Source organism: Episyrphus balteatus, chromosome 1 (genome assembly GCF_945859705.1).
Source record: "Episyrphus balteatus chromosome 1, idEpiBalt1.1, whole genome shotgun sequence".
In the NCBI taxonomy this organism is placed as follows: Eukaryota; Metazoa; Arthropoda; class Insecta; order Diptera; family Syrphidae; genus Episyrphus; species Episyrphus balteatus.
The window spans coordinates 169,762,479-169,982,770 of record NC_079134.1 but is presented as its reverse complement, the minus strand read 5'-3'; the positions used below and the strand labels follow the sequence as shown (position 1 = coordinate 169,982,770).

At 29.4% G+C, this 220,292-nt stretch overlaps 13 protein-coding genes across 14 annotated transcripts; all 13 read left to right on the top strand.

Annotated features, from left to right (window-relative positions):
• Positions 1 to 15,386: 15,386 nt before the first annotated feature.
• Positions 15,387 to 29,250, top strand: LOC129906312 (putative inorganic phosphate cotransporter). The gene is made up of 4 exons (XM_055982014.1): positions 15,387 to 15,911; positions 27,566 to 27,699; positions 27,764 to 28,843; positions 28,908 to 29,250. Exons 1-4 carry the CDS (start codon positions 15,842 to 15,844, stop codon positions 29,094 to 29,096), a joined length of 1,473 nt encoding a protein of 490 aa, XP_055837989.1. The 5' UTR covers positions 15,387 to 15,841; the 3' UTR covers positions 29,097 to 29,250.
• Positions 29,251 to 39,515: 10,265 nt separating this feature from the next.
• On the top strand, positions 39,516 to 70,006 carry LOC129921378 (putative inorganic phosphate cotransporter). 2 transcript variants are annotated; one of them, XM_056003183.1, is made up of 4 exons: positions 39,516 to 39,647; positions 68,047 to 68,180; positions 68,250 to 69,338; positions 69,407 to 70,006. In XM_056003183.1, exons 1-4 carry the CDS (start codon positions 39,569 to 39,571, stop codon positions 69,593 to 69,595), a joined length of 1,491 nt encoding a protein of 496 aa, XP_055859158.1. In that variant the 5' UTR covers positions 39,516 to 39,568; the 3' UTR covers positions 69,596 to 70,006. The 2 variants fall into 2 exon arrangements, with proteins under 2 accessions (XP_055859158.1, XP_055859159.1); XM_056003184.1 differs by lacking the exon at positions 39,516 to 39,647 and adding an exon at positions 61,719 to 61,876.
• An 8,170-nt stretch (positions 70,007 to 78,176) lies between these two features.
• On the top strand, positions 78,177 to 82,948 carry LOC129906110 (putative inorganic phosphate cotransporter). Its single transcript, XM_055981747.1, has 4 exons — positions 78,177 to 78,302; positions 78,393 to 78,526; positions 81,474 to 82,583; positions 82,647 to 82,948. Exons 1-4 carry the CDS (start codon positions 78,263 to 78,265, stop codon positions 82,836 to 82,838), a joined length of 1,476 nt encoding a protein of 491 aa, XP_055837722.1. The 5' UTR covers positions 78,177 to 78,262; the 3' UTR covers positions 82,839 to 82,948.
• An 8,992-nt stretch (positions 82,949 to 91,940) lies between these two features.
• LOC129906354 (putative inorganic phosphate cotransporter) lies at positions 91,941 to 99,747 on the top strand. Its single transcript, XM_055982087.1, has 4 exons — positions 91,941 to 92,104; positions 92,667 to 92,800; positions 98,290 to 99,387; positions 99,447 to 99,747. Exons 1-4 carry the CDS (start codon positions 92,074 to 92,076, stop codon positions 99,627 to 99,629), a joined length of 1,446 nt encoding a protein of 481 aa, XP_055838062.1. The 5' UTR covers positions 91,941 to 92,073; the 3' UTR covers positions 99,630 to 99,747.
• A 3,309-nt stretch (positions 99,748 to 103,056) lies between these two features.
• Positions 103,057 to 108,599, top strand: LOC129905527 (putative inorganic phosphate cotransporter). The gene is made up of 4 exons (XM_055980999.1): positions 103,057 to 103,219; positions 106,726 to 106,859; positions 107,204 to 108,301; positions 108,355 to 108,599. The coding sequence occupies exons 1-4, from the start codon at positions 103,189 to 103,191 to the stop codon at positions 108,535 to 108,537; spliced, it is 1,446 nt and encodes a 481-aa protein (XP_055836974.1). The 5' UTR covers positions 103,057 to 103,188; the 3' UTR covers positions 108,538 to 108,599.
• A 4,188-nt stretch (positions 108,600 to 112,787) lies between these two features.
• LOC129912299 (putative inorganic phosphate cotransporter) lies at positions 112,788 to 113,945 on the top strand (the record flags this gene model as incomplete). Its single annotated transcript, XM_055990510.1, has 3 exons — positions 112,788 to 112,928; positions 113,085 to 113,218; positions 113,451 to 113,945. Coding segments are annotated over exons 1-3 (660 nt in total), but the record flags the coding sequence as incomplete, so codon positions are not given.
• Positions 113,946 to 113,947: 2 nt separating this feature from the next.
• LOC129905764 (putative inorganic phosphate cotransporter) lies at positions 113,948 to 114,869 on the top strand. The gene is made up of 2 exons (XM_055981323.1): positions 113,948 to 114,545; positions 114,606 to 114,869. Exons 1-2 carry the CDS (start codon positions 113,949 to 113,951, stop codon positions 114,789 to 114,791), a joined length of 783 nt encoding a protein of 260 aa, XP_055837298.1. The 5' UTR covers position 113,948; the 3' UTR covers positions 114,792 to 114,869.
• A 5,931-nt stretch (positions 114,870 to 120,800) lies between these two features.
• LOC129905165 (putative inorganic phosphate cotransporter) lies at positions 120,801 to 124,966 on the top strand. The gene is made up of 4 exons (XM_055980572.1): positions 120,801 to 120,933; positions 121,044 to 121,189; positions 123,585 to 124,679; positions 124,745 to 124,966. Exons 1-4 carry the CDS (start codon positions 120,903 to 120,905, stop codon positions 124,928 to 124,930), a joined length of 1,458 nt encoding a protein of 485 aa, XP_055836547.1. The 5' UTR covers positions 120,801 to 120,902; the 3' UTR covers positions 124,931 to 124,966.
• A 4,231-nt stretch (positions 124,967 to 129,197) lies between these two features.
• Positions 129,198 to 131,845, top strand: LOC129912291 (putative inorganic phosphate cotransporter). Its single transcript, XM_055990499.1, has 4 exons — positions 129,198 to 129,334; positions 129,824 to 129,957; positions 130,497 to 131,597; positions 131,660 to 131,845. Exons 1-4 carry the CDS (start codon positions 129,304 to 129,306, stop codon positions 131,843 to 131,845), a joined length of 1,452 nt encoding a protein of 483 aa, XP_055846474.1. The 5' UTR covers positions 129,198 to 129,303.
• A 2,884-nt stretch (positions 131,846 to 134,729) lies between these two features.
• Positions 134,730 to 136,198, top strand: LOC129912283 (putative inorganic phosphate cotransporter). The gene is made up of 3 exons (XM_055990485.1): positions 134,730 to 134,783; positions 134,850 to 135,947; positions 136,010 to 136,198. Exons 1-3 carry the CDS (start codon positions 134,730 to 134,732, stop codon positions 136,196 to 136,198), a joined length of 1,341 nt encoding a protein of 446 aa, XP_055846460.1.
• Positions 136,199 to 156,687: 20,489 nt separating this feature from the next.
• LOC129906033 (putative inorganic phosphate cotransporter) lies at positions 156,688 to 173,175 on the top strand. Its single transcript, XM_055981656.1, has 7 exons — positions 156,688 to 157,032; positions 163,227 to 163,336; positions 163,461 to 163,523; positions 163,613 to 163,807; positions 170,916 to 171,049; positions 171,535 to 172,623; positions 172,689 to 173,175. The coding sequence occupies exons 4-7, from the start codon at positions 163,777 to 163,779 to the stop codon at positions 172,866 to 172,868; spliced, it is 1,434 nt and encodes a 477-aa protein (XP_055837631.1). The 5' UTR covers positions 156,688 to 157,032; positions 163,227 to 163,336; positions 163,461 to 163,523; positions 163,613 to 163,776; the 3' UTR covers positions 172,869 to 173,175.
• Positions 173,176 to 193,016: 19,841 nt separating this feature from the next.
• Positions 193,017 to 210,300, top strand: LOC129919928 (putative inorganic phosphate cotransporter). Its single transcript, XM_056001040.1, has 4 exons — positions 193,017 to 193,728; positions 208,538 to 208,674; positions 208,737 to 209,810; positions 209,870 to 210,300. The coding sequence occupies exons 1-4, from the start codon at positions 193,701 to 193,703 to the stop codon at positions 210,074 to 210,076; spliced, it is 1,446 nt and encodes a 481-aa protein (XP_055857015.1). The 5' UTR covers positions 193,017 to 193,700; the 3' UTR covers positions 210,077 to 210,300.
• Positions 210,301 to 213,629: 3,329 nt separating this feature from the next.
• On the top strand, positions 213,630 to 215,846 carry LOC129906045 (putative inorganic phosphate cotransporter). The gene is made up of 4 exons (XM_055981665.1): positions 213,630 to 213,984; positions 214,071 to 214,213; positions 214,288 to 215,367; positions 215,428 to 215,846. The coding sequence occupies exons 1-4, from the start codon at positions 213,918 to 213,920 to the stop codon at positions 215,608 to 215,610; spliced, it is 1,473 nt and encodes a 490-aa protein (XP_055837640.1). The 5' UTR covers positions 213,630 to 213,917; the 3' UTR covers positions 215,611 to 215,846.
• The last annotated feature ends 4,446 nt before the right edge of the window (positions 215,847 to 220,292 follow it).

Genomic DNA, 220,292 nt, shown 5'->3' with positions numbered 1-220,292 from the left:
GACTTGTTTCACTATCTTTTGGAGTAGTCTAATAATAAATTCGAATTGCAAAAAAAAACTATTCAAAATTCTCATAACGAATTTTGTGTTTGATTGATTGACAGCTCATTGATGATTCTAAAGCAATCTTTATCAATATAAAATATTTACATGCTTAATATATTTAATTTTTAATTGGGTTTTTATTTTACATCATTATGTCATTTGTTTTCAGGCATTAACATATCAACTCCTGTTTTATTTAAAATTAAGTCGGAATTTACTTAATTTTAGTTTAATCCGCTTCGAATCAGAGTGGTGCAGAAAAAAAAATATCACAAAAACTTTGGGAATTTTGCCAATTCTAAGTAAAAAAATCACTTGAATTTCGAACTTGAAATCGACCATTTACTCGTAGTACCACAAACGTTATTTGAATTCGAAATTAAGATTGTGTTTGCGTTACCGGAAAGTTTGTTGAGGAAGCACAACACAACAAAAAAAAAAATTAAATATTTCGAACGCGAATTATCCATCATGAACTTGATCGTCATGCCCATTTTGTTTTTGTTGTATAGCCAACAAAATTCTACAAACGGAGAGTATAGGGTCAACGTGGCGTATGCGTAACATAAAAAAACGTATATAAAACAAATTTGCATGCAATTTGCGGTTTTCATTCTTTTTTTTTCATTTATTTTTTTTTTTTTCAACTTAACTTCCTAGAATTACCTTGACAGTTTTGGAAGTGGATGCACATTAAATTCTTAATCTTTCATTGTCACAGTATAGAATATTCTTTGAATTAACTCATATTTTTATATTCAATGCCACATTTCAAATCAATGTGCGTTTCGCATGGAATTTGCACTTTCCGTTTTTTTTCTTGAATTATGTGGATAATCACAATTTATCTTGCTATTGCCGGTCTTGATTAATACTAACATCTTGTTGAACACGTTGATCTGGAAAAAGAAAGGTGCTTTATTGTGACATTTCGTAATATTAAAGTGACGTCGTGGTAATGACTTTCTCTGAGAAAAATGTAATTAATCTAAGGTATTTCATAAATCCTGTCCAGATTCACTGCAATTCTTGTCACAGATGTCATCATGGCATGAATTCAACATAAAATAATTAATAAAATTTTAAATGTCTCGTTTATCATATCGAATTAGGTTTTTTTAATGAGAGTTTGATAATCACGTTTTTTTTTTTAATGAGAGTAACACGTTTTATGAATTGAACAATTAATTATGTTTTTTAAATGGTTGAATGGGTATTAAAAGTGTGTGCTTTTTTGAAGATAAAGCCGACGACGTATGTCATTTTTATCATTTTTTTTTTTTACAACTATGAGTTTGACTTTTTTTTTTGGCAAGCAGGAAGAATTTAATGGATTTATCAGTAACTCGCTAAACAAACATTCAATTAAGGATAATTTGACTTATCTGATCTTACATTCATTTGTTTTAAATCACTAACAATAAGTTTTTAAACTAACTAGATTTTACAAGTACTAATTTTTTTATCATACCAAAGTTTAAGTGTATTTTTATCTTTCCAATGAAAAAAAGTTAATCCATCACAATTATATCTACAAAAGACTTATGACTGTCAAAAATATCAATTTACTTTTTTTTAAAATTGTAATCTTCACGTCAAAAAACCTCACATCCAAATAGTTTTACTTTTTTAAATCAAAAAAGTTAATCTGTCATTAAATTTTATTTAATTTTTTTTTACCACACAAAAAAAATCAAGTATCTCAAGTTCATATTTATTTATTTATGGTCCCACAAGATAGGTTTATCTTAAATAAAAAATAAAAATCATACATAAAAACCTTCTTACCTTCATGCTTCACGTGATAATTTGATTTCAATTAAAAAAAATCTATATTTCTATAGTTAAAAGTAATAAAAAATTTCTTATACAATAATAAATTGAATGCTCGTCATAGAAAATTGATCTTGATAAAGTTTAATAAAATAATTATGATAAAATCAAAAAACAAGAACATTAAAACGATTAATTTTATTAATTTACTAGGAAATTTATATTATTGATGAATTTGACAAGATTTGTAATTTGTTTTTAAATATTTTAGTATCTGAATTGTAAAATTAATTGTTGATTATTTTATCAAAACTACGTGGGACGATGAGTTTTGTTTATGCTGGGCTATCATGTTTTTTTTTTATTTTTTTAGTGACCAACATAAATTGAAATGATAACTTAAGGTATGTTGAAGCTTGTTCGAGGCCATGTTATAAGATCGATGGCTTCAATCAATTGCTATATTTTCGGGCCTTCTGTTCTTCGGTTCAATAAGACTGTGCTCGGTACTGAAGAAATAGGGTAAGACAGAGAACCAGGTTTGATAAGTGCGAGTCTCTATAGATGATTGAAAGAGTTCTTGTGTTTTAAAAAAAATTCTTGTAGCGGCTGTTTTAGGTATGTAGTAGTTTGTTAGTTTTAAAATAAGAACAAAATGATAATATACCAAGATTTGTTTCAAAATTTTTTTTTTGGTAAAAATAAATCCGTTAAATACTAGAATAAATAAATAGAATGAAGTTTAACTTAGAACGCCTGTATTGAGAATGGAAGTTTGTTGAAAATTATTGAGGCGAGTAAGCTACTTATGACTTTTTCCCCAGCTTTAAAATGATAAAAAATAAAATTGAATTTAAAATTGACAAATTAAAATTTTTTTAGGAACAAAACTACCGGGACCTGCCATATATAACCAAAATAGAAAGGTTTCGTTTGTTGTTGTTTTCGAAAACGACTCTAACGATTTTGATTAAAATATTTGTGTGTAGTGCTAGAAATAAGGCCCAATTTTTTTTTAACAAGAAACCAAATTTTTTTAATTCTTACTAACAGTTCCTGCCATAGAAACGTTCTTTGGATTTCTAAATTTGTATACAAAAGCGTCAGATAAGCCATGTTTTTTAATTCTTCATATGCCCATTCATATGCCCAAAATCTTTAAAAACAGGGATAATTATAAATTATGCGATTCCTTAAAAAATCAAATTATAATTATTTCTTGAATTTTGTATGCCTAACATTAGAGCTTCTTTTACCACAAATAAATGATAAAATAGTTCCAAGGATCTTCATTATTTTATTTAAAAAAAATTCTTTTCTTTAAAATAAATCAAATTTTGAAATTTATTTGTTTTTAATACTTTTCTTACATAATTCTTTTAACATTTTTGTATTAAATCTTTATAATTCCAAGCAAATTGCCATTCTTCATTGCTTAGAAAAAACACGCATTTGCTTAATTATATGGATGATTCATTTTGATACATTTGAAATAAAATGCAAATTTTAAACCAAATTTCTTAAATGTAAATTTTTTCCATGCTGTTGCACATCTTTTTTTTATTCTTTTTTTTACTTTCTTGTGCCTAAACTTTTCAAAATTAGAAATTTTGGAATTTTTTAAATAAATTGATATTATTCTTTCAAATTATTATTTTGGTAACGTTGTTAAAATTTTAATTTTTTTTATTTCCTTTGCTTTATCTTTTTTTTCTTGTTTGTAACTCAAACCCATTGAAAAAGTTATTTGATTCACTTTTACAACAAACTTCGTGTTGTTTTTTCATTAGTCATTTTTTCACCTTTTTTTCAAAAGATTTTTCTAGATGCATTGCTCCATTTTATGTGAGCTACCCTACCCTATATATGCAAAAAGTTTAATTAATTTACCACGTGTTTGAAAATAAAATTTTGAACAAATACGAAAATTATTTTTTGCCATTATTTAGAACCAAAATATACATATTACAGTCTCCCTACTGTGTCTACCGATTGATATTTATAATAAAAATATATTAAAAAGATATACCTATTTTAAGACACAAAGATACTATTTTTTGCATTTGTTTGCTAAAGTCTGACAATATGAATTAATAAATAAAATTCTTTTGATGAATGTGGAAATGTCAATTCAATTGAAAGCGCACCTAATAAAACAACATTTTTAGGTACACAATCAAGGTGTTCTTTTATTTTTGACTTTATGCAATACTTTCTTGGGAGTAAATATTTTTATTTTTGTTATTTTATTTGTTATATGGCCTAAATATAACTCAAATATATTGTTACTAATAGCAAAAAAAGCAAAAAATTTCAAAAATTTGTTTTGAATAAATCGATTATCGAAACCGTCACCTGTTCAAAATATTTAACCTATTGGAGTATTAGGCAGCAAGCAAACAGAAATTTTTTAAGCTGTTTGCACGCAAACAAAAAAAAAAGCCGGTTTTCTAGCGATTTTGCTTTATTAAATTTGAACCCAACATTTAAAACTCCAAAGATCATTAATTTAATAATAATTAATTTAAAATAGTACATAAAAACACTGAAAGAGTACAAGTATCAATTGTGGGGATTTACCATATTCAAAAGAATTCCAAATGTAAATTTTCCGTAGAATTCAGAAACATTACCGCAGAATTTATTACTTCGATGGGTTTCTCAAGCGAACCCTTCGATTGTATTTAATAAATTATTATCTTTTCAGAAAATTTATAGCAAATCGAAGAAAAATGAGATTTATATGAAATATAAATTCTACATAAAAATATTCCATCCAGTTTTTAACAATTAGACCTACTTTTTCGTAAAAATATGGACATATTATTTTTATTTAGTATGAGTTTAAAATTTTTTTAAATATTTTGTTACAATTTCATATAAATATCTCATCGTTTTGCAGCAGAAAACTGGGTTATTTCATTTTTAGTGCCATCTTTTTTACCTATTTAAAATTAAGAATTTCCTTCTTCCCACGCTTTCGGAATGGTTTATCATTCTCTTGACAATTTCCGATAAATATTCTATGTCGTCGGCAAAGATGAGTCCATTGAAGTTTTCTTCCGTCGACTGGTTAATTAAATAATAATCAGTAATTATAAAATTGAAAATTAGCAGACAAATAATAACCATCCCACACGGACAGTTTCACAAGCCCTTGAACTAAAACAATCTGGAAATCCGTAACTTATCTAAAAAAAAAAAAACATTTGGTCTTAGTTTTGGTATTGAACCTATGCAGCTTGATGTGTGATAAAGATTTTTGTACAATTTCAAGAACATTGAACCTTAAACAAAGATCGCATACTAAATATTTAAGAATGTCAATATTATTTTCCATAAATCATTCAAGCGCTCTCAGCTTAGCGAACCACTTCAATTTTTCACGGATTTTGGTATTTTTTTCCAAGGAAATTTGCAATAAGAACGACATTCAAAATGCCACTGAAAGTCTTAGAATTGCAATGAATTCAAATTAAAAACACTTTACCTGTTTCCTATTAAAAAGTAGCAAGGTCAAGTGCCAACAATTTCATTGGCACATTGGCTACATCTCTTTATTGAAGCCCCCTTTTTTGCTACGTGCCTTCTCCAAATGATAAGTGGCTAAAGAAGTATTTAATTCGTGCGAAAACGTAAAACGGCCAATGTCTAACATGATAAACTTGATGTCCATGCTGATAAATAGATACCACCACACAGTAGAGTGAGAGTTTATCAACATCAAGTGCCATTATAAGTAAATAAAAAAGTACACACGTTAAGTTATTTACTTATTTATGCTTCATGCATGAATGAAGTCGCAAATTTTCTTATTTGATATGAAACTATTGGTATTGATGGAAGAACACAATGAGGGCATTAAATTGATACTCATCACAATGTTTAACTAACGACTTTTTTTTATTGATTTATAAAAAAAGATTTTATGTAATATTATCAGTTATAAGATATAATTTTATGGAATTTGACATACTTACATTATCTGTTTTACTCATACATATATTTAGTAAACACAATATTGAAAATCACTTCATTCTTTACAATAACAATGAAAATGAAAGTGAAGAAAAATCAGGTTAATTAGTGAGGTAGGTATTTTCTTTATAATAAGTATAAGTTAAGGGGAATCCTGATCAATCAGGTTCATAGGGTACATACCACTTAACGATAACTATACAATTTTATTTTAAACTGATCTTTAACTTACTTATAATTTTCTGATTCGGTTCCAAATGAAATATCACAATTAACATGATATATGAGTGAAATATTCATAAAATCGTTACCTTCTTAGCCTTATTTGGGAAAAGTTAAATTTTCTGAAAAAAAGCGCTGCAACGATTTTGATAGATGAAAGAGTTTTTGTTCAAAAATGGCTATGAACGGTACAAATCCATGTCATTTTTTTGCTATTTAAAACTTTATCTTTCTAAATAAATATTTTGAGAAAAGAATATATTTTTTAAAAATTCAGTTTGAGGTAGGTATTCATTAATAAGCACTACAAAATTTTATTCCGGAATTCGGGTCTGTGCGTCTGTGCGTCGCACAGTGCGGCGACTAGTGGAAAAAAATCAAAAAAAAGAATTTGCCAAAAATGTGAAGCAAGTATGCCAAATTCAAGGTAATAAGTCTGAATGAATAAATCGACAGTTAATTTATGATAAAGTTCAATTTTCTGTTGTCAGAGATCCTTAGAAGATCAATAAAAAAAAAAAAACAATTAGAGTAAGATTTGTAGTTACCGGTTAAAAGACCATTTACTGAAGAAAAAAGGAACATATGATATTTTTTTTGCTAGGTTATCATTCAGGAGAGAAAATATAATTATTCTAACTGCATATTTTTTTTCTACATGTAAATTTAAATTTTTTTTTAGAGTCCAAATCAAAGCTTCTTTGTTCGTGGTAAGTACTAACTTTGATAAGCCATATATTTTGAGAGGGGACAGATGGGAAAAAAGTGTTTTTATTTAAAGAAATAAAACAATTATATCTTTTAAAAAAAGTAACACTTGCAACAAGTGTTTGTTTACGAGTATTTTTTACATAATGTGTTCACCTAGGGAGCTTTTTGATGTTTGTTTTTCCAACCCAACAGCCCGATTGCGTGGTGTTTTGCAGTTAATGAAGTCAAAACTAAATATGCAATCAAATTTAGAGCCTGAAAATCAAGAAATCTTAGCAAAACACTTGTTTTTTTAATTTTTTTTCCGAATTCCCATACATACAAGTTCCTGGATCGAATCATGTATACAAAAGTAGGCGTGGCAGGGGGCAAATAGGGTCGACACTATTTTGTACTTTTGAACTCGCCTAGACAATCAAATATCTTCAATTTTATTCAAATTGTGCAAGCCGTTTTCTAGATATAAATATGCACACTCAGAAGTGGGCGTGGCAGGGGGCGTGGAAATTTCGCTAAAGTTTGTAAAACGTGTTGTTATTACATTTAAAAACAATTTTTTTTCCAAACTCAACTTTTTTTTAGAAATTTGATTTTTTTCCAACATCTCCATACAATCAACGCACTGTGCGTCGCACAGTGTGGGATTTCGCGAATTTAGCGGAATTTAATTCGAAAAATGACTTCTCTTGTTTGATGCCAAAACCGGTTTTTATTAAAGCTAATAGATTGTAGAAAGTGATAACAAAAGCATTGATAGGTGGGGATCATGTAAACAAAAAAAAATAGCTACGAAGTTGCAGTTGGCGATTTTTTTTCTGTTTATTTGGTGAAAGAGATTACTTTGCTCTTAATTTTTTCTCGTGCGTTTGGTGTGCGTTTTAATAAAAGTTTTATTTTTTTTATATTTTCTTAATATCAAGATATAATTATGTAAGTAATTTTTTATTTCACAGGGTGTTTTACATTTTTGTTTTGGTGATTGAAGTTAAAAAAATGTGTTTTTTTTCGATTTTTGTACCTTTGTTAGAGCAAAACTTTAGTTATTCCGCATTATTCCGCTTAGAGACAATATTCAATGCAAAGCTTGATTTATTATCTATCAAGAATCACTAAAATTTGACACCCCAATTTTGTTATGATATATATTTTTTTTTTTTTCTAAATGAGCATCAAAAAAAAAAATGATGGCATACCGTAAAAATCGAATAACTTTTTGGTATTTTGTTAGAAGAAGAATGTTATAGAATTAGAAACTATTTTTATTTCACAGGGTGTTCAAAAAATTTGTGAATTTGATTTTAAAATAGTTCCAATAAAAATACAGGGTGTTTAAATTCAAAGTTAACAGTAAGAAAAAAAAGAATTAAGTTATATTAAAAATTAAAAACGAAAACTATCAATTAATAAAAAAAAAGTATTACATCTGATAAAGGGTGTTCCAATTATAATAATAAAAATAAATTAATTAAAAAAAGACAATTGTTTATTTTTCGAGCAATAGTGCCTTTAACGCGTATTTTTCACAAAATTTGATATTTGATACTTTGAAAATCGGTATTAAAATTAATTTTACTTGTTATAAGTGCTGTGTTTTGTTATTGTGTGTATATGACTGTGGAGTATTAATTTTCGTCTTTTTATAATGTGGTATGTTATTTGAATAATTAGCAAACTATCCTTTTAAATTACAAAATATTTCGGTATTATATAATTTAAAGAATGTCTTTCCAAATAACAAAGAAGGAAATATTTGATGTTTGGGTCTCAAAAATAAAAATTAAGCGCTTTGAGGCAGTTATTTCATTTGTTTTAAGTGTTTTTGGTAACATAACGTTTTCTGAAGAAGCAGTTAAATCATTAAAGGCGTCTGTGAGGACAACTTGTTTTAAGTTAGATCAGTTATGGTCAAAAAACAGGAACCGTGAAAGCTTTGAATGCAAAAATGCTTCCTGGCTCAGTGGCTATTTAGTAATACCACAGCAAATATTTTACGACCTAGAAAATCATTTAATGAGTGCTGTGAAAAAATGAAGGAGAAGAAAGTACAAGGCCTCTTAGACTCATTTAGCTTTGAAGAAATTTCAACTGCATATGAAATTAGTTTGCGAAAAAGTGGAAAAAGGAATTAGTAAGGGTGAAATTGTTTACATTAAAAACAAAACATATAGTAAAAACAATTAAATAAATTCAAATTGGCTGTTTAATTTACAAAAATAACACGATTGGTAAAAACAAATTGTCTATTCCAGTTAAACTGATTTTTTTTCGACAGGAACTTTAAGGTTCTTTTAATTTTTGGTATCCTTGATAATGTATGGCAGAAAAATTTCGTGACAGAACACTTAGGTACCAATTTAAAAAAAACATTGATTGTGCATAAATAAAGCTACATAATTTAAAACATCCTTTGAAATAGTATCTTGTACGTTTTAGTAGCCTTTTAGAGAATAGTTTCTTTAGTTCATAAACAACGTCATTGACATATGGGTTTGCAAAAAACCTAGTCAATTCTGACAATAATTAACTTTTTTCTTTATTTTATTCATATTTGTCATAAAATTAAACAATAAATCATTCCTCAAAAGATTTTTTTTGTAAATTATGATTTTCAAAAAAAAGTACTTTTTGGTGAAAATAACCTGTCACTTCAAAGCTCATTTTACAAAAACTTAAATAAAATATCACCAAAATGTGAATTACATTTGATTGTATACACATATTCAATGAACTAATCACAAAAAAAACCACAACAAAATTTAAAATGCAAGCGTTATTAATTTTATTCCGCTAAATTCGCGAATTCCCACACTGTGCGTCGGTGCGTCCGTGCGTCCATCTGTACAAGTAGCTGCAGCCTAAACGGTTCGGTAGATTTTCATGAAATTTGGTACAGATAGTTTTTTCGTAATTTCCAAGATTGGTTTTTTTTTTGTTTTTTAATATCTCGCCTAGAACGTATACCTCCCATACAAACTTTTCGAGGTATTGCAATTTTCTCGAAAACGGCTCTAACGATTTTGATTAAATTTGGCACAAGTAATGCTGTACGTATATCTAATATAACTGCGTTTTTAGTTTTTCTCAAAAAACACGGATAGTGGAAATATGATTTCTTTTTTTTAAATGGCTAATGTCGGCTCTTCCCGTGTATCGTTAATGACTTATTGCAATTTTCTCGAAAACGGCTCTAACGATTTCGATTAAATTTGGGGTTCGTTACAGTCTTAGTGATTCTAACAAAACTGCGTTTTTAGTTTTGCACAAAAATTTCGAAATTTCGAAATTTCAAAATATAAAAACTTTTTTATCATTTTTTGATAAGAAATTCAAAAAAATTTTTTTTTTTTTTCAAATTTAACTTTAAGAAATTGAGTTGATTATAAAGTTCTTAAAGTTAAATTTGATAAGAAATTTTTTGAATTTCTTATCAAATGATAAAAAAGTTTTTATATTTTGAAATTTCGATGATTGAAAACGTCTTTTTCAAGACATTTTCCTTTTTTGAGTTTTGAAATATTTGAACATAACCAAGAAATCAAACAAGAATAAAAAGAAATCCATTAATATAAAAACTTTAACATAAGTATAAATTTTATTTATAATAGCAATTTTTAGAAATATTTTTCTTAGATCCTGAAGAAGATTGTAACCACAATCGAAACGTCGATCGAGAACTAGGTAAAAAATATATATTCAAATCAGACCTGTAGCCGACGAAAAAGAACACAATATTTTAAAGATACTTTGAACTACAGGAGAAAGTACGTGCGACCCAGTCGTGCATTTTATTTTAATTTGGCAGACACTTGAACCCTATATGACGCCTATTTTGTTACACAACTTCTTTAATATTTCCATTGTTTATTAAATCAAAGATCTCAGTTGTTAACACCTGTTAAAAAATTTGTATTTATATATTTTGAACTAGTATTATTTGTTAAATAAAAATTCTTTGGTTTCTATTAAAAGAGTAATTCTTTTAATTGATATTAGTTGATTAGGTACTTTAGAAGCAACTGCTTCGCTTCTTATCCCGACGACTATAGAAATAAATCTTTTCTCCTAAGCTTAACATTTCTGATATATGTAAGTGGTTTACACTCGATCCAGTATAAATTTTCATTTAAAGTAGGTACTTATTAACTTTGAAACCATTTTATAGCTAGTGATTTTTTGTACTGTGCATGTGACTATACGGATTGATAAATAAGACTCAGATATGACGTAACGATGATAGAGAATGCCAAAAAAAAGTGCTTCTATCTATCCGTCTGTATAAACCTGGAGCTAGGCTAAGCTACTGGAAAGATATTCATCAAAATTGGTTATTAACAGTTTTTAATGGTTCTCTAGAAGGAAAATTGAATTTTTTCACAACCAAAACTTACCTTACCTATCATATAATCAAAAGAGAAAAGTTAATTTTTTTTCAAAAATGGCTCAAACGATTTTGGTAAAAAAAATTTTGTATGTAACACTGCTAAGGCCATCCATCATAAAATTAAACGGCGAGCATGGTTTTTGTGGTACAAATTACCGGGCCCCCAAAAACCGAAGGGGCATAAATTATACACGGAACGAAAGAGAATGACGCGTAAATGTGCAGAATCACATTTTTTTTTACTTTTTATTAACCGAAATAACGAAATTAAACAAATTAAAATTCGATACAAAATAAAAAAAAAAAAAACAAAAACAAAACAAAACAAAAACAACTGGAATTCTATTGGAAAATTTCCAATCGACTGGAATGAAATGTCATTCATGACTGAATGAATGAATGAAAGCATTCAGCGAAAATCAAAAAACATTAAGGTGGGTTCACATTGGTGCGTTGTTTTAAGATCGCACGTAAACTATGGTTAACTTTCATTGTTTTAGTTATCTAAGTTTAGAAAGTAAGATGTTTGTTTTATTACCATGAATTTTTTTGTTAAAATCGAATTCTATTAAAATCAAGTCTATTACTAAGGTCCAATCTTTTGTAAACACTTTTGATACCTTTTCTCCTTTTCTCTCTTGAAAGAACATAAGAATTTGTCAGCAATTACATGAAGCCTCAAGAGGCGCGACTCTTTTTAAACATAATGAGTGCAAAAGAGAAAAAAGATGAATGAAAAAATTATCCGACCGGAGAGTCGTGGGTCGTGAGTACGAGACTCTTTTTTGACGTTTCTTTTTCCACTTTTTCTTTTTCAACATTCCCTCACATTTCTTTTTGCTTCTTGGTGCGATACAACAACAACAAATTTTAATTCAAAAGATAAATGTCAAATTTGAGTCCTTGACTAGAGGCATCGTGTAATAGTACGCGCCTCACAGAATGATTACACACCCGACAAACAATTTTGGTTCTATAAAGCTTTACAGATGCAATTGTTGCTTCTTTAAAGCATTATAGAAGCAAAATTGTTAGTAGGGCAGCCACACAATAAAAGTTCTGACCTGGGATTGCGACTAAATTTTTCATATAGTTTTTGGGTCGCTGAAACCGAATCCGAATTCCGTTTTGCTCCATCACATCAGGTTTTCGAGATAACCTCATAAAATGTCACGAAAACAAAAAATTTGTTTCTCTGATCTGGATGTGCGAATATGTTAATCATATAGTTTTTGGATCACTGAATCTAGATTCGAAGTCAATTTCGCCCTATCACGTCAGATTTCTGGGATATCCTCAAAAAAATGTCAAAACCAAAAAAACTAAATTTTTACCTGGGGTTGCGACTAAATTTTTCATATAGTTTTTGGGTCGCTGAAACCGAATCCGAAGTCTATTTTGGCGTATCACGTCAGGTTTTTGAAATATCCTCAAAAAATGTCTAAACTAAAAAAAGAAGTTCTTATCTAACATTTTTGGAAGATATCTCAAAAACCTGACGTGATACGGAAAAATAGAGTTCGAATTCGGTTTTAGCAACCCAAAAACTATATGAAAAACCTAAACGCAACCCCAGATAAGAAATTTAGTTTTTTTGTTTTTGACATTTTTTTGAGGATATCTCAGAAACCTGACGTGATAGGGCAAAATTGACTTTGAATCTGGATTCAGCGATCCAAAAACTATATGATTAACATATTCGCACATCCAGATCAGAGAAAATTTTTTTTGTTTTCGTGACATTTTTTGAGGTTATTTCGAAAACATGACCTGACCTGATTCGGTTTCAGCGACCCAAAAACTGAAAAATTATATGAAAAACTTAATCGCAACCCCAGGCCAGAACTTTTATTTTTTTTTTGTGTGGCTGTGTATCAAAAGAAGAAAATTCGAAAAAAGAATCAAGCCTCTTGAGGCTTCATGTAATAGCTGACTTTGACAGTTCCTTTACCATTTTACCAAGTTTTCACTTTTAGACGTTTACATTTTTGAATAAAAGTCACTAATATTTTATCGCCGCATGGCAAAGCGTTTTTCTTATGAGGTTCAGGGAAAACTAACAAAAACGTCTTTTTTCTTCCTTATACCTTCCAGCAGAAAGCTTATTTTTTGGTTTAAAAAACAATTTTTGTAGTTTTTCCAAAAAAAAAAATAGCGCTAGAAAGAAATAAAAATTTTTTTACTTTTGTAAATTTCCCACTTTTTCACTTATTTTTTGGTTTGAAAACAATTTTTGTAGTTTTTTTCAAAAACAAATGGAGCTTGAAAGAAATAAATTTTTTTAACTTTTGTAAATTTCCCACTTTTTCACTGTTTAGGTCATTGTAGTTAAGCCTTAAGGCTTTAAAAGTATAACTACAACGGCAACTTTTTGCAAAAAGTTAAAAAGTGATAGATTTCAAACTCATTTTATGACGGTTTTTACGACGACAAAATAAAAAATAATGATGCAAAAAGCTTATTTTTTGGTTTCCAAAAAAAAACAAATATTGCTAGAAAGAAATAAAAAAAATTTAATTTTGTAAATTTCCCACTTTTTAGGTCATTGTAGTTATGGCTTTAACATGAAAAAAACGTTGTTGTGCGACGTTGTTGTGAACGCATCTTTAATAAATGTGAACCTATCTTTAATCATTAATAAGTATCTGAACGCATTCATTAAAATTTTAATGGAAACCTTACCACAAATATCATTCCAAACTGGAAGTGCGATAAATAACGCCCTCTCCCTTCCGGAAATTTAAACTTCTACAAGCTAAGCTAAGACGAGAACCTACAATGTGAATGACAAATTTGAGTGAAGTTGGTGGAAGTTGAATGATTGAATGATGGAATTTGAATGAATGGAATATGAAACAGGTTGAATTGAATCGCAAAATGCAAGGTGCAAACACGATGCATTAAGGCGATTACACTTTGCATTTTCTTTTTCGATACTTTTTTTACGTAGTTGAGTGCAGTGAAAACGTAGTTCAACAATATCTAAAGCAGGTTTAAAAAATATCAAAAAGTAGGTATATTATATATACCTGTGTATTTTGTCTTCAAAAAGTGTAGTTAATCGCAATAACAAATACTATACAAAATAATGAAACTATTTTGGTATAATTGTGTTTAAAGTTGTTGCAAACAAAAAAAAATAAAGAAATTGGCTCTCGAATTTCGAGGGCGGGGTCGGCTAGTTTTTATAAATTTTTAAACCCGTATTAGAGGTACCTGCCATAGAACTGCATTAAAGTAACGTTCACAAGATTTTTAAAAACGACCTTTTTGGATTTTTAAAAACAGTTTCAATCCTTTTTTTCTCAATCAATACCTATATTAAAAACGGATTGATGAGTTTTGTTGACACTTCGTTATAAAGTGTTGATTAATATTCTTTTAAAAATCGTAGTCCAATTTTGTATCAATTTGTATGTACAAAAAGTTATAAAAATTAAATTTTTTTTTTATAATTCCTTTTTATCAAAAAATGGCACATCTCGTTTTGTCAAAATCATTTAAAACAGTAAAAAAACAAATCGTCGCTTCAGAAGCAAAGTGTCATATCTCAAAATTTAGAATTTTCAGAAAAGTGATTTGAAATATTATTATTCTTAAAAAAACAGTTTTCGTCTAGAGTTTAGCGAAAGTCTGTGATTTTTTCTGTATACCTAACTCATAATCGCTAAATTTTGACATATTACACTTTGCTTCTGAAGCGACGAAATGTCCAATTTACACTATGAACTGAATAGTTTCATTAAAATTTCCCTTACAAGAAAGTAAAAAGTCTGCTAGATTCATGTCTCTTCAAAAGTTTCAACTGTTTTTCTTAATTTAAGATATGACTTTATCATACTAATATCAAAGAAATAGTATCCTTGAATAAGTTCACACCACTCAGACCAATTGTTATCAAAAACTAGCCAAAAATTTAGGCTCGTACTTCTTTTGAAGGCACGTTTCATGAATTCAATCCCGATCATTATCAGCTTATCAAAAAAGTATCTACAATAACTACCCAAAGAAAAAAAAATTACAACTCATCTAGTTGATAATAAAGTTTTATCTCTTCTCTTACGACCAAAAATGAAAAAACCCTCATTTCTCAAAAACCAATTCAATTGATTTCCATCCGCATGTGGCTATAATTTCTAATCAGTTTTGTCTTAACTCGAAAACAATCAATTCCATTATCCGCTTCACGAATCTCTCAACTCAATATACACAAAATATACCAACATAGCCAATATAAACAAAAAGTTAATATTTTATGAACAATATCATTAGTAACCTGCAACTGTTCGGACGTGCCGCCTGCTATTCTGGCAAACAAAACAACAAAAACTGATCGCTCTCGCATGTTTGCGCGAAGCTAAAACCCAAACAAAATTATTGAAGCCTAGCCCGACGGTAACGCTAGAAGCGGCTGATCATTCGCCTTTTAACTCTGTTCAACTTAAGTCGAACGTAATACAAATGTGCAATTTAATTTAAGACAGACATTTAGTCGTCATATTGTAGGTATTCTTTACCTACTTTGCTGTTGTCGTCGTCGTCGTCGTCTTGGTTTTGTGATTCGGTGGAATTAAAGCTAGAAAATAACAGTGTCTTCTCCATAACAGCAACAAATAGTAATTATTTTTAGTGCTAGTTTAAAAAAAGAGGAGAGTCGGTTTTTTCATTTTTATTGTTAACAAAAATCGGTTGCAATTCATTCGAACTTTCAAACGGTTTTAACGAGGAACCATGAAGACCCCATTCGACATGAGCACGATGGATAAAGCCAAGGAAGCTGCAAATGAACCTACAAAACCAAGTAAGCTTTACCAAAATTTTGAATGACTGAACAACTTTGTTAGAAGCTTTAACAATGCTTAAACCAAACCTTGATATCAAGCTTGGCTAAGTACGGTCAAGACAGGTTCCAGAAGAAATAGTCCTTGTTGAAGCATTTAATCAAAAACTACAAGACACCTTCCATTGTGCCATTGTGTGAAAAATTCTATTTTTTTTTTTCTATTTTTTATCATTTTTAATGAATTGTTTAATTCATTAAAAAAAATAAACAATTTTTTTACAATTTATTCCATCAGTATTCAGAAATAATGAGACAGTAGCAGAATTTTGTCGCTAAACACATTCATTAAGCGAGCTCGCGTACAAACATGCAAGCTTGTTGCACTTTTGAGCGCTTCTGGGGGGAAGCTATAGAATAGTTGGCAAGGAGTTCTACATCTAAATAGAGTTTCCGCAAGTGATCATGTAAAGTGTCTTTTTGTTTTAAATTTAATAACTATAATTATGTAGTCGCACATTTTTTTATATGTTGGAGAGTCTTATAATATTATCTATCTATATAGATTTTTATTTTATTTAATTCAAGTAATATATTTATTGCTATAACCTTCTATATGAATAGTTGGCGCATGAAACACATATAAGCTATATGGATAGTTAATGAACAATGTTACTTATACTTTGTGTGGCGCCTAGTGTCGCCGGTAGGTATTTTAAACGCATATTATTTATTGCATTTTTTTTCATGTATTTTCATAAATCATAGGCTATAAATTTTTTGTGTTTGCCACGCTCAAAAAGCAAATAGAGGTAACGTGCGTGGTTGAACAGCTCGTTTAATTTGACATCAAAACATTAAAAAAAAGCATTGATAAAGATCTATGAGAAATGTTTTTTATTATTTTTTTTTTTTTTTTCGATATATGCAACTAAGCCAGGAATTATGTTCGAATCAACGACGAGTATTCATCATGTGATGAACAAATATGTATGAAAAAAAACTGTACAATTATTCATTGTTAAATAAGGATGAGACCACGCAAGATGTTAAACTTCGTTGGTCATTTTATTTATTTTTTATGATCTAAGGTGTGAGGCAAATTAACGATTTAAATTATCAATGGCATCTTTTTAAAATTCTTATTTAATGAAACTCTAATTAATCTTTTCTTTCCGTAAAAGTTTGAAATTCTTTAAATTTGAAGCACAACAAAAAAGTGACCTTAAACTATATTTGCCAGTTTTTCAATATAAAAGGTTTTAATTGTTTTACTGAATGGGTGAAAAGATTAAAATCAAGTTTTTTTTTCCTTTTTTTGGGAGGCTTTTCAGAGAAGCTTTAGGAATTGTTTTAATGGCCAAGAAAAACTTTACATCTACAACATGCCATACAAAATTTGGGAAAACTTATTGTGCTCAAAAATTGCTTCTGTAATTTTTCATTTAAAAAGGTAACAATTAGACTCCTAGAAAAGCAATTACTGAAGATCCCAGTAAAAATTTTGTACCTTCCTTTAAACAAAAACAGAATTGATTTCAACGAAGTCTTGAAACAAAAACTTTGAAAAGCTTATTCTAATGAAACTTTCAGGAGGTATGTGCCAAAAAACTTGTGCGTGTAGGTTGAGTCGAGACTAGGGTTCTATTGATATAAATAAATTACTCAACTTAGAAAAAAATTATTAAACATCAACTGTTGCCCCAACATTAATGTGCCAAAACTTCTTGTAAGACCAAAAACCTTGTCTTTTATTTTCAAAGACAAGATTTGGAAAAAAAAATGAAAGACAAAAACTAGTTATTTTCCAAATTTAATTTTATATTCAAAATGTATTGCTCTTATTTATTTTTAATAAAAAAAAAGAAAACTGGATGCAAAATAGAAACAAAGCTACTTTTTTCTAAGAAACCCCTTTATTTTTGTTTTTACGTGACGCGTTGGTAAATTTATTTATGAAACATAAACCTTTCTTCAATTACTTTTTAAACATTCAAAGATGTATGAGCATGCAATAAAGTGATACAATATTGGGTTAAATCTGAATTAATACTTTTTCTAATTAATAAAGCTTGAAAACTAGCTCGTGAATTTTTCTAACTATTCCTTAAAACACTAATTTTTAATTTGTTTAATTGTATTTGAATAATCGTTTACATATTATTTCTTCGATTTGGTTAAATTTTGAAATTTTTTATTTTTGATTCTCTGTTATTTTTTGTTTAGTTTTCGTTAGCATTTTTCTTGTTAATTTTGAAGATTAAGAATTTCAAGTAATTTAAAAAAATGTTAAACAAGTTATGTTAATTAAAACTTGTTCTTAAAAAAAAATGTTGTTTAATAATCTTTTTTTATGAGGATATATTAAAAAAAAAAAAATGGCCTAGTTTTCAGTTTTTATTTAAAAATATGTTTTTGAAATTTAAATGAAGAAATATTTTGTATCCACATATAGAACTTAAATTGCAAGAGAATTTTGTTTTATCAATTCGAATAAGGTTAACGGGATATTTAAGTCTTATCACATGATTAATAAAAAATGTTGAATTTCTCAAACATCTGCTATTTTTCAGGAATGCAGACACCCAAACATGTATTTATTTTTTCTCCATACTATTTAAATAAGTTTCACTTTTAAGAACTCCAATTTAGTAAAAATTTCGCTTTTATGTTATGAAACAGTCATAAATATTGAATTTTCTACCATAAAGAAAAAAAGTACGTATACGCCGCAGTGAACAAAAAATATTTTATTTTTGGACTTGCTTTTTTTTTCTTCAATTTCTTCATAAACCTGGGATGGGGTGAAGAGTCACGTACACATAAGTTATTTGGTAACTGAAATCATGAATTCTAAAATACATTTAAGACTTAAAAATGGATAATTTATATGAGTCATATACGTATGTACAAAATTTATCTATTAATCGATATCCATATAAATTTCTACCTCTCTGTTAATCATGTGAAATTTTTATTTTCCAAGTGATTAGAATCTTAAATTGAAATTTTGAATGACTAAGAACAAATTTTTCTATCCACATGTTTACAAATTTTTGTTGGTGCGATAAAATATCAAAATATTTTTATTTATTTCCTCAATTTGATTTTTCTGTTTCGTCCACATGACCCTCAATCGTTCTTTAATTGTTATGTTTTTCTTTATATAGATTTGATAAAATTCCTTTAAGCTTGTTGTAAATCAAGATTCATAACTGACCAAATTATATCTTCTCATACGTCACAAAAAAATAAAATAAAACAAAAATTGCAAAGTAATTTAGATATATATCAGTATTATAAATATGTCTGATATGCGTGGTAGTAAGCTAAGATAAGATTTCTAACAAAACGTATATCTGCCAATTAATTTGTGAGAAAATTAAGGTATACGCGCAGACAGTCGTATCAAAATAGTTAATTAGTTCTACTAATTCCAATTAATTCTTTAATAAAGACAAAAAATAAACATTATAATTATTTTTAAAGATATTTATGAACATAAATTTCGCAGACAATTGTCAATGGTTCGCAAATAACAATAAAGTACCGCAAAAGAAGCATAATATAACAATTACAATACCATTCAGTCAATAAGAATAAATCTGTTAAATGACATAGTCATTATTAAAACTGCCACAACAGCTCTTGATCATTAATCAATATAATAATTTTTAATGGCACGTTATAATATTTTATTATCACATCATTAAAGAATGAAAGCAAAAACAAACTTATTTGAGATTCTGAGAGATGAGTTTTGTTAATTTTTGTACTTAACACATTTTCTTTAACTAATGCAATAAAATTTGTATATTGACCTCAATTAGACAAAGAACTTATATTTTTTGAGATATTTTAAGAATTATGAATTTGAATAACTAACAACGATTTGTAAGACATTGGGAAATGAAAAATATTTGACTATTGTTTTAAGCAAACAAACAAAAGGTAAAAATAATACTTAAATTTTTGTTTCAAAACAAATAACTTTTTTTTAACAAATGGGGATTATGGTAAAAAAAAAAATTATACTCAAGTCAAAACAAAATTTTTATAAATAACTATAGAACTATTTTTTTTATTTAATACAACAACAATTATGAAGCATTTCATCGTTACGTGTTGGACACTCGTTTAATGATTCTATTGTTTTTCTTTCAAATTCTGTTCATAATTTATACAGAATTTAATATTTTGTTTTTCATTAACATTCTGTAGGCACACCTCTTTTTTGCGAATTTGGTTTATACTTTTTCATGGCGCTAGAACTTTTTTCGGTCTTACTATTTTATAGAGAATCATATATGAAATTTATGTAGAATTTTCCGAGGAATTCGAATACTGTATTCACAATTCAAAAAAATGTATTTTCACCCTTATAAAGACACTTTTCTGTGGCCACTTTTCATTTTTGTAATGCCAAATTCGCACCCGTGTGCCGACAGAGGGTTAAGTACCTATGTGCAAAAAAATTTCCAATAAAAATAGAAATTGAATTTTTAAAGAAAAAAATTAAAAAAATCTTGACCGATGCACTACATCTGCACCACCACCGTTTGGCGGAAAATTCCACGTCCGCACCATTTCATTTTATATGAAAAAATCACTGCACCATGATACATAATTTTGGATTATTGAAAAATAAAAAAAAAACGACTTAAACAATTCTTTAAGTACGAGAATAGAATATTTGATCATGGTGCAGACGTATTGCGGCGGTGGTGCACTACATTTTTCAATCAAAATGAAATGGTGCGGACGTGGTGCAGCAGTGCTGCGGCAGTGCAGCCAATTTGTTCATATTTTTTTTTTTTTGGTGCGAACGTGGTGCGGATTGTCACGTGTGGGTCAAACAAAAAGCTAGTGATTCTAAGAGAATCTTTGCGAATATATTTCATATTCATATTTGAATTTTTATTTTTCTTCGCAAAAAAATCGTAGTGATAAAATAAAAATAAAAGTAAAATAATTTTTTTTGTCACTGCATACAAAATTTTATTTTCTTTAAATGGTTCCTAGAAAATGTTTCCATAATATGCTGAAAATTGAAAAAAGTTCGTCAATTTCGGTTTTCGTTCAAAATAGGTTTTAAACAAGGTTCATATCCTAAAAATATACGAAAAATTTAAACCGGTAAAATTTTTTGCGACTAAAAGCTATTATTTCGTCTACGGCGACTGGTCTAAATGTACCTATACCTACATAAAATAACTGAAACAAAATTAAATGGTTTTTATCATTCAATAAGTTTTAAAATCGTATATAGTTATCTGCTTTGGGTAATACCAGCCCCTTTTAAAAGTTTATATTAATTTAATTTTCGCAATCAGATTGAAAATATCGCATAATCTACTAAAATCTTTCTGTACACAGGTGCTGTCTTAAAACTCTTTAATTTTCTTAGAATAATAGCAAATCTTAGTTTTAATTAATTTGAAGATTATTTGATAGAAAAAAAACTGCACAAGTTTAAAACGGGTAATTATCTTAAAATTAAATATCTTCAAGGTTTATCATCCTTGAGCCCATTTCATTTCTCGATTATCATAAAAAAAAACCTTGTTTATTTGCTAGACCTATCAATTCGCACTTGTTCTTATCTCAATAAGCTTAACAAAGTGGTTAAAGTACCTTTGTTTATATATTTGTATTTTTATCAAATCTTTAGACGCAAACAAAACAAATTGGTTTTCCCCTTGAATTGGAGATCCATTGATTACAAAAAAATAATGTATTAATAGCTGAAATAATCGTTTTTGAATCAAAAACTAAAAGAAACTAAGTAATGTCATGCGAGCGGTTTTTTTCCGCTTTTCCATTTATCCGCCCACAGAACTTTTCTTCATAATTTCTAGTATTTTCAATTTTAATTTATTTCCTTATCCAAACGACAACCCTATTTAGAAAATTGCATCATAAAACCTTTCGTAAATAATCTTGCACCGAAAATTTTCTGATTTTTTCTGTTTATTCATCTTAATTATCAGAATACATTTTATAATAATTCTTCCCACTTTTTAATTCATAATCCAAATATGTAGATTTTTTAATAACGATAAAATAATTAAAAACTGTGAAGCTAAATTAATAAACAACTATAACTAATGTAACTTTGGGTCACTGATCTGATATTAATTAGACTTGTTAATTTTTTTTTAATTTCCGCAACTTTTTAAAATAATAAATCACATTGTCACTTTATTAACTGATTGCATATGCAATTATCTCACTTTTCCAGATACGAACGATACCAACACCATTTTCGTCATCAATAAATTGCCGATGTAGTTTATTTTTAATATTTTCTACTTTTTTAGATTGCAATTCAAGATAGATATAATTTTACTCAATAGAGATTCCATACTGCAAATGTGATAATTCCACCAACTCAATTCTCATGGATTACCATGTTTGATGATTGATAATGACATGCTTGGAAAATAATTGCCTATTGCAATTGATCTTTGATTGCGATTTTTGTATTTCATATTTTTTTTTTTATGTAAGCATGCAAGATGTTACTTATTAAATATGATCTTTTTTATAGTTTTGATACACAAATTATAATTTTATTATTAAAACAATAGATGTTTTTTTTTACTCCAACCCACCATAAATATTTGCATTTATTGTTATTTTAATAAATAAAAATATTACAAAAATGGTAGGCAGTGTCTGACACGTGTCAGTTTTCCCACATTCAAACATTCTTTTTTATTTATCTGCATGCATTTTATTGATTTTATGAAATTAAAGAATTTTTTGTTGCAAAAATGAAAATATGATTGTAGTATTGCCAGAGACTTTTAATTTGTTCTAAGAATTATAAGTTGACTGATTAGAGACTGAAATGTCGTTTCTAAGACAATTATTTTCCAATATAAAGGTATTACTAATCTTACCTAATTCTAATATTATTTTTAAATCAGAACTATGTAGTTGGGAAGGTTGTTAAAACTCTTTCTTTAAAAATCTAGAAATGTAAAACTAAAGATTTTAAAAATGCGAATAAAATTGTTTTCTAAGCTCTAATTATTCAATTTGTCAGTTAGACAATCAAAAAAATAATGTCAATAAAAAAAAAAAAACTATTTTTCGTAGGAATAAGCCTTAACTGGGGTTTATATGGTTGATGAAAAATTGGCTCTAAATAAACTTGAAAATAAAATTGGAATGCTATTTCTTAGTAATAAAATTAGTTTATTAGCCGTGTTTTATTGGTAACTCAGTACTTAGCTCAACAAATGTTTGCTAAGGATAAAAACAAAAACTTTTTTATTTGTTAGTTTACAGAAAAATTTTTTACACTTCCGTTCAACAAAAAATGATTATTAATAATAAATAAAAGTAATTGTTGTAGCTTACAGCATTAAATATTTACTCAGTAAAATATTGAGTACCAATAAAACACGGCTATTATAAATCTTTAACTGGCTAGCAGTCAATTTATTTTATGTTTTAAGAAACCAAGAATGTTAAAAGGAAAAGTTCCTTCTTTTCTGTTCGCAGCATAGTGCACGCTTCAAAGATACAAAATCCTACTCAATACACAAAAACACACACTCAAAAAGCATCTCGTATAGATGCTTTGAAATTTTTGTTTCTCTAAACTTCTTCAAAAACAGCAAGGAACTGGACTCTGCTTTATGCGATATTTTTTTTATACTCCGGTAATTAAAAACACATTAACCCCTATGAGTCAAAGTTTGCCATTGTTGTTAAGTTAAAATTAAGATTTTTGTACACAAAAACAGTTTTACTCAAAAATATTGTTTAAATGTCATAAATTAAATGATGTCATAAGATTGCCTTGGTTATAGACAAAAAACATTATATTATTTGCGAGTGAAAGACAATTTTCCATCGTTTTAACGAATTCACTTCAAACATAAAAATTAATATCTTAACAGAACTGTAACATCTACAATTTTAATACATGTATACAATTTTAAAAACCCAGAAGCTCATTTTTGACTCATAATTCAAAATCAAGTAAAATTAATGAAGTCTTTTTGAAAAACTATGCACTTCAAAGTCTAACAAATTTGTCATGTCAATTTTTCAAAATTTTTTTTAGTAAAATGCATTGTATTAATTCAACTCTTAAATTTATTTTGGACATAATTAACTGCTATTAACTTTTAGTTGAAATCAGTATTCACACTCCAATAAATTCAATGTCGCCGTTTAAAAAGAGAAATTATAAAATTGTTATTTGATTTTACAGTTTTTTAATTCTTAATGGAGACTTCAAATATAATTTAGAGTGAAACAATTTCGGCTTAATTTATTTTCGAACAGTTATTTAAAAAAAATGCTATTAAAATGAAATACTTTTTAAAATTATGATCCTAAGTGGGCTGTAGGTCTGTCTTGGTATTTTAATATTTTGTCGACGTTTCGGGCGTGATTACACCCTTCTTCAGGACTCTTAAGTAAAAAATTTTTATTCTAAAAATACTAAAAAAAATCTAAATTAAAATCTATACTTACAATATTATAAAATAATAAATTTTAAGATATTTCTTAAAATTTGTTTTGGTTAATGTTCTGTTATCTCTTTTTTATTTTTTATATTTTTGCAATATTTCAAAATTCAAAAATTGAAGCCTTGAAAAAGACGTTTCAATTAATCGAATTTCAAAATAATGAAATCTAAATTTCACATTTGATAAAAAAATCAAAATTTGACTTTCAAAATCAAACACGATCTTCAGAAATCAGGTCAAATATAAAATTTAGCCTAAAATATTTCTATGGACAAACTGACTATAGATATTGCTCAGTCCTTCGCAATCTGATCGCCTATTAACAGTATTATTAGTATTTAAAATGTGCAACATTTCCAATAACATACGTTTACTATAGTGTTTTTCTGTCTGTATTGTCAACATTGTTAAAGACTGGCCTATGTCCTTAATCTATGCAATGTAAAGCCAATGCTGTTTTTTGTGAGTGTCCGCTATTTATGTCTGATCTGTGACCAGCTAAACGATTTTTTAGCTTTTGCATAGAAGTTCCTACATAAACGGAAGGACAATGGTTTATTCCGTCACCTAGACATTTTATCTTATAGACAATATTTGATCTTTCACTTTTCGAAAATTCACCTTTTAAATTTGAAAACAATGAACTTCTTAAGATATTTGACGATTTAAAAGCTAAACGAACATTGTCTTTATTTCTTATGGGGGCATTTAAAATTCTATTTGAAAGACCTGGAATGTATAGAATACTTTTGTATGAAAACTGTGTAACATTTGTTACTAAATTTGTTTGAACCAAGGGATTGAAATATTGATTCAATATTGTTCTTATTATGTTTAATGGAAAGGAGTTAGAAAGTAAAGTATTGGTAATTATTTTTATGTTTTTTTGACGAAAGACAATGTCACTGATATCCAATACTCTGTTGACAAAATTTTTAGCTGTGTTGATAATAACATGTTTCGGCTGTTTTGAATTAAAATTAATAAGACGACCTGAAGATGTTGGTTTTTTATACCAATCAAATACTTTACATTGCATAGATGAAGGACATAGGCCAGACTTTAACAATGTTGACATTTTACAGACAGAAAAACACTATAGTAAACGTATGTTATTGGAAATGTTGCACATTTTAAATACTAATAATACTGTTAATAGGCGATCAGATTGCGAAGGACTGAGCAATATCTATAGTCAGTTTGTCCATAGAAATATTTTAGGCTAAATTTTATATTTGACCTGATTTCTGAAGATCGTGTTTGATTTTGAAAGTCAAATTTTGATTTTTTTATCAAATGTGAAATTTAGATTTCATTATTTTGAAATTCGATTAATTGAAACGTCTTTTTCAAGGCTTCAATTTTTGAATTTTGAAATATTGCAAAAATATAAAAAATAAAAAAGAGATAACAGAACATTAACCAAAACAAATTTTAAGAAATATCTTAAAATTTATTATTTTATAATATTGTAAGTATAGATTTTAATTTAGATTTTTTTTTAGTATTTTTAGAATAAAAATTTTTTACTTAAGAGTCCTGAAGAAGGGTGTAATCACGCCCGAAACGTCGACAAAATATTAAAATACCAAGACAGACCTACAGCCCACTTAGGATCATAATTTTGATTGAAAAAAGGTCACGAAGATAGGATAAATTGAAATACTTTTTAATTTTTTTATAAACAAATTTACATAATTTAAAATAAATGAAATATATCTTTTTTGAAGCGAACTTAACTTTTATTTTAAGTTCAAAAAAGATGTAAAAGTGTACCAAGTTTCAATTTAATTTTGATTGTTTACTTATCAACCTAGCTAAGAACTTGGTACACTTTTATATCTTAGTCCTTTTAGTGCTATTATAATTTAAAAATAGGAGAACTTGGCTCTTTTTTAACAATTGTTATGTTTTTGTATTGCTATTAAAATTTTAAAAATGAATTTCTTTTTCTACACAATAATATTGAGATTTCGAAAAAATTACACTGGTCAACAAAATTACACTTTTTTTTGTTACTAAAACACTTTTCTAAGGGATTTCGGTGTCCTGAGCTTAAATCCAAAATCAAAAAAAATCTATCACATCAAGTTTTTCAGATATTCCCGTTAGAAAATCGAAAATGCCACTTTTTACCAGTTTTCGAGGTTATTTTTTAACGTTTGGTTATTTGTTTCAATTAAATTTGTGACGGTTTCTAAAAGAACTACATTTTGTCTTTCAAAAGATAAAATGTCAAAATTCGAAAGTGATTGGTAAAAAACTTTTCGAGCTTTGCTATTAAAATAAAATGAACATCAGATATACCAAACACGTTGACTTCAACTTAAAATTTCTCAAAGATAAAAAGAGATATTTAAAAGATCTAAACGGATAAAGAAAGACAAAATGTAGCTCTCAAAAAACCTATAGAAAAGTATATCCTGGTTTCTGTAACAAAAACCTTGTTGATCAGTGTTATCAGAATGAAAGAAATCCACTTTTATTGAACAACAAATTCGTATGCCTATAAGAAAGTGAGTAACATAAAATGACCACAAAATGCAGTGTTTTTTATTTATTTCTAACAAGAGCTTAAAGTATTTTATTCTGAAAAATTGGAGGAAAATTGGGAAATTTATTCGAAATTAACTATTTCCTTTTTTAACACTTATACACCTTATAAAATTAATTACCGACCAACTTTCAAGCTCATTCCCGTATATTTGAACAAGATGTCTTAAAATAAAACTGTTATTCTAAATCCAAGTTTTAGAAGGTTTTAAGGTGTAGATTCTTAGCCTTTTTTCACAATTTATAAAATGAACTGTAATGGAATCTAAGCCCAAAAACCAAAAACCTTAAAACTTTACTCAACAACTGAAAAAAAAAAGATGTTTTCACACACAAAATTTCAACCGTTACAAATAAAGTTATGCAAATGTACACTCCTAAAAGTATGCCAAACATTAACATTTAACATACATTGGATAGTGTTGCATACATTAAGGCTCACAAACTGCAAGAAATTATAGCAGTTATTAAACTGAACAAAAAAATGCATGCAAAAGCTGTTACTTTCTCTTCTCATTAAAGTGGTTCATAATTAAAATGTCTTTAATGGCAGTTAACAAAGTTTTATTTTTTATTTTATTAAGTTTATTTAATATTAAACAGAACCTAATTTTCTATTTTTTATTTCAGACTCTATTTTCGGAGTTCGTCACGTGCAATGTGCTCTAATTTTCTTTGCCCTAGCTGTGACTTATGGCCTTCGAGTGAATATGTCAGTTGCTATTGTCGTTATGACAGATAATACCACCAATCCAAATTATCCAGTAAGACTACTCAATAGAATCCGCCATCTTATTTACTAACTTTTGTTTTCTTTATATTTTCTAGGAATACCACTGGGAAGAAAAAGCCAGATCAGTAATTTTGAGCAGTTTTTTCTGGGGTTATGTTATCACTCAAGTTCCTGCCGGACAATTGGCTCAAAAATTCGGAGCTAAATTAGTTGTCTTCTGGGGTCTCACAATCTGCTCAATTCTGGCAATTCTTACACCAATCTGTGCTGAAATTGGTGGATCAGCTTTAGTTATAGCTTTGCGTGTCATTCAAGGACTTTGTCAAGGAACCGTTTTCCCTTCAACTCACACATTGGTCGCCAAATGGGCGCCACTTAAAGAACGTGGAAGATTAGGAACCATATCATATTCTGGTGCACAATTCGGTACAGCTGTAATGTTGGCTGTCAGTGGAGAATTAGCATCTTCGTCAATGGGTTGGCCAAGTATTTTCTACGCTTCCGGTGGAATGGGTTTAGTTTGGGCAGTTTTATGGTTCTTTTTCGCCTCAAGTTCTCCATCAGAAAACCGATTTGTTTCTGAAGAAGAAAAGGCCTACATCGAATGGGTACCAACAATTGAAAATAGTGAACCCAAATCAGCACAAAAATTATCGACTCCATGGAAAAGTATCTTCACTTCAATGCCATTCTTGGTTCTTCTGCTGTCGCATTGTTCTAATAACTGGGGCTTCTGGACTTTATTAACCGAAATGCCAACTTACATGAAGAATATTTTGGACTTAAATATTAAGGACAGTGCTATCCTTTCATCACTTCCTTACTGGGGAATGTTTGGAATGTGTTTTGTATTCGTATTCATCTCAGAGCTATTGAACAGGAATCCATGCATGAGTCTCTCATTCAGCAGGAAGTTCTTCAATTCCCTTGGTTTGTGGGTGCCAATGATCGGTTTGATTGGAATGGGTTACATGAATAAGGATCATGTTGAATGGGCTGTAGTTTTGTTAACTCTGACAGTGAGTATGAATGCTGCATGCTATTTGGGCTTCCAAATGAATCATATTGATTTGTCACCAAATTACGCTGGAACCTTGATGGGAATTACGAATGGTGCAGCGAATATTATGAGTATCATTGCTCCACTTCTTGTTGGATTTATTGTTACAGATGAGGTACATTTAAAAGAACTTAATAATTTTACATATTTCGAAACATTTTTTTTATATCTTTTTTTAGAAAAATCCTTCTCAATGGAGGATAATCTTTTTCATTGCTGCTGCAGTCTATCTAGTCGGAAATTCATTGTTTATTGCTTTTGGAAAAGTTGAAACACAACCATGGAATGAACCTAAAAAGAGTGTTACAAATGGACAAACTTCTGCACAAAATCCTACACGCATAATTGTAGTAGAGTCACGTTATTAAAGTGTGAATTTAAAAAAGAAATTGTATACGAGTATTTAAAAAAAAAATATAAAAGTCGTGATCTAGTCATAAGTGCTAAAAAACCAATACTTACTTAAAAAAGTAGTCAAGTCTTTGAAAAGAAGATAAAGCAACGAACGAATGAATTTATAGAATTTTAAATTATAAATTGTAAAATTGTTAACTGTTAATTTTATATAATTGGTAAATTCTTTTACCGAAATAAAAATAAACGGCAATGTTTTATGTTTTTGTGTTAAGTTTAGTAAATAAGGTATAAATAAGTTATTATGTAAATTATTTTGTTTTAAATAAATTGTTAATAAAATGTTAAAATATATTTGCGTATAATTTTTTGACTATATAAGGGGTGGCCTCTAGGTGCTAGAAAAAAGTTCGTTTTTTACAATTTTTTTTTTTCAAACTCAAAAAAAAAAAATAAAAAAAAAAACAAGGAATATTGGCACCAAATCATTAAAGCACTATTTTTCTCAGAAATACGTACGATTTTTAATTAATAACGAGAACAAAATTTATAAGCTACCAAAGATTTATATTTCTAAGTAAATGATGCGTTCCAACACCCAAATTTTATTATTTTTTCAAATCAATTTCAAGTGAAAATATTCGAAACAACATCGTTATGCTGTATGCCGTTGAGTTGCTTTTTGAAAAGCGATTTTGTAACATTTTTTTATAAAAATTTTTGTTATTACACTTAAAAATACTTGCCTGAAAAAGATTTTTGCTGTCACCTTTCTTCAATTTTCCAAAAGGAGCAACGGTCGACCGACTTGGAATAACATTAATATATAACAGCATTTTAGTTAAAAATGCTAAGAAATTTTTTTTGTTCCTTCTTTTTCTTAGTAGTACATGGTAAGGTGAAACTGCTAAACATGCCTCTTGTACAAGTGGGTCACTGTGGTGTATGTGTAACATTTTTTTTATTTGAACAAAATGTACAGTTGATACTCAACATTTCAATAGTTGATAGTTTAATTTCGAATAACGAAATCTGGTACAAAATGTTTGGCTTTTATGACTAAGGCAATCACTGACTTTATATTTTGTCGAGTGCTGAACACAAATCTTGTCCAACAAAATCTAAAAAAGTCAACATCTCTGAAAAAAGTTTTATTTTGTTTTGAGTGGAAGCCCTCTCGAAATTTTCGGTAATTTCTCATGGTGAGAAATATTGTTATATACAATTTCAGTGTCTTGTTCAGCAACCATGGCAGTTAAAAACAATTTCGATAGAACTATCTATTTATATATGACTCTGAATACAATTTGACTAGGTTGATATTTATCTTCCTTTAGTATCGTGGTAAGGGACATTTTTTTCATAAGTGTACTAATATATTCTATCGTGTTATTCTATTATCAAAAATAAGGTTGTCAGACTAATAGTAAACTCCAATTAGACGAATATGTTTGAATACATTCTGCATTTTTAGTGCAAAAAGCATAAGCATATGAACAAATTTTGACATTTGCGTTCCCCATTATCCAAAAGTGTTAGACATTATTTTTTTGAACATTTAATGTGAAACTTTCCTTGGTAAACAATTTTGTACAAAGGTAGAAACTCACTGTAAGCCGAAAATCTTTTTAAAAAGCCTGAAACTTAACATTTTTTTCTCTTAAAATAACTGCAGTTAAGTGAACTGGTTCTCGAGTATGCATTTAAAAACAAAGAAAAAAAATAAATATTTTCATAAAATTTATACAAAAATACACTCCTGCTCAAATTTAACGCACATCCTATTTATTTTAAAGTAAAGTCCTGCTATTACTTTATGCCACAGCATCATGGTTATTTTCTCAAATGAGACAATAGTGATCTTAAATTAAAGGTATGGAATAATATGTTTGTCGGGAAGATTTGGGGAGAGATTTGCTGAAGTCTGTCTGTTAACCCGCGAGCCTTTTAAAGAAGAGTCATAAAATGTCATGGAGTTAAATCTGCTTTACAACACCTACGGAGTTAGCGAGCCTTTCTAGACCTAAGTTAAGTACCCAAAAATACTTGACTGATGCCCTCGAACAGCATCTGGTTCCAATCACCCCTAGATTTGGTCCACAGTTTAGTCTGATGCACGATAATGCATGCTAGAGTAGTTTGAGAATATCTTCAAGATTTTAATATTCCAGCTTCGGATTAACCACACAGAAATCTGGATTTGAATTCAATAGAACATGTGTAGGAAATATTGAAAAGATGCATTCGCCACCAAAATCCACCTCCAAGCAGTCTTGATCAACTGAAAACTTCAGTGAAAGAAGTGTTAAAACAAAACCTTCAAAAGTTAATTAGTGGAATGGACAAACGACTCCAGGTTGTCATATGCGCTAGAGGAGACTATACCAAGTATTGCATACAATTATAGGAAAGAACCGTCACCCGCTTCCATTTTTTTTAAATTTTTCTTCTTAAAAATAAAAATTATTTTATAATCAGTTTTCAGATCTTGAATTGTTAAATTTGGTTTATCTTTTTTTTGGTTGATAATACTGTTGCAGTTTAGCATTTTTTCGACTTGCTAAACAATAACAAAACACAAAAAAATGCACCAAAGAATTTTAAAGCCTTTTAAAATAAGATGCAGGGGTATAACTTCAGACGAAAAACGTGTGCGTTAATTTTGAGCAGGAGTTTATTTGGAGAACAACATTGTAACATTAAGGGCCAATTTTTCAATAGTCAGTTAAACAGTCAGTTAGTACTTATTCCTAAGGATAGAGAAAAAATCAATTTTTCAACAGGCAGATATAGCTTATTCCTAAGAATAAATCTATCTGCTTCTTTCAGAGACGAATAAAATTATTCTAAGGAATAATCTCAATAAAAATATTGTGTCAGTTGTCAAAGCTGTTTTGAAAGAATTTTGAAAAAAATACAGTGGAAAACAAGAAAACAAAAACAATCATAATTAAAAATGACGTTTAATTTTAAATATTTTTGAATTTGACAATTTTTGTTTGTTATTCTGTAGAATAAATTATTCTTGATTGAAAAATTCAATGTTTTTATCTGATTGTTTATGAGCCTAATAACTTTATTCGTCGAACAGTAAACTGACTGTTTATTAGAAGATTGAAAAATTGGCTCTAAAAAAGAAAACCTTTCATATAAGCTAATAACGAAATGGGGTGCCGGACGTGTCTCGGACTTGTCCCGGACATGTCCCGGACTTGTCCCGGACATGTCCCGTACTTGTCCCGGACATGTCCCGGACTTGTTCCAAACATGTCCCAGACTTGTCCCGGACATGTCCCGGACTTGTCCCGGACATGTCCCGGACTTGTCCCGGACATGTCCTGGACTTGTCGCGGACATGTCCCGGACTTGTCCCGGACTTGTCCCGGACATGTCCCGGAGTTGTCCTGGACATGTCCCGGACTTGTCCCGGACTTGTCCCGGACATGTCCCGGACATGTCCCGGACTTGTCCCGGGCATGTCCCTGACTTGTCCCGGACATGTCCCGGACTTGTCCCGGACATGTCTAAGACTTGTCCCGGATATGTCCCGGACTTGTCCCGGACTTGTCCCGGGCATGTCCCTGACTTGTCCCGGACATGTCCCGGACTTGTCCCGGACATGTCTAAGACTTGTCCCGGATATGTCCCGGACTTGTCCCGGACATGACCCGGACTTGTCCCAGGCATGTCCCGGACTTGTCCCGGGCATGTCCCGGACTCGCACCGGACATGTCCCAGACTTGTCCCGGACATTTCCCGGACTTGTCCCGGACATGTCCCAGACTTGTCCCGAACATGTCCCGGACATGTCCCGGACTTGTCCCTGACATGTCCCGGACTTGTCCTGGACATGTCCCGGACTTGTCCCGGACTTGTCCCGGACATGTCCCGGACTTGTCCCGGACATGTCCCGCACTTGTCCCGGACATGTCCCGGACTTGTCCCGGACATGTCCCGGACATGTCCCGGACTTGTCCCGGACTTGTCCCGGACTTGTCCCGGACTTGTCCCGGACTTGTCCCGGACTTGTCCCGGACATGTCCCGGACTTGTCCCGGACATGTCCCAGACTTGTCCCGGACATGTCCCGGACATGTCCCGGACTTGTCCCGGGCATGTCCCGGACATGTCCCGGACATGTCCCGGACTTGTCCCGGATATGTCCCGGACATGTCCCGGATATGTCCCGGACATGTCCCTTACTTGTCCCGGACATGTCCCGGACTTGTCCCTACATGTCCCAGACTTGTCCCGGACATGTCCCGGACATGTCCCGGACATGTCCCGGACATGTCCCGGACTTGTCCCGGACATGTCCCGGACCTGTCCCGGACATGTCCCGGACTTGTCCCGGACATGTCCTGTGCCTACGTTCTGTAACTTAGTCGAGAACTTCTCGCATCGAAAAATTTTAAAACAAAAATTCCATACGTTTCTCTATTTGGAAAAATAACCTGTGTCTGTATCTCGATGTGAGAAGCAACCCTGTAAATTTTTTATTCCATTGGAATTATTGGAAACTGTCAAAAAAAGGGAAAATATTTGTACCTTTGGCCATCAAAGGTCATATAGACATAGTTTTACAATAAATATCTCAAGGCTCGGTAGTCCGAAGGTAGAGCAGTCGGTCAGCGAGTAGAGGGTACCGAGTTCAAGTCGGAGTTAGGGCATGTAATTTTTTTTTTTTTTTTTCTTTAATATTCTTTTTTTTATTTTAAAAATTTAAGTGATACAAAAATAAATTACCGTGAACACTTTTACTTTAAACACATCTCACATTTAATGCAAGATTATCAAATTTTTTTAAAATATCTTACTTTCTCGCATCCTTTTTGCTTGTGAGTAATTTTGGCAGTTCAATCGAGAAATTATCTCGATAATTTTCTTACAGACACAGTTTTATTCACATTTTTCCAGTCTGTCAAGCATTTTGATTCAGAAATGTTTCATGGCGAGAAAAATTTGTTTATAGAAACAAACGAATGTGAGAAAATGATTTTTGTGTCGATGTCGGACATGTCCCGGACTTGTCCCGGACATGTCCCAAACTTGTCCCGGACATGTCCCTTACTTGTCCCGGACATGTCCCGGACTTGTCCCATACATGTCCCGGACTTGTCCCGGACATGTCCCAGACTTTTCCCGGACATGTCCCAGACTTGTCCCGGACATGTCTCGGACTTGTCCCGGATTTGTTCCGGACATGTCCCGGACTTGTCCCGGACATGTCCCGGACTTGTCCAGGAAATTTCCCGGACTTGTCGCGGACATGTCCCGTACTTGTCCCGGACTTGTCCCGGACATGTCCCGGACATGTCCCGGACTTGTCCCGGACATGTCCCGGACTTGTCCTGGACATGTCCCGGACATGTCCCGGACTTGTCCCGGACTTGTCCCGGATATGTCCCGGACATGTCCTGGACATGTCCCGGGCATGTCCCGGACTTGTCCCGGACACGTCCCGGACTTGTCCCAGACATGTCCCGGACATTTCCCGGACTTGTCCCGGACATGTCCCGGACATGTCCCGGACATGTCTCGGACATGGACAGGACATGGCCCATGGGGGTCATGTCTCATGTCATGCCCCATGTGAGTCATGCCCCACGTGGGTCATGCCCCAAATGGGTCATGCCCCACGTGAGTCATGCCCCACGTGGGTCACGCCCCATGTGGGTAATGTCCCACGTGGGTCATGTCCCATGTGCGTCATGCCTTATGTGGGTCATGCCCCATGTGGGTCATGCATGTCCCGGACGTGTCTCGATCTTGTCCCGGACATGTCTCGGACTTGTCCCGGACATCCCGTGCTCACCATATTAAGGGTAGCCGATTTTGACAAATGTTGGAGTCAGAAATAACCTCTATGGCATACTATGGCGTATGAGTAATTTTATTTATTGCAATTAGAAAATGTAAAGAAATTCGAATTCTGAGTTATACTGAACCAATTTTTGTTTTGTATTGAAAACCAAAAATTTAACGTTGGAGATCCTTTTTATTCCTCTCTGAGCTTGGTAATCGCGGGATATTTTTATCAAAAGTTCTATAAAAAAAAGGAATTTAAAAATGAAAATTGTGTTTCGTTGTTCTTAAACTAAGAATTCAATAGCGCTCGAGTCAGTACCTATATTAGTTTGATTCAGGATTTACAGTTATTGTCTTAACATTATTCTTTCATTAATTATTTTATAATCATCTACTCAATACTCACTTATAAAATTCTGTCATCATTTCTAATTTCATTATAACTATCTAATTTAGGTGATATCAAAAGAGTAATATTGTCATTAATATAACTGTCTCCTAAAAAGAAAAAAAAAGATAAACAGAACATTTAAATAAATAGTGATGATAAAAACCTTTAAACGAAATTACTAGTTTTTGCAAGCATATATCATACTAAATAACTACAATAAAGAAGGTTAAATAAATTTGATTTTTTTGTAATAAATAGATACCGGAACCAATTTGCATAAACTATATAATTTCTATCTAATTTTAAAAAAAAAAACTTAATCGCTTAAAGTATTACAATGTACAGTGTCAAAAAAAAAAGCAATGATACAGGTAATTTTTATTGGAGTTTTGAATATTAAAATACAAAAATGAATAAGATTATTTTGAGTAGAAAATTATGCACTTTAAAGTATACCAAAGTGATTTATATCACTTTAACTGATTCGTAATACTCCCCAAATAAAAAAAAAATAAATAACATAAAAAGGAAACTGGGAACATGTTGAAGACATCTTACTAAATTATAAAGTTTCATTTGTCTCACTTAACATTGATTAAATCATGTGAATTCTTCACATTATTGGAGTAATAAAATCATAAATCACAAACAATAAGTGTTACTGTTATGAAAACTAAGTGCATATTATTTTGTATTAAAATTCAACCACAACTTGGAGATTAAGCTTGCCAATGTTGTGAGTTATATTGTTGACCTTGCCCCATAGCAAGGTTATGAAGTATGTAAACAAATATTTCACAAGGCTGAGTATCTTGAATACTTTTTTTTCATCTTAAATGAAAGACATGACACCGACGCCGAAAAAAGGTGTCAAAGAAATATGAGTTAAGGTCTATTGTGAGACCGAAGACGTGAAAGTTTTTAGCAAAATATAGCCATTGTTAGCAAACCAATTTGGAAATTTGGAATGACACGCTTACACACTACAATGAGGTGAATCTTTTCTATCCTTTTGAAGTGATTCCCTGGAGGATCATGTTTATTGTTACACATTAGATGCTTTTTTTTCAAATTAAAAAAAAAATATTTTTTGTACCGTTATTAACGGTACCTGCAATAGAACGGTGTTTTTGATTTATGAATTTTTCGTAAACGGCAAATAACGATTTTTCAACAAAAATTTTTGTTCAGGAACGTTAAAATAAACGTTTTATAAAATTTGTATTAAATTTTCAAAACATAAATTTTTGGATTTTTTAAAAATATGTATTAAAAATTTTTTTTGAAAAATAAATTTTTTGAAAACAGGTTGATGAATTTTATCGAAAGCTCATTTTTATATGTTAAATAATATTTTTCTTAAATGGCATACAAACTTATTTTTTGAAAAATGTTTGAAAATTTTATATAAATACAGTAGTCCCTCGAAAATGTGAACTAATTAAAACAAGGCGTTTTCGGATTTTAGAGCGATTCACATTACTGGTCATTTAACTGATTAAAACATTCTTTATAACCAATGAATATCACAGAAAATATTTATTTTAAGCTCAGTTTAAGCATTTATTAAATTCATAAAAAAATCAATAAAATACAAGTAATAAGGAGTACACTCCATTTCAAAAACTGAAAAAAAAAAATCATAAAATAACGTAAAAAAAACTTCATAAAAAGATGTAAAATGCTAGAACAAAAATCTCCAGCCTGCAGCTGCATTCAATAAATCTTAAGATATGTCTAGACAAATAACAGTTATGCATTTTTCAGACCTATACAAAAATGGCGTGCACGAACGTGAAAAAAATGCAAGCTTTTGCAAAGGAAATTCACATTATAGAGATGACAATGAAAATTTTTGGCGATTCACATTTTAGAGAAATTCGCATTATCGGTAATTCACATTATCGAGGGACTAGTATAAAAAATTAATTAAAAAAAAAAACCTTTCTAACAATTTTGTATGCAAGGAATCAAATGGCATACTTGGTTTTGTATAAAAGATCAATTAAAACGATGTTAAGGTAATTAATTACAAAAAGATTTTATATTTTTACACTATTTATGAAATTCCTTCAAAAAATCAAATTTTAAATTTTTTCCTTATTTTTCTCAGTAAAAAGCTTTAACATTAGAGTTATTTTTACCTTGAGCAAGTACGTGCGACCATATCCGTAGATATAATTTCATTTCGGGGAGGGTTAGTCATTTCGGGAGGGTTGTTTGGACGCAAGACCTAACATATTATTTAGTATAGAGCTATTAAGCATGACATTCCCAAGTAAAAACAAAAAATGCATATTTTTTGTGTTTATGACGTATTATTTCAAAAGTGAACTCTTATAGCAAAAACAAATTGTTTAAAAAGAAGAGAGACTCAATTTATGTTTATCCACTTTTGTGTATACGACTTATAGTTACAAATTATAAAAGGGTTGAAAATTCCATACAAATTGGTATTTAAAATAAAAAAATACTTTTTTCAGCTTTTTGAAACTTAACCGCGATAAAATTGGAAAAGTATTAAATGGTATTTAGGTATAGGTTCCTAACCAAAATATTTAATCAATCCATCAAGATCTGAATACATTATGTTGTACCTTGTACAAGTATGTGGTTCGTATTTGTTCAAATTCGTATCATATGATTTTCTAAAAAAAAAATTTCGGGGGGGGGGGGTTAAACCCTGTAACCCCTCCTCTAAATACGGCTATGCGTGCGACCCCAGTTGTGAATTTTTTTTTTAATATCGTTCCTTGTTACACTTTATATTTATCCCAACAAAAAAATAAATACATATCTTCGAAAAGTTCTATTTTTGCAATTAAATTTTAACAAAATAAGTTAAATTTTTCAAATAATTCTTTTTGCTATGCACAAGAAAATTTATTCTGTCCAGTGCGACAGAGTGTAATAGCCTGCTCAACTTTACAAGGTTATCGATGTCAATGCATTCACTCCCTTTTTACTCCAAATACCAGTTAAAATTTTTTCAACATTTTTATTAGAATGCAAAAAATGTAGAAATCAAAAATAGAATTGTTTCTGCACAAAAACAATTGTGTGGACACAGCTTTGAATGATTAAAACAAAATAACAAATTTGAACTCTAGAGTATTGCTATTAATATCTGTCCAACTCACATATCATATCTCTTTACCTTTTGATATGTTCGGCAAAAAAAGTACCCATTCGCTGTAATAAAAACAAATTAAAAAATTACAATATCTGATATCTTTGATAAGCCAATCCAAAAGAGATACCAAATTTGGAGTACACCTTTTAATAGCTAAACCATGTTATCAATTATATAGACTCACTCTCCATTAAAAACTTTTTGTTATCTAGAATCCACACATGTCTTAACATTTTTTGCATTGTTAAAATTGCTATATTAAAGTGAAGAGCTAGCTTTTCACAATGAACAGCCACAGAGCACTTATAACTTCTCGGTTTATAAAATAAATGCCCGGGTGTAAGTACCTAAATTGGTCAGAAAGCCTTTTACAGCCCAATCGATTCGAAAACAAGTTATAACCAAACAACTGCGTCAAACGACGAATATTCAATTTATTTATAAAAAAAAAAATTTTTAAATATATAAAAATACAAAACCACAATCAATCTTATAATTTTTTTTACATCACACAAAATTATTATTATTATTTTTTTTTTTTTTAAATTACTTTGGTGTTTATAAATAAAAACAAAAGAAAAACAAAAAAGTTAATAATAATATTATGTTTTATTTTTGTATTCGGACTTGACGCGATCGCATTACCAACCTTATAATTCAGAGTGGTGGTCGCGTGTTTGCTGAAGCATAGCCTGAATGACGGTAACGTTAGTAGCCAGTTGATCATTCGCCTTTTAACTGTGTTCAACTTAAGTTGAACAAATGTTTAATTAACTAGCCATTTAGACGTTTCGCGTTGTCGGTTATGGTTGGGTGAAATTTTTTGCATTGTAATAAAGTTAAAACAAAAACAAAAAGTTCAAAATTCTTGTGCCTTTTTTCAAACAAGAAAGTTGTAAAACAAATTAATAATAATAATAATTTGAAAATTATTTGCATTCGCCAAAATAAATAAAGAAATTTGAATAATTTAAAATTTTGCAACAAAAGAGAGTGGTATTATTTTTTTTAATAAAAAGTGGCGAAGTTAATTAGTGTCAATTTCACAGAATTTCTGAAGTTGTGTTTTTGAAATCGAAAGTTAACGTTCGAAAAGTGTTTTTGTTTTTTTTTTTTTTTTTATTTTTTGCATACATTTTGTAACTTATTGGAATCATGAAGCAGCCAAATGTGTTGAATATAATGGATAAAGCTAAGGAAGCAGGAAATCCCACAACTAATGTAGCCAAACCAAGTAAGTTTAAACCAGAATTATTATATTTATGGTGACCGTTGGTCTTTTTTTATTGAAATTTACCATTTTAGGGCAGTGTAGACATAATTTTTCTGTACAAATTTATCACACGTTCTCTTTTGTCTATAGAGCTCATCAGATGATTTCGGTATCAAATTTTAAACATGTATTCGCTTACCTATTTCTATAAATATGAATTTTATGAATCTGGGTACGAAAAAATGCAGAGTACCTATTTATTTATTTTTCAATTTTATAAATTTCATGCATCAATGTTTGAGTTTTGAAAATTAGAAAATAAAATAAAATTAAAACAAAATAAAGCACACTAGTACACTCAGAAAAATGATCGGTTAAAAACAAAGTAAAACTCGTGTAAAATTAACAGAGAAGATTGTTACTATATAGCACCTGCAAACTTACCCCGGTTAAAATTACACAAGTCGACTCGGTTATTCCAAATTGTTTAATCTAACCCACTTTCTCAATTAAATTTTACTAAAATCTCAAATTTTAACCGAGTTTTTTGATCAATATAAAAAAGTTGATCGCTTAAAATAACCTTGTAAAATGGTAGTTTTAAACAATTTTACTTAACCGAGACGACTACGTTGATTTTAGCAACAAGAACTTAGTAGTTTTTAACCAAGACTACGTTATTTTAAACACATTTATTTTAACCCACTTCTCGGTAGGTCCAATATTTTTCTACGTGTATGAACAAATCTAGGATTTTTGTTTGATGTTTCAAGTATTTCATAGAATCATCCATAAGTAATAATGTGAAACTAAAAATTATAGGTGCAAAAAAATTTAAAACAGTTTTCGACGTAATGTTACCTTATTACATTAGGCTGTGCATCGAATGGCCTAGTTCTGACTTTTGGTAGATTTGTTTAAAGTTTTGGCCCAAGAATGCAATAGTTTTTCGAATGCAACATTGCCAACAATGCAAAAAAAATTCAAAAATTTATCCGATGTTTTCAGTAATTGAGAGCACCAAAGGGCAATTCATTGTGTTAAAGTCTTCGAATAGGTAGATCCATTCCGGTGGGCTTTTTGATTTCAAAACATTTTTTTTAATAGATACAGTCATTTTTTATCAGAATCAATTCGTCACATTAATTTCAGAGTTTTGGGAGTTTTGTCTTGGAAATCGTGAATTTTTTGTTGTTTTAACATTGAATGCTACAAAAATAACAATTTTTCGACAACGAATTTTGAATCAGAGATACAAAAAACTTCAAATAAATAAGTAACTTTTTGCAATTGAATCGTTTATTTCAGAAACAGCATAAGTCCATTAGCACTAACTTTTCAGGAGCAACAAAAAACTGTTTTTTATGTTAAAACTCCACAACACTTCAAATTTAGAGTATGCCGAGTCATAATCTAGCCAAAGACGCATTAAAAAATCTTAAAAATATAAACCTTTTTTCAAGTCTTAGTGGGTTTTTAAGTCTTCAAAGTTGCTAGACTTATGTCGTTTCTGCTCCAAACGAATTTTGTTTGGTAAAACTTTTGTTTTTATTTAGCTATAGCTTTCGAACCCAGCTTTCGATTTTGTAGCAGTACATAGAGTAAATCTTAACCTTTTTATAAAAGTATAACTTAAAGGCTTGCGTGTCATGATTTTTGCCAAAAATAATTTAAAACTGGTAAAATGTCGTATAATTCAAGAGTTAAAAATGCTGCCACCGCGAGAAATCTGGCTATAACTTTTGAACACTGAGTTCAATTTTAATGAATTCAATAGATGTAGATAGAGTAATTCCTTACCTTTTGATATATGTATAACAAAAGGGGATGCGTGTCAAGATTGCTGCCAAAATAATTTAAAACTGGTAAAAAGTCATGTATTTAACAGTAAAAAATGTTGTCACCGGGTGAAATCTTTCCATACATTTTGAACCCTTTCCTTTCAGTGACATACTTAATTTTTTTCCAGAAGATGAATAACTATATATACCTAAATGAGAAATTTCAAAAAAAAAAAAAAAATATTTCAGAAACTTATGCTGTTTCTGAAATAAACGATTCAATTGGGAAGCATTTTTATCGGACAGGCGTTTCGTGTGTCACCTTCCCCCTGGTAGATTGGAAGAAGGTTACTTTTCCTGCAATGATGCAAACATATTCATTCAAACTTCAGATGGCATTTCACATGGACCAAACCGTTTTACTTTCTTGGAGTGCTTCGAAATTACTTCCACAGTTTTCCTTTATTTTATTCTTTCAACTTTTATAGGCCATGCTTTTTCATCTACAATTAGGTACAATGTTTTCACTACCTACTTTAACTACTTTTTTTTTGTTGTTTTCTTTGGGATTTGTATTCTTAGTTTTTAAATTTAACCACTTCTCTATTAGCAGAAGATTTCTTTTTTGAGCGATTGGTTCTCCCATTGGTTCTTTCATTTTTGGAGCATAAGAACAGCAAATATTCAGCGTTTTTTTCTTCTACTACAATTTGTATAGAAACATTAAATTGGCACTTGATATCGAAATAGCCAAAACGTTACCAAATTCCGTTTTTACCTTGCTCTATTTCGTAGTATAGTGCCTTTACGTCTAAAAAATACACTCTTTTGTAATATGTTTTTTCCCTTTTGTTTCATAAACGTTTCAACTTACTTGTTTTTCTTCATCTTTTTCAGTTCACAGCTTAGACAGTTCATTGTTCATACTTTCAGCATCCCAACAACTAAAAATTTTTGCAATAGTCTTCTCATTTTTAATCTGTCCAGCTACCTTGCAAAATTCCTTGCAAAGCAGTAGTATTTTCTGGCGGAGTTAGTTTTCGAATACCAAGTGGACTAAATAATTTTTTTCTCACAACAGCTTTGATGGTTTTTACATTATAACATCTTCTTCCTGGTATACTTGTACAGCTCTCAAACCCAAATTTCTTGCATGAAGATTGAATGGGTGCTTTATAATAATCCATTCAAGATCCCAAAGCTTTTCTTTTTGCCAAATTTTCTTAATGGATATGCGATATCTGACAGTTTTGGCACAAACCACACGAATCTGAGCGTTTTTTTTTTTAATCTACTTTAAATCAGTCCGCTGATCCATTGGAAAAAGTTTCCTGGTTTCATTTCAATTCCTATTTATTTATTGCTTTCTTTAATTAAATAGATTTTCCAAAATTTCCATGCATATTAAATAGAGTAAAAGACATACGTTAATCAAGTAATCATTTATGAAAATTTTTTTTACGGATTGGGGTCAAAATCCCGTAAACTCAGAATCTCGAAAACCCGGAATCTTGAAAATTCAGAATCCCTAAAATCCAAAATCTCGAATAGGATTCCGAAAAATTATATAAAATTGAAAATGTTGTTAAAAACAACTTTTTTGGTCTTCTAGTACAACTATACTATTACTCTTATTTATTTATTATTCATCAAACAGAGATATAGTACTCTTTTTAGGGCCAATTTTTCAATAGTCAGTTAAACAGTCAGTTAGTACTTATTCCTAAGGATAGAGAAAAAATCAATTTTTCAACAAGCAGATATAGCTTATTCCTTAGTATAAAACTATCTGCTTCTTTCAGAGACGAATAAAAATTATTCTAAGGAATAATCTCAACAAAAATATTGTGTCAGTTGTCAAAGCTGTTTTGAAAGAATTTTGAAAAAAATACAGTGGAACACAAGAAAACAAAAACAATCATGAATTAAAATGACGTTTAATTTTAAATATTTTTGAATTTGACAATTTTTTTTTTGTTATTCTGTAGAATAAATTATTCTTGATTGAAAAATTCAATGTTTTTATCTGATTGTTTATGAGCCTAATAACTTTATTAGTCGAACAGTTAACTGACTGTTTATTAGAAGATTGAAAAATTGGCTCTTAGACTAAAAACTAAAACAACAATAGTAAAATTTAATTATAAAAATAAATAACAATTATTTATGTAAGAAAAAAAAAAATTTCATAAAAATAATTAACAAATTATTAAATTACGAATTGATTATGCTTAAAACATATAGTTTGAAAGTATCTCTTGAACAACTTCTAAAAATATCGATCCTTAAACATACAGCATTAGTTTCCCTGATGCAACGAGAAATTGGCTCATTTAGGCCATAATTTGTTCTATGAAAATATTCATAAAACAGATTTGATTCCCGAACATTTCTTTGAGGAACACAAAGGTGAATAAAATTTAATAAGTGGGGACATTTAATGTGATAGGTTAAAATATCTCTGACAAACATACAGTGTCGGTTTAAGCACTACCGGCGCCCCTGGGCAAGATTGCAAGTGGCGCCTCTAAAAAAAAAATTCATCTAAAAACAATTTTTTAAAATCACGAAAAAAAGCAATAGCAGATTATGTCTTACCTCTCATATACTTGTTAATAAAAATGTGCAGTGTATTACCTTAAAAAGGTTAACTTAAAAAAAAAATGAATTATTCATGTCATTTAGGCTCAATTGACAAGACTACCTTTATCTCTGACTTTTTTGTTGGTTTTATTTGAACAATATTTTTTCAAAAACTTTTTCAACTAGGTACATTAATGTCGTTTTCGATTGGAATCACTCAATGATTCACTCATTCTGAAATTCAATAAAAAACTTTGAATCGCTTCCACCCAATTCTAAAATTTAATATCTGTATTGGTGAAAAATCAAATATTTTGTTTTTGTTTTTTTCACTAGGAGAATAAAAAACTTGCAGCACGCTTCTTAATGATTCCAGGCGCTTCCGGACGGCCAATCGAAAACAACATACCTTAATAAGTATAAGGTTTGTTCGTTGTGAGCTCTAGGGCACTCTGGGTCGCTCCGAATTCGTTGTCAAGCGTTTTTTGTTGCTCCTTTTTCAACCAGAGTTATTTCCTCTGTGTTCGATGTTCGCTGATGAAACTAAAGCTCTGAGGTGTTCGATGTAAAATGAAAACCCGAGAAACTCTGATTTTTTTCACAGTTAATTGAAATGACTTAGAGTGCCCTGGAGGGGGGAACAACGAACAGACCTATTTTTTTTATTCTCACACACAAACGTAGTTTTTATGAGAAATGGAGAAGCTGTCAATTTTTGGCATTTCTGGATTTTGGGATTTTGGGATTGTGGGTTTTCGGGATTTTGTGTTTTTGGGTTTTCTGGATTTTGGGCTTTCTGGATTTTTAATTTCGGGATTCTGTCCGTCTCCCTTCTCTTTCCTTATTCATTATTATAGGGGCACCTTTGCAAAAATTAAATTGGTAGGAGGAATATTAGGATTGCTTTAGTCTTTCAAAAGAAATTGGGGCGCCTTGTTCTTCAAAGATGAACGAAGATTTTGGACACCATTGTCCTTCCGGAAGAAAAAAAAATTAACCCAAAATTGGGGTTTAAGACAAACAATACGAGCGCCGTTGAAAATGTAAAATAGAAAAAAATTGGGGCGCCTTTGTGAATGTAAAAAAAATAAAACATCGATTGGAAAGACTTCATTATTTATATAACTTTTGTAAAAGTTCGGGGCGCCTGCGGCGCCCCTCAATTCTTGCGCCCCTGGGCGACGGCCCAGGCTGCCCCCCCCCCTAAAACCGGCTCTGCAAACATAACAGAGAAGCAAGTACGACGACTTTCTAGAGTTCTTATGTCAAATAATAAGTATCTAGTATTGTAATTCGGCATTTCTATTTGCCAATTTAATTTGTAAATTAAATATCTTATAAAATTTCGCTGAACTTTTTCAATTCTATTACAAGAGTTTCTATAAAATGGATTCCAAACTATACTAGAGAATTCCAAAACAGATCTAACTAGAGAGTTGAAAAGTGACTTGAGTGCATAAGGATCTTTGAATTCTCTTGTATTTCTCTTCAAGAATCCAAGCATTTGGTTACCCTTATTAACCATATAATCTATATGTGGTAAAAAGGAAAGTTTCACATCTAAAATGGCACCTAGATCTTTTTTACGCTCAACTCGCTCAAGAATTACATGATTAAGTTCATAATTAAACAAAATGGGGGTTGTGTGTCTGAAACACGACATAACCTGGCATTTAGAAACATTGAGATGAAGAAAATTACGCTGACACCATTCTGTGAGTTTAGGTACATCTTCAAGAAGTAACTGACAATCGGAAATACACTTTATTCTACGATATAACTTGAGGTCATCCGCAAATAATAGGCACGGTGAGGATTTAAACATTAAAGTAATGTCATTTATAAATAAAAGAAACAGTAGTGGACCCAAATGACTACCTTGTGGGACGCCAGAAGGGACACATATATTTTCAGATTGGCAGCTTTCAATTTTTACGATTTGCAACCTGTTAGAGAGGTAAGATTTCAACCAACTCAGAAGATTAGAGTGAAATCCAAGCAAAGGAGTTAAAAAAGATATTTTCCAACAATCCAAAAATTTATTTTCAGATAGTGAGGCATTGAAAATGTCAGTTAGTGGTTTAGCGAGTGAAGCGCCACATTTGACTAAAACTATAGGAGAAATACCATTTTTACTCCCATCAAGTTCAGAAAGTGCTTCTTCCACTTCGGAAACATCCAAGACCATAGACCTTATGTTAAAAACTTTTGAAACACTTTGTAATTATTCTTGATTAGATGATATATCTGAAGAATTTGCATTTAGACATGTTATTATGTATATCTAATTTTTAAAAGGGAAAATTCCAGTTGAATTCTCAATTGAATCCTACATTTTTTGTATCAATTTCTGCGTTGACAAGATCTGCTAAAAAGTAATTTTATTCAAACATTTATAGAAATGAATGGTCACCATAATTATTCTATTCCCAGTTGTAGCCATATCTAAATCAGACTTGTGTTTCAATATTATAGATTCGATCCATATTGATACACATATTTGCCAATATATTGAATTAATTGCAAATATCTATACCTCTTTCTAACCTCTATAATTCACTTTATTCGGATTCCTTGTTTGAAAGTTTAGTTGCCAATTAAAAAGTCGATAAATTTACCACCAAATACGGTGGCAGTTTGTGTGCTAGTTTCGGTGCTACTACTTGAGATTGATGTTTTAGATATTTATGTCAACATATTTATTTAATATACATAGAATTAAAACCAAGAGACAGAGAAATAGTGGTCCTCTGTTTATATAGGATTAATATAAAATGTCAGTTTGTATAGATACTTTGTTAATTGCATATGGGCGAGTATCTAGCTAGTTGTCAGTGTGGGTAGTAAGATATCAAATTGAGTATTTTATTACTTTTAATATGAACAATTTTTTTTATAACAGTAATTCATGTCACAGATTAACCAGTTTCGTAGTAATGAGGGTGACATTGTGCTAGAAATGGTAATTAGGTTGCAATATAAATTAATACAAAATAAATAGACACAAAAATTTACATTTCACAAAGTAATCTGGATTTAAATTTTTTTTATCAAGCCTGTCAAAATCTAAGCTCGTTTTTATAGTTTAAGACTCTAAATTTTATTATTTTTAATTGTTTTTTTTATTCACAAATCGATAAGCAACTATGACTCTTATAAGCTTTTTTCCCACAAAATAAATTTATTTAAAGAATGCACTCATAAATTTATTCCGAGTAGTTTTATAATAATTTTTTATAAAATATGCAATCCTCTAGACAATTGTATTTAAAGTTACCACAAGATTGATATGCATAGTTATGTAAGCTATTCAGCGATTTGCATAAGAAACTCCTATTAACAGTTGCAATTTTTCTTGCATCATACATAAATGTAATATTAAACAATGAACATTTTATACAAAAGATACAAAGAAACAAACTATTTTATAGATTCATATTTTTTCTATTTTATAAAATCTAATAAGTTTATTTTGTTGATTTAATTAAATAAGTTGAAGTAGGTGCCCATTGAACAAACAAATACTACACGTGCATTAAGAACAAAAAAGTACGCCAGTCGCCAGTCGATAAATTCAATTGAATTTAATAATTAAATATGTCAATTTTATTGTTTCGCAGACATTGTTGAAAATTGCTAGCACTAACTGGTGTCTGTCAACTTGCCGTTGCACTTGTTAATAATTGTGTTATACACTTTTGGAAAAGTACCAAGTACTCAACAATTTTAAGTATTTACTTTTATTAGAACAACAAAAAAAAACTTAAGGACACTTATTTCCGTTTAATAAAGATGACTAATTGCCAACGTCAGTTTTTTTCAATTTTTCAATGAATTTGAATATGCAAAAATAATTGAAGCAGCTTAAGGTGCATAATATTTTTGATAAGATTATCTATTACATGTTATTTAGGGGTACCACCTCTTACAAGGAATTGAAAGAGTCTTCAAGAGTTTAACTGTCATGAATATCACACCTAAGCCATTTGAACGCTGAAAATTGATGGTTCCATCCATTTCCAAACCTAATTAAGAAAAACAGAGAAAGCACTACCTTTTGACAGATTTCAGATTTTTGTCTGAAGACATTTTTTGAGCAGAAACTCACAAAAAACTACACAACTTCAGAGTACCCCAACAAGATTTGGTTAAAAAAGTTTTAAAAAAAAAGTAGAAATATTTAGGTCTGTTTTAGGCAGTACCCAAGTAGACCTTTTTTTGTAGGCAAAGCTTAGTATACAGTTTTTTTTTTTGATAAATTTTTAGTATATATTTTTTCCGCAAAAACAATGGGATGCACATTGTTTTGCCTGAAAAAAAAAAAATCGTGATGAGAATAAATTATTTTTCGATTTTGGTTTACAGGTGTGGTGAGTTAAAAAATATTTTTTTCGGAAAAAATCTCTCCTATAAGAAATGCATTGGTTATTTTGTTGCTGAAAGAACTGTATACTTAGCTTAAGAAAGAAAAATGCCAGATTTGTTGACGAATTTTTTTCACTTTTGCTCAAATGCTTCTTCATCATTTTTCTTGAAGTATGCAACAAAGAACAATACTAGAAGATGTTTTGTTGTGTGTTTTTTCGTTTGCATATCCAAAAGGCGAACCATATAATAGTGCAGGAATTTAACAATTCTCTGTAAGAACGTTAAATATAATGTACCTAGCTTCGAAGTATTTTGACAAGCATGCAGAAAACCTCTGCTTTTTATTGGTATTTCCCTTGCTCTCTTAAACGTTTATTAAAATTTATTTTTGTACAAAATCACCATTAAGACAAATTTTTGAAATGAATTGTAATGCACCTTAAGATTTTTTAATGATATTAAAGCCCGGTCAATTTTGCTGTTGATTTAAAAAAAAAAAAAATCTAAACTCATAGTTGGCAACAGGAATATAAGTTGTCAATTGAAACTTTATAAAGCGTCTAGATAGATGAGTGTGCATTTTATTCTAAAAATTTACAAAATATAAAGCATTGTGGCAACAAGATCTCTAGCAAATTCATCTTCTGTAACCTTCAACTTAGCAGTCTTACCTAGGTAGTCCTGAGTCCCTCTAAGTAGATTTTAGTACAGTCAAATAAGGTTTTGACATCTCAAAAATTTATTAATACGCATTTTATTGTTCCTCAAAGTCTAAGATAAAAAAAGCACAAATTGGTTTAATATCCTTATCAATGCTTCTCCCAAATTATTCCCTTTGACAGATACACGGAGAGAAAAAATAAATTGAAGTTGAAACGTCTTTGTTTCAAAGATGAACAACTTTGAATTATGTGACTTTAAGATACGAAACAATCAAAAATGAACCTTTTTTCCAGGTTGATTTTAAAATGTTCATCTTCAACGCAAAATCATTTCGAATAATAGTTAAATCAATGTGGTTTTCATTGATTTTAGGTTGTTTTATGGTGGTTTTTCTCTCAGTGTAGTGAAATTTTCTAGGCAACAAATATTTAGCATCCAGTTTAAATCATTTCATGTCTTTAGGTGACTACTCCGTTCTAGACGGCCTTCCCTTAACGATTTCTCTGATAAAAGTATTAAAGACCTTAACAGAAATTACGAGTTTCAGCATCGAAATTAAGTCACAAGACCAAATTAGAAACTCTTAAGGCTGCTATTTCCTTATAGCAAAAATATCAAAAACTTCAGAAATTGTGGTTATTTTCTGAACTTTGACAATGTAGCGTTCGACACTCTTTGTCAAAAATTTTTTGTTTAATATTTAGTCACATTTATGAATAGACCAGTACAAAATTAAGACTACAGTAATTTTCCTCGATACAATTCGTTTCTAACTAAGTTTTCATGTCTTTTTAATCTTTCTATCAAAATCAAGAATTAACGATGGGTAAAAAGACATTAATAATGGAAAATAAAAGCAATAACGATTAAAAACCTCAAATTTACAACCATTCTATTTGATAAGCTTACACTGGCAAAGCTAACTAAATGACTAAGTAGAATAAGAAAAGCCTTACACTTGCTATAAGAATGCTTACGACGACGTTAATCAAACTTCTTACACTGCCAATCAAAGAAGCTAAAAGTGACAGTAAAATAGTTTACACCAGGGTTTAATTAGCTTAGACTATCAGTCAAATGAGTAGTCTATATCAAAATCAAAAGGTTAATACCTACAATCAGACTGCTTACGCTGCTGGTAATCAAAATACTTATTCTGCCAATCAAAAAGCTTTTACTGACTATCAAACTATTAATACTAGCTTTTGTAGTGGAAGTATTTATCAATTTTGGTGTCAAATATAATTTTTTTAATTGATTCCTGAGGAAAATCAATGTTTTCATTTTAATTTTTTCAATTTGTATGCTTATTACAGGTGCCATTTTGAAAGTACTAATTAATGTTCTAAATTTAGTACTAATTTATCATTTTATTTTGTCAATAATAGGTTTTGGAAAAAATTGTTAACTCTGAGACTCATAAAACAAATCACTATGCTGCCTGAAGGTGGGTCACTGTGGTGTATACGTAACTTTTTTTTATATGGAAAATGCTCAAGTAGCCAATTTGTCAAATTTCAAAAAAAAAATGAAAGAAATCATTTCTTCCTATACTATTAAATTGTTGTGAAAATGGGGGACCCCTGTATTTTTTAAATATCTTGTACAAACTCAAAATACAATGTACATTAATTAATACTACCCCAGGTCAATTTTCTCTCCTAAGGTCTCAAATTGCTTTCTAATGGTGACACTATAAAAATAAAAGTTGTAATATTTTAAAACAATTAGAACCCCCATAGTTAATTTAATTGGCGCCCAATTAAAAAATATTTTCTCACAATTAACTGTGACTTTATTATCTATTAAAGAAAAACTTTAAGCAAATTATGATTGAACGTGAACCTTACCAACTTGCAAATTTAAATAGCTTTTTTCATTTTTCCTACACCACTTATATGACAAAATCAGAAAAAATTCAATATCAATCAAGATGAGCACGCAAATGAATTCAATTACTATCGGATTCCACCTTCACTCGAAACAATTTTAATAAAATAAAAAAATAAAAATTATAAATAAATAATAATGAATGCGGTTATTGTTCTAATGTGGGAATTTAATTGCTTATGGCTCTGAAATTGTCAGTCATATAACTTAAACATCCTACAAGTACTAATAAAAAAAAAAATAACAACAACAAAAAAAGTAACATTAACAACTTTAATTATTGTGATAGCAATAAATTTCACTGCACCAGAATGTCAGAAGTATAAATTATCAAATAATATCACAAGACGTGTAAATCCAGTTGATTTATAAAACAACTGGTTACCCCAGCTGAATCGGAATTGAGATCAATTGGAATGCACAAACAATTAAATAATAATTACGAGTTGAGTATACTACACCACATTTACGATGAATGTGATGATGAGGAATTGATACAAAAAATAAAATTTAATATGAAATTAAAAAAAGGTGATTTTCTGTCGATAGAAATTATTTTAAGCGAACGGAGTGACGTTGACAGTTGATGCAGAATTTCTAGTTGGATCACTGACCTACCGTTAAAAAATTATAAATATTTTAAATAAACAATGACGATGTTGAAAATATTAATAATTTGAGTCCATTGACTTGAAAGCTTAGGGTAAAGTAATGGGAACAATTGAGTCGTTTATACATGATCTCGAGGCTTTTTACTTTAGAGTTTTTTTTTTTAGTAAACTGCACGATTTGATTTAATAGGTAATTAAAGTTTTAAGTGGCTTTAGTAACGAAATAACGTGTAAAGAAAACTTATATTGGCATTTGCATACAAAAATAATTCATTAATGCCTTAAAATTTTGAATCCATATTACTTTTAGCAAGAAGAAATTATTATTATTATTATTATTGTTGTTTTTTTATTCAACAAACTGAAATTCAAAACATTTCATACAACAACAAAAAAATCGCAAGTATTAAAATATAAAAGAAATTATGACATTAATTTTTTACATTAAATAAAATGCATTTAGATTGAATTTTGTCCAGCAGAAATACCATCTTAAAGATAAAAATACATTTTGTCTTGAGGAACTTGTATAAGATCAAGAAAAACAGTTTTAACTGGGATTAATACTTAAAAGGGAATGCAAATAAGCTGTGTAAAAATATACGAATATAGGTATTTAGGAAAATTGGGTTGTAAACAATGAAAATAAACTTGAAGTGGAATGTGACGTCTTTTGATATTAATTGATAACGTCTTACAAGCGGAAGATACGATGATCAACAATTTTGTTTATTTTTGGCACTGTGCATTTCAAAACTCTGCTTTGTAAAATTCTGCTTTTCAAAATTCTTGCAGCACATTTTTGAACAAACAAATTCTGCTAATTCAGTTTTTTTTTTTTTCATAGCATATGGGCTTATTGAGTAAAAAAATACACCTCATTGATGTAATTCAACTTAATTTTTTAAAATGCATACGCTGATTGCTGACTTTCTTACAACTCACATCTAAGGTTGAAAACTAATAAGAAACGATGTTGTGTGTTACAAAATATACAAAAAATTACAAACAATATACCATTCTTAAATTTTTTGATAATTTGTTTTTTATTTGATAAATTAACAAATTTTTAATTATTTTTTGAAAATGTTAAATCTTTTCTTAATATTTCTTCTAATAAATAAAACCATTTTCAAATTTGTACAATGCGCAAAACGTATTAAAATAATTTATTAAAAACAATCATTTCTTATGAAAAAAGAAAGAAAATTATTTCCATCACCCAAAAATTAATTTTTTTGATATAACAACATATAAAAAATTTTATACCACCTGAAAGCTTATTGCTTCAACTCAAAATATATACATATATCGATCATGTCTATTAGGCATTTTCAAAAAGAGCAAGAATTTTTTGAACTCGATCGATTTTCATAAAAAAAAGGAAAAAAAAAACATATAAATTTATGTTCTCACGCTATTGAATCAATTTTTTTTTGACAACCTATAATTTTATATCATGTAAAAGCTGATAATTTCACCTTTCATATGACGTTTCAATCTTATTTCTGTGATGAGTAGAAAAAAAGTTAGAATTTTTTAAAGCCAACCATGTCGAAATTCCAAACTGAGATTACGGTACTTCTCACACTGGTGGCTGTTCATGATCAACAGATCTCCAAAGGTGTTTTGAGGTATTTCGCAAGGTTCTTAATTTAACATTGTGTAGCTTGTAGTGAATGAAGAGTTATGTGTGATATACCAAATGAAAGGTAACATCATCAGGATGTTCAATAAAGATAAATCAAATTTGTATTTGCTTTAGATCAAAAAATAGAACCTGTTGAATAATAAAACTATATTTTACCGTTATCTCAAAATTGTGACTACAAAATCGATTGAAATTTTGCACAGATATAGTTCTGTCTATTATATATCTACAATATAAATTTCATTTATTTATCTGTTGAAGAAAAAAAGATAAAAATAAAAAACGGTTAAAAGAGGTAAAAAAAGCTTGAAACAAAAAAACTTGTTTTTCCCGTTATTCGGTCAAAAACCATTTTGAAATACCAGTTTTTTGCACATGTCTTCGCACAGTCATAGTTCATAGACTACATGGTCTATAAGCTTGAGATTTTTTGAATGCTACAAAAAATTAAAAAAAATAAAAACTCACCCAAAAATACCCCTAAATAAGTACGTGATTTTCAAAAATTCATATTTCGAAACGCTGAGACTTAAAAAAAAATCCATATTAGGGCCCTAACTTTTTTTTTATTTTCTTTCGAATGACGTTTTTCAAATTGTCAAAAAATATTCCCCTACCTATAATCACTACTCAAAGGTCTACCTCATGTTTTAGTTTTAGAAAACCATTTAAAGCTTGGTTTTGAATTTTTTTAGAATTTTTTCAATACCATTGTCAGTCCTGCAATAAATGTATCTATTGATTTAAAAAAAATTCAACTATTTACATTGTCGCGTTTAGAAAATTTTTTGAAATTTTGTTTTAACCCTATTTACCCTATTAAAAGATAGAATTTTGTTTAAATCCTTCAAATGTATTTAACTTTAGGTTATTATCTTTCAAATAAGATATAGAAGATTTTTGTATCTCTAATAGTTTATTTTTAATTTTTAGTTGAAATTTTTGCCGCACTGCGAAAGTGCGAGAGTGGAACGCTAGAAAATGGCGTCACTTTTTTGTGGTGGCTGCCATGGTTCATCGATTTATAAGACGTTGTCACGTCAAAAAATGATTAACCTGATTTTAATTATTTTTTTTTTTTTATACAAAAACTCTAATATTTAATTTTAAAATCTAATTATCTAAATTAATTTTTCAAACAAAAAACTAGGATCCGTTTTTGAAAAAAAAAGAACCATTTCAAAACTTATTCAAAGCAGGTAAAAATATTTTTGGTCCTTAAAACATATTTCCAAAATATTAAACACACACTCATAAAAAACACAGTTAAATCACTTTTTTTTCTCTTAATTTTTTAATAAATAATACAATAAGTCCACAAATATTTTTTCAACATTACTTCCTCGACTATATTGTTGATTGATTAATTGAATGAAATGAAATTCATGCCTCAACCAAAGTGTTTAAATAAGCAAACAATTATAACCCATTCGAATCAATGCATTGAGTTGTTAAATAAATTGAAGTGAAGTGATTTATTGACAATGACAATACAAAATAGAATATAGGCATTATTTTATTTATGAAAGAAAAGGGCTTACAACTAAATTATAAACAAAAATAAGTCTCAATTAAATTAAGTGCAAAAATATTTAGTTATATTTTTGTAATTGTTATATTTTTAAAAATACCAAAGTTATTATATCACTTATATATTGATCATAAATAGGAATAGATTGCACAAATAAATAAACACTTCTGGTTTTATGGTATCATCATAAAAGTGCGCCAATATTGGGATTTATATTATTTTTTATCAATTATTTAATTTTACCTTAGGTATTATTGTTTATGGTATGTATTTATTATTAATATTATTATTGTTTTATTGCACAGCAAAACACTCATTAAATCTTTGATTGCTTAGGGCTTAAATGCCCCCTTCAAACAGATAAATTGTTTAAGTATTTCACAATCAAGTAAATTCCATACCGGGAAATATAGAAAACTATTTTTGACGTGATAACGTCTTATAAATCGATGAACCATGGCAGCCACCACAAAAAAGTGATGCCATTTTCTCCCGTTCCAGTCTCGCACGTTTGCAGTGCGGCAAAAAATTTCAATTCAAAATTAAAAATAAGCTATTAGAGGTACAAAAATCTTCTATAGCTTACTTAAAAGATAATAACCTAAAGCTTAATCCGAATGAAGGATTTTTAAAAATTTCGTCATTTAATAGGGTAAACAGGGGTAAAACGGAAAGATGAAGTTTGGGCTAGAATCTAAACGCGAAATCGTAGGGAGTTGACTTTTTTTGCTATAGATAGATGATTTAAAAATAACTGCATGTAAGAAAAAATTCTAAAAATTAAGCTATAACGTTTTGTTTGAACGTTAAACACGTGTTGGGGCTATGACAAACTGATGATTTTTGGTAGAGAAATTTTTTTTTGACAAATCTAAAGGTGCCAGGTGAAATATGAGGGAAAAAAATTAGTTGTCCAACACTCTGCGTTTCGCAATATGAATTTTTGAAAAACACCTTGTTTTTTAGGGGTATTTTTGGGTAGTTTTTGATTTTTAGTTTTTTTTGGAGCGTTCAAAAAATCTCAAACTTATAAGACATGTAGGTTTTGGCCTTATGCATACATGTGCAAAAAATTGGAATCGTTTAGTGAGTTTTGACTGAATAACGGAAGAAACAAGTTTTTAAAACACACGTTTTTTGACCGTTTTTAACCGATTTTCATCATTTTTTATTTTTATCTTTTTTTCTTTAATAGATACAGGAATAAAGTGTATGAAGTTATGATAGACCATGACCACGACTAAATGTGTGTGAAGTTTCAATCATTTTCGTAAACACAATTTTGAGATAACGGTAAAATAAAATTTTAGAATTCAACAGGCTATAACTTTTGACCAAGAGCAGATAGAAATTTTATTAAACTTTTATGAACATCCTGATACAATTACCTTTAATTTGGTATATCACACATAACAGTAGACTAACTACAAGCTACACAATGTTAAATCAAGAAACTTGCGAAAAACCTCAAAACACCAGTGGAGATCTGTTGCCCCCCGAACAGCCACCAGTGTGGGAAGTACCGTAATCTCAGTCTGGAAATTCGACATGGTTGACTTTAAAAAATTCTAACTTCTCTTGTAGGCATCTTTGAAATGAGATTGATACTTCATATAAAAGGTAGAATAATAAGCTTTCACATGGTATATATTTTGTTATATGTACGTTGTCAAACAAAAAAGCCTGAGAACATAAAAATAAATGTTTTTTTTTGCTTTTTTTAATGAAATTTGATCGAGTTCAAAAAATTCTAGCTCTTTTTGTAGATGTCTCATAGACCTGATCGATATATATATTTTAAGCTAAGACAATAAGCTTTCAGATGGTATAAAATTTTTTATAGGTTGTTGGGGAAAAAAATGAAATACTTGGCTTTTAAATTGCATAATTTTTTTTGTAAAAAATTAATACAATGAGAAAATAAAAAAGGTATTTTTTTTAGCTTTTTCTTCATTTCATTTTAAACAAAAGCCTGTTTTCTGACGACGTTATCACGTAAAATCATCGTCCGTAAACCGGCTTTACAGACAACCTCTTCTTGTTGATATTTTTTTTTTTAAGGAATTGGTTTTTATTTTTTCTTTATCATCTTGAGGAATATTCAATTTTTGGACAAATATGATTTATCAATATCTGCTTATTTAATTTCAATCTGCTACAATTTCGTTAAAAAGACTGTCAAAGGTTCTATAAAATAAGAAAATTATTAACTATTTTCAAGGTCTTAATTGACATACCCTAATATTAGGTTATAACTAATAAAAAGGTGACCGATATATTAAAATTTATTTGTTTAGGTTTTCAAAAAGGTGTGAATTTTATTGGTAAGCAAAACAAATAATTCCCAATAAAGGTCAATTCTATAGTGACAAGTTAATATGTTTTGATATACAATTGTCCTTCAAGTTTCTAAAAAAAATCATTAAAAAAATATGCCAGTAAAATTCAATATTCAAGAAGAAAATTGTAAAAAATACTTTGTTTCACGCAACTAAAGTGTTCCAAGGTTTCCAAAATTCAGGAAAACCGTTTACAAACTTTTTTTAATATATTTTTTAAACCAAAATTATTTATGCAATTACTTTCCGAATTTATTTATAACAAAAAAATCCGGAAGAAATAAAAATCCCAAGTTTATTCAAATGAATCTTAAAAATTATGACATTTTACGATTGCGACTCTGATTGATCAAAGTCCAAAAAAGCCAATAAACAAGTTTTTCCTGGTCTGGAAGCTGTGATTTGCGTTTAATGAGGGAATTTCGAAAGCGTAATTAATCATATTTTATTTAATTGAAATGAAACAACTCGTATTTCATTTTTTAATTGATATTGAATGTTTTTTTTCATGTGTCTTTAATCGTCACACCATTAAGAAGCTGTCAACAATCTTGAGATTTTAATAAAATTGTTAAAAGGAAGATAAGAGATGTTGTGTGGTTAAGTAAATCAAGGACTTCAATGGGGTTGTGTCGCTAATAGATAATATTAAAAGCAAAAAACCAAAGAACACACCCCTCAAGTATATATTCACTTATCAATGCAATTTTTTTTTTTAGTAGAAGGTAATGGAATTTTTCGAATAGAATTTTTGATAATTTTTTTTACAGTGTAGATACCCAAACTAAAAATATCTAGTTGAGTTTTCTTTTTTTAATGCAATTCATACGTAATTAAATGAAGCACACGCAGTTAACTAAAAGATCTATTTATTCAACAATTTAATTCTATATAATTTATGACAAGTTAAATAATAATGGAGACTACGAAGCTGCAAGATATTTTACTTTAGTTTATGGAAAATTTTGTTTTTTTTTTTTTTGTTTTAATATTTTTTTTTGATAATTTATTTTCACTGTCATGGTTGGTTGCAAAAATTAGGTCTTTAGTACTTGGTTAAGGTTGGCAATTTAGAAATGATTTCGGTTCGAGGGCAGATTTTTTTTTGAGATAAGATAGGAGAATATTTAAAATAATCAGAATTTGCTTAAAAACATTTTACTATGGCCTTGTTTGTGTCAACGAACCGTGTTAGTGAATAAACTAAAAAAAAATTATTAGGTACAACCTGAATAAATAAACAAATAAATCGATAAATTTTTTGTCGAAAGTAAAGAAATTTGGGAATATTTAATATCATATCAGCTTTTTAAGATTTAAAAACTAAGCTCTAAACAAGCATTTATAAAAGCCAACTGTTTGAAAAAAGAGACGCCATATTTCAGCCAACAAAATGCAAACAGCCTATTGTTAACAGAAACTTTCTCATTTTTGTTTAAAAAAAAAGCTAGTTCTACAAAATAAGCGTATAGCAACTACGCAATTATGGGCTTTTTTAGATCTTTTTTAATTTTTTTTTTTTAGTATTTTAAAGTAAATAATCGATGTAAACGGTTCTGAAAAAAAAAAGAATTCAGTATCATCACATTATATCACAACTCATATCATAGAAAAACTCGTCATATGGAAAAAATAAAACATATCATATTGAAAAAAAAATTTTCAAAATCTTTAGAGCCTTTTTTTAAAAAACTAATTTTTTATAAATAATTTTTTGGACAAAGAGTTTTAAAATAAAATTGGTATGCCATTTTATAGAAATAACTATTCAACATCTAAAATCAGAATCAGCCACCACAAAAAAGTGACGCCATTTTCTCCCGGTCCACTCTCGCACTTTTGCAGTGCGGCCAAAAATTTCAATGAAAGATAAACTATTAGAGATACAAAAGTCTCCTATAGCTTATTTGAAAGATAATAACCTAAAGCTTAATCCAAATGAAGGATTTTTTAAAATTCCGTCACTTAATAGGGTAAACAGGGGTAAAACGGAAAGATGAAATTTGCGCTAAAATCTAAACGCGTGGTTGTAGAGAGTTGATTCTTTTTGCTATAGATAAAGGAGACTGATTTATGGATAACTGGATTTAAAAAAAAATTCTTAAAAACTCTGGAACTCCGCTATAACGTTTTGTTTGTGGGTGTTGTGGGTATGACAAAATGTTGATTATGGGTAGGGGAAATTTTTTTTGACAATACTAAAGATGCCAGGAGAGAGATGAAGGAAAAAAAAATTAGGGGTCAAATACGGATTTTTTTCCAACACTCTGCGTTTCGAAATATGAATTTTTGAAAAATACATATTCAAAAAATTGGAATCGTTAAAAGAGTTTTGACTGAATACGGAGAAAAATAAGTTTTTAAAAAACAGGTTTTTTGGCCGTTTTTAACCCATTTTCACCGTTTTTTATTTTTATCTTTTTTTCTTTAATAGATAGAGGAATATTATATACGGAGTAATGATAGACCATGACCACGACTATATGTCAATCATTTTCGTAAACACAATTTTGAGATAACGGTAAAATAATAATATAATATAATAATAATTTTAGAATTCAACAGGTTATAACTTTTGACCAAGAGCAGATAGAAATTTAATTAAACTTTTATTAAACTGATACAATTACCTTTAATTTGGTATATCACACATAACAGTAGACTTACTACAAGCTACACAATGTAAAATCAAGAAACTTGCGAAAAACCAAAACACCAGTGGAGATATGTTGCCCCCGAACAGCCACCAGTGTGGGAAGTACCGTAATCTCAGTCTGAAAATTCCACATGGTTGACTTTAAAAAATTCTAACTTCTCTTGTAGGCATCTTTGAAATGAGATTGATACGTCATTTTAAAGGTGAAACAATAAGCTTTCACATGGAATAAATTTTTTTATAGATTTTTAGGGAAAAAATTCATTTAATAGCATGAGAACATAAAAATAAATGTTTTTTTTTTGCTTTTTTTGATGAAATTTCATCGAGTTTAAAAAATTCTAGCTCTTTTTGTAGATGTCTCATAGACTTGATCTATATAAATATTTTTAGCTAAGACAATAAGCTTTTAGATGGTGTAAAAGTTTGTAAAGATTGTTGAAAAAAAATGGATTTAATAGCGTGAGAAGATAAATTTACATGTTTTTTGTTTGCTTTTTTTAATGAAATTTGATCGAGTTCAAAAAATTCTAGCTCTCTTTGTAGATGTCTAATAGGCATGATCTATACATATATTTTGAGCTGAAGCAATAGGCTTTCAGGTGTTATAAAATTTATTATAGGTTGTTTATTAAAAAAAATGAGTTTTTGTGCGAAGTGATTTTTTCACTTTTTTCATAAGAAATTATTGTTTTCAATCAATTATTTTAATACTTTTTGCTCATTGTAAAAATTTAAAAATGGTTTTATTATTTAGAAGAAATATTTGACTTTTTAATGGTATAATTTTTTTTGTGAGCTTTTAAAATAAAAAAATTAATATAATGAGAAAAGAAAAAAGGTATTTTTTTTAGCTTTTTCTTGTAAATTATGATTGTTTGAAATAAATAAACGCTTCAAATGGCTCATTTTAAAAGCACACAACCTGTTTTTCTACGACGTTATCACGTAAAATCATCATCCGTAAACCAGCTTTACAGACAACTTCTTTTTACAAATTTAGTAGTTTCGGAGAAAATCTAATTAAAAAAAAAAAAACGCTTCTATGACAAGTAAATTTTTTTAACAAAATCGTTGGAGCCGTTTTTCAGAAATTTCAACTAACCAAAAATCTGTATATAACAAGTACCGTTATTTTTGGTAAAAAAATACAAAATTAAAAAAAAACCTCTGGAGAGTCGACAAATAACGCTACATACCAAGTTTGACATCAGTCGGTCCACTGATGAACATCGTAATAAACTTCAAGGCATCATTTTATAATATTTCTTACCAATGCAAATAAATATTAAAGTAATGAAAAGTTCTACTCAATTTTCAAACTGATTTAAAATTTTATTCTAACAACAAAAATAGCTAAATTTTTTTCATTGATCAGGATCATTTCCTCTTAATTAACATTATTAACATATTAGTAACCTAATCAATCAATCCTAATCACTCAAACTGTCAAAATCAGTGTGAAGGTCGCTTAAATTTCTACCAAATGAGTGCATTTAAAATCACTCAATTATGCCAATTCTTTCTTATCAACCAAATGAAAAATTACTCATAACACAATTATTTTTGTTTTCAGTTTTCATTACTTGCATAATGTTACGCTATAGTGTTATTGTTTATTTTATAGAAAAACATTTGAAAACTGTGTATTTCGAAACCAAATACACGTGCTTCACATAAATTTTAAATAAATAAATATTGTTTATTGACTAAAACTGCTCCAACTGACAATATTTCAAGTGTACCTAATCAACTAACCAATACCTACTGGCAGACTGATAAAAAAAAACTTACCTTTTGTTCATTGATTGGTGTCTCTTTTTTTTTTATTTAGCGTAATTAGGTATAACATTAAAAAAAAAAAATTATTTATTAATTTCATTTCCCAGTAGAAATGTAAATATTTGTTCCTTATATTCATTATCAACCGAAACCAACCACCGCCACTCAGAACAGGGCAAGGTTTAACGATGATAACTTATGATAGCATATATTAATTTCTTGATGCTTTTCTACTTTTCATCATCAGTTCGCGATTACATCTTAAGGTGTCTAGACAAGAAGTCAAAAAAGTTGTTAAGAGATTTTGTGTGTGTTTTTTTTTTTTATTTTGAATTAAGACGAAAGCAAGTGAAATTGAATAAAAATGGTTAAGAATCGCAGATTTGAAAATAAAGGTACAGAGGAATACTTTTGAAGTACTTGTAGTTAATATCCTTTTTTATAGAGAAAATAAATAACGTCACCCAAAATCATTCGTAATTTTGAAACTAGTTTCCAGAATAGAAAAAAAACAGAAAAGTGTTTTCATTTAAAAATAAAAAAATATTTCTTAAAAACTTTGCAAAATCTGTGATTTTGGTTTTAAAGTAAAAAGCTTGCGAATAAAATGGTTTTAAGAAAACAAATTTTTTTTCAATATTGAAATCGTTTTATAAAATGGGAACAGTTTTTATCATTTTTGGTATTAAAGTTACACTTATTTTAAAATTTTTTAAATATTTAAACGAAGTTCTAACTCGCGTTGGGCGCCAAAATAATTTAAAATATTTATTAACATTCTCCGAATTTGTATAATACTCTCTGCTAAAGTCTCATTAGCATTGTAGGGAAACTGAGTAATATAAGACAGCCTAAATAAAATATTACTGACTATACTTTTGAAATCGAAAAGGTCCCTTGAAATAGAATACCTACATACATATTTTGAAAAAAAGCGGGTTACCTTGTTATTTTTCGAAGATGAATGGGAATTTTCTACGAACCCTACATTGTTCCTAAATCAGCACGAGTCTTTTTATATCAGTTATCACTGAGTATTGTTTCAAATCATCAACACCTGTTTTGTTGGCGTCTATAAGATCGGTCTTGTCAAATATTATTTATGCAGTAATTTTTTATACAATTCTAGCGTTGATTTAAGTTTGCTCTTATTGGTTGTTATAGAATTTGCATAAACAGCTGTTTTGGTTTTTTTTTTCTTTCTTCAAACATTACCTACCCAAGTTAAAAAAAAAAAAAAAGTTTTTGCGTTTTTACTTGATCTGTGCACTTGGGCACTTCCCATACACAATATTCAAATAAACTGCAATAAAACTGAAATTTTTCGTTTTTCTGAAAATAACTTAAATAACAGAAAATGGAGTTGGCGTTTTTTTTTTTAATTGACTATTTTTGTTATATTTGTTTATTTTGTATTATTTTTCTACCACGTATATTTCATTAACGGTTCAAATTAATTCTTTCAATACTTACTGTCATATTTCAGGATACTTTTTATTCATATTTGGTAAATAAAAAAAACTGGGAAATGGCTGATTTTTGTTTTAAATATTTGTAAAACTGGCTGTTAGGGCCCTTTCCATTGGCGTAGCTAGAGATTTTATCTAGGGTGGGCCAGATGATATCGTCGACCTGAAGCCATAACCATGAGTGTGCAATTTTTTTTACTAGGTCTATATAAGGGAAGTATTGGTTTCGTATCGAACAAAATTTGAGGTGTTAATCAAAATCAACATTACGATGGTGGAGAATTCTGAAAAAGTGGATCTAGGAATTCTTTCCGTGCGTCTGTACGTCCATCTGTACCCATTTCAACAGCCATAAACGCGTGGACGGATTTTCTTCAAATTTGGTACAGATGATTTTTATAGAATTCTGAAAGTTGTTTTTTTTTTTTTTTGTTCTTTTTCTACCTTAATTAGAAAGTGTACCTCCCATTAAAATTTTTGAAGTTATACCAAATAACTGGAAAACGGCTCTAACGATTTTGATTAAACTTTGCAGACGTTAAACTGCATTTTTAGTTTTTCTCAAAAAAGTCAAATAACAAAAACAATAATGATTTAACAAAACTTTGCCCTAAATGTCGACTCTTCACCAACATCAACAAAATTTCCTTGAAATTTAGGCTAGGCGCACACATGCGATTTTGATCGCGCGATTATTCAGTCGCAAATTAGATGACAACAATTTCAATGACTGTAGACACAATTTTCAAATTTTTAATCGCGAGAAGCATGTGTGTTCACAGCCATTGAAATTATTGTGATCCATTTTTGCGACTGAATAATCGCGCGACTAAAATCGCATGTGTGCGACTAGCCTTATATAAATGAAGCCCTTAAAATCTGTAAACTAACATAAAAGTGTTTTGAACTACCAGCAAGTACATGACACAGTCGTGCATTTTATTTACTTTGCTCCTTTAATTGGCAAATAATTCACCAATCTCTCTTGTCTTTAATAACTTAAAATTTGCCAAAAGTTAATTTTTAATAATATATTTGATCGGTAAATGTGGTGTTTAAAATAATAGTGGTTTAACTAATTTTTTTTTTTAATGTGTGTTTTTTGCTCAATGGTATCGTATTTTGTTAATTTCTTTCAATATAAAAAGGAACCAACTCCAAATACGCAATATATTTTTGATAGTTACTGGTTTTTGTTTTTATATTGTGTAGTGTAATATGGTATTCCGTTTTTTAAAAGCTTGCTATATCGATATGCAATTGGATGGAGTTACATCACTTTTATTTTGAGCTACACAAATGTTGAATTCAGTCACAATTTATGACAGCGATTGCCGATTGGCTTTAAAAACTGACCTTATTTAAGGTGCTCTTGAAACTTAAACCAGAAGTGTAGCTGTGTAAATTTGGATACATTTTTAACGTAGATTTTTTTTTCTGCAAATCGAAAGAATTAAAGTTTTTAACCCTTTCGAACCCAAGCTATCAAAATCAATATTAAAAAATGTTTTTTCAGTATCATCGTATCAAAACATCACAACTAAGAAATATGAATAGCAAAAAGTTATTTTCCAAAATAATAAATAGCAAAACTAATGTGTTACTCTCATGTTACATGTAAGTAACATGCACTGCCTATGACCACCAAAAAAAGTCGCACAACTGAGAAAATAACTTTTTATGGAACAATAATGTATGCTAATTCTTCTAAGCCAAAAAAACAAAATACTTTCTGGATTAACATTTCTTATATCTTTTTTTCAAAATTATGACCATATATAAAAAAAAATTGAAAAAAAAAATGTGTCCCTTTTTCGATAAAAAAAAAATAAAAGTATAATATTCGACTTTATCTTTCAATTAAGCCATTGAAACCTAAAAAATTATTTACTGGAATATTTTTTACGAATTTTTAAAAATAAGTTACATGAGAGTAACGCTGGGTCCGAAAGAGTTAAAAAAATTTATAAATATTAACAATTTTCAAACTTCCAACACGCGTTGTCATGTGAATTTAATTTTTGTGTTGCCATTAATGGGTAACTAACAATTTTTTTCATCATCAATAAAATGAAATATATTGAAAAATATAAATTTTTCCTAATACACACTCATAATGTTGTACTGCTTTCTTAATTTTCTTTCTTTATTTTCAGTTTTTGATAAGTAGGTAATTCAAAAAAATACACACAAAATTCTGCAAAGAATGTATTCTCTGAAAATAAAAATTTAACCGGCCCCCAGAGCAAGATAAATTTTTGACAACTGAAATTAAAAAGTGTGAAAAATGTATTCTCGGCTAAGTATTCAACCCGATTCACACTCGGTCTAAATATCGAAATAAAGTCTTGTGCAAAAATTTTAAATTGAAAAAGCTAATTATTGAATCCAACCTTTTAGTCTGCTCATATAAACGGGGTATTTATACATATCGCTGGCTAAGAAAAATATATGTACATAAACACAAGGCTGGTTCAAAAAAATCGAATTTTTTTTTTTGAATTTATACTCCGATAGATTGCGAGACATCTCTAGAATATACTCACCAAATATGAGATCTTTGTACTAAACTAATGGGAAGGTCCTTCGCTTCCCAATTTTCCATTTTTACATTATCCTTCTACTAAAAAAAATCATGTTTTTATAAATCGGCTTTTTAGGTTTCTTAACATATTCTTGTAGGAAATTGAACGCTCTACAAGAAACGCCTTGGCCACCATTTTCGTGTATCTAACCGTTTAAAAGATATTTGACGTCCAAAAATCTTAATTTTGTAAAAAATTAAATTTAATTATTAAACATACTTACATACAGCCCTATAATTCTCAGCAAGCGATATTATAAAAAAAAATGTTAGTGGGAGCTAATACCAGACTAAAAGTTCCGTAGAACTGTCGATTTTTCTAGGGTGGGCCATTGATTTTTTAAGGTGGGCCTGGCCCACCTAGGACCCCCCCTTCCTACGCGCATGGCCCTTTCAGTCTTTGAAAAATCGTGTTTTCATCATGATGATGGCCATATTTGACTATGGGGTTAACAGTCATTGGTCAGAGGGTTGATTCTTGATCTTTGAAGCTGTTAGGATATGTTAAATATTCAATGAAACTCGAAGATGTCTTCATAATGCGAATATGACAGGAAATTTTTTCAAAGAATGGACATTTTGAACGTTTGACTGCCATTAATGAAATTGTTATCAAATGAAAGAACTATCACTTAGAAAATACTTTTACTATTTTGCAATCTTTTAACATTTTTTGTCAATAGCAAACTATAATTTACAAACGATAACTCTTTATGTAAGTTGCAAGAAAAAGACTTCTTATTATTTTTTCCCTTGCGCTTAATAATTTAATTAAGAAAGTATGTTTTAATGGTAGGTATAAACTTGACAACTATAAAAGTATTTAACATGAAAATAAAGGAAAAACAGACCCACAATAAAAAAAATAGATCTTAGAGTAGGTAACTATTACTTTTAAAAATTAAAATGTTTTTTTTTTTCCTAAGCGCTAAATTTTAACTCCCATACAAAATTCTCTCTAAAATTAAGCAACCAGAATTTCAGCTAAAAATAAAAAATTTATTTATTTGTCACAACCACATAATTGCATAAAATAAAACTAAGAGCAAAATATCAGCTAAAATTAAGCTTAATCTGCGTACCAGGCTTTAAAAGCTCAAGAATTAAGGCAAGAATATTCCTTAAATTTCAAAGAGCATTTTTTAATGCGACAACCTTTTTTTTTAAACATTGACCTTTTAAATTAATTTTTACAAGTTGTTACAGTTTTGTCACTCGGGTTATTTTGTTAAATTTAATGTTAATTGAGATGTTTTTTTTTTTCACTTTTTATCAATGTGTAATTCAACCTTGTATTACATTTTTATAAGCACAATGCAAGTGTGAATTACTCCGATACCCTATTTTACAATTTCATTCATAAACTACAAATCCAATCATAACACGAATCGTAAAAAATTATGTTAAACAAATTGAAAAAAAAAAAAATATTATGAATGATTGAAATTTTAAAAACAAACAAAAAGTCTGACAGCTTAATCTATTTTTGGTCGAGTCTTAATTTTGTATACCATCAACATAAATAAGTGTGATTCAGTGTCAATAGAAAATAAGTGTGACATTTTAAAAACTGACCTAAGCCAGCATAAAGTATCTTGTGAATATTTTTTTCTTTTTTTATTTTGATGTTAAGGTACACCTTAAACTCGACTTTTTTAATTTTGCTTTAAATAACATTGCATACTTTGTGGGAAAAAACATTCTGTAATGAGATTGAAAATTCGGAATACCGAATTGTGACGTATAATCTTGGCGGTTATTTTTAAGAGTTCTGTACTTACCAAATATTACACTGGCTTACAAGGGTTTTGTTGCCGAAACAAAAATATACTTTTCTGAAGGTTTTCGGTGTGCTGAACTCGTATCCGAAGTCAGAAACAACTAATCAGCTCCCGTTTTTGAGATATTACCGTTAGAAAATTCAAAAAAACGTTTTTTTGAGTTCTTCGGACTTTATTCTTTTGTATAAAGAAAATTGTTTGAGCATATTCAGTAACTGTTTCTATAAGAACTGTTTTCAATCTTTCGATACCTGTTTAAATCTTTTCAATATCTTTTGTATTGCCCGAGATATCTTAAACTGAAGTAAGTAGGTTTGGCTTCATATATCATAAAGAAGATAACAGAAGTTATAAAATTTATAAAAATACCAAACAACTTAGGATATCTCGGGCAGTAAAAAAGATATCGGAAAGATTTAAACAGATTTAAAAAGGTGGTAAATAGTTCTTATAAAAATCGTTACTAAATATGCTCAAACAATTTTCCTTATATAAAAGAATAAGGTCCGAAGTACAGCGTTTTCTAACGGTAATATTTCAAAAACGGGAGCTGATTTATTTTTTTTGACTTCGGATTCGAGTTCAGCACACCGAAAACCTTCAGAAAAGTATATTTTTGTTTCGGCAACAAAAAAAAGTTTAATTTTGTTAACCAGTGTTATCTAACTTATATTAAAATTATTATTTAATTTCTACACTTAATTAATAAACATATTAACTTTCTTTTTCAGATCAATGGTTCGGCGTTCGTCATATACAATGTGCCCTTATATTCTTTGCCTTAGCAGTTTCCTATGCGTTACGAGTAAATATGTCAGTTGCAATTGTTGCAATGACTGACAAATCATCAAATTCTAAATTTGACGTAAGTTTACACAATCTTCTTCATTCTTAACCCATAAATTCTAACTTTTTGATCGTTTTTTTTTTACAGGAATATCCTTGGACAGAATCAACAAAATCACTAATTCTCAGTAGTTTCTTTTGGGGTTATGTTATTACTCAAGTTCCAGCTGGCCAAGTTGCACAAAGATACGGCGCCAAACCTGTAATATTCTGGGGAGTCTTAATTTGCTCTATCTTGGCCATTCTAACACCAGTTTGTGCTAAAATTGGAGGATCTGCACTTGTTTGTACTTTACGAGTTATTCAAGGACTTTGTCAGGGTACAGTTTTCCCATCGTCACATAATCTTCTCTCCAAATGGGCTCCATTTACGGAACGTGGAAAACTTGGAACAATCAGCTATTCGGGAGTACAATTTGGAACAGCTCTAATGCTTTGTGTTAGTGGTGAATTAGCTTCGTCTGTTTTAGGCTGGCCTAGCATATTTTATATGTCTGGAGCTGCCGGTTGTCTATGGGCCATTTTGTGGTACTTTTTTGCATCAAGTTGTCCAGCTGAGAATTCTTTCATTTCCGAAGAAGAAAAACTTTATATTGAAATGATTCCTTCCGATGGAACAGAGGCTCATGAAAAGAACGAAGTTAAAGCCAAGATACCAACTCCTTGGGGAGCTATTCTGACATCTGTACCGTTTTATATGGTTTTGTGTGCACATTGTGCTAATAATTGGGGTTTCTGGACACTTTTAACTGAAATTCCAACTTATATGAAGAATATATTGGGAATGGATATTAAAGCTAATGCTTTGTTATCGTCATTGCCTTATTGGGCAATGTTTGTCCTTTGTTTTGTATTCCTGTTGATTTCGGAAGTTTTGAACAAAACGAAATGCATGAGTTTGTCATTCAGCAGGAAGTTCTTTAACTCACTTGGACATTGGGTTCCAGCTATTGGATTGATTGGAATGGGATACATGGATGGAGATAATGTTTTGTTGGCTATAATCTTTTTGACACTGACTGTTGGTATGAATGCATCTTGTTATTTGGGCTTCCAAATGAATCATATTGATCTTTCATCGAACTTTGCTGGAACTTTGATGGGATTGACAAATTGTGCAGCGAATATAATGAGTATTATTGCTCCACTGACTGTTGGATTAATTGTTACCGATGAGGTAAGATTTTTTGACCAGGTTTTTGGAAATTTTTTGAAATTTATCAATTTTTAAAATTTTTTTTACAGAAAAATCCAGATCAATGGAGAATTGTGTTCTTTGTTGCCGCAGGTTTCTTCTTTGTAGGAAATTTGTTGTTTATTATTTTTGGTAAATTTACAACACAACCATGGAACGAGCCAAAAACTGTGGTAATTAAAAATGCACAAAATGGTCAAAATGGACAAAATCCTGTTACAATGGAGTCACAAAACTAAAAATGCTGCCAGATGTTCAAAACCATAATTTTTGCTTAAGTTAAAATCCGTGATCTAGTCATTTAAGTATTTAATCTATAAGCAAAAAGCAGCCGTTTCAAAATTTTTTTGGTTCAAATTTTATTTATAATAAGTTGACTTTTTGAGTTGTTGTTAATAAATTGATAAGTTATATCTTTGTATTTTTAATAAATACATTCCAGTCAAAATATTTGGCATAGGTTAAGATGTTACTGTTATGATGCCGTATTTCGCGCTTAGTTCAAATAACAATAAATTAGGATCATAATCACATATCTACCTACATTACATAATGTAGATTGTATATTGTATAAGATTAAATATGTTATTATTTTAAGAAAAATTATATTTGTAAGAAATAAGTAATAAAAAAAATGTATTTTCCCAAAATATTATCAAATCAAACACATACTAAGACAGAGAGCAAACAAGTAATAAGGTAAGTGCGGGTAGATATGCCTTTTGGCTAAAAAGGTATAACTAACAGAAATGCAATTTAAAGTGATCGAGGTCACAAAAGAAGAAAGCTTACACTTAAGAAAGAATATTTTACGCGAACTTAAGGGAGTTGACTACGATTAACATGTTATGCGAGCATGTTGGTTTTTTAAATGATAAAGGTTCTTAAAAAGTAAAATTAATAAATACAAAAATTACTTACCATATTTTACAATTTTTACAATTTGTATTAACCAATATGATTTTTCAATATAAAAAAAGTTACACATACGACATACGCCACAGTTACCCGCAGTTAGGACGCAAACAAAATAATTAAAACAAATTTATAGCTTACTAAACAATTACACCAGTTCACCTTTGTTGACTTTTCAATAAATGTCAAAATTTTACATATGAGATGCTAAGATTTCGGAGCCATTAAGCAAGTATGCGTGAAGTATTTTTTAACCCTTTCGTTACCAGCGTTACTCTCATGTAACATTAGGGTGTCCGTTATTTCCCAAAGTGATGTTTTCGGGGGTGACACCCCCCAGATCGAAAGTTTAGGGCCTAAATAAGGGAAAATTAACAAAACAAAATTTTTTGGAGGTCATTAACCCGTGCCCCTAAGGTCATACTTTCCCCATACAAATTTGTATGGGAAATTTTTAACTCATAAATAAAATTTTTTTTCTCTCGAGTTAAATCATCTATTTTTAAAATGTTTGTTGATTCTGGTTGGAAAATAGTTCCTTTAAAAGATTACATTCAAAATTTCCAGTTAAAAATTTTTTTTATATTTTATTTCGGTTTTTGAAATTATTAGCTGTTTTCGTAGTTTTTGCTTTCACCTATCACATAATTTTAAATGCAGTTTTATTGGTTTTTAATTCTTTTCAAATATTGCATTCAAAAATTTGTGTATAAATCAAAAATTTTAATTTTTTTTTAATTTCTATTTGAAATTTTTGCCGTTTTTATACGTTTAAATTTATTTTTCTCGAACTACAAAAGATATGTTTACAATATTTTTATTGAATTTTGTTTAAAAATTATTCACCTAAAAAATGACATCAAAAAAGTTGCAAACAAGAAAGGGTAAAGTATTTACTAATATTTATTTAATATAAAAACGGCAAAAATTTCAAATAGAAATTTAAAAAAATTAAAATTTTTGATTTATACACAAATTTTTGAATGCAATATTTGAAAAGAATTAAAAACCAATAAAACTGCATTTAAAATTATGTGATAGGTGAAAGCAAAAACTACGAAAACAGCTAATAACACGGTGTTACAAAAATGAGGTTTTAAAATATACGCGGGCGGAGACCTATCAGGTTTTGTAGAGCTAGTCGCACTGAATACGAAACGGTATTTGAAAATCCCCTAACACCCCCAAAATCTGGAGTTACGGGCAAAAAACGGTTTTTTGGACCTTCATCCATTGAAAAAATTCTAGCTTCGACAATTTTTTACCCATTTTCGATTTTTTTACAGTTTCTGATAGAAGATAAATATACTTTTTTAACAATGTATAAAACATGTAACTCGGTTAAACCACTTAGAATTTATAAGCTGTCAAAGTTCAAAAATTCAATTTTTTTTTGTCATTTGCCCAACTTCGGCATCAATTTAAAGTATATGTTTTCAAAACAACATGCTATTTAAAAAATATATTCTAAAACTATATCTATTTCCCAATTGATCGAGGTATTTTTTATGAAAATCACTTCAAAATTGGCTTAGAAAAAAAAAATTTTCGATTTCAACCCAGATACAGAAATTGGAACTTTTAGGTATAGAACAAAAATGTTGTTTCGGCACGTAGTAGGATAAGTTGGGCGCCAGGATTTGATGAAAGGTTTTTGTAGAGGAGCTCAATACAAACATTTTTTTTCTTTGGGAGGGGGGTCTATCTCCCCCCGTTTAGGTGGGAGGGGGCATTTTTCTAAAAAAAAATTATCAAAATAAAAAAAAATTATTAAAAAACAACGGCAACACTTACAGTAATAAATGATACCATTTCCAAAAGGCAAAATTGTGCATTTAATTCTAATTTTTAAATCAATATAATATTCCCAATAGTTTTTGAAATAATCGATTTCAAAGTTAAAAATAGGGGAAAAAAATTTTTTTAAAACTCATTTTATACTATTTTTGTCCAGACTGTGAATTTTAGTAAATAAATTACTTAAACAGAAAACTGCCTCAATTGATTCCTTATCGAACCGTGAAAACTATATGTTTCTACGTCTTCTAGTTTTTGGAAAAATTGAAAAATTATTTTATCAGATTTTTCTTTTTTCAAAATATTTTTTGTTTTTATTTGTTTTTATTTTTCAATTTTCTCAAAAACTAGAAGACGTAGAAACATATAGTTTTCACGGTTCGATAAGGAATCAATTGAGGCAGTTTTCTGTTTAAGTAATTTATTTACTAAAATTCACAGTCTGGACAAAAATAGTATAAAATGAGTTTTAAAAAAATTTTTTTCCCCTATTTTTAACTTTGAAATCGATTATTTCAAAAACTATTGGGAATATTATATTGATTTAAAAATTAGAATTAAATGCACAATTTTGCCTTTTGGAAATGGTATCATTTATTACTGTAAGTGTTGCCGTTGTTTTTTAATAATTTTTTTTTATTTTGATAATTTTTTTTTAGAAAAATGCCCCCTCCCACCTAAACGGGGGGAGATAGACCCCCCTCCCAAAGAAAAAAAAAAAGAGTGTGTGTACACATGTACACGCGACTGAAGTTATACTTCTCATTCAGTATATGTAAATGAATTTCATTTGATATTTTTAATTTCTATTATTAAATTAATTAATCCACACATCGTTTTTTTACATTTTTATCAAGTGAACAATAAATTAATTCTTTCATCCTCCTTGCGTCCATGTAGTTTTCAATTTATTCTGTGAAATTTACACATGTTGTGCGGTTCAGAACGTACGGTATACGCTTAACGAAAATAAATGAATTGAGCATAAAATGTGCGATATGGTTATTTTATGAGAATTGTGTGTGCTTCAGCACTAGTAGTAGCAATATGGAACTTGCAGAGTTGCTACAAAGCTCAAAAGTGAGCTGAGCTCAGCTCACAGCTCAGCTCAAATTTTGAGCTAGCTGACTTTTGAGCTATGTACCATAGCTCAGCTCAATGAGCTGAGCTGAAAGTCAGCTGAGCTGATGGTTGAGCTGAGCTGTTGGGTGAGCTAAAGTAAAGTGAGCTGAGCTGAGCTGTGATGGGTGAGAGGATACATTGATTTTTATTTGGAAAGTATAATGAAATATGAAGATATTTTAAACTTTTATAAAACACCATAGCTCAAGATGTTTGGTTCTAGTTATTAATGGAATTATTTTAACACATGGATATTTTTATAAATAAAACAGATAATTTTTCGTGATCTTTCTCTTGGTTTTTTTAACCCTAGAAAGATAATCATAATATACGTCTCAGAGACGTATGATTCTAAAAAAGATTTTTGGTCTTATGTTAACACTTTTTGTCATATTTATTTAACTCATTACTTAGATTATTTTAAAGAAGTGATATAATAAATCAAATCAATTTAACAAAAACCCAGAAATTTGAATTGAATTAGATAAAACAGTTTTTTACACGCCATACGTCTTACAGACGTAGATTATCTTTCTAGGGTTAATAGTAAATATATTTCTATTTTTTTAGTAAAATATTTCTTTTTTAATCATAAAAAAAATCAGGTACAATCCGGTTTTACGACTTTTTTCAAAATTCCGAGAAAATCGCGTTTGAAAGTTGGGGTAAATTTTTTTTTCGAAAAATCCCCGAATCTTTGAACGCTCCTGGAAGTTAAACCGCTTGAGAGCAATTTTTGGGAGTGGTGCCAAATGATAGCTTGTGTCATGGGCCTACGCTTTGCACATTATCAGATTTTTAAAAAATCGCCTTCCATGTTAAACCGCCACATCATGCCTTTTTTTTTCAGAATCGGGCTTAACTTTTTTTTTACCTTTAAGTTCTCCTGGTTTGAGAACGCGTGTACCTACAGGGATGGAAGTTGTACCCAAATGTAGGTTAGAGTCCCCGCTACCTTTTGGCATCAAAAAAATTTTTTTCATTTTTTTCAAAATTCCGAGATATAGGCGTTGCAAGGCTTTGATCTAGAGACAGAGGAGTGGTGCCATATGAAAGCTTATATTCTCAGCTACCCGAAAGTGGTATAATCCGGTTTTTCGATTTTTTTCAAAATTCCGAGAAAATCGTGTTTGAAAGTTGGGGTAAATTTTTTTTTTCGAAAAATCCCCGAATCTTTGAACGCTCCTTTAAGCTAAACCGCTTGAGAGCAATTTTTGGGAGTGATGCCAAATGATAGCTTGTGTCATGGGCCTACGCTTTGCACATTGTCAGATTTTTAAAAAATCGCTTTGCATGTTAAACCGCCACATCATGCCTATTTTTTCAGAATCGGGCTTAACTTTTTTTTTACCTTTAAGTTCTCCTGGTTTGAGAACGCGTGTACCTACAGGGATGGAAGTTGTACCCAAATGTAGGTTAGAGTCCCCGCTACCTTTTGGCATCAAAAAAATTTTTTTCATTTTTTTCAAAATTCCGAGATATAGCCGTTGGAAGTTGGGGCGCTCACTTTCAGCTCAGCTCACTTTCAGCTCAGCTCAAATGAGCTAAGCTATGGTACCTAGCTCAAATTTGAGCTGAGCTGTGAGCTGAGCTGAAATGTTAGCTTTTTGCAACCCTGGCAACTTGCCACATGTAACTTGCCACATGCAACTTGCCACACGCAATTTGCCACATGCAACTTGCCACACGCAACTTGCCACATACAACTTGCCACATGCAACTTGCCACATGAAACATGTAACTTGCTACGTGTTGTGTGTTTTATGTTTGCCGTACTGTGGCGTACTGCATTTTTAAATACTAAAGTACTGCGTACTCTAAAGGTGAAACGACAGCCCTGCTACCCAGGGTGATCGCGTCATAATCCCTTTGACATTCTTGTCAAAAAGTAAATTTTCATACCCACCCTCCCATAAGAAGTATAACTTCAAAAATGTTTGTATTGAGCTCCTCTACAAAAACCTTTCATCAAATCCTGGCGCCCAACTTATCCTACTACGTGCCGAAACAACATTTTTGTTCTATACCTAAAAGTTCCAATTTCTGTATCTGGGTTGAAATCGAAAATTTTTTTTTTCTAAGCCAATTTTGAAGTGATTTTCATAAAAAATACCTCGATCAATTGGGAAATAGATATAGTTTTAGAATATATTTTTTAAATAGCATGTTGTTTTGAAAACATATACTTTAAATTGATGCCGAAGTTGGGCAAATGACAAAAAAAATTGAATTTTTGAACTTTGACAGCTTATAAATTCTAAGTGGTTTAACCGAGTTACATGTTTTATACATTGTTAAAAAAGTATATTTATCTTCTATCAGAAACTGTAAAAAAATCGAAAATGGGTAAAAAATTGTCGAAGCTAGAATTTTTTCAATGGATGAAGGTCCAAAAAACCGTTTTTTGCCCGTAACTCCAGATTTTGGGGGTGTTAGGGGATTTTCAAATACCGTTTCGTATTCAGTGCGACTAGCTCTACAAAACCTGATAGGTCTCCGCCCGCGTATATTTTGAGTGTTACACCGTGTAATTTCAAAAACCGAAATAAAATATAAAAAAAATTTTTAACTGGAAATTTTGAATGTAATCTTTTAAAGGAACTATTTTCCAACCAGAATCAACAAACATTTTAAAAATAGTTGATTTTACTCGAGAGAAAAAAAATTTTATGTATGAGTTAAAAATTTCCCATACAAATTTGTATGGGGAAAGTATGACCTTAGAGACACGGGTTAATGACCTCAAAAAAATTTGTTTTTGCTAAATTCCCCGTATTTAGGCCCCAAACTTTCGATCTGCGGGGTGTCACCCCCGAAAACATCACTTTGGGAAATAAAGGACACCCTAATGTAACATATATTTAAAAATTCGTTAAAAATATTGCATTAAATTATTTCGATGGCTTTATTGAAAGATAATAATGCCTAGTTAATGGATTAGTACAAAAAGTTAGTCAAATATCATACTTTTTATTTTTTTTTTACCGAAAATGGAACTGAAATTCACTTTTTTTTTTGCAAACATTTTTTTTTATGTGTGGTCATAATTTTGAACAAAAGATATAAAAAATTTTAATCCACAAAGTGTTTTGTTTTTTGGCTTATAAGAAATAACATACATTATTTTTTCTATAAAAAGTTATTTTCTCAGTTGTCCGACTTTTTTTGGTGGTCATATGTGGTAACATGAGAGTAAAACATTATTTTTGCTATTTATTATTTTGGAAAATAACTTTTTGCTATTCATATTTCTTAGTTGTGATATTTTTGACACGATAATACTGAAAAAAAAATTTTTAATATTGATTTTCATAGCTTGAATTCGAAAGGGTTAACCATTAACCCATGCAGAAAACAAATCATAAATCAAAATGGCGGTAGTTGGCGGAACTTTTTATTTTCATACCTGATAGGAAAAAATAATGCGAAAATTATGTAGTACTAATCTTTTAGGTACCAAGGGCCACTTAACTTTGTCAATTCCTCGCAAGATGAAAAACACTGCACAAGGATTATAATTTGTTTCCTTTTAAGATTTAATCACAAGCAGATTAAACCTCGTAAGCTTGTTGAATCGTTAAAAAATATCCAGAAACTATATCAAAAGCTATACGAGGTCTTAAGTTTAACTCTATTTTATGCAAGATTATGCCCACTTCGACACTTGATATGATTATTGACTCAAAGCCTAGTAGTAAATCAAGCTAAATTTTAGCTCCCATAAAAAATTCTCTCCAAAAATTACTCGAACTTAAATTTATTCAAGAATATTTTAGCCCAGTTGTGCCCAACTCAACCTAAAAAATCATTATTTTAGAACTGCACATTTTATATCTTTCACAATTTAGCGTACCTACGATAAAATAAGAAGAAAAACGGAATTAAAAAATGTCCGCAAAAATTTAGCTCGATCTGCGTACTAGGCCTAACCAGAAATTCTCCTTGTAAATGAAACTTTCTTCGACTTCGATTCTTAGTGAAAAAAGAGCGTTCAAATTTTATTATAAGAAAAAAAAAAAAAAAAAACGTGTCACAAACTTACACTGGCATAGAATTCCATTGAACTCTATGTGCTTTCAACAAAGATTAGTCAAATTACTACAAAATCAAGCCTATTCAAAGGTGCAACAGAAATTTGCCAGTAAAAAAGTTTAAAGTGACTAAATTTTTCGTTTGCTCCCAGGTTACCAGAACTAACTGCACCTGATATTTTCTTGTGAGGGTGTTGGAAACAGGAAGCCTACAAAACCGGACCAACGAATTTGGATGATTTAAAAACAATCCATTCAATTAATAAATTAAAGCAATTGCGTCAATCAGCTTGGCGATTATTTTAAAATTCATAAATTAAATTAAATGCTTTTTTACCTTTGCTTTCATTTAGTATGTTTTGAATTTAAACTCCCTTCGAAATGTGACTTTGCTTTGAGGTCATTTCTTTAAGATTTATAGTAAGAAACATCCTAAAAGATACTAAAAAGTATCTAACAATTTAGCCTCCAGACGTACAAGTTCAAATTAACGTTTTACAAGTTCAACAGTTGAATATCAGCACCGCTGAATCAATATATATCATTAAATCAGTCAAATTTTAAAACGGAGTGAAACAAACACATCCAAATTCTTAACCTACATTTGCCTAAATAAGTAATCTAATTATATTTTTCTAAGAAAAAGCTTTAACTTAAGCACAAATATTTGGAAATAATACAAATAATTATTCCAAAGCTTGAGTCTTTTTTCACCTAAAATCTTGGAACTATGAGACATCTATACATTTTTTAGAATAAAACAAACAATTCACAAAAATCAACAACAACAAAAAAAGAAATAAAAAAAAAAAAATCAATTCATTTGTGTATTGAAGAAACTAATTAGATTTTGAATTGTAAACATATGTTTTTTTTAAAACTGTTTTAATTAGTAACTTTTATAATAATTTTAACAATGAATTTATCAATTAAACCAATTTTCTTCAGATCAGTTTGTGCTAATATCTTAACGAGAATAGAAGTTTTAAAAGAAAATTTGGGTGGATACTCGCGAGAGTTAAAATTAATAAAAAAAAAAAAATGGGTGGTGAAAACGAAGTTAAAAATTTCGATTATCAAGGTATTGTCAGAGAAAACGAAATTTTAAACAAAAAAGTTGAATAAAAAGTATTATAAAACTCATAAGAAATAATGATTTTTATTTTTCCAGAAAACAATTTTGGAATACGACATTTGCAATGTTTTTTAATATCTGTTTGTCTGGGTGTTACATACGCCCTGGAAGTGAATATGCCAATTGCAATTGTTGCAATGACAGATACGTCGGTGAATTCAACATTTGGGGTGAGTGAAAATGATTTGGAGAAATTCTAATCGTATAGTAGGATTACTCTTACTGCTATTTGCTCAACTGAAGTGTTATATAAGTTTTCACCAAGAAGAAGACTAATAAAAAAAAAATTATTTTCAAAATATTTAAGTGGTTAGTTAAGGTTTAAAAACAAAGCAAAAATTAAAAAAAAAAATGTTTCATAACTCAGTAAAAAAAACAAAGAACTTTTTTCAGGATGATTCTCACAATGTTTCCAAATGTTTCCCTGTTTTTCGGGTTTTTTTTGTTTTTCTGAACTTTTCAATGAACTGTACCAAGGAAATTAACGCAAAAGAAACAGATTCTCGATATTGTCATCATTCATTTTCAAAACGCGCTAGAAACAGTGACATGTGATTAAATTGTGTTGAAAGCTAAATAAACGTTGAAATCACACAAGATTCTTTTTTCGCGTTCCAGTTTTGTCGTGTGTCATGATTTATAAATACAAAGTACCGAATTAACTGTCACCATAGAGACTTTTCTCCCCAGCTTTTTGATGAGGTATCGGTACTTACCTTGAAATTGTTAGCAACATATTTTGTAGATACTTTTCAATTTTTTTCTTAATTGGTGCGGTATAATAACAAGTGGTAGCAGTAGAAATAAGTAGAAATAATATAGTAAATAAGGCACATATACTATACACATTACACAGCATTTTTTTTTTTTTTACGAATTACAAAAATTGTTTCTAGTCTTAATGCGTCCGTTTGTAGGTTGTGTTTGTTGTATCAAGTTAAACAGTTCAATGTATTAAACAAAAAACAGTTTGGAAATACAGGGGACCCTGTTAAGGATTGACAAGCCAAAATAATTTTAGTTTTTTCGAATAAGTTACAAATTTACGAAGCTAGACTTTTTTCATTTTTTTTCCTAAATTCAGATTTTGAATTGTACATATATTGAAAGTAGAGCTGTAGCTAATCGTATGTATTCGTTACTAAAATGCGGGTATTTGCTTCAGTAACGAGTAACGAAACGTTACTTTCTAAACAGTATCGTTACTCGCATGTTTCGTTAATGGGTACTGAAGTAACGAAGCATACGAGTAACGACCCCATTCCAATTTCAATACTATATCATCCGATATGAAAAATTGTTCGACATGGTTGTATTGAAGTGTTAATATTCCGAGATCTGCGCGGTGTACTTTTGAAATAAAGGTCTCTTAAGAATTGTGATAAGATTACTGAACGGATATAAGCAAAAAATTACCCAAAGTTTTGTGGAAAAAATAGAAAAAAATAAAAAAAAGTTTCCTCGTTTGATTAAAAAAAATCGAAAAAAAATCAGTACAGCTACCTTAAAACTCTTATAACATGAGAACGCCGCAACTTAAATTAATGTTTATGGCTTTACAATGTAGCTTAGATTATACAAATTGTTTTTGGTTTTTTTCAAAAAAAACTTTTTTTCACTCTTATACCAACGTACTTAGATACTTAAAATACCAAACATACGAAACGTATCAAATACATGAAATATACGAAATGTACGAAACGTACGAAGCATGCGAAAGTAACGAAACATGCGAAACATACGAAATATACGAAAAATACGAAGCCTACGAAAGTAACGAGTAACGATATTATTGATGCGGGTACTAGTATCAAAAGTAACGTATACATGAGGGTACTCATTTTGTTGTTACTTTTAAAGCCCTATTTGAAAGACAAAGCATGCAATTTTACTACTTTGTAAAAATAAAGTTAAAGGTCCCGAGAAAAGTATTTTTAAATCTTCGAACTCAGCAAAATTTGAGAAGAGTCATGAATTTCAATGAGGTTCTAAGTTTCTGTTTTGTCTAGTTTTCAAATATTAGCCCAAAATTAGTTTTCTTATTTCTTCTTTCTCATAACATCAAAATTGGCTCAAATAATGTATACTTTTTGCTGATTTTCGGTGAATTATTTATCACTCAAACATCGAATTTGGCGGTTTTGGTTTTTATACGACCATATCTAGAGCTTGAGATTGTTTTGTTTTTTTTCTGATTATGTTTATCATATAACATCTTTTCCATCTATTCTATTCCAATATAAATCTTGTTCCAATTTTAAAGTTCAACTCCAAAGCGTTTCATTGAGGTCCCATGAACTATAAAAGCGTTTCATTGAGGTCCCTTGAACTTTAAAATTGAATTATATTCAATCGCTCCATTTTAAATAAAAATAATTTTCATTATTTTGTTCTTCTTCTTGTTATATAAAAACCACCTTCCTTAATACTTAGTACCTATTTAAAATTAAATTTTCTTTTGAATAATACATTTTTTTCATATCTCTCTTTCCATATGAGCAGAAAGGCACAAAGTCGAAAAAAAACTAAAAAAATTAATTTCAAAGAATTTTTAGAAATTTTATTTTGAAAATCGTTAGAATAGTAGTTATTAAAACATAGTTAAATACAATAATTTTAAAAAATCTTCGACGAAAAAAATTGTATAGATACCAATAAAAAAGAAATTTTAATCGGCACGTAAAAGAAATTAATTTTCAAAAAAAATTGAGTTTTCAACAAAAAAATACCCACAAATATTTATTTGCTAACTTTTTGCCTTAACAGTAGTTAACAAAAAGAAATAAGTAAGTCTGTAGTTCACATCGAATGACTTTTCCTTACTTCTTCTTATATATGTAGGTGTTATAATTTCCAAAATCTCTCAATAGAAAGTCTCCCTTTAGGGCCAACCTCAGTTCAGGTTTTTTATCAACAGACTTCAGCGTAGTGATTGTGGTAGGTACATGTCTATTTGAATATGCATGAACATTAAACCAAAAATAAATCTCGCTATGTCGTTGATTTTATAAGACAAACATTTCCGAAATATTGAAATATATTAGGCATCTACTGTAGGATGTTTCTGGATTGGTCATTTGTTAATTCAACATTTGTTCACTTTATTTTCTTCAACAGGTCTACGAATGGCCTGAAAAAACAAAGTCACTGGTCCTCAGCAGTTGTTTCATGGGCTCAGTAATTGGAATAATTCCTGCTGATCTACTCGCTCGTAAATTTGGTGGCAAAGCTATGATATTTTCCAGTCTTTTTCTATCATCAGTTCTAGCCGTATTAACACCAATATGTGCCAGTTTTGGTAGTTGGACACTAATATTCGTTGTGCGTTTTATTCAGGGCGTTTGCCTTGGTACAACTTTTCCAGCAATGCATAACTTTCTATCCAAATGGGCACCAGTTCAGGAACGCGCAAAGTTGGAAACATTTTGCTACTGCGGATCACAGCTTGGCACAGCACTTATGCTGAGTGTTAGTGGAGAAATTATCACATCGACTATTGGATGGCCTGGTGTATTTTACATATCTGGTGCAATTGGATGCCTTTGGGCAGCATTATGGGACTTTTTCTCTTCGAGCTGCCCTGAGGATAGTCATTTTATCACAGAAGAGGAAAAAATGTACATTGAAATGCTGCCAATACCCAGTTGTGAGAATGGTGATGGTGACGGCGATGAAGAATACGAAGAATATCAACCACCTTTACCGCCAATTCCATGGAAGGATATCTTCAAATCAATGCCATTTATTAGTTTAATGATAGCTAATTGCTCTACCGCTTGGGTATTCTGCACTTTACTCACTCAAATACCTGGATTTTTGAGGAATGTTCTTCAATTAGATATTCAAAAAACTGCTTTGTTTTCCGCCTTGCCATTTTGGGTGATGCTTGCGATGAGTTTGTTCTTTATGTTCATTTCAGAAATGCTCAACAGAAATCAACTTATAAGTGTTTCGACAAGTCGAAAGCTGTTCAATACCATTTCACATTGGGTTCCTATGATTGGCCTAATAGCTTTGACGTTTTATAATGGAAAGAATGATACTTTTGTAATTGTTTTGTTGACATTGTCAGTTGGAATGATCTCAGCTAACTATTTTGGCTTTCAAATGAATCATTTCGATTTGTCACCAAATTTTGCTGGAACACTTATGGGCTTGTCAAATTGTGCAGCTTTTGTAACGAGTGCTATTGCAATTCTAGCAGTTGGATTTATAGTTTCTGATGAGGTAATAGTTTTTGGTATTTTTCAGAAATGATTTTAGCTGATTTGTTTTTTTATTTAATTTTAGAAAAATCCACAAGAATGGAATATTGTTTTCTATGTGGCAGCTGGATTTTTCTTTGTTGGCAATCTTATTTTCATAATTTTTGGAAAATTCGAAAAACAGAGCTGGAATGAGACAACCACTTTGATGGATGCTAACGGTGAACCCGTTACACCTAGACATTCTATAAATCCGAATATGGAAAGTGTTTATTAAAAAAATGTTGGAATGTAGTATTTTATAATGATAAGAATATTTAAATTTTTGGCGGATTATTTCACTGCCATTTAATGTAAGATATGGTTTGAGTTTAATTAATAAAATTTAGAAATAAGAATATTTAAGTTTTTTTTTTCAAATTCAAATAAGATTTATTTACTATGAGTTGGTCTACCTGTAATAATGGACGGATTATTATGTCAACAACAAAAAAATGGACGAAGGCTCAAAACACAAATCCTTTTTTAACCCTCTGTCGGCACACGGGTGCGAATTTGGCAGGACAAAAATAAAAAAATTACGATTTTTCAAAAAAGTGGTAACAAAAAAGTCTCTTTATAAGGGTGAAAATATTTTTTTCGGAATTGTGAATACAATATTCGAATTCCTCGAAATATTCTACATTAATTTCATACCTACTTAATTCTCTTTAAAATATTGTGACCGAAAAAAGTTCTAGCGACATGAAAAAGTATAAACCAACTTCACACCCGCGTGCCTATCACGTCACAAAAAAAGGGTGTGCCTACAGAGGTTTAAAAATTCATAAAGGAATATTTTAAAATAAAAATACCTACATACATAATTTAATTAAAACATGAAAAATAATATAAAAATAATTTAACACAAAATCTACTCTTTTTGTGACTTTGACGTCTAATAAAAGATTTAACATAGAATTTTCAGAATTAATATTTTTGAAAATCGTTAATTATTTTATGTAAATTTTTTTTAATGTTTTAAGAAATAATTAAGTATGCAAGTAAAGAGGAAATAATTTTTTGTTAGTTAGGAATTTAAGGTTACTAAAACTTTTTTGTACAAAATCGGTTGCGTTGTTTACGAGAAAGTCAGACATTAAGAAAACGTTAAAAAATTATTTTTTTTCTATTTTGGTCACATGGCAAGTACCGTTAATTGTGATCCTAAAATAGAACAATTTTCCCTTCTAGGATAACCAAAAACTCTTAAATCTTAATTAAAATCAATTTTCTGACAAATTGACTTAAAGCATAAAAAACAATATTTGAACCCAGCGGCAACACCTACAATACTTAGATATGTATACATTTTTTTAAAGCGAGAAGTTTATTCCTATCTAGTAAAATTTAAAAAAAAGTGCAGTGGCTGATATAGCGTAAGTTTTTTGATATAGGTACTGGTTCTCAAAATAATAAAAAAAATCTGACCTACTTTTTTTAAAATTGCAATAAAATAAAAATGTATCTTTTAAAATTTGTCGACAATATTTATTCTTAGGCAAATGTTCCCTAGAATAGTTATTTCTCTTTTCATAAAAGAAATTGGTTAGTTAATTTGCATGAATTAAAACAGTAAACAAAATCATACACTTTTCTTGAATACACTTGTTATATGGTCTGATAACAGAACTTGTCCTTCGTCAAGGCATATTTCTGCATCAATAATTTGGAATTCGATGATAAAAAAATATATTAATGTCGAATTCCAAACAACCAAAATTTCGATGTACAGTCGCTAATTTTTCATTAAGTGAATTACAATGACAAAAAAAATTCGCTACTTCTTCCCAAAGAATCGATCCTTTTTAAATATCTTTTTTGAGACGGGTTTACACAGATTTTCCCACACAATTTTGTCGAATGCAAAACGTCAAAGCAAACTAAAATTTCGTAAGAAATGAAGAACCAGAGCCAATTTTTGTTAATTTGTGAATTATAAAAAATCATTTTTAGTGAACAAAATAAACAAATTTTACGTTGTTTTGTTCTTACTATGAAGTTTTGTATATTCTTTTGTTTTTCATCGGTCACTTGGACACACACACATTCACAAAAAGAGATAGTTGCCTTTCTTAATTTCCTAAACAGCCAAAAAGTATCGACTTTAGTAGCGATTTTAGTAGCAGCTGCAAGTGTTTGAAAAAAATTCGATATAAGTTGTGTGGATTCACTGGGAGTCAGGGTTGAAAAATCGTCTTTGAGCATTGTATCGAAAGTGAAATAAAAAGTGTATCGAATTGTACTTTTTGAATCTTTCAAATTTCATTAAAGAACAATTCGAAAAATTTATTTATTTTAAATAAACGAAAAAACTTTAATGGCCAGTTGTACAAATATTTAATCCGTGGTTCAGCAACTTTTATCTTCTAAAACCGGTGGTAAGGTTCCGGTTTAGCACCGGTGAAAGCTCCACATATGTAAAAATGGCAACATCCATTCTTGAACCGATGTTGACCCGCAGCGGATCGGTGTGTTAAATTCCTGATCCGAGGCTGAACCACGTTTGTACAACTGGCCCTAAGACAAACCAAAAACTAAATTAATTTTTTTATTCAAAAAAATTTGAGGCCATTTTTTGATTTTGTTTTTTGTTACTGTGATCCTATTTACAGTTTACAACTGCAAAACACTGATGTTTCCTTACAACTCAAAACTTTGGTCCTATCAAAAAGAACCTTTCGTGATATATAACTACAACGACCACTTTTTGCAAAAAGTCAAAAAGTGAAAATTTTCAAACTCATTTTGTAACAATTTTTCCGACCACAAAATTGAAAATATTGATGCAGAAAGCTTATTTTTGGATTTAAATAACCATTTTTGTAATTTTTTCCAAAAACAAATAGCTCTAGAAAAAAATAAAAAATTTTTACTTTTGTAAATTTCCCACTTTTTCACTCTTTAGGTCATTGTAGTTAAGGCGTAAATGTGTAAATTTGCAGAATTATTGCAGGTGTAAATATTAAACTTTAACATATGGACTTAAACTTATAGTCAATGGCTATGAACATTGAGGTATATTTTCCAACAAAAAAAAAAAAAATAAAAAACCTAACCTGTGCCAATTTTTTTTTTTTAAATCTCACATCTAAACAAAAAAGTAATTTCCTGAAAAGAAAATTTTATTTCTTTGAAGAAAATGATATAAAGACTTTATAAATTCAGCCTTGACCGTTTAAGGTTCTATTCAAATTATAAGTGTATTTGACTAATATTGCAGTTTTAACAGTATCTTAGAAGAATCGAAAAGAAAAAATTAGGGGTATTCACGATCCGATGCAACTGGTCTTGTATCATTGCAAAAGTGTAAAATCTTACAACAACAAAATATATGGATTGAAATTTTACAATGGTCTTGCACTTTTGCTATACCCTAACCCTATTGCAAAATAAAAATACAATGGTGTAAATTTTTTTTGACAGATGGCAGCTCGCCGTCGCGTGTCGTCAATGATGAACAATTTATCTTTTTTATTCTTATTCTTTTTTATTTTGTTTCTTTGGTGTAATTTGTGAAAATAAATTTTAAAAAAAGAAGAAGCATCGGTGGAAAGACAACTCCGTAAAAAAAAAGAGTGAAGCTGATATAAATCATATCATGGATTCCATTCAATATTTACTATAGATGAGAAGAGGTGCGTTCACGATGTATTGTAAAAAAATAAAATTTTACACTTTTACTAGGCCTGTTGCACCAGATCGTGAATACCCCTATTGATCCAGAATACCTTTTACATTGATATAAGCGGAAGGACAAAACTGTGTCGAATTTAGTAATGTAGTGTATTTGTGTACTTTAGCCAAGCCAAGTGTATCGAAAAAAGTACAATCGTGTCGACTTTTGCAACCCAGCTGGGAGTCTTGTCAAAGTACAACTACTCATGTAAAAACTATGGAAAGTAATAATATTTTATACAGCAGACATCTACATATAGTCCAGTAATTTTAGGTTTTATCTGCGGAAAAATTCCTATTGGGCTGAATTTTGGTATACAGCTTAATGACGGCTTTGTTATGAAGATGTGAAAAATCGACATTGATATCGTGTCCGCGTTAAGAGTTATAGGGGTCAAAAGGTCACGAAAAGTTTTTCGCAAATATCTCGCGACCTATTGATCGGAGGTCATCAGAGGTTATATAAAAATTGATGGTCGAGAAATTATCTACAACATATGCCCTACACATTTTTCTGTGAAATGAACCGTTTCGCGAGTAAAGCGCAGAAAAGGTGACTAGATTGCACTCACATACGAAAAAATACATATTTTTGGTTTATTTTGCTTGATTTTTGAGGTTTTTATCGAAGTAGCTCAAATTTTTTTAGTTTTAATAACTTATCTTATTACGTAAATACGAATTAACTAAAAAAAAAAATGTACACATTGGGATAAAAAATATTATGCAAAACGGGGAACCACGTTTTTGGGAAATGTTGTATGTTTCCCTTTTTTGTATAATAAGTGCCTAATTTTTTATAAATAATTTTTTGGAAAAAAAAGTTTTAAAATAAAATTGGTATGCCATTTTATAGAAATCACTTATCAACATCTAAAAACAAAATTTCAAAAAAATACAATGTCCCATTTTCGAAAATTTTATTTTTCAAAAAAAAATTTTCAAAATTTTTTTAAAAATCCAAAAGTTATCTTTTTCAAAATTTTATTTTTGGCTTATATTTGAATTATATAAGTTCTTTTTCAAAAAAAGTTTTTTAATTAAAAAAAAAAAAAACGTTCTATGGCAGATACCGTTAATAATGATTTCAAAAAAAAAAAAAAATGTTTTTCATTAAAAGATTGACTTTGTCTTAAAACTTACATTTAAATTTTTTAAACAAAATCGTTGGAGCCGTTTTTGAGCAATTTCAACTTTACTAAAATCGGTATATCTCAAGTACCGTTATTATTGGTCCAAAAAAATTATTTCCAAAAACCCCTCTGGAGAGTCTCCAAAAAATGCTACATACCAAATTTGAAGTCAATCGGTCCATCCGTTTAGGTTGTAGCTCCTTATACAGACAGACAGATGGACTTCCGGGACCCACTTTTTTGGCATTCTCTACCATCGTAATATCATGGAAAAATGTTATCTCAAATTTTTTTTGTACGAATGCATAACTTGATATATAGTAGGTACCTATATCGCAAGTAAAAAGAACGATTTAAAGCCCTTTTTTTAAACCCGATGCACACAAAAACTTTTAAGAATTCTATGTTTTGTTTTAAGTGCTTATTTACTTTTGTGAAATGAATTTGTTATTGTTCTAAGTCTTAGCCAATATCTTTTATGTTAAGGCATACCAAACATTTATATTTTTCTTGAAATGGTAAATTTATTGTAATCGCAATAAATGGTTCAACTTCATTCCCATGAGCTCTATGGTGCTTACTTACCTATGTGACTGACTGTATGTGTGCATATAAATACACATACGTATATTTAATTAAGTGATCTATTTATCTCCTTACTTATTTTATTCATTTGAAAGCCTAAATTGATAAAATAAGCCAATTTTTGACAAGAACGTGGTATTATCATTACGATGATTATGATTTTTTCAAAAAGATAGAAATAATTGATAAAAAAAAAACTAATCCGATTTTGATAAGAACGTAGAACGTAGCGTTGACCATGACGAACAAAACTTCATTTTTTTATTTTTGTCAACATTTAAGGTAAATCTTCAACTAGTTGAGGAGCTTTGTGTTTTTCAAGTGTTGTCACTATCAATGTCAATGCTAAATTTGGAATCATAAGATACCCAATAGCAATCGTAATTTAATTTTTTTTTTCTTAACAATAAAACTATTCAATGCGATAAACCATCACATAAAAGTTTCGTAAATAAACAATAAAAGAAATTAATCAATTTTAATTCATTATCTTTAAGAGAGTGAGAGTAAAATATACTAGACCACAATATAAGAATCAGATTTTTTTTTTGATACTTAACATGTCCTGGTCAAGTGTTCGTGAAATATGAGACTTATTCTTACAGTAGCGACTAGACATTGTGGTTAAGTCGTGTGATGTGATGTGTGTTTTGACTAGAGATCACAGTGTTATCATTATTGTAATAAAATTAGCCTTACAGTAAAATAAAAATTTTGTTAGTAGAAGCATCATCTTAAAAATAATCTTTTGTGTGAAAAAAAAAACAATATTCACAATACAATAAAAGTCATTAATAATTTTGTAAATAACAAAAAAATTATAAACTATTATGTACCTACTCGTAGATCGTTTTCTATTTCTGCTTTAGAATTTTATTTTGTTTATTAGCACAGAAACAAATTGACTGTGCCGGTAAAAAATAATATTAAGTAGGTACAAAAAAAATTTGGATTTGAAATAAATGCAGAAAAGGATAACGACTTTCAACGGCAAGTTTGAATTTTCATTTATAATATTTTCTATCGAACTAAGGCGATGTCTACTGTACAATCATTAAATCGTTATTAACTTCAACTTTTATTAGGGTACATATAATAAATAAATTTACTAAGACTGTCCTTCGTTACATACCGGATTTATTTTATTGATCTTATCTCTAATAACCCATTAAATAGTTTTTTCTGATAAAAAGGAAATAAATCCACGTAGGTTTATACCTATTATGTTTGTTTGTGTTCAAAATTTCATCTAATCTCAATATTATGTTTGTGGTTGTATAGTTTGTATTTTGCATAAACATAAGGACAAAAACATGAACATTTCCAAACGACGAAAAAAAAAACTAAAAAGGCGGCATTTTCTTTAATTGCTTCTTGTGAAATACTGAATACCACACATGTTTGAAGATAAGATATTATTCTAAAGTGATAGGCATCGATAGTACCTATAAGATGTATAAGATTCTTAAAACTAGTCAGTTCTTATTTTGAATCCTTCGAAATGTGTGCAGTTTATCCTTTTCTCTGTTCCAAATTCATTGTGAAACATTGAGGTGTTTGAATTCAATCAGAATAATAAGTTTGTGTTAGATTCGTGTTTTAAGGTTTTAAAAAAATTGTTTGGAAATTGTAAATAATAAATGTAATCTTAATTGTAAATAAATAATAAAAATTGAATTGCATGGTAAATCTTGCATGGTCATAGGTCATGTTCATTTACTTCGATGTTGTTGCGAAATATCAATATAGAGTACTCGGACCGTTGAAAAGTTTTTTTATTCCAAAACAAATTTCAATAAATATGGAACTTTTAAAATTAGGTAAGAATAAAACTTTAATTAAATATAATCTAATCATTTGACTTCTTAGTTCACACGTTTTTCAAAAAGATAAATTAGTTTCGATAGATAGTTAGTGTCTAGCTGAAGATTCTTATGTATAATAAGAATCTTCATTTAATCTAAATGTTAACTAATCATTCAGTCAGTATAAAAAAAAACAAAGAAATGGGAAACAAATTTGACGAAATAATAACCAAAGCAAGGACCAATTGTAAATTAAGATAGTAGTAATTTTTTGAGTGGCACTTTTTATTGAATTAATTGCCTTTTAAATTCTACACATAATTGTACAAAATTTACGTAGACTTTCCTAATACCAATTGTAAAATTGTTTAAAACTGGACAAAGACAAATTTTTCAATACGATTATTTTTTTAATCAAAAAGGTATTTTATGAAAAAATAGGGTAGCCACTATTAAAATGGGAATTTGTAAATGACAACCCGAAACCAATTTTTGCCGCCTATAATAATTATTTTTTTTTTTTCTGGTGCATTTAGATTTTTCACCAGAATTAAACAAATTCATATAAAAAGCAGCCGAAAAATGAACCTTTTTACTTTTTTAGGAAATAATTATAATTCATAGATTAATGTTTTATTTGTATGTACATTCTCATTCATTGACTAATACTGTGCTGATTGATGTTGTATTGTATTTTGTGATTGTATGTTTGAGTGTGTTGTTTTCTGAAGCAAAACGAAAATAAAATAACTGATTTTGTTTTCGTGAATAATAAATGAAAAAAAGAGGTAAGGAAAGAGATACCTTTGGAGTAGAATTGAGAGGCTGAGTGGTAGAGGAAATTTATAGCTGTGGTACCCCTGATTTTTTTCAAATTGATTCGCTGGCCGGAAAAAATAATTCCTAAAAAAAAGGCAAAGGCATATTAAATTAGTCTTGTACATTGATGTTGATTTTTCGAATATTGCCAAAGAGCCGTCCAGGGACTATGCCCCCCTTGCCCCCCCCCCCACGCTACGCCATTGGTGCCATCTCTTAAATACTTGCAAATACTTGGCAATCTTACTCAAATGTTTATAAGAAACCTTAAAAATACTTACTACTTTTTTTAGACAAAATTCATAATATTTAATAGAGTTAGGGCCGGGCCGGTTTGTTCACACTCGATTATCTTTCAATCGAGAATTTTTATATGGAATAATCCTCGATTAAAGGATAATCGACTGTGAACAAACTGGTCCTTAAAGGCTTAAAAATAAATACATTAAGAAATTTAAAAAAATCAATTGTTATGTGGCAAGTAGGTATATCCAAAAAAAGTTTTCGAGTTTTCGAAAAATATCTCTTTATTACCTGTATCACCCAAACTAGAGCTCATAGAAAAAAACTGATGGCAAATTTGAAGTAAGCGATGCCAAATTAAAAGAACACAGTTAAGAAACTTCACAAAAAAAGTGCAATTTTGTTTACCACTGTTATCGATAAATTATCAAAACTATCGAAAAATAGAAACAACAAGTAGGTACAACAGTTAGATTTGTATGAACTTTTTAAAAGATTCATATAAGAAACCATGAAAGACCATAAGAAGATTCAAATTATTAAGATGAACATTCATCTCTGCTTTATCGATGGTATTAATTTTAATTAAAATCGTTTACAAAGTTCAATTCGAAAAGAACAATTACATAAATGTTCAGTATTAATCAAACTAATATTGCGTAGGTACTTATTACGTTAACAGCAATACAATTATTTAGTTAATAACAATACAACATTAATTGGCTTCTTATTTATCTACGTTAGAAAGAAAATATTATGATGCCTAAATCGAAAAAATATGTTCTTAGTTCCCTTAACCTTAACTGTTATCAGTACTAAAATTGATCGATATTATTGAGGAAAAATAAATTTTATAGAACCATGGCAAATCTTAGTCAAAAACCATTTGTGCAATCAAACCAACAACAAAAAACTTACCCACCTTACTCTCGTTCGTCTTAAAATGTTTTTATATTTTATTTTTATTTATATTTTTTTTATTTCCAGAGATGTAAATATTTGTTCCTATTATCTTTTCAAGTTAATAACTCAAGAGTAAGGCGAGTGGGTGTCGCCAGCCTCGTCGATGCTTACAAAACTTAAATTTTCTGAACAGTCTGTGATAATATCTTAAGGTGACATCAAGTATAAAATAATACAGGACCAACAAAATTGGACAACTTAATAAAAACCATTTTTCGAATAAAATTCGAAAATTGTCCCATTTAAAATGGTTGACAATCGAAAATTGGATTATAAAGGTATTAAAAAAAAAAAAAAAAAACAGTTTAAGAATTCAAATAAAAAAAGGTTATAGTGTTTTAAAAAGATAATATTTAAAATAAAGAGAAGTATTTTTGTACTAAAATGTTTGCAATCTTTGGTTCTCTTCAAATCGATATAATTATGGCTCTTAAAAATGGCTTGAAAAAATAATTTATTTTTGAGTGGCAGTTAGGTACGTTGGTTGTTTTAAGTTTGTGCGTAAGAAAAAGTTCAACGTTTGTTGAACTATTTTTGTTTACCATATGTTTAACAGCAGGTGTTTTAATAAATAACTTTACGTTCTTTAAGAAAAAAAAAAGCATGTTTTATCTATTAACGGAATTAAACATGGATTGCCACATTTGTCGAATGCACTAGTCACTAATCATTGCTTTTAAAAAAATCAAAAAACAATAGAATTCAGTTTGAATACTTTTCTGTTTAAGAAAAAAAAAAAGATAAAAACAGTTTTGCATTAAATGAATTTCAACTCAATCTTTTAATTACATATAGCTTTTAATCCTTTAATTATTATTTTTTTTTTTTTTTTATTTTTAGAAAAAGCTTTTGGAATAAGACACTTGCAATGTACTCTTATCTTTTTTGGATTAGCCGTTTCATATGCGCTTCGTGTAAACATGTCAGTTGCTATTGTAGCAATGACAGACAAATCTGCAGCTTCTGAACATGGAGTAAGTATATAATTGCAATTGTTTGTTGAAATAAATCAGAGATTAACTTTTATTTATGTTTATTTTTTGATTCTAGATTTTCTTTGTTGAATTTATTTTATAATTCGTTGTTAAAATTATGAATGTTATTCGTTCTATTTTTGTTAAAACCCATAACCTACCTAAGTTTTTAACTCTAATTTTTATCCGAATTTTTGTCTAAATTTTTGATGCTACCACTCAATAAAGAACCCAAGTTTCCAAACTAAAATTTCAAACACAAATTTTTTAAATTGCGGAACGGCGAAATTTTGCAAGGTGTTCCTGGTATAATTAGTGAATCTAAATCCCAGTTATCAACGATCTACCGTAGTTTTCAGAACGCTAGCGATGAGGGAAGTAATCATTTTGTGGCAATAATTCTCAGTTTTCGATTCTAAAATCAATAGCATCATCATAATTATCTCGTTGAATCTTAAAATTTCTCCGGATGATAGGAATTACATAATTTTTTTATATATAATAAAAATTTTTTAACATTTTTTAAAAAACAAGTTTATAGGTATGCCATTTTGGATAATATATAAAATTCATCAACCCGTTTTCGCAAAATTGATTTTTCAAAAAAATTTTTTTAGTATTTTTTAAAAATCCAAAAAAGGGGTTTTTTGAAATTCTTATAAAATTTTTATGTAACCATTTATTTTAGGTTTTCTGTATAAAAAAAAAAAATGAAATCGGCTTTTAGTGGAGTAACTTAAGCAAAATATTAGGGAACCCGGCCGAACAGCTCTGATTTTAACGATTTTTTTTTTCAAACATAGGTAATTAAAAATACTTTAAAGTCTATAGATTAAAAATTGCCGATGTTGCCGTATTGTTTTTTAAGATTAAAATTAAATTTTTTTTCGAAAAAAAAACATTTTTTTTGCTTAAATTTCATAAAACAAAAGATAGCAAAAGATTCCCTAGTTAATTTAAGGAAAAAAAAATATGAGGGATTAAGGGACAACCTTCCATCGTTTAAGCGATAAATGCAATTTTCTAACATTCTGACCTCGAACACAAAAAAAATATTTTGAAAACAACGGCAACACCTACAATATTTTAAAATACATTTTTAAAAAGCCAGAAGCTCATTCTTATCTCGAAAATTTAAATCCACTAAATTTAATTAAGAGTTTTTGAAAAAATGGTTAAAAAAAAATATTATTAAAAAAATTTAAAATGACTTTTTTCCAAACTTTTTCTAATAAAATATGAATTTATTTTTAAAAAAATTTTGGCCATAAATATTATCAGTTGAATTTGAAAAAAAAAAATTAAAAATTACTTCAATTTCAATGGTTTTTTTTTTTTATAAAAACTGAATTTTTTCATTGAAATAATTAATTTTCTCAAAGACTTTGGTAAATAATAACTTAAAATTTTTGCTATTTAACTTTCAACAGTAAGGGTTATTTAATTAATAAAAAATAAATTTATGTTTAGATGTTGAACTTTAAAAAAAAGTAAGTAAAATTTTTTTTCAAAACTTTTATTAAAAATAGTTCTTCGAAACTGAAATACTTTTTAATTTTTTTCATAAATCGTAATACATATTGATATTTCCTTTTATAATTTCAAATCATAATAAATGCGGCCAAAAATATTTGAAAATAAATGCATTTTATATTACGAAAAAGTTTGACATGTTAAAATTTTTTCAAAAATCTGAGTTCAGTTACCATTCTTACAAAAGCCCTTAATTCAATTAACATAATTTTAATTTTAAAAATATGACTAGGCTTCTAGCTTTTTAAAAATGTATATTTAAATATTGTAAGTGTTGCCGTTGTGTTCAAATTTTTTTTTTGTGTTTGAAGTCAATTAATAAGAAAATTGCATCTATCGCTTGAACGATGGAAGATTGTCCCTCACTCCCATATATTTTTTTTTCCTTGAATTTCCTAGAAAATCTTTTGGCATCAATTAAATTGTGAAATTTAAGAAAAATTTTTGAAAAATTTTTTTTTTGTTCACAAAAATCTTTAATTAAATTTAAAAAATCAAAACGGCAACACCGGCAATTTTTAATCTATAGACTTTAAAGTATTTTTAATTACCGACGTTTGAAAAAAAATATCATCAATATCTAAGCTGTTCGGCCGGGTTCCCTAATATTGCCAATTTTTGAGCTTTAGTTAAGCTATGATTACACGGTCAACGAAATGGGTCAACGCGTTGACTCTCTGACGTAAAAATGACGTCACAATCTGTCCCAAGAGTGTCACGTCGTGTGATCGTCAACGAAAACTGCTGTCATTGCATTGACGGGTACGATGACACTCGCGTTGACACACATTTTTGGGTCAACGCATTGACTATTTTCGATGACCGTTTAATCTCTCTGTCATTGCCATTGGGACGCGTTGACAGGGTTTTAGGACTGGGTGTCATCGCAATGACCCTGTCCCAGCGTTGACGCGGCAGAATTTAATACCGTGTCATCGTTTCAGATTGACATTGTTTTTTGTATAGAAATGTTATGAAAGTTGGATGGGGAAAATATTTTGTAGGGCGATTTTTTGAATGGAGTACCGTTTTGGAGGGAGGGCGGTTCTCATTTCACCTTTTTGTTATTTTTTTTACAAAAAAAAAAAACTTTTCGGTATGGCCATGGCATCCATGTTGGATGCAAAAATTTTTTTTTTTGCAAAAAACCAAAAACCATTTGTATATTCCAAACTACATTTTAAGACCATAACCATTAACAGTGGGTGCGGCGTTCCTATGCTATAAGCGTTTGAAGGTGGCCATATTGATTTTTATTCGATTTTTTTTAAATCAAATGTCGAAACTTTTTTAATTTTTTTTTCTAATTTTTCGACAAAACTTTCTTAATTTTACATTTATATTCGTTCAACAATCTTATCAGCAATCATTTAAGACTTTCATCTTACAAGTGCATTGAGTATATCTCGAAATTTTTACATTTCAATGCAACCATGTCAAACTAATTTTTGTTTAATTTTTCTATGAGAACTTTTTTTAAATCTTATTTTCTCCGCTTTTTTTTTCAAAATATTTTTGGAAAATTTAAATTTTTGCTTTATGTCAAACAGTGTGATCAACATAGTTTTGCGAGTCAACGCTTTGACACTGCTAAGTAAACGTCACGTTGACACACCTGCGCGTCAACGTAATTTAGGACAATATTGACGCAATAGTGTCAATCGTGTGATAGTCAATGTTTTAAGCATTGACATTGTGAACGTTGACGGTGAGATGACAGAGAGAATATGGATTTTTTCTTGACGTCAGAGAGTCAACGCGTTGACCGATTTCGTTGACCGTGTAATCATAGCTTTACTCTCCTATTTGTCGTTTTTGAGAAATTTGTAAATCACAAAAGCCGTTCTACGGCAGATATCGTTCATAGGTATAGAGATACCAAAAATATTTTTTTTTTATTTCAAAAGTTGGCTCTTATGTGTTATACTAAGCACAAAATTTTTTATCAAAATCGTTAGAGCCGTTTTCGAGAAAAAAAAATACTTTTCTATTTTCGTTATATGACAGTTGCCGTTAGTTTTGGTATTAAACAAAAAAAAATCAATTTCTCCTCTAGGGAATTACTAAAAACTGTTTTTATACCAAGTTTGAAGAAAATTGCTATATTAGTTTAGGCTGTAGCTCGGCTCGAGGTACATACAGACGGGCAGACAGATAGACAAATAGACAGACGGGACCATTGAATAAGAAGAACAGGAATGGGTGTTTATCCAAATCAGTGAAGCCGTGAATGATTGTATCGCCTTGTCATCGCCAATAAAAATGAGTTCACCCCTGGAAAACTAGCTCGAAATTTGACAGAGTATTCACCAATTTTTTTTAATTAGTTTTTTGGTGTTTCACTCACCAACTCTATAGGTGTGATATACACCTCCTCTTCCTGTACTTCTTATTCAATGGACGGGACCCATTCTGGCATTCTCCATCATCGTAATGTCATGTCTGATTGTTATCTCGAGTTCGATTTTTTTTAAAGTGATAACGTCTTATAAATCGATGAACTATGGCAGCCACAGCCACCACAAAAAAGTGACGCCATTTTCTAACGTTACACTCTCGCACTTTCGCAGTGCGGCAAAAAATTTCAATTCAAAATTAAAAATAAACTATTAGAGATACAAAAATCTTCTTTAGCTTATTTGAAAGATAATAACCTAAAGCTTAATCCAAATGAAAGATTTTTAAAAATTCCGTCATTCAAAAGGGTAAACAGGGGTAAAACCGTAAGATGAAATTTGGGCTAAATTGATTTTTGCTATAGATAGATGAGATTAATTTAAGAATAACCGCATTTAAGAAAAAATTCTAAAAATTTTTTAAACTAAGCTATAACGTTTTGTTTGAACGTTGTACACGTGTTGAGGCTATGACAAAATGATGATTTTGTCTTTTGACAATTCTAAAGATGCCAGGTGAAAGATGAGGGAAACAAAATTAGGGGTCTGATACGTACCGTAATCTCACTCTGGAAATTCGACATGGTTGACTTTAAAAAATTTTAACTTCTCTTGTAGACATCTTTGAAATGAGATTGATACGTCAGGTGAAAGGTGAATAATAAGTTTTCACATGGTATATACTTTTTATTGATTGTCAAACAAAAAAATTGATTCCATAGCCTGAGAACATAAAAATAAATGTTTTTTTTTTTGCTTTTTTTAATGAAATTTGATCGAGTTCAAAAAATTCTAGCTCTTTTTGTAAATGTCTCATAGACCTGATCGATATATATATTTTGTGCTAAGACAATAAGCTTTCAGATGGTATAAAATCTTGTATAGGTTGTAAGGGAAAAAAATGGAATTAATGACGTGAGAAGATAAAAATTCATGTTTTCTTTGCTTTTTTTGATGAAAATGATTGTTTTCAATAAATTATTTTTATACTCTTTGCGCATTGTAAAAATTTAAAATTGGTTTTATTCTTACAAAGAAATACTTGGCTTTTAAATCGCATAATTTTTTTTGTAAGCTTTTACAATAAAAAAAATAATATAATGATAAAATAAAAAAGGTATTTTTTTTTAAGCTTTTTCTTGTAAATTATGATTGTTTGAAATAAGTAAACGCTTCAATTGACTCATTTTAAACAAAGTCCGTAAACATCGTCCGTAAACCGGCTTTACAGACAACCTCTTTTTTTTCAAATCCTAAACTTTCTATATAGTACCTACTTATATCGCCCGCCCCCCCCCCTCAACTACGATTCTGCAAGAAGCAGAATGTCGAAAATCAGATTAAGATATACTAATTTTATCATTTTTTGATCCTGCGCTGATTGTTTTCCATATAGTTAATAAAAAATGCCTATATTTGCTGGACTAACACTTATTATGACCTATTTCCATTCTGATACCTCATACCTATCACCAGTTTTAGAAATATTAAACGATAACTTTACTTAAAATAACGAAACGAATAATAAAATTAATAAAACTTTTTAATTACATTTTTCAGGTCTACCTATGGGATGAAAAAACTAAATCCGTTGTTCTAAGCAGCTTCTTCTGGGGCTATGTACTCACCCAAATCCCATCAGGCCAATTGGCTCACAAGTACGGTGGTCATAAAGTTTTGTGCTGGGGTATATCTATCTGTTCGGCGCTAGCTGTTTTAACACCACTTTGCGCCAAAATAGGTGGATGGCCTTTTGTGTGCGCCATGCGATTAGCTCAAGGATTTTGCCAAGGATCGGTTTTCCCATCAACTCACAGTCTTATTTCCAAATGGGCACCAATCAAAGAACGTGGTTTATTGGGAACAATTTGTTATTCTGGATCTCAACTAGGTACAGCTTTAATGCTATGTGTGAGTGGAGAGATAACAGCTTCGTTTATGGGTTGGCCTGGAATATTCTATGCATCTGGAGGTATTGGATGCATTTGGGGATTGATATTTTATTTTTTTGCATCAAGTTCACCAGCGGATAACCGATTTATATCAGAGGAAGAAAAGTTGTATATTGAAATGTTACCTGTTCCAAGTGCTGAATCACCTAAAGATCCACATGAAGAGGAATCTAAACAGAAGTTTCCAACTCCATGGTTAGAAATTATAACATCAGTGCCATTTTATTGTGTTCTGGTGGCACATGCCACCAATACTTGGGGTTATTATACCCTTCTAACTCAAATTCCTACCTATTTAAAGAGTATCCTTGGAATGGATATTAAAAAGAATGCTCTCCTTTCATCACTGCCATATTGGGTAATGCTTGTACTCAGTTATTTCTTCCTGTTTGTTTCGGAAGTTTTAAGAAAGACACAATGCATGAGTTTGTCGGTAAGTCGTAAATTCTTCAATACTATCGGACATTGGATTCCGATGCTTGGACTCATCGGAATGGGATATATGGGAAAGGATAATGAAACTCTTGTCATTGTCTTATTGATGATAATTGTTGGAACGAATGCAGCTTGTTATTTGGGTTTCCAGTTGAATCATATAGATTTGTCGCCAAATTTTGCCAGTACATTGATGGGAATGACAAATTGTGCTGCAAATTTGATGAGTATAATGGCACCTTTGGCAGTTGGATTTATAGTTACCGATGAGGTAAATGCAAAAATTGTTTTTTTATCGTTGTCATTGTTTTAATTTTTTTTTATTTTTAGAAAAATCCAGAACAATGGAGGATAATATTTTTCATAACAGCAGGTTTCTTCTTTATTGGAAATTTGTTGTTTATCAGTTTTGGTAAATTCGAAACGCAATCATGGAACGATCCTCAACCAGTTATAGTCAAAACAGCCAATAACAGAAGTCGAAATTCAGTTTATGTGGATACAGTTCACTAAATTAGAATTATTGATTCACAGATAAAAAAACTGGTGATTAATTTTAATAGAAATAAGTAGGTTTGTTAGATATAAAAAAAAAATTATAATAAGAAATAAAGTATTTTTATATAAAAATTAAAAAAAGAATTGAAATGTATCCTTTGTCATAATTGAAGACATTAAAATACAACGGGATTTTGCAAGTTAATTATATCAAACAAGTAACGAACTTGGTATTATTTTTGTTAAACTTAATTAATATAGGCTTTTTGCATCCTCATGTTTAGCCTTTTTTAAGTTACTTCCAAATGGTTGAAAAAGACTAAAAACAGTATATTTTGAGAGTCCGTATTTTATCCAATTTTAGTCGTATTCAATTGTTCTGGCCATTATTTTGAAAGATAAAGTATCTTTTTTAAATGCTCAAAGGATAAAAAGTAGATCATTTAGTAAAAACATCAAAAATTTCGTTGTCTTTTTTTTTGAATAGTTTTTTCTTAAGTTTTTTACAATATTTTAATTTTAAATTTTTTTAAAAGGATGGTTATCGATAGGAAATTTTCTACAATTTTTTTTTTTAATTCGGCTTGCTTTTCAAGTTATAGACAACATTTCAAAAAGTAACAGAAAAAATCGAAAATATTGATTTTTACAATAATGGTCATTGGTCATATCTTTATAACTTATCCATAGATTCTTAAGAAAACTATCCTTTTATCTTTATTAGAAAGTGTACTATACATGAAAAATTTAAAACTATTCGAAAGATTTTGATTTTTTATTTCAGTAATAAAGTTTTTTTTTGCAAAAATTTTCTTTGAAAATAGATTTTTTTAAAATGTTTTAATACAATGCGCTTCAAGATCTGGAGTGACCCAAAAAATTTATTGTTGAAAACTAGGTATGCTGAGAAAAACAACGACAAAAAACTTTGAAAAATCATATCTCGAAAACGTATCTATCGTAATTTTTTTTAAAGTGATTTCCGAGTCCCTGAGGTCAAAGTACGTAAGAAAAATATAGTGGGATTGAGTGTCCATTTTGGCTGTAAGCCAGTGTTATTAAATAATTACACGGTGCGACACTGAAAATACACCCGTGTACCTACGCTGTTCTTATGGTCGAATAATGCATAAAAATATTTTTGTTATATTTTTGGAACCCTCCATTTTTTTTTTATTTACAAAAAACCATTTTTACTTTTTCAAAAATCGCTTTTTACCCGTTTAATGTCAAAAAATTAAAAACCACACATTTTTCAACACAAATAAGCGTAGTATGTATATTTAAAATTTATATTCAATTCAAAGTTATATAATTAATTAGTTTTTTGTTTATTTACTACAGTACTTTTTCTTAAATCGGGAACACGTTTTTTGAATATCGATGTGACTTGAAGAATGAATACAAAACTAATTTTTTATATAACTATGAATTAAATTTGCATTTTAAATATGCATGCTATGCTTATTTGTGAATAAAAATGTATGTTTTTTAAATTTTTGACATTAAACGTGTAAAAAGCAATTTTTGAAAAAGTCTGAAAAAATGACTTTTTTTACCAAGCTAAATCTCTAAAATTATAACAATTAAAAATCTGAAAAATTTTCACTTATTAAATTTGAGTCTGTAAAGTTTTAAATTTTTTGAACGAATGGTTTGGCTGGAATTTAAAATTGATCGAACAAGGTCCAAGAAACCCCAAGTTATTCCCATAAGACACTTCAACCGCTTGGCGGCACGGGTTAGAATTAAGTTAGAGACTTGAAACTTGGAAAATATATTTTTTTTGTTTATTTCCAACCATATAAGATCCTAGGAGCATAGAAATTCTTATTATTTTAAAATAATGAACACCCTATTGTGCACCTTGCAATTCACATCATGAAAAGCCACATTTTCTATTTACGAAAAAATAGCATAGATTCCGCAGTTTTGGTCAAATTCAATAAAAAAATACGCCAATTTGTGCCTAAATGTATATTCTTTCAGAATATAACCTTACTTTATTTTTTTGTTTGTTTTATTTTGCAAAAAAAAATTGGGTAAAGTTGAAAAAATTGGGAAAAAAATCACTTTTTCAAGATTTGTGGGATAAAAACCTACACTTAATTTGTTTAAACAATAGACTTATATACATCATTCAAAAGGTCTGGAAATCCTCTTTCCAAAAACATATAACATATTGAGATTTGTTAGAAAAATGACTGAAATATTGATAGATTACATCGTAAGGTCTGTAAAAATGGTTTTTTGTAAATAAAAAAAAAAATGGAGGGTTCCAAAAATATAACAAAAATATTTTTATGCATTATTCGACCATACGAACAGCCTACACTATGTTATTTCTCGGGTGTATTTTTTTTTTTTTATTTTGTAGCACAGTGTTATTTTTCATAAAAAGCTTGAGCATTATAATAGGTACTTCTATCGTAAAAGCAAGTAGGTTCGTCCGACCCAATCGTGCGTTTTAGTTTAGTACAATAACAATTCGTCCAGTTATTGGGGAATTTCTCAATTTTAAAGGTAAATTATTACACTTTATTTTATTTGAATGTTGTTTAATGGAGTACTCAATCTATGTACCTTTTAAAATCGAAGTTTATTTTGAGAATTCAAAGATAAAACTTTATATGAGCATTTAGTTTCTAATTATAATCAATAAATTAAAAGATTTCATACCAAGCTTTATTATTGCAGCTCTCTTTGATTCTCTAAAATCTTTTACTAAGGATCTTCGCATCTTATTTTTCAAATTGTCCAGACTTCGCAAACATAGACTTCAAGATAGTGAAATTGCTCTTGACTGTTATTTCAAGTTCGATTTATTTTAAGTTTACATTTATGTAGTTCTTTATTACAAGTAAAATTAAATCTAAGAATAAAAATTTTATATTTTTAATAAAACCCTTAAACTTTCAAGTTTTTTTTTTTTTTCAGTGCAAAGACAAAAAAACAAAAGTTTTAACATATGACGCAGTTATTATATTATTTGAACGCATTTAACCTTTGAAAGAAACAGTACGATACGCGTATAAGAAACTTCTCAAAACAAAACATATTTTTTTCCTTTGGCATCTCTTCTTTTTAATTATAAACTAATTATAATTTTTATTTAACCATTGTTTTATATAAAAAAAAAAGCATTATTAAGTATATATTTATAAATTTTATATTAACTTTACTCTACCAATCATTTGTATAAAAAATTTAATAATAAAATAATCTTGTACTAGTATTCAAAGTTTGTTTAAAATTTTGTCAAATTTTGCGCTATAGACTAAGTAGCCGGATTTAAATAGGTAATTAGATAAAAAAAATAATGTCGTCAATCTATGTTATTCATCAAAATTTAAATATTTGTTCTTCTTTATCTTTCTCAACTTAATAACGCATGAAATTAAGATGGGTGGGTGTAGGATGTTGGTCTCGCTAATGATGCTTACAGAAGTTATATTTGTTAAACAGTCTGTGATTGTATCTTTAAGTGGCATCTAGTATAAAAAAAAAATACTGGACAAAATTTAAGGCGGAATTTATTAAAATTGCATATATATCAGAAGATTGGAAATTGAAGATGGTAGACAATCGTAAACTCGATTATAAAGGTATATTTTGAAATGGGGTTTTAACTGAGTGAATTTTGTTAAATATGTTTTGAACCTTCGTACATGAGGTGCCACATCATCAATAACATAATTTTCCATTACAAACTTTAACATTTTATGTTTTTGTAAACAAAGTGATGACAATTTCGAGTACGTTAAATAATGTTTCATATTATTTTATACACTTGGAGCTCATGAAATTGTATTAAAACTATCGAGTTTGTAGAAAAAAAAAATTAGATTTTAAAAATTTCTGAATTAAAAATTTTAGAAGATAACAATTTAAAAATTAAAACTAGATAAGACTTTTATCTGTAAGTACGTACCTTTGGTGAGGAATGGTGTCAAGAAAGAATAGCAGAATAGCTGAATTTGCAAAGATACATCCCATTATGCTGAAAATGTTAGTCATTCGATTAAAGTAATTATAAAGAAAAATATTTGACTGTCACTGAATTTCTGCTACGTTTCAAAACAAAACCGACTTCATTCTTAAATGAGGTATAAAATCTGATTAAATGGAATGTACTTTTTTCGAGGTTTTGAAATTACAAGAACAATCTTAGCTGCAAAACATACCTTATAATTTTTATAACAATTGATCTTATCTTCTTTATTAAAAGGATAAAATTGAAGAAATAATTTAAATGAAGGATTCGCAGAAACTAGTGTCAACAAAATTTTCACTACTGATCAAGATGACTTTGGGACAAAGATGACTTTGGGACAAGACTCTGAACGAAAAAGCACTAATTAAAATAAAATGACATTTGCAAATATGTACCTACTTAGATTAAACGTCAAGGCTTGTAATGTTTTTTAGTAAAATTTGTAAACTCTAAGTTATAGACAGAAAATGAGCTGGAAACTTATGTCGTTTTCGATTGGAAACACTCAAGGATTCACTCATTCTGAAATCCAATAAAACAGTTTAAATCGCTTCCACTCAATTCATTTTTTTTGTGTTTGTGTGTTTTTCTTTGAAATTTCAAATGTCAAATATTGATACATATTAATTTATTTTTCTTTCAAATATAAAAATCTTTAAAATTGTTCAAAAATGTTAATGCTCAACAAATTAATGGTGAAGTTGGCTTCCAAAATATTTTAAATAAATTTGAAAATTATGTCGTTTTCGATTGGTTTCACTCAAGGATTCACTCATTCTGAAATCCAATAAAACAGTTTGAATCGTTTCCACTCAATTCTGAAAGTTTGTATCGGTGTTAGTGAATAATCAAATAAAAAAAATTAATTTTGTACGAGAAAATATTGTTTGACATTTATTTTCTATGTATAAGTAATTTTGAGTCGATTCGATTCGATTCGATTTGAAATCAAGAAGAGAATTTTACTTCTGAGAAGCGTTTAAGCTGTCATGTTTTTGTGAATAAAACGCTTTCAGAAGGCTTCTGAATGCTTCCGGACGCTTCCGGACGGCCAATCGAAAACGACATTAATTAAAAAATTTATTTCGGAAAACAATAATTTATTTCAAACAATAAAAAAAAACATTGATTGAGTGATTAATATGACTTCCAAATATTGATGTGTTAGTGCTTCTTGAGTGAATTCCGATTTTAAATCGAGAAGAGAATTTCTCTTCTGAGAAGCGTTTTGGCTGTCATTTTCTTCCCAATAAAACAGTTTTAGAAGACTTCTAAATGCTTCCGGACGCTTCTGGACGTCTAATCGAAAACGACATTAAAATAAAACAACGCGCAGTTGGCAGTAATAAATATTTTAAAGAATTAACCCTCTAGGCACACCTCTTTTTTGTGACGTGATAGGCACACGGGGGCGAATTTGGCTTCTACTTTTTCATATCGCTAGAACTTTTTTATGTCTCCTATTTTATAGAAATAAACGATATAAAATTGATGTAGAATATTCCCAGGAATTCGAATATTATTTTCAAAATTCCAAAAAATATAAATTGTCACCATTATAAAGAGACTTTTTTGCATCCAAATTTTTGAAAAATTGTTATTTTTTAATTTTTGTAGTGCCAAATTCGCACCCGTGTGCCGACAGAGGGTTAATACCAATTGTCACTTTTGGTTTGGGACAGGAGTATGAAGACTGTGATCAGAAGTGATCAAAACTTGAAAAATCCACAATATAAATAAAGTAAGAAATAATCAAGGTTAAGATTTATTTGTTTCATTGATTTACTCAGCTATGTCGCCCTTTAAATCGTCTCTTGAAATGCCGAAAATTGACCTGGAAGTTACATTGATCTAATAGTTCAATTAGTGGGCAGTTAAATTGGCCAAAGAAGCAACAGAAAATGTTAACATTCTGTTCTAATTTTATAAAACTAAATTTATTTCATTGTATATTTACCTGACTTCGGTACGAAAGTATATGTATGATGAATGTTTATCTATGACATCACAGCTCAGCTCTATGAAGCCAGAACTGCGACCTCAACATTTTTGAACCAAATTTGTCTAATTCGTCTGTCCACCCAAAATATTCGTTTGTTCCTTCAAAAAAAATTTAGAGCACATTCTTTTTTTCATATAGTTAGTTTGAAAAATGAAAAAAAAGCTTAAATATTATCATATGATATACAAACCAAATACTATCGTTTTTCCATATCTCCTATTCAAAACACAAATTTTGTACTGAAAAAATAAAAATTAAAAAAAAAAGTATCCAAAAACGGTATGAAAAGCGAAAAATTTGTTAGAAAATTTTTAATTATTCTTTAACATAGGGTGGACAAACGATAACTTTTTGTTTTTATCCATTTCTCGGGGAAAACAAACGATTGCCGTTTGAAATTTTGAGAAAAAAGTCATTTTGGGCGATTTTAAAATTTTCAGTAGATATGTACACTGTGATGTATGAGTAATTTTTGTTGGAAATTTTGAAAATTTGTTTTTTTGAATATCTCCTAAGCGGAGGTGGACAAACAATGATTTTTGGTTAACTCGAGGTGGACAAACGACAGCAGTTTGAATTTTTGAAAAAAAAAAAAATGATTATTGGGGATTTTAGGGGAATTTCAATTTTTCAGTGCAAAATTTGTTTTTGGAATATCTCCTAAACGGTGGTTGGGAAAACAAAATTATATAGAATGTATATAGAACTCAAGGTAGACAAACGGTTGCAGTTGGTTATATACGTTTTAGACGAGTTTTCATTTTTCAGACTTCTTATAAAAAAAAAACAAGTTGTTCAAAATTTAATTTTGTTTAAAAAATTATAACGCATCAAGTCTAAACTGTGCGAGCTTGCATATTATTCAGAAAGTTTTGGTCCTCCTTCAACAAATTCAAAACCATTGATCTCTAATCCATCGTCTAACGATAAACCAATACCAAAGACATTTTTAAGAGATTTGTATAATTCCATTTATTGAGTAATATTAAATCCAACAGTTTGTGTTTGAACTCCTTAAAACTATTCAAGAACCACTTAATTATTTCTTACTGTAGATAAGAGTCTAAGGACCATTAAAAAAATTCTTTTAAATTACTTTATGTTTTTATTTCTAGAAAGAACCTTCGGAATAAGACACTTGCAATGTATTCTTAACTTTTTTGGACTTGGAGTTGCACATGCACTTCGTGTAAATATGTCTTTAGCTATTGTAGCAATGACCGACAAATCTGCAGCATCCCAATACGGCGTAAGTATAAAATTGTTTATATTTGTAAAAACAAAGATAAAATATTCTTATGGTTTAAATATCACAGAAAAAGATTTGATTATTTATTTATTTTACTAGGTATATAATTTGTTGCATTGCAGAATTAAATGTTGTTGAATTCATTCATGCGTCATTCTTTTAAGATTATTTTTAATTTTTCTTTAATTGTTTTAGAATTATGCGATAAAAATAACAAAATTAAGGTTTAACTTTGAAGTATTTTGGGAATAGATGCATTTCATCAGAAAACCAATAGATTTCTTAATTTTAAAATGTTGATTCATAATTCTGCAGATTCCAAATCCTTTTTGTTTCTTTTTCAGGTATTTCTATGGGATGAAAAAATTAAGTCTATGGTCCTGAGTAGCTTCTTCTGTGGCTATGTATTCACTCAAGTTCCATCCGGACAAATGGCTCAAAAATATGGTGGCCATAAAATCTTATTCTGGGGAATCTTTATTTGCTCAATCCTAAATATTTTAACACCAATTTGTGCTAAACTGGGTGGATGGCATTTAGTGTGTGCTCTGCGATTAGTCCAAGGACTCTGTCAAGGATGTGTTCTTCCAACAACGCATACTCTTCTTTCCAAATGGGCACCAATCAAGGAACGTGGTTTACTGGGAACCCTTTGTTATTCTGGTTCTCAGTTTGGTACAGCTCTAATGCTGTGTGTGAGTGGAGAAATATCAGCCTCGTTCATGGGTTGGCCAGGAATATTCTATACATCTGGAGGTGTTGGTTGTGTTTGGGCATTACTATTTTATTTCTTCGCAGCAAGTTCACCATCAGAAAGCCATTTGATCTCCGAGGAAGAACGAATGTACATTGAAATGTTACCTGTTCCCAGTGCTGAATCACCAAAAGATCCAGCCGAAGATGAACCCAAGCCGAAGTTACCAACTCCATGGTCACACATATTGACCTCAATACCATTTTATTGCATTGTAGTTGTACATTGCGCCAACAGTTGGACTTATAACATCCTCTTAACCCAAATCCCAACCTATTTCAAAAGCATTATGGGAATGAATATTAAAAAGAATGCTTTACTCTCTTCACTGCCATTTTGGGTCATGGTAGTTACAAGTTATTTCTTCATGTTCATTTCGGAAGTTCTTAGAAAGACTGATTGCATGAGTCTGTCGGTAAGCCGTAGATTCTTCAATACTATTGGAAACTGGATTCCAATGATCGGACTTATTTTTATGGGATATATGAGCAAAGAAAATGAAACTCTTGCAATTATTTTATTAATGGTTATTATGGGAATGAAGGCAGCTACTTGTTTAGGTTTTATATTGAATCACATTGATTTGTCGCCAAATTTTGCGGGCACATTGATGGGTATGACGAATGGTGTTGCGCATATATCGAGTATATTGGCACCTTTAACTGTTGGATTTATAGTTTCCGATGAGGTAAGTATATTGAAAACATTAAAAATGCTATATTTGATATATTTTTTTTTTAGAAAAATCCAGAACAATGGAGGATAATATTTTTCTTAACAGCAGGATTGTTATTTATTGGAAATCTATTGTTTATTACTTTTGGTAAATTTGAAACACAATATTGGAACGAACTTGAGCCAGTTGAAGTGAAGACATCAAAAAACAATAGCCAGCAATCGGTTTATAAGGACACAGTTCACTAATGCAGTATTACAATGGTTTATCAGTCTATTTGTGATTGATAGTTAAGTAACTGTTGTTTTCTAGTCACAAATTGATTAAAAACTTAATAAAAACAAATTTAGAAATTTAGAAATAAGTTTATTCGATAAATGAAAATGTTGAAAATATGAATTAAAGTTTGTATTCTATACACATAAATCTAAATGTACGACTAATTGAATAATTATACGAGTATATAGAAGTGACACCGGGGAAAAAATCTGCTATAAATGAATATTGACGAAACTGTTGCCCTACAGGATTATGTATTCGATAGCCAAAAAGTACCTGAAAAGGAATTTTTTGTTACGTATTAATACGTTGACTGCCAACGTGCAAATTTAAAAATATTACTAAGGTGCCAACTTTATCTTTTTGGAAAAGCATATTTTAATGTATGTTTGATGTTAGTTTTTTGGAGTGAAATTGGGCCATTTTTCAGTGTTTTTGAACCATGACCACCGGTGGGTCATGTGGCCTCCTGAGAAAAAAATTCCTGGGTCAGATAACAGCCAACGTGTTAGCCAAAAAATTGTTTTGTGTTGCGTTAAAGTATTTGTTTATTTATCGTTTTTTTTCAATATTTTTAAAATAAACAGAATCTAAAAAGCTAAAGAAATTTTAAATGTTTACTTATTATTTGACAGGATTTTGTTTTTCTGATTAATTGTGAACACTGACGACAAAGAAGATGAAGTTGTTTTTTATATTGAGTGGAAGTAGTGTTATTTAATATATCGATTTAGGTGTGTTGGCACCTAGGCCAAAGTTTTAATCCACATTATTTGCACGTTGTTCGCGTCCACTGTGGCGTATACGTGTTTTTTTTTTTAAATTTATTTATTGGATGTTTTCTAAACTTCATTTGATAGAGAATTGGAAAGGAAGACGATTGATAAACCTAGAAATTAATGTTAAAAGTGTTTTATAATGCTGAACGGAACGCGAACTTATACGACCACTCTAAAAAAAAAATTGTCACTATTCAACAGCGACCAGAAATAACAGTCAACCTTTATTTTCAATCGGTTTCTCTCTGAGAGATACCACATTACTTTAAATAGTTTCGGTTAAGGTTTGAGATTTATTTTTAAAAATCAAAAATTAAGGTTATCGGTTGAGATTTATTTTTTATTTTTTAAATATCTCTCAATGGTTGAGATTTTTACAAAAAAATAAATGGAAAAGGTTAACCTTTAACCGTTTTCGCTGAAAATAAATCAAAAATGGTCAATTCAAAGGAAAATGTCGAATATGTTAAGAATGTCTTTATATTGCAAAAATAAATATGAAAAGGATGTTTTTTCTAAGTTTATGTATTAAATAATGTATGAACAAAATAGACTCTCAAAGTTCTTTAGACCCAAGATTATATCTCTTTTCGTTTTCGCCCGCCCAACTTCAAACGGCTATATCTCGGAATTTTGATGCCAAAAGATAGCGGGGATTCTAACCTACATTTGGGTACAACTCCCATCCTTGTAGGAGCACGCGTTCTCAAACCGGGAGAACTTTAAGGTAAAAAAAAAGTTAAGCTCGATTCTGAAAAAATAGGCATGATGTGGCGGTTTAACATGGAAGATGCTTTTTTAAAAATCTGAAAGTGTGCAAAGCGTCAAATAAGAGTTATTAAGGAACCTTTTAAAAGGTTGAGATTTATTTCTGATCACTGCTATTCATATTAAGTTTATTATGATGGGCCGGTAAAACTTCTGACGATGGCCCTGTGAGGTAGATACATACTTGTGAATCTAAGTTTTTCGTAATTTTTTTTTTTTTTTTTTTTTTTTTGTGAAATATTCCATAGAAAGATAAATCGAAACATTTTCATAATGTAAGTATAAAGCTTTAGCTACTTCGTGTATTTCTTAAAACTGATACAAGTGGACTGTGGAGATAAGGTTTTGTTGCAAAAAAAGTTTCACATATTACCAAAAAAAACTGTTAAAAATGGTGTTGCGGTAGTCAATTTTGGCACTATGGCTTATTTATCATGCAAATATTGAATCAATTAAATATATTTTATTTGGGTTTCAATTTTTCACGTAAGAACGTATGAGAGGATTTGCAACTAGTACCGAAGCACCCTGTGTATTAAACGCAACACTTGTGAAATTTAATGAATGCCTTGCAGTTGATATGATAACTAAGAACCAAAAGAGTTCAAATATCTAAGATGAAAGAGTATTTTTTTAAACGCGAATTGCCTAAAATTTAATTTTGGAATAATGGAATATAATGTTGTAAATGATTTGGGAGATTTTTTAATGCTGAGTTTTATAAAAACAATTCTTTTTCCATTTAAGATGCAGATTTTTTAGATTCAGATTGTAAAATATGCTTGAATCAGTTTTGGATCTAATTTCTACCATTTTCAAAAATTGCCACACATTTTTTTCTAATTGTTGAAAAGGTATTTAGAAAATATCATATAATGTATAAAACTTGTCGTTTAGATAACAATAAACTATAGTCTTCATAAGCTCAAGTCCAAAATACCTTTTTTTGTAATTTTGGGCCACTTTTTATTTGCTGCGGTTGCTTTAAGTGACAGTATTAAAAATTTTCAATTAAAAGTCTTGGATTTTATATTTAATATGAAAAAGATTTTTTTATGCTTGCAGTTACTAGCATATATTTCAAGGAAATTTATATAAATCTGTTTTTTTTAAAGCAATTGTAAAATGTAACGAGTGTAACAAATTTTTGTAACGGGTGTGACATTGTATGAAAAAACGTATTTCTTGAATTATAATCATTAAAGAAAAAAATCAGTAACTTAAAATATCAAATATGTACATAAGTACTATACACAGGCTGTCCCACAGTCACCTACCCAAACAAAAACCATGGATTCCTGACGTCATTTTAAGTCGAAAAACTTATGAGGTAATTTTCTCGTTTTCGTCCCGTTTTCGAGTTACCACGGTTTTTATGATTTTTGTTCTCTTTTGCCTTATCTGGCTTTATCTTTGCCAAACTACGTTTGATTTCTATGTTAAGCCTTTTTTATGAAATAAAACTTATTTTTTTTTATGAAAATAAACTGGGCTTTAATAAAAAGCACAAAACAAGTAATACTCATTAACGTGTTTTTTTGACTTAAATTATATGAAAGTATAAAAAACAACTTAAGAAACGAAGAAAATTTTGTTTGATGCAAAATTGTGGAGAAACGGTTGTCTGCAGAAAAAAAAGTTTTGAGACAAATAGGCTAGGCGCACACATGCGATTTTAGTCGCGCGATTATTCAGTCGCAAAAATGGATCACAAGGATTTCAATGCCTGTGAACACACATGCTTCCCGCGATTAAAAATTTGAAAATCGTGTCTACAGTCATTGAAATTGTTGTCATCTAATTTGCGACTAAATAATCGCGCGATCGAAATCGCATGTGTGCGCCTAGTCTAAAACTGTAATAAATTCTTGATTGGTTGTAAAAAAATCTTTCAAATCAAACGTAAATAAGGCCAGTTAAAGGACAAGAGAGCAAAAATCATAAAAACCGTGGTAACTCGAAAACGGGACGAACACGAGAAAATTACCTCATAAGTTTTTCGACTTAAAATGACCACAGGAATATATGGTTTTCATTTGGGGCGGTGACTGTGGGACACCCTGTATACACACTACCTACCTACATATTATGTATGCATAATTAATTTGGCTCAAAATTTGAACAAACATCAGAATAATTGACTTGAGATTTTTTAACCAAATAATTTTAATTTTGGACAAAAATTTAAGGTTGAATTTAAAATCTTCAAAATAATGCTTTCAAAAACCCCTCGAAATTTTTATATTGAATTACCTACATAACATAAAATATAATAAAATTAAATTATTTAAGTAAAAAGAGTTAGTATTTAAGTTATAAAAATTCTTAAACTTTCACATTAATTTTTTTCCGTAAGAACTTAGTAAATGGATTCAAATTTGAAATTTAGTCTAGCAAGCAATAAAATTATTTCAAATCACATTCCAATGACATTTGTCGCGCCATTATTGGTCTTGTAGACCACAGTTTGTCACCTCCTTCTTTTGTTCGCTACCTTAAAATATGATTTAAATTTAAATACTCAAAAATATATAAAAGTAAATAAAAGAATACTTTCTATCTAATTTTGTTTATTGGATAGAAGTAAATATTTGTTCCTTTTATCATTTTCATATATTTTTTGTCGTCTTGCTGATGCTACAAGATAGAATTTTAAATTTTCTAAATAGTCTGTTGCAACATCTTAAACTTAAATCAAGTAGAAAGGAAACAAGAATTTTTTTAGTAGAACTCATTAAAATAAATTGAAATAATAAATACTTGTATCTGACTATGAACAAAAATGGTTGAAACCCGAAAATACGATTACAAAGGTAAGAATAATTTTGTTAGTTCGTCGACTGGCCAAAGAATAACGAAGTTTCAAGATTTCTTGCGAATAAACCTTGAAAGAAAGTTGGTTTGATTTATCCTCTTGGATTGATACTTAAAAACCTACCTAAACCAAAACATTTTTTTTTTATTTCAAGAAAAATCCATTGGAATAAGACACTTGCAATGTGTTCTTATCTTTTTTGGCCAAGCCGTTGCACATTCGCTTCGTGTTAATTTATCAGTTGGCATTGTAGCAATGACAGATAAATTTGGAGATTCTCAGTACGGTGTAAGTAATTATGATTATTTGTACTTAAAAATTTATCAGAGATTAACTTTTCATCTTGGTTGTATGAACTTGAAAGAAGAAGATTAAATTGTTTAAATTTATTTTCTAATTCTGGAATAAATTTATTTAAGTTGTGTAATTCCCTTTTCTTTGTTTTTAGAAAGGGCAACTGAAAGTAAAGACTTTTCTTATCTGAAAGAATGAATGATAAATAACTTTTCATCTTTTTTAGATCGACTCATGGGATGAACAAACTAGATCGATTATTCTAAGCAGCTTCTTCTTTGGCTATGTTACCACCCAGATTCCTTCTGGACAATTAGCTCACAAATATGGTGCTCATAAAGTCTTTTTCTTTGGACTCACCATTTGTTCGATGTTGGCTATTTTAACACCAATTTGTGCTAAACTGGGTGGATGGCAACTTGTGTGTGCATTGCGATTAGTACAAGGATTCTGTCAAGGATCACTTCAACCATCATCGAGTAATCTTCTTTCCAAATGGGCACCAGTTAAAGAACGTGGTTTAATGGGAACTATCAGTTATTCGGGTGCTCAAATGGGTACAGCTGTAATGCTATGTGTGAGTGGTGAAATATCTGCGTCATTTTTGGGATGGCCTGGAATATTCTATGTTTCTGGTAGTGTTGGTTGCCTTTGGGGTCTTCTATTCTACATTTTTGGAGCGAGTTCACCATCAGAAAGTCGTTTTATCTCGGAAGAAGAGAAAATGTACATTGAAATGCAACCAGTTCCTAGTGCAGAATCACCAAACGATACAAACGACGAACCAATACGCAATTTGCCAACTCCTTGGTTAAATATTTTGACATCAATGCCATTTTATTGCCTTATTGTGGTACAGTGTGCCAATAGCTGGGCTTATGATATAATTTTGACTCAACTCCCAACTTATATTAAGGGTGTCCTACAAACGGATATTAAGAAAAATGCCATATTCTCGTCACTTCCGTTCTGGGTAATGCTAGGACTCAGTTATTTCTTCGTGTTTATTTCGGAAGTTCTCAGAAGAACCAAATGCATGAGTATGTCGGTAAGTCGTAGATTTTTCAACTCTCTTGGGAATTGGATTCCGGCAATCGGACTTATCAGTTTGGGGTACATGGGCAAGGAAAATGAAACTCTTGTAATAGTTTTATTGATGATCATTGTGGGAATGATGGCAGCTACATATTTAGGTTTTGTATTGAATCACATTGATTTGTCGCCAAATTTTGCTGGTACCTTGATGGGCATAGCGAATTGTATTGCACATTTGACGAGTATAACGGCGCCTCTTTCTGTTGGATTTATTGTTACTGATGAGGTAATAAGAAGACATTAAATTTTGTTCAACGTGATTACAAAAATTATTTTTTACTTACAGAAAAATCCAGAACAATGGAGAATAGTGTTTTTCCTTACAGCTAGTTTCTTATTTTTAGGAAACTTGTTGTTCATAACTTTTGGAAAATTCGAAACACAATATTGGAACGAACCTCCTCAGCCAGTTATAGTTAAAACATTAAAAAATAATAGCCAACATTCTGTTTATAAAGACACCGTCCACTAAAGTTTCAATGTAACATCGCATCTAATATTACGTTAAGTTCAAAAAAATATACATAAATACAATTTTTAAAAAAATGTTCTATTTTTAAAAAAATGTTCTATCACAATCACAATTCACAATCACTTTATTATTATTTTATGTTTTGCTATATTCACTTTAGAACGCAAAATTATTTTTTTTGCCTCGAATATCTAATACGTTTTTTTACCAAACGCAATTATTTATTAGATTTTCAAAGTCGTTGAGTATTATTTTTTTCTTCCCAGAGATCAGTTGAGTGATCGAAATGCAAATGGTTTGTTCTTGTTGATTCTCATTAAGTAGTATGACCAAATTCAATTGAAATATTATTCATTTTTTGTAGCAGAGATACCGAATAAAAACACAGAGAAAAATAGACCACATAAAATAGAACAAAAACAATAAGATTTCAATAAAAAACAATCGGGTTTTCCTTATTGTTTTAAAATCTGCAAAAAAATAAAAAAAACGATGACCAGGCTGGGAATCGAACTGGAGACTTCAAATCATTAGTCGCCCACCTTACCACCTGAACCAACCTGCCATGAAAATATTGATCGCGATTTTCGTTCTACTGCTAAGTTGCAAAAAAAATCAACTTTTCAGTCAAATTTTAATAAGATTTTCTCTATAAAAATAATAAGAAATCTCCTTAAAAAAACCTTATTAATCGTTGATTTTAATAAGATTTCCTTATGAAATGTATGGACGGTAAAACAATATGACAATCTGTTAGTTTTTAGCGGGTCATATTTTTCTCTGTGAATAGAAATTGAATTTTTAAACAAAAAAAAAACATTTTTGGCCTCAGAGTCACTAAATAGCACGAAGTTTCTACGATTAGTGTTAACAGATAAATTGTCATTTCATTAACATAGCTCAATGAATACCAAAGTACAGGTGAAATTAATAGGTATTTATACTGTGAAAATATTCGATATTATTTGCAATGAGTTAAAAGTTTTCATAACTATTGCACCTTTTCTTTGAAAAAATTTGAAATTCATTTTTCGATGCAAAATTGAAAAAAAAATATTTTATGAAAAATTTTAAACTCTTGTGGTATAAAATAAAATGCACGACTGGGTCGCACGAACTTGCTCTCGGAGTTCACGATGCTTAAATTTTTAGGACTTTTTATATAGAAATTTGGAAAATGTAGGTACTTATTATACAGGGTGTCCCACAGTCACCGCCCCAAACGAAAACCATGGATTCCTGAGGTAATTTTACGTCGAAAAACTTAAGAGGTAATTTTCTCGTGTTCGTCCCGTTTTCGAGTTACCACGGTTTTTATGATTTTTTGTTCTCTTTTCCCTTATCTTTACCAAACTACGTTTGATTTGAAAGATTTTTTTTTTTAAACCAATCAAGAATTTATTAAAAACCGTGGTAACTGGAAAACGGGACGAAACGAGAAAATTACCTCTTACCTTTACCTTTTCGACGTAAAATAACCTCAGGAATCTATGGTTTTCATTTGGGGCGGTGACTGTGGGACACCCTGTATAGGTACAAAAAATAAAATTCGTTTAAAAAAAAAAAATAAAATCAAATCTGAAATCAAATTGCCCTCCAAAACAAGTATGCAGTTTTGATTGATATATTAAAGTGCATTTTTAGAAAAAAAAATTTTCAAAATCGTTAGAGCCGTTTTTTAAAAAATTAATTTTTTATAAATAATTTTTTGGAAAAAAGTTTTTAAATAAAATTGGTATGCCATTTTGTAGAAATCACTAAGCAACATCTAAAAACAAAATTTTAAAAAAATTCAATGTCCCGTTTTCGAAAATTTGATTTTTTTAAAAAAAATTTTCAAATTTTTTTTAAAAATCCAAAAACTAACATCCTGTATAGCTTAGACTCTCTTCTATCTAAAAAATGTCGGGAATTTGTAGATATCACTAAGCAACATCTAAAAACAAAATTTTAAAAAAATTCAATGTCCCGTTTTCGAAAATTTGATTTTTTTTTTTTTTAATTTTCAAATTTTTTTTTAAATCTAAAAACTAATTTTTTTGAAATTTTGTTTTTGGGTTATATTAAAATTATATAAATGCTTCTTCACAAAAAGTTACGTTAAAATCGAACAAGAATATTCGGAGATAATCAGATTTGAAAAAAAAAACGGTTCTATGGCAGGTACCGTTAATAATGATTTTCAAACAAAAAAAATTTTCATTACCTTAAAGATAGATTTTAGCTTAAAACTAACACTTGAATTTTTTAAACAAAATCGTTGGAGCCGTTTTCGAGACATTTCAATTTTACTAAAATCGGTATACATGACAAGTACCGTTATTTTTGGTCCAAAAAAATTAATTCCAAAAACCCCTCTGCAGAGTCGCCCAATAACGTTACATACCAAGTCTCGGTCTATTAGTTTAGGCTGTAGCTTTGTTTACAGACAGACAGACGGACTTTCGGGACCCACTTTTTTGGCATTCTCTACCAATGTCATGGAAAAATGTTATCTCAACTTTTTTTTTGTACGAATGCATAACTTGATTATATAGTACCTATATCGCAAGTAAAAATGTTAAAACTGTTCAATAGTGGTTCTTAAAAAAATATTTTAATTTTTTTTTTTTTATTGCAAAGTAGAAACAAAATATTTGTTTGCTTACCTACTTGAAGCATGAGCATAAAAGTGTGTATCGGAATAGCTTTAACTGAACTTTCACATCTTTATAATCTTGGTTTAATGAAAAATTAACATTTTTGGTCTCATTGGTCCAATGCAACCTCATCAAAAATGTTGATACGTTTCCAAATTTGTGTTGATAACCCAATTTAATTGTGCTACGAAAAACATCCAAAATTTGTTAAATGAAATTTTATTAACAGTTAATATTTTGAGGCAGTTCTTATTTTTTATGTTTTAAATGGCAATTGGCAAAATAACAAACAAATATTTTTACTTGCTCTATAGGGCAAGTATTGGTTTCGTGTAAAAAAAAAATTTGAGGTTTTAATCAAAACCAACATTACGATGATGGAAAAGATCAAAAAAGTGGTTTTCGTCATGCCGTCCGTCGGTCTGTGCGACTGTGCGTCTCACAGTGGTTCCCTTCTATGGAGGAAGTGGAAAAAACCTATAAAAACTGAACGGGTGGACCGATTTGATTGAAATTTGTTATATAAATTAAATAAAACGAATTCTCATCGTGATCTAAAAATTGTGCGTCGTACTTTAAAATTACTCATTTTTTCAAAAGTTGTATTGATTAATACGAGTATATTCATTATTTTTGTTTCCTTTTCTTGTTTTTTTTTGTGATGTGAATTTCTCTTATACTTTCAAAACTTAATTAAAACTGAATACAAAGAAGGTTTTGAGAAAGCAAATAACTAAAAAGTTTCAGAATTATTATAGCACCTTACAACTTACTTACTAGCCCACAAAATTGTGATTTTTTTTAGTGATTTTCGATAGGCTGTATCTCAGTAAAAAATGATCGTATCATGACAAAATAAAAAGCATGTGAAAGCTACATTCGTCTAGTTTTAGGATTAAAAAACTAAATATTTTATTTCTAATGGTAAAATAACTAGATCTGGAATTATTCAAATACCAAAATTTTCCAACTTTGTTTTGTTTTTACTTTTCTCTAAAAAAAAATTTTTTGCGAAAAAATGATTATCATTTTTAGGAATGCTATTTATTTGGCTTTAAAATTCTTTTTGTTTCAAACTTCTACGATTTTTTTTAGACTGCAAACCAAAAACTATAGTTTTGACTTTGACTATCAATATCTCAACAACGGATCACCTTACAGAGAATTTAAGGATACATTTGAAAACTTCATTTAATTCTCTACAAACAAATTAAGTTAACTTTGTTAAAAAAAAATGTTTTCTTACATTTGAGATCATTTTAGAAAAGCTATCAAAATAGGCCTTTTTACGGTTTCTGAGAAAATGTGCCGCTATTTTATAACTATGGTTGATTATGAGCAAAATTAAATTCGTTTGACTTTATTTCAACATTTTATTAAAACATACCGTTTAAATTTTAGATAAACCAAAGAAAATTAAAAGTTTCCAAAAAAAAGTTAAATTTATACCGCTTTCTGATATTTTCCCTTTTTTTGAAAATTTTTGATTTTTCTTTATTTTTTGGTTTATCAGTGATGGCTACATAGACCTCTTATAATGTAAACCACTTTATTTTACAAAAAAAGCCGTTAAATTAGAAACGGTAATACCAGAAGCCAATTTCAAGTGCTGTTTGAGTGAAACGCATTGCTACAATTAAGAAGCTCTTACAGGAGAATGGGTCAATATGGGTCATTTGTTTTAACACCATAAATAGTATATATCATAAGCTATAAATTAATACTAAAATGAACGTGGAGCATCGTGGAGCTTTTTTTTATAGGCCGACAAAGGGTAAAAACTATTCGGTCTAGAGGTTTCTTCATATAATATTCTGGTTTTTCTGATTCAAAAGCAAATTCAACAAACGGTAAATGTAGACTTGAGGACAAATATACCATTAACAACACTACATACTTTTTTTTTGTAAAAGCTCTATTCTTAAAAAAAAATTCGTCAAAAGTTGCAGAAATAAAGAACGAAATTTCCAAAATTTTAAAGAATCTAGTTTGAGCTAAGTATACTCGGGACCCAGGCTATGCAAAAAATTAAAATTGATTGCATTCTGTATTTAAATATATTTTTAATCAAAAAACCAAATCAAAAAAATTGAAAAAATTGTTTCACTTTTTTGGGTTTTTTCCATCTAGGAACCACTGTGCGTCTGTGCGTCCATCTGTACATCGAGCTAGGGCCTAAACGAATGGATGGATTTGCTTGAAACTTGGTACAGATGCTTTTTACGTTATTTCCTAGACCCATTTTTTTTTTTTTATTTTTTTAATATCTCCTCTTTAACGCATATCTCCCATATAACGTTTTCGAGGTATTGCAATTTTCTCGAAAACGGCTCTAACGATTTTGATTAAATTTGGTATACGTAGTAGACTTATTGATTCTAACAAAACTGCGTTATTAGTTTTTCTCAAAAAATGCGGAGAACGGAAATATGGCGTTGCCGTTTTTCAAAAATTGACATATTTTTTAAGTTCTTATATTTCATCAAAGCATAAGTCAATTTTATTAAAAATTTGCAGACATCGTTTTGAAGTATAAAATGTAAAAAAAAAAATATTTTTAAAAACATTTTGGAAAAAAAAAATTTTTAATTTAATTTTTAAACTTTCGATTAATTTTTGTTTTGATTTTTTTTTCTCGACACTAAACAAAATCTTAAATTTCCAATAGATATTTAAGATAAAGATTTTGTGAACTACAAGAGCAAGTACGTGCGACCCAGTCGTGCATTTTATTTTCTACTTTGCATTTAAAAAAAAGTTAAAATATTTTTGTAAGAAACAATATTCAAAAGTTTTAACATTTTTTTAATGGTAATTTATTAGAAGAATTAAAAATCCAGTAAGGCCTTATTTAAACTATGAAGGTGGACCTTTTCTGTAAACAATTTTCTGTTTTTTTTTTTTTATCTTAGAATCACTCTCCAAAGCAGCACAGGCGAAAACCAGGGCCTAGGGTCAATGCAGGTCAACGTACGCCTCTGGGTTCCATGTTTTTTTTTTTTTTTCAGGAAAACCTTGTATAAAATCTACCATAAAAATCTTTCAAATAAAAAATAACTTTATTCAGACATAGATAGATTTAAAATAAGCTTCAATATTTACTTATGTGTATAGTAAACTAAGAAAAAGATTATCCAATATCATTATATCTCATGGTTGTTGTAGATCAAATTTTCATCTCCTCCTTTTATGTGGGGTGTTATTATATGTTTAATTAGATTAATTTAAATACTTGTAGGTAAAATACAAAATATTTTCATTCTAAGTTTTTTTTATTGCGAGAAGTAAATATTTGCTTATTTTATCATTTTCATATTTTTCCTGTGTTGCACAGATGCTTTATTAATTTCTTTCTCTTAATTAATTTCTTCTTAACAGTCTGCTGCAATATCTTAAAGTGAAATCAAGTATAAAGGAATAAGTATCGGACGAAACTAAACGAGTAATATTTTAATTGTCAATTTTCACAAAAATGAATGAAATTCGAAGATTCGACGACAAAAGTAAGTATATTGTTATAATATAAGAGTTTGGTTATTTTGCGAACTAGTGGTCAATTAGTCTAATTATAACACTATTAAATTATAACACTATTTCAATTTATATTTTTCAGAAAAATCTATTGGACTTGGAATTGGAATTAGACACTTGCAATGTTTTCTTATATTTTTTGGACAAGCCGTTGCTCATTCCCTTCGTGTGAATTTATCTGTCGGCATTGTGGCAATGACAGACAAATCTGGAGATTCCGAGTACGGAGTAAGTAATAATAGATATTTGTTATACATTAATTAATTGCAATGATTTTTATTGAACAATTACACTGATCGGCAAAAAACAAAAAATAGTCCGGAACAAAAACTCTGTAAGGTGATTTTAATTAACTTGAGTGTGCTGAATTCAAAACTGTTAACATATTTATTCCAACGCGTCTAGTTTTTCCGCTCTGCTCATCACTATTTTCGCTAAAATGTCCCAAAAATTAGATTTTAATGAAATATTTTTTTACCTTTGATCTAAAATATAAATTTTTCCATAATTTTGAGAAAAAAAATAAACATATTCAAGACGATAAAATATGGCTTTTGGAGATTGCATACTAATTTTGAAAAAAAAAAAAAAATTTTAACGGTGACGTAATTCAAGGCCAAAATTACCAAAAAAAACGCGTTTTTGACCTGTTCATATTCAAATATTTCGAAAACGTGTTTGTTTTCGCTAAAGAAAGTTTTCAGCCGTCAAAGAAGGTTATACATAGAAACATACATGTCTCAATCCAAAGACGTGCTTCGTTCGTTTAAGTTGTTCTCCTTCGAAATTGCGATAGTTTTTGAAAGTTTCCATTATTTGGTAGGAAAATGAGAGTTGTTGTTTTTCAGCAAATGTATGCAAACAGCTGATGATTTAGGTGCAGGGAACTAAGTCCACGGGAACTAAGTCCACTGAGGGACTTCGTTCTCATTGAGTGGAAACGAAATCCACTTTAGTGAAGTGGTTTTCTTTCCCATTCAAGGTGGGATTGAATTCCACTCTCTAATGGGAACCTAGTACACACTCAACAAAATCAAAAGAGAATTTATTTTCAACAACGATTTAATAACGAAAAACTAAAGTAATCAAATAAGCGTTATTTTTCGTAAAAGTACTTTTTTAGTAAAAAAAAAAAAACGCGCAGGGGCATAAGTTCCGATTTTTTTTGGAATTTATGTCCCACTTTACTAGAATCCAACTCGGGACTTAGGAATGTCCCTCACTACTGAGACATATGTCCCAAAAAAAAACAATCGTGACAAATAAGATCATGGAAAGTGAAAGTCTTTTCGAAAATATTTTTGATATGTATTCTTTTTGAGTTTATAACAGGGTGAAGGGGAAAAACTTTTGCTCACATAAGAATCTATTTAATTTGTACAACCCAAACGCGAAGCGGAAAAAATTTAGCCCAGTGGAGAATCAATTTTGAGGTGTGAAAATAAAAATTCGCGCGAATTTTTATTTTCACACCTCAAAATTGATTCTCCCCTGGGCTAAATTTTTTTCCGATTCGCGTTTGGGTTGTACAAATTAAATAGATTCTTATGTGAGCAAAAGTTTTTCCGCTTCGCGTTTGCCAAATTATAACACTTCGCTAACATACAAACATTTGCGTCTGCCTGGCGATCTAACATTACCTAAGCAGAGGAACGAACTTACAATTTTGCTTCTATAATGCTTTACAGAAGCAACAATTGCATCTGTAAAGCTTTATAGAACCAAAATTGTTTGTCGGGCTCTTTTCAGTTTCTTAAAAACTGGATATCGAAATGAACTGCTGATTTTCAAGATTCTGTAAAAAGTCAAATTAAAAACTCGCAACTCTTTTTCTTCTTATTTAACTTCTTCTTGGTGAAATGGGAATTAAGTAGCATGGGAACTTACTCCACTTTACTAAAGTAGGTTTCATTCTCACTGAGTGGGAACTAACTACCTCAGTGGACTTAGTTCCCGTGGACTTAGTTCCCCGCACCGATGATTTAAGTATATAATTTATCTAAAAAATCTTAAAGAAATTATATTTATTGTTTAATTCAAAAAAAAAAAAGCAAAAGGAATTAACAATTTCTGTTATCTATAAATTGTTTAAGAAATATTAATAAATGTAATGAATTTCAAACAAAGGTATTTTGGGTAGATAAATATAAACAACAGAATATTTAAATTCCTAGATTAGTTAAATGCGTTAAAATTATACACTCATACCATAAGCCGTTCTGAGAAAAGATATTTTTTTATTAACACGGTTGAGAGTTTCAAGGTTAAAAATTGAGATTAGAATAAATTTATTATTATTTAATATAATTAAATGTGCAAGATTGCAATTTTGTATAATTTTCTTGAGGACTATCTTAAAGACCCATCATGCATAACTTATGATTTACGATCAATAAAAAGGAAAAAAAAAATATTTAAAATTCTTCTTTTATTTTCTTAATTTAAAACATTAATGATTTTTGATTAACTTAGTAAATTTTGGCAGTCTTTACCAATTAGTATACAGGATCAGGGATTCAAAGATTATTTTTTCAATATTTGTACTAACTAATTTTCTCTTAATCTTTTCAAAGTAAGATAATAATTTTTTTTAAACAAATGACTAACTTTTCTTCTCTTCCAGATTTACTCATGGGATGAACAAACTAGATCGGTTATTCTTAGCAGCTTCTTCTTTGGCTATGTCATAACGCAAGTTCCTTCCGGACAATTGGCTCATAAATATGGTGGTCATAAAGTCTTTTTCTGGGGACTCTTCTCTTGCTCATTACTCGCTATTTTAACACCAATTTGTGCCGATTTCGGTGGATGGCAGTTAGTCTGTGCATTGCGTTACATCCAAGGAATTTGTCAAGGATCACTTCAACCATCATCGAGTAATCTCCTTTCCAAATGGTCACCAGTCAAAGAACTCGGTTTGATGGGAACTATTAGTTATTCTGGTTCACAGTTGGGAACTGCTCTAATGTTGTGTGTGAGTGGCGAGATAACAGCATCGTTTATGGGATGGCCTGGACTATTCTATGTATCTGGAGGTATGGGTTGCCTTTGGGGCTTATTATTCTATGTTTTTGGAGCAAGTTCACCATCAGAAAGTCAATTTATCTCAGAAGAAGAAAAAATGTACATTGAAACGCTATCTGTTCCAAGTGCAGAATCACCAAAAGATAAAAATGAAGAATCAAATCGAGCTTTGCCAACCCCTTGGTTAGACATTATGACATCAGTGCCATTCTTATGCGTAGTAGTTGTTCATTGTGCTAACAATTGGGCTTATAACATACTTTTAACTCAAATTCCGACGTATATTAAAGGCGTCCTTCAAATGGACATTAAGAAAAATGCATTATTTTCGTCATTGCCATTTTGGGTAATGCTGGCGCTGAGCTATTTCTTTTTGATAATTTCGGAAGTTCTTAGAAAGAAGCAATGTATGAGTATGTCGGTAAGTCGTAGATTCTTCAACACTATCGGAAACTGGATTCCAGCAGTCGGACTTATATGCTTAGGGTATTTGGGCAAGGAGAACGAAACTCTTGTGATACTTTTATTGATGATCAATGTGGGAATGATGGCAGCTACTTATTTAGGTTTTTGCTTAAATAACATAGATTTATCACCAAATTTCGCTGGTACATTGATGGGCATATCGAATTGTATTGGACATACAACGAGTATAATGGCACCTTTATCCGTTGGATTCATCGTAACCGATGAGGTATTTTAATAATTTAAATAATATCTTATAAACATATTTTTTAAATATTTTTTTTTAACTTTTAGAAAAACCCAGAACAATGGAGGATTGTATTTTTCATAGCAGCAGCTTTCTTATTTATTGGAAATTTGTTATTTATTGTTTTTGGAAAATTCGAACCACAATACTGGAATGAACCTATGCCAGTTAGTGTTAAGACATCAAGAAAAAATAGCCAACATTCAGTTTATAAAGAAACAAAACATAATTAATAAAATGAAATAAATAATTGAGGTTTTCAAACAAAATTTTTGGGAATTCTTTATATTCAAAAATTCTGTATTAAATGTTGAACATAACTTTAAATGTTTTCAGGTTCCGATTTACTGTTTTTTTCACTTTAGTTGTCAAAGAACAAAATTGTAACGTTAAATAAAAAAAATGAAAAAAAAAAATAATTTATTACCTTTTGAAATTCTCCATAAAGGCCTTTCGTTTTTAGGAAAAGTCTTTGTTATTTTAAGAAGAATAGGTACTCCTTCCACACGAGGGAACGTAATACACTCTTTGAGTATAGATTTTAAAATAAAACCAATATGGTACTGTTTTTATTTATTTTTGGGGTTGAAAAATGTTGCTTTAATAGTATTATAGTTTGCTAAATCCTGACATTTTATAAACAAAGGCGTCAGTATGTGTAATATTAAACACATGTACATGCGATTGAAGTTATACTTCTCACTCACAGAAATTCACTTAGAAGTTCCCTACATGCATAGAACTTGCCACATGCATTTGGAAAAGGCAACTTGCCACATGTAACTTGCCACATGCAACTTGCCATGTATGCAACTTGCCACATGCAACTTGCCACATGCAACTTGCCACATGCAACTTGCTACATGCAACTTGCCACATGGAACTTGCTACATGCAACTTGCGACACACAACTTGTCACATGGAACTTTCCACATGCACTTCCACATGTTGCATGCTGAATGCAACATGACCACGGTTGCCACTGGTGAAAAAAAATTCCTATCAAAATTCCCCAGAAATCCTACCAAATTATACAAAAACCTACCAAATCTCGAATTTTTGTTCTTAACTGATAAAATGATTAAAAATTCGAAAACGGTAACTACATTTAAAGTATGTACATTACAACTTCAAAGGCCACTTTTTGCTAGAATTGCAGAGAATAAAAATGAAGCGAAACGAAGAAAAAAAAATTTACAAAATTCCAGAGAGTAAAAATGAAGCAAAACGAAAAACAAAAAAGATTAATTTCTAGTTTTTGATAAAAAAAAAACTTTACGAAGATTTTCTGATGGTCTTCAGAAAATTTCGTTGCTTTTGTCATTTCTAAAAATTTGTATTTCAAAGATCTGAAGTTCTGAATTTTTTTTCGAAGCGGAGTGTTTGAATGAAATTAAAAAATGTAGTGACCTCTCCTCCAAAATGAGTTTTGGTACCACAAGGTTCATCAGTTAGAAATGCAAATTTTTGTCAATTTCTGACGTTATTTGGATAAACTTATAATTGAAGTTTTGAAGCTACATTATTTTTTCTTACTAATGCATTGAAATTGCAACTTTTAGAAACAGATTTTGTAATCTATAAGAATGGAATTAAATAAATGTAATAAATTGACTGACTTGAGAATAAAGCGTTTAATAGTCATTCTAAAAACTTTAAAATAGTAAGTATTTTAAGGTGACTTAAAAAAAACCTACCAAATCGAGTTTAAACCTACCAACCTACCAAAGCCAAAAAAACCTTCCAAATTTGGTAGGATTCTACCAAAACGGCAACCGTGAACATGACTAGTGTTACTTTCCACATGCAACATGCAACTTGTGACATAACACATGCATTTTGAAATTCTAAAGCACTGCCAACTCTACAGGTGAAACTACAGCCCTGCCGCACAGTGGGCCCATATGGCCTTAGGCGTCTCAAAAATCTGTAACTTTGTTGTCTTTTGTGATAATTGCTTCAAATTTGGAATATAATGTCTTTGATATATAACGAATCATTCAATTTACTTTTTTTTTAAATTAAAATTGTTTTTAAGCTTTTAAAAATTAGTCAAAGTTCAAAAAGTACGATTTTCGCTTGATTTGGGTATTTAAAAATATCTGTTACTTTTTTGTCTTCTGAAATAATTAAACCAAATTTGGAACATATAATCTTTAATGTATTAGAAATCATTAAGCGTAGTTTTTTTTAAATGCAAACTATTTTTGAGCTTTGAAAAGCTAGGCAAAGTTCAAAAAGTACAATTTTGGCTAGACTATGGCTTTCCAAAAATCTGTCATTTTATCGAGTCTGAAAATAATTAACTCAAATTAGGAATATATTACCTGAAATGTTTAATAAATTATCTGACACACAGTTTTTTTTAGCAAATATTTTTATTTAAGTATTAAACGTTTATTCAAAGCTAAAATCGATTTTGACTAGGCTAGAACGTCTCAAAAATCTGTAACTTTTGTATCTTAAAAGATTATTTTCTCAAATTTTGCAAAATAAAATAAAACTGGTTTCTTAATTTTATAAAGTCCTTCCTTTCGTGTCTTAAAATTACTTAATTATTTTTATGAGTATGCAATAAAGAAAAAATACAAAAAATGTAACTTTTTCCATAGATGAAATTTTTTTCAACAATTACAATATGAAATTCTAACATTTTTCTGCTACCTTAGACTTTTTCTAATAGTACAAATATCTTCAATTTCGGGTGCATATACTAAGTCTAAGAGCCCACAGCAAATTTTGGGAGTGCAGGTATAACAAAAATGTGAGTATGCAGTTATATAGCCTTATGCGTTTTAATAACGAATTCAAAAGTCTGGCAGCTTTAAATCGCGGCTTTATATGGTTTCCGAGGGGTTAAATATCGCGAGTTTTCCAATTAATGTGAGCAGGATAAATTGACACAAAATCACATTCTGAATATAAGGACTGATGCTCTGTCATTTCCCCAAAGCCTGAAGACATCAATCTTGACAGTGCGATCAATAGAACTCAAGATATGTATTGAAACAGGTAAGGATGCACCAAAATACGTTTTTTTGTACTATGTCTTTCGACAGACATATCGTTCTCTATCAAAGAAAAGCAGATAAAAGCAGCCAATTCTTTTTGTATCTTTTAGTACATAAACCAAAGAACAAAATTGTGAAAAAAAGTAGACAGCGGAAACATTTAAAACTCAGTTCGAAATTAAAAAACTGCAAATAAAAGCTTATTGTGTGAAAAAAATAATATTAATTAAAAATATATTTTTAAAAATTTTTATTTTCAGAAATATAAATAGCAGTTAAAATAAGCTTTCCAACGACATACAACACTTATATAATTTATTCAAATATAGTTTTGAAAACGTATCGTGAAGATTTGCTTTATTTTGTTTCTCAAACTAAAGTATTTTCAAGTGGAGACTTCAGATACAATTTTGTAATAGAGAAACTCATTTTAAAAATCAATTTTCAATGAAAACATATAGATTAACTTTCCCTTGATTCATTTCCGTAAAGAAATTACCAAAAATTAAAATTTCATAAAAACCATTTTTGAGACGCAAATGGTCCTTTGGGCCCATTGTGTGCCGCCCAATTGTCAATCTCGGAGATGGCAATTGCGTCATCACTGTTTTAAAATGGTGACATGGTGCTTATTGTGAGCATGATAATCCCTTTGAAATTTCTTGTCAAAAAGTGAATTTTTGCTCAAACGCAACGCCGCAAAAGAAGTACATATAACCTCAAAAAAAAAATTAATAAATATTATAACTGAAATCTTTCAAATGCATACGGGTTTTGAATTTTTCGAATCGGTCCATTATTGCTTGAGCTTAAATCTGTAATCTGTTAAATTTGTATCCAAATTTCAAAAAGGTATGTTAAATTTTTAAAAAGGTTTTGTGTTCTACTTAAATATTTTTAACTCTCGTTAAAATTTCTTTTCACTGCCGTTTGGATTCTCTATTCTCTTGACAAAATGAACAAATCAAAAAAGCCCCTCCCGAAACATATTCCTGGCTATAGAGCTGTTAGTCAATCAAAAAATAACTCTCCTAAAGTTGATTACCTTTCTGATGTTATTTTTAAATACCTACAGAAATTGCTTTAAAGTAACTTTTTCTCTACAATGTTCGTTCTTGTTGATTCTCATGAGTTCGTATAGCCAAATTGAATTTAGAATGTTCTGTGAGAAAATTAATTGCATTATCCATTACTAAAATCGACTTTGCAAATTTACTTCTTCTTAATGCTTAATCTCAATCTAAAATAGTAAATAGATTTATCAAACTAGTAAAAGCTAGTAAGTAACTACTGCATAATAACTTGTAAAGTTTTGTAACTGTTTTGTACCTGTTTTGTCAGATTGATTTAAATACTTTAATGTAAGTAAATAAAAGAATGTTTCCTATCTAATTTCTATTTTTTTTTTTTAGATAAGTCAATATTTATGCATTTTATCATTTTCATGTCATCGTATCTTATAGATGCTATACAAAATTCATACTTTCTGAATAGTCTGTAATAATATCTTAGAGTGACATTACGTACCTACAAAAATAAAATAATTACAAGACGTAATTAAAGTTAAAACTCATTGAAGAGCAATTTCAACAATAATGGTTGAAAATCGAAAATTTGACTACAAAGGTAAAAACTTCAAAAACTGTTTTTGATTTATTGCCAATTTAAGTGAAATTACTGCATAGAAAATAAAAAAACAAATTCAGGCATGGCCCAAAAACAAATTGGAGTTACTATGTCCTGTGAACAGTTTTTTTTATAATTATGTTCCTTTGCGGTATTTTTGTTCGAAAAAAAGTGTTTTTCGAAAAAAGTGTTTTTTGAAAAAAGTGTTTTTCGAAGGAGTTTTCTGTTTAAGTTATTTGAAAAGGTCGTGGCTTTTTTTGTATAAAAAGGAACATCTCCGTACGAAAATTAAATCACTGCACGACAATAATGATTGGCGTCTTATAATTTCTTTTAAATAGCGTCATTTTTCAGATTTGTGATAATCGTCATACATAGCTTGAATATTACTCATTGGATTGCATTTTATTAAATTTTTCTGGGACAGTTTTATATTTAATTTATTTTTTTTATACATATATTTTATTATTTTTTTTTTTTTATTTTTAGAAAAAGCCATTGGAATAAGACACTTGCAATGTGTTCTTATCTTTTTTGGAAATGCCGTTTCGCATGCACTGCGTGTAAATTTATCAGTTGCTATTGTAGCAATGACAGATAAATCTGGATCTCCCGAGAATGGTGTAAGTAATAGAAAATATTTTGAAATAATAAATTAGAGACTAACTCTTCATCAAAGAAGACGCTTTAATTGTTTAATTTATTTTCTAATTCTTAATTTAATTACATGTTGTTGTTTTTTTGTTTGAAAAAAAAAATACTGAAGTTAACGACTTCTGTTATCTTTGATTGTTTAGGTATTATGAATTAAAAATAAGACATTTTAAGTAAACTTAAATGTATTTGAGGAATATTTAAATAAGAAACAGCTCATTTCATTAGCCAATGAAATAATTTCAAAAAGATGTAAATGAATGAAAAGCTTAAGTAACGTTATTTCGAAATGAGTTCTTTTGTCCTTGATGGATTTCTTTAAAGAAGTTTATTGCTCATAGTAAGGTTTTAATGCTTCTAAAGATAACCAGATCGTCTTTTTAAAAATTGTTGAGATACCTTTGATTAACCTCTGATCTTATATTTTTCTATAAATACCTTTTTTAATTACATTTGTTCATAGCATAAGCTTTTAAACCATAATTTATCCTTTTTAATTCCTTTTCAGATCTATTCTTGGGATGAGAGAACAAGATCAATCATTCTTAGCAGTTTCTTTTTTGGCTACGTATTCACTCAGGTTCCTTCGGGACAACTAGCTCACAGATATGGTGGTCATAAAATATTCTTCTGGGGACTTTCCATTTGTTCGGTGCTCGCTATATTAACACCATTTTGTGCAAAACTTGGTGGATGGCATTTAGTGTGTGCTTTGCGATTTGTTCAAGGACTCTGTCAAGGATCAGTTCTCCCATCAACTCATACTCTTCTCTCTAAATGGGCTCCAATCAAAGAACGTGGTTTAATGGGAACCCTCAGTTATTCTGGTTCCCAACTGGGTACTGCTCTAATGCTGTGTGTGAGTGGAGAAATAACTGCATCTTTTATGGGATGGCCTGGAATATTTTATGTTTCTGGAGGTATTGGTTGCATTTGGGGATTTCTATTTTACTTTTTCGCAGCAAGTTCACCAGCAGAAAGCCGTTTTATCTCAGAAGAAGAAAAGATGTACATTGAAATGCTACCCATTCCCAGTGCTGAAACACCATCATCAAAGGATACAAATGAAGAACCCAAAAAAAGTTTACCAACTCCTTGGTTAGACATTTTGACATCAGTTCCATTCTATTGTGTTGTGATAGTTCATTGTGCCAATAGTTGGGCTTATGATATACTTTTAACTCAAATCCCAACTTATATAAATGGAGTCCTTCAAATGGACATTAAGAAAAATGCCGTATTCTCGTCACTTCCGTTCTGGGTAATGCTAGGACTCAGTTATTTCTTCGTCTTCATTTCGGAAATTCTCAGAAGGACAAAATGCATGAGTATGGGAGTGAGTCGTAGATTCTTCAACTGTCTCGGAAATTGGATTCCGGCAATCGGACTTATCAGTTTGGGGTATATGGGCAAGGACAATGAAACTCTTGTGATAGTTGCATTGATGATTACTGTGGGAATGAAGGCAGCTTGCTATTTGGGATTCATGCTAAATCACATAGATTTATCGCCAAATTTTGCTGGCACATTGATGGGCATGACAAATTGTATTGCACATACGACGAGTATAATGGCACCTTTGTCTGTTGGATTTATCGTTACTGATGAGGTAAATTAAATTTAATATTTTATTATATTTATTATTGTAATTCTTTTTATTTTCATTTCTAGAAAAAACCAGAACAATGGAGAATTGTATTTTTCATATCAGCAGGTTTCTTATTCATAGGAAATTTGCTATTCATTTCTTTTGGAAAATTCGAAACACAATACTGGAATGAACCTCAACCAGTTAAAGTTGTTAAAACATCCAAAAATAATAGCCAACTTTCAGTTTATAAGGATGCAGTCCATTAAATTTACAGTTTAGTAACTGGTAATTTTGTCTTAGGTTCAAAATAAAAATAAATTGTTTTGAAAAAATGAATAGATAATTATGAAATAAAAATTATTAGTCAATTTAGAAATAAGTTTGAAATGTTAAAAATACAAAAATTGTAAATACTAAAGATTGTTTTTAAATATTTCATAAATTTAATTTTGAAATTCTTTGTTCGCTATCTGAACTGTAATCATTCTGTAAATAATCGTTCCTTTCAGATCCATTTCTATAAAAATGTATGTTCTTGAAACCCTTCGTCAAAGTACTCTTATGAAAGAAATTTTCGAAACTGACAAGGAAAAACCCATTTAACAGAAGTGAAATTGTTAATATTTCAACAATATTTTCAATTTCACAAATTCTTAACACCCTTAACGTGCTTTTCTGAGTCTCTGAAAAGTAAATAAAAGGTAAGTCGAATATATTCGTATTAGGCGCTGCGTTTGGCAGGCATATGCAGGTTCGAATGAAGTGGTTCTATACAATTCCTGGAAAACAACAGCCTTGTTTTCGATGTGTAATAGTTGAGTGAGTGTAATAGATATAAAGCACATTCACTTTTGTAATTGATACTGCGAAGGAAATGAGTTTATGGAAAAGGCTTTTAACACATATGCCATCGAATGCTTTCTAGACACCAAAAAAGTATGCAACGGTGTTTTGGTACTTGATGTGTGTTTTGATATATTTAATTTTGTTACCGCTGCAATATTTTTTGAACTTTCCGAGTAAAAGCTCTTCCAGGAGGTACATAACTTGCATAACTTAGGCTAGGGACACACTTGCTATTTTAGTCGCGGGATTATTCAGTCGCAAAAATCGATTACAAGGATTTGAATGCCTGTAAACACAAATTTGAAAATTGTGTATGACCAAATTCCTGAAACACCCGGTATATCAATTTTGTATGCACTTACGAAATTGAAAACTGTTAAAATCATCTCCATTTAAAAAGACTAACTAGAAAAATATCATAAATATCAAATGTTTAGATTTCTGCAAAAAGAAAAATCGTTGCCACAGTGTGGCGCTTAAACTAGAGGAAGCCAGATACAATCTAGAAATGTTTGGGATTTTTTGATGGAAGCCAAGGCGTCTTTTTTAAGATAATGTATAAATACCATACAAAAGTGAACTAAATGCTTATCTGAATTATCACGATTATTTCAGTTATATCTAAAAGTGAGCAGAAAACTGCTGTAAAAATTTTAAGAAATTCGAAAATTGATAGAATATACAAGTTCTTCAAAAAAAATAAAAATTTCACCATTGAATCGCGTTTTATCTAAGCAAATCTAAGCAAAAAGACTGAAATTCGGGTATGCAGCCTGATTTTTTGAGTTGATTTACGAGTGTATCTTTGTGATAAGACAGAATTTGGAAACAATTTGATAACAGTTAATCTCTTTATAATTGCTAAAAATGATTGTCCTAAATATTTAACACCCTTAAATTTGCAGGTATAAAACAAAGTTTTTTTTTTTGTTATAAGTTGTTATTTAAATATTTATTTCTATTATCATTTTCAAATAAATGATTTGGCAGAATTATCATCTTGGCTTCCAAAATTGTTCCGAATTGAAACAGTTCTTTAAAAGACATCAACAAAAACAGTAGCAAAGTTTATGTTTACCTTATATATTGTTATAATTAATTCGAGACATATCCAAAAATTCGTGATCCAAAATGGTTGAACAGAAAATACTCGATTACAAAGGTACTTTGATACTGAAAACTTTCATCAATAAATTTCTACATTACTTCAACAACATAAACATAACGTCTATTTAATTTTCTTCAATTTTATATTTGGTGCAAAAGCAATGTAACAGTGTAATATGTGTTTTAGGTCGATCGATTTTTTTAAAGTTTCAAAAATAAACAAAGTGTAAAAATATTTTTTTCAAAAATTTAACTTAAAAATTTTACTTTGATTCTTTTCTACATTCCTTCCGGTAATATCTCAAGAACCGAAACCAATCAAACATTTCTGACTTCTAATTCGAGTTCAGCACCCAGAAAACCTTTAGAAAAGTATATTTTGGTTCTTGTGGCAAAAACCTTTTTTGGCCAGGGTTATTTTTATAGTCAATGTGGCTTATAATAGAGTAACAAATTGATGTCAACTGAAAGATAAGGTGATGCTGAAAAATAAATTGCCACTTTTAAAATCAGAGCGTGTGTGTGGCAAGTAACAACCCTCTTGAAATACAAAAAACTGATGCATGGATAAATAATGGATATGTCCCCAAACATCTTAGTTTATTTAAATAAATAAAAAAACTTAATAACTCAAATTTCACAAATTTAGATCTAAAAGTTAAAATTCGAGTATTTTTGGATAGATGATAGTGAAACAAAAAATTGTATGCACTTTTATTTTTAATTAAAAGTGTTACTTTTTCATATTTTAGGTTATTATATAATAACCTAGTTTCATCTCCTTAGCTTTTGTGCCATACAAACTTATTTAACCAAACTACAAAGTTATGGAAATATTATGTAAAGATACATGTTTGATGTTTTGTTTAAAAAAGGTTGCCACAGTGGTTTTTCATTTTAAATACCTTTACTTATCTTTTCTTTGACTCCTACTTTAACCTAAAACCTTTTGTAATGAGCTAAATTAGTCCACTCTGATTAATATAATTAGAGGCTTAGGGGCCTATTAATGTTCTTAGCGAGATTAAAAAGTAGTATGAGGAGAAATAACCCCCAAAAATTCATAACTTGGTACTCTTTATCGTTGCATTTTTAATAACCAATCTTTTATTTGTAGAAAAAGCTTTTGGAATACGACACTTGCAATGCGTTCTCATGTTTCTTGGACTAGCGGTTTCCTTTGGAATACGTGTAAATATGTCTGTAGCTATTGTAGCAATGACAGACAAATCTGCAGCTTCTGAACACGGTGTAAGTTGAAATCAAACACATTAGGTAATTAAAATAAATCATATTCATTCTTTATATTCCCCTCAGGTCTTCTTATGGGACGAGAAAACAAAATCTCTTATTCTTAGTAGCTTTTTCTGGGGCTATTTACTCACTCAGTTGCCTTCTGGGGAGTTAGCTCAAAAATATGGCGGCCATAAAATCCTCCTCATCACAGTAGTAGTGTGTTCAATGATTTGCTTTTTAATACCAATTAGCGCTAAGCTTATTGGATGGCCATTAGTATGTGCCTTGCGATTAGCTCAAGGACTCTGTCAAGGATCAGTTTTTCCAGCAACGCATAGTCTTTTATCCAAATGGGCACCAATTAAAGAACGCGGATTGCTGGGAATAATCTGTTATTCTGGTGCCCAGTTTGGAATTGCTTCAATGTTGTGTGCGAGTGGAGAAATATCAGGATCTTTTATGGGATGGCCTGGAATATTCTATGTATCCGGAGGCATTGGTTGCATTTGGGGAGTACTATTTTATTTCTTTGCATCGAATTCACCATCAGAAAACCGTTTTATCTTAGAAGAAGAAAAGATGTACATTGAAATGTTACCCGTTCCCAGTGTTGAGTCACCAAAAGATATAACAGCTGAAGAACCTAAAAGTAGTTTGTCAACCCCGTGGTTACATATTTTGACATCGGTGCCATTCTATTGTCTTGTGGCTGTGCAGTGTACTAATGCTTGGCTTGCATCAACCCTTCTTACTCAAATCCCAACTTATTTAAAAAGTATCCTTGGAATGGATATTAAAACAAATGCCATCCTTTCATCATTACCATATTGGGTCATGTTCCTGCTTTGTTACTTCTTTGCGTTTATTTCGGAAGTTCTCAGAAATAAACAATGCATGAGTTTGTCGATGAGTCGAAAATTCTTCAACACCATCGGACACTGGATACCAATGGTTGGACTTATTTTTATCGGTTATATGGGAAAGGACAATGAAACTCTTGTGATTGTGTTATTGATGATTATTGTTGGAATGAATGCAGCTTGTTATTTGGGCTTCTTTGTTAATCATATAGATTTGTCGCCAAATTTTGCAAGCAACTTGATGGGCATTGCTAATGGTATTGCAAATTTGATGAGTGTTCTTGGACCATTGAGTGTTGGATTTATCGTTACTGATGAGGTAATAATTTTTATTTATATGAAATTGCAATTTATTTAATTTTTTTTCTGTTTTGCTTTCAGAAAAATCCTGAACAATGGAGGATTATATTTTTCATAACAGCGGGTTTATTGTTTATAGGAAATTTGCTGTTTATCAGTTTTGGTAAATTCGAAACACAGTACTGGAATGAACCTCAGTCAGTGATTATTACAAAAGCCAACAATAAAACTAAAAATATTGTTTATGAATATAAGGATAGTGTTCACTAAAACAGAATTGTATAAGTGTATTTCCTTAGAAGATAAGAAGCTGGTGAACTAGTTATAAGGTTAATTGAAATTAATATTGTTTAAGATAATGTATAATTCAAAATAAGCTTACAAAACAAAAAAAAATTTAATTTTAAGAATAAATGGAATACTATTGAATATAGTATTTATGATACATCTTGAACTTTCTTGTAACTTGTGTTACAATTTTGCATTACGATTTTATAAGTTACACTTAGCAGAAATGTAAAAGTCTCAGAGATTCAGCTATTTGCATTCGAAATTTTTCGCAACATACTCTTTACTTTCTTACTATTTAAAAATCTGCATCGTTTTTAACATTTAATAACATTTCTTCAAAAAATCAAGAACATTACAAATTTTCTTCCACTTATGGTGTACCTAAGAAATCGTTTTTTTAAATCATCTTTAAGTGGTATCAATTTTGCTATTGAACAATTTTATAGGAGCTAGCGGGTCAAAATTCTGACTTCAAAATTCTTGTTTTCAAAATTCTGTTTTTTTAACGAAAATTCTTTTTTCAAATTCCTTTTTTTTCTATTCTGTCTTTCAAAAGTCCGCTTTGAAATTCTGCTTTTTCTGTTTCGTTTTGTGCTTAACAAAAATAGTCCGCATTGGTGTAAATCCACTTTAGTTCTTTACTAAATGTCGTAAATATTTTTCAAAATGCACAATCTGACGTTCTTATAACTCACATCTTTATAAATAGCCATTGACAATTAGTTAGAAACGAATTTTTATGATCAAAATATCCTTTTTCTTACTCAACTTTGAATATTCATTTGTATGTGATAGATTAAATAAAATGCACGACTGGATTTGGATGGCCACAACTTGCTCTTAGGGTTTAAGTTGTTAGAATTTTTAGGACTTTTTAACAAAAATTAAGTAAAAAATATAAAGTATCGTTTTTCAAAGGAATAAAACAACATCTGGAATCAAATTACCCTCCAAAACACAATTTCTTATGTTTTATTAAGATGCATTTTTAGAAAAAAAAAATTCGAAATCGTTAGAGCCGTTTTTTTAACTTATTTTTTTATGAATTAATTTTGGAAAAAAGTTTTAAAATAAATTTGATATGCCATTTTGCAGAAATCACTTATTAACATCCAAAACCAACATCTAAAAAAAAATCAATGTCCAATTTTCGAAAATTTGATTTTTCAAAAAAAAAAAATCAAAATTTTTTGAAAAATACAAAGGTTAATTTTTTTATAAATGCTTTCTTACAAAAATTTTCGTTGAAATCAAATTAGTAGTTTCCGAGAAAATCGGATTTTTAAAAAAAGGTTTGGAAATTTAAAAAATTTTTCTTAATAATTTTAATAATTAATAATAAAAAGTATTACAAAAATTGACAAAGTAAGTTATTGATCAAATAAGCAGCAAATTTTGCGAGAAGATGATTTTACAAATTTTTGCAAAAAAAATTTAAATTTTTCGCAGAATTTTAACCTAAAGAAGAGCAGAATTTTGAAAGCAGAATTTTGACCCTGGCAGATTTTGACTCCAACGCTTTTTAAATTTGTTGATTAAAAATAAAAAGTATTACAAAAATTGACAAAGTAAGTTATTGATCAAATAAGCAGCAAATTTTGCGAGAAGATGATTTAACAAATTTCTGCAAAAAAATTTAAATTTTTCGTAGAATTTTAACCTAAAGAAGAGCAGAATTTTGAAAGCAGAATTTTTTAAAGCATTATGAAGCAGAATTTTTACCCTGGCAGATTTTGACTCCAACGCTTTTTTTTGTTAAGCCTTCAGTTTATATATTTGAAAAAAATCAAGGATTCAAAAACATACATAGGTACCAAAATATTCTTTTTTGTCTGTATACAAAAAAATGTTACGCATACGCCACAGTACCCACAATTTTTTTTTATTTTTGACTTGAAATCCACTCCATCCAATGGAAGAAAACACAGTTTCATCAATATTTTGTCTAAGTTAATGCATTTTCATTTATAATTTACCATTTTCATTTATCATTTACCAATAATGCATTTTATTTACTGATATAGGTTTTTTATTTTTAGTTTTAAATCTTTCAATCAGTGGGTTAACCCGGCTTACCAACCTACATAATGCTCGTACCTACATATGTTTTTACCTCCAGAAAAAATCTCCGACCGTAAACATAAAATAACAAAAGCTTTTTCAAATTCACCAACAGGTATACGCATAATATACCTACAACATTGTATATACTGTTTTTGAGCTTGATTGATTTGATGTAAAAAAGAAAAAAGTTGTTTCATGTAAAGCCGCATCGATATTATAAAATGTATCACCAATAATGTTGGTGGAACATTTCAAAAGTCCATCTATCAAACATAAACTATTCATTTGAATACCTATTTCTTATCTTATTTGTTTACAATTTTGTAAAACTATGATAAAACTTAAAGTAGCAAGGTGGTTGCAAGGTATATATAATTGATAACAATTCAAAACTTCTGTTATCTTAAAAGACAATGTAGCTTCTTCAACAACTCATATCCCGAAAAAAAAAACTATCCACACATACACCTTTCCTACATAGTTTCTCTAAGGAAAATTAAATGAACAACAAACTGAAAAAAAAAAAAATAAACTAAAAATATTACTACTTTTTCTCATGCGATGCGAGATATACTCAAAAATATGTTCGTTACACGCGTGTACTCACAACTCACATCACAGCAAGATAGATAAACTAGCGTAATATGAAATTGGTCTGCAATACATAATTCTAGGCACGCATTTGGCCACTTAGTGTCAGCAGAAGCGTTTCGTTAATATTCTATCCGTCTTCTGTAAAAATTTTTTTTATATTTTTCTAGTTTATAAGTTCTAGTTTAGTGCTTTGGTTTTTAATATAGTTTGATCCCTTGAGGATACACAAAAAGGTAAGAGAAAACAATTTTTTTTTTTTTAAACCTCATTCATCGAATTTGTGAAAAAGACACGTGCAAATCGCCATATGAAGATAAAATGAAAGGAGACTAAACGAAACAACTCTGGTGCTGGTCACACACAAACCGATTATAGTTTTTTTTCGATTTTTTTTTTTTTTTTTCATTTTTTGTATTTTGTGTATTTTCTCATTTTCTGAATTATTCTGAACTTCAGTAAGACGGTTCTAAAAATAAATATCCACATTCACCACACCATGCATCTCTCGTCGTACTAAAAATAAATAACACGCACGAGACTGAGTCCGACGAGCAGCGTAAGATACCTACTCAATAAATCGGAAGTTTCATATTGAATTGTGCAAAGATAGACAACTATGTTGCAGTCATTTGCTCGTGTTTATATGACAACAAAATATAAATAATAATATTTTATTATTATAATAAAATTTTGAAAAAATTCGAACAATTTTTTTTATCAATTTATGGGACCGTGAAGCTCTTTAAAAAAAAAAAAAAAAAAAAAAAAAACAAAAAAAAAACATGGAAAGGAACGCAAATGGGGGTGTGATAGTATTTGTTAATGCAGGTTTTATTGGCTTTAAATTGATTTGTATCATTGATAACAAACTTAAAGTCCTTTTTAGCTCTTATTTTCGAGATTTAGGAATCCCCAAAATCTTTTGTGAAATTTTCAAGGATTTTCTACATTCAGCTAAAGAAATGTCAATCAAAATTTTTAAAAATGTAACAGTTGGAAATACTTTTTTTCTGGTAAAGAAAAAATTTTTACCCACCATCAGCTCTTAAAATTAGGTAACAATAAGATACCAACAAATGCTTCGACAATCTTAAGGATAATTAAATAAATTCAAATAATAAAGCTTAAAGCTAACCGAAATTTTAGGAGCGTATTCAAAAAATATACCAAATTATTTATTGTTTGTTAATTTCAATCTTAAAATTAAATATTAACTATAATAAAATATTTTTTATAAAAAAAAGCACAAATTTAACATTAATATTTACTAAGTGCATAAAATCTAGACTTTTTTATTCCTATTTCTGTAGTAACTCACTAAAAATCACACTGTTATAAAAAATTTTAATTTTTTTCTGTATTCAATAAGTTTGCCTTCATTAAATTATATGGTCACCATACCTTAACCACGTGCATAAACATAATGGCCGTGAGTGCACCAAGAATAAAACTATTTTCAACGCACACTATATAATCACACAGGTTGTTTTTAACTTATTTGACTTTTTTCAATATTTAAGTTTATAATGTAAGTTTAATACTTTTTTTTTATTATTTTAGTATACAATTTTATGATAGTAATTATTAGATGTTGTTGCATTGAAGAATAGGGAAGGCATATTCGAGGTATTATTATTTTTTACTAATTGGTATATGGATGAATTTCTGCCAAACAATTTCTTTTTTTTTTTTTTGTATTCCCTTGCATAATTTTTTCTATAACTCTGAATTTAATGAATTATTTTCTATTTATTTAAAAATAAAGTTATTTGAAAGTTTCATTTGAAAAATAAATTTTAACTAGCCGACCCAGCCCTCGAAATTCGAGTGCCAATTTCTTTATTTTTTTTTTTATTTGCAACAATTTTGAACACAATAATACCAAAATAGTTTCTTTATTTTTGATAGTATTTGTTGTTGTTTTCTTACGATTAACTACACTTTTTACACAGGAATATATAATATACCTACTTTTTGATATATTTTAAGCCTGATTTAGATATTGTTGTACTACGTTTTAACTATGCTCAACTACGTAAAAAAAGTATCGAAAAAAATTCAAAGTGTAATCTCTTTAAGGGCATTGTGTTTGCACCTTGCATTTCAATTCAATTCAACCTGTTTCATGTTCCATTCGTTCAAATTCCATCCGTCAATCATTCAACCTCCACCAACTTCACTCAAATTTGTCATTCACACCATTTTTTTTTCATTTAGCTTGTAGGAACATGAAAACAGACCGAGTTCTTTTTGCGATTTTCTGTTTTGCGTCACCACCGCTGGGATCGCTAGATTATTTTATGTTTGAACCTTATGCAGAAAATTGAAGTGCAAATCTACCAAAAGATGTCGCTAAAGTATTTTCATGGATTGATAGTACTATAGAAATATATATACAATGAGATGAAGTAGAAAGTTAATTATTTTGGCCGTATGCTGTCGTTTTACAGAGACAAAATATCCTGAAGACAATCACGGGAAGAAAAGTCACAGTAATTTGACTTTTTCACAATAATTATGCCAGGAAAAAATATATTTTGATCGCAAATTGTTTTTTTTTTATTTATTTTATATTTTTCCGCAATAAAGAAACGATATTCAATTAGAATTTACTCTTTATTTGAAGTTGGTGTTCTCAAATTAACAATACGAAGAAAACTTTCAGCTTGACGTTTGAGAAATGTCAAATCTTCCAGGAAAATTTTAATGAATGCGTTCAGACACTTAATAATGATTAAAGATATGTTCACATTTATTAAAGGTGCGTTCAGGTGTAGATCTTCATAATATACAGTAGTAAAAAGGTAATCCGTGGTACTGTGTGGTGAGAAGCGACATTTTTTAATCAAACAAATCAATTCTTAAGGCATTACCACGACAACTGCGTCGCACAACAACGTTTTTTTTTATGTTAAAACCATAACTACAATGACCTAAAAAGTGAAAAAGTGGGAAATTTACAAAATTAAATTTTTTTTTTATTTCTTTCTAGCAATATTTGTTTTTTTTTTTTTTTAATTTTTGGAAAAAACTACTTTTGCATCATTATTTTTTATTTTTTCGTCGTAAAAACTGTCATAAAATGAGTTTGAAATCTATCACTTTTTGACTTTTTGCAAAAAGTTGCCGTTGTAGTTATACTTTTAAAGCCTTGAGGCTTAACTACAATGACCTAAAAAGTGAAAAAGTGGGAAATTTACAAAAGTAAAAAAAATGTATTTCTTTTCAAGCTCCATTTGTTTTTGGAAAAAACTACAAAAATTGTTTTTCAAACCAAAAAATAAGCTTTCTGCATCATTATTTTTAATTTTTTGGTCGAAAAAACTATCACAAAATGAGTTTGAAAATGTTGACTTATTGACTTTTTGCATTAAGTGGCTACATTGGCTCAAAAAGTGAAAAAGTACAAAAGTGACAATTTTCAAACGCATTTTTGTATGGTTCTTCGGGCTAGAAAATTAAAACAAAAAATGCGAAAACCATATTTTTTTTGTATAAAAACAATTTGTTAAAGGCATAACTACAATGGCCTAAAAAGTGAAAAAGTGGGAAATTTACAAAATTAAAAAATTTTTATTTCTTTCTAGCGCTATTTTTTTTTAGAAAAAAACTACAAAAATTGTTTTTTTAAACCAAAAAATAAGCTTTCTGCATCAATATTTTTAATTTTGTGATGGGAAAAACTGTCAAAAAATGAGTTTGAAAATGTTCACTTTTTGACTTTTTGCAAAAAGTGGCCGTTGTGGTTATACCTTAACTCTTTTTTACAAAATTTTCAAATTCATTTTTTGACAGTTTTTCTTACCTTAAAATCAAAAATAATGATGCAAAAAGCTCATTTTTTGCTTTAATAAACAAAAACAAATAGCGCTAGAAAGAAATAAAAAAAATTTAATTTTGTAAATTTCCCTTTTTTTTCACTTTTTAGGTTATTGTAGATAAGGAACAAAAAAGACGTTTTTGTTAGTTTTCCCTGAACCTCATAAGAAAAACGCTTTGCCATGCGGCGATAAAATATTAGTGCCTTTTATGCAAAAATGTAAACGTCTAAAAGTGAAAACTTGGTAAAATGGTAAAGGAACTGTCAAAGTCAGCTATTACATGAAGCCTCAAGAGGCTTGACTCTTTTTTCGAAATTTCTTTTGATAACACACCCACAAAAAAAAAAAAGTTCTGACCTGGGGTTGCGACTAAGTTTTTCATATAGTTTTTGGGTCGCTGAAACCGAATCTGGAGTCCGTTTTGCCCCATCACGTCAGGTTTTCGAGATAACCTAAAAAAATGTCACGAAAACAAAAATTTTTTTTCACTGATCTGGATATGCGAATATGTAAATCAAATAGTTTTTGGATCACTGAATCCAGATTCGAAGTCAATTTTGCCCTATCACGTCAGGTTTCTGAGATATCCTCAAAAAATGTCAAAACCAAAAAAACTAAATTTCTTATTTGGGGTTGCGTCTAAGTTTTTCATATAGTTTTTGGGTTGCTTAAACCGAATTCGAACTCTATTTTTCCGTATCATGTCAGGTTTTTGAGATATCCTCAAAAAATGTCAGATAAGAACTTTTTTTTTGAGTTTAGACATTTTTTGAGGATATTTCAAAAACCTGACGTGATACGCCAAAATAGACTTCGGATTCCGTTTCAGCGACCCAAAAACTATATGAAAAATTTAGTCGCAACCCCAGGTAAAAACTTTTGTTTTTTTGGTTTTGACATTTTTTTGAGGATATCCCAGAAACCTGACGTGATAGGGCGAAATTGACTTCGAATCTGGATTCAGTGATCCAAAAACTATATGATTAACATATTCACACATCCAGATCAGAGAAACAAATTTTTTGTTTTCGTGACATTTTATGAGGTTATCTCGAAAACCTGACGTGATGGAGCAAAACGGAATTCGGATTCGGTTTCAGCGACCCAAAAACTATATGAAAAATCTAGTCGCAATCCCAGGTCAGAACTTTTATATTTTTTTGTGTGGCTGCCCTACTAACAATTTTGCTTCTATAATGCTTTAAAGAAGCAACAATTGCATCTGTAAAGCTTTATAGAACCAAAATTGTTTGTCGGGTGTGTAATCGTTCTGTGAGGCGCGTACTATTACACGATGCCTCTTGAGTCAATGACTCAAATTTGACATTTATCTTTTGAATTAAAATTTGTTGTTGTTGTATTGCACCAAAAAGCAAAAAGAAATGTGAGGGAATGCTGAAAAAAGAAAAAGTGGAAAAAGAAACGTCAAAAAAGAGTCTTGGACTCACGACCCACGACTCTCCGGTCGGATAATTTTTTCTTTCATCTTTTTTCTCTTTTGCACTCATTATGTTTAAAAAGAGTCGCGCCCTTTGTATATAAAATCTATAGTACTATCATGAAAAATAACAGCGCCACCAAAAAAGTAAGCTAGCGAACGAACTAAAAAATATGTCAAATTTCAAACAGAAATGTATATCTCATCTCCTTACTGCCATTATTAATTCGATCTAAGCGCCCTCGCGACCACTCAGGTAACGAACAAACTAAAAAATTGCACTTCATGACAGTACTATAGATTTTATATACAAAGGTCGCGCCTCTTGAGGCTTCATGTAATTGCTGACAAATTCTTATGTTCTTTCAAGAGAGAAAAGGACGAAAATAGATTTCATTGATATCAAAAGTGTTTACAAAAGTAATAGACTTGATTTTAATAGAATTCGATTTTAACAAAAAAATTCATGGTAATAAAACAAACATCTTACTTTCTAAACTTAAATAACTAAAACAATGAAAGTTAACCATAGTTTACGTGCGATCTTAAAACAACGCACCAATGTGAACCCACCTTAATGTTTTTTGATTTTCGCTGAATGCTTTCATTCATTCATTCAGTCATGAATGACATTTCATTCCAGTCGATTGGAAATTTTCCAATAGAATTCCAGTTGTTTTTGTTTTGTTTTTGTTTTTTTTTTATTTTGTATCGAATTTTAATTTGTTTAATTTCGTTATTTCGGTTATTAAAAAGTAAAAAAAAAATGTGATTCTGCACATCTACGCGTCATTCTCTTTCGTTCCGTGTATAATTTATGCCCCTTCGGTTTTTGGGGGCCCGGTAATTTGTACCACAAAAACTATGCTCGCCGTTTAATTATATGATATTGACTAAGGGCCAATTTTTCAATAGTCAGATAAACCTCAGATAGAGCTTATTCCTAGAAATAAAAGTTTTTTTTATATTGACATTTTTGGCAGTTTTTATTCATCTGATAGTCTAACTGACGATTGAAAAATCAGGGCTAAAAAAAAAAACACTCTTATACCTACTATACGAAAGGCATGTTTTTTTATTTTTTTTTTTTTATTAGTAATTATTTTTTTATGCTTTTAAAAATTGTAGACAAATTTTTAAAGTTATTCATTAATCATTACCTATTTTATAAAAATAACAATATTTTGGTTCAGCGCTAGTACTATCGTATTATGTTTTTACCAACAATTCAAATTAAAAAATTCAAGCTGATTTTGAAAAAAAAAAATATTTTATCCATTGCAATTTTTGTTTTTAAAATACGAATTTATTTGGTTCCGTTTTTTTGGCTCCTTAGTGTATATAAAAATATTCGAGTTTAAATGTTTAAAATGTCGGTATTTCGGTATTTCGTTTAGAACTTTCTAGAAGATGAAGTAAGCAAAACGTAGTTTAAGTAGAATAGTGATTAAAGGATATTATGATTATCTACAAAAAAGGTTTTGACACTTTTTTCCTTTAGTCAATTGGTTCAGCGAAAAATTGTAGTTTTTTTTTAAATGGCATTTAGTTTTTTTTTCTTAGAGCCATTTTCAAAAAAAAATTGTATTCGGACTTTACTCTGTTTAAAAAAAAAAAAAAAATATTTCAATAATTAAAACAAAAGCAGAGTTTTGTGTCATAGGTTAGGTTAGGTAGTGGTGGTTGTCAGGCAAATTACCCGACACACTTAGACCCTTATGGATCCATTGTGATACCACTGAGTTAAGAACTCACTAGCCGAACCACTCGGAGGTTCTTATGAATAGTGATAGACTTTTAACGTCCTTTTTCACTAGATCGCTAGTGTCCTCGTATAAAAGCGTTCTCCTGGATGGAGTTACCTTCTAATAAAGAGAGCAGTGGATGTTAAACTGCTCAGACATCTCTTTTAGAGATGTCTGCAAGAGATTGAATAGCTCCTTTATGGCCAGAATTTCCGCTCGGAACACGCTACATTGGTCTGGTAGGCGGTAGAAAAGACTAAGATTCAGTTTTTCCGAGAATATTCCACTTCCTACACCTTCGTTGGTTTTTGAACCATCAGTATAGAAGTGTTAAGAGTCATTTTTCAGAATGCTACGGTCCTCCTATAGTAGTTTGTGTCATACTTAATCGCTTTTAGTTTCACTAAAATCGTCTATAATTTTGGGCCTTTGTTTTTAAATTTGGTCCGAAAGCAAAAAAATTTCAGTTTTTTTAATCTAACTACAAAAACCTAAAGTTTTCGAAAAATATTTTCTATTACATTTCTAGATTGATTGATGTTAGAATTTAAAATTTTTTAACTTAATTTAAATAAACATGAATTAAATTCTACCATTTCACATTTTTTTCTTGTAGAAAGTTTTACCATTACGGTAATTTTTTTGTGCCCTATTAATTTTATAGGTGGTTCATAGAATCCAAGAGTACATACCAATATTTTAATGTATTTATCGGCAGCAAAAATGATTTTTATTTTTGCAAGAATTTTTGTGATGCTCTTCTTCCAAATTTAAAGAAATATCAAAAGATTAGATATATACTTGCAGAAAACTTTTTTTTTTTAAGGCTAAGCTTGTAGAAACCTCTAAAACAATGTTAATTTTGAATGAGCTTCGACTCGAATAAGCAAGCCATTCGAAAACGAATATTTCTTAATTTTTTAATATCATTATTCATTAATTTTAGTAAATTAGTTGTTTATAAATATAGCTATAGCTATATTAACATAACTAAAAGATGTTGGCAGGTGAAACGGTACCAACGCAACGGTACGAGATTTTAATTTTTTCGAATTTCCATCCTGTATTTTGTTCTTTAATGATTATGTAGGAAAAATGTATTTCGTTATTATTACCTGTTTATTTTACTTTTGATTGATTTTTACGAGTTCCTAATTGAAAAAAGAAACTTACAAATAAATTACACAACAACAGTTATTTAAAACTGTTGACAAACTTCTTCCACAACTAGAATTACTTTTGATGGATTACAGTATTTTGATTATTTCAACATTTTTGGAACAAAATTGAACAGCAAATGTAATTATTTTTTACACCATTATCAATCATTTCGTTTATTTCCAAATAAGCAATTGCTTCTTAAAGTCATAAATGAGTAGAGAACATTTTAGAACTATAACCAAAGTGAAAATATTTCTTCTCAGCTTTGTAATCGAGTAACGAACGAATCGCTATTAAATCAGTTAATCCCGATACGACTTTTCAATAATTCTATATACTCTTTGGTTTGGAGTCATTATTATTTCATTATTTCACAACTTTTTTGACTTTTTTTAAGTTAGCCCGTTTTTTTAAGTCAGTTATGTGTTGTTTGTAAATAATTCCATTCACAACAACATAATTAATGGCCAAAAAATATTTTCTGGCTCAACAACAAAAGATAATGTCATCTCTGTCACATTTGCCCAAAAATTTTGCGGTACATTCTTTATGACAAATCCAAATAACTTTCCCTAGCATCAATATCGCAAATAAAAATTAATTAAATCTTCAAGGTTATTCCTTTGCATTAATATTATTTATTTCAACTATGAGATTGAAACTACAGCTGAATCTATTTGCAAATATTGTTATATAATAAAGAAGAAGAAATAAAACCAAACATAACTCAATTAAGACGAGATGTTCTTTGTTTGATTTTTTTTTTTTTTGAGGTCCCAAAGTAAAGTGGAATATTCTGTTTTTATTGATTGGTTTATTGACTTTCCAAGCTTAGTTCAGATAACTCAGTTAAAACAAAAGAAAATATTTTGTTTTTTAAAGAAATTGAAATGTGTTCATTAAGGAAATCTTCTGTTTAGTGTTTAGTTTTTTTCAATTTGCGTCACTAATAATCTGGAACTTTATTATTTCATATTAAGGTGAAATTCCAAAATTTTGTGTTTACAAAATAGGTACACTACAAAAGACGCCATTTAACAATTAAGAACAACAAATATTTATATAGATTTAAATATTGTGACTACAATTTGCAACCACATTTTTTGCGATATTTTGGTTTTTAATGAGGGTTAAAAGAAATCCCTTGTTTGGGAAGCCGGAAAGGGTTAAAAAAAAAAATTTTACGAGAAGCAAAATCATTATCATTGGCCAACAACAACGTCCAAATTAATAAAATATACTCAAAGAATGTGAAAGAAATTATGATATTGTTTCTCAAGAACTTTATGAGAATGTTATTGTTATTTTTTACATAAAGACCTTTGGCTAACAATTTGAACAAGGCAAGGAGAAACTAAATCAGCAAAATGATGATAATGACATAAATTCAATAAGACACCTCTCGCATATTAATTCCCTTAATTTATTTGAATTTTTAATTCCATTTTTTATCGGTGTCGCATCTCTCGCATCAATAATAAAACAGTTAAAGCCACGCACCAGATATAAATTTAAAAAAAATTATCAGCTTTTTTTTTGTATACATTTTTAAATTTATGTTATGGGTGGAACTGAAAAGCCAATAAATAGAAATAATTAATTAATTTAAATGCGCTTACTCATAAGTCCCACATATCAGTTAAAAACTAACAGCTCTTATAGCCATTTAAGCTAAATGAGTATGAGACAGAAATACAAAAAACATAGATTAACATAGAATGTAATAAAAAGTAAAAATGAAATGAGACAAAAATAATAATAAAAAAAAAAAAGAAAGACATCAAAAACTAGAACTATTAAAGCTCGAGCACGAATAAACTGTGAATTACAATTTGCACCTTGTCGAATGCCTTTTAATGCAATCATGTGATGTTTTCATTTATATATATATATATTTTTGGCATAGACCACTCCTATTTTGGCAGTGACAAACTGGCAAAACTGCAAAAAAAAAATAAAAACTGGGTTAAAACTATACTGATTGAGTTACGTTTAAAAAATTAACAATTTTTTATATTATTATGTCTGACAGTGATGCCAATGCTATTTTTTGTTTTTAAAAATGAAAATGTTAAATTTAATTCATGCAATTTTTAATTCTAAGAGAAACACTGTTTGTTTTTAGCCCCTGTACAAATATTCCCCATTTAAAATAATGTGTTAGATTGCTTAAAACTTAATTTTCTCGCTTGATCAATCGTCTTCCCTCCCCCCCCCCCCCCTTACTCTACCATACCCCTTACAAAAAAATCCAATGAAAAAGAGTACGTATACGCCACAGTGTACGTAGAAAATGTACAAATAATAAGATGCTAACACACTCTTATCGATATTAATAAACACTTGCACTCAGTAATTGAACAAAATGTCCATCTTTTTGCCATCAGTCTAAATAAATAAACAGAAAAAAAATCATTTCGAAAATGAATCACAAATTCACACATATTAAAAGTAAGATGACGTTTTTTTTATGGAACTGGTTTATTTTTGACGTGATAACGTCTTATAAATCGATGAACCATGACAGCCACCACAAAAAAGTGACGTCATTTTCTCCCGTTCCACTCTCGCACTTTCGCAGTGCGGCAAAAAATTTCAATTCAAAATTAAAAATAAACAATTAGAGATACAAAAATCTTCTATAGCTTATTTGAAAGATAATAACCTAAGGCTTAATCCAAATGAAAAATTTTTAAAAATTCCGTCATTTAATAGGGTAAACAGGGGTAAAACGGAAAGATAAAATTTGGGCTAAAATCTGTACACGTGTTGAGGCTATGACAAAGTGATGATTTTGGGAAAAGAAAATTTTTTTTGACAATTCTAAAGATGCCAGGTGAAAGATGAGGGACAAAAAATTAGGCCTCTGATACGGATTTTTTTCCAACACTCTGCGTTTCGAAATATGAATTTTGAAAAACACCTTGTTTTTTAGGGGTATTTTTGGGTAGTTTTTGATTTTTAGCTTGTTTTTGGAGCGTTCAAAAAATCTCAAACTCATAGGACATGTAGGTTTTGGCCTTATGCAAAAAATTGGAATCGTTAAGTGAGTTTTAACTGAATAACGGAAGAAACAAGTTTAAAAAAAAACATGTTTTATGACCGTTTTTAACCGATTTTTATCGTTTTTTATTTTTATCTTTTTTTCTTTAATAGATAGATTAATAAAGTATATGGAGTAATGATAGACCATGACCACGGCTAAATGTGTGCGAAGTTTCAATCATTTTCGTAAACACAATTTTGAGATAACGGTCAAATAAAATTTTAGAATTCAACAGGTTATTACTTTTGACAAGAGCAGATAGAGCTTTTATTAAACTTTTATGAGCATTCTGATACAATTACCTTTCATTTGGTATATCACACATAACGGTAGACTTACTACAAGCTATACAATGTTAAATCAAGAAACTTGCGAAAAACCTCAAAACACTATTGGAGATATGTTGCCTCCCGAACAGCCACCAGTGTGGGAAATACCGTAATCTCAGTCTGGAAATTCGACATGGTTGACTTTAAAAAATTCTAACTTCTCTTGTAGGCATCTTTGAAATGAGATTGATATCATTTGAAAGGTGAAATAATAAACTTTCACATGGTATAAAATTTTTTATAGGTTGTCAAACAAAAAAATTGATTCCATAGCCTGAGAACATAAAAATAAATGTTTTTTTTTGCTTTTTTTTAATGAAATTTGATCAAGTTCAAAAAAATCTAGCTCTTTTTGCAGATGTCTCATAGACCTGATCGATATATATATTTTGAGCTAAGACAATAAGCTTTTAGATGGTATAATTTATAGATTGTTAGGGAAAAAAATGGAATTAATGACGTGAGAAGATAAAAATTCATGTTTTCTTTTGCTTTTTTTGATGAAAATGATTGTTTTCAATAAATTATTTTTATACTTTTTGCGCATTGTAAAAATTAATAAAAAATGGAAGAAATACTTGGCTTTTAAATTGCATAATTTTTTTGTAAGCTTTTAAAATAAATAAAATGCACGACTGGGTCGCACGTACTTGCTCTTGTAGTTCACAGTATCTTTATCTGAAATATCTATTGGAAATTTAAGATTTTGTTTAGTGTCGAGATAAAAAAAAATCAAAAAAAAAATCGAAAGTTTAAAAATTAAATTCAAATTTTTTTTTTCAAAAATGTTTTTTTTAATATTTTTTTTTTAATATTTATACTTCAAAATGATGTCTGTAAATTTTTAATAAAATTGACTTATGCTTTGATGAAATATATGAACTTAAAAAATATGTCAATTTTTGAAAAACGGCAACGCCATATTTCCGTTTTCCGCATTTTTTGAGAAAAACTAAAAACGCAGTTTTGTTAGAATCAATAAGAGTATTGCGCACACCAAATTTAATCGAAATCGTTAGAGCCATTTTCGAGAAATTTGCAATACCTCGAAAACGTTATATGGGAGATATGCGTTAAAATGGAGATATTAAAAAAATAAAAAAAAACGGGTCTAGGGAATTATGTAAAAATCATCTGTACCAAGTTTCAAGCAAATCCATCCATCCGTTTAGGCCCTAGCACGATGTAAAGATGGACGTACAGACGCACAGACGCACAGACCGACGGACGGCATGACGAAAACCACTTTTTTTATCTTCTCCATAATCGTAATGTTGGTTTTGATTAAAACCTCGATTTTTTTTTTCTACACGAAACCAATACTTGCCCTATAGAGCAAGTAAAAAATTAATATAATGAGAAAATAAAAAAGGTATTTTTTTAAGCTTTTTCTTGTAAATTATGATTGTTTGAAATAAGTAAACGCTTCAATTGAATCATTTTAAACAAAAGCACACAACCTGTTTTCTGACGACTTTATCACGTAAAATCATCGTCCGTAAACCGGCTTTACAGACAATCTCTTTTTAACTTTGTAATTTTATGCATTTTTTAGATTATTTTATTAATCTTTCAGCCTTTTTTTTATTTTGTTGTTTATTAAATAATTCCTTCTCAAACGCATTCCAATAGATAGGATCCTTAAATTAAACGTTGAATTTTATTTCAACGTTGTTCCTCACAAAATAAGGCCGCATCTGTACTTATTGCCATTTGTAATGAAACAAATTGGGACCTGCGCAAAAAGTAAAAGAAAAAAATTAAGCACTTCAAAAATATGTTCCTAAAATATCGTAAAAATGGTGTATGGAGGAGGGATGCTTGGGATCACTATAGGACTAAGGGTAAAGGCGAGGTTGTGTTAAATATATGCAAAGTTTATTTTATTCCCAAGAAGTTAAAATTTGAATAAGGCCAACTTCGCATCTACCACAAATCGCATCGACAACCCAATCGGCTGCCTGTTTTTCGACGAACAACCTCGTAGTTATTACAATATGTCAGCCTCATCGAATACAATTTTAGTCTTTCTGATTATTCCGACCACAAAAAAATATGTAGTTGACGAGATATAATATGCCCAAGGGTTGACTACATTAACTACCTCTGCGACCTCAAAAATCAATAGTTGAGTTGAACGTCGGGAAATAGGTACTTGCTTTGGACGAAAAAGTGCAAATGTTCATAAATATGCTTGAAGGAAGTCCAACACGCTGCTAATTAAAGTCGTTGATATAGCTAATGTAACTGATTTAGTAAACTGTGAAAATGGGGGTCCTAATTTTCAAGTTGCCATTAATTTGTTTCTTATGAAAAAAGCAAACAAATGGGGTCTTATATTCATAGTACATTATTCAACGTCACCAATTTAAATCAAAAATAAGAAACATCTTTATTTAGATGCACTTCGAAATAAAATGCACGACTGGGTCGCACGTACTTGCTCTTGTAGTTCAAAGCATCTTTATCTTAAATATCTATTGGAAATTTAAGATTTTGTGAAGAAAAAAAAAAAATAAAAACAAAAAAAAAAATCGAAAGTTAAAAAAATTCAATTTTTTAAAATTTTTTTGAAAAACTTTTTTTTTTTAATTTTTTTTTACATTTTACACTTCAATACCTATGATGTCTGTAAATTTTGAAAAAATTGACTTATGCTTTGATGAAATATATGGACTTAAAAAACATGTCAATTTTTGAAAAACGGCAACGCCATATTTCCGCTCTTGGCATTTTTTGAGAAAAACTAAAAACGCAGTTTTGTTGGAATCAATAAGAGTACTGCGCACACCAAATTTAAACGAAATCGTTAGAGCCGTTTTCGAGAAATTTGAAATACCTCGAAAACGTTATATGGGAGATATGCGTTAAATTGGAGATATTAAAAAAATAAAAAAAACGGACCTAGGGAATTACGTAAAAATCATCTGTACCAAGTTTCAAGCAAATCCATCCACCCGTTTAGGCCCTAGCTCGATGTACAGATGGACGCACAGACGCACAGACGCACAGACGCACAGACGCACACACGCACAGACCGACGGACGGCATGACGAAAACCACTTTTTTGATCTTCTCCATCATCGTAATGTTGGTTTTGATTAAAACCTCGATTTTTTTTTTCTACACGAAACCAATACTTGCCCTATAGAGCAAGTAAAAATTATGGAAGATCTACACGTGATATGAAGCGATTTGTGCTTCTAAGGGATATGGTTTTTTTGGACTTTACTGTAAAATGGTTTTTGTCTACCTAACCTATACCAAATGTACCCATTTTGTGACGGAGTTTCTAACTTATTTACGATCCTCTGATATAAATACTTAAGGTATAATTACTAAATAATTAACTACTGCGAAAACAATACCCTCATTCTGTAGGCGCCTATGAGCTTTATTAGAAACATTATCACCTAGCTTCTACATTTCACTTAAACAATAATAAATTTATTAACAAATTAAAATTCCTGGTGGTTTCTAAAAAATAATTCTAAAAATTCAACTTATTCACCTTTTAATAGTTTAGTTTGTGATTATTACTATAATAATAGACATTAATAATAACAATTTTTAATAATAATAATAAATAAAAAATATTTCGAAAAATTAAATCCTACAAAATTCAAACTCGAAAACTTGAAGCTTCGAAATTATATAAAAAACGGATTTAGCCCAGGGAAATTAGTAATTTAAATCGCATTTTTCGCGGGACAAAATTTTTTTCATGGAATGTGTTCGGGCGATTGTCCTTATCATTAAAGTCAATTTGTTGGGATAATTGGAGGTTGGGAACAGCCGCCATCTTGGAAAAGAGATTGGTATCGTTTTTATTGAATAGCTCCATTGTTATTCATTTTATCAAAAAATGGCAAAGGTAAGACTTATTAACAATAAAATTATCTAAAAAATGATATACAAAACAATTCCGTGAGTTGATTAAATAAAATTTTATAGTTTGTCAAAGTGCGGGTTTGTATCGCAAGGTTGGGACAAAATGACATTTGTTCATATATCTGACGAACTTTTGATTTGTTTGGATAATTCTTCAAGAATGAATTGTAGTACTTATAATTACCTATAAAATGAGCCCACAATCGTTATTGTAACCATCGTATTGTAGAAGTAATCTAACTCCGAAACTCTCCATGTACTAGTCAAAAGTGAGAAAAAAATTAGTTTTTTGCTAGTAGGCCGAGAAAATTTTTGGAGTAGAGGTATAACCAAAATATAAGTACGCAGTTTTGCAGCCATACGCGTGTTAATGTCGAGTTCGAAGGTTTGACAACTCTAATTTTGTGCTTTATACGGTTTTTGGGGGGTTAAATAACGTAAGTTTTCCAGTTAATGTGAATGGGCTAAATTTATACTATTTGAAATTATAAATAAACAAGTTGATGTTCTATTATTTTTCCTAAATCTAGACACCTCAATCTCGGCTATGGGGTTAATAGAACTCACGATATAAGCCTTTTTAACTAACCATATCAGGCTTTTCAATTCAAATAAACAAACAAAAAGCTAAACAAAAAAGCTTCTAAAATATAATCGTATAAACGGCTTATATATAGTTCTATTGGTCACATCCTCAAGATTGGGGTGTTCAGATTTAGGAAAAATAATAGAGCATCAGCTTGTATATTTATAATTTCAAATAGTATAAATTTAGCCCATTCACATTAACTGGAAAACTTACGTTATTTAACCCCCCAAAAACCGTATAAAGCACACAATTAGAGTTGTCAGACCTTCGAAATCGACATTAACACGCGTACGGCTGCAAAACTGCGTACTTATATTTTGGTTATACCTCTACTCCCAAAATTTTCTCGGCCTACTAGCAAAAAAACAGCTTTTTTCTTACTTTTGACTAGTACATGGAGAGTTTCGGAGTTAGATTACTTCTACAATACGATGGTGACAATAACGATTTATAGGTAATTATAAGTACTACAATTCATTCTTGAAGAATTATCCAAACAAATCAAAAGTTCGTCAGATATATGAAAAAATGTCATTTTGTCCCAACCTTGCGATACAAACCCGCACTTTGACAAACTATAAAATTTTATTTAATAAACTCACGGAATTGTTTTGTATATCATTTTTTAGATAATTTTATTGTTAATAAGTCTTACCTTTGCCATTTTTTGATAAAATGAATAACAATGGAGCTATTCAATAAAAACGATACCAATCTCTTTTCCAAGATGGCGGCTGTTCCCAACCTCCAATTATCCCAACAAATTGACTTTAATGATAAGGACAATCACCCGAACACATTCCATGAAAAAAAATTTGTCCCGCGAAAAATGCGATTTCATGCCCATATTTTGACTAATTTCCCTGAGCTAATTCCCAAATCAAATAAACAGTTAAGTATTTAACTCTCTGTCGGCACACGGGTGTGAATTTGGCAGGACAAAAATAAAAAAATTACGATTTTTCAAAAAAGTGGTCACAAACAAGTCTCTTTATAAGGGTGAAAATATTTTTTCGGAATTGTGAATACAATATTCGAATTCCTCGCAATATTCTACATCAATTTCATACTTGATTCTTTATAAAATGTTGTGACCGAAAAAAGTTCTAGCGACATGAAAAAGTATAAACCAAATTCGCACCCGTGTGCCAATCACGTCACAAAAAAGAGGTGTGCCTACAGAGGGTTAAACATAAAACATTAATTTTAATAACACGGAGGATTTGAATATAATGCAATTGCTACTTAGTACTATCATGTACCTATATAGACCCATACAAGTACATTTGTGTGTTAAAAATCAAAGAAAGTATTGATATCTTTTTCTGGTATAACTACATAGTACTTAGTACTTTCCTAGTAACTACATAATTATTACACCCCTTATAAATACCTTTTATTAGCACTTGCTTGTAACCATCAACAAAAAGTGTTCCCATGCTATTAAAAAAGATATTAAACACCGCATAAAACACCACCAAAACATAAGAAGAACGAAGAAGACCAAAAAGTGTTTAAAAAAAAGTACTTAACTTCAACTAAAACATTGGCAACACCTTTTTTCAATCTGTTTGTCCCATAAAGTAAAAATACTATCATTATTTTTATTTTTTTTTTTTTCCTCCAAACATGACTTCCGCAGCATTACGAATTAGCTTTCTGATAATTTTAAATCTCACTGTTATTTTGAATTTGCAAAAAATTTTGTGCACATTATTGAGTGGAGTGGAGGTTCAACAAAAATATATAAAAAAAAAAAAAAAAAAAAACGAGAAAAAAAAATATATATAAAACAAATCCGATGTGGCCACTTAATCTGGGTATTTGTAAGGCTCCCACTCCACTCTGAATTTGTATATGTCGTAGCGCGTATCTCTCTATAGTTAGTTTGGGCTTCTAAATATACCGAGATCGACCGGTTGCTTTTGCCTTACTGTTGTCGTTGTAATTCAAAGACCAAACCAAACCAAACCGAAACCAAACCATAACCAGTGCCAGTGGTAATGTACTTCTTCTCGCGGTTTGACGTTTTGTAATATTATGCGCCACCATGATGGTATCGCGGGTGACTGTCTTTTTGCATTCAATTAAGGTTTATGGTGGAGCATTTTCATTTGTTTGTGTTTTATTAAAAGGTATTTTTTAATAAATTTATTTAATTTATTTTTTTTTAAATTAAAAAATCCAAAAAAACTGTTTAAATAATTTTTAATACTATTTTTATGACGTTTCAAAGTTTGAAACTAGTGCAAAATTTGTTTATACCCTAATTTGTATATTTCCTCCGAGGATAAGTCAATTTTTATGTGATTGTATATAATTTCGGTTAATTTTTAAGGTTAGGTTCAGTTTCAGTATTTTTCCACTATCTTTTATTCAATGTAAAAAAAAAAATAACAAACAAAAATTTGTGTGTGTTTTGTTTGAATTTTTTGCGATTTTTTACGATCTTTTCAAAGTTGCGTCCATTTTATCCGTTGCGCGTTGCGATGATGACAAGAAAAATTCTTTGCTTTTTCTTTACTGTACCTGTGCACGCATTTGATACTAAAAATAACTTTTAATTGCTTGTGTGTTACCTGCGACAAAGAATTATTATGATGATTCAATTGAGATGGAAGAATGCTGTTGTGGCGCTCAGCGGCGCTTGGAGCACTTAAACCCCCTGATTTTTTGCATTTGGGGCAAAGAAAAAATATACTTACAATCCGGTTTTTTCGGAATAAATAAACTCCAAAGTCGTAAATTTGTTTATCAAGAGGATCGTTTGAGAAAAGATGTTCGGAATTTTTTCGTATTAAATATTTTGTTTTTTTTTTTTTTATTTAATTTATATACAAAGATGACTCGGTTTTTTGTTGTTGTTTATATTTATTAAGCTTGATTGGTTACAATCTTGTCATTAATTTGGCACGGCAATAAGAAATAAAGAGTTAGTACTTCTTCGGCCTTTTACCATTATTATTGTGAAGTTAAAACAAGTACGAAAGATTAGTAAAGAAGGAGAGAATTGAAGTATCAGTAAGAATAAAAATTTAATACACTAGTTCAAATTAAGTACAAAATATTCCTTAATTATGTTAGATAGAAAAGTTACAATTTGAAAGTTGATTCTGAGATATGATTTTTTAGAACTCCTTTTGACAGAATCAATAAGTTTTTTTTTTTTCAAAACTTTATCATAGGCTTTGATTATAAAAACTTATTACCTTTTTCTTTTAATATGAAAATAAGTATGATTGTATTGCGAGTCTCCTTCACCTAGATGTTGTCAAGTTTTGATTTATATCATTTGTCATACAAAACAAGATTAATTCATATAGAAGTTTGAAAGGTTGTTGCTTCGGGTGAACGCATGAGATAAAATTTCAAGAAAAATCATGACTAACTTAATTATGAAAGTTGGAAATTGCCTTAAATTAATTTTAATTTTTGCCATCATGGGACAAGGAAGTTATTTACCAAATTTTAAGATTTTTTGTTAAACAAAAATAACTTAAATTATAATTTATAAATTCTCTTTTATGTGATAAATTATCACATAATTAAGGTTTTTTTGAAATAAAAATGTATATGCCAATTTTAAGTATTCAAACAATAAACATCTGCAGACCCAATTTTTAGTGTGTCGACCATCCTTTAAAAAATCAAAAACTCCATATTGAATCCATTTACATTTCTTATTCGATTTATGAATACATATTACATCAAATGTACAAATATTTTCCTGAAAAAATATCCTACCACCAATAGATTTGTTAAACAGTTAAAGCAATTAATTTGCTGCCAAAGAACTTTTTATAGAACGTTTAAGCCCCTACAAGAAAACATCTTGTTAATTTTAAAATATTGAATTTTCAGTGATTTAGAAAATTTTGAAAAGTAAAAAATGTTTTCATATTTTTTTTTAACGAATATCTTTAGAATGGTTAGATTATTGAAAAAAATTATTAAGACCATTTTTGTGGACCAATCTGTTTCCTACAAGAATAAGTCTTGCGCGTTTGATTATTATAATTTTTCAATTTGTTACAAAATTAAGAACAAAAAACGATTTTTTAAAGATTTTCTCGATTTTTGGACCTCAAATATCTATTAAACGGTTAGATAAACGAAAAAAAAGTATGAGGCAAAGAAATTTGCAAAAAAGTCGATTTATAAAAAAAATTATTTTTTTTTTTTGTAAAAGCTTGAAAAAAATTTCATGAAAAGACATTCTAGTTACTTACTCAATTTTTATGTAGGTGTATACCTAACATAAAAATAAAATCTAAAAAAATCAATGTACTTTTAAAAAATATTTGATTTTTTTTGGTTTTTTTTTTATTTTAGGTGTTTACTGTGTACTAATATATGGCATAGCATTCAAAAATACACTAAAAAATATTTTTTTTACGTCCTTAACAATTTTTATTTTTTTTTTTTTTTTTTTTTTGAAAACCCATCTCAATGAAATTGTATACACTTTTTGAGCTCAAATTCATTCAAGATATGGTTTTTTTTCGAGTTTATATTTTGCTTTTCATACACATTTATCAAATTTATTTATACAAAGTTTTAAAAATTTTACTCTAAGAAAAAGTTCGTGACACCCAGTCGTACATTTTATTTGAAGAGGTTATGTGTTCTGGTTTAATATATTAAACCTCGTTTAAACCCTTTTTACGGCCTATTCGCTTGAAAAATGAAAATTTCATGCTATTATTTAACTCTGCACCGTTATTTCTATATTTTTTTCCGATTATGTGTTACAAAGTATACTTACTAAAAATAAAGAAATAAAGCAATAAAAAATGACTATAATACCTCTTTGTCAGAGTTATCTTCATTGCATTCCGATCTTTCCATTTCAATGAGTTTAAAAATTTTTTAAGCAAAAAAAAAGAACAAAAATAAACAAAACCCTTGCAACGGCCATGTGTCCATCAAAATTTTAAAATTACTTTTTCGTGACATTACTCTTTAGTAGGTATAAGTGGAGCCAACAAATTATAGCTCCAAGTTCTTATATAAAATAGTTAGGGCCTGAATCGGGATTTTAATGGGGTTGTACTTAATTATAAAATAGAAGCACTTCAGTAAACATAGTTGGGCACTACTAGTGTGACCGCCTGAAAAAAAAAAAAAAAAAACAATTTTTTTTAAAGAAAACTGCAGTATAAAAAATTTTAGCGCTCTTTGCTGAATCGAAACTTAAATAATTTATGTTGAACATAAACTCTTATTCTCTGCGTAAACTGTTACTGAGAATATGTATTAAATAGATTTTTGGACAAAACAATGGAAAATTCAGTAAGTTATTCGATATTTCACATAGTTCAATTTCTATTGATAAAAAAGTACACTTTTAAAGTCACAATAACTTTTCACTAATCACTTTTGCCATGGAACTTCTTGTTGCATAAATGTTCGTCTGTTAAATGAATGTTATTTTTTCGTCGACAACACTATCAATCAAATGACAACTTATAATTTCACGTATCAGTCGTATTGAAACGTCACGACATTTCCTGTATGTATCATTTTTATTTTTATAAATCGAGAAAAAAACTGTTTGTTTAACACTTCGGCATTTAAAAGTTAAATGCAAAAAAAAAAAACTTTTTTTTTTTCATCTTAAAAACTATAGTAATGTACAATTAGAGATTGCAATCCCGGGATAATTTTCCGATCCCGGGATTTCGGGATTTTAAAAATTGAATCCCGGGATCCCGGGATAATCCCGGAATTTGAAAAATATTTTCATACTCAATTTGGGAGCCAAAAAAACAAGTTTTATGGATTATTTTTTATTATTGAACTAACAAAGTATAAAAAAAAAATATTCTTCATAAAAGACAAACTAAAAAATTTTCCTAATGGAATAAAATATATACTCCAAACATTATAATTCAGTGTACAAAGTACAAACTGAATGAAGTTTAGTTAAGAAGTATTTAAAAGAATAAATAAATATTAAATTAACATTAAATAACATATTATCTATTTAGTGTTAATAAATCACGTTTGGAATTATTTTCATAATAAAATGGAATAAATGTTTTTTCTGCAAGCCAGCTTCTAAATTTTGTTCCAAAACTTGAAGCAGCTGAAAATGCACGCTCGGTTTCAATATTCGTTAATTAAATATTTATGTGACGGATCTTAGTATTTTCCTGTTATCCCGTCTTCAAAAAGCAGCATCTCTCGTTTCATCAGCTGCTTCTATATTTTGGTGGGGCCCTGTGTTTTTGAGACTATTTTTATTTCATTTTCTAATTTTTCTTTCAAGGAAAGATGGTCTTCGCAGCTTGGAAAAGCAAAAGGTTCATTTTCTTGAATACTGACAGCACCCACACGTTTTAAATTTGATGTAATTTGCTTCATTTTAATTTGTTAGGACTCAAAAATAAATCTCTTACTTCTGGGCTTGAGTTTTAGAAAATTACTTTTTATTTGGGTTCTGTAGGTAAGCAAGAACACCAGATAACTCTACTCGCTGCCGCAAGCTTAAGCGATTAATTAAAGCTGTCTTCTACTTATTATTGAAGTTTTTGACTCTAACTGCTAAAAGAAATTTAAGAGCACCATCAGCCAGCTGTACACAAGTTAGAATAAGAAAGGGCAAAGTGATTCAACTGTTAACTTTTTTGGATCCGGTACTTCAATAGTCTCATTTATTAAATCAAAATCTGTTTCTTTAAACCTTATAGGGTGATTCAGATCGATAAGCGTTTTTTGAAAGCGTTCAATCATCGCAAAGGCTATTCCTCCTTGTTTTGCAATAAACTAATAAGGATCTCCCATGTTCCATTTTTACATATTTTTGCAGAATTGTGTCATTTTTTGTATGCGAATATTTAGCCACTAATCCCGAAAATCCGGGGGTTGGAGAGCTATAATCCCGGGATTTTCGGGATCAAAAAATGGGTCGGGATCCCGGGATCCCGAATCCCGGGATTGCAATCTCTATGTACAATACATCTTTAAATTTTTTAAATAAATTACACTGGCCAACAATTTTCAACTTTTTAAAATTTTCCAGAGAGATTTATATCAAATTTTATAGATTTGGGTTCAGTTAGCTCAAAAATAATATTGGTTTCTTTCTAGCAGCTCTAGTTTTTGAAATATTTAATTTTTCATATTTGGGGAAATGTTTTTACTAGTTTTTAAGATTTTCTTATTTTGAGCTTTTATTAAAATTTTCCAGAAAAATTTATATTAAACATAATGTATTTAGGGTCAGTAAACCTAAAAATCACTTTTTAACAAAAAAAAAAAAAAAAAATTGTATGAATTTCTATAAATTTTCATGTATGAATAATTTAAAAACTAGAGCTGCTAGAAAAAAAACTAATGTCATTTTTGGAATCAGGACCCTAAACTTAGTAAGAAATGGTAAACAACGGTATGGAAAATTTTTGTGTGTTGGGCAGTGTTATCAAAATGTTTACAGTGTGTCATACTGTCATTGAAGGCTTATAAGCAAAAAATGACTATTTTCACTTTTTGCTATTTATATACATTATGTCATAGAAAAAATAAAATGTGCAATGCATTTTTTTTTAAATAGTACGGTTTAAATGAATGATCCATATAGGAGTATATTTTAGGCTAAATTAGCTGGGAAAATATCTCCTTAGCATTATAAACATATTTCCATATTTGCCATTATTCATTGTAGAAGCTCAAAAAAAGCCATTTAAAATTTGAAATAAGACTATCGTGTGCTTATGAAAATAAAGGAAATTATATTTCAAACAGACTTGTTGGACATTATAAAGATGCAAAAACAAGTAGTTTAAGAAAATTATTCTCAATTTATGCAAAATAAATGATTCATTAGGTAATTCATTTTGGTCACACTCATTAATGAGAATCAACAAGAACGAACATTTCTATGATAGTTCTGTATGAATCCAACGAGGATTCATAATATTTTTACATTTCATTTTATTAACTGAATTTATTGGTTTCGAAATTTGGAAACCAATAAAATAATTGGGCAACTTTTTTTTAAGACTCATTGACCTAATTCAACAAATTTTAAATAGTCCATAAAATATCATCCGAAATTGGCTTTATTATAATCAAAAATGGGGTCAAAGTACTTAACTTCCTTTTTTTTGTTTATTGTTTTTTTTTTTTTTATTTTTAACAAACTTCTTAAGAACCCAGATGTGAACCAAATAAATTGTTTGTAATACTTCTGTGGCATAATTTAAAAACAATTAACTTGAAAATTTGAAAACATGTTTTTTTTTTAAATCTAATCACATAAGTATTGTTTTATTGTATATTGTAATTTATATAAGTACTTTCATTTATTTTCTTAAAATACTTTCAGGTTTCTGGAACATTCAACCATGACGATCAAACATTTCTGAAATAACTTAGTCATATGAAAGTGATGCCAAAATTATAATAATTTTCATAAGGACATTAAAATAAAATCAGGTAACTACATTCATACAAACATGGTCTCATAACTACCTACATACAAATTACCTTATATAAAAATTGATTGACAAAAAAATTAGATATATTTTGATGTTATATTTTTTTTATTATTTTTTTGCAGGCATTCGGTTAAGTGCATAAAACATTTGTTCAAACACTCGGAGTACTGACTCAATTGAGTGAGGTAAATATTGGTACTAATTTTTTTTGTTTTTATTTTTATTATTATTATAAATATGTATGTATTTTATATAATTTTTTTTTGAATAACAGTGCGTCAACAAAAGCCTATAACAACGCGGCAGCATTAATTTGTTGATATTGATTATTATTTCCCATCAGTCTGTGATAACATCTCAACTCGAATAGAAGTGGAAAACGGGCATAAATCATATCAAGCTTTTTTTGGATATCATAACGAGATAGTGAATAATAAAATGGTTAACAATCGCAGATTCAACGATAAAGGTATATCCACTTTAATAACATATTTTTTAAACTTTTATGGTATTTTTGCATAGATTTTTTTATTATGGATAATTGATTAGTGAAAAAAAGTGTTTTTGTTTTTTAAAGACTGCAATAATAATAATAGTAGTGCAATGAGTTAACTACGTAAATTGCAAACGATATCTATGAAGACTGTTAGAGTTATCAGTTTTCTTTTAGTTTCTATTTATTTTGTGCGAAATTACTTTAAGTAATTCGTCGTAATTTGAAATTTAAGAATTAAATGGGGAAATGAATTAGTGCTTTGATGGTACTTATTAGAAAATATGTAGGTATGTGATATCATTAAACATTTTCCACTAACAGAATGGAAGGTATACATTTAAATTAATTTTTATCAAAACTTTCAAATCCAAAAAGTTGAAAAGTTTTAAATTATATTTTAACCGAGTATATCTCAGAGTTTTTGTTATCAATGTATGATTTGCATTTTCGAAAAAACAGCTGGTAAGAAATTTAAAAAAAAATTTACATGTGTGTGAATTTCAAATTTATAAATGATAGTGCTCTACAAGACAGTAGAATGAAAAGCAACCATGCATCATTTATATTCTGGGTTCATTTAAAATAAAAAAAAAATTGACAATTGACCTCCTCATTTTTGTTAAATTTTTTATTCGAATCCTTCGGTGCTGCAGTAAATATCAGTCGGTAGTTTTTTTGTAGTTTTTGATTCAACACCATTATGAATTTTGAACGAAAAAAAAAAACCATTTATTTGTATTTAACCAATAAATTAGTTGCTGCACTAGTTTCAAATACATCATCGAGTTTTTAGAACTTTTATGCTATTTTTTGTAATATTTGTGCCAAAAATTACCAAAGAATCCATTTCAAAAACGACAAAAGTGACGTACGTAATAAAATTATTCTCAGACGACGCAAATTCGGCGATTTTCAAGAGATCCTTTTAAAGTTTTTAAATAAAAAAGACGTTAATACAAACTGAAAACTATCTTTTTTAAAACACGAAAAAGAAGAATGAAAATGCCGAGTTTTTTTAATGTTTTTTTCTAAGTTCTTTTACAAAAAAAATTCATTTTTCGACTTAGGCTACTTTGCTATAAAATCACATTAACTAAAATTATGTATTCATAGAATGATGTAGGTATACGAAGCTGAACAGAAAAAAAAAGGTTGAATGAAACCAATTTAAGGAAAGCCACTAAGGTTACAAAACAGTTTATAAATTGTTTCAAATAAAACACTTTTAAATAGTCAATTAAAAAAACTTGCAAAACACTTTCTCAATCCTTCCTGTTCATATTATTTTTTTAAATTCTTGGCCTTAAAAATCCTGCTTCAAGGATAATGAAACACAATTATTCGTCTCCGATATAAGAAACTTTGAAAATTTGAGAAATTTAATGGAACAGAGTGTTTCAAATAAAGTATGTGACAAAAATGTCAAAGCTGAATATAAAGGCTTTTGAAGCTTAATAATGATATGGGTTAGCTCAAAATTTGTTTCCTGTTCAGTGAACCAAAAAACAAAAAATAAAAAAAAGGAACATAGGTATTACGTTTTTTTTTTTGTATGATTAATTTGCACGACTGGGGTTGCAAGCACTTGCTCTTATGATTAAAGTTACTCTAATGTTAACGCTTTTTATTGAACAAAATTAGGGAAATTTTTAAAATTTGATATTTTTATGGAATTTCATAAGTAGTGAAAAAAAAAATTCTGTTTTTATAATTGACTAAAGACCCTTTGAAATGGTCTTTTACACAAAACCAAGTAGGTATGGCAATCTTCCAAGAAAAAAAAATTAGAAAATCGTTAGAACCGTTTTCTAAACAAATAATTTTTTTATATAGGTATAAAAATTTTCTAACATTTTTCAAAAAAAAAATTGAAGAAATAATTAATTTACATATAAAAACGAAATTTAAAAATTTTTCATCAACCCGTTTTCAAAAAATTGATTTTTCCAACAAAAAAATTTGAAATATTTTTTAAAAATCGAAAAATGTATTTTTTTGAAAATTTTCTTAATTTTCTTAAATCCTACTATTACATAAACGCTTTTTTCGTAAAAATTTTCGTTGAAATCGAGTTGATTTTGTACGAGATATTTAGGAACCAAAAAAAAGTTGGCTCTTATGTGTAAAACTCAAAATCGTAAGAGCTGTTTTTGAAAAAAATTAACTTTTCTAGTTATATAGCAGGTACCGTAAGTTTTTGTCATATAAAAAAAACTTTCAATTTCCCCTCTGGGGAATCACCCAAAACTAACCCAAAGCTAACTACCAAGTTTGAAGAAAATCACTTCACTATTTTAGGCTGTAGCTCGAGGTATATACAGACAGACAGAATTGCCAAACCCACTTTTTTGGCATTCTCCATCATCGTAATATCATGTAAAATTGTTATCTCGAATTCGATTTTTGTTTTTCGAATCCTAAACTTGCTCTATAGTACCTACCTATATCGCAAGTAAAAATATGACATATAAACGCTGAATGCATTAAAAACAATCAAGAGAGACAAGAGTTTTTGATATTAAATTTCATCACCTACAAAATACATTTGTGTTTAAGAGATTTTTTTTGTTAAAACCTCTTTAAGGCGAAAACTTGTATTGGATAAAACTCCTTATGCTTTTTTCTTATGTTTATTATGATTAATAAAAATTTCCATCGAAAACTCAAAGAAAAATTTTTAGATTTTTATAAGCGAGTCTTTCTTATGCCCCTAAAATATTGTATAATGAACCATCGAGACATCTAAAATGTAGCTAACCAAATCGTGACAGCGAAAAGAAAAAACAATTTATTTCAAAAAAATTGAAAAAAATTCTTTTTTTTTTTTTAAACACCCTGTACAAAGTGCCACCATAAAACCAAAAATATAGTAGGCAACCCAAAAAGGTTCGTCTGTTTACATTTGATTTAATAAATTTATTCAACTGCCGTCTTTATATATCTATCATGGGTGTTCTATCATCTTTGTAGTCTTTTGACAAATATTAAAATTCTAATTTCATCACAGACTGAATAGAAAAATGGTAATAATTTTTAATGCTGATTAAATATAAAACAAAAGAAGTTGTTTAGTACGTAGTTATATTTTTTTTTTTTTGCTAGTGCCAGTGCCAACGCGCAGTGCGTAACTTTTGTCGTTCCAAAGCAAATAAATAGAACTATTTTTACCTACATTGAGTTTTGTTTTTAATGTTTTTTTGTTTTTTGAAAGAATGATAAGAACGATTTTTTTATTCTACTGTTTGAAGCAGCTGAAGCACCCTTTTTGCCTTATCAGTTGAATATTTTGGTTGTTTTTTGTTATATTTGAATAATGTTTTTATTATAGAATTAAGCTAGAAATGCTACTGTTTAGTCCTTTGTAGGTCAAGTCTATGAAAATTCATACTAATTAGTCTTTAAAAAAAGTGCTGAAATCATCGTATTTTTACCCACTATACGATTTTACGAAGATCATTATTATAAGATATTTACTCTTATTTCAACGCTTTTGAGGTGCAAAGTAAACCATTTCCAATAAGTTACAAAAAAAACCGGTAATTTTCCATTGAAATTTTGTATTTTGAAGAAATAAGTAAGAAACGTGCGAAGCGGTTTCATTCAATAAAAAATAATTACCTCTGTTTGTGTTTTTTTAATTCACATTCATTACTGCATTTCAAAGCAGTTGCCATCCAGCCTAAAAAATAAATTGGCATAAAAAACGTGTGACGTTTTTGCCTTGAAAAAAAAAACAATCCAAGGATTTATTTAATTGTTCTAAGTCTAGAAATGTGTGTTATGTTATTTTTATCAAAAGTTTTTTTTAAGTGAAATTCTAACTAAAGTTGATTCAAGTGCATTTTTATTTGATTTGGGGACGGAAAAAGCGGCTTCTATTTACATATCAAAGCTAACACTCGAAAATAAAATTTGTTTCTATTTATTCAAGTGTTTCAAACATTTTAAATTAGTTCATTTAAAATAATTCTTAAAGAAAGCATCACCTTTAAAATATCATACAAAAATAATTATGAAGTTATGAAATTTGAAATTGACAGTTCATAAATAATATATAGATCGGATGTTCTTTTAGTCTTGTCAAAAGTTTATTAACCTTTAAAATGAATATATGCTTTATGTTAATATTTATGAATTTAAATTTAAAAAATTTTAAGTTAAACAAAATCATTCAAAATTCAATAAAATTATTGATAATAAACCTGTTTGGTGTGGACAAATAATAAATACCTAAAATTGCACGTGTGCTTGTTTTTATGTCTCAAGGTTAATATAATTGCAATTTCTTATTATTTAATGTTTGAAGACTTAATCGAAAACCAGACAACATTTGTGGAAAGAAAAATATTGAAATATTTAGGTATTGTGATATTTGATTTTTACTATATTTCTTCTCAGTTGCAATTTATATGGACCTTTGCAGTTGTAAAAGACTTACTAGAAATTACTGACTATTTAATGAGCAAAATCCAATTCGTTCTATTCGTTTACTATTAAATTGTTTAAATTTTAAAGAAAGCACAGAAAGTTTAAAAGTTTTCAAAAAGAGTCAAATTTCGGAAAAAAAATTTAAGCCTTTTTTATACTTTTCCTTTACTTGAAAATTTATAATTTTTTCGTGCTTTATTTAAAATTTAAACAGTTTAATAATAAAGGAGAATGGGCATATTGGACGTTTGGCGGCCAGAAATGAAATTGGTATCAAATGAAAGAACTATAACGTAGGAAAATTTTTTACTATAGCTGTTTCGTTGTATTGCATTTGGAATGGAAGATATGGCAATATTAGTGTTGTTAATGCATCGAGCAATATGCGAAGGGCAAATTGAATTACTATTTTAATTAAATTATGAAATATGATTTTATTTCATTTTTTTTATGATTTAAAACCTCAATCTTGAATATCCCACCAATGGAACTAAAAATATAAGCTTTTTAAGCCAACCACTTTAAGATTTTGTTTTTGAGTTTTCAAAAGGAAAAAACAAACAAAAAATTGAAAAAAAAAGTCTTACAATAGACTCGAAATTGATGTTTTAAAAAGCCAATATTTTGGGTTCTATTGGTTGGATATCCAAGATAAAGGTCTTCAGGCTCAGGGAAAATGACAGATTATCATATCTTGCACTTAAAATACACGTTCAATTTTAAACATTGAGACAATTTGCATTAACTTTTAAATGCAAAAATGCATTTTATCCGTTTGTGAAGAACGTTAGAAGGATAAAACTTCTGCACAATGTATGTATAGTATGTAAGACTTAACTACATCAAAAAATAACAAAATCGTTCTTGGCCGCGGAACGTCCAAGTTCCATACAAAATTGCCCATTCTCCTTTCAAGTGAATTTGTAACTGAAAAACTGTGGTGTTATTTCATCTTAAAAATTCTATCTTTCAGAACAAAAAAAGTGTTTGATGAAAAAATCTGTAAGTTTGAAGATTAATTTAAGGTGTATTAAAATTAAGCCTGATTTTAGTCTTATTATTATTTGTAAAAGACCGTAAGAAACCCTATTTTTCTAAATTGATCTCATATGAAAGAAAAAATAATTCCTGCAATTTAGACTTTATTTGTGGGAAATTAAATCGAAATAAAATAAAATCCACGACTGGGTCAAACGTTCTTCCTCTTATGGTAAAAATTGCTTAGAATGTTAAAGCCTCCTTCCTTTAATTTGTTTGGGCTAGTTTATATTGTAACGTTGTTTTGGACAACGCAAACACAGAAAAAAAAAATGTTTTCCTTGACAAAAAGACTAATTTGGACCGTAAAAACAAAATCTGAAAAAACATTCCTAACTATTTTCTATTGACAGACCCTTTTTGATGCATGTGTAAACACTTATTTAGAAATACAAAACTGTACTCAAAATTTCAAAGTCGATACACGGGATCGGGTCAAAATTCTGGCTTCAAAATTCTGCTTTTCAAAATTCTGCTTTTTTAACGAAAATTCTGCTTTTCCAAATTCTGCCAGCATTATACTTGAACAAAAAAAATTCTGCCAATTCTGTTTTTTTTTTATAGCATATGCGCTGACTAAAGAAAAATGCACCTCATTAATGTAATTCAACATTGGTACTTTCCTAAATTTTTTTGTTTAAGTGTCGCAAATATTTTTTAAAATGCATAGACTGACTTTCTTTCAAATAAAATCTATGTTTAACTTATTAGAACCGATGTTGTTTGATACAAAATATTCCTTTTCTTATACAAATTTTTGAATATTCATCTTTATTTGATAAATTTAAAAAATTTTAATTATTTTCGGAAATGTATCAAGAACCTTTTCTTAATATTTTCAAATTTATTCATTTATAAAACAAAAATTAATTTGCATTCAAAGAATGACAAATTATGAAGGTAAGTAATCGAATAAGCAGAAAATTTTTCAAGAAGATGATTTTACAAAATTTTGCAAAAATTTAAAAATTTTAATTTTTTGCAGAATTTTGAAAAACAGAATTTTGAAAAGCAGAATTTTGAAAAAAAGAATTTTGAAAAACAGAATTTTGAAAAGCAGAATTTTGAAAGCAGAATTTTGTAAAGCAGAATTTTGAAAGCAGAATTTTGACCCCGGCAGAATTTTGACCCCAACCCTCGATACACCCTTTAAAAGTTATATGTGAATAATAAAATTTAGGCACTTACTGAACTTTTTTTTGAGAAATTATAAAACATTGCATACTTCTGGGATAAATGTTACCTTCAAAGAGAGTTACTTTTAAAAGCTTTCAGTACGATCATAATAAAATAATCAAACTTTTAAGTAAATTGTCAAACCAAACTAAACTCATTTAAATAGAGTTCAATTTTAAGATGTGGGTTCTCTGTTTTATTCGATTCGACTTTTGTACCAAAACAAATTAAGGGCCAGTTTTTTTACTGTTGAGTTAACTCCGAGTTAGTTAATTCTCCAAGTTAATTTTAGGCCAGTTAATTCTAGAAGTACTTTTTCAGTAGAAAATTAATGCTATAAAAGCAAATATAATTAAATATAAAACCGTTTTATTCAGTTAACCAAAATTAGTGAGTAAACTAATCTAATAACGCTTTAAATTTCATTCTTTATTTTCAGAACCAGCATTTGGAATACGTCATTTACAATGTGCTCTTATATTTTTTGGACAGGCAGTTGCCTATATGTTACGTGTAAATATGTCCGTATCTATTGTGGCTATGACAGACAAAACAACAAATTCTGACTTTGATGTAAGTTACATATGTATTACATTTAAAAACAAATCTAAAATAAATATGTTTGGAAAGTTTGAATAAAATATTTGAATATGGAACTTTTGAATCTATGAAAAAATTCATCATCTAAATTGTTTTCTAATTCGTTAATTTTCCAAGTGGTACCAATTTCACCATTTTGCAAATCAAATTCACCTTCTTAAAATCAACTGCTTGAACACATTAATAACAACAATCTTGAAGTCATCAGCCTAAGGGGAAATTACAGAGCTTCATTTCTCATATTTAAAACTGTTTATTACAAGCATTTGATTTTCAGAGGGTGAATTTGATTTGCAAAATTTGAAAAGGGTTTGTTAAGATTGCAATGGGGTTTATTGAATGTAAAAATGTCAAAGTGTTGGTTTATTTAAAGAATATAAAATAGTAAAAAAACTGTATGAAAACAGATAAATTTTAAAATTATAAAAGATCTCTAAAATTCTTCTTCTTTTCTTCAGGTTTTCACGTGGTCAGAAAAAACAAAATCACTCATACTCAGCAGTTTCTTTTGGGGTTACGTAATAACCCAAGTTCCAGCTGGACAACTTGCTCAAAGATATGGAGCAAAACTAGTTCTCTTTTGGGGAATAACAATATGTTCAGTCTTAGCAATTCTTACACCAGTATGTGCCCGTCTCGGTGGATCACCGTTAGTTTGTACACTACGTGTTATACAAGGACTTTGTCAAGGATGTCTTCTACCGTCAACACACAATTTGATATCCAAATGGGCTCCAGTAGCCGAACGTGGAAGACTCGGTACAATAAGTTACTCTGGTGGACAATTTGGAACCGCTCTGATGCTATGCATAAGCGGAGAACTGGCCGCATCGATAATGGGCTGGCCAAGTACATTTTATTTCCCCGGTGGAGTTGGAATAATTTGGGCAATTTTATGGTATTTCTTCTCATCAAGCTCGCCAGCTGAGAGTCATTTAATTTCAGAAGATGAGAGATTATACATTGAAATGATACCCGCCAATGGGGTACCAAATAAAATAAACGATGAGAAAAAACCAAAGCTGGTAACACCGTGGAAGGAAATTTGGACATCATGTCCATTTTATGTCTTGTTGTTTGTTCATTGTGCCAATAATTGGGGTTTCTGGACATTATTGATTGAAATTCCCACTTATTTGAAGAATGTTATTGGAATGGACATAAAAAACAGTGCACTTTTGTCATCATTGCCATATTGGGTGATGTTTTTGCTCAGCTACTTTTTCCTCTTTTTATCGGAAATATTGGACAAGAAAAAGGGTAGAGATTTAGCCTTTAGTCGAAAATTCTTCAACTCAATGGGACATTGGGTACAGATGTTGGGACTTATTGGCTTGGGTTATGTTGATGGAAATAATCCCACAATAGCTGTAGCACTTTTGACACTGACAGTTGGAATGAATGCATCATGCTATTTGGGCTTTTTGATCAATCATATTGATTTGTCACCAAATTTCGCTGGAACTTTGATGGGAATTACAAATGGAATAGCGAATATAATGAGCATTTTTGCTCCCCTTACTGTTGGGGTCATTGTAGATGATGAGGTTTGTTGCAAAAGTCGTAAAGTTCTCATAAAAGAAGCTAACTTATTTTTGTTTGGTATTTTTAGAAAGACCCAGCTCAATGGAGGATCATATTTTTAATAGCTGCTTCCTTCTTCTTTGTGGGCAATTTAATGTTTGTAATTTTTGGAAAATGTGAAACTCAACCCTGGAATGAGCCGAAAATAACAGATGAAAAGAACAAACTAAATGGTCACAATACAGTCAACGTAGAAGCACAGCAGTGAGATTAGGAGGCGTTTTTATTTTAATTTTCTTTATATTTTTTTTTAAATTTAAGTTTATGTTACGTACTCAACTGCAAAAAAAAAGTGTGATCTAGTCATAAGTACCTTTAGGTTTTAACAGGTTTTAATAAGATATATCAATAGGAATTAAATTTAAATAAAATAATTTGACATAAAACAAAAAAAAAAAACATTAAAATATTTTAATAGCACAAGTTTTGTTTAAGAATTTATTAAAAAAAAAAAAAGTACTGCCATATGCGTTTTTTAACATAAATTAATTTAATTTTGCTTATAGTTATAATAATTTTAAGTTGGAAAGTAAAAGGCATTCACTCTAATTATTATTGAAAATATTGAAAATTTTCAAAACAAAATTCCAATTTTTACGTTGGTTACGTAATTTTTCTTGCTATTTTGCAATTGAGTGAGAAAGCCGTCATAAAAACAAAAATAATAATAAGTTCAATCTAAGTTTGCAATACTTATTCATTTTAACTTTCTAAAGTTGTTAAAAATAGGTAGTTTAATTAGTAAGATCAGAGCTGTAAACTTTCTTGTACCCAGTACACACAGCATTGTGTAATGTGTACTTTATACATCGGTGAACTAAGAAAAAATCATTTTTTCTTTGAATGTTTATTTTGCTACAGTAAACTGCCAATTAAATTTAAGTACAAGTACAAGAAAGAGGTTACTTTCAAAGTACAGTATTTTTTATAGAGTACAATTGTACAAAAAGTACTTTATACAGCTCTGGACAAAAATTATTCCCTCGCTCATATCTGAGCAAAATAGTCGATAATAAGTCAATTAGAATTTTTTGTAAACAAAGATACACACATGGTATTTTTAAATCACATTTATTTTTAAATATAGAAAATAAATTTTTTTTAATTTTAAGTAAAATAAAAAAATAACTGAATTTCTTAGTTTTAGTATCAAAATTTGATGTATATTAAATCAAGATAAATGAATAGACTAAATTCTTGGAAATATATATTTTTTTATAATCGGGAATATGCATATAATAAAATTAAGATTAATCAAAAAAAAAAAATTGTAGATAAATAAAAATGTACTTTTAAGAACCGAAAATATTTTAGTTTTGTTTTTATTTGTTTGAAGACTTTTCATAATATCATATCTTACAATTGTATATTTGAAGAGGTTAATCAGATGAAATTAAGAGTTTGAAGAAAGAAGTTGAGGAATTTAAAAGCCAGAAGCAACTGACCTACACCTTGTTTCTGCATTAAAACTACATTAAATTAAAGGCCAGTGAGTGCATCCATATACCACCCTTGCTTTTAACAAATATATCGCCTTCGTTTCTACTACTCTACTCAAGAGTATTTTTCTAGTGAAATTTAACAGTAAAAAAGTGAAGTACAAAGACTGGTTCTTAAAAACTTAAGAAAAGTCGACAGTGCAGAAGAGGTAGGTCCAAAAACTCATGGAGAGAACAAGTGCAACTTTTCTTGTGACATTTAATAATTTTTTCTATTCAAAAACATTATAAAATTGGAGTTATGGACATATTTTTTGATTTCAACTGTTTATTTTACCAATTTAAAGAAGAAAATCTTCTTTCCGAGAACTTTATCTCTGCCATTGTTAATTGGCCATGAAGATTGAATATTTGAGTATTTTAATATTTGAGTATTTTTATATTTTTGTAGGTTCATTGCAATCAGTGAAAATAAAATTGGCTTCGGTGTTTGGCAAATTATTCTAAGCAAGCCAAACGAAAGTCAAAGGATAGGCAAATGACAGTCGTGAGGGTTAACGAGTATCGTTGACGTAAAACAATTATCGTTATACCTAATCGCATTTGAATAAGAACGAAGTAGTTTCAACGATAATCGTTTCCCATAATAGGGCCCCAGGGTTGTAAAAATATCAATTAAAATAAATTGCACGACTGGGGTCGCACGTACTTGCTCTTATGCTTAAAGTAACTATAATGTTAAAGCTTTTTATTCAAGAAATTTAAAATTCGATATTGTGAAGAAATTTCATAAGTAGTATAAAAAAATTAAATCTGTTTTTATAATTAATAAAACTCCGATTTAAAATATCTTAAAAAAAAAAACAAATATGCCATTTTATTTCTCGTATAAAAAGGTATTTTTAGAAAAAAAATTTTGAAAATTGTAGGAGCCGTTTTTTAAAAAAATAATTTTTTATATATAAAATTTTTTTAACATTTTTCAAAAAAAAAGTTGGTATGCCATTTTGAAGAAATAATTAATTTACACATAAAAACTAAATTTCAAAATTTTTCATTGATCCGTTTTCAAAAAATTGATTTTTCAAAAAAAAATTTTGAAATATTTTTTAAAAAACCAAAAATGCGTTTTTTGAAAATTTTCTAAAATTTTAATATTATCTTTACTTACACACTTTTGTATAAAAATTTTCATTTAAATCGGGTTAATTTTGTACGAGATATTCAGAAACGAAAAAAACCGTTCTATGACAGGTACCGTTAATAACGGTACAAAAAATATTTTTTTTATTTAAAAAGTTGGCCCTTATGTGTAGTATTACACACAAAATTTTTAATCAAAATCGTTAGAGCCGTTTTTGAAAAAAATTAACTTTTCTATTTCCGTTATATGACAGGTACCGTTAGTTTTGGTCATAAAAAAAAAATTTCAATTTCCCCTCTAGGGAATCGCCAAAAACTGCTAACTACCAAGTTTGAAGAAAATCATTTCACTCGTTTAGGCTGCAGCTCCAGATAGAGACAGACGGACAGACAGACAGACAGACAGACAGACAGACAGACAGACAGAATTGCCGGACCCACTTTTTTGGCATTCTCCATCATCGTAATGTCATGTAAAATTGTTATCTCGAGTTTGATTTTTTTTACGAATCCTAAACTTGCCCTATAGTACCTATATCGCAAGTAAAAAAACAGAGCATTTGATATTTAAAAAAAAAAATATTTTTTGCAAATTAAAATATTTGCATTAAAAAATCGTTATTGCAAGTATACCTAATATTTTCTGCATTAAAAAAAAATCAATGCAAAATATTTGCTTTAAATAATTATGTTTACGTTTTTTTTACAATTTTGACTATATGGCCTTACATTAGCTATTTCAACAATAATATAGAAGTTAATGTGAGGACAAATAGTCAAAATTGTAAGAAATATTTAAAATACGATGAATATTTAAAAAAAAATATTGAATGCAGGGATTTTGCATTAAATTTTTTGTTTTTCTCAATGCAGAAAACTTTTTATTTGCAATGATTTTTTTATAATGGAAAACAAATGCATTCAAAAAAAGATTTTTTAAAACCTTGGTCGGGAATGGAGTACCTAAGCTGATTATGGTAAACAAAATTTGTTGAGTTCTTAAAGTGCTTGACATTCAATATGTCATTTGTAACTTTCTTATTATCAACAATATCAAAATATTTGTCTTAACGTGGCTGAAAGCCTCACCCCCTCCCTAATCCAACCTTCACAATGACAACCGGACTTGAACAACCTGAGTTAAGAAGCTGCCAGCAGAATTAATATTTAAAACAAACACAATTACAATTAACTGTAAATTTAGCTTATAAAAAAAAAAACAATGTAAAAACGTTAGGCCCCTTTTGTGCCAACATAATACTAATATAATCAATGTAAATTTTTAGATAACTAGCTTTAAGCAAATTGTATATATATAATTACTGTTCAATAAAAATATCGTTAAATCAATCGTTAAATCGTCTTAACGTTAAAGTTTTTTTAGTACTTATTCATCCGCTCAGCTTTTAATTTGATTTTTATTCAATAAAAAAACATTATTTTGTAAAGCGAAAAAAACATATTTTTAGTCAAAAAATCATGGGAACAATGTTAAATCATGATTTTCGGCCATCCTGCAGATCACTAATATTTTAATTTTTTTTTTAATCTAGAAAAAAGTTGTTTCTTAAATGAAATCTGCAAAAGTAAAATAAGTAAAGTAAAATATAAAAATGAATTAATTTAATAAGGTAGTTAGAATTTTCAAATTATCCAATATTTTTCATCATAATACATTCCTACCTTATATACAAAACAGAATTCAGTTCTCTTTGTTTATTCAGTTTAATTTATTTTAAATTAATTTAATTTTGCTGTTATTATGGTATTTAACCTACGTTATTATAACGGAACAACTCTATAGATTACAATTTTAAAAATTCAGCAAAATAAATTATACTTATAATAATTAATCGTTAGTTGACTACTAAAAAATGCTGTTATTTTTAATTTAGGTGCTTGTCAATCCAATTTTTTATCGAATCTTAAATCTCTTCCGCAAAACAAAAAACGTGTCAATTAGCATGGTTTCCGTCTAAACTTTCTGCTTTATCGTCCTCCTCTATGAATGTGCAATTTTTGTTTTGTTTTTTTTTTTTTAATGTGTCATTATTAAAGATTGACAAAGTTCTTTACATTTAATGATAACGATATATTTAAACAAACTTCGTTATACATATGTACAGTTGGCCGTAAATAATTTTCCCTTATAAATTTAATTTTCTATCGCTTGAAGAAGTTTTGGACTCTTGAAATAGCCTTTACTATAATCCATATCATAGTTTTAAGAGCATTTTTTTTTTGGTGGGCTATTTGAGTTAAAATTGTTCTAGGAATGTTGATTGACATACAAATTGAAATTCTGACCTTATTTTTCACAAACGTGCTTTTTCTGGAATACGTGATATTATTGTTTGTATCGACCTATTACTTTCACGACGTGCCGGGGCCGGCAGCTTAAAAAGTACCGGTTAGTTTTGTTTTTATTCAAGACCGTAGCTTGAAAGGGTTAGAGGCTCATCACTAGTTACAAACACCACGGCTAAGAAAGTTTCATCTTATTCAGGGTAAAACTCACTAACAGCTATTTAAATCATATCAATAAATCGTATGAGTTTTTCGATTGGAACGACGATATTGTCAGCACAAAGCCAAAACCACGAATCTGCTCTTAAGGCCCAAATTTTGAGATCAGGTCTGAATGTCACTGAAGCATTTCTTCGTTTGTAATGATAAAAGTCGATTTATTGCTGACCTCCAAAGCTTTAAAGCCGTTTTTCTCAAAGCAAACATTTTGCAGATTCGTGGTTTTAGCTTTGGCCCATCTTTTTCAATGCTGCTTTTATGGTAAATGAATTTGACATCAATGATTGAGTGATTTCAAAATATGAGGATCAGGCATGCTACGGAAGTGACATTTTTGGCGGTGTTAAAAATATTGACGATTTTCGGAATCATTTCAAAAGTTAGTAAAAATATTTTTTTTCTTGCAAATTCGTTCAATTTATTTTTGTTATATTTTTTAACAGTTTTCACTACAATACTTTCATGGTATGGAAATATTCTGCACATTTTCTCTTAAAGGTAGGTGGGTACATCCACCTTTAAAATTTCTATCAATATTCAATAGAAATGAAATAAATTTTTTTATAATAGTTTCCCTTTCAGTATCTAATTGATTAATCCTTATACTTTACCAAATAAATCACACAAATAGGGTAGAGCTGTGCCCACATCAACCAATAAGATTTTCATAAGATTTTCAGCCTTTATGGTACCTACCTAACAGCAAGCAATTTTTGCTAACTACCTGAACTTAAGTCCCATACACATTTTTGATCCTAACCAAACATTAAATTGAAGATTTTGGAAAAAGATACCAAAGAACTAACTGGCAAAATGCAGAAAATGAAAGATCACCAAGTATCTGCAAGAGAACATCGAGATATCCATCATCAAATGAAAGAAAGATACAATATCTCAGCTCAACGTACACTTTCGCTCATATAATAGTAAAAATGTTTTGTCGTTCATATAAGATGTGAAATATAGGTACAAAAAAGAAAAACACAAAATGCGAACCGCACCTCTTCGTTGCGCACATGTTTCTTTTTTTTTTTTGTTTTGTATTTTTTTGTTTTTGTATTTTTTTGTATTATTTTTTCTTGTACAAAAAAATTTTTACGAACCTTTCTGAAAATATCTGGAATCTGGTTTTTCATAATAAAATGCAGCTGTTGGATTCGAGGTAAAATCAGTAAGTGCAAGACATGAAAAGTGTTCAGATCTAAGTGTCCAACAAGCGCAATGTATAATAATAATGTCTTTTTGCTTTGATTTAAAAACACCACAAAAACAATAAAAAAAAAAGAAAATACAACAAAAGAGTGAGACAACAAAAGTGAAATCCAATATGGAATATGACACGCAACAAATACTCGTACCTAGTTTTTATTATTCTGAAAAATAATTTCTCAAGTGCTCTAAATTGATTCAAAGATAGTCAAAACGAAAAAAAAAAACAAACGAAAAATATAAATAAAAGTCGTTGACATGATTTTAACACCCCCATCAAGTGCTACCAACAAAAGTGAGTAACTACCCGTTAATTTCTAAATTAAATAAATTTACTTTACATAGCACAAATAAAAAAACACAAAAACACCCCCATACCCTGACCCACTTTAAAATACAGACAGTTTCGTTTTCGTTGTTTTTTGTCATTTGTCATTGTAACTAACCTCTTCCCTTGAAATGTGTCAACTATTATTTTTTATGGAAAACTTTAACAAGGTCTTCAAATATTTTGTTCTTGACAAAGTTGATTTAAATTTGGGTTTCCACACTGAAAAGATAAGAAGTTTAAGATATTTATCGTGACTATAGTTATGCCAATTGAGGTTTTAAACTTTTTTTGACAACAAACTATCAATTTTAATTCCATCACTTGATAATTTTAATTGATTTCAATTATTTGACATTTAATTAATTAGTGTTTAAAATGATTTTTTTTTTTCTTTTTTTAAAAGAATTTTTAAATGCATCCAACCTTGAATCGCAACGTGGAAACTTGAGACAAAAATGCTTCTTGTGGAAGTCTGGAAGCCAAATAAAGTTGCTAGCGATTGCGAAATTTCATTCAGAACCGGATTGCTTGAAAAGTGATCATGGTCTTGATACTTGATGTGCTTATAGCCAATGCAACGTGGTTGTTCTGTCAAAGTGATGATAAGAATAATTAGAGTGAAACAGACGTAAAAAATGTATCAGTCCAACCAGTTGTTTTACCAATACATTTTGGCGATATATCGTCCCGTTTCTGCGTGAACCACGTATCTACATAGCAAATTTTGTTCTGTTCTTAAAAGAAATATACATTTTTCTAAAAATTAAAATTATGAATTGAACAAAAGGAAATCAAGTTATGTTTATGACATATTGATTGAGTTGTTTCTAAACTAAAACCTTTGTATCTATTCTTTTTTTAAGTTCTAGAGCAAATTTTAACAGAAAAAAAAATCTTAAACAAAAATGTAGGTACTTACGAGGTTCAAGCAGAAACGGGACGATATGGAATTGATCATTATTATTTGGTGTGAGTGATGCGGTTCCTGTCATACAAGGTTTCTTTTTTTTTTTTGTAAGATGTTGATATGGTTTAAATTTTTGCCGGATTTCTTATAAGTTCAATGAACCGTATATCAACATAACTGTACTACACAAACAAGATGAAAATTAATGCTTATGTAACATTTCGAGAACAATATTGACAGTATTTAAGGATTATATTTTTGTAAGGAAAATTAAAGTGTGCACAATGTGCATTGTGCAAAATGTCGATTTCATCGTTGATAAGCTGTTCGATTGACAGATGTTGTTTTTTTTGCCCAGGATAACGCAAATATTTTTCAAATACCTAATCTTGTTAGACATCTGTTACCTCAGGAAGGAATTCTAATTCAAATTATAGTTCATTACATTATGATAATAAAGAATGCAAAAACAGTATATTTAAGGGGAACTGCTTCTTGCGAGGAATTGACAAAACCTCCAAGAGCATCATTGTCATGAAGAAATGCATCTCTGCTAGGCCGTTCAGAATCGAAAATAAATAATTGTAGTACCCTGCCGTTCTTGCAAATTAATTACACGCACACAAGAATGGTTGAAAGATGAGAGCTGTTAGCCACTAGGTCTTCCTTCTTCAAGGGGTGTCGCACAGTGGGGAAAACTTGGAAAAAACCCAATTATGCGAAAGTGACAATTTTAAGGATTCAATATTGGATTCTTATAGTTAAATAGTTGTTAGACCAAGAAATAATAACATAAATAATATTTACACATCATTTGAGCAAAAAAAAATAAGATACGATATTTTTTTTTAAACAAGAAACACTCAAATGTTGCTGTTATTTTTAGTCTTTTAAGGTTTTAGGCACTACCGCCATTTTCCGCCATTGTCTCTTTATTTCCAGCAGATAGTGTAGCCCTTAAGCAAGAATTCCCTGCAAAGATCTCATCCGGAACCGTCCGGATCCGTCTTCTAGAACCATTTGAAGTTGAAATTACGTGCATTTTAAACATGACTTGATTTTTTAGTAACATACCTAATACCTACCTAATAACACTGGTTTACAAAATAATTTTTTTTGTTGCCGAAACCAAAATATACTTTTCTGAAGGTTTTCAATGTGCTGAACTCGAATCCGAAGTCAGAAAAAAATAATCAGGTCCCGGTTTTTAAAATATTACCGTTAGAAAATGCGACAAAAACGTTTTTTTTTTACTCGTTGCCACAAAATAAATTTTTTTATTTTAATGCCTTAAAGCCATAACATTATAACACCAATTTAACAAAATTTTGGTTAAGGAAATTAATCTTTTTTTTTTGAAAAATTAAATTTTTAAAGAATGTTTTTTTTTTTTTAGTTTCTACGTAAGGTTTTGACTTGAAATTGCATCTTAGAAGGGTACAACAGAATCTAACTGATGAGCCTAACTGTTGTGTCTTCATCTCTTTAAAAAAAAATACACATACTAATTGTTTAAAAATTGAAAATTTTTCAAAACACATTCCAATATTTTTCAAGATTCAAAAATTTTCAACTTTTTTTCATATTTTTAAAAATGAAATCTAACGGTTTTCGATTTTTTTCTCATTCAAGAAAAATCAAATCAAAAAAATTTAAATTTCACTTTTTTTTTTAACAATCACCGATTCATATGAAAAAAGGTGCTCCAAAATTTAAAAAAAAATCGTCTTTTTTAAATAAATTTTGTGTTTGTTAATTTTGTGAAATTATAATATTACGTTTAATTGTTAAATGATATACAGGGTGTCCCACAGTCACCGCCCCAAATAAAAACCATGGATTCTTGAGGTCAATTTAAAAAAATAAATAAATAAACTGCATGAATTAAAAAAAATATAATTTTTAAACACAAAATTAATTTAAATGAATTAAGAGCTATTGTGGTTAAGAAAGGAACAATTGTGGTTAAGAAAGAACAAATAGAGAGGAGTCAGAAAAGGTTTTACTTCATTTAAATTAATTTTGTTTTTAAAAATTATTTTTTTTTAATTCACTCAGTTTATTTATTTTTTTTAATTACTTTCAGTAGTCTTTTTTATGAAAAAAATCTTATTTTGTTTAAAAAAATAAACTGGGCTTAAATAATAAGCAAACAAAATTAATACTCATTTACCTACGTGTTTTTTTTTTTTAATAAAATGATATGAAAGTGAAAAAAAAAACAACTTAAAAAACGAAGAAAATTGGGTTTGATGCAAAATTGCGGAAAAACGATTGTCCGCACAAAAAAAAGTTTTGAGACAAACTAAAACTGTAATAAATTGTTGATTGATTATTGTCTTTCTTTCGAATCAGGCGTAGTTTGGCAAAGATAAAGCCAGTTAAAAGACGAGAGAACAAAAATCCTAAAAACCGTCATAACTCGAAAACGGAACGAAAACGAGAAAATAACATCTGAAATTTTTCGACTTAAAATGACCTCAGGAATCCATGGTTTTCATTTGGGGCGGTTACTGTGGGACAACCTGTACATATTTATAAAATATTTAAAAAAAAACGACTCCAACAATTTTGAAGAAGGAAGTTAGTGTTTTTTTTTTATTTTTTTTACATTTACATTTATAGCCTGTTTTCATTTTACCCCAAATGAGATAGTTCTCGCAAACTAAGTAAGCTCGAATTTAGAATTTAAAAAAAAATTAATAATAAAATCATTTGTCTACAATTCTTCAAAAATGTTAAAAAACGATTAGAATAAATACTGCTGTTTTGGTTACTGTTGATTAAATAGTCCAGGTTATTGAATAAGGAACAAAAAAGTTATATTTATATATCATGTCAGAATTAAACTACCTATATTACAAGAAAAAACTACGTAAGTACAAGGGACAGATGAATTTTAGGTAGGTAGGGTTGAAGGGGGAGCATTTGCCAATGGGGTACCTTTGCCAGTCCAGGTTTTTCTCCAAACCAACAGAATATTAAATACCGAAAAATAATTTTCTGTTACACATTTATGATTGAAAACTTTCCACTAAGTTCCTCAAAAGAGGATGGCAGAATCCTAAAAAATTAATCCCTTCTTCGTATTTTCAGCTAAAAAGAAGTTTTGTTTATGATTATTGGTTTTATTTGTATTAACTTTGATATTTAGGTAACTGGCAATCCCTCCCCACCCCCGTGGCAAAGCCTCCCACCTGGGGAGACTTTGCCACATCAATTTTCATTTTTTTGAATAATTTATTAAAAATAGAAATAATTAATATATCAAGATGAAAAAAATATTTAAGTGAAGATAATAAAGTCAATAATAATATCAGATATAAAAAAATTTAAACAAACGTCAAAACTTTGCGTTAAGTCAATTTTCCTAAATCCTGGCAAATCCTCCCCCTTCTACCCTACCTACTTCTGTTTAATTTTTTTTTTTTTTCAATAAATTAAGAAAGTCAGAAGATTATACAAGCTTAAACTAGTAAAAACAAAAACCAAGATTCTTATCAATATAAATACTTGTTTAGCTTACATCAAGAATCAACACTATATAATTCAATTTTACGAATGCGCTCTTCCTAAAAAAACATAATCGCATTTAAGTTAGTAACAAAAATATAGAATTTGCACACGCTTACGGTAGAAATAAAATTAACAAATATGTACGTGAGATACAGTATCTTAATTGATTTACTATTTCATTTAAAATTAATATATAGAATGTATGTTTTATTAAACAAAGCAAATAATAATGATACCATATACCTAAGGTAGATAGAATAAGAAGTGATGCAGTTTATGAGTTAAAGTATGAATTTTATCATACTGCATAAAGGTTTATTAAATGTTTACGCAAATATCTATTTCTTTGAATCATATTGTGGTGATTAGGTTGTTGATATTAATTAAACAAAGAATACATTGTTTTTTTTTTTTATCTTACGTCAACAATTATGATTTTAATAAAAGAACTTTGTATTTAACTAAGTAAACATCTTAATAAATAACTTATTTTTGTTCAGGTACGAAGTATTTAGCTCGTGACTACCTTTACTACATTAGGGTCAAAATCGTGACTGTTGCAGGTTTGAAATTCAAGCAAGGGATCAAGAAATTTTATTTTAATTTTGTACGTGGTGTTTTTCGAGGGAAATATGTAGAAGAATTTCGGTACTAGTACCTACCTAAACACCCTGTTTAACAAATAAAATTTCTGTAAAATTCAGTGAAAGTATTACAGTTGGTGTGATACCCAAGAATCAAAATAGCTTTGATCCAGCGTAACTATAAGTAAACGTATTCGTATTTATGAGTAATTCGTCTTGAAAGAAAAATTCTTAACGAGTATTTTGTTGGTGCTGAGTGAAATGATCTTAAACCTTATATCATTTCTGCATCAACTACATAACTAAATTTCTTATCAAATTGACGTCACAATGCGATCAAAAGATAATCCTACTTGAAATACATCCGACTGGGTCACACTCATTGTGACTTGTGACGCAATTTATTAAAAATTGTATATTTGCAATTAAATTACACCAGTGATATAATTTAAATATTTTATTTAAGTTTATATTTTGATTGAAACACACAAATAGAATTTTTGATAAAATTTAAAAACACACAAATTTTTCATACTACTCATCTCAAACAAAAAATTTCTGTAGTTTATGCGTTTGTTTTTTTCTTTTTGTTTATTTTCATATAAAATAAAAATATTTATTTTGTGACACACATCTCTGAGTGTTTGATTTGATGAGATGTGTAAAAAAAAAGGTGTATCTGAGGCAGCTACATAAAAGATACATCTCTGTCTAGGTGCGTTTTTAAAAACACGAGAGAGAGAGATATTCTAATGGCAATGATTTCGAGATACATTTGCTAGGAATAAGTTCCTGTTGCTGAAAATAAACTTTTTTTTATTTCTCACATCTATCTTAAGTTGTATGTTACTTTGAAAAACTAAAATGAGAAGAAAATAGAAAAAAAAATATAAACATCAATGCAGCCCCCACAGCTGACTGCAACTTGCCCATATTGCTTTTGCTATATACTTCAAACGATGCGATGCTTGAAAAGTTGTATTTTTATCTTTTTCTATATGAAAAATAAATACAACAAAAGTAGTAGAGGCTATGGCATTGAAGTCAGATGCAATTGTAAATCGAACGCCAATGCACATTCTCAGGGCTTCGAGATACATTGTTCCGTAAACATAATTAATTAAAAAGAATATATTTCATACATAAATTTTGGTTGGTTATAAGTTTGGAATTTTAAAATGACACAAGTATTTTTAAATTGATGTTAATGATCGATTTAAGACTTTCTCCAAAGTTTTTTTTTTTATATACGAGATTGTGATGAGTCTTTCTTACCAAAAACTCATATCATCTTGCACTTTTCTGCGTTATTGCTGCAATCTATATTATTATTATTATAAATAACTTCATCAAAAGTTTGTGGCCTCTTCAATAAAATAAATTGATTACAAATCAAATGGAAAATTACAGAACCATTAATCTTCAATTATTTATTTATTGTTATTATTGGCAGAAGTGATGAAAAAAAAAAAGTTCGCACTCGTGTGCCCAGTGCCCACAGCATAGAAGTTTTATTTTGTATTGATAACAAATAGCCAATCCAATACAATTTTTTTACTTGCGATATAGGTACTATAGGGCAAGTTTAGGATTCGTAAAAAAAATCGAACTCGAGATAACAATTTTACATGACATTACGATGATGGAGAATGCCAAAAAAGTGGGTCCGGCAATTCTGTCTGTCTGTCTGTCTGTCTGTCTGTCTGTCCGTCTGTCTCTATCTGGAGCTGCAGCCTAAACGAGTGAAGTGATTTTCTTCAAACTTGGTAGTTAGCAGTTTTTGGTGATTCCCTAGAGGGGAAATTGAAATTTTTTTTTTATGACCAAAACTAACGGTACCTGCCATATAACGGAAATAGAAAATTTAATTTTTTTCAAAAACGGCTCTAACGATTTTGATTAAAATTTTTGTGTGTAATACTACACATAAGGGCCAACTTTTTAAATAAAAAAAATATTTTTTGTACCGTTATTAACAGTACCTGTCATAGAACGGTTTTTTTCGTTTCTGAATATCTCGTACAAAATTAACCCGATTTAAATGAAAATTTTTATACAAAAGTGTGTAAGTAAAGATAATATTAAAATTTTAGAAAATTTTCAAAAAACGCATTTTTGGTTTTTTAAAAAATATTTCAAAATTTTTTTTTGAAAAATCAATTTTTTGAAAACGGATCAATGAAAAATTTTGAAATTTAGTTTTTATGTATAAATTAATTATTTCTTCAAAATGGCATACCAACTTTTTTTTTGAAAAATGTTAAAAAAATTTTATATATAAAAAATTATTTTTTTAAAAAACGGCTCCTACAATTTTCAAAATTTTTTTTCTAAAAATACCTTTTTATACGAGAAATAAAATGGCATATTTGTTTTTTTTTTTTAAGATATTTTAAAACGGAGTTTTATTAATTATAAAAACAGATTTAATTTTTTTATACTACTTATGAAATTTCTTCAAAATATCGAATTTTAAATTTCTTGAATAAAAAGCTTTAACATTATAGTTACTTTAAGCATAAGAGCAAGTACGTGCGACCCCAGTCGTGCAATTTATTTATTTATTAATTCGATTTATTTTTTATTTACTTGATTTATACAATTTTAAACCAAAAACAAACTGGAAAAACTGATACGCAGACAGACTATATAAAACAACCAGAGCACGAAATGTAATTCGAAGAAAAAAAACAATCAGTGAAGGAGTTCACCATCGATAATATTGTGATCTTAGTTCTGACTCATGCTATTATTGATGTCAGAAGTAAAAATGAAGGAGTTTTTATTTGTTAATGACTTACGATATTTGATTTAATTAAAAAAGAGGTAATTCAAAATTTATGTAGAAACGTAGTTTCCGTTTCACCAATTATAACACTGTGGAAGTCGAAATTTTTGACAAGTGCGCTTTTGACTGTTTCCCCCTATTTCGGACCTGAGAAATCGATTGGCATCATTAGTTTTTCGATTTATCGGTACGACTTCGTACAAAATTTTTTCAATAATTTTAAGCATTTTGCCCGGTTTAAAGTCATTTTTCTAATTTATATTGCTATTTTTTCTGCTCAAACGTTATTTACTAGCAGCATAAACTAGTGGCTTTGTGAAAATGTATATATTGGTAACGAATGTGTTGCCGTTGTGTTTTAACATATTTTTTTTACATTTGATGCCGATTTGTGAGAAAATAGCTTCTAGCGCCTAAACGATTTAATCTTATAATAATTCACTCCCATATAGTTTTTTTCCATAAATAGTCTAAAAAATCCTTATACATCATTTTATTTATGAAATTAAAAAAAAAAAAGTATTAAAAAAAATTTATTTTTAGTTTAAAAAACAAAACGGCAACACCGGTAATGTTTAACACATAGATTTTAAAGTATTTTTTCATTACCGACGTTTAAGGTCAGAAATGATCAAAATTGGATCTGTAATTTTAATAATAAAACGATAACAATGCAAAAAAAATCCAAATTTTTTTAATTATTTCAACAAAAACTTGCTAAATTGTTAAATAAATTGCATAAAATTGTTTATTTGTTTTGTGCTAGTAGTAAATAACGTTTGAGTCGAAAAAATAGCAATATAAACAAGAAAAATTACTTTAAACTGGGCAAAATGCTAAAAATTTTGTTCGAAGTCGTACCGATAAATCCAAAAACGAATGATGCCAATCGATTACTCAGGCCCGATATAGGGGGCAACAGTCAACAGCGCACTTGCCTCAAAATTTTTTTTGAAAAAACTTGCACAGTGTAATTATCTAATCATAAGAAAAAATGTTACAAGAAGTTGTTGAAATAGTTTCAAAAAAGTTCTTTCAACTTCTATCACATTAAAGTAGGCCCTACTAACAATTTTGCTTCTATAATGCTTTACAGAAGCAACAATTGCAACTGTAAAGCTTTATAGAACCAACATTGTTTGTCGGGGGGGTGAATATCAAAAATGCGTACATTTTAAGATTTTAACAAAAGCTGAAATTCAAGTTAAACCGAATTCTGGCTAATTGTAGAACAGAACTGCCCACAGTGGACACGGGAACTAGCATTAACACTCTAAAGAAATTATGACTGGTGTACTGGTTTATCTTTTGTATTGTTCTGTTGAGGCGTAGATATCTGATTACGGGTTTTAACCCTTTCGAACCCAGCGTTACTCTAATGTAAAATAATATTTAAAAAATCGTAAAAAAATATTCCATTAAATTATTTTTAGGTTTCGATGGCTTAATTGAAAGGTTATAATGTCTAGTTACTGGATTAGTACACAAAATTAGTTAATGTTACAAGTAACATGAGAGTAACACATTAGTTTTGCTATTAATTATTTTGGAAAATAACTTTATGCTATCCATATTTCTTAGGTTTAATGTTTTTGACACGATAAGACTAAAAAAAAAAATTTAAATATTGCTATTCATAGTTTGGGTTCGAAAGGGTTAACTACGTTTTGTAACTTCGCAAACGGAGGATATATACCAATTTTAATAAAATTTTGTTGAACAAGAAAACGACAACTTCCGTCTTCCACAATTAGAAATTATATTCTATTAAATTATTATCAAAAAAAAACACGCTGAAAAATTAAAACTAGGTACAACATTCGTCTAGGAATATTCCTAGAACATTCACATAAATCAAGCATTCCCTAATGACTTTTCTTTATCAATGCAAAACGTATTTTTACATTTACATGTTATACATCAATTCAAGACCTATTATTATTACTCAAACAATTGAAAAGTGAAAAATTAATTCAAATACTTTTATTATTGGCAATTTAATACCCTACGTAAGTACCTACGAAAAACTAGTTAACCGTGAAAGATTGCTCAAACTTTAAAAATTTAAGTTTAATTTTTACATAATCTTTCTAAGTACCAAATGAATTAAGGTACCGGCTATAAAAATGAAAAAAAAAAAGTTGAAACAATTAAGCATTTTTCTTTCTTGTCTTCTCTGGTGATTCCATTTGATATACCTACTTTTATTGGATGTTGAAAAAAAATCAGTTTCACCATTTATAAAACCACATTCCAAAGTACTTACACATTGCACTAGCAACAAGACTAGATCAAAGCCTAATCTAAACATAGTGCGTGTTCAAAGAAGATATTATACATTTTATATGAATTAAGATTTTATTCTCTCTTTTACTCCACTTTACTCAAAACGCAGGAACGTAGACAGAAAGGAGACTTGAATAGTTCAAGACCCTCTTCAATGAAGTTATAAAATCCGGTTGAATAGTAAATGGTAAATTTGACGGTAGTGAGAAGTTGTTTTTGATAGATCTCTAGCCTTTTAAAAGAATCTTATGGAATAAAAGGTTTGAGTTAACTTAAAAATTGACATCTTAATATCCTTAATATGACACTGTTTCATTACTATCTAAATCCTTTTCTTTTAACAACTTAACCGAAGCAATAGTGTCCGTAGCTTCTTTTTAAGTTTTGTAAAATTTATCAAGCTACGGTCCTATTTTATTGATACCAACTCCAACAGGTCTATGTTACTCTACTATTCTACCTCTCACACGCATTTAATTCGTATTTATGAATCGGTCTTCGTCAACAAAAATGGAAAAAATTATTGACATACCTATCTAACCTATATTTCGACCGATATAGAGATAGTCAATATAGGTACTTATTTATGCTTATCAGTTTTTTTGTTTTTTTTTCTTTACATTTGCCGGGTATCAGAGTCTGTTTTAATTGTATTTTTTTCTTCTTCATCATTTCTTTCTCTCCTCTCTCACAACCAGTTTCTGATAATAAAAGCAATTCACATTATTCCATCCATACATAAAATGAATCGATATAATCAATACTACAAATTGATTCGAAAAAAAGATACACACAAGTGCGTTGGTATAGGTATAACAGAGAGACAATAAGAAAAAAAAAGATACAGAAACACCAGAGTCAGAGTCTCCAGACTCAAAGGTTGACTGACACTCTTTTTGAGACAGTACGAATATTTTGTATCATTTTTGCTCAGGTTCTTGGAATCGAAATAAAAGAAACTGAAAAAAAAAAATTCTTACATAAATTTTTTTAATAAAAAAAAATAAATAAAAATTCTCCAAGAAGAATAAAACACATGCTTGTCGAGTGAGACTTTTTATGGTTGCCAGGTGTTGTTAATTATAACTTGATAATAATTTAATTAAAAATAAATTGAAAGTTAGTGGATATTTTTAGCTCAAAACGCTAAATAAAATCTAATAAATTATGGTTGTGACCTGAAATTCTGATCAAAAATAACTCATAATTTTGTAGTAGCAAGCAGAACACTCATGTGGGTATTTAACTTAAATCGATTCAGGAACTTTGACATATGCTTGAGTTTTGTTTAATATCCACTGTGAAAGATAGAAAATTTAGTACCAAGAGTGTCAGAAAAATTAGTTCATGAATTTTTAAGGTTGTTACAACAGGTTCAGTCTCCCAAAGTCTACCAATTTGCTTTTTTAAGGCGCAGTTAAACTACAGATAAGTAGGTGAAAGTTTATCAAATTAGAAAATTTATGTTATGCAATCTGGCTATTTGACACATTATTTCATTTCAGCATTTTTGAATGCTGAATCGAATGAAAACAAAGATATTTGGACACGAATACCCTCGTTATGAAATGTTTGTTAAGGAAATGTCTAGACTTGGAACTTTTACGAAACACCTTTTGAATAAAATCCAACACCTGTGAAATTCAATGAAATTATTAAAGGACCAAAAGAGTACCTACACCGAAAAAAAAAACCAATATCAATTTAACATTTTTTAAATATCAAATTAACATTTTTTAAATATCAGCCAAAAATGCTCTATAAAATGTGTTTTATGATATTTAAAATATTAAAATAATATTTTTATTATCAGGATGATATTTAAATGTCACATTTTGGAATTTTTTTTGATATTTTATTATCATTTTTTCATATATTAAAGAAAAAATTCTTAATGTGTACTAATTAAAGGCGCTTTGTGTTTTTTCGAAGTAAAATGTATGATTAACTGAGAAAATTTGATCTGCACTAAGATTTTACTTCTCATAGTTTCTGAGAAAATAACAAAACAATTATATCACCTATAATAGAGAAAATAATAGCACCATTATTTTTGAAAGAATATTCCCTTTCAGTAATGTTTTGAAAAAAGAAAGAAAATTCTTAAAATAATAAAAATAATAAAAAAGAAAAGGAAAGAAATAGGTTTCATTATAATAAACTAAAACATAAAATCTAGTCAACATCGATATTTTAATTGTCAAAGTGAAATTTTTACTATCCACTTAAACTTACAAAAATGTCAAAATGATATTTTAATTGTTAAAGTGAAATTTTCACTATCCCACCGGAAATTAAAAAATGTCAAAATGATATGATAAAATATCAAAATTGATATTTTAATTGTTGGACGACTTTTGTAACTGAAAAATGTTAATTTGATAGCTGTTATTATCAAATTTTTTTTTCGGTGTAAGTTGAAAAGTTGTTTTTTTTTCGGGCGAAGTGAGATCTTATAACATAAATTTTATTTCGGGGTATTAGAAGAATCGTGGTGCTTTTAGATAATTTAACAAAACTTTTAAATCATTTCCATTACTCTGAAAAAAAAATGTATACAAGCTAAAAAATCTTATTTTTCCTATTCTTTGGAAAAAAACACCCTTTCATTTTGGATGATTGAAAAAACTCTTTTGGTTTGCTTTTAAACAAAATGAAAACATAAAAACTATATAAAACATACTCTAAGCGGATCAACAAAGATGGGTGTAAGGTTCTTCAATATTTGAAACAAAATGAAATTCGAAATAGTCCCGAGTGGGTATCGTAAAGGTTGTAAATACATACACAAACTTTGTAAAAGTGAAAATTTTTAAACATATTTTGTGATAGTTTTAATGATTTAAGCATTTTCGATCTCAGTAACCTTAGTCATATTCTGCCCATAATCTCGTAAAGGCCCTAACTACATTTTTCATACTTCTGAGTTATAGAGGGAAAACTAAATCCAATACCGCAATTTGCATATAATAATTTAAAAAAAAAAATTTTAATATTTGGAATTTTCTGACTTATAATAATTGAGAATAAATCAGCAAAAATGTCCTAACTCCTACTACCTATGCAAAAAAATCAAAATCGAAAATTTTGTAGTTAGGGCCCTACGAGAATGCATAAGGATGTACCTTTTCTGATTTTAGAAATACCCACGTTTATTCCACGTTCTAATAGCTTATTTTTCTGACCAGAAATTAAATAAATAAGAGAGAAAATGGTTCAAAATCATGAATTAACCGTTCAATAACCACTGTTTCATATATTTTCCATTTAAAATTGATGATTATGCTACCAATTGGGCGCCACTTTATTTCAATGTAAGTATTGTTCTTAAAACATACCTAGACTTACTTGAAGTTGGCAAATATATCTACTAAGCAACAGAACTCAAACCGTAAAGCTTCAAGTCATAGATATACCACTTCAAAAAGATTGATTTGCCTATTTCTACCAGCTCAAAAAACAAAATCGACAATTTCCAAGTAATTCAATTTGTTGAAAAACATATTGGCAACACTATCTCCAATAAAACAAAATAATCATTTGCTGGTTTCCATCTAGTATACACTAAGTAAAGTAAGTATCGCTCTCATACCAAAGTCAAAAAGTCGCTTCGTCAACGTCAGTAGTAGTCGCTTCTCTCTTATTGTTATAGCCTCGTTGCTGCTAGCTATATTGCTGCTGCTGCTATTGCTGTGCCTGTTGCCGCCGCTGTCGCTGCTGCTGCTGCTGTCGCGCCGCTTTGAGTTGCGTCAAGACTCTCAACAAGATCCATCCATAGAGTGGCTACTCAAAAAAAGAATAAATAAAGTATCTGCGATAATTATTCGCTTATGATCTTTCATTCTTTTCGGTGTTTCTTCTATTTTTCATTTATTTTTTTTTTTTTATTTTCTTGTGAATGGAAAAAGATGAGTGTTAACGTACGGTGCCATTTGTAATCTTCTTTTTTTAACAAAAGATTACTGAATTCCAATACTTAAATTTATATTTATTTAAAAGCAACAAAAAAGGTTCCTCTTTTTGTGGAGTGTACTAGTGTGTGTCGTTGTGGTGGCTCTTCCTCTTTTGTTTGCATTTTGTATCGGGAAAAGTTTTTTTTTTTTTTTATTTCTTATTTTTCAAATAAGACTGATAACGCTAGGTCGGTTTAAAAGCGCCACACCAGAATAGATACGCCGGCAGTTCAATTACTGAAACGACATTAAAAGCTACCGCGAGAGAATAATTTCGTGAAAAAAAAAACGGTGATCTATTGCATTTCGGAATTTTTTTGAAAAAAGCTTCAAAATTTTACCTACACAGTCGAAAACGATGGTCAAAAATAGGAGATACGAAGGAGGTAAGGATAAAAATAAAAACGTCCTCTTTTATTCATTTTTTATTTTTTTTTGAAAAACACACGCTTTTGTTTACCTCGAAAACGATCAACCTCATTTTTGAAAAATAAAGTGATAAATTCTCAGAGAAAATTGCCTCCAAGTTTGAGGAAAGGAATCGGTAGTTGGTGTTTCTTTTTTGTCTGTGTTTTTTTTTTTTTTTTTTTGCTTTTTCTACTTTTTCTTTTTTCTTTTTTTCTATTTCGATTTTATTTTTGGACAACAAAATAGAAAGCATACCGCACTAATTTTCTTATCAATTTTGTGAATGTGATTGTGCAATATTATATTTTACTAAAGTGTATGTGAATTATATTGAAACTGTTCGTTAATCGTAATGCGCATAAAACGTGATTGCCAAACGTGATTGTGTGTTACTCAAGGACTAATAAAAAAATATGCGGTAATTTTCCTAAATGATCGTTAAAAATTTATAATATAAGTACCAACAAAAATATAAATTCCAAAACAATGATAAGTGCTTAGTTGTAACATAGACGAAACAACAAACAATTTATACCTACTTGTAGATTCTTTAATTGACCGAAATTATTTTGACACAACATGCGTCAGATGGGTGTTCTTTTTATTTAAACACCATGTACTTAAAAACCTGCTGAATGACATATCATAGCAAAAGAGACAGACAAAAGAAAGAAAAGAAAGACACAGAGAAAAAAAAAACGTTTTAAAAACGTGATAATATGAGAGAGACAAAAAGCCACATGTGTGTTCTGTGTTGGCGTTTAAACTGGTATTTTATGCACAACAAAAATGAATTTAACACGTGTTTTGAAGTTTATAATATTTTGTTGAAACATGGAACGCGCCGTAAAGTGAAAATAAAAGACTGATGACAGAGCGAAAAATCTTATCAAATCAAGTGCATACGAGTGCAAATTTTTGTAAAAACAAAAATTTAAATAAAGTATGAACAAAATAGTTTAATAATTGTGAAACAGATCTTTTGATAATTTATATGTCAAAGTGACATTATGAAAGGACATTAAAAATGAAAAAATAAACTAAAATAAAAACTGATAAGACAATTAAAAATATGGATGCTTCGAAATTGTTGACGTTTAAATGTTAAGCTAAGCGATGGAAACTTAAGTTCATATAAGCATCTTATTTGCAATTTGTTATCGCATTTCTACACCGTTGTTGTGTGTTTGGACTCTTTTGCATATTTTGACATTTATAGCTCTGTCATAAATTTCTATGTGATCGCAGGGGTGCCACTTTATTGCACCTAAAGTTTATGATTTAATTGTTCTACTCTACCAATTAGCGATCAGAGTCTTTAACCAAAAAACTGACGTAATAACGCTGCACATAGGAGTATTTTCATCAAAAACCTGGCCATAATTATTTTTCGTGGTTTTTGTTATTATTTCTGTTTAAAATGAGTATTCCTACAAGAAAATACAATATAAACCTAGTTTTTGTTATTTTTATTTTTTTACCAAAAACTAAAAAAATTGATTAATGGCCTGTACTCCGCCTGTCGACATTATTTTTCTCAAATTTTTTTCGTCATCCCTAATACGCAATTCTCAGTTTCTTTTCTCTCTTCCCCAAACTTAATTAAGATCACCCAATATAAAATACACTAATAACATCAGTAAATTTAATTTAAAAATAAAACACGTTGCATAAAGTAAGGAGTATTTTCTATCAGAAAGTAAAAAACTAATTGACCCTCGATTCTCTAAAGAGCACCTAAGAGCACCCAATTTTTGTTGCATTGTGTTAAAGAATATATAAACTAACTCATAAGTTTCAATTCATTGCAGAATAACGGGGTATACTAAAACAAAATCATTAAAGTTCAAATAATAACTTACCAAAAATATCAAGTTTTTAGATACTACTTCTAAGCCCGAATTAAAATAGAAAAAACCATCTAACATTTTCAAAACTTTATTAATATCGTTAATAAATAACTGAAGAAGAATTCTCCATTTAAATTTTTTTAGATTTCTATCACAACACTTCGATATCGCATATAGAATAACACTTACCAAAATACTTCGGATTCAACTAAAAATGAGGTAGATGTAACAGTTCACTTTGAACTCATTTTTTTACAAGACACGATCGAAAAACAAAAAAATGAATGCAGCATATTGACACATGTTTATTTTGCACCCACTTTGCCAAACTTTTTGGTGTCAATTTTGATTTTCACAAAATAAACTTATGACCAGGTTTTTACTGCATATACTCCTATGTGCGCTGGTTAGTTGGCCAATATTACAAAAAAATTATCTGAATACTTTAAAACAAGATATCAAGCGTAGAAGATGAATATTGCACAAGATTTGTGCTTGTGTTTAGAATTTTATGTTTTGGTTTTCTGTTATGTTTATTTAACATACTGTAAAATTAAGTTATATAAGGAACTTTTAATAAAATAAAGTTTTTTTTTTTGCTAAAGAAAAGTGACAACTGCTTTAAACTTTTGTGAAGCAACGTAACGACAAAGTACAGAAAGTAAGATGTTTAATATCATATCTTTTACAATTTGACGTAATTCTTCGGTCGTTTACCTATTGTTATAAAATTAAATCATAGTAGTGGAGAAAATTACGAATTACTGTTTTAAATAAACTTCCAAAAATTGTTTCTCTACATTTTGCACAGCTTTCGGAAATAAGCAACTTGTTCTACTTTCACAAAAAGCAGTATATAAACCATGAAAGTATTTTACTCTTTCTCTTGGTTTTTACGACCTAATTTTTGCATTGTTAATTTTCGACGGCACGATAACAACCTATCTTTGCAACTTTGTTGTAATTTGATGATTTAAGTAGGGATATTAGCAGAGCTGATAAATACTAATTAATTTCTAGTTATCGTACGAAAAACAGGGCATATATCTGATCGTCTACGAGACGAGGCAACCATTTGATCCGAGCTTATGTATGTGAGATAACACAAAGCTGCGGATCGAAAATATTAAACTAAATCCCAAAGAAACGACAACTTTGTACCAATTGTATTAAATACGAGAACCTACATACATACAATATCTCCTTTCCTAAGTTCTTTTGGAAGTCGGTTACTTCTTCAGTAATTTTTTTTTTAACATACTTTTTAATTCACTTCCTACGTACCTACTAAGCTTTCATAATAGTGCAAATATTTAATTAACTTCTTTCATATTTTTATATATTTATAAATAAATTATGTACTAAACAATTTAAATGTGTTTTTCCCGATTTCATATTTTTGTCGTATCCGAACCCTTGTTACCATTAAGAAGTAGTTGCAATTTATGTCCCTTTGGCTAAAACTTAAAATATTGTTTTATCTATAGAATGAAGATAGCCTTATCTTCCAACTAAAGTTTGTTTTATCTTATAAACGAAAGATAAAAACAATTGGAACCGTTTATTAAACAAATATATTAATGACCCACAAGTTCCTTTCAATTAAAAAAACTACGCCTTTAGTATTTTTTTTTTTTTTTTTTGAAGTGGCAACATTGATGACGAATTTGGTTAAATGTTTGTTTACACTCTTCTTTTTGTTTTCTTTTTTTTGGTAAAAAAGTAATAAATTATTATGATTTTTCAGAGTGTTTAATGGGCACTTTTAAATGGGCATGGACACGTTTTGAACACGTTTTTAAAAGAAACAAAAAATTGTTAATTGATTTATGGAATTCTTTTTGCTGTTCAAATTCTTTCAGAATTCAAAATGACTAACAATGAATTCTGGAGTGGAACTCCCGCTAAATGAGGAAATACATGTACACTTTAATACTAATATTAAATCCTTATCGGCAATAAAACAGTTTACGAGTAGGTATTAAACAAAAGAACTAATTAGAAGTTACTCTGCTTTCTCCAACCTATATAAATATTAATTTAGGGGGATTTTTTTTCACAAATTAATTAATGGATTGAGTGGATGATGCATCCAGGATTAAAATTCCAATGGCGAAGATTGAAGGTGTGAAAGAAAAAAAAGCTTTTAAATTCTGTAACTTTAACAGATACTAATAAACGTGGGTAGATTGTAAGCCAAACGAATGAAATTATGTGTCATATACCATTGTACTTTGAATTCTTTCTTTTGCAATATGAAGATGAACTAGCGTGCAAGTTAAGGATTTGTAAAAAAAAAAAATTAATTTCGATTATCAATCAGAATACCAAACAAAATGTTAAAAATTTCAGCCTGTTTCTATTTAGAGCTATAATCTACAACCCATGATACTTTTTATCATTTTTAATACATTAAATCAGATGAAAATGTCAGCTTTTTAAGAAAGAAACAAGTTATTTATATCATTTCTGATAATATTTAAAAGAAAATAATCATTTTTATCAAAAAACAAACCCGACATCGTTGGAAAATTTTAATAATTCAGATAATTTAGAACACAGAACCAGCTATCAATCGTTAAAAAAGTTTGACTTCGCGAGCTTGTGCCATTGCTTGCGTGTGATTGATGAGATGGTTTAACTTTTCGGAAATAAAAAAGTTGAATCATTGAAATGCAAACAAACAATTTTGGCGTATGACTAATATTGCACATTACGAGTTATTTCTAAAAAATAATACAAATATTTTGAATTTTGTTTTGTATTATTTCGGTAGACAGTTCCATCTTGAGTTTTGGACACCTATCACTCACTCATCATAGTAATTTTCAACAGACTTTAATCAAAAAAATAAAATTATTTACTTAGCATCTTAAAAGAATTCTAATTTCGTGCGCAAATCTAAAAGTAGACTTTTATTTATAGTATAGAAAAAGAGAAATTGTTTGTTTATGGTTATTATTATATACCTATTGTCAATTTAGGTAAAGATATAGTCAGATGTCTAAGAATCCGAATGATAATTTAGATTACTCATTTTCTATTGACTTTCTGTCGTACTTCATTTAAGTTTGTTATAAATGTTTCTTGTAACCCGCAAAGAGAGTAGGTATTTAGTTTTCTTAATCTTAAATTTGTTTAACACTTTAGCTTTTATAAACGTAAGCGTAACGTATGAGACATCTATTCCGTATGATTTACTTGGTCAAATAAATTATATTTATAAATATATTGCTTGCTTCCATAATAATTATAGCATCTCTCTCATGCGAAAAATTTTCAAAATCTAATAAACTAATATTCACTTCCTAGAATAATTTATTATTTTTGATAAGAATTTATTATACGAGTACCTATAATAATTCAAGCAAATAGAGTATATATTTTACATTTATATAATAATAGCTTTTGAACATGCTAAACAAAATTTGATAAAACTATAATAAAAGTAATACAAACAACAAACACCGCAATATTAAATTAAGAAAAGTTTTTTTTTTTTCATTTTTGTTGTATTCTTTTTGAATTAAATAGATAGTGATTACATAAAAAATTAGTTATTTTATGCCATACATATGTAATTATCAAGTGAGGGTGTATCTTCATCATTTGATTATAATAAAATAATCATTTGAATATCAATTTTTGTTCAGTCTACTTACACAGAATATTTTAGATTATTTAATCGTGTATTTGGTTATTCCTAATGTGTTTCTATCTATCAACTATTCAGACTATTAAAACAAAAATAACAACATCATGTTGGAATTGATAATAAACTTATTTGATTAATTTCAGTAAAAATAGTTTGTAGACGTAGACTTATACTCGTACACCAACATGTGTACATAAACTATCAGCTGGATGAAAATTGTTGAGTTAGCAAACTGATAAGTTTGTTTTTAATTTTCAAAAGTTCTATACATAGGGTCGCCTTTGGGACATTTCAATGTCAACGACTCTTTTTTGTGACTTGTATAACACACATTCAATTGACATAAATTTAACAATCCGAACGACACCCTTTTGATGGCGGAATATCACCACGTAGAAACAGTCAATGAGATACGAAATGTTGAACAAATTATTATACTTCTATAACACCCCTTATCGGTGTTTTTTTTTTTTTTTTTGTTTGTGACTGAGATGACGTTCTTAATTTTTCACTTGAAACTTTTTGGGAATCAAAAATATGTTCTTTGTAATAGTTTATTCACCTAACAAAACTTCGCAAACTTTTTTAACAAAGTTTCGCAATTCCGCAAACTTATCAAAATCACATACGAAACAATTAAATAATTATTTTAAAATTATCTCTTTTCACCTTCGATCTTTTTAATAAAATAAACAAACGATGCCCGTTAAAGGGGATTCTACATTGAGAGCTGAACATAATGCGTCGAACGTCACTCGGCGACTAAAATGACAGCTGTCAAAAATGAGAAATATATATATGGGAGTCGCCGATCGGGAACAGAATGCAGTCGCTTGTCGCTCGGCGATTCGCTCAAAAGTTGAACTTTTTTCAACTTGGTCGCGCGACGAGTTTGACGTTTATGTTTTTTTTCACTAGCTGCATTTTTTTTTTAACTGTTTCTTACTTTTTTTTATTCTTCTCAAGTGGTCGGTGGAACTATTTGTTTAAAAAAAAGAATAATACTAAAAATATTGAATTTTTCATCAAAAGAAACGATTTTTTAAAGGACTTTTTTTTTTATATGGAATTTGACAGCCCGTCGCGCGACTGCATTCTGTTCACTTTTTGGAAAGCAAATTTATTGACAGCTGTCATTTTAGTCGCTGGGCGACGAGCGACGCATTCTGTTCAGCTCTTATGTCATTTTCCAAAATTATTGTCGTTTTCCAAAATTCAAGGAGTGACACTCCTAGCTATATAATCACTCCAAAAGGAGTGATTTCAGATTCCAAAATTGAAAAAGGAGTGAATTTTTGGAGTGAATTCTTCACTCCCATAATTTTGAAGGAGTGACGGAGTGATTACCAATACTTCTACATTTGACTTCATGGACTGCTTGTCAAATTGTTGGGTGGTTGTTTTAACTTTTTTTTGTGAAGGAAATTATATTTATTAACAAAAAAAATTCAATAAAGTATTGTAAAAAATCACTAAAAGTGAATTTAAAAGATTGTGTTATTATTTTATTCACTATTTCGTATTACAAACACATGCAAAGCAAACGTCAAATCACTCCACTTGTCAAATTCTTAGTGAACAAATTCCAAAATTGTACAAAAAAGGAGTGATTCACTCCCATAATTTTGGAAAACGACATATGTGAGTGAATCACTCCTTTTTTGTGCAATTTAGGAATTTGTTCACGACAATAAATAATAAATAATAAATAATAAATAAAATAATAACACAATCTTTTAAATTCATTTCTATTGATTTTTTACAATACTTTATTGAATTTTTTTATAAATAAATATCATTTCCTTCACAAAAAAAAAAAATTAAAACAACCACCCAACAGTTTGACAAGCAGTCCATGAAGTCAAATGTAGAAGTATTGGTAATCACTCCGTCACTCCTTCAAAATTTTGGGAGTGAAGAATTCACTCCTTTTTCAATTTTGGAATTTGAAATCACTTTTTTTGGGAGTGACACTTTTTGAATTTTGGAAAACGACATTAAAGATGCTCTTTAACCAGCAACACTACCTTACTTGCAGACTAAAATGTATCAAAAGATCTGTTTGTCAAATAAAATTTCACCGCATTTGGCATTTCAGCAACATTAACGAAGTAGTTACATGGGCAAAAAAAGTGGATATCTCAAATTTCACCAAAAATTTGTTATTGATTTTAAACGAAATTTCGCCACACCCCTTTTCTTGTTGTTGATGCGACATTTCTTTTAATTCACAATAAAATCTTAGTATCGATAAGGCAAATAGCAATTCATTGAAATATTGATTATACTTTGTCAGATTTGTACGATCAGTAGATTAAGGTTTTCTTCTACTCATGCGAGTGCTTGACAATTCTAAAAGAACACATGTCATTAGTACAAAATAGGAAGATACACTTTCTACCTGGCTCTGGGTTTAATAAAAAACAATTTCTAAATTTTAGATTGTATAATGCTGATGAAATCACACGGAAGTATATGAAATTTTATAGCAACATAATATTCATTAGAGCATGACAAACACTAGTGTTTCTCTTTATCATTTGAGACAATCAAAGTCCATTTAATTTATTATTGGTATCTTTTTGTTTTGGTCTGAAGTTAAACACTTTAGTCAGCTTTCAGATTCATGTATTAAACTTTATGATGGTTAAAGGGTAAATTTACAACCCGGTTCCTTAAAATTCAGATATTCCCAAACGTTTCCATTGGAAAACCCCTAAAAAATTTGTGTTTTTATAGCGAATAATGTAAATTTCCATTAAGCATGTGGTTTCTTTTAGATTTGCAAGTCATCAGGCAAAAGAATTGAATCTAAAGCACCTTTTGATGTTAAGTGAGATCATTCATAAAAAAGGGGGGTATATAATCGTTGGGTATAAAGTCATTGGACCCAATTTCCATACTCATATAATGACGCCACTATTGAGCGAAACTCTATAAAATAATAAAATGAAAAAAAAAAATTAATTCACGTTCCCGATATCTTTTTCGATATATTATTATTTTTATTATTTTTTTTTTTTGTTTATTATTCTTTGGACTCGATGAGTTTAGATTAAATTAGCAAACACGTTGATGATGAATTTTTGTTCGACTGGTCAGGCCGAATGGAAAATAAAGTACAGTCTTCATTCTTCGCATGGAGATCATAATATCGTTATATATTTGTTATTTGGAATTTCTAGCTAATTGACAAAAATTGGTTATTGAAAGATTTGATAGTTCTTTTTATTCGTTTTATACAATTTAATTTGCTTGATTGAAAGCCGCCTTATATTATTCAAATGGCCGTTTTTTTTTTTTTTGTTGGCATTTGATTTATTCATTAAAGAACAAATTTGCCACAAGCAGCAATTAATTAAGAAACATTTTTGGACACAATAATTGCGCACCTAATACATAAACTTCTACTAAGAAACTACATCATTTTCGTATAGTCAAAAATTCAGTACACTTCTCATAATGGTTGATTCAATTATGCTGTTAAATTTTTGAACTTCAAATTGTCTATTAGTCAGACCTTTGTATTATATTTCGGGACAATTTTCAAGAGTATAATTTTTTTTATCTGAAGATTGTATCTATTTTAAATTCAATTAAAAGTCAATTAGCTGACAAACTGCGAAGTTAGAGGCTAACGTAATAATTTGCAAAACAAAAATTGGAAAAATTCAGATTTTGTTAGAATTTTTTATGTGAAATAGGTAGAATACTCAAGCAAAGTATGAGTAAATCATTTAAATTATTTTGCACTTTTGAGATAATTACATATACCAAGTTCTTTAACACCTGATGCATTAACTTTAGCCTTGGAAATGTTTACTTTAAACAAAAAACTGTGGCAGGTGAGAAAAACCAAAACAGCTGAAAAAACTTGATACCTACTTTTTTTTCTTAAATATCAACGTGTCGATTCAAGTAGTTACAGAAACCAGAAATAGAATAAAAATACTTCTACCGTTATCGTCTGTCTATTTGTTTTATAACAATAGACAGACTTAATTATAAGTAACGTTTTTCAAAGCGTATGTTGTTTAAGTGTTTGTTAAAATATCTCTATCAACAGTAGCAATATCAATTAATGTTCTCTTAAAAGAGAATAATTTATTTTAAAATATTAAAATCATATTGTGATTTAATTGAAGTAGGTACCTATCTACTATTTGTCAATACGGAAATAAACCCACTGAATGGCATAATAAAGCATTTTGTTTAAAAGATTAAAGGTCAATCACAGTGAAACAATCAGAATACTTGAGCATATACAATGAAATACAATTAAAAGCAAAAGTGCATAATTGTGAATTGTTGTTGGTGCATTAACTTTTAATTGGGTAAATATTTTGTTTTATTTTTATTTGACTTTTACATATTAATATCAAATATTTGTGTCGTTCGGATTGTCAATACTTCAAGAACTCAAGTTCCTTCAAAATCTAAAAATAAGTAAAGATAAACGATTCCATTTTTTTTAAATTGAGAGCTTAAGTGTTTGTTAAAACTGTACTTTCCATTTTATTCAAAAATATGGACTGCCTTACCATTCTTAAGCTTTGGGCAGGGTTCCCAGGTTGAGGGGAAAATCACCATTTTTGTCGATTTTCTTCGACGAAAGGGATAAAATAGGGGACTGGGATAAAAAAGGGGAAAAAATATCTAAAAGGGGAAAAATTTAAACTCACAAAAACGTTAGGGCCTGGCTACACAGTGTTGTGCCCAATCACGTTCCGATTCACATTTTCTAGGAACAAACGTCAAAAAGGAGAAAAACCTCACCCCTCTTGCCTACAACCTGACTGGATAGGCGATTGAAAAATCACCGTGTAGCCCGGCACTTAGACACAATCTTTGAACAATAGAATCAATTTAAATAAAACTTAATTTCGAAATAAACTATCGTATTCCACGCTAAGTGGATTTTTTAATTTGACAGCTCTACTAAAAACTAGGGTGCTTCCATTTTTTAATTTACTCCTCAAAATAATCTGTACTTTTGTAGGTATATCAAACGAAATTTTCAATAAAAAATAAAAGTACAAAAAAAATACTTATACATTTTTAAGACATCGTTGTTAAAAAAGGCTGCCTTAAACGGCATAAATACTCTATGATTTACAAAAATACATTAAATATAGAAATTAATATCCATTTTTTATTAAATTAGCACTGATATTTAAGATTTAAGCCTGGTACGCTGCTCGCGCTAAATTTTAGCCGATATAAAATCTCCATACAAGTTATCGATAATTTGTATGGGATCCATTTTAGCTCAGATAAAATTTTTCGATAATTTGTATGGGAGCTAAAATTTAGCGCGAGCAGCGTACCAGGCTTTACCCTCAAAATAAAATTTATGAAGTAGTTCCATACTTCATAAATTTTATTTTGACTGTTTTTGTGTGAAGTAGATCCAAAATTTCGGAAGTAGATTTCAAAATTAAACTTTCAGCACATTTATTTACAAAAATTTATTCTAAAAAAATTATTTTTCAACAAAATTATTTTTCTTTACTTTTTTTATTATGATCTTTTCCAAAAAACGGTTAATTCAGCATAATCTTAACAAATTTTTGATCAGGAATTCTTCAAAATCAGTCAAAATTACTTTGATGAACTTTATTTATATCTTGAATTCGAAGAATAATTGACCTCCATTCATCTTTTGAGATATCAGTTGAGCTTTATTTCTCAATGCCTCGACCAGATTTAAAATTGAAGTTAAATCCCTTTCTCTAAATTTATTATTTGAAAAATATTTTTTCAATCAAGAAATAGAAGTAGATCCTGAAAAAGAGAAGTAGGGAAGTAGATTTTATTTTTTTCCCAAAATCGAAGTAAATCTACTTCGATCGAAGTAAAGTCCGAACCCTGCTGGGAACCCTGGCTTCGGGGCCAGCTGATCAGTCAAATAACCATCCGTCAATTATAGTTCTGCCTTAAGGGTCTTACGCGTCCAATGTTAAACACTTAAGGAGCACTTTTAATTTAAAAATACGCACTGCCTTATCCTCTTTACCCCTATTAAAGAGCTGACTGCGATAACTCTTATGTTTACGGAGTCTTTTAGAAATTGACAATCATAGCGTAAGAGCGGTCATGGTCAAGACCACAATTAAGTTTTATGAGTCATCACAATGTTCTATATTATTCCTTAGCCTCTTAAGGTATGCGCGCTAGAATAATACTAGAATACCTACCTACTAGTTATTTTTTAAATCTGGCAAAACATTTAAAAAAAACTTGTAACTAAAACTATTCGTGTAGACGCCTTTCAGCCAGTTAGCGAATACAATCAATATAAATAACATGCATTTTATTTTAAAGAATCAGAAAGTACCTACCTACGCAATTAATCAATATTCCCATTAAATTAAACTGCTACTATTTATTAATATTGATTTGTTATTGTTTGAAGTCATAGCTACGTTTCACTTTTAGTGACGCCAACATCCTACTGCTATTTCTTTAATTGTTATTAATTGTATATTTGCATTCACAATTATACTGTCTACCTTCGTAAATCGTAATTTAACTTATGTCTCCTTTTTAATGTTATTTCTATAGACCACAAAATGACAGTTACATTAAGAAAGTTTAAAAGATGTTTTTGACGTTTATAGACGACTAATTTTCCTTACTTTTTTTTGAAGTTATACTTCTATAAGGGCGTTTTATACGAGTTAAATTTATAGTTTAGTTAACGATCCTAAAATTTCAAAAGCCACTTTCACAGTCGAGTAGATAAGTGGCAGCAATTAAATGGGCAATATTAGAAACTTGAGTACTGACTACTGACTTTGAAATTGTTAAAATGTTCACTGCCTTACCAATCCTTAGTTTTATTCTATTACAATAGATAGACAAATAAATTGTAGGTATACTAATGGTCAACTTTTATCAAAATGAGAAAAAAACACCTAATCTAAAAAAAAATTATTTCAGACTGCAAGTTATACATATATTTTTAGTTTATCAGTTGTTTACAAAATTCTATTAAAATATTGTTTACAAATTAAATTACAATAAAAATGAAACAAAACTTTTGCTTTAATTTGAACGTATTGTAAAACCATAATTACTAACAGACATTCATTTTTTTTTTTTTTTTTGTTTTTTGAATACCAAGTTTTTGTTGTGAGTCACTAAAGAAATATCAAAGTATTTTTAATTACTAATACTGTCATTAGATACGATTATTGTTGTGTACCTAAATCTTATCTATAACCGTTTGTTAGAGTTTGTAGAATTCTTAGAAGTCGTTCTCTTCCTGTCAAGCTTATCGTTTTTCTGGTCCTCGTTTAGAAAGATGTGGTATCTACGAGTATGTTACCTACTAATTTGTTTTATAACTTCTGCTTATAAATATTTAATCAATTTAAATAAACATCTTAGCTTTATGTCACTTTAATTAATCACTATGTGTAAAGAGAAATGTCATATTTTATTTTAAATGTCAGACAATATAAATTGAACTATGCATAAACATTGAGCAAACAATAAAGTTTTTAAACTTTCCATGAAAGTATGGCGCAGTTAAGAGTTTATTTGCATTTAGGTAACTGTTTTTGGGTCTGAACGATTCACCGAATAATTTATAGTCAGCGCGCTTGTGAAGTAGAACACCCAGCTGTCAGTTGTAGAGTTAGCCAAAAGTTAAAACCTTGACAAACTGACTGAACTATCGATCAATCAGTTGATGTATAACTATCGGAAAATCGATTTTGGTCAATAGCTAAATTGCATACTCAATCATTTGACATGCAATTTAGGTAGGTAGTTGTATCCATGCAAATTTTTGATAAGGATCGATAAATCAACAAAAAGTACTTATAGTTTCTGTCAACCGGCACTTGACTTGACACGTCACTTCTATGGATGTTCATCCATCAAAATCAAACTTTTAAGTTAAATTTTTGGCACGTGGGTACTTATTGGGACTGAGGCAAAATTTTGGTGTTATGATTCAACAGAATATGGTTTAATGCAAATGACGCTTGTATAGAGTGAAAATATATGTAAATACTATTTTAAGAAAATCTCAAAGGATTAACTAGTGACCATAGCACCATCTAGTTATCATTATTGTAAAGCAGTTTTGTTTGTTATAGTGTATAAGAAGTATAACTTCAATAGAGTCTTTTTATTTAACGCCACTTCTCAGCAAATTGATGTAAGGAATCTGTTACTTAAATTTTGTATTCGCTATGTATAATTAATTTAACATTTACCAAAAGTAATGCAAACCACGAAGCATTTGATAGTTTTGTGAGAAAATGTATGACGTATAAAAAAGACATAATTGAACCAGAATTTTTTTTAGATCGTCCTAAAAGTGAGACATAGTTCAAACAGAGTTTAAGGACTAGTTACATTTTCTTTACTGTTGAAATAAGATATCGCTGATCTAAACAAAATCTAATGGAGAGTGGAATTTGACTCCAATTAAGTTAATAGTATGGAGATGAGAGGTTTTTTTATCTCATGTTTTGATTCAAAAGAGCCAGTTTCACACTGTGTTTGTTCCCAAGAAGACTCTCCGATTTGAAATTCACGGTTATAGATCTATTTAAAAATGGTACATTTAAGTGGTTAAAAGCATGGGATTCCTGCTGATAATATTATAAGAAACTCAAGTTAAAGCTACCCTACCAAAAAATGTTGCTTCTATAAAGCTTTACAGAAGCAACGGTAACATCTATATTCTATAAAGCTTCATAGAAGCAAAATTTTTAGTGTGGTAAGATCCTGTGTTTGGTTCACTTGCACTTTTGTGTCTGATCAGATTTCAAAAGAAATTATGTGTCTGTTTTAAACTGCTCTTTGTGAAATGTTTCTTGCTTCTTATAAGATAATAAGCTTTGTGGTGATTTTGTTAAAAAACAAACCATGAGCTCATAATATAATTTATCTTCTTAGATTTGGAAGTTAATTTTGTGTTAATGCGACGACTGGTCGATTATGTTTTAGATAGTTAATTCTTTTACTCACGCCATTTAAGTTCTTAATCACAACAGAACAAAAAAAATGCTATTATCTAATACAATTTGTATTCTTTAATTAAAAGTCATTAGCTGCTATCGATGTTATTACCTCTGATTTTCTAAATAATAAAGGCAACTTCAAATTAAGATATCATTTAGAGAAAAGATACAAATTATAAATGATTTCATCATTTTTTTTAAATTGCCAAATAATTTCATAAATTTTTACGCAACTGTTTCACTTGATATCAAAAGTCATAAACTATTATCAATGATAAAATATATTTTTTATTTTTTTCAGAATCCTTGTTTGGAACGAGGCATTTGCAATGTTTTCTATGTTTCTGCTGTTTATCGGTAGCATATGCCCTGAGAGTGAATCTCTCAGTGGCCATTGTAGCGATGACGGATAAAAATGCTTCCAATATGAATTTTGAGGTAAGTTCACACTTTTCACCCATTTCGAGTGACAGTTGATGGAATTCTTTGTTTTTTTCTAGGAATTCGAGTGGGATGAACAAAAAAAATCACTCCTATTGAGTAGCTTCTTTTGGGGCTATGTTATCACTCAAATACCTGGTGGTCAAATAGCCCAACGTTATGGCGCCAAATTTGTTCTTCTCTTCGGAATCTTGACATGCTCTTTAATGGCATGTCTAACTCCTATTTGCGCCTCTTTCGGTGGATGGAGACTAGTTTTTGTACTGCGTGTCATTCAAGGCATGGTCCAAGGATGTGTTCATCCTGCAACGCATGCAATGTTGGCCAAATGGGCGCCAGTTGAAGAACGTGGAGCATTGGGAACCTATTGTTATTCAGGATCACAATTCGGAACTGTCGTTATGCTTGCCACTAGTGGTTATATAGCTCAATCTTCTGCTGGTTGGCCAGGTATCTTCTATATCTCGGCAGCTTGTGGATTTGTTTGGTCGATTTTCTGGGTGATATTCAGCGCAAGTACGCCAGCAGATCACAAAACAATATCACCCGACGAGAGGAAATTCATCGAAACATCCTTGGGACAATCGGAATCTACGCATAAAACTCACTTGAAAACACCTTGGTTAAGCATTGCCACATCCTTGCCATTCTTGTCGCTCATTGTTGTACATTGCACACACATGTGGGGCTTCTGGACACTATTGACACAAATTCCATCCTACATGAAGAACATCTTAGGAATGGATCTCAAAAATAGTGCCTTACTCTCTGCCTTGCCATACACCGTTATGCTATTGCTAAGCTTCTTCTTTATATTCCTCTCCAAGATTGTGGCGAATAACAAGAAAGTATCGCTATCGTTCAATAGAAAGTTCTTTAATTCTATTGGTCATTGGATTCCAATGATATCGCTGATAGCTTTGGGATATGTTACAAAGGAACATACAACATTGGCAGTTGTCTTACTTACGCTGACCGTGGGTATTAATTCAGCGACGTATTTGGGTTTCCAGGTGAATCACATAGATCTCTCGCCGAACTTTGCTGGCACATTGATGGGCATTACAAATGGAGCAGCGAATATAATGAGCTCCTTAGCGCCTCTTGCTGTTGGATTTGTGGTCAATGATGAGGTAAGTTACTAAAAAACCACTCAAGATTGAGTCTTTTTTTAATTAATTTCTAATTTCAGAAAAATCCAGGTCAATGGCGAATGGTGTTCTTCATAGCAGCTGGCTTCTATTTCTTCGGAAACTTACTATTTGTCATTCTGGGGAAGACAAATGTCCAGAGCTGGAACTCTGTGGAAGATGAAGTTGCCCGAAGACATTCGAAAAGGCTCAGTATGCTCGATGTCGAAGATGCGGCTCATGAGTTAAAGAAACCAGATGTGAGATAGGGGTTGCCAGCAGTTGTTTATAAGAAAAGCGTAAAAGACTTTGTTATTGTTGATAGGTTAGGTTTTAGATTACTCGTATAGAAAAAAAAAGGAAACAAAAAGTTATAATAGTTTTAAGAAAAATCCCCATAAGAAGACAATGAGTGGTAGTTACTATAACTATCACTCAAATAAAAAAAACTCAACTAATGAGTTTTTTTCTAGTCTTTAGTGAAAAAAAACAACAAATAAAGGAACAACAGGGCAATTTATATTTAATACATTTTTTTTAATTAATAAAAATAATTCTAATGCTAAGCCGTGTGTGAAGAACAAAACTGTGTGTGTATACAGTATTTTAGAAATACAGTTTTTTTAAGAATAAAAAGAAAAAATGCATGTGTGAAAAAAATATAAGTACGTAATTTTTTCTTAGATAAATTTGAATGTTTTTAGTAGAATTTTCGTACATAATTTAAAGAAAAAAAAAAATACATTAATGATATTTTAAATGTAAATAATTTAAATATTTAGCTGGTAAGTACTTATGATGTGAAAGATTGTGCTTTTTTTGGAGAGAAAACAAATATTTTGGTGCCTTTGAAACATTATGAAAAAAAATTGTTGAACATTTCTGCTGTATAAGACAATAATTGAAAAAAAAACAATCCAATTTTAAATTAAAATTACAATTAAAAAAAGAAAAAACAAACATTAAAAAAGAATAAAATTAAAACAAACAGGCCAACAGAAAAATTGATTTTTATTTCAAAATTTTAAGATCTATAACTAACTTCTATAATACAAGATACATAAAAGTAAAGGACCACACAGGAAAGGCATGCGGTAGGATACAGGTACGGTATGGGTATTTATATAAAAAAAATTCCACACTGGAACGTCAAAGATCAAGTGTGAAATTGTTTTCATACAATTACCCTCACCGTATTCATATCGCTACCGCACACATTTCCGGTGTGGTCAAGCATTAACAGTTCTTTATTATAAGCAACGCATATGAGGAAACTGTTTCATTTTTTGTGAAGCAAAGGAAAGTTTTAGCTGATAAGTTATTTTTCAAAAAAAATGTTACGCATACACCACAGTGACTGGTTAAGTTCAAGTTTTGTAAATTGGAAAAAAACAAATTTTTGGTTGATTTAATACTGAAAATAGTTGATTTCGTCACACTAGATTGATTCCTCTAGTTGTTCATTACAAATTAAAAAAAAGCTTTTCAAATATTTTTAGTTTTTCATTCTAAAAAGCTCTCAAATATAGAAAAATTTTCAATAAAAAACGAAACAAATTTCATTATTTAATTTTCAAAAAGCTTGTACAAAGTTAAGGATTAAAACCAATAAACTTGAGAAAAAACATGAAATTTAATTAAAATAGACACGATGTTAATAAGACTTATGGCTTCGGGCGAATTTTTATATCCACACCTCGAAATTGATTCTCCCGTGGCTTGGGGAATTTTTTTTTTCGGTTCACGTTTGGGTTGTGCAAATTAAAGAGATAAAGCATGTCATTGGAACAAACATTAAACTGGCAAATTATTCTGTTTGAAGTTTCTGTTGAAATGATATAAACATCATCCTGGTCTAATTTCGCTAAAGCGAAATGAGGCACAGTTGGCTTTTTTTATCAACATAAATGGGCTTTATTTCTTTTCACGAAAGAGAAATAAAGCCAATAACTTTTGAGAAAATTGGGTTTATTTTTCTTTTAATATAATTAAAATAAGGCCAAATTTTGAAACTTTGTCTTATCTTGGGCTTATAATCTTATGGAATACTTTGTACGTTAAAACGTCTTAACTTTGCTTATGGTTCCTAAAACTCAAAACGCATTTTTCTGGAAACACAGCTGGAAATTTAAAAAGAATTGACTCTGTTTGGAAAAAAAATTAATAAAAATCAATGGTCACCCTACAATAACGTGCTATACCTTATTGGAATGCCAAAAATCTCGTATTTTATTGAAATTTTAAATAAAGCCATTTTATGGCATAAGGTGTGTTTTTTATTACAACCGGGCTTAACTGGACAAAAAAAAAACGCATCGGGGCTTAAGCCTAGTACGCTGCTGATGCGAAACGAAAAATTTTCAAGTCTCCAAAGTCGACAACGAAAATGCTAACGAAAAAATATCATCGAGTATTGTCAAAAAAAAAATTTTTTGAAAACCATCCGGCAAACCGGACAGGCCGTCGGACACCATCAGATCAGACCAAATGGCGGCTGGTCTGTCCGGAAAGTTGGTCAATGTAAACCCCCCTAAAGAAAAGACAGGTAATTTTTATGACAGAAAGTCAACGCGTTGATAGATGACAGCTTTCGTTGATAAGCATTAAATGTCTTTATCACTATGTGATTTGACCGCTAAGAAAAAAAAAACAAATTGATAAGCAAAAGGCATTTATGTAAATCTATTAATGGGGCGTTTCCACTTCTTTATCATTGGTCAATTTGTCAATTTGTTCATACAATTTTAATTTTAAAATTGTGTTAAAAGGTTTGTGTTGTGGTTCGGGAAAGGCGCAAATAATTATAATTATAATTTATACTATTTTCACATATTTTTATAGAGGCCTCTTTTTTTATCAAAATCCTCTTTTTGAAAATCTGCGAAGGTAGCCCTGCTCCTCACCAACCCAGAACTGACATAAGCTAAAAGTTTTCAATAACGGCCATATTATTCACTATTTTAAAAAATACATCTGGATGTAAAGAAATTGAAATGTCAAAAATAAATCCAAATCCATGATATTCACTATCACACAGACAAAAAAAAATAGTACTTTTTAACTATTTTTTTTTCACTATTTTCATAGTTAAAATCTTGATAACTATTTTGGATTTGGATTTATTTTTGACATTTGGCAATTTTACATCCACATGTATTTTTTAAACAAGTGAATAATATAGCCGTAAGTAATAGCCCTGTTCCATTCGAGGTGGTAATCTACTTATATTACCTAGATGTTTTGGTCAATCTAGTACTATCATCTACTCATACTCTCCTTCCCGAGTAGATACGATTTGTATTGAATTCGTTGAAAGTGCGTTCCATCGGAAATCGCTAGTAAACTACTAGTAGTACTCTGCTCCTCCCAAAGGAACAGGGCTAATAAAATAAACTAAACAGATCTAACGTCATGGTGTCAAATTGCCATAATTTCAAAATGGCCGATGAAATTTAAACTTTTTTGAACTTCAAAATTTTCAGCAAAAACAAATTTTTTTTACAGTAACCTAAGGAAAATGTTTAAAATATGGCAGTCTAAATATATTAATTTATGCATGAATTAATTAACTTTTCTTTTTGTTTCATTTCCGCTACAAAATATTTTAAATATGTATGTATAACAAAAAACTGTAAATGTTGCCTTTTAAATTTTATTTGTTTCCATTCAAAGTTTCTTTTCCTACTGTACCGTCGATAAGTAAAACTTTGTTGTTTTCTGTCGATAATACAGTGCAACTCCTGAAATCAACACAAAACAGCTGTTGCGCTTTTTGCATGTCTTTTCTGTTTTTTTTTCTTCTTCTTCTGTTTTGATTATTTATTTATTTTTATAATTCGATATCTTTGTCGTCGTTGTCACAAAAATATGTCAAACGTATAGATATGTGCGCCAGGCTTGCTTTGTAAAAAATATTTAAATTCGAGTCAATTTTTAATATCAAATTGCCTTTTGTAATGTAAACAGCAAAAGAAAACCAATCGCACTCCACACTCCGTTTTTTTGTATATATTTGCATTTATTTTTTTGTTTTGCTTTTTTCCATTCCAACAACACATTCCCAAAACATTCCTTTTGGAGGAGAGATAAGAATAAAAAAGAAATTAAAAAATGCCAATTTCATTGTGGGATTGGTTCCCGCGATTCAATCGACGTGGTTATCAGCCTTTAGGACAAAGTAAGTCACAGATACATTTAATTATGGCATCCTCATTTACTTAACAACTTTCTCTCTTCAACTTCTTATGTCATTTTGTTCAACAGATACCCAATCCAGTCTCGGTGCAAGACACTTTCAATGTTTCCTTGTATTTTGTGGCTTATCTGTAGCTTATGCATTGCGCGTCAATTTGTCTGTTGCAATTGTCGCAATGACCGATCGGAACTCAACCAATCCCGAATTCACAGTAAGTGCAATCAATGCAAAACCATAAAAACTTACTCATTTTTTTTTATCACCAAATTGATTCATTTCCTTTAGGATTTTTACGATTGGGATGCCAAAACAAAGTCTCTTCTTCTTAGTAGCTTCTTTTGGGGCTATGTAGTGACTCAGATTCCGGGCGGGTTCTTAGCTCACAAATATGGCGCTAAATTCACTCTTTTCACAGGCATAGCAGTTTGTTCTGTCCTTGCTTTGTTGACTCCTCTAGCTGCCGAGATTGGTAGTTGGCGACTTGTGTTCGCTTTGAGAGTTATTCAGGGTCTATGTCAGGGAGTTGTATTCCCCTCTACGCACACATTCCTATCCAAATGGGCTCCGGCGGAAGAACGCGGACGCCTAGTTACTTATTGCTACTCTGGGACACAGTTCGGAACAGTTGTCATGCTAGCTTCTAGTGGTTTCATTGCGTCGTCTTTTCTCGGATGGCCAAGTATCTTCTATGTTTCTGGCTTTGCGGGAATTCTATGGGCATTTGTTTGGGTGACATTTGCTGCAAGTTCACCATCCGACCATAGAACAATATCAGAAGAAGAGAAAAGATACATTGAATCAGGAATGAACCAACCAAGGGACAATCGGAGGACGACGGTTCTCCCAACACCATGGTGTAAGATAGCAACTTCACTGCCATTCATCTCGTTGCTAATTGTCCATTGTGGCCAAAATTGGGGTTTCTGGACACTATTGACAGAAATTCCAAATTATATGAAAAATGTCCTTCAAAAGGATATCAAGAGCAATGCAATGCTCTCGGCGTTGCCATATTTGGCAATGTGCTTGCTAAGCTATGTGTTTATATTCATATCGGATTTCTTAAACAAGAAAAAGTACTTGTCCTTGTCTGTTTCGAGAAAGCTATTTAATAGTATCGGCCATTGGGTGCCAATGGTGGCACTGATTGCTTTGGGATATGTTACAGCGGAACATAAAAAGTTGGCAATTGCATTGCTAACTATAGCTGTTGGTGTGAATTCAGCAACATATTTGGGCTTCCAGGTGAATCATATCGATTTGTCGCCTAATTTTGCGGGAACTTTGATGGGAATTACGAATTGTGCAGCCAATGTTATGAGTATTGTTGCTCCATTGACTGTTGGAATCATTGTCACAGAAGAGGTAAGTTTTTCCACTGGGATATCAAAATGAACTTATTTATCTACATTTTTCTCTTTTTAGACTAATCCCTTGCAATGGCGATTGGTGTTCTTTATAACTGGTGGATTTTATCTCGTTGGAAATGCATTATTTTTACTTTTTGGTAAAACTGAAGTGCAACCATGGAATTATCCAAGTCCAAGGGAAAGACGTTCAAGTGATCAGGATGCTCTATTGGATCCAAATGGTGCTCAAATAATATAAACTATTGTAGTAAGACGGAATCTCTCTAATTGTTTGTCTATATAGAGCATAATTGTCAATTATTTGTATTAATTTCTATTATTATAGTATCGAGATACTTATTAAATAAAATTTAGTATGTAATCATTATTATAACTAAACCGTCTATAAAATAATACTAACCAAACATTAGTAATTGGTTTTGTACAGTGTTTATAGGAAATAAATGAATTCACAAATGTTTGTATACACTTAAATTCAAGTAACAATAGTAACTTTTTTTAAAAGTTTTTCAGTATTACCCAAGCATGATATAAATTACTTCAGTGAATTTGAACCTCATGACTATACAGCAAGGAAAACTATAAGCATAAGCATAGAAGCAAAGAGGATTATACAACATTTTTCTAGACAGCCATAGTTTTAAAGACTGTTGCATGTATCACCCGAAAGGAATTAAAAAAAGATACGATTTCACCCAAAAAAAACTCGTTACCAATATTTTGGGAGAAAAAAAATTGTAGCAAAGCTATAAGAGCATAAAATAAATCTTAAGAGACCAAAATGTTTGGCTAACAAAGTGGCAGAATATGGAATTAACGTTTAATTTGCATAAAATAAGGAAGTTTAAAAGTTGCATGCAGTCATGAATTTATGGAAAATGTTGTTGATGCAGTATTAGATTATTTCAGTGTATATTTTAATGCTGAACCCCTTCAGGCCAGTTGTAGCATGAATGTGCAAAATTTTGAATTTATATTTCCCAAGACATTGTATAAGAAGGATAAGAAACTAGAACCGAATCGTTACAAGAAATTCAGTTAAAGTTTTGCATTTGGCATGAGAACCAAGAATCGACGAAATAGTTCATTCAAAAACTCAAGATAAAAGAGTATATTTTCGGGAAAGAAGCAAAAGTAACTTAGCTATATTTTATTTTGGAGATGACAAAAATTTAGTCAAATTTCCGTGCGTAAATTACGATAAGAGAACATTATGTGCGAAAATAAAACTGAACAATCACTATTTTGGATGCGCGATAATAATTTCTTTTATTTGGCTATTTCTGCATTTATCTGAACTTTTCTTCATATTTGAAGGCAATTAAATGTCTGAGCTCCAATAGATAGAATTTACATTCCATCGTCTAATCAACGTGGCACCGCGCCGTGTCGTAAAACTGCTTTATAAATCCGGTCCAAGTCATTCATATCAAAGGAGATAATAAAATGCAATCTATCTTATCTATTTTCTTTTTTGTTTAACAAAAATAAAAAAAACACAAAAAAGTATCTTTATTCTCTTATTATGTTTTTTGTTTTGATGACTCTTTTTTATTTTTGGATTTGAATCGATGGTGTTAATTGTTAATAGTAAAACATAATAACAAGTTCACATACAAATGTTCTTAAAAATAAAAATGTGCTCTCCAAGTTTAATATTTAAAATAAACAATAATTAAATTAGGTACTCGTATAGACGGTTTTCTGAGAAGAGAGAAAAACAATTCTATGAAAATGATAATTCAAAGAAAATGACAGTTACTTTATTAAACAATACAATAAACAATTCAAGTGAAAATGAAATTTTCATAGAAAGTAAACGTAAAACGTTTCATATTTACATTCCTCACTCCTATTAAACTTTTTGCCACTTGTTGCAAAAGTGCCAAATTAAACATATTTTGAGGTAGTTCCTTACATAAATATAATTTTGATTTTCAAAAATAATTTTATTGTTATTGCACTTTTTTCTCAAAAAAAAAATCATCCGAGTTGAATATGAGTGAAAAAACCCATATCGTGAGTGCGTGACGCGCTCAAAGTATATAACTAACTCCATTTTACCAAATTTTACACGAGAGTAAAAAATTAACTTCATATTTTCAATGTTAGCAGTGTTATTTAATCATGAATAATTTTATTTATTTTTAATTATGAATAAAGTTGGAACTTCTGGTTTGAGGAGTTGTAGTATTCACTTATATCTAACAAATTGCATCAAAATCTTATTTTCGAAAAAAAAAAAATTGGATACATAGGTACACTTTTCCCGCGCCAAAATATGATCTTAAAATTTCCAAATAGGACACATTTAAAACTTTTTTGTTTTAAAGCTAAAATAAGTTTAACAATATATTTTTAATGTAAATTTTGGTGCTTATCTTACGATCCTCGGAGTGAGTAGTTTTGAAAATCAGGTGGACCTATTACCCACAGTTTCTTCTTACAAAACTAAAATTAGGTTGTTAAATTTAAATCGTTGTTTACTGGTTATGTTGATGAATTTCAAATCGCAGTATTAACTTTAAATAATTTTATCATTACGATAGTTTTGTATTATTTATATAGCCGGCCTTAAATAATTGTTAATGGAACGTGGCAGTAATTAAACTTAATACGATTAACGATATAACTTATCTATATTACAAAAAAAAATTTGTATATCTAGAAAATAATAAACGGTATCTGTCATTGAACCATTCTATTTACGATATGAAGGAATGATAGGGCAAATAAGGGATTCGTTAATAAAATCCAACTTGAGATAGCAAAAACCTAACAACTACATTCTGAATTAATGAAGAAACAAGTGATTTTCTTGGACGTTCGAAACTAGATTTTTATTTGAGGCGTTCAGAATAATAATGTGTCAAGTCCATTTGAAATTTGTGCATTATTTTGAACTTTGAGAAGTTTTTTCTCAGGAACTATAGGAACTTTTGAAATAAATGTTTTATAGAACAATAGCCCTTTATCTCCAGAATATCTTTTTTTCATACTGTTTGCATTTTGCATTTTTTTTTGCATATTTTGGCATATTTTGGAAATAAATGTATGTTTTTCGTGCATATTTTCCCAAAAATTGCCAAAAATAACGAAATTACGCGCTTGAAATTTTTGACTAAAAGTGACTGGAAGTCAATTGGAAAAAAGTCAAAAACGTAAGCAAATGCTGTGCAAAACTGACAAACCAACGTTGTTCAAATTCATAAAAAAATTAACTCTAACACGATCGAATGATAAATTGGAATTTTTTAGAGTAAATATTGGACAATTTAATTTATTTATTTTTTAAAGAAAACCCCAATAATTCCAAAAGCTACATCTTTAAATTCGGAAATGGTTCCGTATAGGTATAGATTTTCATAAAAGTTACGTTAAATGTTTTTATAAATTTAAAAATATATTTATATTTTATAAATTCATGTGGCTTTAAATTCATATTTTAAGTTCATATTTCCTATTTTTAAGATCATATTTTAAGTGCATGAAAATACTACTATCCCTACTCATGAGCATGTCGATAGCTCAAATTTTAGTAAGTGAATGCCTGAAACATTCAATTTTAAGTTGGATTATCATTTTTGTATTTACATATACATATCTCCGAAATTGGAGCAAATACTCGGCAATCAGTTCAGTCAAACTTTAAAAACGAGTGTTTTTATTATTTTTCGGCATTAAGACCGAGTTGCCAAATACTTTTTTCTTGTATTTTAGAGATCGATTAACATTTTTTTTTTAGATTGATGAGAGTATGAGCTAAAAATGCTTTTTTTAAAGCTTTTTTTCTACATTTAAACATGGTAGATCTTCAATCATCAAGCTATATTAATAGTTTATTTCATTATCTAAGTCCTTTCGTTTGAATAGGGTTGCCACGCAGAAATTCCCATTTAAAAAGAGTCAAATCTAATTTTTTCCATTTTCAGTATCACATACCTAATCTTTAATTTGACACCAATATTAATCTCTTACTTAAAGAGCTGAGTAATTTGAAGGTCATCAATACCAAATCGTTTGATGTTTGTATCCGACTTCCTCCTGATCACATTAGATCTTTGTGATTAAATCTTTTACCAGATTTAAAATTTAACAATTAACTTATTATTACGCTAAGTTACTATTACTATTACTACGCTAAATTCCTTTTCCTTCAATACCTTATCAAAGAATAATAATATTTCAAAATAATTTGTCATCAAAAAAAATAAAAATAAAAAAAAAAATAGTTTGTTGACCTACAAGTCTATATATATCATTAATTTCACGATTAGCAAACGTAATTTTAAGAATGGAATTTTTTTAAAAACCATTTAATAAATTAATTACCAAAAAAATATCTCATCTCGTCAATTAAATTTTCAAAATAGCAACAAATATAAAAACCAAAAAAAGAACTTTATACATTTTATACATTTTTTAAATATTCCACCAATAACAAAAAACAATCTGGATCCACATAATGGGATCACCAATGTTCTTTGGTTATCACTCAAAAGAGCACCTAATTGTTTTATTAATTACTCATGATTTAGCAATTGGTCTGACCGAGAGCCATGGCATTATTATTATCTGTCTTTAATAAGATTTTTATTACATTTCTTTAAAAAATTATTACTGAAATCCTAATCATAGTATTAATAATGCTAATAACAATAATAATAATAATAACACGGGAGTTATCAGTATCACTTTCATTTGGTATGCAATTCAAGGTAAGTCTAGCCTTCAGCCCTTAAGAACCTAGAACAAAAAAAAAAAAAAAACTATTATAAATTTTTCTACCGGCATAAACTGTCGACTTACAGGTATTTTTATTTGAACGTGTAAATATTGAAATAGAATTTATACAAAATCTCACCTAATACAAATTAATGGATATTATAAAATCTTAATTTTGTACGATTACAATAAAAA

What these genes read in the sequence shown, in the direction of transcription:
- LOC129906312 (XM_055982014.1), top strand. Translation starts at nt 15,842, where the DNA reads ATGAAGACCCCATTCGACATGAGCACGATGGATAAAGCCAAGGAAGCT. An exon ending in CCACCAATCCAAATTATCCA is followed by an intron (nt 27,700 to 27,763) that starts GTAAGACTACTC and finishes TATATTTTCTAG; the next exon opens with GAATACCACTGGGAAGAAAA. An exon ending in GATTTATTGTTACAGATGAG is followed by an intron (nt 28,844 to 28,907) that starts GTACATTTAAAA and finishes ATCTTTTTTTAG; the next exon opens with AAAAATCCTTCTCAATGGAG.
- LOC129921378 (XM_056003183.1), top strand. Translation starts at nt 39,569, where the DNA reads ATGAAGCAGCCAAATGTGTTGAATATAATGGATAAAGCTAAGGAAGCA. An exon ending in AACTAATGTAGCCAAACCAA is followed by an intron (nt 39,648 to 68,046) that starts GTAAGTTTAAAC and finishes TTTCTTTTTCAG; the next exon opens with ATCAATGGTTCGGCGTTCGT. An exon ending in CATCAAATTCTAAATTTGAC is followed by an intron (nt 68,181 to 68,249) that starts GTAAGTTTACAC and finishes TTTTTTTTACAG; the next exon opens with GAATATCCTTGGACAGAATC.
- LOC129906110 (XM_055981747.1), top strand. Translation starts at nt 78,263, where the DNA reads ATGGGTGGTGAAAACGAAGTTAAAAATTTCGATTATCAAG. An exon ending in TAAAAATTTCGATTATCAAG is followed by an intron (nt 78,303 to 78,392) that starts GTATTGTCAGAG and finishes TTATTTTTCCAG; the next exon opens with AAAACAATTTTGGAATACGA. An exon ending in CGGTGAATTCAACATTTGGG is followed by an intron (nt 78,527 to 81,473) that starts GTGAGTGAAAAT and finishes TTTCTTCAACAG; the next exon opens with GTCTACGAATGGCCTGAAAA.
- LOC129906354 (XM_055982087.1), top strand. Translation starts at nt 92,074, where the DNA reads ATGGTTGACAATCGAAAATTGGATTATAAAG. An exon ending in TCGAAAATTGGATTATAAAG is followed by an intron (nt 92,105 to 92,666) that starts GTATTAAAAAAA and finishes TTTTATTTTTAG; the next exon opens with AAAAAGCTTTTGGAATAAGA. An exon ending in GATTTATAGTTACCGATGAG is followed by an intron (nt 99,388 to 99,446) that starts GTAAATGCAAAA and finishes TTTTATTTTTAG; the next exon opens with AAAAATCCAGAACAATGGAG.
- LOC129905527 (XM_055980999.1), top strand. Translation starts at nt 103,189, where the DNA reads ATGGTAGACAATCGTAAACTCGATTATAAAG. An exon ending in TCGTAAACTCGATTATAAAG is followed by an intron (nt 103,220 to 106,725) that starts GTATATTTTGAA and finishes TTTTATTTCTAG; the next exon opens with AAAGAACCTTCGGAATAAGA. An exon ending in GATTTATAGTTTCCGATGAG is followed by an intron (nt 108,302 to 108,354) that starts GTAAGTATATTG and finishes TTTTTTTTTTAG; the next exon opens with AAAAATCCAGAACAATGGAG.
- LOC129905764 (XM_055981323.1), top strand. Translation starts at nt 113,949, where the DNA reads ATGTACATTGAAATGCAACCAGTTCCTAGTGCAGAATCACCAAACGAT. An exon ending in GATTTATTGTTACTGATGAG is followed by an intron (nt 114,546 to 114,605) that starts GTAATAAGAAGA and finishes TTTTACTTACAG; the next exon opens with AAAAATCCAGAACAATGGAG.
- LOC129905165 (XM_055980572.1), top strand. Translation starts at nt 120,903, where the DNA reads ATGAATGAAATTCGAAGATTCGACGACAAAA. An exon ending in CTGGAGATTCCGAGTACGGA is followed by an intron (nt 121,190 to 123,584) that starts GTAAGTAATAAT and finishes CTTCTCTTCCAG; the next exon opens with ATTTACTCATGGGATGAACA. An exon ending in GATTCATCGTAACCGATGAG is followed by an intron (nt 124,680 to 124,744) that starts GTATTTTAATAA and finishes TTTAACTTTTAG; the next exon opens with AAAAACCCAGAACAATGGAG.
- LOC129912291 (XM_055990499.1), top strand. Translation starts at nt 129,304, where the DNA reads ATGGTTGAAAATCGAAAATTTGACTACAAAG. An exon ending in TCGAAAATTTGACTACAAAG is followed by an intron (nt 129,335 to 129,823) that starts GTAAAAACTTCA and finishes TTTTATTTTTAG; the next exon opens with AAAAAGCCATTGGAATAAGA. An exon ending in GATTTATCGTTACTGATGAG is followed by an intron (nt 131,598 to 131,659) that starts GTAAATTAAATT and finishes TTTCATTTCTAG; the next exon opens with AAAAAACCAGAACAATGGAG.
- LOC129912283 (XM_055990485.1), top strand. Translation starts at nt 134,730, where the DNA reads ATGTCTGTAGCTATTGTAGCAATGACAGACAAATCTGCAGCTTCTGAA. An exon ending in CTGCAGCTTCTGAACACGGT is followed by an intron (nt 134,784 to 134,849) that starts GTAAGTTGAAAT and finishes TATTCCCCTCAG; the next exon opens with GTCTTCTTATGGGACGAGAA. An exon ending in GATTTATCGTTACTGATGAG is followed by an intron (nt 135,948 to 136,009) that starts GTAATAATTTTT and finishes TTTTGCTTTCAG; the next exon opens with AAAAATCCTGAACAATGGAG.
- LOC129906033 (XM_055981656.1), top strand. Translation starts at nt 163,777, where the DNA reads ATGGTTAACAATCGCAGATTCAACGATAAAG. An exon ending in TCGCAGATTCAACGATAAAG is followed by an intron (nt 163,808 to 170,915) that starts GTATATCCACTT and finishes CTTTATTTTCAG; the next exon opens with AACCAGCATTTGGAATACGT. An exon ending in CAACAAATTCTGACTTTGAT is followed by an intron (nt 171,050 to 171,534) that starts GTAAGTTACATA and finishes TCTTTTCTTCAG; the next exon opens with GTTTTCACGTGGTCAGAAAA.
- LOC129919928 (XM_056001040.1), top strand. Translation starts at nt 193,701, where the DNA reads ATGGTCAAAAATAGGAGATACGAAGGAG. An exon ending in AAATAGGAGATACGAAGGAG is followed by an intron (nt 193,729 to 208,537) that starts GTAAGGATAAAA and finishes TATTTTTTTCAG; the next exon opens with AATCCTTGTTTGGAACGAGG. An exon ending in GATTTGTGGTCAATGATGAG is followed by an intron (nt 209,811 to 209,869) that starts GTAAGTTACTAA and finishes TTCTAATTTCAG; the next exon opens with AAAAATCCAGGTCAATGGCG.
- LOC129906045 (XM_055981665.1), top strand. Translation starts at nt 213,918, where the DNA reads ATGCCAATTTCATTGTGGGATTGGTTCCCGCGATTCAATCGACGTGGT. An exon ending in CAACCAATCCCGAATTCACA is followed by an intron (nt 214,214 to 214,287) that starts GTAAGTGCAATC and finishes CATTTCCTTTAG; the next exon opens with GATTTTTACGATTGGGATGC. An exon ending in GAATCATTGTCACAGAAGAG is followed by an intron (nt 215,368 to 215,427) that starts GTAAGTTTTTCC and finishes TTCTCTTTTTAG; the next exon opens with ACTAATCCCTTGCAATGGCG.